We start from the raw sequence: 222,711 nt of genomic DNA, 5'->3' as shown, positions 1-222,711 counted from the left end.
ATCAGGGTGAAATAATAAATGTATTAATAATAATAAAAATAGAGTAAAATAAATGTAATAGTAACAATAATAATAGAGTAAAATAATAAATATAATAATAATAATAATAATAAGTTTATTTATATCCCGCCTCCATCTCCCCCGAAGGGGACTCGGGGCGGCTTACAGCAAAATCAGATACAAAACAATGATAAAATGAAATATGAAACATCAAAGAACAATAATAAAAACCAATAATAATATATACACAGCAGCCGAAAAAACACAACGCGGTATTAAAACATCGAATTAAAAACAATGAGATTGCAATAGCGGATAAGCAAGGTGCACATTATGAATTACAAATTTTAAATAGATAAAGTGCAATAGATTCATTTAAGATAAATGTACCATATATACTCGAGTATAAATCGACCAGGACCCTCACTCAAGTATAAGCCGAGGGGGGGCTTTTTCAGTCCTAAAAAAGGGCTGAAAAACTAGGCTTATACTCGGGTATATACAGTATGTAGCCCTGGCACTGAAAGCCTCATGGGCCACATGTAATGATGTGGTGAGCCAGATTCATCCCATGAGCCTTGTATTTGATACTTGCAAGGGGAGTCCAAAAGTGCAGGTGTCTGTATTGACCTAAAATCATTTCTAGCATTTTTCATTTATACCAGGAAGAGGTCTTTTGCAAGATCTCTGCCCTCCGATATTCTGAATCACAACAGGGGTTTGTATTTAACGGCCTTCAAGTCAACTTCAACTTATGGTGACCCTATGAATGAGAGACCTCCAAGTCACCCTTTTACCAACAGCCCTGCTCAGGCCCTATTGATTCTGGGCCATGGCTTCCTTGACTGAAAATTATCCATCTGGAACTTTCCTCTGTAGGCTTGTATTAGTTTGTTACACAAGACATTGCACAAATCCTTGCATGAGTTATTAGAGATGGATCTACACTCACCACTTATCCTAAGGCTGATCTAGAGTAGTGAATGCTAGATAAACCACAGGATGATTTAAACCACCATCCCAACCATCCCCAGTTCCCAGCCGCTATGGAGGCAGGAAGGAGTCCTGATCATCCAGCAGCGCTAAACATGGCTGGGTCGTGCCAGATGGTCACCCTTATTACACTCTCCCATTCTCCTTGTCGCAGTGAGCAATGGGCATGACATGGCTCAAGTCAATCAATTTTCATATAGAGCTGTGGTTCTCAACCTGGGGTCCCCAGATGTTTTGGCCTTCAACTCCCAGAAATCCTAAAAGCTGGTAAACTGGCTGGAATTTTTGGGAGTTGTAGGCAAAAAACATCTGGGGACCCCAGGTTGAGAACCACTGATATAGAGGAATAGAGGAGGTAGGGCATACGGGGCTTGGAACTGCACATGAAGCCTATCAAAAGTAGAAAAACCTAAGTCTCCTACCATATGTATTGTAGTTGTTATGGCTGTTTGTGCCACTAGGGAGAATTGAGCAGTTGCTGGGAGAGAGCATCATGATTTTATGGGGGAATGCTGTATATTGGATGGCATGTCTTCTCTCGGGATGGAGGTCAGATGACACCCCCCTCAATGGTACTTAAGATTCAGCTGCCAGTCCAACCAGACTGCTTGGAATAGCATGGAATGCCATCTTACTCTTCACCAATCTTCAATCAATCAATGACCCTGGTGGTCATTGATTGATTGTAATTATGATTCTAGAAGTGAGAGCTACAATCTCAGTAAGCTATATCTAGCTCATCAAAAATGTCACTCGTATGCAATCCATTATTTTCTTTTGATGTTTGGACAATATGGTCCCAAGGGAAATAGTGTAATTGCGAATGGAGTAATAACTACTGTCAGGCATGTCTTTTTAGTAATATATCTTTTGTTTTCTGAGGAAATCAGTGTGAGCCATGAGAAATTCACATGCACTGTTTTCTGTATCTTGCATTTCAACAGTTGATTAGGGAATGGTAAAGTTATTGATCGCTAGATCTCCTTTGCAGTTCTTCAACAACGAAACCATTGACATTTATCTTTCTAGCCCCCCAAAATTATGTGTGGGTTATGAATGTTACTTGACAAGACAAATATTTATGTTTAAGAGCACTGACAGCCTTATTAACTGTGAATAGCATTATTCAAACAGCAATCAATGGTTGTCTGTAATCCAGGGTCCCAACAGTTAGCTGGGATTTTTAATGTCAGTTTCTAGAGAAAATATGGGCCAAAGTACACAATTGTACTCTTTTCAATTTTTGGTAGAGAAACTATATTGTTTCAGTCACTATGGTTAGCCCAAAACGTTTTGTTGTCTGAGATGGAAAAAAAAACAAAAACAGTATGATGAATCCCTGAGGGGAGAGGGGGCAGGATATAAATAAAGTTGCTTTATCATCATCATCATCATCATCATTATAATTTTCTGTTCCTTGTACAGAAGCTAAATAGATTACGTACATCAAAACCGATGTTGAATGGCACCTTCTGCCATAATTGAGGGCAAAGGGGCAAAATGAATATACATACATTACATTTGCTAACATAAATTCATTGAGTTACTTGCCTCTTATCGTGCTTGCTTCATCAGATGTCGTTCCCAACAAAGGGTACTAAGTCAGCCAGCTTGCCTGTTCACCCAGGCCAGGCCAGCAACAAACAAGTATCACCACTATATAGCTCCTTGACGTCTGCTGCCTCAAGCATCTGCCTCATTTTTATCACTTTTAAACTTATTTATTATGCAATGCTTTTGACACAAAATAAATAAATCTGCCTCATTCTGCCCAAAGTTAGGGTTGGTCTTCTAACAGCCATGTCTTTACTATAAGGCAAATAATGCTCTGGAAAAAATTAGCTTTCCCCCACATCCATATTGCAGACTTGGAAATTATGTGCCATCACATCTGGTTTCAGATTGGGCTAATTGGTGGCCAGTTTTGGGGAGCTATGGGGGGGAAAGGAAGTAAAATCACAACAGTTTTCAAATGTTGTACAGTTTGTTTATTGGGGGACAAATAATAGTAATGCCTTTTCATAGGAAAGACTATGGCAGAAGAATTTGGATCTATCTCTTATACTTCTATGGTGCAGCTGCACCACAAATCGGTAGTTCATGCTTCATGGATAAGGAGATGGATTTACATAAGGTAAGGTAAGGTTTTCCCCTGACGTTAAGTCCAGTCGTGACCGACTCTGGGGGGGTTGGTGTTCATCTCCATTTCTAAGCCGAAGAAACGGCATTGTCCGTAGACGCCTCCAAGGTCATGTGGCCGGCATGACTGCATGGAGCACCATTACCTTCCCACCGGAGTGGTACCTATTAATCTACTCACATTTCCATGTTTTCGAACTGCTAGGTTGGTAGGAGCTGGGACTAACAGCGGGAGCTCATTCCGCTCCCGGGATTTGAACCTGGGACCTTTCGGTCTGCAAGTTCAGCAGCTCAGCGCTTTAACACACTGCGCTACCACCAATGGATGATAGATGGTAGAGTGCTGCTTGTAACTTTGTGACAAAGTCCTCAATTAGCAGTATCCCTTTTCTTTCTAAAGAAAGTTCAAAATAACAGCACAATGACGTTTCTGTGACATACATATGACAACCTGTGACGTACACATGACAACCTCTTCCTTTTGTCCATAACAGGGAGAATTAAGACAACTCAAATGTTATCACATTTTTCCAGAGTTTGAATTATATGAAGCAGAGAGGCTACCTGTTCCACAATTACAATTTATAATGTTCTGCTTCAGAAGTTTTATATCTACCAAGAAGCCTATAGGCTAGGATTTAATCCTGCTTAAACTGGAATAAGTGAGGAGTGGCTTACAGTGCTATCAAGAAATATTTAAAGGCTCAGGTTGATGATAGGGTGGAATTTGTTGAAATTCTGGCATAAATTTCTTAAGTGATTTTTCCATGAGTTGAAATAATGTTCCTTGGTGCATTAGGTAGGGAACATTGATCAAAGTCAGTCATTAGGATGTTTGCATACTGTGGTACTAAGTGAGTACCCACAGGCATTAATTTAAACGCATTCTCAAAAGTGTAGAAGTTGTAACTATAATGTGATGGAGTTTGGTCCTGAGATGTCTTGTAGCTCCACTGAGAGTAGGATTTTTTTTTTGTATGAGATGCTGGAGCATACAGATTTCACATCCATGGTGGCTAGGGTAATGGTTCTTTGTCACTCTACACATATGAATGTATGGGTCCTCACCAATACATATGTAACAGAAAACTCCTCAGAAAGGATTTTAATTTGTGGGAACTAAACTTCAGTAAACAGAATATATTGCTTCATCACCTCAATATAGGGCTCCTTTACAGACCTATATAATATTACCCAACTTATTGAAAGTTTAGGACCAGAGTCACAAATAGGATCACAATAAATCCCATTACACCTAAACCATATAATTGCAAATATAGCTGTGGCTTTGCTGTTGACTCCATCACTGCATCTGAGAAAGAAAATGGAAAACCCATACTAAAAAGTTAGTTTTTGTGCTTTATCACACCACTCCTTGATGCTGTGTTATTCTGTTTGAAATCCATTACAGACTCTTGTACTTGACGCCTAACTTCATAATTGGTAATTTAAAATAAAAATGGTCACAGTAATAGGACTATGATGACAAAACAGAATTATAGTAGGATATTCTATTTATTTTATTTATTTATTTACAGTATTTATATTCCACCCTTCTCACCCCGAAGGGGACTCAGGGCGGATTACAATGCACATATACATGGCAAACATTCAATACAATTATCAGACATACCACATATACAGACAGACAAATAGAGGCTATTTAACCTTTTTCCAGCTTCTGGCTTCATGAGGGTATGTTTGATTCCGGCCACAGGGGGAGCTGCCACTTCATCATCCACTGTGATGCCGAGTCCTTTTTTGATGGTAGTACTTCCTCATGTTCTTTGCATGCTGCCGGCAGTTTTATGGTGTCATAAATTAAGTTAAATTAGCCATCCCGCATTAAGCAATACCTAGAATTCTCTACTTACAGACAGATCTGTTTTCGAGCTGCTTAGGTCGGCAGCAAGCTAGGCTATTAACAGTAGGGAGCTTTAACCTCAACCCAGGCTTCGAACCAATGACCTCACAGTCAGTGGTGATTTATTGATGTTGGCTATTCACCTGCTGTGCCACAGCCCGGCCCAATAATGTTATGACAATATAACAGCAAACAACAATTTAAAAAGGCAGAAATCAGAAGTGGGTTTTAAACATATTAGGAAAGTCATCATCATCAGAAGTAGTCTGGGGATTCTCTGCCAGAAATGTCATTTGTAATTGTTGAGGCTCATTCATAGAAGAAATGCTATGAGACATAAAGGTGGTTATTACTGGATTAGTTCTAGTTTGGGGAGAGGGAGCATATTTTCAATGTTCCTGCAATGCAGCAAGGTCTGGAAAACAACTTGCAGGACTGTTGCTATGATAGCAACAGCATAGTGTAATAAAGCCCCTCAGGATGCTGCTAGAGTCTTTCTTTCTCCTCCACTCTCCTACTGCCAGTTATCATAGTACTCCAAGAGAGGATAAGTACAGTTCATCTCTTGAACAATGAAATAAGTTCTCTTATTTTTTTAAAAAAATGTATAGAATGAATGAAGTAGAGAGTCACATCCCGTTGATTAGAAATGGAATGGATTTTTAAGGACCTCATCACATTAATCTCTGGATTCACCATGGATAGTGTCAAATCTGGCAAGGTCCAGTGGAAGGTGGGGGAAACCTATCGCCCTTTGCCCCGCATCTCCCGCCTTGCCCCTCACCCCATCCCATGTGCAGAAGCGTTGCCATGTGGCTTCCCCTCATTGTTTCTTATGCAACACAGGCCATGTTACCGCCGTGGCCCCTTATCACACTTCAACTACATTTGAGGGACTGAGCCTCACCTGAAGTTGACCTACATCATGCAATGGGAGCCAGCAGTCTCTGTGCCTTAAATGGCGTGGAAGTGTCCTACGACAGGCAATTTAGCATTTCTGATCAGGCACTAAGTGTCAAGAATGGATTTTGTCATAATTTGTCAAATCTAATGTGCACTTTTAGTGGACTGTATAAACACGAGACTGGATTTATGTTCATAAAGTCATGTTAGAACTGTGATTACTTCTCAACAGATGTAGGCTACATCATCACCACAAACAAGAATAATCATGTACATTTACCTTAAACTTAGCCATGCCTTCCTGTTTTCATTTCTTGTATACAAACAAGGTCTGAATTTCAAAGGAGTACAGTATTTCCTTACATATGGAAATGCTGATTTTCTGACTTCTCAAGCTGTCCCAGGAAATATTAGAGACAATCATGTTCATCATTTTCAGAGGCAAATTGCTTCAGTATTCACTGCATCTAACCGTCGGCTTCCTGAGCTTCCTTTTGCCTATCTTTCATAAATTCATCCTTTTTCCCACAGAGTGGAAATGACTGAAATATAGCAGCCTATCGAACCACCAGGTACATTTAGCAATGCCAGCTTGACTAACAAGTAAACATAGATGGCACGCTTTGGTGCTTTAGGGTTATTTGTTAAAGGTTTCCTTGAAGAAACCTTGCCTTTGGAATGAACTGCTTGTATCAGCATGAAAGCCAAGGTTTTCAACAGCAAAATATCAATAAGACAAATAACGGAAGAGGATGAGTCCCCCTTTAAAAATGAACCTGAGATGTGCTGTAGTTCATTAATTTATAGCACAGCGGTGTTAGGAGGGCTGCCATATCTCTGGTGCTTTGGGCTTTTACATTATAAATACTGACATTTAAACAACTCAGCAGCATTCTTTAATCATCACACTCAGCTGCAACCTAATTTTTCCCCTAGTCAGATAGAAAACTCATATGCATCCTTTTAGAAAATGCCTAATCATTTTGTCTTGCCATGAAGCCGTACAGTAATGCTATTGGCCAGGTAATATTTTTAACTTAAAAAAAAAATAGTAGAAAAGCTTTCCTCTTTGTGCAGTAACATTCCATTTTCATCTAGGCTAAACAATATGTGTGTAAGAGAGAGGGGGGAGAAGGGGGGAAGTGGCTTCTTATGAATGAATTAATTCTAATTAATGCCTTTCCCCAGTAGTGAAAGTAACTACACTATATTATAACGGTTGGGCAAGTGCAGCAGGGCCAGGGGACTGCATTTAGACATTAGGAACTATTTGGGGGCACACCTTTTAAAATTTTAAGTTACTATAAAATCAGGCATGGACAAACTTCAGCTCTCCAGGTGTTTTGGACTTTAACTCCCACAACTCCTGACAGCCGGTAGTTTGCCCATGCCTGTAATATACGAATACAGTGTTCCCTCACTCCTCGCTGGGGTTAGGTTCCAGGACCACCCGCAATAAGTGAAAATCTGCGAAGTAGGGACGTTATATTTATTTTAATATTTATAAATTATTTTAGTAGTTAAACACTATTTTAAGTCATTATCAACCAATTGTATTTTAGGCCTAGCACAGTGGTTCTCAACCTTCCTAATGCCACGACCCCTGAATACAGTTCCACATGTTGTGGTCACCCCCAACCATTAAATTATTTTTGTTACTACTTCATAACTCTAATTTTGCTACCGTTATGAATCGTAATGTAAATATCTGATATGCAGGATGTATTTTCATTCACTGGACCAAATTTGGCACAAATACCTGATACACCCAAATTTGAACACTGGTGGGGTTGGGGGGGGGGGGGAGATTGATTTTGTCATTTGATTTTGTCATTTGGGAATTGTAATTGCTGGGATTTATAGTTCGCCTACAATCAAAGAGCATTCTGAACTCCACCAATGATGGAATTGAACCAAACTTGGCACACAGAACTCCCATCACCAACAGAAACTACTGGAAGGGTTTGGTGGGCATTGACCTTGGATTTGGAAGTTGTAGTTCACCTACATCCAGAGAGCACTGTGGACTCAAACAATGATGGATCTGGACTAAACTTGGGACAAAAACTCATTATGCTCAAAAGTGAACACTGGTGGAGTTTGGAGAAAATAGACATTGTCATTTGGGAGTTGTAGTTGCTGGGATGTATAGTTCACCTACAATCAAAGAGTCCCTTGGATCCCACCAACAATAGAATTGGGCCAAACAGCATCCAATCCTTCAGCATCCTCTGCCAAAGGGGTTTCAAAAACCAACAGAAATATATTTTCTGATGGTCTTTGGCAACCCCTGAGACACCCCCATGCAACCCCCCCTAGGGGTCCCGACCCCAGGCCGTTCACACTTTGGTTACAGATTGCACTTTGTTCAGTCCTGTATTACATAGTAATTATAACAAAGTTTAACTCCTTCAAGAGAGTAACTTTAATTTTTAATCTACACTTTTGTTACAGCAGTGGCCTCACTAAATGGCAGTAGAAGAAAATCAGATGGTGCCAAAAAGGGCTCATGCTGTGATGTGTGCTATGTCTCCTCAGCATGTACATGGCAAATACCCATTCTATACTGCTCCTTCTTAAACCTTTCAGCATTCTGAGTATGGGCAATATTAACTTTATGATGTCAACAGTCTATAATGCAATCACGTCTCCAAAACCCCATATTTTACAAACACTTCTTCCACCACTACTATGGCACAACACATAGCAGTGTAGATGTCCTTTCAAATTACATAATTATAGCCCCATCATTCTGTGTTAAGTGCCATGATACAATCCTGTTCAATCTTGTGATTATACATTTCGAGAAGGTATTCAGAATTCACAGCCAAAGAGCCCCATATGTATGTCTATCTGCCTTCAAATTACCTGTCACAATTTATGGCAACCCCATTAATTTCATGGCATACTCATAGACGGGTTTGCCATTTATTTCTTCTTAAATGTAGTCTATAGTACCTGGTACTCATTGGTGGTCTCCCAACCAAGTATTAACCAAGGCTGACCTTGCTTAGCTACCAAAATCAGGCAGGATCTTGTACTCTTAAGGTATTTAGGCCCCTCACCAAAATACAAACCTCAGGATTCCATTAAACTGTTTTCTAAAATATTCTGTACAAAGGTAAACAAAGGCAACAAATCATAGCAATGTCTATGGATATGAAACAACTAATATGTATAACTGCTATTAAATCTAAAAACCTTAAAATCTATAAGTAAGGCATTTTTTCCCTATTTCAAATCCAAACACTGAACATCCTTAGACTGACCTCCCATTTCTTTTCATTTTGGATTGATCCATTGAGATATTTTCTGAGTATCTGCCGTGATACCTTGACTTAAGAGTTTGATTCGTTCCGTGACTGAGCTCTTATCTCAAAGCCAATTTTCCCATTGAAGTGCACTGAAATGCTATTAATCCATTCCAGCCCCCCAAAACCTCTCCCCTATTGTTATTACATATTTTTCAATAAGAAAATGTCCTTTATAAATAACAAATAATGTATAAATGGTAGAAGCACAACATTGTGGCAAGGAAGCACAAAGTGAAGAGGCAGAAGCATCATTTTCTTCATACTGGGCTCATTCCAGTCTCTCTCTCTCTCTTCATGAAGCCAAACATATCAGGAAAAAAAACACACACAAAAAATCAATTAACTCAAAGTTTCGCAAAGTGAACAAGGGCAAAGCAGACAGCAATCTTTCAAAGTAGACAAGAGCTTGAGGCACAAAGGCTGCTCCCTTGAAGTCCTAAAACCCTGTACTCCTGTGCCAGCACTCCCTCTCGCATTCCCTCTTGCTCTAGCGTTCCCTCTGGCGCTAGCTCTTAACTAAAAACACTGCTTTTATGTCAAAGCGAAACCCAGGCTGAGCGACACCTCTTAATTTGAAACACTCTTCAGTTGGGACGCTCTTAAGTAGATGCTCCACTGCAATAGCAGGATTTACTTTATCCAACTAAGGGCACCAACAAGAGAGGTAACAGTATTAAGAGATTGCATTATTTGTTGCTTTCGCTGACACAATTTTCTAAAATATTCAAATTATATTTCCTTTGTCCCATGTTATTTTTTTTAGCAGTTCCTGGTGCCATCCCCAACGTTTTATTCCTGCCTTCAAGTCAGTTTCTTTTTAAATCTGAGATATATTGAAACAATATACAGTAGAGTCTCACTTATCCAACATAAACGGGCCGGCAGAAAGTTGGATAAGCGAATATGTTGGATAATGAGGGGAGATTAAGAAAAAGCCTATTAAACATCAAAATAGGTTATGATTTTACAAATTAAGCACCAAAACATCACGTTTTACAATAAATTTGACAGAAAAAGTAGTTCAATACGCAGTAATGCTATGTAGTAATTACTGTATTTACGAATTTAGCACCAAAATATCACGATTTATGGAAAACATTGACTACAAAAAGGCATTGGATAATCCAGAACGTTGGATAAGCGAGTGTTGGATAAGTGAGACTCTACTGTATCCATTCTTTTTTAATGTTTTAAGAGTTAGTGTGTTCTATCTAGTGCATCAATGAAATAGTAATTTTGTACTATAACTCTATACCTTCAAGAGCCCTATTATAAATCCAATAAGTTGCCATAAATAGCCTCTTTGGATTTATACTAATAATATAATAATATTTACCCTGTTTCCCCTAAAATAAGACATCCCCAGAAATTAAGACCTAGTAGAAGTTTTGCTGAATTGCTAAATATAAAGCCTCCCCCGAAAGTAAGACCTAGCAAAGGTTTTGTTTGGAAGCATGCCCAACAAACAGAACACCAGAGCAGGCAGGATCGGTAAATGTACGTACCATAGATTGTTGTACATGGAAATAATGGTAGTAACAAGAAATTCTTGATAGGATTCAGAGTTTGTCTGGTTATGCTGGTTTGTGATGACAACTACTGTACAGTATATAATAAATGTTCATTTTTTTTTTTTGTTTAACAACAAATGTGAATTCTTTTTCATGGAAAAATAAGACATCCCCTGAAAAAAAGACCTAGCGCATCTTTAAGAGCAAAAATTAATATAAGACACTGTCTTATTTTCGGGGAAACACGGTACTTATCATAATATAATAATATAAGCTGTCCAAAAGAAATAGAATGAGTGGCTGAAAAGGCAGCAACAATTGGCAAAACCCAGCAAAAAATGCAAGAGGTTATGTTGCAAGAGCTTGTTTCTTTAGATCGCTGTTAAAGACCATAAATCTTTGCGTTGCAATTGAAGATCTGTAATATGCAAAATATAGAAAGTTTAAAAGGAGTTAGAGAATCTAGAAATAGAAAAACAATGTTATGAAATTCATTGTAACCCTCCTGCTAAATCATTATGAACGCAACACATCCACTGATTTTCTTTCAAACGGCCTCAAATATACAACAACAACATTTGTTTCATGCAACCATGGGCGAAGCTCTTGACAGCACAGGCTCTGACTTCTCCAGCCAGGAATTTTACTCTGCAGAGCTGACTCAGAGAATATTTATGCACACTTAAGATTCAACAAGCCCTAAATTCCTACTTGAGCTACTAATAGCACAGACATATGTTCCCTTAAACATCTCTCTTCTTTTCCAAGGCATTGTTTTCAAGCGCTCCCCCCCCCCCCCCCCCCCGGCCCATGTACTCTGTTTTGACTAGATTTTTAAAAACTCTGCAAACCAACAATCCTTCAAAATAAAATGAGAGGAAGGGGGGAAGGAAGGGGTATTTTCTTTTCATTAGAAAATGCAATTTTTTGTGAAAAGAAAATGAGAAGACAATGGCAGAGCCAATTCTACCAAGAAGAGAACAGCTTTATATATGCATCTCGGTCTAAAACCAGTGCCTTTGAACACAGCATTGCTTGGGGAAATATTTAACTCTTGTTCATGATTGTTCACTTAGTTTTAACTGCTCTGGAGGGTGAATGCATATCTCTTTACTCAAACATTCCTCATGCCGCACATCAGGCTCAATTGCCTGTGGGAGATTATACTTCTCCAGGCAGATGGGCTGCCAAACACAGTACTCAATATACATGGAAAAATAATTAGGGTGCCACTTTTTTTCGTGTCAGGTGCGACTTGAGAAACTGCAAGTCGCTTCTGTTGTGCCTGGAAGGACATTGCCCGGGGACAACCTGATATTTTGATGTTTTTACCATCCTGGTTGGAGGCTTCTTTCATGTCTCCACATGGAGCTGGAGGTGATAGAGGGAGCTCATCCGTGCTTTCCCCAGGTTGGATTCGAACCAGCAACCTTCAGGTCAGCAACCCAAACTTCAAGTCATCAGTCCTGCCGGCACAAGGGTTTAACCCACTGCGCCACCAGGGTCTCCAAGGTGCCACTGATGCCTCCAATGTGAATTTTGTGCATAACACCTAGCAGACATTTTAGTATCATCCCCCAATGTACCCCTCAATTGGTCCAACAGTTTTTCAAGCAATGTGGTAACAACCAAATAAGCAGGCAAATAGTTTTAAAACTTCATTATATTTTTATATATGCTACTTGCGTGGCAAGATCTTATATGCAACTGCCAGCTTCCATATTTGACATGCGGAGAAGGAATTCCCTTCTCAAGTAGAAAAATAGTTTAGGACAATACACAAAATATAGCTCTGTTATTTAAAATCTGAAGAGATTCTGAATGAATAGAAATGATTTATGCAAGTGACCAAAATACAGAGTAGGTTGTCGTTGATGCTAAGAAAAATTTGATTTCTGATTCCCTTATATTAGGATTGCTCGGTGTCTCTTATTTTAAGCTATGTCCTTTATTTGAGGACCAGAAACCATGTCCCTGATACAATTAGTCTCTAATTTACAGTATTTGAGAATTGGAAACTTTTCATTTTATATAGATTGAATACGATGCCCAAAAGTTTTGTCTTGTCGGCATGTGTGTGTGCTTGTGTGTGCACCTTTCATAAAGATAGTAATCTATGCACATTGTAATTTATCAATGTGAACAATACATTAATTTTACAAAGAAATACAGAGTTAAAGAAATCTTCCACTTTCACTGGAATTAGAGGGCAGGACCCCTATGAACATCAGAAAACGGCAAAGAACAGTTGCTATTGTTTGTTTCTTACTTGGGAGAACATATCTCCAGGAATGTGCAGGTCCACTAGCACAACTCTATAAGGTGTATGTAAAGCAGAGTGGAGGGTAAGCCCTGGCATCACTATAACTGGAAAGGAGAAAATTAAATAAATGCATAAAGGTGCTGGAGAGTCTTTGTGATGCAAGTTATAGCAGTAGGTAAAGGTAAAGGTTTTCCCCTGACATTAAGTCCTGTCGTGTCCGACTCTGGAGTTGGTGCTCCTCTCCATTTCTAAGCTGAAGAGCCGGCGTTGTCGGTAGACACCTCCAATGTCATGTGGCTGGCATGACTACATGAAGCGCTGTTACCGTACCGCCAGAGTGGTACCTGCTGATCTACTCACATTTGAATGTTTTGAACTATTAGGTTGGCAAAAGCTGGGGCTAACAGCGGGCACTCACCCCACTCCCTGGATTCAAACCACTGACCTTTCGGTCAGCAAGTTCAGCAGCTCAGTGGTTCAACCCACTGTGCTGCTGGGGCACCAAGTAATAGCAACAAAACAATTAATCTTTGTAGACTGATGCTTTTCTACTAGCTGAGCTAGAGATCTGCACATTACTCTTTCCTCTTGCTGAGTCCATTGAAACTGGAGAATCTGCATCCTTGAGTCCTGCTTTGAGATAATCCTTAAAAACTTGAGAGTCTGTGTGGAGATCTAGCAGTCCTGTCCCATACCACAGTATTGCCATTGGGCAGATGGGCTGGGGATGATGGGATTGTAATTCAACACATCTGGAAGATGGTCAAGGAAGATTGACCAATAGATTTGATCAACAGCAAAGCACTTGCATAATTACTAGAAAACGATTCAACTGCACTCTCTTCACCAGATATAGCAGGAGCCCCTGGTGGTGCAATGGCTTAAAACCTTGTACCAGCAGACTGCTGACTTGAAGGTTGGTTGCTGACCTGAAGGTTGCCAGATTGAATCCAATCCAGGGAGAGCGCAGATGAGCTCCCTCTGTCAGCTCCAGCTCCATGTGGGAAGTCTTCTACTAGGATGGTAAAACATCAAACATCCCAGCTTCCCCTGGGCAATGCCCTTGCAGACGGAGAATTCTTTCACACCAGAAGCAACCTGCAGTTTCTCAAGTCACTCCTTACACGAGAAAAAAAACCCAGATATAGCAGTATCACAATCTACCCTTGTAATTTCCATATAGTGTCTTTTCTACTTTTTGACATGGCATATGTTGAGAACCAATGAATGATGAGACTGTGACATTATTATTTTTTGGCTTTTGAAAAATCAGATTAGTAAAACCCAACTTTCTTCACAGTCTTGGAAGTATAACTCCAAATGTAGGTTGCAGTAGTTTGACACATTATGAATGTGTGCCTTTCTTTCTTTTCTTTTTTTTAAAGTGAAGACCAGAAATACTTTACAAGCTGATTATGTACAAGAGCTTATTCAAACACCTAGGGTTTTTTTTTTGTTATTCACAAAAAATGCCATTGCCATGGAAACTGACATACTTTAGTACTGTAATACCTTTTGGGGGGGGGGGGGGGAAACCCCACAGCACCACATTTTTTCCATTCTTATTATTTTATGTTAAATCTGATGCCCTATCAGACTTTTCTGAAACATACTATTTGGCTTATAAATATACTAATGATATGGGGAAGCTAATACTCTGTTTTCCCCAAAACAAGACCTACCCCAAAAATAAGACCTATCATGATTTTTCAGCATTTCTGAGGATGCTCGAGATATAAGCCCTATTTCAAAAATAAGCCCTAAATATAGTTCATTTAAAAAATTCAATTTGGGAATATAAGACTGACCCTGAAAAGAAACTCTAAAGCATATTTTAGAGCAAAAATTAATATGAGACCGTGTCTTATTTTAGGAGCAGAAACCAAAATCAATTTAATCTTTTGGTAAAAGAAAAGAAACAGATAATTTTATAGAAGAGTGGTAGCCATTTTTTATATTTTTGAGAAATAATGGAAATAAAATATTTTTGTGGGTTTTGAAAACTAGCTCTTCCCCATAGTTAAAGAACTGAAAGATGTATAAAGTCACTTGTAGGAGTGGACAAATACATTCTGATTTTGTTTTGAATTTTGGGTTCCCCCATTCTGTTTTTGGGAAGATTCCAGGAGATTGGGCAGGAAGAGACATTCAGATTCGTAATTCGGAACCCTGGGTTCTGTTTTCATTTTGGGAATGATCTTCCCAAAAACAGAAGGGGGGGACACATGAAAACAGAATGAAAACAGAACAGATTCTGTGCCATTTTGCACACCCCTAAGTTTATAAAAAACAAAGCAATTTACATATTTTTTTAAAAAATTGCTTTGTTAGTAGAAAAATAGGAAGTCTAATTTAGTCCTTTTCCCCCTTTTATTTATTTTTTGTTTTCTTTTTGCTTTGTCTTTCTTCTCTTCTCTTTTTTTTGGTTTTGCCTGTTGTCAATGTTTTTGTAGTTTGTTGTTGGGATATATACATCTCTTTTTTATTCTTTGGTTGATTATGTTTTTGATGGATATAATCCTTAGTAAACATGAAATCAAAGAAAAAAAAGTAACTGAAAATTAAAACACAATGCAAAAAACATGATTGCATCTATTCTCTTTGTTTCATTTGCATTAGGCAAATAACTGACAGCCTTGGCTCCTTCAACACTGGTGATAGAAGAGCACACTACATCTAAAGGCAGCAGGTTTCAACATGTTCAATATGATAAAAAATAAATATAGCACAAAGATATTTTTGTGATAGATTTATAGGTGGGTGCCAGTAATTTGCTGCCATTTGGAAAAATAACTATCTTACTTCTCAAATGAAATTGAGATGATTTATATGTCAATTCAGCTGGGCAATACTTTTCATTTTATTTTCCCAAACAAAGAAACAAAAACCCCTCTGTGAATATTGTAATACAGTATTATTACCACAGTCAATTGAAATGTGTTGATTAATTAAATTATAAAAATTATTTTGAATTTGTCACCCCCTGTTAACAGGTACTTAAAAATATTACCTATCAGCAAGTACAAAGATGGGCGATGTATCCGGTTTTCTGGCTGTAGCAAGTTAGAAAGTGCACATATGGTATAATTGCTCAGACAGCTTATCCAGGATAAAGGGAAGGAACTACAGCACAGTTTGATGACTCATTAACAAATCTTTTAGTGAAGGCAAAAGCTGCCCTGTGCCAGAACTTAACAGGAGGCACGTATCTTTGTTTGGTGCCTGGTCTGCCATGCTAGTTGAGGAGAGAGGGGGATACATTTCCACTGAAGCAACTGTGAGCATATGTAGCACAAATATTATGACAGTGAATATAAACAGCTTTGGTGCATGCAGAACTAGTAAATCAAGGGCACAAGCCCCCATGTGCTCCCATATTACAATCTTTAGTGAAGACGGCTTGGCATCTGTTTTGCATTTGTGATTTCATGGTTGCCTCTTCTGAGTGAACGTTTTGGGTTTGTTTTTGTAAAAAAAATTCACCAATTATTGTTACGGATATTCTGGTCATAAGTATAAATTTACAAAGTCTTAATCTATACAATCTGCTAGCCCTAGTTAGGGTAAATTGTCACTGAATCAGTTGCGGACTAAGAAGACAACACTTATTTCCTTGATTCAAAAGTCCACTCTAGTTTGGTCTAACCAAACAATTGACACCTCTTGCAGACCTCTTTAATAAGGATCACATCTATATGAATAATACTTTGTAAGAGTGATTTTGGATTAGAGTTCGGCTAGCAGTTTGTAAGTGGAAAAGGGCCACTCTAAAATAGCAGTTTCTATTTCATAAAAATGGTTTAATGAAGTCCTGAGAGCTTCCAAAATGTACGGTATATTGAGGACAATTGGTCCTAGAATCATAGAGTTGGAAGAAACCGCAAGGGTCATTCTGCCCTATAGAGATAAGACCAATGCTAAATCTCTAATATCTAGAACCATGACACACTCATAATGACCATAGCACTATGATTGCATTCTTATGGCTTTATCCTATGGAATTCTGGGATCTGCAGTTTAGAGAATGTCATTTAGAATGCTCATCCCAAGAGGTCCAGTACCTCACCAAAACACAAATCCCAGGCTTCCACTGGATTGAGCCCTGTCAATTAACATCAAATAATAGTTGGCGTGGATGGTCACCAGAGGTGACCTAGGGCACAACCTCCTATTCCTGGGACACTCCAGGGGTCACATCAACTGCTAAAACAGCCCCCTTCCCAAAAGGGATATAACCAGATGACCTCTTTTGATATGGAGGAAACCATTTAAAACAAAAACAAATGGGCACTCTGAAACCTATTTAACAAGCAATTTACATCTCTTGAAGGTTCCCAAAGGATTGTCTGGAAGTGCTCTCTAGAGATAGCAATGTGGGCCTCATAAGGTCCACATTTTAAAATAAACTAGCCTAGTTTATACCTCCTAGTTTAATATGTGAAACTAAGTATAGTTATCTCTCCATTGTTCACTATTCTGAACATTACACTGGTTCTTGGCTCATAAAATGAACAGACTAGTGGATGCTACAAACCAAAATATTTTTATTAAGGGAAATTGCAAAGGACTTGTGTTCATCAGCAGAATTTGTGCATGATAATACATGTATTTTCATGCATTTGCTTTTTTTTTTAAGCACATTGATGCATACATGAGAGAACTGATGGAATAAACAGTAGGCCCTCCATATCCATGCATTCTCTTGAAAATATTTGCTCACCTAAAGATTCCAGAAAGCAACCTTGATTTTGTCATTTTATATCATTGCCACCATTTTGCTACACCGTTTTTTGTAATGGGACCTGAGCATTCATGGATTTTTAGTAGCACACAAAGTCCATAATACACAAATCTGATTCATATCAGAAATAGAAGAACTTGACCATTCCTACTTGAGGACCTTTTGTCAGACAAAAAGTGGCAATCGTGAACAGTTTTAAATAATAAACAAGGTTTAATGCACAGAGTAGTTAGACAGCTTTATTATCAGAAATGTTTTTAAAAATCTATTCCTATGAAAAACCTTTTTCTGAACCATAGGCTTCAAAGGGCTTCATCTTAGAACGTAGTAGATAAAATATATGCTTGCAGATCAATTGAATGTTCACATCTTTGGGCACACCCCCATCTTCCATGTGACAATGGAGAGCCAAGACAGTTGTTGGTGAGTGTGATGCCATGAGTGTTAGATGAGCAGAGCTGGCTTTCCCTTCAAGCACTGCCAGGATGCAAGTTCGAAAACCGCCTCTGATGTGAACCAGTGGCATTCCTCTCCTTAGCCTTGCCACTGGCTACTTTAGGGAATTTTCAGTTCCACTTTTATGGAGTTTAGTTTTTTCCAGTCTGTTCAAATTTTCTAATGCAATAAACATTTTTAACATTAAAGTCCATAATGTTATCTTTCAGAATCTTGGTTTGGGAATGTTAAGCACCCCCTGAGGAATACGAAGCAAATTCCTCCACTGACTACAATAACCAGGAATGTACTCACTACATTTTTCATGGGTGGGTGGCTTTAATCCACTCTCCAGCCCAACTGCACAGCAGTAAACTCCTACTCCAAGTTGTACATCATCTAGATACCTGCTACAGTGAAAGGGGAGCAACCAGAAATTCGATTCCTGACATATAAACATTCCACTTTCTGTTTTTTAAAGCATGTTTTGCTTTGCTTTTGATGTGTTGTTTGTATATGTATTCTCTGTGTGTATATATATCACACTGTGGCTGTATGGAAACTGAATGATAATTGAAAGCTATTTGTAATTAATAGGTTTAGTCTACTCCTTCCCTATACTCTCCTTGTGGCTCTTCATAAAAGAATTTTCATTATGCTGGGAACAGTCTCAAGATTTGCTTATTCAGCAGACTCTTGCATGAACCATTCTAGCTTTACTGAGTGCGCATATCTTTGCAACAAAGTTTAGTATGTTCATTTTAAATATGTGCACATGATTACTCACTTGTCTCTTCCACAATAAGAACACAGTTAGTGTTCAATAAACTGCAGAGGGCTTAAGGAACCAAATAATTCATCTATACTATGGAATTAAAGCAGTTTGACATCACTTTAGGTGCCATGCCTCAATGTTATTAACACATGGGTGTTGTAGCCTTACAAGGTCTTTAAATAAACAAAAGGGCTTAAGAAAACCCCTAAATTGTAAATCCACTGGCTATTTGAGCTAGCATGCAGCAGAGCTTGGGAAAGTTTCTTGAAGGGTAACAGTGATGTTTGCAGGCTCTATTCTATACTAGTGGAGAAGAGTATACATCCTGAAGCCCACCGTGATACCTTCTGGAAGCAATAAAGAAGAAAACTATTCCTGAACAAATCAAGGTCAGATCATGAGTGGTCTTAGACAAACTGGATATAAAGCCCCTTGGTTTTCAGAAAGACATAGCATTGAGCCTCCCATATTAGCTTGGAGTTGCCATCCTGGGAGAACCTAAAAGAAGGACCAACCCACTTCTATCTTTTCCACCGTGGTATGCTTCTAGCCTTTTTGAATGCCTAGGCAAGGAAAGATTTTGTGTGTGTGTGTGTGTCAGGAGCGACTTGAGAAACTGCAAGTCGCTTCCAGTGTGAAAGAATTGGCTGTCTGCAAGGATATCGCCCAAGGGATGCCCGAATGTCTTTTACCATTCTTGTGGGAGGCTTCTCTCATGTCCCCACATGGAGCTGGAGCTGATAGAGGGAGCTCATCCATGCTCTCCTGGTATTGGATTTGAACCAGCAATCTTCAGGTCAGCAACCCAACCTTCAAGTTATCAATCCTGCAGGCAGAAGGGTTTAACCCACTATGTCACCAGGCGCTCCAGGAAAGATGGTGGTGGTCTGGGATGGCTGACCCTCTGAGGGCCCTTCTACACATGCCTAAAAACATGGAAGAAACTGGCATAAAAGGAGGTGGTGGTTAAATGACGTTTGAGGAAAATGCAGGCAGAATCAGGTTAACAGCTGAAAAGCATGTGTGTAAAAGGTGTACTTAAAACCCGGTTCCGCCCCACAATGAGCACCTTCATATGAGTGTATATTCCTGCAGTCATGGAAAACACTTGACTTCCTTCCAATCCCCCTGTGTGAACTGCTCCAGTGCACGTGCACATTTTGAGCCCAAAACAGCTGATCAGGCTGTCAAAAAATAGAGCCATGAACACACAGGTGGCTCAATCTAAGCACAGTTGGAAAGCAGTGAGAACTCTCTGCAACCATTCCTTTTTCTTATATTCATAATATTAAACAGAGCTTAAATTTATAACTGGGTGAAGTGAGCAAATAAGAAATCTGCTTGTGTTTACTTTAGGATACTCTGCATGAGTGCATATGAGGTCCAACACATGTTGGATAAATTTAAAAAACCAAATTTTCCACTGGGTGTTCCCTATCCCCTTTCCATCTTTTGCACTTGTAAAATTCACTTCAAAGGAAGGTGTAAGGATGGTGAGGGACCATTTCCCAGGACTGACAGGTCTGTGTGTGGACTTGCTGTCAGGTCCCAGGATTTTTTGCTCCACTTTTTAAACCCACATTTTGATGCTGCCAGGAAGCACCCTGAGGCTGACCCTCTGAGGTGGCATGATGCTTTTCCTTCTCTTCCAAATGACCCTTGACTTATATAAAAATCCATAATTTTGGCACCCCAACCTGCTCTCAACTTATACTGAGTCTATACAATGCCTTACATTGTTTAATCCATGAAACCACCCACTATTAATTATCCATTATACAATTAATTTATAAACTAATTGTAGTATAAAAATTGAAATTAATTAGTGCAAAAAGTGATTTATTCCATAAGTTATATTGCATATTGTCCAGTAAACCGTCCACTACAAATGGACAAGCAATACATTAATAAATTAATCACTTTTAGCTCTGATTAATTTCAATTTGTATACTATAATCACATTATGTCTATGCCCCACACTACTGGAGAAATTATACTCCAGTAGTTGGCATTGCACTACCTGACATCTGCCGGGAAGTAGCAGTCAGTAATGAAAGGACCAAAGCATTGACATCTCCAGCCCATCCCCTGTTCAGGTATCAGCCAGCATGCCAATGCCTTAAATCAAGAAATAGTTTTCTAAGATCTACAGAGATACTCGCAGGAACACCTCAGCAAGCGAGAGTCCAAAAGTGGCAGGCTAAAATCTGGAACTTCAATCAGTGGCTGACAGTGGTGAGAGACTCCCTCCTGGGCACACAGAAGACTGGGCAACATGGAAGGCGCTGAACAGACTGTGCTCTGGCACCACGAGATGCAGAGCCAACCTTAAGAAATGGGGCCACAAAGTGGAGTCCATGACATGCGAGTGTGGAGAAGAGCAAACCACAGACAACCTATTACAATGCAGTCTGAATCCTGCCACATGTACTATGGAGGACTTTTTTTACAGTAACACCAGAGACACTCCTAGTGGCCAGCTACTGGGCAAAGGACATTTAGTATAATGCCAAGTAGTAGTAGTAGTGTTTTTGTTACTTTGTGTTTTCCTATACATTACAACTTGTGCCCTCAGTTCACTTCTGACATGATAAATAAATAAATACTATAATTAATTTAATTTAATGCAATTTTAATATACATGTGATTATTTTTAGTGGAAAAACTGGGAAAATAAAATGGAAAAAAAGAGGAGAATAATAAGGGGAAAAAAGGCTCCAGAATACACCCATACATCAACAAGAAAACAGAAGGAAGATGCGGAAAACACTGCTGAAGAAATGAATGAGGACAAAATAAGAAGAGGAATTAGAACTTGAGACATTACCCCCCCCCCCCCTTCCTGGAAGAAAAGTGGAAGTCCAATATTTTCTTTTTAATCCCTTAACCCCTCCTCCCCCCTACTCCTCCCCCCCATCTCTCCCTCCACCCCCTAGCCCCCTTCCCTTTTCATACCCCTTCTACACCTGCCCCTTTTCTCAATACCCCAAACTCTCTTCACTACCCCTTACCCAACTCTGGCTTTCTTTGTTTTTATATATTTGTAATAAAGAATTTTCAATAAAAAATATATTTTTAAAAAATAATGCAATTTTAATATACATGTGATTATTTTTAGTGGAGCTTTATTTTTGTGGTTTCCATCTTTCTTTTGAGATCCTATCTGACTTCAGAATATTGGGTTTTCATAACATATTTATTTATTTATTTATTTATTTATTTATTTCCAGCATTTATACCCCGCCCTTCTCACCCGGGGGGACTCAGGGCGGCTTACAACAGTTGGCAACATTTAATGCCAAGAACATAATAATAAAACAAAAACAGTACATATAATCAATTAAAACTATAAAAATACATCATTAAAATACATTATAACAATTAAAACATATGTAAATTAGATCCATTTGTCTAAAAGCCTCATGCTTCAGCCTTCAATCGGACCATGTCGACGTTATTGTATTACTCATTAAAAGCTTGTGCACACAGCCATGTTTTCACAGCCTTTCTGAAACCCAGAAGAGTTGGGGCTTGTCGGATATTTGTGGGGAGGGTGTTCCACAGCCGGGGAGCCACCACTGAGAAGGCCCTGTCCCTCGTTCCCACCAGCTGCGCCTGCGAGGCAGGTGGGACCGAGAGCAGGACCTCTCCAGATGATCTTAGGGATCTAGCTGGCTCATATGAGGAGATACGTTCGGATAAGTAAATTGGACCAGAACCGTTTAGGGCTTTATAGGTCAAGACCAGCACTTTGAATTGGGCTCGGTAGCATATCGGCAGCCAGTGGAGCTGGCTTAGCAGGGGGGTGGTACGCTCCCTGTATGCCGCCCCAGTTATTAATCTGGCTGCCGCCCGTTGTACTAGTTGAATTTCAGCATGCCCATACTCAATTAACCCATAAAAAGAAAGCACATTTTTGTTGCATTACGGAATGATTATTCTTCCAACATTTCCCCATTTTGCTTATCCACAGATACATACAGTGTCAGCAAAGTCATTGTCTACATACATTACACACTGAGGGGGAACCAGGAATATTATGTCATCCAAGCTTCTCAGGATCAAAGTAATGTGTAGTCATGTCAGTATAAAAAGGCTGTTTGAGACTTGTGTGTTAGCAACAAGCTGAGTCTTGTTAGTGTGGTTTACCGTAATTCTTTGTGTCCTGTGTTTTTAAAAAATAATTCATTACAATTTTCCTAAATGTTGATTTCTTACCTTGCTCATAATATTAAGCCTTCTTTTCTACCATTATCCTTTTTTAACTATCACTATCATGTGTGATAGGTTATAGGGATTTGAAGTGAGCTTTTTTGTTATATCATTTCCCATTTCTCATCTTGGCATGCCCAACCAGTAGCCCATAATGACAGAAATCATCTTGGATGTAGGAAAGTCACACACAGAATGAGGCAGCTGTCTTGGGCAGCTGGGTGGTATAAACAGCAGTGACATCTATATTCTTTTGTAAGATGTCAGAATTATGCCTCTATTGCCTTTGTAGTTGTTGGCTTTTATCCTTGGAAAAGGATTTGAAAAGAAATTATAAATTATTATTATTATTATTATTATTATTATTATTATTATTATTATTGGAACTTATGCCTCAAGTACCACCTCCCAGCAGCAAAGAACTGGTGGGATCACAAACCTGCAAAAATATTGGAAAATGAGCACACAAAGATACCCTGGGACTTCCAAATCCAGACTGACAAAGTTCTGGAACACAACACACCAGACATCACAGTTGTGGAAAAGAAAAAGGTTTGGATCATTGATATCGCCATCCCAGGTGACAGTCGCATTGACAAAAAACAACAGGAAAAACTCAGCCGCTATCAGGACCTCAAGATTGAACTTCAAAGACTCTGGCAGAAACCAGTACAGGTGGTCCCGGTGGTGATGGGCACATTGGGTGCCGTGCCAAAAGATCTCAGCCGGCATTTGGAAACAATAGACATTGACAAAATTACAATCTGCCTACTGCAAAAGGCCACCCTGCTGGGAACTGCGCGCATCATCCGAAAATACATCACACTCCTAGACACTTGGGAAGTGTTCGACTTGTGATTTTGTGATATGAAATCCAGCATATCTATCTTGTTTGCTGTGTCATAATAAAATAATAATAATAATAATAATAATAATAATAATAATAATAATAATAATAATAATAATAATAATAATAATAATTTATTCATATTCTACCTTATCTCCCTGGAGGAACTCAGGGCGGATTCCAAACATCCAAAGCAAACATTCAATGCCTGAACACAACAATAATACACCCATAATAACAGAAATTGACAACCCAACATATGAAAACAAATTATGACTTAACAAATAAAATAAAATTAAAAACGCAACCTGTTATATCAGACAAAAATCAAAACATCAAGCAGAAGCCTTTCTAGTTCTTTGGGGCAAATAAATTGATCATTGCTCAAGATATCTGTTGAGCTGGTGGGGCGAACAGGGCACGGATAAAATTCATTTTATACTGTCTCTTCTGAAGTTCTTATTGTCGCAATTCAGCAAGTAATTAACTGCAAATAATTATTCATATATGATAACATATCCAGGATGGACATTTCTTTATGCAACAAAATATTGATAGCTAAATCCAGTCCCGAATATCCAGAAAAGAAGTACCAAACACTGTTGTCTTTATAAAGGATATGATGTTGAAACCAATATACATGTCACGGGAATGCTAAAAGAGATCATATAAATTGTCCTTGGGAGAAGGACATTAGATGGATGTCTCTGTGAGGTAGGAGGTAAAGAAGAGAGAGCTGTCTCTTTGACCTCAGTGGAAGTCAGGGCCACGTCTTCTGGAGGTCAACAGGACATCTGTTCAGAGCTACAATATTAGCATGCAAACCACTTAACCAGAAAGGCAAGTCAACCAATGAAATACACTGCCAGGAGGTTGTATGTGTGGCGGTCAGGAGCAGAGGGCATGCCTGCTGTTTCCTCATTTAAAGATGTTGCATTAAGATAATGTCAATTTCTCCTTTTTCAGAGAAATCCAGTGTCAGCCATGTTGACCCTGAAATATATTCCAAAGCCCATATTGTGGTAATACCTTTTTTAGGTCAACTGAAGACATAGCAATGTTAGTCATCAATATTTGCAAAAGGAACTTGTAGCACCCCAGAGACTGAGGCTGGATTTACAGTGCCACATATTGAAGTTTCAGAATGTAGATTAACTGCATTGAACTGGATTACACGACAGTGTAGGCCAATGATGGGCAACCTTTTGCGCTTGGTGTGTCAAAATTCACCAAAGAATCTAGCATGACTTGGGTGATGTGTCACTTCGAGAGAGAGAAACATAATTTCGCAATATGTATAGTTTAAATAACAAAAATGTATAATTGTAATATATAACTGTATTTAATAAATCAAAAACTATTTACTACCCTTATTTCCATGTACAAAGATCTATGGTACCCCTTGCAGTTTCCACACTGATTTCTCTCTATTCTAGTTTCAATGTAGTCATGAATAATGAATAATATAATAGTAATAATATGATAATATACTACAATAATAATAGAATAATAATAGAATGATATATATATATATATATATATATATATATATATATATATATGTATGTATGTAATGTGCATAATTCCCATGGAGTAAACAACAAAACCACTGGACCAAATCACACCAAATTTGGCCACAAAAGACATAGTCATCCAATCAATCTGCAGGCGGGAGCGTATCAGCAAAAATGGCTGGGCGTGTCAGTGCTGACACGCGTGTCATAGGTTGGCCATCACTGGTGTGGGCTCATAGTCTACCCTGTCATATAATCTAGCTCAATGCAGTTAATCTGTATTCTGAAGCTACAATATAGGGCATTGTAGATCCAGCGTGAGATAACCAGTTTTCAGGGTGCACATACAAGTAGAGTCTCACTTATCCAACCTTCACTCATCCAACGTTCTGCATTATCCAACTCAATCTGCCTTTTAGTAGTCAATATTTTTGTAGTCAATGTTTTCAATACATTGTGATGTTTTGGTGCTAAATTCATAAATACAGTAATTACTGCATAAAGTTACTGTGTATTCAACTGCTTTTTCTGTCAATTTGTTGTAAAATACGATGTTTTGATTCTTAATTTGTAAAATCATAATGTAATTTGATGTTTAATAGACTTTTCCTTAATCCCTCCTTATTATCCAACATTTTTGCTTTCCAACATTCTGCCAGTCCGTTTACATGGTAGTAATTAATGCAGTTCGACACCACTTGAACTGCCATGGCCCAATGCTATGGATTCCTGGGAGTTGTAGTTTTGCACGGTCTTTAGCCTTCTCTGCCAAAGAGTGCTGATGCATCACCAAATTAAAATATTTCATACTGTTGAGCTATGGTAGTTAAAGTGCTGTCAGACTGCGTTAATTCTACACTGTAGATGCACCCCACATCTGAGGAAGTAGATTTAGGCCCTTTCCACACTACCCTTATATCCCAGGATCCCAGATTATCTCTTTATTCCAGGTTATCTGGCAGTGAGGACTCATATAATCCAGTTTAAAGCAAATAATCTGGGATCATATCCTGGGATATAGGGCAATGTGGAAGGGGCCTTAGTCTATGAAAGCTTATGCTACCAATTTTATTCTCTTTGTGTTAAGTCAACCAAAACTGCACAAAGTCTTTGTGCAAGCTTCACAATACAAAGATAGCAGCTTTCAAGCCACTGACGGATCGAAAGGAGTTGTTTGTCATCTCATCTTTTTCTCTGGGCAAGTTTGATATTACAGTAGAGTCTCACTTATCCAACGTTCTGGATTATCCAATGCATTTTTGTAGTCAATGTTTTCAATACATTGTGATATTTTGGTGCTAAATTCGTAAATATAGTAATTACTACATAGCATTACTGCGTATTGAACTACTTTTTCTGTCAAATTTGTTGTATAACATGATGTTTTGGTGCTTAATTTGTAAAATCATAACCTAATTTGATGTTTAATAGGCTTTTCCTTAATGCCTCCTTATTATCCAACATATTCGCTTTTCCAACATTCTGCCAGCCCATTTATGTTGGATAAGTGAGACTCTACTGTAAATATGTCTGCAGCATTGGAAAATGAGCAAAGTTTCATTAGTTTGCTTCCCCCCCCCACACACACACATACACGATATTGTGGCTTGTACTGATTTTGCTTGTTATATTATCCCCATATTCTCATCTAACATCATCTTTCTGCACCTCTTCCTGTTTTCCTTCAATTACTGTCTTTTTCTTTTACTTTTACTAATTGATTTTCCATGTCTTTATATATCCTTCCTTTATATCTAAACCGGGGGGGGGGGGGGTGTTTGTTTTTACAGGAAAGGTGTGATGCAATTACTGCTACTATACAGTAGCAAAAGTAAATATGTAAAGAAAATTCAATGATGCTGGAGAGCCCTGTGTAATGTGACACTGGCTCCAGTTACTAGGCTACAGAAAGTTTTTTGCATACTAAATAATGTTGAAAGAATTCTTTGGATCATAGGGTTGTTGTGTGTTTTCTGGGCTGTATGGCCATGTTCCAGAAGTATTCTCTCCTGAGGTTTCGCCCACATCTATGGCAGGCATCCTCAGAGGTTGTGAGGTTGCCTTCGACAACATATTTGGATCATGTTTTCCCCCCCATTCTGTGTTTTACATTGTTCTTCTAGTCCGTTAGTTTTTGAATACCTTCCTGATAAGAGGCAAAATACGATGAGAAAAATGTTCTTAGGTCAATTACTTCTGTGTGACAGACTTTCCTTTATCTTATTTGGTCACATTGGCAAATAAAATTAAGCTGCAAAATTATAAACCCACTTCTTATGAGTTTCTTTGAAACCAAGCAGTGAAGCCACCTCAAGTTTTAATCTAAATGTAAAAGGAGCTATTGGAGGCCCCTTCCACACAGCTGTATAAAATCCACATCGAACTGGATTATATGTTAGAATGGACTCAGATAACCCATTTCAAAGCAGATATTGTGGATTATCTGCCTTGATATTCTGGGTTATATGGCTGTATGGAAGGGCCCCAAGATGCTGAATTTGTTTGCGGGAATTTATGTTTGGATTAAAATCACAATAACCTCTGATATTGAGGCAATTCACTGAATTAGAAAATCTGCTTAGTCATTTTGAACATTCTTAACAGTCAAGAGTTTCCCCTGACATTAAATCCAGTCGTGTCCGACAGTTGGTGCTCATCTCCATTTCCAAGCCGAAGAACCAGCGTTGTCCGTAGACACCTTCAAGGTCATGTGACCGGCATGACAGCATGGAGTGTCGTTACCTTCCCGCCGTGTCGTTACCTTCCCGACGGAGTGGTGCCTATTGATTTACTCACATTTGCGTGTTTTCGAACTGCTAGGTTGGCAGAAGCTGGAGCAAACAGTGGGAGCTCACCCCGCTCCTTGGATTTGAACCACTGACCTTTCAATCAGTAAGTTCAACAGCTAAACAGTTTAACCCACTGTGCTACTAGGGGCTCCATAACAATATTGTTATTATCTACCATACACTGCCATAACAATATAGTCATTATCTAATTTTTGTTTAAGCCATTATGAGTATGATGTCTTTGTCACTTGGCATTTGTAACCATCTAGAAAAGCCATGACATTAAGTTATGCCATCAATTAATTGGTTAATTATTTTCTATCAGTGCCAAAGGTAGGAGTCCCTGGTGGTGCAATGGGTTAAACCCTTGTGTCGGCTGGACTGCCTACTGAAAAGTTGGCGGTTTGAATCCAGGGATCGGGGTGAGCTCCCATCTGTCAGCTCCAGCTTCCCATGCAGAGGCATGAGAGAAGCCTCCTACACGAGGGTAAAACATCAAACATCTGGGCATCCCCTGGGCAGCGTCCTTGCAGATGGCCAATTCTCTCACACCAGAAGCGACTTGCAGTTTCTCAAGTCGCTCTGATAAGAAAAAAAGTGCCAAAGGTATTCCTGATAGATCACATGGTGCATTTTTGAAAAGTTTAATTTATTGGTTTTTTTTTTTAAACAATTCTAAATGAAGTTATGGCTAGTGTATATCAGCTCAGCAGAGAAATATTTTCTTCTAATATGATTCTTAGAACAGCCTGTGCTTTGAATCAAGGCTATTTACGCCATTTGCACTTCACTGAATGCTTTCTCAAAAATAAAATTATAGAGGAGACTCTTTATTCTCCCGTACTTTTGAGCAACTGGAGAATATGAACTTAAAAGAGCCCACAGATATATAATTCTGAAGTACTCTTTTATGGACACTTGAGGTAAAGCTTCATAATTTTAATGCATATGCCAATCTTTGTTTTGTTTTTATATCAAAAATAGCCACAGTAGAAGAGGTTAAATTTCAAGCTTAAAGTCCAGTGGCAATCTATTGATAACACATTTCAAGGAACTCTCAATCTCATTTTCTGTTGCAGAAGCAACGATGAAAATAGAAATCAAATGGAAATGCCAGGAGAAGGCCTGGGTCAAACTTTCCATTTTCATTGAGGGATTTGTTCTGACAACTCTTGCCTTCCCTTTATCTTTGGAGCAAGACAGATAGCAAATGTGCTATGTATCTTATTATATTTTGCTTTTTAAAAGAGAAAATATACTCATGCTTTCTCATGCTTTGATCCAAGCAAAGTAACCGGTTACAGACAATAGAAATGCAAATAATGAGGAATAGTTCTCTGTCACTCAAAAACTGTAAGAACCCCTTTATATATTTCATGAATGTGTACAAGGATTTATTATGGGATTCACCTGAAAGGATGATAAATCTGAACTTTTTGTTTGAACTTTAACCTTATAATAAAATTTTAACAAGGAATGTTTGGTGGGGATAACCTCTGATTTACAAGGTCAAATACTGCTGAAGCCCATAAACACAAGCACAGCACCAAGGATGATGATAAATTTGTGTTCTCCTGAAAAAGCTAATCTGATCCTTATACTCGCATACGGTGATCCACCCATAGATCCAAACTGTGCATCCTCCTCTTGTGCTTGAGCCTAATTATTGATGTTGTTTGCCTCCAAGTTGTTTCTAACTTTTGGTTACCATTAAGCAAGCCAATTGCAGGACCTTCTTGTGAAGCTTTGTTCAGATAGTGTTTGATTTTGCCTTCCTCTGAGACTTAGAGGATATGTCTCCCAAATTCACCCAGTTGGTTTCCATGATGGAATGGAGAGTTGAACCTTGGTTTCCAAAGTTGTTGTTGTTGTTGTTGTTATTATTATTATAACTTTAATTTTGTACCTCGCCTCCATCTCCCCGAAGGGACTTGTGGCAACTTACATATGGCACAAAATGCCTAAAACAATGCAAAAAATAAACACACAGTCATATATATATATATATATATATATATATATATATATATATATAAAGTCAGTGTTTGTATGTATGTATGTTTGTATGCGAGTATGTGGCAGCTTTCTGATTGGCCGCCACTTACACGGACAACTACGACCGCAACGAATGATGCATCTGGACCAAACTCGACACACTTAATCCCCATGATGCACTTTACACCCTGGTGCCGTTTGCGGGACGATGGACCATGAGTGGTGGGATTTGTAGTACTTTCAATTACTACGGCTCCCACAGGCCACTGCGACGCCCACCAGTGACAGAACTGGACTTAACTTGGCACACAGAACCCCCATTAACCCCTTTTCATCCTGGGGCAGATTGGGGGAGGATGGACCTAGTAGCTTCACTCTTCTTGCTTTGGGAGTTGTAGTGCACCCTTATATAGACAGCACTGAACCCAGCCGACTTCAGATCTGGACCAAATTTGTCACACCACCTCATCATGCCCAACTGTGCATACAGGCAGGATTTCGGGGTGATTGACCTTTGCCTCTGGGAGTTGTAGTTCATCCTTATACAGACAGCTCTGAACCCAGCCGACTTCAGATGTGGACCAAACTTGGCACACAAGTTTCTCAAATGACCCGGGCACCACCGGGTCCCCAAGCTAGTACAAAATAAAACCAGAAGTATTAAAACAACAATTTGAACTCAGAACAGCACCCAATAACTTATAGTGTCAACTGTTGTAAAAACATGGCCAAATGTAAACAAGAACAGAAAGGGATAGTGCAAGTTGTAGCTAAAGAACAAGGGCATGGGATGAACGTACTGTGCTGTATCATAAATGTGGACTATTGGGCTACACATTCTCAAAAGGTTGTCTAAACATCCTAGTCTTCAATTCCCTACAGAAGGAGGACAGGGTGGGGCCTGCCTAATCTCTCTGGGGAGGGCATTCCAAAGCTGGGGGGCCACCACCAAAAAGGCCCTCTACCTCATCCCCACTAACCATGCTAGTGATGGTGGTAGGAACGCAAGGAGGACCTCCCTGGCAGATCTTAACACTCACACAGGTGGGGGGGGGGGGGGTGCAGTCACAAAAATAGGCAGGGCTCAAACTGTTTAGGGCTTTATAGGTGATTACCTGAACTTTAAATTGGGACTGGAAACTTATCGGCAGCCAGTGGAGCTGTTTTAATAGGGGCATCATCCACTCCCTATATTTAGCATTGAATCATAGTTCATTGCTCAGACCACTACACTGCACTGCTCCTATTTCCTAAGGATGTAATCCTCCATGATTAAAAATATGTCCTACAAAACACAGTAGGGTAAACTTCCTAGTAAATATCAGGGTTGTAGTTACAGGAAAGAGGCAAAATGAGGACAACCCCCCCCCCCCCCTCAAAGATAATAATTCTGACCCACTCCACGAGGTCTTCTTAATTTAGTTTCAAACTTTTTATATTACAGAGAGTGGTATACTGATAACAATTCACACCTTGATATCATTCACGTTTGCTTTTTTCACATGCCCTTGGAAGTTTTGTCTACCTATTTTTTTTGTTAACATATGATTTCTAAATGGGGGAAGGAGGGGGAGAGAGGAGGAATGTATTCAAAGAGAGCCAGTATTTATGGTTTTAGTTTTGATCTAGGAGTTTGAGGACACCATGGTTTGAATCCTCACTTGGCCATGCAAATCCTTGGGGTGACCTTCAGTAAGGTAAATGTTCTCAGGCTTAGAGAAAGACAATGAAAATGAAAAAGACAATGACAAACCTCAGATGGATAAACTTTGCCAAGAAAAAACAAGAAAAACATGGTTTGCAATTACAGTATAAAGACACCATTTTGATATCTCATACTGATATCTAAGAGCCCATCCAGACAGCTCCTTTAACACAGGAGTTCCCGCAATTAAAAGGGGGGCATCCAGATGACGTCCCAGATAAACACGAATTCATTTGCCACAAACCAGGAAAACCCTGGTTTGTCACAAATTTAATTGTTAGTGGGTTTATTCTGTGCCTTTTTGGATCATACATACAGTGGGCCTTTGGTAGCCACTGAGGTTTGATTCAAGGACTGCTTATAGACATTAAAATCTGTGGGTGTTCAAGTCCCACTATATATAATGGTGTAGTAAGGTTGTGTCCTTTATCTGAAATGGCAAAGTCAAAGTTTGTTTTTTGGATTTTAAAAACATTTTCAAGCTATGGTTAGTTGAATCCATGGATGCAGATTCAGGTGTAGTGTGTTTCCCCACTTAACAGCAGTGCTACAGCAATGAAATATGTGTCTTTTAAGTGCAGAACCGTTTTGGAATGAAAAAACAAGACAATTTGCTTACATGGATTTCCAGATGTTTTCAGTGAAGCTTTTGCTGATCAGCTGTGCATGAAATCAGCTACAACAAATCACTGACCCCTTCTAAGCTAGTAAGTGTAGACAAGCCCTTGCATGATTGTACCTTCCTAATGATCTGTATCTAGTTTATGCTATGTATTTTATAGTTTCACATCAGTAGATTTGCCTGCAGAAGTCATAAACATTTTTTCTTTTGCACAAAGCCAATCTTGGCAATGTTTTCCACTGCTAAATGATATACTGTACTATTGTTGCACAATATAATCATTGTTTCTTTGCTTACCGAATCATAACATGCTTGAAATGATCATTGAAGTGGGGGGACTAAAGTGGAAAGACAGGTAATCACCATCACCCCTCAGGAAATGGCTCAAGGAGTTTGTGTTTTTAAAAGGAAAGTTTTCAAAGTACTTTTTCAGCAATCAAAGCTATGCTAAGTTTGGCAGCTTGTTCTGTGACAGTTCATCCTGTCCTAGAAGAGAGATCTCAGGTTGTTTATGGACCCTTCCACAGAGCCATATAACCCAGAATATCAAGGTAGTTAATCCACAATATCTGCTTTGAACTGGGTTATCTGAGTCCACACTGCCATATAATTCAGTTCAGTGTGGATTTTATACAGCTTTGTGGAAGGGGCCTTGGAGTTGAAAAGCCAATGGGTTGATTTTGATCTACTGATGTCCTTCCACACAACTGTATAAAATCCACATTGATCTGGGTTATATTGCAGTGTGGACTCAGATAATTATAGATCTTGGGCCCCTTCCACACAGCTGAATAAAATCCCACATTTTCTGCTTTGAACTGGAATATATGGCAGTGTGAACACAGGTAACCCAGTTCAAAGCAGATATTGTGGATTATCTGCTTTGATAGTCTGGGTTATATGGCTGTGTGGAAGAGCCTTGAGCTTGTTCTCATTTATATTACAGTAGAGTCTCACTTATCCAAGCCTCGCTTATCCAAGCCTCTGGATAATCCAAGCCATTTTTGTAGTCAATGTTTTCAATATATCGTGATATTTTGGTGCTAAATTTGTAAATACAGTAATTACAACATAACATTACTGCGTATTGAACTACTTTTTCTGTCAAATTTGTTGTATAACATGATGGTTTGGTGCTTAATTTGTAAAATCATAACCTAATTTGATGTTTAATAGGCTTTTTCTTAATCCCTCCTTATTATCCAAGATATTCGCTTATCCAAGCTTCTGCCGGCCCGTTTAGCTTGGATAAGTGAGACTCTACTGTACTTCAAAGTTTTTATCAGATCACTTTGTATCAACTCGGGCTTATGTAGCCTTTTGGATTAGAGCAAACAGTATCATCCATCTAACCTGAAAATAGTAATGGCAAGTATACATGTTGAGAAATGCATAGGTGCATAGATGTTAAAAGACCAATAGAAAGTTCAGTTACAGAAATTATTTTGGAGCTCACATCTTTGGGGCATCCCTGATGGATTTCTACTATACAGGCAGTCCCCAAGTTACAAACAAGATAGCTCTGTAGATTTGTTCTTAAGTTCTATTTGTATGTAAGTCAGACAGGTACATTTTAAGGTGTAATTCCAGTCATATAAATATGCTTTGGATAGAATAGGGAAGGGTGTTTTTTTTTTGTTTGTTTTTTTGTGCCCTTGTTCAGAAGATTTCACCTCACTTCCTATCCCAGTGATATCTGGACTTTGAAAAATGTGGCTTGTTGTGGAAACAAGGATTGGTGATAGAGCTTCAGTGGAGACACCTTTTCCCTATGGTAACTCTTTCAGGGGTTAATTCCCCTTTCAAGTGGTAGATTTCTCGCACCTCCTGCTGTTTCACCTCCTTTTTTCACTATGAGTCGTTTGTAAATTTGATGTTTGTAACTTGGAGACTGCCTGGAATCTTCTGAATTATTAGGCTGCTGAAAGACAGATAAGCAGATTTCAGGTTAGTAGGATCTGCATTAAAGTTGTTTTGATAGTTTACTGATACCCTCCAGTAGAGGCTAGTGCAAAAATTTGCTTTAAGCAACAGAATTGACCAGATCTCTAAGCCCTTTGATATCAAAACTAATTGCTGTTCATCTCAGGCCTTCTTTTCAGCTGCACATATGTGTGTCTGTGTGTTCTGAGGAAGTGACTTGTGCATGTAACTGGGAAACAGCAATCCTTACTGACTTAATTCAGATCATCCAGTGATACACTCATAGACCAATCGCCCTTCCACATAGTCATATAACCCAGAATATCAAGGTAAAAAATCCCACAATATCTCCCTTGAACTGGGTTATCTGAGGCCCTTCTACACAGCTGTATAAAATCCAGATTATCTGCTTTGAACTGGATTATCTGGCAGTGTGGACTCAGAAAATCCAGTTCAAAGCAGACAATATGGATTTTCTGCCTTGATATACTCGAGTATAAGCCAACTTGAATATAAGCCGAGGGGCACCTAAGTTTACCACAAAAAAACTGGAAAAACTTATTGACACAAGTATAAAATGAGGGTGGGAAATTTAGCAGCTCCTGGTAAATTTCAAAAATAAAAATAGATACCAACAAAATTACGTTAATTGAGGCATCAGTAGGTTAAATGTTTTAGAATATTTACATAAAACTGGAATTTAAGATAAGACTGTTCAACTCTGATTACCTGTATACTCAAGTATAAGCTGACCAGGACCCTCATTCGAGTGTAAGCCGGGGAGGGGGGTTGAAAAATTTGGATTATACTCGAGTATATATGGTATATGGTAATATAGAAGGGCCCTGAGTCCACACTGCCATATATTCCAGTTCAAAGCAGATAATGTGGTCTTTTATTTGGCTGTGTAAAAAGGGCCCAAGATCTACAATTTGGCTGTCCCTAGCCTAAACTTTCTTGAAGTTAATAAGAAAGCAAGCAACCTAACTATACAAGTATATAGGATTGTAGTTTTTCCCCATCTCTTTATGATTGAAGCCAAAGCTTTAAAAAAATGTGTGTCGGGATACACTATCTAATGTAAAATCAATGATACATGGAAGAAGAAAGACATTTCGTTCTTCTAATATAGAGCAAACAAAAATAGAGATGATTTAGCACTTTAAGAACAATCATCCAGCCCTGAACTTCCTGCCCTGAACTTTAGATAGCTATCTTATTGTTAATGAAGAAATGGCACATCAAACAATCAAAGAACCAGTGCAAGCAATGAATAAATGGACAGGGCTTTCCTTTTGAGACTGAAATTACTCTCCATATTGCTATGGATGTGGTTCATACGTGACCCTTCAGCAACAGGGCAACATGCAACACAAGAAATATGTTCTTGGCAAAAATAAAAATAATGTTAAAAGTAACATAAAATTCATTTTGAGGTTATATAACTAAAAATCTGATCCACATATTCAGGATATGCCATTACTCCCCTATTACCCGGTCCCTTGCATGAAAAATAGCCCATTCTACTTATTAATTAAAACAAACAAAATTAAGTTAAGGAGTTTCATTTTTTTTTTGTTTATTCACTTTCTTATAAAGATTGATTATGCCATTTCTGGTTAAAATGAATGCTGATTATATTCTCTGGAGAAAGCAAGCAGCATGTAAATATTTTACAAACAACAGCAAGAGTATTATCAGCAAAAGTAACTGACTTTTTCAAGAATAATGAAAAAAAATGAGGTGAATGCCATTTTGATATTTGTTAAAAAGTTTCTCTGAGAACATTCAGACATGTTTTGTCTAGCACTTAGAATATAAACCCCAACTCCCACACAAAAGGGTATGGAAAATATTGGTGTCCTCTCTGCACAGGATGAATCAACTTGGTAAAAGTAGTTTATTCAGTTCTGTCTCTTATCCCACAATCTCATGATCATTTGCTTTAAATATAATTTGAGGGGTGAACTACAAAATACTAGCATCTGACCTTCTTCTTTACAACAGTCTCAGACTGATTTTATTTTTGGTCAAAGACATGTAGCAATGTTGCATTGTCATAGGCTTGTAAACTGGATTGTTTTAAAAGCTACTCAAAATTGTGAGTGTATATTTTGAAAAGAAAAAAGCTTAAATCAGCCAGCTTGAGCCCTCTTGGTTAGTTCAAAATAGTCTGGACCTACTGACTCAATAGTTGAATCACAACATTGGTAAGTCCCATTAATTCAATGGGCCTATTTTACTAGTAATAGAATTCAATCCAAGATCTGCCAAGGGTCAGCTTGAAGTGAGGAGAATAGCTGTGAAGCAGAATTGTCAGAGACAGAACGCCAGCAAGTAAAACAAAACTCAGTTTATTGAGGTTACAGAACCAAAAACGCCCAAAAAAGACAAAGAACAGGGCAAACACTTGACTTCAGTGTGACAAATAACAAAAAACAGCTCAGTTTGAGCTTAAACAGTTCAAAGGAATAAACCGGGTTAAACAGAAGTATAATCCGGATTAAATAAAAGTGCTTACTTCAGCCTGGCAAACAAAGCAAACAAAGGAGAATCAGCAGGAGACAAAACGTAAACAACAGACTGATGGCAGATTCCTCTCTGCTACTCAGACACAGCAGGGGAATAAACCAGGCTTGCTTATTCCTTCCTGCAGCGAGTGAAAGAGTGGTCGTAGTCAGAATCCAGTTTAGGGTTCAGCGTCCAACGATATCCAGGTCCAGGCACAGCAGTCAGGGTAACGGCAGTCAGCAGGGTCCCAATCCGGTCCAGAGGTCTACAGCCAAGCGAAGTCATCAAGAAATCCAAAGGTCTCACCGATAGTCAGCAGAAAGGATAATCCGGAATCGAAGTCAGTCAGTCCAGCGTCAATTCAGTGCGAGAAGGTATTGCCCGTCAAAAAGACGACGGAGGTCAAGCTATCGAGATTAAACACAAGTTGCACAGAGAAAAACCCCACACAGTTCCTCCCTCCGTCTATGCCCAGTGTCCTTGGTAAACTTACGTATCCAGGCAACGAATCACACCCGTCTTCAGGAAGTTCCCAAACAAAAGCCCAAGCGTCCGTCCAGATTACCTTGCCCAACGCAATTAGACATTGATCCCAAACCCCATTTTATCCCAGTTCAAGCTCATCATCGCTGTCAGCTGCCATCCCAATTCCAGACGCCCCAACATCATCATCCTCATCAGAGCTTAAGCACCTTTGACTACGCCCCACAGCATCCCCAGCTGTGGATCCCGCTCCATCCCTCCAGCCAGTCCATGGGTCTGATCCTGCAACCCGCCAATCACCTCCCATGCTTTCATTGCCTGTTTCCCCAACACCCAAATCCTCTCTCACACGAGTCCATTCCATGTCATCCTCCTCCGAGCTAGCCATCTCTTCCTCCAGACCCTGAGAAAAGCCCTCAAAGGAATCCTCATCTGTCGGTTTTGTAAACAAATCCCGAAGCCGCTTCCTTTCACGCTCCTCGAAGGAGTCTGACTCTCGAGGAGTCTTATGACCCCTTCTCCTATTACCGGAGCCCGAAGGCTCAACCATAACAAGAATGCAACACTTGAAGGAAAGAAATGTCTTCAAGGTGATATATATATATATATATATATATATATATATATATATATATATATAATATCATAACTGGAAAACCTCTGTTTGACTTCAGTGGCTCATGTTTTCTTGCCACTTTCTAGGAATTTCATACCAGTAAATGGACAGAAACAGCATAAAGTCGTGGCTACTATCCACTGGCATTTTGAGCTTGGTCTAAAGATGTGTAAATTCTCAAAATATAGCTCCTTGGCTTTCACCTAGGGTGCATCCAGATGGCTCTTTAAAAGTGAGAGCTTCTGCATTTTAAAGTGAGGCATCCAGATGACGTCCCACAGAAAAGCAATTGCATCTCCACAAAGCAGGAAAACTCTGCTTTGTGGTGAGATTATTTGTTAGTGCGTTTGTTCCGTGCCTTCAAAAAAGGCACGGGGCAAACTCACTATTGCCGATGTGTGGACTGGCCAATCAGAAGTTCTGGGACTTCTGAAGGGTCATCCGTACAACAGTCTTGCTTTTTCTGGGCTGAATCAGACCCGGGAAATGCAAGAGGACTCTAACCCCTTCCTCAAATCCCTTTAAAAAGTGTTAAAAAAGAAAATTACTTATGGGGTTAATATTTCCCTTCTGCCATCCCTCTTCTGATACACCAGGAGAAGTGGGGCCAGAGCGATTTTCCTCCTCCCCTCTTCTCCTGGCGTGTCATTCCTAAGCACCAGGGGGGCAGCTGTCATCGTAAATAGCTAGAAAATAGTCTGAGACAACAAAGATATTGTTTAGATATTTTAAAAATGAAAACCAACAAGACCTACAGCAGCAATACTAGAGACTCCAGATACATTTGCTACATCTGAAGGAGTTCTCAATCCTCTCTCTCTCTCTCTCCCTCCCCCCTCTCTCTCCCTCCTTTCTTTTTCTCCAGTCTTATAAACTATACCCCGACATACCATATACATTGTATAAATACACATACAATAATCCATTTATGCATTTTGAGAAAGATAACTCACACCTACATATTTTAGATGTATTTTGTTTTAGTCTATCCCATTAACTACTTGGATCTCATAGTGGAAGAAAGGAAGATGCAAACACAGATCCAGACAAATTATACATTCATACAGTCCTAAAATTTCAAGTCCATTTCCACAGCCCTTTTTCCCTAACTCTTAATTCTGTAGTGATTACATGCAGTTTTTTAAATATAGAAAAACAAACACATTTTTCAAACAGATAGATTGTTGGATATAGGCCTCCATGTATGAATATTTGATGGCAGAAGACCACTGTCTTTTTTTCTTCCTTCAGAAAGTGCAGCTAAAATAAGTCTATTTTTTAAAAAAGACAGTGGAGCAAATTTCTCACACGCCCCTAATTCACATACATGTACACTAATCCGGGTGATCTGTTTTACTTTCCTCCTAACTGCCACCAGAAGAACATGGAAAATCATGTCAAACAGAACATGCAGAGGAAAAGCTCTTCAGTAAGGTCTTACATTACTCACTCCCCACCCTTGTAGATGCTGTTGAGCTATATGGATCAGTTGTCAGACTTGATGTAATGGGGTTATAACTAAGCAACTTTCCAGATGTTTTCTGGCTATATCTCCCAGAATTTCTCACCATTGGCTGACATAATATCTTCCTCCCTACAATACAAATAATCAACTTATGCACATCTTGCTGTTTAACCTCAAATATGTTTCTTGGGAACAGTTATAAGTAAAATAGAATGCAACCTGCAAATGAATTATGACTTAGAAGAACAATTTGTGTATATCCGTGTGCACGCATGTATACAAATTAGGCAATGCTCATATTTACATTTATGCTTTGGCTCTCCTGCTGTTTTTGTTTACCTATTTGTTGGAATACAAGTCATTCAAAATATGCATTCTTCAAGTATTTCTTATGAGGAGTTGCACATCTCTGCAAAACGCAATGCCCTACCTACTTATATCACTGCATAAAATGTGTTTTCCAATTATAAGTGTATATAACCTTTCCTTAACAAATAGTCTAATTCTGTACACATAAGCAAGTTTTTAATGGAATTCTACAACAATTGAAAATCACTACATAATTTTTCAAGTCCACCAGCTCAGGTCCTTGATTAAACTTTTAATAAAAACATGAAAGCCAAGCTATATATTAAGCCAGAAATTGCCCTTCTTTCGTTTATCTTAAGTAGGGCATCCTGATCATTTTTTTTGAATTGGAAGCCATTTAAGCAAATACTCTGCCAGTGTTTATTATTTCTATATTTAATAGTACAGCTATACTGAGCGCGTAATTAAAAGCTGGTTCCTCTTGACTGGCTAGACAATAGTCCACTTTGTATGGAAAATAGAAAGCCTTGCAGAATCAAAAAGAGTACTCGGTACTGTCCATTCGAATGATTGAAGTGTTAGGAATCTAGAGAAGTGGGGATGACTTACACATAACTGATAACTCCAGGGACCGCACTGGTGCTAGGCAAGGTTGTATTAAGGTAGCTGAGAACGGAGTAGCTCTTTTCTGCACATATATGGACTGTTCTAGGAATGCTTGCCCTCTAACATTTCACAGGTAAAAAAAGGGACATGTGAGGCAAAGCTGCTACTGCTGGGCCATATAGCCTCATCAGACATGGTGATTTTAGCGTTCTAGGATGCTTTCACCCCATCTGGGGGACAGAGGCCGATGCCGGACATTGCATGGCATTGTGTGACTTCTGGCGTAGGCCCCACTCAAAATCAGGGTGAAAGCGTCGCCGGAAACTTCTACTCTAACATGGGAGGCCTCCTTGCAATGGCAACACTTTCCCCATGTGATGGGGAAAGTGTCATAGAGAGGGAGCTGTGCATAAAGTGACAGATTCACTCTACTGCTCCCTCTTTACTTGTGGAAGCTTGGCAAAGTGGGATCCTTCACTGGGGCTTTCTGATGGGATTCATCATGATTTTCCAGGCAACAATGAGACTTTACACACATCCTCCCAAACCTGCAGCAATGGAGGATCTGAGTTTACACAGTTTGGTCAAGCTAAGACTACACTGGCCCCACTGGGCCATTAGCTCATCGCCATTGTCATTCCATGATGACCACAGAGTTACATGTGATCTTTTAGCCACTGAGAGGACCTTTTGCTGACATCAGCAAAGATGTGACCAAGAAGAAGAAGGAAAATGATCTCCCCACCTTTTTTCATGGTCCGTCAGGTGTCTCTGTTGTCAACATAAAGCGCCCACATGTTGCTCTAAGGGCATTTGGAAGTGGCGATGATGGTGGTAATATGGATACAATTTATCCCATTTTTCCTGTGCTGATGACAACGGGAATCGGGATGGTGGTGGTACCCACGTGGACAGCAGACCTGCCTGAACTGGGCCTGATCCTGCTGTTTACACTGCCCTGAAGCTGTGGGTAGCTCTGGCATTTCAGGCAAATCCAGGAGCATCCCCTGATATTTCTTAATGTGGGGCTAAGCCAGCTTAACCTATTTACCTGTCCAAACGTATCTCCTCCTATGAACCATCAAGAACAATAAGATCGTCTGGAGAGGCCCTGCTCTCGGTCCCACCTGCCTCACAGGTGCGGCTGGTGGGAACGAGAGACAGGGCCTTCTCAGTGGTGGCTCCTCGGCTGTGGAACGCCCTCCCCAGTAACATCTGGCAGGCCCCAACTGTCCTGGGCTTCAGGAAGAACGTTATGACATGGCTTTGTGCGCAAGCATTTAATGAATAAGTACTATATTGACATGGTCTGAACTTAGGTTTATGTGCAACGGTTCCTTGGAATAGTGGTATTAAGTAATTATATGTTTTAAGCTTGACTAATGTATTTTATGGATTATTGTTAATGGTTTTTAATGTGTTGTTGTTTTACTGATCTGTTTGGCATTGAATTTTGCCAGTTGTTGTAAGCCGCCCTGAGTCCCCTCGGGTGAGAAGGGTGGGGTAGAAATGTTGTAAATAAATAAATAAATATCCCATGATACTTATAGGAAGTGGAGAAACATATGAGGGACAGCCAGGACTAAACGCAGAATGAGTCTGAGTTTTAATACCTGTGTCGATTAGCTGTTACTGTAATAATATGTCATAAAAATTGTACTAATTTTAGACACATTAGGCAGAAAGAATTGCCAATCTGTTTCAGCAGATAGCTTGAAAAACACTGATGTTGCTAATATTCATACTCCTTTGTTCACTTCCAGCCTATTGGTTAAGGATACAGAGATCCAGAGGGGTTAGCAAAGCCCCTTCCTTGCTTGCATAACCAGTTCGGTATTATTTAGCTTTCAATCAGGAATCCCAAGCAATTTAATGAAGGAGTGCAACCTGGGAAGCAAGACAGAGGGAGAGAGTAACTCAAGAGCTGGTGTTGCTTAAATATAGGGACTGTTCTGATTTGGTCCATCAAGTTGTTTTTGACTCAAGAATCAGTTCAGGCTACCTGCTTCAACACTGTGTTAAATACCATGGGGGCAAGGAGAAAGCTGAATGCCTTATTTGCACATTAAAAGCCAGTCATTAATCCTGTATTTTAACTCTACAATTGTCAACAGCTATTCTTTCCCAGGGAGCCTGACAGTTGCATGGCTAAACTGGAGTTAAGTCTCATTATAAGATTCTATGAATAGGCAGCGGGACAATTTGTACGCCAAAATCCCAAAGGCTGTTCAGTGTGATATTCAATCAATTTGCACCTAAAATAAGGTGAGGGATGGGAAATGTGGGACAGATCTTAGGAAACCAGGAAATGTTATCTCATAAGTGACTTTGGTGATAGTGGTAGCAGAGTTGCAATTATGGGTTGAGGAGAATGTATTTCAAAATGTAAATAAATGTCCCATTATACCCCTTTCTCCCTCCCCCCTCTCTCTCTTCGTCTTTATATATATATATTTTTTAAAAAAGCTGACTGAATACATGCGGACCTAAGAAAGCACTGAAACATTTTTGAAACCCCACAGATTCACATTTTCAAGAGGATGTGAAGCAAAGTGAGAAATGTTTTTTTTTGCCTTTTGCCTTTATTTGCCTTTGACAAAAATCACCAAACAAAATGAATTCAGTCCAAACATGTTTTTGTTCATGGTATCCCCTAGCCCCCACAAAGTGGCACTTAGAAGAATGGGATACAGATAGTATATCTTGTTGCATTTGGCTAAGTTCATTAAGCTTTAAAGCTGGAATGTAGTAATGCTGCATGGGAATATTCAAGAATACATGAAACCAAATAAAGAAGATACCATATTCAAGGTCAAATTAGCTCTGATATCAATAAAGGCATCATAGAATCATAGATTTATAGTTGGAAGGAGCTGCAATTGCCATCTAATGGAATTCATTACCAGGAAGGAATACACAGTACTAGGCTTGATCGATCCACGAAAAATTTGATTCTAAACTCGTTTCAAAACTAGAGGGGGGCAGCTTTTCGTTTCTGATGGTATTTCCGAATTTGGCCCCCCAAAAATTTCGAAATTAACGAAAATTCGTTATTTTCTAAATTAATTCGTTAATGGCGGACGCGCATGCGCAATTCCCAAAAACAGCACAGAGGGAGAGGACTTTACAGGACTCTCCCACCCTCATTTTTTTAGTGATCTTCTTCAAACTTGGTACAGTGGTAGAACACATTTAACACTGATAGCTCACCAAAATTTGGAACGTTTCCCTTATCCTCTGATTTTTGGCGAATTTTCATAGCTTTTATAATAAACCATTTTTTAATAATTGCAGAAATCTGTTCCTGCTTTGAAAGTCTTATTTCCTGTTAAATTGGGTTGTCTTTACTGTGAAAGTCATTGTTCTACTTCAGAAACTTTGTTTTCGTGGCTGAAACTTTGTTAAATTGGTGTGTGTGTGATATATACAGTAGAGTCTCACTTATCCAACATAAACGGGCCGGCAGAATGTTGGATAAGTGAATATGTTGGATAATAAGGAGAGATTAAGAAAAAGCCTATTAAACATCAAAATGGGTTATGATTTTACAAATTAAGCACCAAAACATCATGTTATACAACAAATTTGACAGAAAAAGTAGTTCAATAAGCAGTAATGTTATGTTGTAATTACTGTATTTACTAATTTAGCACCAAACTATCATGATATATTGAAAACATTGACTACAAAAATGTGTTGGATAATCCAGAACGTTGGATAAGCGAGTGTTGGATAAGTGAGACTCTACTGTACTGTGTATATAGTCCCTGCATAATGTGTGTGTGTGTGTGTGTGTGTATAGGTAAAGGTAAAGGTATCCCTTGACGTTAAGTTCAGTCATGTCTGACTCTGGGGGTTGGTGCTCATCTCCATTTCTAAGCCCAAGAGCCAGTGTTGTCCATAGACACCTCCAAGGTCATGTGGCCGGCATGACTACATGGAGTGCCATTACCTTCCCGCCAGAGCGGTACCTATTGATCTACTCACATTGGCATGTTTTCAAGCTGCTAGGTTGGCAGAAGCTGGAGCTAACAGCGGGCACTCACTCTGCTCCCGGGATTTGAACCTGGGACCTTTCGGTCTGCAAGTTCAGCAGCTCAGTGCTTTAACACACTTCGCCATCGGGGCTCATGTATATATAATATACATACACATACACACAATGTGGAGAATATGTGGAAAGGTAGATAGATAGATACGTTGGGAGCCACAGCGAAGGCACCTTCCTGGGAGCAAGGTCTAATAATAATAATAATAATAATAATAATAATAATAATAATAATAATAAAAAATCCCTTACAATATTCAAGATGGGTACCATTATTGGCAGAGAAAGCCAAGCTGTAGGAGTTGAAATCCAATCATTTATCCTCCCTATAGAATCAATTTTATATGCATTTTTAGCTACAGAAAAGCTAAAATCAGGACAGTAAAAGAACAACACCCAGAAAATGGGAATTCCAGACAGGAAACAATCAGGGCCAGCTAATACCTCCCAACAAAGGATTCCCCCAGGTAGGAAGCAGCCAGGCTTTGAAGCTGCAAGGCTATTCAATGCTAATCAAGGTGACCAATTGCAACAGTCACACTTGCCTCCCACAGACAAGAGTTCTTTCTCCCACCCTGGACCTTCCACAGATATATAAACCCCACTTGCCTAGCTTCGCACAGACGTCAAAACCTCACCGCCGGGCCCCTCTCTGTCTCTCTCGGTCTCGGCTCCATCCGCCGCCTTCCCGCCTCAGAGAGACACCAGGCCTGAGCTGAGGCGAGGCGGCGGCGGCGGCGGCCATTTCCCCCCTCCGTCTTCCTCCTCCTCCTCGGCCTCCTTCCCCCTCGCCCCCTCCCATTGGCTGAGCCCGTGACGCCCCTTTTGCTGAGGGGCAAAAGGAAAGGGCCTGAATGGTTTGGGTGATTTGCAAAAGCTTTTTTTTCCTAACGAAGAAAACGACGACATAACGAAAAACGGCCTCTTGCGATTCGAAACCGCGATATCAGACGTGTGGACAACCAATGCTTCAAAATTGCTTCAAAACAAACGAAAATAACGAATTAATAACGGTTAACGGGGAAAACGAATTATTTGAGCAAGCCTACACAGTACTAGCCTGGTACCCATGGTTTCATCACTTGCATCTAACAAAATATGCCCTCCGAATTTTCTATTTCCTCCATGCAATTTCATTGTATCCTTCTGCTGGAAGTTACCATAGAGTCATGTTGAAGGACTTAGGAAATTATTAGAGATTATAGCTCTCTAGGAATGTTCTAGGATCTTCAGAATGACTTTATTGAAATTTCTAGCAGAAGTCATTCATGTCAAAATGGTATGCTATTATCCACGTTTTCCTGTTTCCATTGTAAGTTCAGCCACATATTCCTCATGAATACAAAGGTTCTACAGTACAATTATGGCATTTTTGAAAGATGCCCATGTAAACTCTGCGTAAAGGCTTCCAAAAGAGAGCCTACCACCCTCTGAGTCAATTTATTCCACTTTTGAACAGTTCTTAATGTAAAAACATGTTTCTTACTGTTGAAATCAGTGGTTCGTTCAGTTCCTGGGATCCCTAAACTGTCTAGGAAACCTTCCACACACAGCCATATAATCCAGAATATCAAGGCAGAAAATCCCACAGTATCTGTTTTGAACTGGGTTATCTGAGTCCATACTGCCATATATTCCAATTCAAAGCAGAAAATGTGGGATTTTATTCTGCTGTGTGGAAGGGGCTTAGGATTACTAAGAGCTGAAGTCCAAAGCATTTGAGGACCAAAGTTTGGGAACCATTACTTTAGGTGGAATCTCCTTTTAGTTCTGTGGGAGCCAATAGGATTTACATCTAAATGGATTACATCCATGTAGAGATATGTATCATGTTTAATCATATTCCAAATGATTATTTGTATATGGACATCACATGGCGACAGGTAAACCAGAGAAGTACATATAGAATATATACACTTCGCTTTGCAACCAAGTACTTAGAGAACACAGAACGGATCATGGCCTAAGAACCTAGCTAAAAATGCATTGGGTCTAATAAATTATGTTTTTCTTCACTAGATGTGTTCTCCTATATCTTTTAGAAACGTGTTCAAATTGGGCCTTTACAATTTTGGGATTTAAAAGCTTTATTTAAGTCTCAGGATTTTCACACGTGCTCATGTTTGATGCTTTTGTTGTGCTGTATACTGCTTTAGTTGCTGTTATAGAAAGGATATATGAATGTCAATAAATGAAAATAGTGTACAGGACCAAGTTATACCATATGATTACATCTCTGAGTGAGATTTTTAAAATTTATTCCAGGGTAAGACTGTCCAAAGATGATTTTCTGTAGCCACAATGATGATTGAAAACAGCAGTTGGAAAAGGGGATGTGAAATCCCTCCTCCCCTTCCTAGTCTCCTGAGTAATGCAAGATTAGTGCTTGTATTAGGTGAAGAAGTCTCCACACAAATAATTCACGTTGCTTATGACTGTGCAGTGGGCGTGCCCTCTTTCCCGAACAACTGCTGTGTGCACAATATTGTTCTGTGAGAGGCTTGGATTAAACTCGTGTGATCCTAGTTAAAACAACATTGTCATTTTTGAACTCTTTCCATATGATATTTCTTTCCTGTTCTGTTCACATTCATGATGGTATGTGGACAGCTGAATAGAAAGATAGTAAACTCTGGCTGGGCTGAAATGAGTGACAAAACTTCATTTATAGCAGCGAAGCAAAGCTTTAGTCATTGTATGTGCAATTACCCACACCCCCTGTGCGCATTCACGGACAAAACTGGCTGGGTTTGGCTGAACAGTGGGAGCAGGATAATCGTCCCCATAATCTTATTAGAGGAAAATAGCTTCACAAATAGTGTTCTACTTTTGTTGCCAGCATTGACGGTAGGGAATGGCCTGTGCATTCTTTGCTATCATAATTACTCATTTTAATTGTAAAAGTGCTTTGGTGCTTTAAAAACACAACAATCCTACATGTCACTAAAATGAAGAAATGAATATATAAATAAATAAACCCCAATGCCTAAATGTTCGAAAATACAAGCAGTGTGTAGCTGCTAGCTGACACACATCAGCTTTTGTTTTCTCTGCCCCTCAAAGGAGGAGTCAGGCTTTATTCTCTTCATGGAGAACGAAGTCATAATCACGGTTAAAAGGAAATTACGGAGATGCTATTTCATTAAGGAAAGCTTGTTGTGATGTCTGTGAAACCGAAACATATCTTTGCTAACTCTGTTCTCCCAATTTTGCAGATCTACATAAAAATATAATAACCAATAAAAAGCTTGTTTTTTTTAAAAAAAAGCCTTGCAACTCATCCCCTCGTTGCTGAAAGGAGTTTTTGGTTTCATGGAGCAAATAAAGCATGAAGCTAAATAATTAAAGCCTCACATTATGGGACAATGTAATTTATAATTATCTGGTAAGAATGTGTGAGTTACCGAGAATATTTATTTTGATTTTTTTTAAAAAAATTGGTTTAAAAAAAACCCCAAAACTGTCAACAAAGCATTCTGAGAACAGAAAAAAATCATGCATTGTAGTGTTTTGCTTCTATACTTTTGGGGGAGAAAAAAACAAGCATACAGAGCACATCTGCTTGCTTGAAACGTAATACTGTTATTGTAAGGTTTCGTAAAACTCACTTCCTGCCCTTATACTTACACAACAGGATATTTGAATTACAAAGGAATGAGGCACAAGATACAGCTTAGTACTGTTGATAACAAATATGCGGTGTCTGATTAAATGCTCTGTTTTATGAGGAAAGTCACTTTCAGAAATAATTAGTAGCCACAAGGTCACGCCTTAATTAAACAAGCCCCTGTGATTAAAATCAGATTTACTGTTTATTAACTGTTTTATTATGTTCCTGGAAAAAAACAAAGAACTTTTTATAGAGGCAGCGACTAGTCTTCCTTATAACCATTTTTGTTGTTAATTTAGTCTTCGGGTTTTAACATCTCAGTGGTAACAAATTGCATCAGGTTGAAGATGTGGCTTGGAGACATTTCTTTTATTAGGCTGGAATACAGTCACGTTGGGCAGATCTTTTTTTTTTTTTTAAAGAAGAAGCAAAGTGAAGTAAAATAGAATGCAATAAACAAAGCAATTGTCTCTTTCAATCAACATTCGAGGAATCTCTTAATCTGAACTGTGCTTTCTTTCCGATTTCAAAAGCTCTCGTTCTAAAAATAAACAGACCATTTTACCACTACAAGCTGTTACATGCATGTGTCAACCTGTCGCTCTCCAGATGTGTTGGACTACACCTACCATCATCCTCAGATAGCATGGAAAGACTGTCATGGCTGATGTTTGCTTTGGCTTGCTTCATACAAAGCCTTTGGAAAAGAAACATATGTTGCTGAGGGTGGAAAGAAGAAAAGCAAGTCCTTTCTTTGCTCATTGTAGTATCAGAACAGATATAAGGTGGGGATAATCAACATGATTGGGTGTATCTTTGGCACATTTTACACGTGAAAAGTGGGTCAAGCAACATAGGAGTGTGGTCAAGGTGTCAAAAGTTATCAATGAGTAAGAACAGGCAATGTAGGAGATGTTGCAACAGTTGTCTTTTGCCTCTGTCTACTGCAAAGGGTAATGTTATGACCCTTCCTGTCTTCTCATCCGACTAACATAATTGTGTGGAAACTGCTTCTCTCTTTCAGCCTGGTTTGTATCAACTGAAGTAAGCCAAGACAAAGGAGCAAAATAGGAGGAGAAGACAAAAGCCAAGACATTATAAAAGTTGCTGGAAAAATGGACTATGGAGGATTAATCAGAACAGTTGAATTATACGAAGGAAAGATATCTCCTTCAAAGAATAATATTCTTACAGTAAAGATGCAATCAATTTTACTCAATGGTAAGCCCCTCAAGTAATCAGACAGTCAATCAATCAAATGATTTAAATGGTTTTATTACTTTTCTGATTCTGTTATGCTGGCCTGTAAAATATTTGCAGCATCAACTAAAAAAGTACTAAAAATACTATTTATTCTATTTGTAATTCTCTTTGTTTTTTAAATTATGCATATAATCTGGGTCAGGGAATTTTGTTTTGAATGGCAATATGGGAAAAATAATTGACAGTAAAATAAATATACAGTAGACTCTCACTTATCCAACACTCGCTTATCCAACGTTCTGGATTATCCAATGCATTTTTGTAGTCCATGTTTTCAATAAATCGTGATATTTTGGTGCTAAATTCGTAAATACAGTAATTACTACATAGCATTACTGCGTATTGAACTACTTTTTCTGTCAAATTTGTTGTTAAACATGATGTTTTGGTGCTTAATTTGTAAAATCGCAACCTAATTTGATGTGTAATAGGCTTTTCCTTAATTCCCTCCTTATTATCCAACATATTCGCGTATCCAACGTTCTGCCAGCCCATTTATGTTGGGTAAGTGAGACTCTACTGTATATTCATTCAAACATCAAATTATTTATTTTGGTCATAGACCAGCACAGGAAATAAAGGTCACAGTTTCATACAAGCTTGATACGTTTAGTATATTTATAGTATAAAAATAGGCACTGCATCACAATATTTGATGTTTGATGTTTATATATTCATTCTAAGAACTCCATCATATGGGATAAGTAAAGCATTTGAGATAGTTGTTTTCCCCTTAAGCTTTGTTAAGTCCCATTTTGAAATTAAATGGATGATTTTCCTACCCCCATTACATGGTTTCCTGCTTTCTGCTTTCTTTTCTAATTATCTGTTTGCCTTCTCATCACACAGAAGACATATTTCTCCTCCCATTGTCTTCTCCCTTGTTTTCTTTGGATATTACAGTTTCCCTTTATAAGTACAGATAGCTCTTAATTCCAAAGGTAAGTCTATTAATTTTACATTTAAAAAGAGATATAAATTACCATTCCTTCCTGCTCAGTCCCAAAACAGTAATAGTGTAAGAAAGGAATCCATACAGCCCATCTCATGATGACATCTTTACAAGCAAACAAGGGGGAATTCCCATCACATGTTCAATTGGGCATTTTTACACGTTTCTATGTGGGGAATTGAAGAATAAGTCACTTGCCAACTGGCTAGAGAATTGTCAGAAAAGCCACACCTTAGAAATGGCAAGATACTTTGTGTGAAGAGCACCATCAGTTGCCATTTCTTAAGTGGGTAAAACCATTGATTTTACTGCATGTGATAAAGTCCTTAGTAGCATCAGTCTAAAATCAGTAATACAGTACAACACCCATATCTGCAGAACCAATACTTATACAGTAGAGTCTCACTTATCCAACATAAACGGACCGGCAGAACATTGGATAAGTGAAAATGTTGGATAATAAGGAGGGATTAAGGAAAAGCCTATTAAACATCAAATTATGTTATGATTTTACAAATTAAGCACCAAAACATCATGCTTTACAACAAATGGATAGGAAAAGCAGTTCAGTACATGATAATGTTATGTAATAATTACTGTATTTATGAATTTAGAACCAAAATTTCACAATTTATTGGAAAATTGACTACAAAACATTGACTACTAAAAGGCAAAGTGCGTTGGATAATACAGAACCTTGGATAAGTGGAGCTTGGATAAGCGAGACTCTACTTTGTTTCATTTATCCATATCAAGCAAAATATACCCTTGGAATTTTCAATTATATTTTCGGGCCAGAAGTCCTTCATGTCAATGGGATTCTCTCTTATGTATGGTTTTGTGTGTCCACGCAAAATCTGGGAATGTATCCCCATGGATATTGAAGTCATACTGCACTCATTTGACTTTTGCTATTACATGAATGTTTGGAATTCATTCTGAGGAAAAAGAGGATATGCAATACACATTGTATCCTCAGGGAAAACCAAACCTGCATTTTATATTTACATACATAGTTTTTGATAATAACTAGTTGGTTGGTTGTGGTTTTTGCCAATAAAAATGTATGACAGCATTATATTAAAATTGTAACTTCATTGAAGCTTTTTAACTTTTGAGTTTCTCTTATAGTAAGGGGTATAGACCAGTGGTTCTCAACCTGGGGTCCCCAGATGTTTTTGGCCTACAACTCCCAAAAATCCCAGCCAATTTACCAGCTGTTAGGATTTCTGGGAGTTGAAGACCAAAAATATCTGGTGACCCCAGGTTGAGAACCACTGGTGTAGATCAAGGGTGTCAGCTGCAGTTTTACAAGGTCTTTAGTCTTCTCTGCCAAAGAGTGCTGATGTCTCACCAAACTATAACTCCCATGTTTCTATAGCTTTGAGCCATGGCAATTCAGGTGGTGTCAAAACTACACTAATTCTACAGTGTAATTGCACCCCTAACTCTCTTTGGAGGTTATCTTTGGAAATAACTGTAACACAGAATGTGTATTTTATTCCTGGATGGCTTTATTGCTATGAAGCAAAGTTATATCCTGTTACAGCATGAACTGTTTTGTCCCCACTACTAGTTCCTGGTTCTTTGTTTAGGGAAGCTGATGGCTAAGATGCTCTCACAGGCTTAAACAAAGTACAGTATTCTTAATGATAATTTTTCCATTTGAGAAAAGGCAATAAAAACCCTTTATCTTAAAGGGTAAAGACTTTGTGCTTTTGTTTTTTAAAGGATCATCATGCCATTACATGGCTTATAAAGATATCTATTATGCATTCTTACATTATTAAGGGTTTTTTTAATGCATGGTCTAGTTTTTAAAATCACAATTATAATGCTATGATTCTTCTTTAATTGAAAATGTTTTGACTGTAAATTAGGAAGGAATAAACTTGAGCTCACTGGAATAAACATGGACTATAAATGTAACTAAAATAAATAAAATCTGTGGTATCTGACCAGATGTAAAAACTAGTTGTACTAGGCTGGATCCAGACTAGGTTGGAATTACTTAAATTGCCATATATATTGGACACTAAAATTTTGAAAAATAAATGCAAGTTACTCATGAATCAGAGTCTTGTGAAATCAGCATGCTCTGTACAAAAACGTGGTTGGCTAACATGTTACTTGAATTCATAGCAAGCACTTATTGAACTCTCAAATATCTGCCATTGCCCATCACATGACATACAGATGTCTGATTTGAATTAGCAATATTTTGTCACTAACTGACTAGTATAAAGTGAAGTACCTTTCCCCTTACTTGGTCACTATGGTGTTATATTGCAGTTTGTGTTTTAATTTGTTTTTATATCTGAATGTTATGATGATACTGTTTTTAGTTATTTATATTGGTTTTAACTTGTCACATTTTGTTTCTATTTTGGGCTTGGCCCCAAGTTAGCTGCCCCGAGTTCCTTCGGGGAGATGGTGGCGGGACAGAAAAATAAAGTATTATTTATTTATTTATTTATTTATTTTAAGTGCACCTTAAATATGTGTTTCAAGCCTGCAACCTATCTTTAGTCACTAGATGGCATACTCCCTTAACCATTACATAGGTGTGCAGCTAATAGTTTTAAACAATGTATAAGTTGTCATAGGTAACAGAAGCCAGCAAAATGAGGGCAATGGAGGTGTCTTTAAAGGCTTTTAAAAATCTAAATATGAAATAGAGAAAAGATTCTCTGGGGAAAAAATCATTATTGAGAGGTTTTTGGGTAGCAACTTGAGAATACAGTCATATATATAGCCACTGTTATGGAGAAAGATGCAGAAGATTTCTGGTTTTATGGATTTATTTTATTTTATCCTGTACTATTCTCCTGGGGTCAGATCTGAGAGAGATCCCTGAGATTTCTCAGTGAAACTAGAAATCATAGATTCACTTCATCTAGGTGATGGGACACCTAGTGTCCAATTATGATAGCAGTGCAACTTGCCTTGGAGATCTTCATATAATCTAAGGGTTATTATAATTCTAGTAGTCAAACATACATAGAAAAGGAGGTTATTTATTATAACAAAAGCCCTTCATTTTGAGTTTCCATTTTTTCGCCTGTGCAATTAAACTTTTTCTGAGTTCAGTGAGGCCAAACTCATGTAAACAACAAAACCAAAGGGAGGTGGCAAATACAGTGCCCACATTGAAACCCTGTGGTTGAGAAGTGTGAAATATGGCACAGCACTCTCTGCACATTGAACCCCATACATATATGGAGTCATGGCACCATGGCTGCTGGACAAGTCTACTGCTGTGTGGTTGCAGCACTACTACATAGCATGATGTAAGTGGCATTTATGTGGTTCACGAGGGTTGTGTGGCTAGTTCCTATGGCAACACTGTACCTTTGAATAGAAACATAAATGCTGACTTGGAAATTACTGTAACCATACAGTTCAGGAGCCTATGAAATCTTGGCCCAAAAACAAATAGAGAAATAGAAGCATAAAAGGTTGGGGTGGTAAAGTATATATTAGACCTGAGCTTCAGTTTCTAAAGATTTGAAGCTATCCCATTTGTTGGAGCTCACTGAACTAATCCACAATCCCAAAAAGTGTGATGCCATTATTAGACAATCAAAAAGCACAAAATACATCATACAAGCTTTCAAAGATGTTAAAATTATGCAGGAGAAGAAATGTGATTATGTTTAAAGTTACAGGCCTACATTTTGTCTCTGATGTTATTCCTCTTGTCAGTTAAGATGGTCTAGAAGGAAGGATGGTCTAGAACAGGGGTCCCCAAACTGAGGCCCAGGGGCCGGATGCGGCCCTCCAAGGTCATTGACCTGGCCCCTGTCCTAAACTGTAGACTTAGGGTTGAACTAAGTCTATCTGGTCTTTGGAGGTCTTTTTGCTTACCTATAGCCTTAGGAGATCATCTATATGGTCTTTGAAGGTCTCTTTGCTTACCTATGGTCTTATGAGATCGTCTAGATCAGGAGTCCCCAAACTAAGGCCCATGGGCCAGATGCGGCCCTCCAAGGTCATTGACCTGGCCTCTATCCTAAACTTTAGACATAGGGTTGCCCTAAGTCTGAAATGACTTGAAGGCACACAACAACAACAATCCTAATTTTGGACTATTTCATCCTAGTCCGGCCCCCAAACAGTCTGAGGGACTGTGAACCGGCCCTCCACTTGAAAAGTTTGAGGACCCCTGGTCCTCAAGAACCAAGGGACAAACCATGGAGGCCCATGGTTTGCCCCGTGGAAACAAAAAGCAATAAAATAAAGATAATAAAATTTCAACTTCATTTGGATGTCTTAAACCTACATCTGTTGATAGACTTTATAAGCTAGGTGGCATCCCCCCCCCCCCCCCCGATGTGCGATGGGAAGTTGCTGCCAATTGCGAGAGAAATAAGGTTGAACACTGTGAAAGCCACCCACTGTATGGCTATCAGCCTCCACCCAGTAGACTTAAATCAAGGAAAAGTTTCATGAGAATCCCCACTCCTCTAAATGTTCCTCCAACAACAGCAAGAATATCCCTGTGGTCAGTAAAACCAGGCAATCCCAACTGGATAGCCCCCAACAAGGGTTTTCCTCCAGGGGCAAACCAAGAATGGGCAGCTTGGAAGTTGCTGAACAGAGTGGAGTGGGCAGATCAAAAGACAACCTGCCAAAATGGCACTACCTAGAACAGTGGTTCTCAACCTGGGGTCCCCAGATGCTTTTGGCCTATAACTCCCAGAAATCCCAACCAGTTTACCAGTGGTTAGGTTTTCTGGAGTTGAAGGCCAAAAACATCTGGGGACCCCAGGTTGAGAACAACTGACCTAGAAAAATCCTCCACCCTATGTGACTGTGGAGCAGAACAAACAACTCTGCATCTGTATGCTTGCCCACAATGCCCTGCCTCATGCACAGAGGAAGAACTGTATAAAGCTAAAGACAATGTAGTCGCTGTTGCCTGTTTTTGTCTAAACTATTTAGCAGCTTGTGGTCCCTTTATTTTATCAGTTTTGAGTTTATGTGTTTATGCAATGCTTTTGACACGAAATAAAATAAAACTTCATTAACAACAGAACAGTAACTGCCTCTGAGATCCAGGCTGCCCCTGTCCCATTCTCCACCAATATGATTTTTGACATTTTTGCCTGACTAGGAAGCTAGTGGAGCTTCAAAAACTTGCACAATGTATTCCTTGCATTTTGGTTGGCCAACAGGAGAATCACTATTTTGTGGGTTTAGTGTTTCAGTATATTTTGCCACATGGCCAACATGGCTATCCCAGAATAGGAACTGTTACAGTTGTATCTGTGAAGATTTGTAAAGAGACACCATGATGGAATGTGTCAGCACCTGATTAGTTGAGCCAGTCAGGGGCCAGAATTTTGATTGGCTGCTGTCTCTAGCTTGGTGCTGAGTCAAACAGTTTTAACTGACACTTTCACCTCTCACGAGAAATGGTCAGGAAGGAAATGGCTGCCATACCCACTGAAGCCTGATTATTTATAAGGCAAATGAGGCATATTTAAAGACTGTTTAAAGGGACTATTTATTTCCTCTGTTCTCTGTGTGAATTCAGAGAGACTGCTTTATATATTGTTGCCCTATTTGATCTTTTGAACTGAAGTAAAGATACTGTTACTTATTACACAAGCCTGATTTACACTTTATTATACTGCAGGGTTTATCTTGATTCAGAAACTGTGGTAAAGCTTCTATTTATTTATTTCTACAACCCCCAACAGTATCCACCATTATCAACTTTTAGGACACAAAATAAAAGAAGGATTAAGCCCAGTGTTTTTATAAAGATGTGAGATTAATGCGACTGGTGTTCAGAGAAAGGAACTGGCAAAACCACCTCTGAGTCTTCCTTGCCTAAGAAAACCCTATGAAATTCATGGGGTCGCCATAAGTTGACAGACAACTCAAAAGTGAAAACATACACATTTCATTGAGGTAACTTATGAGCTTAATAGCCAACTATTATAGAGTTACTCACAGTATAATAAACCTTTTCTGCATAGAATTTAAAGGCACATTATATAGAGAGCAAAGGGAATCAAATTGGAGATTTCTTTTTAATTTTTTAAGAAAGAGGTGAAGCGCCTATTCAGCTGCTGTGCATGGCATTTGATTAAAATATCTTCATATTCTCACCACAAGTTTCTTAATGTCTTGCAGTCTCTAAGTAAGGCCTTTGTTGAAATGAGTACTTCACTTGTTGCAGAATGCTTGGGGTTTATTAGTTTTGGAGTTTAACAGGGAGAAAAATAGCATACTGTTCCCACATTTTGCAGGAGGGCACAACCAGTAACAGTCCACTTTAGCTTTTAAAATTAAATGAGTGCTAAGAAGGATGGGGGTTGGAATCATATGATTTGCATTTAAAATAATGTTGTATTTTGATCCTGGTAGTCACTTGAACAATTGTGTTAATTATGTATTTCAGTGGATTTTACTGCTAGGCTGAAACATAAAGCTATTGTGTAATTTTTGTGTATAAGAACTTTAGCTCTTTTGGTATATGAAACACAGATAGAAAAAAACAGACAGCTCATGAAGTATTAATGCAAAAGGAACAAGAGGATGATTTTAAAATACTTTCCATTACTGATACACTATTGGTCTATATATATGCACATATTCATGGGCTGAGATTGCTGGGAGTGACAACTCATTTATAATACAAATGTATTCAGTGTACTTCCTCTAAAATGTAATCCAAGTCATTTCAGGAAGATAAATAACACATGGCAGCCAAATCCACCTCCTTGGCCTATGGGAATGATGTGCCAACAGTGTTTGCCCAATGGGGTGGCAGCCGTTGTGCTATATCCTTATCCAAATACTTCTGAATAGGTTTGAGGAGATGACTAAAACACAAATGAAGCTGTGGTAACCTCTGGCCATGCTTGCAAGCTGCCTACTCAGCAGGCAACAGTACTACATGGTATTTAAAAAAAAAACTTAAAATAAGGGAAGCCAACCAACACATTAGATCAGTTTCAAAACACGCCAAGGGATAACGTAACACTGTTATTCTGAACTGAATTTTGAATGCATTTCTTTTAATAGGAACAAGGAACTTCTGTGCTGGTTCCACTGCAGTGAACAGTAGCGGAGTAAGATGACCCTGGATATGCAAAAGCGAACATGAAGAGAAGCCCTTCTCTAACCACCACAGGAGGCATCTTAAGAAAGTCATTGTAGGGCTGGCTGAGATAGAGATGAGCACTGGTTAAGCCAGGTTTGTGAGGATGTGGATCAGTTTTGGGTTTTAGTCTAAACGTTAAGGGATCTATTGATGGAGCTGAGTCCTATCATCAAACTATATCCAGTGTGTTGAATAGCTCTTTTAAAAATCCAGACCAAAAACCAGAATGGACATACAGTAGAGTCTCACTTATCCAAGCTAAACGGGCTGGCAGAAGCTTGGATAAGTGAATATCTTGGATAATAAGGAGGGATTAAGGAAAAGGCTATTAAACATCAAATTAGGTTATTATTTTACAAATTAAGCACCAAAACATCATGTTATACAACAAATTTGACAGAAAAAGTAGTTCAATATGCAGTAATGCTATGTTGTAATTACTGTATTTACAAATTTAGCACCAAAATATCTTGATATATTGAAAACATTGACTACAAAAATGGCTTGGATTATCCAGAGGCTTGGATAAGTGAGACTCTACTGTATCATCCGACTGGATATGAAAGCTACCATATACTGGTGTATGTAAGTGCTACAAGAAATCAGTGTTTTTATGGGACTTTTTATTCTTGAAGATATGTGACAAAAGATATATGAAACACAGCTGATTTTCTCACACCTCATGGTTCCAATCTGTTTCCTAAAGGTCAGGAGCATGTTCTGCTGCAACATGTTAGTCTATTGCAACAGAACAACAAAGCACAATGCAATTTTTTTTCCACCATGTAGTTAGAACGCTTTGGTTCCATTGTAATTGCCATGGCTGTATTCAATAGAATTCCATAATTTATAGTTTAATGGGGCACTAAATCTTTCCAGGAAAAAAAACCCCGTAAGAGTCCTAAATAGCAGATTCCAACATTCCAGAGAATTTTGTCACTGCAGTTAGAATGGGGTAATAGTGGTATAATTCTGAGGTTTAAAAGGATTGCTAGCTACAGAACTCATTTTCTCAGATGTTGTCTATGCTACAACCCTCTATCTTCCATGTAGATTGGAGATCATGGGAATTGCAACCCAACAGCACTTGTGGCTCTGAAGTTGGGGAAAGGTTAAAGGACATTTTAAAGTCAGACATCATATCCACAAGCCTTTTATCTAAATTCAACCTCCACTATCCTGACTTAAACGAACAAACTGCAGCCTTCCAGCTGCTACTGTATGTATCACAGCTCCCATCTATATACTGTATATAAAAATGTAATGTGGCACTTCATTATGGAGTAAATAGCAAAACCACTGAACCCAATAACACCAAATTTGGCCACAAAAGACATAGTCATCCAAGGTATGTCTTTTAAACAAAACAAAAAAAAATCTAGAAAAATAGTCCAAATTACAGAGGATGAGGAAGAGCCTTTCTCCCACTAACTGCCAGTTAGAAAGGTAAGCTCAGCTGCCTTTAGGCCCCGCCTCCTTCGTGTCCTAGTGACTCCCTCAGCCAAAATGGTGCCCAGGGAAGAGGCAGAGTGCACTTAGGCCTCATCCACACTGCCTATAAAATACAAATTATCCGATCTGAACTGGATTATATGGCAGTGCAGACTCAAGGCCCTTCGACACAGCTATATTACCCAGAATTCCAAGGCAAATAATGCACAGTACCTGCTTTGAACTGGATTATCTTGAGTCCACACTGCCGTATAATCCAGTTCGGTGTGGATTTTATACAGCTGTGTAGAAAGGGCCTCATATAATCCAGTTCTAAACAGATAATATAAGATTATAAATATAATATATAATAATTACTGTGGTACAATAATACAGAACAATATAATCTCTAAAATCAGGACAGTAAATAAAGAACAACACTCTGAAAGCAGGGAAATTCCAGACAGGAAACAATCAGGGCCAGCTAACACCTCCCAACAAAGGATTCTCCCAGACAGCAAGTAGCCAGGTTTTGAAGCTGCAAGGCCATTAAATGTAATCAAGGTGGCTAATTGCAGCATTCATACCTGCCACACCGAGACTATTAATTGCTATTCAACCTGGCCAACCAAGGATTCCACAAGGTAGAAAGCATCCAGGATTGCAAGCAGCAAGGCTATTCAGTGCTATTCAACCTGGCCAACCAAAATTTCCCCTAGGTGAAAAACCCCCAGGCTTTGAAGCCACGAGGCTACTCCGTCCCATTCAACCTGGCCTAGCACGGATGCCCTATGTAGAAAGCAGCCAAGCTTTTAAGCTGCAAGGCTATTCAGTGCAATTCAAGCTGGCCCCTACAAAGACTTCAAAACGGATCTTTGATTGAGGATGCTACTCTAGCTACTCCAGAAAACGGCCAGACTTTGAGGCTGCAAGGCTATTGCTATTCTACCTGGCCAACAAATGATTCCCATAAGCCACAGCAACACATGGCCGGGCAAAGCTAGTCAGCTATATAGTCATGATGTCTAATGATGAGGAAAACGAGTTGTCATTCAACATCTAGAGGGCCACATAAAATGACATGGTGGCCAAATTCGGTCTGCGGGCCTTAGGTTTGATGCACGTGTTTGTGGTATTTAAGCCTTAGGGGGGAAAAAAACCCATTGAATTTAAGTGTGCCTTGAATGTGCCCACACCCATTCAGCAGGTATAGAACAACAGCCCCCATATCTCTATAAATCCTAAAATATTGTTTTGATGCAGAAGCAAGTTGCAAAACAGGATGGCTACGAAAGTCTAGTATTCAGCTCTCTTTGTAGACGAGTAAAATCCATGTTGCTGACAGCTGAATATCATTTTGTCAACAGATTTTTGCTAGTTTTACTGTTCAACAGACTGGGATTTATTTTATTGTGGGGAGCATGGGCGATATCAAAGCATTGTCCTTGTGCCCAGTATTATTTACATATAATAGTGGTGATGCTTGTATTTTAGATCTCTAAACTGTAGATGTACCTTAGACGTCTGGAAGGAAAGGGTACAATATATGATTAGACTGTTTCAAACAGGAGTTAGACCAGTATTCTTCTTTTCATTACTCTACAATCTTGCATAGAAATTTACCTTAAATATATAGAAAGGAAAACAAAGTGATTGTTTCTTAAGGGATGGTAGTTAAAACAAAGCTTCATAGAGAGTCTAGAAAGACTGCCACATATAAGCTATTTATAAAACTGAGACCACAATTGTGTACATTTTTACATAGAGTGAGTTCCATTACATTTCCTTGAATGTATGGTACTTCCGTGTAATCATCTGAGGAGCTGGTTTGCAGCAGCATTGGATGCATCTGTTTCACTCTATCTATATTAAAATGGTTACTCAGTTAAAAATAATAACTCCATCTCGCAGGAGTAAATTCAATAATGCTGAAACCATACAGTGGGGTGGATGTGGCTATTTAAACACTGATCTCCAAAAGCCTATCTCCATAAATAGGATGTTGTTGTTTATTTGTTCAGTTGCTTCCGACTCTTCATGACCCCATGGACCAGCCCAGACCAGAGCTCCCTGTCGGCTGTAACCACCCCCAGCTCCTTCAAGGTCAAGTCAGTCACTTCAAAAATAGGATAAAAGGAGCATATGCTATTCTATATGAATAGAGGTGAATTTAGAAACATTTCATACATTTTAAAAAGAAATATTGTCTAGTGGTTTGAATGTTCATCTAAGACTCTGCTAGACGAAGGATCAGATTCCTGCTCAGCCATGGACACCCAGCTCAGTGACCATGGGCATGTCACATTCCCTGAGCCTTAGGTTTTCACTCACTGCATACATAGACACCCCCGTCTCCCCAGTGACATATTTCTGTCTCTCACTTTGGACAAGGAAAAATGGATTCAAACTACTAGAAATGAAATTCCACCAAAACATTGGATGAAGTTTCTGACAGTAAAAGCTGCTCGGCAGTGGAATATGTTGCCTTGGAGTGAGGTAGCATCTCCTTCTGCGGAGGCTTTTATTCAGAAGCTGGGCTGCTATCTGTTCCGAGTGTTTTGGTTATGGATCTTGCATGGCAGGGGGTTGGACTAGATGGCCCTTGGGATCTCTTCCTAGTCTATAATTCTATTATTCAGTGGGTGAAAACAGATGAATGGGGGAACTGAAGGCTTTGGTAGAATTAACTATGCAATGTAAAACCCATGCTATTACACTGACAGGTTTACACCAGTGGTTCCCAGCCTTTTTTTTAAATCAGGGACCACTTTGATTTTTTTTATTGTTAGCAAGGACCACAAGGTTCAAGAATAATAAACTGTTTTAATCTAAAAATAAACTTTGATCAAAACTTTTAACCTATTAGTTAAACTGAATAGTAACATGAACTATGAGTACTATTATAATATAAAAAAGAACATTTTAATAGAAAATTTAATTCTGTTTGTATCAATGTAATTTTTGGGATTGCATCTTCTTTACAAGTTGGGTAACCCTGGGGCTCATATTACTGCTCAAAGCCACATGCATATTATCACTTACTTTAAATCAATTCCTGGACTTGTTTTTAATTACCAACAAAGCAGAAGACCCTTGTTCGCATAGTAAGTTGTGGAGAAAAGCATAAGATGGCACAATGTGATTCCTCAAATTTTAGTTTAAAAATTGTTTTTTACACCAAAATTCATTTCAATCATTATTAGATAAGTCAAAATTTAATATGAATATTAAATTCAGATTAAAACTACTGGAGCCATTAAATCACTAAACTGCAAAGCAGAATCACTGACATAGTCAAGAAAGACAAAAAATGTGGGCAACTGACTGACGCTGGGTGGTGTGAGTATGTGATGCATGACATTGATCGCTTGCCCTCCCTGTGGCCTCCCATGTTCACCGGATGTCCTACTCGCCGGCACCACCCACGTAGCAACAGATTCATTAAAATGAATGGAGCCCCTGGTGGCGCAGTAGATTAAACCCTTATGCCGGTAGGACTGATGACTTGAAGGTTGGGTTGCTGACCTGAAGGTTGCTGGTTTGAATCCAACCCGGGGAGAGTGCGGATGAGCTCCCTCTATCAGCTCCCACCTTATGTGGGGACATGAGAGAAGCATCCCACAAGGATGGTAAAAATATCAAAACATCTGGGCGTCCCCTGAGCAACATCTTTGCAGACGGCCGATTCTCTCACACCAGAAACAACTTGCAGTTTCTCAAGTCGCTCCTGACATGGAAAAAAAAATGAATAAAGGTTTACAATGTTAAATGTTTTGTGGACCATGTTTGAGTTCTTGCAATTGGGAGCCACTAGTTTACACTGTGTCACAAATGTATAGGCTCTTAGTTTTCAACTGAACAGCCATGTAAAGGAAAACAAATACTTTTAAACAGAGCACTGTAAAGCAGGACACACGGCTATCCTAAATGGAAACTTGACTAAACACATGCTGTTAATACATTTCATGGAATAAATATGGTCATCTATGTAACTCCAGATAGTTTCCTTGTCTTTGAAAATGCTAGATGTGGTCATTTCTTTCTACTTACGGTGTTTCTCAACCTTCCAATACCCAAATATCCAATGATCATTCTTAAAGCTAAATTCTGTAGACATTGGATGGATTTTCATCAAAAGCGCCAGTCTCCTGTCTACTCTCAAATGCTGTAGAAATAATTTATTTGACTGTAGCAAAGGTAAATAAATGTCTTTTCCTCTTCTTGTATTTCATTAGACAGAATTACTAGGCACAGTAACCTATAAAAAAGAAAAACATGTATTGAGCTATTAATATCACTGACATTCTCATAGAGAGTCCTGTGATTTAACAAAAATAGAAAGATTTCATTGACACAGAGAATAGGGAATGCAGTGCTTTTAAAGAAGATTGATCAAAGGGAATTCTAGTATATTGTTTGCTTATTTAGAAATTTAACAATTATTCATATATTAATTTCAGTTTCTGGACTAAGAAAGACTGTACTGTATATAACTGTAAAAAGAAAACAAATGGGCAAAGAATACAATGAAATTATATGGACCTATTCAAACTGTGCATAATTCAGAGAGATTTTTAAAAAGCAGTGAAATCTTGCTTATTTCAGAGGAATTGATCTGTCTCAAATATACTGACAGTTCTGATTGGTAAAGATATTAATGAAAAATGTCCTTTTCTTGATTTTCATCTCATCACAAATTCTTTCTATCTCTCAAGTTTAGGGCTCAGGACTTAACATTTTTGTATAAAAGTATTATTTCATATATATCAGGCATGGGCAAACTTTGGCCCTCCAGGTGTTTTGGACTTCAACTCCCACAATTCCTGCTGTTAGGAATTGTGGGAGTTGAAGTCCAAAACACTTGGAGGGCCAAAGTTTGCCCATGCCTGATATATATACTTAAATACTCCAAAGCAGTGGTTCTCAAACTGTGCTCCTCCAGGTGTTTTGGACTTCAGCTCCCAGAAATCCCAGCCAGCTTACCATCAGTCAGGAATTGTGGGAGCTGAAGTCCAGAACATCTGGAGGAGCAGAGTTTTAGAATCACTGCTCTAAAGACACCAAACCTCATCTGATTAAGCAGGATCATCTCTGGTTAGCACTAGGATAGGACACTGTCAAAGAATTCCAAGTTCTGAAGGCAACATTTCAGTGGCAAAACCATCTCTGAATCTATTACTTGCTTAATAAAACCCAGTGAAAGTTATCAATGACTTGAGGCCACACACGAACACACATACATCACATTGTATTAAGATTACAACTGTTGTGTGGATTTACATTCCCCCCCCCCCCCCCTCGTTGTTGTAAGATCATGGTGGTTAATTTTAACTGTTTTGAAGACAGGGGCCCCAAAAAGCATTTTGAAAAGGCCAAATAGGCTGTAATCCTTTATGTCAGGGGTGCAAAATCGCTTGGGGCCCTGGGGCCAATCTTCACAATCCCCTATAATCTGCCTCCCCTAACAACATATTAATATATTTGTTTTCCTAAAGGTCCTTCCCAAAGTGGATACCAAAAGCCATTTAAGAAATCAGCAATTTTTGGTAAAGGACTTCAAGAAGAACTGGAGATGATAGATAGATAGATAGATAGATAGATAGATAGATAGATAGATAGATAGATATATTTTTTTATCTTTCTTGCATTTCTGAGAGGGTTGTGCTGTTTTGGGGTACAAATTGTCTAAAATTTATGCCATTTTTAAATGACGGTTGGTGGCTTTGGGAGAATAGCAAAAGTAGGCACAAATGCAGGATCTAAGGAGCATATGCATTCTATAGGTCGCATATTCCCCACTCCAATGGAAGCCAGTAGTTTACTTCTAAACACACACACACACACACACACACACACACACACACACACACATGATTATGCTGACAATGGCCAAAATCCTGTTGGTGTGCTGTGCTATAGGTGATGGCAACAGGAGAGAAAAGGGTTACGGATGCAGCAGCCATGGAAGGAAAACAACGGAGAAATTTCCTGCTGAGATCTGCCAGATTTATCTTTGTTCTTTCATCATGACTTTGCAACCCTGGAAGAAGTGCATCTGCCAGCATTGCATATCAACAGGATTCCAAGCAATAAACCCGAGAGCCTGGATTCAGTGTCACCATCAGAATAAGCCATGGCCGAGTATTTCCAGTTTCCGTGCTTGGTTGTAAAGGCTGGACAGTGAGTAAAGCGGATAGGAAGAGAATCAACTAATCTGAATGACGGTGCTGGAGGAGACTTCTACAGCTACCAAGACAAATACTCCCAAGAGAAAATAAAACCCGAACTTTACCTAGTTGTCAAAATGCTGAGGTTCTTGGATATGAGCATATCATGAGAGATGTGAGTCTATGAAAAAATGGCAATGCTTAAGAAAATGGAAAACAGTAGAAAAAGAGAAAAAATGTTTAACAGCTTAAGAAATAGTCAAGAAAGAAATGGTTCAGAAACTAATAGAAGACCAGAAGTCTTGGAGGTGTTTCATTCATAGGTTCACGAGAAAGTGAAACAAACATGATGAGTAAGAATTGTTATATCCAAAGGGTGCTCACCAATGCTTCCTCTTCATCTTGGAAAGAAGTTACAAGTGGAGTGCCACAGGGTTTGGTCCTGGGCCCGGTTCTGTTCAACATCTTTATTAATGATTTACTACTTCATCACACTAGAGAAAAAATTCCATATAAAATCCGGTTTCTGCCTCCTGCAGAATTCTGGGGTTTGTAGTTTAGTGAGGCTGTTAAAGGCTCCTCCCTAAACTACAAACCCCAGAATTCTGCAGGAGGAAGAAAACTGATTTTTTAGATGAAAGGCTAGAAGGCATGATCATCAAATTTGCAGACGACACCAAATTGGGAGGGATAGCTAATACTCCAGAAGACAGGAACAGAATTTAAAACGATCTTAACAGATTAGAGAGATGGGCCAAAACTAGCAAAATGAAATTCATCAGGGACAAATGCAAGATACTCCACTTAGGCAGAAAAAAATGAAATGCAAAGATACAAGATGGGGGACCCCTGGCTCGACAGAAGTACGTGTGAAAAAGATCTTGGAGTCCTCGTGAAGAAGTTAAACATCTTATGCAGCAGCTAAAAAAGCCAATGGGATTTTGACCTGCATAAATAGGAGTTTAGTGTCTAGATCCAGGAAAGTCATGCTAGCTCTCTATTTTGCCTTAGTCAGACCACACTTGGAATACTATGTCTAATTCTGGGCACCAAAATTTAAGGAAGATGTTTTCAAGCTGGTATGTGTCCAGAGGAGGGTGACGAAAATGGTCACATGTCTGGAGAACAAGCCCTATGAGGAGTGACTTAAAGAGCTGGGCATGTTTAGCCTGCAGAAAAGAAGGCTGAGGGGAGACATGATGGTCATGTATAAATATGTGAGGGGAAGTCATGGGGAGGAGGGAGAAAGCTTGTTTTCTGCTGCCCTGTGTTGGGAAATCATCCTGGACTACTCAAGTCCAAATGTAGTTAGATAGATGATAGAGTTAGATTGAGGGAATCCTTTCCCTGTTTCCAAAGCATGCCTAGACAGGCTTTACTGTGTTTCACTCTATCCTGTTTACGTCACGTCCCTTACTTTGAAGTTGGTAGAAATGTGAATCTTTAGGGACACTAACTTCCAATTGGTCAGAGTGTCTTTTATGGCCCCAATAAACTGGACCATGAGGTTGGAACCATTTTGGTTCTCTCTCTTCTCCCTTTGTTCTTCAAACTAACAAGCAGCATCCTGCCATCTCTCCTGGCAAGATGTAACTATGTAGATGTTTGTTATTTTTCCTTACTTATTTTTCCTTAGAATCCAGTCTATAGTAATCTAGACAGCTCCCAAGGCTTTCTATCTACAATGGAGTTCTTTTTACCTGAATAAATACTTTTTGAACTTTTATTGAGACTCTGCAGTCCATTGCAATCCTAAAAAGGCTTCTCTTGCTCGCCAGTGTAAGTAACTGTTGCATTTGAAAGCTTTGCTTTTGCTACTCTGCTGATTTTGGTGGAATCTCCCCCAGAGAGGGTTAAATTGAGTCTAACCGCTCAGAGATTACCACAACAAAGGGTTTACGGGCCCAGACACTGCAAGCTGAGCAAAAGGGAAATAGCCTGTTTTTTAAAAGGATTGAATTGAAATAAGGAGCAGAGGAAAGTTCTCAAAAGATTTGAGACTTAATTTCAAGATTTTTAATTTTTTGATTTTTCTGGATTATTCCAAATATTTTGATTTTTTTGGAGATTTTTAATTTTTTTGGAAATTGAAAGGATGGAGCAAAACAAAGAAACCTCTTGGAGCCTACCCAAGCTGCAGGATAATGGAGAGAACTACCTGAACTGGAAAAGAAGACTGGAAACCATGCTCAAACCAGCACAACTAAAAGTGCTGCAAGAAGGCGGGCCACCAGAAGGAGCCGGGGAGGAGGCTATCCAGACGTGGCGGGAAGATGATCGTTTGGTGAGATGCATAATAATAAATTCCCTATCAGAGAGAGTTTTTCAATTTGTAAGAGATGCTTCTAATGCAAAAGAGATGATGGACTATTTGCAGACTAATTACAGTAAAGGGTCGGAGGCAGATATTATATTGGCATATAAAAGACTCTTTAATTCAAAAATGCATTCAGAAGATGATTTGAATGATTACCTGCAACAGATAAGATCTCTAGTTGATCAATTGAGATCTAGCGGAGAACCAATTACTGAGAGAATGTGCATAGGATTAGTTGCGTGTGGGATCCATCCATCTTACAAAAGTATTATTACAATTTTACGTAATACACACAGACTTGAAAGTGAAGAGCTTACTCTTAAATCTATCACGGCTGAGTTGAAATCGGAATATCTCGAAAGAAATGGATCTGATTCCAAAAATAATATGCAATCTGAATCTCAGTCAAAAAGCATGGCTCTGAAAGCTGGGCACAAATTTAAACTCAAGAATAAAGTGATTTGTAATCTCTGCCAAAAGGCAGGACATTTGCAAAGGGACTGCTGGTTTGCTAAAAACAATCAAACTAGTTCTACAGCTTCTCACAGCAGGAGTCAAGGATCAAAGCCTAGGGTTTTCAATACCCAGGTCAGAAGACAAAGCCAGTCCTTTGCCAGTGAAAATGCAAATGAGAGATTAGGTCAGCACACCTCTGCAAAGCATGCAAATTTGGTGTTACCAAGTGACACAGCTGAGTCAGAAGGAATTAATGATTTCTTTGGAAGTCTTGCATTACATGTGACCAATAAGCTTGTTAATGAAAAGGATATCTTATTAGATTCTGGAGCGACGGACCATTATTTTTGTCATTTGGATTATTTTATTGAAATCGAGAAAGAAAAATCTACTGTGAAAGGAATTGGATGTCAAAAAGTTAATTGTACAGGGCTAGGCAAAGTGAATCTTGCATGTGCAGACTCTGGGATCAATCTAACTCTCAGCAATGTTTACTACAGTAAAGACATTGGAACTAATTTGATTTCTGTGGCAAAGCTGATGCGTCATGGATGTAAAATTGTTTTTGAGAATGGACTATGTAAAGTGCTGAAAGATGGAAAACTTGTTTTAAAGGCTGAGGAATATCATGGGATATTCAAAGTTATGTTTGAGCCAAAGTTTTCAGGATTAGCCTTACCAGAATGTGAGAAACGAAATTGTGCTCGTTTATGGCATGAAAGATTTGGTCATGCAAATGAGAAATATGTCTGGAATGCAAAAGAAGTATGTAGAGATATGGAAGTAAATTCATGTTGTAAGGAGATATGTGAAACTTGTATAAAGGCCAAGGCATGTGCTCCAAATGTTCCAAAAGACAAAGAGTTTGAAGCGCAACGCCCTCTGCAGGTCATATCCAGTGATGTATGTGGCCCCATGTCTACATCATTGGGGGGGTCTTTGTACTTTGTGGTTTTCAAAGATTCGTTTTCTGGATATACCAAAGTGTATTTCATGAAGCACAAAAACGAATTATTTAACAAATTAAAGGAATATTTGGCCATGGTTGAGAATCAATTTCAAAGGATGCCAGAAATTCTGAGGACAGACAACGGAGGAGAATTTTGCAATAAAGCAGTGGATGATCTATTGAGGAAATATGGGATTAGACGCCAATATTCTCTTCCCTATTTTCCACATCAGAATGGCATTGCAGAAAGAAAGAATAGAAGTTTGATTATAATGGCAAAATCCATGATTTATCATGCAGGAATTCAGCGTAAATTCTGGGCTGAGGCCATTAATACTGCTTGTTATTTGCAAAATAGAATGCCCAATGCAAAAAGTCATGTAACCCCATATGAATTGTGGTTTGGTCATTCTCCAAGTGTAAAGCATTTGCGTGTGTTTGGATCCAAAGCCTATGTGTACATCCCAAGAGAAAAGCGAAATGGGAAGTTTGATTGCAGCTCTAAAGAATGCCTACTGGTTGGTTATTCTGATGAACATAAATCTTACCGACTTTATGATCCAGAAAAGAATATAATTTTTGTAGGAAAGACGGTTTACATAGATGAAAGAGTTGGAAGAAATTTACAGCCTCCTGTTGATGAGCCTTTGTTAAGAAATGACTCTGATGACTTAACATGCGGTCTGCAGAGTGGAAATGAGCCAATTGCGCCATCTGCTGGAAAAGTCCTGCCATCGCTGGTCAGAAGGGCTGATCAAAGAAATGAGCCAACGCCACCCAGTGGAGAGACCCTGACATCTGAGGTCGAAGGACCCGATGAAAGGATTGACCCACATAGTGGCATGGCAGAGGAACATCAATGGCACCCTCAAGGACCAGATGAAAGTGCAGAGACACCCGATGGACAAAATGAGCAATTACCACGCAGATCTCAAAGGACAAATTGTGGGGTCCCTCCCCAGAGATTTGCTTATCTTACCAATGAAGCTGAACTACAGGAACCATCATCCTGGAATCAGATGCTGAAGTTTCCAGAGGATGAAAAAGAAAAATGGCTTACTGCTGCATCAGATGAAATAGAGTCATTACATAAAAACAAGACATGGACACTTGTACCACCACCAGAAAATAGGAATGTAGTTGGCTGTAAATGGATTTTCAAACTGAAACGTGATGAAAATGGACAGATACAGCGATACAAAGCCAGACTTGTAGCTAAGGGCTACTCACAACAATATGGAGAGGATTATGATGAAGTTTTTGCACCTGTTGTAAAACACACCACCTTGAGGACATTGCTTGCAATTGCAGCCTCTAGAAAAATGAATGTTGAACACCTTGACGTTGCTACAGCTTTTCTTCATGGCGAATTAGAAGAAGAGATATTTATGCAACAACCACCTGGATTTGAAGACAAGGCACACAAAGGATATGTATGCAAATTGCAACGATCTCTCTATGGTTTAAAACAAGCAGCAAAATGCTGGAATCAGAAATTAAATCAAATGTTAATTGAGAAGGGGTTTGCACAAGGGAAAGCTGATCCTTGCCTTTATTCTAGATTCAAAAACAACAGATGGACATATGTTCTAGCCTATGTAGATGACATAGTGTGTTGCTTTCAACAGAAATCTGACTTTGATGATCTTGTACAACATTTGAGCCGTACCGTTGAAATCAAACAACTTGGCAATTTGAGTCATTATTTGGGAATACAGGTTGAAAGAGAAGAAGATGGGAGCTTTCTCCTGAATCAGAGACAAAAGATTATTGACTTGCTAAAACATCTTGGACTCTTAGAAGCAAATACAGTGACTACACCCATGGAAGTGAACTATTGGAAAAACACTTCAGAAAGTGAACCATTGAGTGACAACACCTTGTATCGAGAGGCAATTGGGAAAATGTTGTACATCTCTCGAATCACAAGACCAGATATTTCAGCAGCGGTTGGGATACTATGCAGGAAGACTAGTAAACCAACCAAATATGACTTAATTGCAATCAAAAGAGCTGCTAGATACCTAAAAGGCACACTGAACTTCAAATTGAGACTACAAGCCACCAGCAACCCTACACTGACAGGGTATGTGGATGCTGACTGGGCCAATGATATTACAGATCGCAAGTCTACCAGCGGCTATCTATTCTTCTACGGAGATGCACTGATAGACTGGACAACACAGAAACAAAAAGTAGTAGCTTCATCTTCAACAGAAGCAGAATATGTTTCCGCATCAGAAGCGTGCAAACAATTGAAATGGCTACATATGATGTTATTTGATTTTGGAATCGAAGAACCAACACCAATACAAGTTTTTGAGGACAATCAAGGTTGTCTGAAGTATACTCAAACAGAGAAGATCAGTGCATTGCTCAAGCACATTGACACAAGATACCACATCGTGAAGAATGCACACGAAGAAGGATTTATGAGGTTGGAGTTTTGCAGATCTGAAGACATGATTGCCGACATTCTGACAAAACCCCTGCCTAGACATGCTCATGATAAGTTGAAGAAGATGTTGAACCTGATGGACATGAGCAGCCCAGGCTGAAGAAGGGGATTGTTGGGAAATCATCCTGGACTACTCAAGTCCAAATGTAGTTAGATAGATGATAGAGTTAGATTGAGGGAATCCTTTCCCTGTTTCCAAAGCATGCCTAGACAGGCTTTACTGTGTTTCACTCTATCCTGTTTACGTCACGTCCCTTACTTTGAAGTTGGTAGAAATGTGAATCTTTAGGGACACTAACTTCCAATTGGTCAGAGTGTCTTTTATGGCCCCAATAAACTGGACCATGAGGTTGGAACCATTTTGGTTCTCTCTCTTCTCCCTTTGTTCTTCAAACTAACAAGCAGCATCCTGCCATCTCTCCTGGCAAGATGTAACTATGTAGATGTTTGTTATTTTTCCTTACTTATTTTTCCTTAGAATCCAGTCTATAGTAATCTAGACAGCTCCCAAGGCTTTCTATCTACAATGGAGTTCTTTTTACCTGAATAAATACTTTTTGAACTTTTATTGAGACTCTGCAGTCCATTGCAATCCTAAAAAGGCTTCTCTTGCTCGCCAGTGTAAGTAACTGTTGCATTTGAAAGCTTTGCTTTTGCTACTCTGCTGATTTTGGTGGAATCTCCCCCAGAGAGGGTTAAATTGAGTCTAACCGCTCAGAGATTACCACAACACCCTGGAGACTAGGACATGGAACAATGGCTTCAAACTACAGGAAAGGAGATTCCACCTGAACATTAGGAAGAACTTCCTAACTGTGAAAGCTGTTCAGCAGTGGAACTCTCTGCCCCAGAGTGTGGTGAAGACTCCTTCTTTGGAGGCTTTTAAGCAGAGGCTGGATGGTGATTTGTCGGGGGTGCTTTGAATGCAATTTTCCTGCTTCTTGGCAGAGGGTTGGACTAGATAGCACATGAGGTCTCTTCCAACTCTATGATTATTTAAATGATTTCCTTTACGTTCCAGACATTTGCCTCATATTTATATGGGTGTGAGCCATGTCGAAATATCATAATGCTTTGTGCTGTTATTTGACAAATGTACCAAAACTGCACATAAATTGGAGACTGAACCACCCAAAATATTTATTTGCAAGCTGTAGATGATAGAGGATGGTCATGAAATTCGCACAGTTTGGAGAAGATTGGTTGTCTCGTTCCCATTTCACTTCATTAACTCAACTATTTTCTCCATATGGAAATTATTAGTGTTGTACTACAGCCTTAAATACTGCTCCAAAAGATCAGTGTACAATGGATGTTTCTAAAGCCCATGTAAATAAATATCACATGATTGTATATGCTACAAACCACAGTGTTACTACCATTCTATTCTTGATGTTCTTAAAGAAAGAGCATCCATGATGAAAAACAAAACAAAGGACAAGAATTTGAGGTGTGCTTTAAAAAAAAAGACAATAAAAAGCAAAACATGTATTTCAAAACATAAACAACTTGAAAGAACTGCTGTCAACAGATAATGGTCATCTGCACTGAAATTGGTTGTGGGTAAACTGAATTATGAGAGTCTTTGATTGGGAAGTGAATTAAGAAATACATTGCACTCAGGCATTCATGCTGAAAGTAGCAACAATTGTCAATGACCTTTAACACGTTGGCTGCTCAAATGAGTGCAGATCATTAATCCTGCGCAACATACATCTGTGTGCATATCCTACGTGTACGTTCCTTACAATCTTTCTTTCTTGTTTATCCCCAAATGCTCTCTGCTTCTAGGTGTTTATGAGTTGAGCAGTTGCAGACAACTCCACCCCTCCACTCTTGTCTGCCCCAATGTCTCGGCTTGTGTGTTAGTGTGTGCGGAGGGGGAGTAGATCCTGTTGCAAATGCAAAGGGGTTGGAGAATGGTAACACAAACATTATGGGCATGAAATACCACAGCACTAGGTAACCATTTATACTGCCGCCGAGCTGTCCTTGATGATCTGGCAGGCAAAGAACCACGTTGGAGAGATCTGGACAGCGTGTTCCTTTTCACTGCTTAGTAATCATGGCTGAGCAGGTTGGGGGGAAGGAGGGGGGAAACTAGAAGAGGAAAGATCTGCAAAAGAAAGACAGCATCAGCAACCTCTCCAAAGTTTTGTCTTTGCAATTCTGCATCATCACATACGATGGGGCTATGACTGAACCAAAGCCTAAACTTTGCCCCACTGCTTCTAATGCACCAAGATTTAAGATTCATCTAATATATTTCCTTTCAGCTTCAGACTGAACACATCTCAGTTGCATATTTTTTAAAAAATGTGGAGCATGACAACAAGCTTTAGAAAATGCAGTGTGAGATATGAATGACGGCAACTTAAGAGATCTTTAAAAATGATACAGAACAGATGGACCTCCTCAGATAATTTTGAAATGGTTTTGGAGCATTAAAGTTATTAGTTGTAGGGGAAAAAAAATGGGAAAAGAGTATCTTGAAAATCAATACCAATACAGTAGAGTCTTACTTATCCAAGCTAAATGGGCCAGCAGAAGCTTGGATAAGCGAATATCTTGGATAATAAGGAGGGATTAAGGAAAAGCCTATTAAACATCAAATTAGGTTATGATTTTACAAATTAAGCACCAAAACATCATGTTATACAACAAATCTGACAGAAAAAGCTGTTCAGTACACAGTAATGTTATGTTATCATTACTGTATTTACGAATTTAGCACCAAAATATCACAATATATTGAAAACATTGACTAAAAAAATGGCTTGGATAATCCAGAAACTTGGATAAGCGAGACTTGGATAAGTGAGACTCTACTGTATTATGAATTCTTCACACTGCTAAAATGTTTAGGACGTCCTACACAAAATGGGAAGATTGCCATAAGATACAACTGCATCTGTATATATGCTGCCCAAAATAAGACAAATATTCCCAAAATTATATACTCGAGTATAAGCCGACCCGAATATAAGCTGAGGCACCTAATTTTATCACAAAAAAACTGACTCCAGTATAAGCCGAGGGTGGTAAATTTCAGAAATAAAAACAGATACCAATAAAATTACATTAATTGAGGCATCAGTAGGTTAAATGTTTTTGAATATTTACATAAAGCTCAAATTTAAGATAAGACTGTCCAACTCTGATCAATTCATTATTCTCATATTTTTCAATGTAAATGTGCTTATGTATCCTTTTAATAATAATAGAGTAAAATAATACATGTAATAATAATAATAATAATTATAGGAAAATAATACAAGTAATAATAGAGTAAAATAATAAATGCAATAATAATAATGATAATAATAATAAGATGAGAGTGAAATAATAAATGTATTATTATTAATAATAAAAATAGAGTAAAATAAATGTAATAGTAGCAACAATAATAGAGAAAAATAATAAATGTACCATATATTCTCGAGTATAAGCTGACCCATATATAAGCCAACCAGGATGCTCACCTGAGTATAAACCGAGGGGGGCTTTTTCAGTCTTAAAAAAAGTGCTGAAAAACTAGGATTATACTCGAGTATATAAAGTATATCATGGTTTGGAAATAAAATTTATGAGAAGGATGAGTGTGCAAAATTAAGACATTAAACAATGTATATATTTAACTGTGATGTGTGTGTGACTGCGCACAATTGCAAAAAAAAAAATGACTATATAAACATGCTGGGAATTATAGCTATACAGTACATAAGGTAAAGGTTTCCCCCTGACATTAATTCTAGTCATATCTGACTCTAGGGGTTGGTGCTCATCTCCATTTCTAAGCCGAAGAGCCGGCATTGTTCATAGACACCTCCAAGTCATGACTGCATGGAGCACTGTTACCTTCCCACTGGAGCAGTATCTATTGATCTACTCACATTTGCATGTTTTCGAACGGCTAGGTTGGCAGAGGCTGGGGCTAACAGCAGGAGCTCACCCTGCTCCCTGGATTTGAACCACTGACCTTTCAGTCAGCAAGTTCAACATCTCAGCAGTTTTATCCGCTGTGCTACTGAGGGCTGCTTATAGTTTTTTTGTGTCAGGAGTGACTTGAGAAATTGCAAGTCGCTTCTGGTGTGAGAGAATTGGCCGTCTGCAAGGATGTTGCCCAGGGGATGCCCTGATGTTTTGACCATCCTTGTGGGAGGCTTCTCTCATGAAGCTATAGCTGATAGAGGGTTGGATTTATAAATACAAATAATATTTTTTATTTTAAAATAGGTAAAATGTTACTTTTGTCACTGTGCGTACATGTGAATATATAGGATAGTTTCCCTATGAGAAGAAAGATGGGATAAAATAAATAATTATAATAGTAATAATTTGATTTAAAAATAGAACAGAGGCTAAACATATACTTTTATCAGTGAGTGTACATGTAAAATATAGGATATGGGAAGCAAGATAAGATAAAAATAAGATAAAAATAAAGTATTTTATTTATTTTTATTGATTCATGTTTTACTGTAAAGTTGGTTTTATTGTTTATTGTTTATGTATGGTTGATCTGTATTGTTTTGGGTCCCACTTAGGAAGAAAAGAGGAATATAAATCATTTATTATTATTTCTATGATTATGAATATTTACCTATGGGAAGAAAGATGAGATAAAATAAAGTAAATAATTATAATAATAATTTTATAATTATAATTAAATAATTATAATAATAATTTTATTTAAAAACAAAACAGAGGCTAAACACATACTTTTCTCAGTGGGTATACATGCAAACATATAGGATAGTTTCTCTATGGGAAGATGGCATAAAATAAAATTAATAATAATGATAATAATAATATCATTTAAAAATAGGATAAGTGCTGACTTTTGTCACTGTGTGTACATGCAAACATATAGGATAGTTTCCCTATGAGAAGAAAGAGGGGATTAAAATAAAGTAAATAATTATAATATTAATAATTTTAATTAAAAATAAGTTAAATTCCACTTTTCTCAGTGTGTGTACAAGTGAACATATAGGATAGTTTCCCTATGGGAAGATGGCATAAAATAATAATAATAATAATAATAATAATAATAATAATAATAATAATAATAATTCTTACAAAAAACAAATCTCGGCTATCAAATATCTAATAATTCTCACAAAATTTCACATTTGATGTACATGGATGACCTGAAGCTATATGGGAAAACGGAAACTGAAATCCAGTCTCTGACCAACACTGTCCGAATTTTTAGCACTGATATCAACATGGAGTTTGGTTTGGACAAATGTTCGACAGTGGCATTGAAGAAGGGAAAAATCATTGAAAGTGAGGGCATAAATATGCCCAATGGCCAAACAATAAAGTCTCACCAGCCAGAGGCCTATAAATATCTGGGCATACTACAGCTGGACAACATCAAGCATGAACATGTGAAAACTGTGGTCAGCAAAGAATACACACAAAGGGTCAGAAAAATTCTCAAAAGCAAGCTCAATGGAGGCAACACCATCAAGGCCATAAACACCTGGGCCATACCTGTCATAAGATATACTGCTGGCATTATAAATTGGACACAGGTGGAACTGGACAATTTGGACAGAAAAACAAGAAAACTCATGACCATTCATCATTCACTGCACCCTCGCAGTGATGTTGACCGGCTATATCTGCCTAGAAGATCAGGGGGCAGAGGACTCTTACAAGTAAAGCAAGCAGTCAAAGAAGAAGAACATGCCCTGGCAGAATATGTCAAGCAAAGTGAAGAACCTGCTTTGATTGAAGTCAAAAATCAGAAACTCCTCAAAACACAGCAGACAAAAAACCAGTACAAGAAAACCGCACTACAAACTAGAGCTGACAGCTGGCACAACAAAACACTGCATGGAAAGTTCCTTGACAAAATTGAAGGAAAAGCTGATAAGGAGAAGACCTGGCTCTGGCTCACGAATGGGACCCTGAAGAAGGAGACAGAAGGCCTGATCCTTGCAGCCCAGGAGCAAGCCATCAGAACAAATGCAATTAAGGCCAAGATTGAAAAATCAGCTGATGACCCAAAATGCAGACTGTGCAAGGAAACCGACGAAACCATTGATCATATCCTCAGCTGCTGTAAGAAAATCGCACAGACAGACTACAAACAGAGGCACAACTATGTGGCCCAAATGATCCACTGGAACTTATGCCTCAAGTACCACCTGCCAGCAGCAAAGAACTGGTGGGATCACAAACCTGCAAAAGTATTGGAAAATGAGCACGCAAAGATACCCTGGGACTTCCGAATCCAGACTGACAAAGTTCTGGAACACAACACACCAGACATCACAGTTGTGGAAAAGAACAAGGTTTGGATCATTGATGTTGCCATCCCAGGTGACAGTCGCATTGATGAAAAACAACAGGAAAAACTCAGCCGCTATCAGGACCTCAAGATTGAACTTCAAAGACTCTGGCAGAAACCAGTACAGGTGGTCCCGGTGGTGATGGGCACACTGGGTGCTGTGCCAAAAGATCTCAGCCGGCATTTGGAAACAATAGACATTGACAAAATCACCATCTGCCAACTGCAAAAGGCCACCCTACTGGGATCTGCACACATCATCAGAAAATACATCACACAGTCCTAGACACTTGGGAAGTGTTCGACTTGTGGTTTTGCGAAACGAAATCCAGCATATCTATCTTGTTTGCTGTGCCATACAACGTTGTTGTGTTGATAATAATAATAATAATAATTTTAATTAAAAATAGGTTAAATGCTGAATTTTCTCAGTGTGTGTACAAGTGAACATATAGGATAGTTTCCTTATGGGAAGGTGGCATAAAATAAAATAAATAATAATGATAATTTCATATAAAAATAGGTTAAGCACTGACTTTTGTCACTGTGTGTACATGAGAACATATTGGATAGTTTCCCTATGGGAAGACAGATGGGATAAAAATAAACAATAATTATTTTTAAAATAGGTTAAACACATATGTTTCTCTGTGTGTCTACATGTGAACATATAGGAGAGTTTCCCTATGGGAAGAAAGATGGGATAAAAATAAAGTAAATAATAATTGTAATAATAATAATTAAAATAGGATAGATTCATTTAGAAATAGGTGCACATATGTGAACATGTAGGATAGTTTTCCTATGGGAAGAACGATGGCGTAAAAATAAATAATAATTGTAATAATAATAATAATAATATTCAAAATAGGTTAGAGTCATTTAAAAATAGGTGCGCACATGTGAACATATAGGATAGTTTCCCTATGGGAAAAACGATGGTGTAAAAATAAAGTAAATAATAATTGTAATAATAATAATTAAAATAGGTTAGATTCGTTTAGAAATAGGTGCACACATGTGAACATATAGGATAGTCTCCCTATGGGAAAAATGATGGCGTAAAAATAAAGTAAATAATAATTGTAATAATAATAATAACATTCAAAATAGGTTAGATTCATTTAAAAATAGGTGCGCACATTCGAACATACAGTATAGGATAGTTTTCCTATGGGAAGAAAGATGGGATAAAAATAAACAATAATTGTAATAATAATAATTAAAATAGGTTAGATTCATTTAGAAATAGGTGCACACATGTGAACATATAGGATAGTTTCCCTATGGGAAGAAAGATGGGATAAAAATAAACAATAATTGTAATAATAATAATTAAAATAGGTTAGATTCATTTAGAAATAGGTGCACACATGTGAACATATAGGATAGTTTCCCTATGGGAAGAAAGATGGGATAAAAATAAAGTAAATAATAATTGTAATAATAATAATATTCAAAATAGGTTAGATTCATTTAAAAATAGGTGTGCACATGTGAACATATAGGATAGTTTCCCTATGGGAAGAAAGATTGGATAAAAATAAAGTAAATAATAATTGTAATAATAATATTTAAAATAGGTTAGACTCATTTAAAAAAAGGTGCGCACATGTGAACATATAGGATAGTTTCCCTATGGGAAAAATGATGGCGTAAAAATAAAGTAAATAATAATTGTAATAATAATAATTAAAATAGGTTAGATTCATATAGAAATAGGTGGGCACATGTGAACATATAGGATAGTTTCCCTTTGGGAAAAACGATGGCGTAAAAATAAATAATAATTGTAATAATAATATTCAAAATAGGTTAGATTCATTTAGAAGTAGGTGTGCACATGTGAATATATAGGATAGTTTCCCTATGGGAAAAACGATGGCGTAAAAATAAACAATAATAATATTTTTAAGAATAGGTTAAATGTCGACTTTTCTCAGTGTGTGTACATGTGAACATAAAGCATAGTTTCCCTATGGGAAGAAATAAACAATAATAATATTTTTAAGACTAGGTTAGACTTTTCCCAGTGTGTGTACATGTAAACATATAGGATAGTTTCCCGATGGGAAGAAAGATGGGATAAAAAAATTAAAGCAAATAATAATAATTATAGTAATTTTATTTCCAAACAGACCGTATATACTTTTGTCACGGTGTGCACATGTGAACCTATAGGACGGTCCCCACTTCCTGCTGTTTTCTTGAATCCCTGGGAAGAAGAGCAGCTCTGCCCTGCTAATGAATCCGCCCCATTAGGGAACAATTGCGGAGACGTGACTCATTTGGGGGCCATCGAGGCTCTCCCCGCACTAGACAAGAACTTTGTGCTGATGAGACAATAGTAGACAGTGTGTGCATTTCATATAGGAGAGACCATTCCGCCGGCGGGGGGGAGGGGAGAGACCTCCCCCTATACATTGAAGAAGGGGCGGGCAAAAGGGGGAGAAGGAGATCGCTTAGGTCGAGCTCCCATCTAGGGCTTGAAAGGGGCCGGAAAAGTTGGGGCCCGGGGGAGTGTAGGTTTGGGCTGAGGTGGTGAGGACTCCCCAAGCGCCCCCCCTTCCCTGCTCGGCGGAGTGGAGCCGGCGCCGTGCATCATGTGCCGCTCTTTCCTGATTGCAGGCAGCGCGTGGTTTCACCTTCAGGTTCTGCTGTGGACGCGTCCTTCTCCCTCTTCTCCCTAAGCCATCACCTTAACCGCCAGAAGGTAGGGGACATTTGGAAGAGACCATTTCTCCCCGGGGGGGGGGGGGTGAGAGAGGGCTATAGGAGGGGGAGAAATATGCCCAATGCGCCTGTGGGGAAAAACTTCGCGCTCCCAATTAATAGTTCATCTCGCTCTGTAATTGGAGGGAGCTTTCCAAGGAGGGGGAGGGTTGAAACACTCCCTGTGGAAATAGATCCTTGTGTGTGTTTTCAGAGTGGGGAGGACTGCGCTATATGTGGATTTAGAGAGTCTCATCCCATCCTTTGGGCTTTGTACCTTTGGGGTTGTTGTGGGGATGGCCATGTTCCAGAAGTATTCTCTCCTGACGTTTCGCCCACATCTATGGCAGGCATCCTCAGAGGTTGTGAGGTATATACAGTAAAGTCTCACTTATCCAACATAAACGGGCCGGCAGAATGTTGGATAAGCGAATATATTGGATAATAAGGAGGCATTAAGGAAAAGCCTATTAAACATCAAATTAGGTTATGATTTTACAAATTAAGCACTAAAACATCATGTTATACAACAAATTTGACAGAAAAAGTAGTTCAGTACGCAGTAATGCTATGTAGTAATTACTGTATTTGGAGATACAGTCATAATTAATCAGCCCCAGAGGATTTTTAATAATCTATCCCGTTTTTATTACGATTTTACCATTTATGTGTTTTAAATGCATTTTTTTATCCTGTATTTTTGTTTTAATTGATATATTGTATTACTGTTTTATCTTTTTATAGTGTGATTTGTATTATGTTGCTTATGTTTTGTTCTATGTTGTTTGGGCCTCTGCCCCATGTAAGCTGCCCCGAGTCCCCACGGGGAGATGGTGGCGGGGTATAAATAAAGTTTTTTTTTATTATTATTATTATTATTATTATTATTATTTACGTATTTAGCACCAAAATATCACGATATATTGAAAACATTGACTACAAAAATGCATTGGATAATCCAGAACGTTGGATAAGCAAGTGTTGGATAAGTGAGACTCAACTGTAGATCCTTGTGTGTGTTTTAAGAGTGGAGAGGACTGCACTCTATATGGATTTAGAGAGTCTCTTCCCATCCTTTGGCTTTGTACCTTTGAGGTTGTTGTGGGTATGGCCATGTTCCAGAAGTATTCTCTCCTGACGTTTTGCCCACATCTATGGCAGGCATCCTCAGAGGTTGTGAAGTATATACAGTAGAGTCTCACTTATCCAAGCCTCGCTTATCCAAGGTTCTGGATTATCCAAGCCATTTTTGTAGTCAATGTTTTCAATATATCGTGATATTTTGGTGCTAAATTTGTAAATACAGTAATTACAACATAACATTCCTGCGTGCTGAACTATTTTTTCTGTCAAATTTGTTGTATAACATGATGTTATGGTGCTTAATTTGTAAAATCATAACCTAATTTGACTTTTAATAGGCTTCTCCTTAATCCCTCCTTACTATCCAAGATATTCGCTTATCCAAGCTTCTGCCAGCCTGTTTAGCTTGGTTAAATGAGACTCTACTGTACCTCTTTCCCTAAAAATAAGACAGTGTCTTATATTATTTTTTGCTCTCAAAGATATAATAATAATAATAGGTAAAAGTAAAGACATTACGTCCAGTTGTGTCCAACTCTGGGGGTTGGTGCTCATCTCCATTTCTAAGCCAAAGAGCCGGCGTTGTCTGTAGACACCTCCACGGTCAGGTGGCCAGTATGACTGCATGGGGCGCCATTACCTTCCCACTGGAGCGGTACCTATTGTTCTACTCACATTTGCATGTTTTCGAACTGCTAGGTTGGCAGAAGCTGGGGCTAACAGCGGGTGCTCACTCCGCTTCCCAGATTTGAACCTGTGACCTTTTGGTCTGCACGTTCAGCAACCCAGCGTTTTAACACGCTGCACCATCCGGGGTTCCCTAATAATAATAATAATAATAATAATAACTTTATTTTTATACCCCACCTCCATCTCCCCAAGGGGACTCAGGGCGGCTTACATGGGGCCATGCCCAGGTGATTATAGTCATGAGAAAATAAAAACACATCTAATAAAATACAATTATAGAGTAGAATCTTGTTTATGCAACACAAACGGGCCAGCAGAATGTTGGATAAGCGAAAATGTTGGATAATAAGGAGGGATTAAGGAAAAGCTTATTAAATGTCAAATTAAATTATGATTTTACAAATTAAGCATCAGTACATCAACAGAAAATGCAGTTCAATACACAGTAACATTATGTAGTAATTACTGTATTTACGAATTTAGCACAAAAAAACATCACAATTTATTGAAAACATTGACTACAAAAACTGGCTACTAAAAGGCAAACTGCGTTGGATAATACAGAACGCTGGATAAGCAAAGGTTGGATAAGCGAGACTCCACTGTACATGTAAACATAGTGAAATAACAATAATGTCAAAACATGCAATTTAAAAAACCTGAGCAAAATTCATAAAAACAAACTGGGTCAAAGTGCATTGGAATGTATATTGTAAACTGGAAAATGAGGTACGTGACCAAAGTGCTACAGTTAATAGGAAAAACTTGGGATGAAGTAAACGTTTGGAGTTGTTTCCAGCTGAAGGAATAGAATAAGGTACGTTGAAAATGGTAGTAGCCACTGGAACAGGATCTGTCTTTGGGACGAATATTAATTCTCCAAAGGCCTGCTGGAAGAGCCAAGTTTTTAGGCTCTTCCTAAAGAGCTTGCCTAATTTTCCTGGGGAGCAGGTTCCAGAGCTGGGGGGCCACCACAGATTATTTCCATGTACAACAGTCTATGGTACATACATTTAATGATCCTGCATGCTCTGGTGTTCTGTTTGGCAGGCATGGTCCTAACCAAAAACTTTGCTAGGTCTTACTTTCGGGGGAGGCCTTATATTTAGCAATTCAGCAAAACCGCTACTAGGTCTTATTTTCAAGGGATATCTTATTTTTGGGAAAACAGGGTATATACCTCACAACCTCTGAGGATGCCTGCCATAGATGTGGGTGAAACATCAGGAGAGAATATATCTGGAACATGGCCATACAGCCCAGAAGATACACAACAACCCTGTGATTCCAGCCATGAAAGCCTTCGACAACACTTTGTACCTTTGGTCAAAAGGAAAGGTGGAAATTTAATATAACAATCATGTGTTAAGGATCTGTTGGATTGGAATGGAAACCAGAGGGGCCCAACTGGGAATGGATGATGCCTGATGGATATGGGAGACACTTCCATTATTAATATTTTCCCGATCAGATGCATAGGCGATGGAGAATCGGATCTAACAGTTGTTGGGTTTTCGTGATGGGTCTGTAGATAGTTTGTAGGTTGTGTTTCTTTCTCAGCTTCCATATGCTGTCAGTGGTTCCCTTGATGTATGGTAAGAACACTTTTCCTATGGGTGGATCTTTGTCTTTCATTTCCTGGCTTGTTTTTGGACTTGCAGCTCTTCTGATGTCTGTGGTGGAGTCTCCATTGGCCTGTAGAACCCAGTTTATGTGGTTCAGTTCTCCTTGGAGGAGGTGGGGTTCGCAGATTCGTGCAATGGATTATGAAATGTCTTTAGACCTTGTCTTTGGATGATGTGTCTTCTATTGGAATGTATTTTAATTATGTTTTTATGTCTTTTAATTTTAATAATTCTATTTCATGTTTGTGTTTTATGCCCAAGGCACTGAACACGTGCTGTTTGTAAGCCGCCCTGAGTCCCCCTCGGGGTAGAGAAAGGCAGGATATAAATATGGTAGTAAAGGTAAAGGTTTCCCCTGACATTATGTCTAGTTGTCTGACTCTGGGAGTTGGTGCTCATCTCCATTTCTAAGCCAAATAGCCGGCGTTGTCCAAACACATCCAAGATCATGTGGTTGGCATGACTGCATGGAACACCGTTACCTTCCCACCGGAGTGGTACCCATTGATCTTCTCACATTTGCATGTTTTCGAACTGCTAGGTTGGCAGAAGTTGGGGCTAACAGTGGGAGCTCACCCCGTTCCCTGGATTTGAACCTGCAACCTTTTGGTCTGCACGTTCAGCAGCTCAGCAGTTTAACCCACTGTGCCACCAGGGGGCCCATAAATATGGTAAATAAATAATAATAAATAAATTCCTTTTGCACAGTCTGCCAGGGCTTTAATCGTGCTTCTTTTTTGACTTAGGTGATGTAGACATCTATCCATGTGTAGGTTTTCTGTAAACTTTGGACCCAATTGTTGACTGGGTTTTCAGATGACTAGGACATCTAGGAGCCCTCGGTGGCACAGTGGATTAAGCCACAGTGCTGAATTAACTGACCAAAAGATTGGCAGTTTGAATCCGAGGAGCAGGGTGAGCTCCTGCTGTTAGCCCCAGTTTCTGCCAACCTAGCAGTTCAAAAACATGCAGATGTGAGTAGATCGATAGGTACCGCTTTGGTGGTAAGGTAATGGCACTCCATGCAGTCATGCTGGCCACATGGCCTTGGAAGTGTCTACAGATAACTCCGGCTCTTTGGCTTAGAAATGGAGATGAACACCAACCTCCAGAGTCAGACTCAACTAGACTTAATGTCAGGGGAAAACCTTTACCTTTATTAGGATGCTTAAGTGGCTGAGGGGGGAAAGGAAGGGGCCTGAGGCTGTTAGGAATGGTGGGAGTTGGAGTCCAAAACATCTGGAGGGCCAAAATTTGCCCATGCCTGTCTTATACTAATTTTGGGTGGAGATAGAAAGGGAGAGAGAGAGAGAGGAAAAAAATTGTCATCTCAGCTCCAACTGAATCAAAAAGGCATAATGAGGGACTTGAGATCTGGAAATGGTTATATGTTGTTAAAAGAAGCCCAGGAGAAAAAAGGGAGTCTTTGGAGGGCCAAGGGGAGCACCAGGGGAGAGGCCTAGTGAGGAGAAATAAGAAATAATGGAGACATTTTGTCTTATGGAAGCCTCCTTCCCCTCCTCCGGTCCCTCCTATCTCCACCCCAAATTAGCACAGGAGTCGCAACCGTCCTTTGAATGCATGCAGCGGTTTCAACAAGTTGGGAGAAACTTTGGAAGCAGTAACAACTGCAAGACCTTCCCATGTTTTCACCACCCACCGCCAAATGCTGGAGAAAAAAAACCTTTTTCTCTCTGCTCCTCATTTTATTTATTTTTATTTATTTATTTGCTACATTTATATGCCGCCCTTCTCACCCCGAAGGGGACTCAGAGCGGCTTACAAATTAAATTTACATACAATATTATATTAGTATAGTACAATACTGGTAACAAATTACTATATTGTACTGTATCAACATATAGTAATATTATATGTAATATAATATTATTAGTAATATTTTGGGTCCAATGTTAACTCTGTTAAGCGTTGATCCTTCCCAACGGAAGGTGTTTGGATTTTATGCTGGATAGAAGCGCACATTGTCTTCCACTGACTCTTAATTCCTGCACTTTATTCAATCCAAAGGCAACCCCCTCTTGACTCTCTGGGCCCTTCCACACAGCCATATAACCCAGAATATCAAGGCTGGAAATCCCACAATATCTGGTTTGAACTGGGGCCCCATCCACACAGTTGAATAAATTCCTACCGCATCTGCTTTCAACTGGGATATATGGCATTGCAGATTCAGATAACCCAGTTCAAAGCAGATATTGTGGGATTTTTTTGCCTTGATATTCTGCTTTATATGTCTGTGTGGAAGGGCCCTTGGTTATCTGAGCCTAGGCTGCCATACATTCCAGTTCAAAACAGATATTGTGGGATTTCCTGCCTTGATGTTCTGGGTTATATCGAACTGTGTGGAAGAGCCCTCTCTTGCATCCAGAATGGATGCCTTGTGATATCACTCTTCACTGCCATGGCGCAATACTGTGAAATCCCGGAAGTTGTAGTTTTACAAGGTCTTGAGCCGGCTCTTCCCAAGGGTGCTGGTGCCTTGCAAAACTGCTACTCCCAGGATCCCATAACACTCTGGTAGAGAAGGGTGAAAAAAGCCCTATAAAACTAAAAGTCTCAGGATCCCATAGCACTCTTTGGTGGTGAAGGGTAAAAAAACCCCTATAAAACAAACTCCCAGGATTCCATAGCTCTATTTGGCAGAGAAGGGTGAAAAAATCCCCTGTAAAACTACAACTCTCGGGATCCCATAGCACTCTTTGGCGGAAAAGGGTGAAAAAACCCTATAAAACTAGAACTCCCAGGATTCCATGGCACTCTTTGGCAGAGAAGGGGTAAAAACCATATAAAACTACAACTCCCAGGATTCCATAGCACTCTTTGTGAAGGGTTAAAAAAACTTCAACTCCCAGGATTCCATACCACTCTTTGGCAGAAAAGGGTGAAAAAACCCTATAAAACTACAACTCGCAGGATTCCATAGCACTGTTTGTGAAGGGTTAAAAAACTGCAACTCCCAGGATTCCATAGCACTCTTTGGCAGAGAAGGGTGAAAAAACCCTATAAAACTACAACTCCCAGAATTCCATAGCACTCTTTGGCAGAGAAGGGTGAAAAAACCCTATAAAACTACAACTCCCAGAATTCCATAGCACTCTTTGGCAGAGAAGGGTGAAAAAACCCTATAAAACTACAACTCCCAGGATTCCATAGCAGTCTTTGTGAAGGATTAAAAAAACTGCAACTCCCAGAATTCCATAGCACACTTTGGCAGAGAAGAGTGAAAAAATCCTATAAACCTACAACTCCCAGGATTCCATAGCACTCTGTGGAGAAGGGTAAAAAAACCTGCAACTCCCAGAATTCCATAGCACACTTTGCAGAGAAGGGTGAAAAAAACCCCTACAAAACTGCAACTCCCAGGATTCCAGCCTTAAGCCATGGCAGTATAAGGGTTGTCAAACTGCAGTAGCCCTATAGTACAAATGCATTCATATTTATTACAGGATCCTCAGCCTTCTCTGCCCAAGACTGCCAATGCCTCCTCAAACTACAACTCCCAGGATTCAATAGCATTGAACCATGGCAGTTTGAGTGGTATCAAACTATCTTAGTCCAACAGTGTAGAGGCACCTTTGTTATTTTTGCATGACATTATGTGCGCCGTGGTGTCACCTGTGGCACTGGGGATGCAAATAAAAGCCGAGGGGAAGCCAGGCGGAACAACCAGCATTTTGTGAAGTGGGAGGGACGACGGTGGAGAGATTTAATATCTTTGAAAGCTTTTGGGAGGAGTCTCTCTGGCCATCTCCCCTACCCATAAAACAAAAGCATCACACACACCCACAGCCCCACCAAGTATTGAACCGTGACGTCAATCCATTTTTGTATGTCTGTGTGCGGCGTGGTCATGAATGTCTCCAACGCGCCCTCTGCGAAGTGCTCACAGGAAAACAGATTACAAGATTAACATCTGTTAACATGATCGTTTATCTCCAGCCAAAAATAGGTCAGTCCTTTCTTAAGGAAGCGCGATGGCGAGGCACATGATTAAATAATGAAATCAAACTAATGAGTTCGTCAATTGGAGAGGTCGGGGAAGGGACCAAAGGGGGTCTGTTTGAACTGGCCGGCATTTCTATCCCAAAATTTGGATTCAGATCTATACTGTGAAATGAGTGCAGTTCGACAGTGCTTGAACTGCCATGGCTCAATGCAGTGGAATCCTGAGAGTTGTAGTTTAGTGAGGCTCAGCACTTTTTGGCAGAAAAGGCTCAAGACCTTGTAAAAATACATCTCTCATGATTCTATAGCATTGAGCCAAGTGGTGTCAAACTGCATTCATTCTACGGTGTAAATATGCTTCCTCGCTGGGCAAAGAAGAATGCCAAACCCGGCTGCTGTGTTTTGCTTAGCCAAGACAGGCAGCCTGGTTCTCCAATTACCAGCTCTCTGGCTGGGTTTGCAATGCAACTCCACATTATTCAGCCCCGGAAGAAGTGCTTGGTCTTGTATTTTTCTCCCTGCATGCATATGCCTTTTGTTGGGAATATCAGTCGATATCTGGAGAGGTAAATGAACCCCTCCCTCCTCCCTTCCCTTCTCTCCCTGTCCATCTGCCCAAAATTAAAACCTCTTCGAATCAGAACAGATCAGATGGAGTTGGTTTCCTGGATCAAGTTTGAAAATGATCTATGGGTGTTTTTTTTAACAATGGGGCAGACTTGCTTATCTGAAGAAAGCTCATTGGAGAGTGTCCAAAATTACACCGATTTGCCTTCCAAGAATGCGATTATTTATATCCATTTAAGAGTCATGGCTAAAAAGAGATTTTTTTTAAAAAAAGGTTGGAGAATTGCATTGAGTCCAGGACACAATAGGGGGTTTGAATTCTCCATGGTATTCAAAGGAGACTGCTGTGTAGCCAAAAAAAAGAAAAAAAAGGTGGGTGCAGGGGGAGGAAAGGCTTTATTTTCTAGGGATTAAAAGCAGTACCTTGTTGATTCTTTCTGAATTGGTTGTGTTTTAAAATGCGCACGAACACATACTCCCGCTCCTTTTAGCAAAGGTGAAAACTTAAATGTCCAGGCTCAAGAGGAAAAAAAAGCTTGTTGGGCCACCATAACGCTGTAAACGAAAGGTTGTTTCTGCACCACACAATAAGCATCTGCACACAATGAATAGAAGCAGCAGGCCTTGCCTGTTGTGGATCTGGCCTTATTTTGCACTTAGAAAACTCTTCCTTTTGTGATTCCACCCCATTATTTCGGAATCTAGGTTTATGACTGAAATATACTGCTTGCTAATCAGTCGATTGTTCAGGACAATTTGAGATTTCTGTAATAAAATGTCCATTTCTTCCCAAAGTTCATCTTGGTATGTTTGAGTGGATGGGTGCGATAGGTTGTGAAAGGACTAAATGCAGCCTTTTGTGTGGAAGCCAACTCCTCAGCCTGCTACTATTCTTGTGTCGTCAGAACTATTTCTTGTTAGCGAGAAACCTGAGCATGCTCAAGGAGAGTCCTTTATGCTTTGGCTTTGTGCCACATACTTTATTTCATAGCTGCTTGTCTAAATGAGTTAACTACCAAAGAGTTTTTCATTAACTCTCTGGGCAGCCGTATATGAATGATAAAAGAGCCTATCTGAAAGAGGGCAGGGCACCCCATAGGAACATAGGTCTGTTCCATTTTAGATTCTGTGCGTGTTTATCCATTTTCTTTGACCAGTTTTCTCCGTCCCATTTGGGACAAGCGTGTATATATATATGGTGTGGGGAGTGCTTATTAATTTTTCAGCAGCTTGTTGCTGTAGGCAGGAGGTAACTGAATATAGGTCTCACCTCTTGAACTTTGATGTCATAAGTCTTCTCGGTTTTATTCTGAGTTGTGTTGAGTGTAAGATACTATCCTAAATCTTTTTGTCACAACTAGAGTACACCCACTCAAACAGTGGAATTTCCACAAATGTTGCTTTAGTAAGTTCTCATTGATTTGATGGGTCCGTTTGTATTGGGAGTTATGGCTGGGTTTAGTCCAATGGCATTACTATAGTGAAATCATTGTGAGGATTATGGAACAAGTGTCATGGCAACCTTGAGGGTGACTACATTGTTCCCAACGGTGCTCTTAGGATGTGTTCATACTTGACACCAACACAGTCCCGTCTTTTGCGTATTTATTTGGAAGTAAGTAAAGACTGTTATCCTGTGCTGTGGGATAAATTTTGCTTGAAATCAGGGTGTGTCCTTTTGAGTCCACAGGATCCGCCTGTAAAAGCACATTGCCATTGCCATGTCCCACCATTGTGATAAAAAATGATTAACCCATCCCAGCTAGACTATACCCACCATTTTGGAATATCTCCTTTATTTTTTCTGACTTCCATGCACATCAGTCTTGCTTGAAAGGCTCAAAGGTAGCTTTACACTCCAGCAATGTGTATATTTACCCAGTATTAGGTATCACTGGAACTATAATTTCAAAATATTTATACGTGTGGAAACTCAGAATGCACTCCCAATAGACAACTACTCTGAAGTAAACCCATTCGTTTTCAGGAGTTTCATAATCAGGTTGCTGGATTGGACTAATATATCAAGTACGGGTTGAACATCTCTTATCTGGAATTTCAAAATCCCCAGTACTCCAAAGTTCAAACTTGTCCAGATGGATAGATGATGTAGTGACACCTTTGCTTCCTGGTGTACACATGCACAATAGTATTAAAAACATTGTGTAAAATTATCTTGAGGTTATGTGTATAAAATGTAGCCAGTATATACATAAATGTTATGTTTAGACTTGGGTTCCATCTCCAATATATCTCATTGTATGCATTTATGCAAATATGTGTATTCCATAGTCTGAGAAAAATACCAAACACTTCTGGCTCTTAGGATTGCAAATCAGGAACACTGAACCTGTACGAAGCCCCGTTTCATTCTGAAAAGATATCAAGTGTTGGTTATTTGGGGTGTTGTGTGGTTTCTGGGCTGTATGGCCATGTTCTAGCAGCATTTTCTCTTGATGTTTTACAGTAGTCTCACTTATCCAACATAAATGGGCTGGCAGAACGTTGGATAAGCAAATATGTTGGATAATAAGGAGAGATTAAGGAGAAGCCTATTAAACATCAAATTAGGTTATGATTTTAACAAATTAAGCACCAAAAATCATGTTATACAACAAATTTGACAGAAAAAGTAGTTCAACACGCAGTAATGCTATATAGTAATTACTGTATTTACGAATTTAGCACCAAAATATCACGATGTGTTGAAAACATTGACTACAAAAATGCGTTGCATAATCCAGAACGTTGGATAAGCGAGTGTTGGATAAGTGAGACTCTACTGTACCTGCATCCTCTGGCGGATCCTTTGAATATGTCAGACACAGATGCAGGCCAAGCCTTCAACAATATGTTCGTTATTTGTCCCCCTTTTATCTTTGGCTTCATCTACACTGACTATTGAAATCAGGTTCAACCTAGTACAGTACTGAACTACTTTTTCTATCAAATTTGTTGTATAACATGATGTTTCAGTGCTTAATTTGTAAAATCATAACCTAATTTGATATCTAATAGGCTTCACCTTAATATCTCCTTATTATCCAACATATTTGCTTATCCAACGTTCTGCTGGCCCGTTTATGTTGGATAAGTGAGACTCTACTGTACTACAAAATGTTACCGTATATTGAACTGCTTTTTTCTGTCGATTTGTTTTGGTGCTTAATTTGTAAAATCATAACGTAATTTGACGTTTAATTGGCTTTTAAAAATAGGATGTTGATTGGTCTCATCCCCATGTAAGTTGCTCCGAGTCCCCTCGGGGAGATTTTGGCAGGATACAAAAATAAAGTTATTATTATTTTTCCTTAATCCCTCCTTATTATCCAACATTTTTGCTTATCCAACATCCTGCCGGCCCGTTTATGTTGGACAAGCGAGACTCTAGTGTATAAAAGTTGGCCAAACATTGCAATTGGGGGGCATCCTGGTGTTTGGAGGTGCCTTTGTCCCCCGCTTTCAGAAATGGCATTGTGTTACCCATTGTGGCCGTGTCAGGTTTCATTATATGCCAGGAGGACAATGCACTGATCCCAGAAGAAGGCAGGAAAAAAACACACTCAGAGAGAGAGAAAGGAGGAGGAGAATCTAGGAAACTGTTGTTGATGGAAGAGTGGGTTGGATGCTTGGCTTTCTCAGGGCGAAGGCTACTCTAGGTTTGGAGGGGGCCAAACGGTGCCAGGGCGAGAAAGGGGCCAAAGCCCTGTCCTCCCTCTTGGACAGCCAGCCACCCCTTTCTCTCCTCCCTCCGCCTCGCAACAGCTTGTTGCTGTGTGTGGAGGAGGGAGGAGGCAGCCCAGAGGCAAAGGAAGGGAGGAGTTTCGCCCCGGCAGGCGGCTGTTTTCTCTCTCTCTTGCTTTCTCTCGCCCCCCTTTTTTCCTCCTGGAGCCAGAAACGTCACCGCCGCCGTGTAACTGTAACACAAGAAGTGAAAGAGGGCCGAGGGAAAGAGGCAAAGCTCAACTTCTAACCCTGAACAAAGGCAGGATCCCGGATTTGTCCAGGCGACTCTCCCAAATCAAGTGGGGGGAAAAGCCTGCCGACTGAGAAAAGGCTGGAACAGGAGGAGAAACCAACCTCTGGGCTTTTTTGGGGGGATCTCAGAAGGTAATCGCTTTTTCCTATTTCCAACTTCAGGTTGTTATTGTGGAAAGAGAGTGTTGCAAGGCGTGGCGAGGCTCAGCCAGGGATTGCATAAGTGTTCTCAGGGAATAGATCTCCAAAGGCATTGGGGACAAGGGATATATGGAGGTGAAGGGAGAGATGCGCCCTGATACGCACTCATAAACAGGTTGGGGAAATATTGGGAGAGATTGCTCTCTCTTCCTATAAAAGCCTTCTCTCCGGAAGGAGAAGCTGGTGGCTCAAGTCTGGGAAGAGATGAAACTTTAGGAGGCACCCAGCTGCATTTCTTGGGTGTGGGATGAATGCAAGACTCCAGTTCTGCATAACAAAGGGAGGAGGATGGAACCTGGATCCTACTTTATTTAGTTTAGGCTTTCTTGCGGGTGGGGGGGGGGGACTTTTCTATAAATGGATGCTATTTTGGATCTGAGATGGGATAATAATAATTAAAGTCTGCCTGAAGCTTATTCTCTGGGAGAAGAATGTTTCCCTGCAATGGCTCTCCCCAATTCAGTGGAGCTTGAAAACTTAGGAAAAGTTTACAAGGCGGCCTATGATGTTTTGTCTCCAGTCACAATTTTTTCCTCTATGACCAGTGATTCTCCTTCCTAATGCCCTGACCCCTTAATTGTGTTGACCCCCCAACCATAAAATTATTTGTGTTGCGATTTCATAACTGTAGTTTTGCTACTGTTATGAATCGTAATGTAGATATCTGATATGCTGGATGTATTTTCATTCACTGGACCAAATTTGGCACTAATACCCGATACACCCAAATTTGAATACTGGTGGGGTTGGGGGCAGATTTATTTTGTTATTTGGGAGTTGTAGTTTGCTGGGATTTATAGTTAGCCTATAATTAAAGAGCACTCTGAACCAGCCCACAATGGATCAGCACCAAACTTCCCACACTACCTACATGGCCAACTTTAAATATTGGTGGGGTTGGGGGGGCTGTTTTTGAATTCTGGGAGTTGTAGTTCACCAATACTCAGAGCGCTCTCTATGCTAAACTAGAGATGGAACTAGTAAACTTGCCACACACACCCAACATACCAAACTTTTGATACTGGTGGGGTTTCGAGTGGACTGACCTTACTGGTTGGGAGTTATAGTTCACCCACATTGACTGAGCAATGTTTGGATCTGGGCCAAACTTAGTACAAATACCCAATATGACTAACTTTGAATACTGGTGGGGTTTGGGGAAGGGGACTGACCCCACATGTCAGTAATGGTAGGTCTCCTTGCATCCAGAGAACCCTGTGACCCCCACTGTTGATGGATCTGAATCAAACTTGGCACACAGACCCAACATGGGCCCTTATGCATTTTCTAATGGGAGCATTAATAAAGAAACAAGGGTTCCTTAGACCATCAGAAATATGTGTTTTCTAATGGTCTTTGGAGACCCCTCTGACACCCCCCTCATGACCCCCTCTCTAAGGGTCCTGACCACTAAGGTGAGTAACACTGCTCCGTGTAGTCAAGAGGTCTGCATCGAAGATGGAACAGGTCCCACAAAGTGTTTTCACAACTGGTTACCCTGTCTTTTTTAAAAAGGCCTTGCAACTCATTTCAGAGAATAAGTGACTGTTTGTTGCTAAGATATTTATCTTTCCTTGTATTACCTTTCTGTGTGTGCCTGTGTTTAGTAGAAGAGCCTGTTTTGTAAGACTTGCTTTCTTTTCTGTCAGTCCTGCAGTTCATTGTCTCCTGTCCAAATCTGAAAGACGTCATGTTGATACTTGCATATGTATAATTGGACGCCACCGATCGTATTGGTAGGAGAGAGGAGAGGAATTTGTGTCCCTGTTTTCTCATAAAATTGGAGCCGGGGTTGCATAAGAGCCCTTGGGTGATTAGCATGGCAGGTCAGTTATTCAAGGAGGCGTCTTTAGTTTCACAAAAGTAACTGCCATAGCCATCTTGAGTAAGCTCTGACTAATAAAATCAGCCCCAGTTCTGTTGGTTTTACTTTGAGTCATTTGTATTAGGCATCACTTTATTTAGGACTTCAACAGTACAAAAGGTTTGTTTGGTAATTTTACTATTCTTTTGTTAGGTCTCATGGTTAATATCTTGCACATATACAGACTGAAGGGAATGTTTAAAATAAATCTTAGATTCAAATTTGATAGTGGAAAATGAATATGTCCTTAAACACCCACTCTGGTACGCTGAAAGTTACAGCCCTCCTGGGCAAAAACATAGATTTATCTAATCCAACATCCTGATTCCCATGGTGACTAACCCAATACTCCAATAGGTATGTGTGTAAAAGCAGCAGCTTTTCTACTGTTGACTTTCAGTTACTGATATTAATTGTTCACTAGGATACTGAGATTGAACATGGTGGTTCTATTAAGTATTGCAGGAAATGGCTATTGAAGGATTCACTCTCCATGGATTTGGTGTACCTTTGGTCTTGGAGACCTTTTGCTTCCATGTGTTTTGGACTGCACCTTCTCTGACCTCTTACCTTTGACTGTGTTGCTTGGGGTTTTCTGGGAGCTGAAATCCAAAACATCATGAAGACATCTGGACTAAACTTTCTTTTCAAGCAGCAATTCCCAAACTTTGGTGCTTCAGCTGGATGTTGGTTCTCAGAAATCCCTGATCATTGACCAGACTGGCTGAGGTTTCTGGAAGCTGAAGTCCAAAATACTTGGAAATCAGAGTTTGGAAACCTCAATCTGAAAGCATCTTGTGGCTGCAAATTCCACATTTCATTCTGTAGAATGAATTGAAAATCAATGTATATTTTATATCTCAAGAAAGTATGAATTGTTTCCTAAACATTTCCTAAAATTGAACACAGACTTAGGAAAACACTGTGTGTCTTATACCTTATTCTTTTCTCTTTAAAGTAAAAAAAGGAAATAGATGGCATCATTATGTTAGTCACACCCTAATATTATGAAATGTTTGGGACATGTACCTTTTGCAGTGGTATGCAGTTTCAATTAAATACACACAGAATTGTTGAAATTATTTGAAACAAAGATACATGCAATTTTCATGTTTCAGGTGTAGGAGAAAATCCAGATATTAGCTTCTATGAAGGCGTAGTGTGTCAGGCAGGCAGGCAGCCAGATAAGGTAGCTGCCTCATATGTCTTCATTGGCTCTGTGCCTACAGCTTAGCACAGTAATAACACGGTTGTAGCTGTACTTACTTAGGCATAAGCCCCACTTAAAACAGTGGGACTTATTTCTGATGAATATGCAGAGGGCTGAGCTGAAGTGCATGATTACAGCAAATGCAGAGCCACCCTGGTGCAGTGGTTGGAGCACAGGACTGAGATTTGGGAAATCAGGTTTTAGCCCCACTGACTCATGAAATTCACTGAGTGACCTTGAGGCAGTTGCTTGTTAGGACAAAATGGTAGGGTTGTTGTGAGGACAAAATGGGAAGGAGGAGAATCTTGAGCTCCCTGAAAGAAATGCAGAATATAAATGCAGGTAGTAATCTAAGTATGTTAGGATGTAAATATTTAAAAAGTTCAATTTACTGTCTATTAAGGATGACGAAGAGTACTGTGGGCCCTTGGTATCTGCTAGGATTTGGTTCTAGATGTTCAAGTTTCCTTGTATACAGTGTTGTAGTAAAATGGTGTCCGTTATAGAACATGGCAAAATCAAGGTGTGCTTTTTGGATTAAAAAAATATATTTTCAAGCCATAGTTGAATCCATGGGTTCAGAATTTGTTGATATGGATGACTGACTGTATAAGGAAACAAGCTACATTTCCTGGCACAGTATTTGACTAGTGAACTTTCTGAGTTGCCTCATTATAGAACTACACACAACAGGAATGACTCTGCAAGTGTTGAGAACCTGAACATTTTAGCTGCAGTGTACCAAAGGGCACACCCTTTTAACTTAATTCAAATATTTTCCTTGTCATTTCCCATATAGGTCAGTTCAGGAGTGAGTGTTTTCATTTCAATAGCTATTGAATATAATAGTGCCCTCGAATTCCCTCTGTTTTTTTTCCTGGTCTTAATTTTTTTTGTTAACAGATAAATTGTATACATTATTGACTGTTTCACCAATGTATAGGAAAATCCTAGGGATCCAATAAGTTGACTCTGGTTAGGACAAATCTTAGAGAAAGCTTGATTTGCTGCTGATTCTGGAGAACTCTGGGAGAGCGTGGAGGATATCAGTTTGCCTTGGGCAAAAAAGTAACTGGATAAACCAATTTAAAAACTTGTTGTTTCCACCTACCACAGTAGCCGTATTCAGTTTGTTGAGGAATCAGTATGTCAGTAAATTATAAGATATGTTTTATTCATCCAGAGATATCTTTTCCCCTCAGAGTAACTTTTAAAAAAGAAATCAGTTGCAAAATAGAAATGTAAAAAGCCCAGTTATTGCTACAGGATCTTTTTTAAAAGGCAGAAGACAATAGTGCCATCATTCCAGATCGTTGCTTGTTTTGCTGACTTGAACTGTTTAATTTTTAGTCTTAATGTGTTAGGATTGACTTTACTGTGAAATGTGGCAGGCAGTTACTATTTGTTTTATATGTGTGTGTGCTTCTTTTCCTTGTGAGATAACAGCAGGTAGGAATGGTGCAAATTTCATATAAAGGAAGTTTCAATTACAATAGTGTTGCAGGAACTCTTCTTTCACTCCTTCTGTGCTTTGTCATGATTGAACTGAATGCAAAGTCCTTGTCCTTGGCCACACTCTTCTAATAATGCTTTAGTCATGTTGGCTGCTTATTCCCTCAAATGGATAGTATATGGTTGTACCCAGGGTGTGCACACTCTTTGTCCCAATGGTTGTGCAGTCTCTGATTACACTTCCAGATGTCAAAAGGAGAGTTCATATAGTACAAACTTGTAGTGCTCTGTGTACAGAGTCATCCATTTTGTACATAGACTCTCCTCTCTGACCTCAGACATTGGAGGGTAGGGCTTCAACAGTGTGTGGTCCTCTTAATACATGTGATATTTGGTTGACTTCTATAGAGGGAACAACTCTTTTGTCCACACCCTAGGATTAACACTGCCAGTTCAGATAGTTGCGCACATTCTTATTTTATATTGTATTTTTCTGTTTAGTTTTCCCCTGTGATACTCCATTGTTTTGAAGCTATAACCCAGTGTGGCTATTCTTACTCTTTTCTTGAAAGTTGTTGTTCTTTCTGCCTGAAAATAAGAGTCAGTCAAGACCTTCTGCAAAATCTGATGTTCTCATTGCGACCATTTACTAAAACACAGTACAGTGTTCCCTCACTTATCACGGGGATTAGGTTCCAGGACTAATAAGTGAAAATCCGCGAAGTAGGGACACTATATTTATTTTAATATTTATACATTATTTTAGTAGTTATACACTATTTTAAGTCTTTATCAACCAATTGTGTGGTGATAAATCGCCTCCTTCTCCTCCTTTTGCTGCTTGGGCCCCTTTTCTCTCCCTTTGGCTTCTCCTTCCTCCCTTCCTTAGGCTAATTTTTTATTACAGTAGAGTCTCACTTATCCAAGCTAAACGGGCTGGCAGAAGCTTGGATAAACGAATATCTTGGATAATAAGGAGGGATTAAGGAAAAGCCTATTAAACATCCAATTAGGTTATGATTTTACAAATTAAGCACCAAAACATCATGTTATACAACAAATCTGACAGAAGAAGTACCGTGTTTCCCCGAAAATAAGAGTGTCTTATATTAATTTTTGCTCCCAAAGATGCACTAGGTCTTATTTTCAGGGGATGTCTTATTTTTCCATGAAGAAGAATTCACATTTATTGTTGAACAAAAAATGAACATTTATAATATACTGTACAGTAGTTGTCATCACAAACCAGCGTAACCAGACAAACTGTGAATCCTATCAAGAAATTCTTGTTACTATCAATATTTCCATGTACAACACTATGGTACATTTGGAAGCATGCCCTGGTGTCCTGTCTGGTGGGCATGCTTCCAAACAAAAACTTTGCTAGGTCTTACTTTCAGGGGAGGCCTTATATTTAGCAATTCAGCAAAACCTCTACTAGGTCTTATTTTCTGGGGATGTCTTATTTTAGGGGAAACAGGGTAGTTCAATGCGCAGTAATGTTATGTTGTAATTACTGTATTTACAAATTTAGCACCAAAATATCACGATATATTGAAAACATTGACTACAATGGCTTGGATTATCCAGAGGCTTGGATAAGCGAGGCTTGGATAAGTGAGACTCTACTGTATTTACAATAGTCTTTTAGAGTTTATTGAAAAGCCGCAAAACAGCAAATCCGCAAAAAGTGAACCGCGTAGTGAGGGAACACTGTAATTAGAACTCATATAAGTGTCCTGCTGTTATGTGAAGAAATCTGTGGAAAATGAAAAACAAATACATGTGTGCGAGAGAGGAAAACATTCTTTTATAAGTAAATGGAAAAACAAGGACAACCCAAAAGGGAGAAAAAAACCCAAACAAATTGGAAATACCATAGGAAAGATTTTCAGAATCAGGAATGAAATTATTTTCAAAATGACATATTTAAAATAATATTAGCCAGTTCAAATATATAAGACAAGGAATGGGAATCATGTGCCTCTCCAGATGTTGCAGGAGTACAAATCCCTGAATATCCAACAAGTCCCTGTAGTTGCTGGCTAGTGAAGTCCCCAAAAATCTTAAAGGCTGCATGAGTCTTTCTCCTACCTTAAGAGAAAAAGTGTAAAAGCAGTGTTGTAATTGGTAATAGTTTTGTGGTGACATTTTGAATGGATTTCTAAGCATATTACAGCCTAAGACCTTGGTGCTGGGCAAGTAGTCTCAGATATGGCAGAACAGATAGCATCTTAAGTCATCTGGGCTAGGATCGCACTGTGAGAAGTTGGCAAGTGCCCTATCTTTATGGTATAGCGGCATGAATTTTGTAGAACACAACTCCTAGCTGCTTTTTTTGTTTCTTGTAAGACAACTATGTAATCAAAGAAGAAATTAGCATATGAAAATGCTTCAGAAACTTGTTTCCATTCATGCAAAGCTTGCCTTTTCTGAAGTTCATGAACATTATGGGTGGTCCAGACACAGAGTATATTAAGATAATTCTCCAGATCAGTTAAAGGGTGTTGGTGGATTTAGATGGTGCCCTAGATGGGACTGTGGTAGTTAAAGTGGTTTCAAAGTCTTACACTTGTGTAGTGTGCAGAAACCTCTGTAACTTTACTGTCCTCTGAGCAACTCCTTGTACAAATCAAGGTATGGTGCCTGATTTCGTACAACAGAGCAAGGATAAGAGTCATGCTGCCCTAGAATCATAGAATCAGAGTTGGAAGAGATCTTGTGGGCCATCCAGTCCAACGCCCTGCTAAGAAGCAGGAACATCACATTCAAAGCACTCCTGACAGATGGCCATCCAGCCTCTGTTTAAAAGCCTCCAAAGAAGGAGCCTCCACTACATTCCAGGGCAGAGAGTTCCACTCTCTGAACAGCTCTCACATTGAGGAAGTTCTTCCTAATATTCAGGTCGAATCTCCTTTCCTGCAGTTTGAAGCTATTGTTCCGCGTCCTAGTCTCCAGGACAGCAGAAAACAACCTTGCTTCCTCCTTCCTATGACTTCTCTTCACATATTTATACATGGCTATTGTGTCTCCTTTTAACCTTCTCATCTGCAGGCTAAACATGTCCAGTTCTTTAAGCTGCTCTTCATAGGGCTTATTCTCCAGACCCTTGATAATTTTAGTCACCGTCTTCTGAACACATTCCAGTTTGTCAACATCTCCCTTCAATTGCGGTGCTCAGAATTGGACACAGTATTCTAGGTGTGGTCTGACTAAGGCAGAATAGAGTGGTAGCATGACTTTACTGGATCTAGAGACTATACTCCTATTTATGCAGGCCAAAATCCCATTGGCTTTTTAAGCCACTGCATGATATTGTTAGCTCATGTTTAACTTGTTATCCATGAGGACTCAAAGATCCTTTGCACACGCACTGCTATCGAGCTGTAGATATTGTTGAATGTTCTAGTGCTGAATAGCCTTGGAAGAAGCCCTGCTTTGTCCTACCTATGGACCATGCTTCAGCCCACAAAAACAGCTCTTGCTGCAGTTTCTCATGTCTGCTTTGAGAGCAATACAGTAGAGTCTAACTTATCCAACATAAACAGGCCGGCAGAATGTTGGATAAGCGAATATGTTGGATAATAAGGAGGCATTAAGGAAAAGCCTATTAAACATCAAATTAGGTTATGATTTTACAAATGAAGCACCAAAACATCATGTTAGACAACAAATTTGGCAGAAAAAGTAGTTCAATACACAGTAATGCTATGTAGTAATTACTGTACTTATGAATTTAGCACGAAAATATCACGATATATTGAAAACATTGACTACAAAAATTCGTTGGATAATCCAGAATGTTGGATAACCGAGTGTTGGATAAGGGAGACTCTACTGTATCTAATTAGAGTTTTCTGTTCATTTCAACCTCTGAGTAGCTTCCTCTCTACATTTTCAAAAATATGAGAAGAAGAACTGAAACCATTTTTAAAAATAAAGCATAAAAAGTCTAAGAAAGGTAAAATAGAAGAAAGAAACAGTTGGAAGGAGGACAAAAAAGGAACTCAGGCACAACATAGCTTTGGCGCACTAGAGCAAGCATGGAAGAGGAGAAGGGTGAAACTAGCCAGGAGGGAGGTGTTCCAAAAATGGTGGAAATGCTACTCACACTACTTAGAAATCATTTGTGTGACATTTTGGAGGAAAAAAAAAGACTCTTGCAGCATGTTGGAGGCCATGGCTCTGGGAGCTCGATCTGGTTCACTGGCTGTACTTTGTTCACCTTTTATGTAGGAGTTGTATAATGGGCTTCTTGACCATACCGCACAGAACATGTGATTGATAGCTACAACTCCTCCATGCAAATGTATGTGGTTGTAGGTTCCCTTAACAGAAACAAATACTTGCTCAATCTTGTTACTGCATTTCTGCCCATTTGTGTATCCTTCAGACTGACATAGCTCATGTACCATTTGTGAGGATTTGTAAAAGAGTCACCATGATGTGATGAGTTGACTGGAAAGGGCATGTGGCAACAGCTGATTGGCTTAGTCAGTCAGGAGCCAGAATTCCGATTGGCTGCTGTCTCTAGCTTGGTGCTGAGACAAACGGTTTTAACTGCCACTTTCATCTTGGAGAGTGAGGAGAGCAGCTGACAGGAAATGGTCAGGAAGGAAATCGCTGCGATATTCTCCGAAGCAAATTATAAGGCAAATGAGGAATATTTAAAGACTATTTAAAGGGACTGTTTATTCCCTATGTTCTCTGTGTGAATTCAGAAAGACTACAATATATATTGTTGCCCTGTTTGATCTTTTGAACTGAAGTAAATATACTTGTTACACAAGCCTGACACTTTATTATACTGCAGGGTTTATCTTTATTCAGAAAGTGTGGTAAAGCTTCTATTTATTTATTTCTACAACCTCCAACACCATTGTCTAGGGATGGAGATTTTTGGGAAGATTCTCAGAGGTACTACTAAACAAAATAGGTTTTCAAAGAGCCAACATTTGTACATTCAGAATTTCTGTTATATTGTGAAATTACCTGTTGCACTTGATAGAACCAGAGTTTCTTCTCATTGTTTCTCACTTGCTCAATATGTAGCATTACCAGTTATAGCAGAACTGGGCACTTGATGAAATTTCAACCTGATTGGAAAAGAACACGCATGATATTAAATTGCATTCAGCTTAACTATAGCTTAAGAAGCTGAAACAGAATCCAGCAAGACAAATCTTGTGTGAACCTATGCAAATGTGCTGGAAAGTACATGCTTCTGCAAAATGTGATGTATTTCTTCTTGGGAACAGTAATTAATATTGGCAGTGTGGTTTTCATGACATTTGCAAAAGAGCTTGAATTTATTTTATTGCAGAGTTGCAATTTTTTTTGTATTGTTGGACATGCATATTTTAATTTACATGGCTCCACAGAAAGCAATAACTTACTTCATCCACTCTTAAGAAACATATTATGGTGTATTATTTCCAACAAGATTCACTTCTCATATTCTGAAACATGGTATGCTCTTAAAACTATACCACAGATAACAAAACATAGTTAATATAAGTATTTAGAGATAGCCCAGAACAGTAATTAGATACCTTTCTGTCTTTTCCTCTCCCAAAAGTGCAGTTTCATATTCCCCGCTGATTTCTAGAGTTGTGGTCCTTGGGTACAATTCTGAGGAAGCAGGGCTGTACCTATACAGATAAACTCTCAAGTGCCATTCAAATAAACTAGAAATAGTGCAGTGACCTTTTTCTCTGGAGAGCATCTGCCAAGTTTTATCTTTTGAGAGAAGACACATCTCAGGAAAGACTCTGGAATTGGCTTTGGAGCCATAAAGATGAGCATATAATTCTTTTGTTACTTGGGGTATGCACCAGTGTAATTGGATAAGATGTGAGAAGTGGACCAGAAGACCTGCTCTCTGACATGTAACCTTAGTGACAATTTGTTGTTTTTGTGCAAGGGGAAAACTGTTCTTGGCTTAGGTAATTACCAGATACCTTAATCTTTTCTGCACGGTGATAGCTGAAGAGTTGAAACTTTAGTTTCCCATTACAGAACAAAAGTGTTGAATCTCATTTGGAAAATTAATGGCTGGTTAGGAAAACCCAGCCGAAAGGCCCATTCATTTGGGCTGACATCTTCAGTATAAATATTTGTACCTTGCAGCAGCATTCCTTTTTCAAAGCAGACATCTTCCTTTTTGTAAATGTTTATACATCTTCAGTGCTAGGTTAAAATGGTTGTGACTTACTTATGGCAAAATTCTGACCTCTGCTCATCATTACTCCATTGATGTGATGGTTTTGCATTAGTGTAAATGTAATATGTTTTCATTGTGCACATCTGTTGGAGTAAAAACCATTGAACAAAAGGGAGGGATCAGGCTAAACAAATAGCAAATGTTTTTTTCCTGACCTCTAATTATCTGTAATTATTTTTTAAAGCTAAAAATGACTTCATTGGCAATTGTGACTGTTCTTGTAAATTTACAGGATTACTTCCTTACTTAGGCGATCCCTTGTAGCTCGAGGATGATGGTCCTTCAAGTGTAGTGTCTTGGCTGTGGATGTGTATGTGGCTGTGGAGTCCTATTCTTGGCCTGCATGTTCTTCCGCAGTGAGGACATCAGTCTCCAGGTGGAAGGTGGTCCTGGTCAGGGTTGGCTTGATGTGTCTGCCTCTTGGCATGTTTCTCCCTTAAGCACTCCATTTATACCTCTTCAAATTCCACATCACTGCTGGTCACAGCTAACCTCCATGGAGCCTCCGGTGACGAAGTGGGTTAAAGCCTTGTGACTTGAAGGTTGGGTTGCTGACCTGAAGGCTGCCAGGTTCGAATCCAACCCGGGGAGAGTGCGGATGAGCTCCCTCTATCAGCTCCAGCTCCATGCGGGGACATGAGAGAACCCTCCCACAAGGATGGTAAAAACATCAAAACATCCGGGCGTCCCCTGGGCAACGTTCTTGCAGACAGCCAATTCTCTCACACCAGAAGCGACTTGCAGTTTCTCAAGTCGCTCCTGACATGGAAAAAAAAAAGCTAACCTCCACGATTTACAGGATAAATATAGTATGGCGTGACTCACTCTTGTGTGTGACATTAATACTGCTCTACCTTTCACTGGTGTGGTTTTAAGGTGTTTACTTCATTGGATTTTTGACAATCCATCCAGTGTGTTCTCTCATATTGCAGTGATCCCAGCTTCCTGTGTATAGCTCAGTTGCCTTTTGGGAGATGTTGGTGTGTCTTAATAATAATTTTTCTATGCCTATAGCATCTTAATTTGAACTTCTATAAGATGTATTAAATCCCACTCTTGGCAAAAAGATGGGATATAAATACAATTAATAATAGCAACAATATTTCCATTGTTTGTGTTTCTATGCTTTTAGTTGGAGACCAGTACAGCTGTATCAGCCCTAATAACTTATTTTCTGTTGCTGGTTCATCCTTGCATTCTTGAAGTTTTGATTACTGCAACAGTTGTTTATGCCAATAACCTCAAGATACATTCATGTGTTCTGAGATGTGCTTATTACAAGGACAGGAAAAAAAATCTTTTTTTGTAACTGCCAAATAACTTATTACTCAATATGTTTGTGCCAGTAATGTTTTGCTTGTGTGATTTGTGGGTTTACTGTTTCTTAGCTGTGAGGTAATGGCTCAAGTATTATCTCTTGCAAGCTAGCTGGAATTTCTACCTTCAGAAGAGTGAGGCAGTCGAGGGCTGCTTCCCATTGCAGTTTTTATTGTGCAATCACCCGGCCTCTTTCACAGAATTTTCTGATGTGTCCAGATGTTATCATTATCCATTTGTAACCCTTCAGTGTTTTTCCACCACTTCTTCCATTTCCTGCCCTGTCTTTAACCACAGAAAATCTATTAAGAGGGAAGAAGAGGGGATAGCTGTACAGTATAATTTGGGCTGCCTCTTCCTATGCTAAATATTTGCAACTAGGAACTACAGTGATGGAAAGGAGAGGTGCTTTAATGTCTGTCTGTGCCTCCAAGTCACCTGCCAATTTGTGGTGACCTCATGAATTTCATAAAGTTTTCTTAGGCAAGGAGCACTCAGAGGTGGCTTTCCAGTTCCTTCCTTTGAAATTCAAATAGCCTACTATACCTGGCATGCCTTGGCAGTCTCTGATCTAAGTACCCACCAGGGCTGACCCCATTTAGCTTCCAAGATCAGACTGGATCTGGAGCCGTCAAGATATTTAAGCCCCAGAATTGCTTAATACAAGCTTCTTAAACATACTGACTGCAATCATGGGATATAAGTGTACGGGATTCATTTTTCTCTCCTTTGGGCTGTGGAATAAGCCACATATACCATGGTAAAATCTCCAGGCATGTGAAAAGCAATCTTTTCATAGAAATCCCCTTCGGATGTCTTCAAGATGCATATGATTACATCTCCCATCCACCCAGCATCTCATTAAGGACAGCTAGGGTTGGGAAGTCTGTCTCAGCAGGTCAGAATGCCCTATAGAATTTAGACATTAGTTAAACATTAACCTGTTGGAGAAACTGGGAAAAGATGGCCAATCCACTTTTATCTTTATTTCAAGGTCTTGTTTCTTCCATTTGGAAACATTTTTATTTTCCCTGCCCATTTCACCAAATACTGTTTTCCATTTTAATTGCTCATATGATACAGTCACAAGTTAGCAGTCCTTAATAAACTCTGTGTTCAATATTTTTGCAAAGTTAGCTAGATGAATATATGTTTTGCTGTGAACTCTTTTTTTTAAAGAAAGCACTTTGCCAACTTTCCAATAAAATTACAACTTCCTTGATAAAATGTAAATTTGTATCAGTAAGGCAATGAATACTTGGCATTTGCTTCATTCCACCACCCTCACAAATAGGTTGAAATTTCAAAGGAGGTATGTTAATTCTAGAATAATTATTTAGGATGCAAACTGAGGCATGGCAACTAGCATCAACCACTGTGTGTGACTTCTCTACCAATGTGATGGCAAAGTTGATTTAATCTGTGAAGAACTGGGGGGTTTGGGGGGTATTATGTATTGTGTGCAACTTTTAAATTTATAATCCTTTACTCATGCATAGGATTGTGCTGTAACTATTCTGCTATTTCTGAATGTGGAAGGATGGGTGCTTTGTTTTGTAATTTCTACATATATAATGTGATTGGGGATTGCATTTAATTTTGTTGTACAACGACAATAATTAATTCTGTTCTATTCTCCCCATATTGGTGTTGTCAGAGGAAATCTTTTAACAATATTATAAAGTGCTGTTTGCTAACTGTCCTGCCTTTTAATCTTGTTTTCATCACAAACAGTTAACAACAGAGTTTACCTAAGTGGAACATGTACCTGATATATTTGGTATATTTTATAAAAAAGACAAAGCCATGATGTTGTAAGGAGATACTTACAACTACTAAAATGACTGGGTGATTCTATTAAAAATCTATATAATATAATTTAGAATGGATAGTATATTTACCAATCAATTACCATGGGTCCTTCACATTTGCCTGGGGTTAAGGGTACAGGACCTCTGCAGAAGTGGAAGAACATGAATAAAATATTTTCCCTACCTGAAAGAATGCATGTCTAGAAATCTCTACATCCTCAGAACAATGCTATGGTGTGCCTTTTCCCTCCTCCTGTGCTGCACTCCTGGTACAGATTCCTCTTTCCTTGCTCCCAACATCAGTGTGAAATTGTGTGAGAAAGAAGCAGAGGGAATTGAGTTGTGGGCAGGTTAGGATGTTCTTGCAAGGAAGTGCATGTTTTGGACATGTTGGGAAAAGTAAGATATGTACTTACGTACTTTTATTGGGCTAGATCAGAGCTTTCCAAATTATGTTGGCTGCAGTGTTACAAGCTTAACGAATCTACGTGAAAGAAGCAATAAATCATAATGAAAGATTTTCATGAGAGATGTTGTATTCCCATACATTTCATTATTACAATTTAGGTATGTGTCCATATCTTTTATAACTGATTGTTTTACCTTTGGTTTGCTAGTAAAACTGAGTTACTGTGTCGTGAAATGATGCATGTCTAAAAAGTGTGTCTCCAACATGAAATATTTGGAAACCTCTGGGCTAGATTCAGACTTACCTATGCTTAGCGTACACCTATGGGGATTACGTAATTAAGCCCTATTGGTTTTAATGGGAGCACTCTCTGCATGGCCAAGTCTGGATCACGACAATGTGTTTAAAGCACCTTGTAAGGAAAGTTACCTAAAGACATCAGATCCCATTTGATCTTGGAAACTAAGCAGGGTCAGTACTGGTTAATAGTTCTTAGATATAAGACCACCAATGAACACCAGGTGCTGTAGCCTATATTTCAGAAGAAGGAATTTGTGAAATCACCTCTGAGTATTCCTTCCTTAAAGAGACCTCTTAGGAAATTGATGGAGTGACTTGAAGACATGCACACACATACACAAGAAAGGTTAAAACATGTACATTTTAATGTCCCAGCTTTTTGAAGTGAACTTTACAACAATGTCCCATCAATCCTCAATTGTTTGTTCTTTTTATTTTCTTTTACTCCAGTGTTTTCTCCACTCAGCTTTTCTTCTGCTCTATTTCTTACTGTCCTTATAGCTCTTCTTTTAGCACTATAGCCATAGTGCTTCTTAAGACCACAGAGTTTTCTTTGCAATTGGTTTCCTTTTCCTATCCCTAAACTAGGGATGGCCAACCTGGTCTCATCGAGACTGCAGTTCCCACATCTTTGTCCACTTACCTTGTTGATAGAGTCTCATGGAAACTGTAGTCAGAAACCTCTGGAAAGCACAAATTTGCCTACCCCTGCCATAAACTACAAGTGAGGTTTCAGCCCTACCCAAACGAACAAACTTTTTAAAAATAAAAACCGGGCAGTGTGCATTCTGTTAATGTTTATTCTCTTATGTGGTTGGAAAGTTTGTGAATGTTATCGGTGCTTTATCAGTCTGTTTTGGAGGACTCTGCAAAAGTGCAAAATAATACTAATGATGGAGCCAAATTCATTGTTCACTGTCCCTTTCTCCAGCAAACAGTTTTTGAGAGCTTTTACATCTTTGCATAGCTTCTCTGCTATCTGGTTTATTTAAAAATAGAGTACATAGGTCCTATACCTTGACTGGTGTTAGCTTGCCTGACTAAGGGTCAAGGAGATGTATATTAAGTTGTTCAGTTATTGTGATTTCCAACTGTTTAAGATTTCGGGGTGTATTTCTACACAAGAGATGTTTACACTTTCTAGCACAAAGTGACATTTTGAAGCCACTCCTTTGTTTACAGTAGTTCTTTTCACATTTTGTACTCTGCCCTCCTTCTAGAATTGTACAGTGCTTTCCTCATAGTTTTGCAATGGTAAAAGTAAATTCATTCATGTTCTGTAAATAAATCTGAAGTTGATTCAAACAATAGTTTGCTTCAGAGTTTCCAAATACAGTAGAGTCTCACTTATCCAACGTTCTGGATTATCCAACCCATTTTTGTAGTCAATGTTTTCAATACATCGTGATATTTTGGTGCTAAATTCGTAAATACAGTAATTACTACATAGCATTACTGCGTATTGAACTACTTTTCTGTCAAATTTGTTGTATAACATGATGTTTTGGTGCTTAATTTGTAAAATCATAAACTAATTTGATGTTTAATAGACTTTTCCTTAATCCCTCCTTATTATCCAACATATTCGCTTATCCAACGTTCTGCCGGCTTGTTTATGTTGGATAAGGGAGACTACTGTAGTAATTTCTCGAAGTCTAATAAAGTGTGCGATGATTGAAAGTTGCATCGCTATCATGATTCTGCATGAATGAGTAAGCCCCATTTTATACTTTTACCAAAATGTGTGTGTGAAGTAACATATTTCCAAGCTTTAAATACTGGAATATATGTGGCAACTTTGGTCTCATGAATCACTGGGAGAACATGGCACATATGAGAGCACTAAATGATCACTCATTTATTGGCTGAAATTGGGCCTGTTTGCAAAGCAGGAGAACAGCAGCTCCAAATATATTCCTTGAAGAAACTATTAAGAAAGAAAACCCAGTAAAATGCAAATTAGAGGCATTAAAAAGCATATTGATCATATAATGAAGAGAGAAATAACATAAAGGAAAAAAGGGGGAGCAGGAAAGCAGTGCCATCCATAGTTACATGCATTGGAATTTAAAATCAGCCAGTTATAATACGTAAAATGACTGACTGGCCAATAAAAGCAAATGAGACCAAAAGGGGCCAAGAATAAGCTCTCAGGGGAGGTTTTTTTTCCTCCAAAATATGACTTTGGCAACTGAAAAGGCCCCATCATTATATTTCTGCAAACATCATTTAGATCATTGTTTATATATTATGAAGAGGGCCATGTTGTAATAGTATTTTACACCTTTTCTGGAACAGAAGATCATTGGCTTACTCATCAAGAGCTTTTCCTCTTCTGGTAATTGGCTTTAAAATGCAGTAGGATTCAAAAAGAAGCGCACCAGATAACAACCTTGACTACATCATAGTATGAAGTTACTTGTACCAGAATAATGTCGTGAAATGCTTGTGGACTGTACTTCAGATTTTTATTGTGAAGTGGTGTTGAAATAACAGTACCTGAAATGGCAGAACCATGATGGGAGTGACTTGCGCATGGTTTTGCAAAAAACTGACCACATCATGATATATACTGGAGTGCTGCTTTATATAGGCTACACTCACTTAAAAGGATAAGTCAGGATTCTAGGCTTATCCTGGCCTACTCTATGAGCGAGCAAGATGCTAGTGCAGCTCATTCTTTTCATTCCTCATCCCTGTGCAATTGGATAAGCAGCCAGAAATGACCAGTTTTGCATTTTGTCTAAACCCAGGCTCCTTGGTGAAAAACCCAGACAAGCCGGAATTGCAAGACAAGAACAAGCACAGGAAACATTGATGATTGCTTATCCAGTCACTGAGCAAAAGCACTATTTATTTCTTCATAAATGTTAAGAAAGAAGTGCCCCAGATGTTACAGAGAAGAGGGGACTGTGCTGATTCATTTTCAGGTTCCAGTTTAATATGTAGAGCTGAAGAATAATACCCAGCAGTGTAACAGAGGGAGGGGAAAGAGATGAGGACATTGCCCCTTCCAAAGAAGAAGCCCCCCTTGAAATTTTCCTTCAGTGTTTTTACATTGAAAAATCTTTTCAGGAGAATTCCCATGTTTTCTATATTTACAGTCCCTTGGGATCTTGTTCTATCTCATTTCTTTGGATACCTAAGCTTTCATTCTAAATGTTCAACAGATGTTTTAAATGCATCTTAATGTTATAAATTTTACTTATAAAAATTTGTATTGGGGGCAAAATTCTTATTTAGATAGGCAATGTCTTCATTTAGCCCCCCTCCCTCCAACCATACTATGGGGTGATGCTGCTTTGTAGTACTAGTACTCATATCACATGAAGAACATGAAGTTACACTGAAGCCTATAGTTGCACAAGTAACTGCACAAGTAGGTAAAGGTAAAAGTTTTCCCCTGACATTAAGTCCAGTCATGTCCAACTCTGGGGGTTGATGCTCATCTCCATTTCTAAGCTGAAGAGCCGGCGTTATCCGTAGACACTTCCAAGGTCACGTGGCCAGCATGACTGCATGAAGCGCCGTTACCTTCCCGCAGAAGCTATACCTATTGATCTATTCACATTTGCATGTTTTCAAACTGCTAGGTTGGCAGAAGCTGGGGCTAATAGCAGGAGCTTACTCTGCTCCCTGGATTTGAACCTGGGACCTTTCGGTCAGCAAGTTCAGCAGCTCAGTGGTTTAATCAGCTGCGCCATTGGGGGCTTTACCTGCACAAGTATTTTCCTTCTAATGTGTGCCCTAGTTGAATTCTGGCCAGTGTAATAATGGTTCTTGAATGTGATCAAATGCATATTCTGGTTATTCAGCTTCCAGCAGTGGGCAGGCAAAGACCTTTTGAAAACTCAAAACATGGTGGTGAAAGTCACCCCACCATCTTTTAATTTTCAGAGTGTAGTTATTTATTTACTGTTCTAATTTTAGAGTTTTTTTAATACTGGTAGCCTGATTTTGTTCATTTTCATGATTTCCTCCTTTCTGTTCAAATTATCCACATGTTTGTGGGTTTCAATGGCTTCTCTATGGAAATTGTCCACATGCTTATGCATTTCAGTGGTTTCTCTATGTAGTCTGACATAGTGGTTGTTAGACTGGTCCAGCATTTCTGTGTTCTCATCTAATATGCAGTGTCCAGGTTGGTTCATCAAGTGCTTTGCTATGGCTGACTTTTTAGCAACCACTATGTCAAACTATACAGAGAAGCCATTGAAATCAACAAGCACGTGCGCAATTTCAACAGAAAGGAGGAAACCATGAAAATGAACAAAATCTGGCTACCAGTATTAAAAAACTCTGAAATTAGGAAAGTAAATATAGAACTACACTCTGAAAACAGGAGAATTCCAGACATGAAACAATCAGGGCTAGCTAACACCTCCCAACAAAGGATTCTCCCAGGCAGGAAGCAGCCAGGCATCGAAGCTACAAGGCTTTTCAATGCTAATCAATGTGATTAATTGCAACATTCACACTTGTCTCCAATAGGGAAGAGTTCTTTCTCCCACAAATATATAAACCTCCCTTGCTTAGTTTCTAATATATCTCACAACTACTGAGGATGCCTGCCGTAGATGTGGGTGAAATGTCAGGAGAGAATGCTTCCGGAACATGGCCATACAACTCATAGCAACCCAGTGATTCTGACCATGAAATTCTTAGACAATCCATCTGATTTCCTCTTCTGCCATAGAAATGAAATCATAGAAATCAGCCTTATCTTCAACAATGGACTACATGTGGGCTTAGACTACAAAAGATGTGTAGGCATGTTGTAACAAAACTTCTCTTGTGCTTATACCTGAAAATACACTAGAATTCTTCTTAAAAGTACTGATGTCGTGATTTTATCATGAATTGTGACTTTATAAGTAATTTTTGTTATAGTGAGCTGGAGATGATAATTAGATTTGCATATGCAATTTAGATGCTATCATTGTTTAGAGTTGTGTATTATTCTGCAAGCCCCAGCGAGTACCATTTTTAAGTGTCTCTTTGAATTCTGCTGCATGTTTCTTACCTTCTTGCGCCTGCCCCTTGAAAAACTGTACATACAGTAGCTCTACCCAAGGTTGATTAACATCAGTCCCTTGCTGACATCTTAATTAATGACTATGCTAATATATTTATGAGAAAAGGAGGCATGTGTATTTGCAGATACCTTGAAAAACCTACATAGAGGGAGGCTGGATTCAGACTGAGTCTTCTTTCTAGATGAATTTTAATGCTGTGAGTTAATGTCATGATGTGTAATGCATAATTTATATTGTCATTAACAGGGATGTTAGGGAAATGTTTTCATGCCAGGTTAAGAAAATAGTGCTGTTAATGTTAGCAACTGTAGTCAGAAAATATTTAAATTGGTGCTCCTCTAGATCTCCCGGCCAGTGGCATAATAGAATAATTCATCTAATCGTGTATATTTAGAGAAATTCATACTATAAAAAAGCTCACAAGGTTCCAGTGACTGGTCCAGAATACAGCTTTGATTGGAAATTACTGGTGCCAGAATTTGTAAGACTCAGAAAATGTTTTTGTAGATCTGAAAATAAATAAATAACAATATTTAGCAACAGCCAACAAAACTCCTTGGTAGATATTATCTCCATAAAGAAAATATAACATGACTGTCTTGGAATGAATAGATTCATGGTAGGGATAAAAAAACATCTGATTAAGAATGTTATTCAACATCAGGTTGATTAGCATCAGCCTTAAATATGTAGAAATGATCAGGAATAGCAAATATAAATATATACTTATGCATTATTTGAATTATGATAAGAGATAAAAATTATAGAATCAGCACAATTCTATAATATTCTTCCAGCTCAAGTATAGTCAAAATATGAACTCAGGGTTAGAAACTGCAAAGGCTCAATGTCTTATCAACACCAGCTGTACCAGTGTTTTATCCAAAGTGGGGTGCTGGTGTTTTACCTTAAAGTATTAGGGCCACATGGACCTCACTTAATTTACAAGATATGCATACTACCCAGAAATGTGTCTAATTTGTTTTTCTGCACCTTTGTATAGCAACTGTTATTCACAGCATTCCTTGAATAGTTCTCATGTTGCTTTTTTCAGGGGGACCTCTTCAAAAATCCCCATTCTGCTTAGTGACTTTTTATTTCTACATTGAAGGAAGGATGGCCTAAGATGACCTTGGGGAACTTAACTGTAAGGCTTTCATGCTAAGGGCTGATTGAGAAGGAGTTGTTTGGCAGGAATGTAAGCCTCAAGAGCTAAAGGAGAAATTCGGGAAATGGCCATAGTTCAGTGTGACAGCACATGCTTTGCTTGCAGAATGCCCCAAGTTCAATCCATGGCATCTCTACTAAAGGTTATACAAGGAAAGACTCCAGGGAGCTGTGTCAATCATTGCAGACAATCATTGCAGACATTGAACTAGTTGGACCAATGATCTGACGATAATAGAACAATGTGTTGTCGAACATTGTAATAGAACATATTCCCACACCTAAGTTACATAACACTCTAAACCAGTGTTTCCCAATCCGTGTTCCACAGAACCCTAGGATTCAGCAAAAGCATTTTAGGGGTTCTGCAAAAAAAAAACAAACACTTTTTACAAAGTCCATGCCAGAGTATGACGATTTTCCTGAAATTCAAGGTACGTCTGCTTTAAAAATAAAATTTCAGTCTTGATTTCCAAACCTACATTATACAAAACACCCAGGCAATAGGAATATATGAAAGAAGGAAGAACTTTGTGAATTCACAATGCTTCGGGACAGAGTTAGGGTTCTGCGCGAAAATCTGGGACAGAGTTAGGGGTGTCTTCTGAAGACTTCCATGACCAAAAAAATTTGGGAACCGCTGCCCTAAATGTTTCAAGCTTGAGAAACATAAGTCAATGGCTAGGTTGGGATTTATACAACCTTTCCATTGTTGGTGAGCTGTAGCATCTAGCTAGCCTAGCCAGTGGTGAGGATTTTGAGGGCTACATTTAGAGGTCTGTACAATTCCCATCCTAGGATTACCAGCTCCTCTGGTGGCTCAGTGTGTTAAAGCGCTGAGCTGCTGAACTTGCAGACCGAAAGGTCCCAGGTTCAAACGCGGGGAGCGGAGTGAACGCCCGCTGTTAGCTCCAGCTTCTGCCAACCTAGCAATCAGGATGGCATGCAGTCCCCCTGTAAAAATTAAATTTCCCTGTAAAAATTAAATAAATTTTACGTGGCTGCCATTAAGTTCCTCCTCACACCCTCCTGGCATGAGGAAATGACACCCCAGGAGGGAGGGGGGCGAGGAGGAAAATTGCCTCTCACCCCCCCCCCCCCCGGTCTCCTGGCATGTCATTTCCCCATGCCAGGAGGGCGAGGAGGAACTTAATGGCGACCAGGTAAGTTTTATTTAATTTTTATGGGTACATTAGAGGTTTGGGAATAGTGAGTGGGTGCCCTCTTAGTTTTTTAGGCTCCTGGAGCCTGAAAAACTGAGAATTCTGTGTGGATTGGGCCCGGGGATTGCTTAATCCACACAGGGTTCACACCTGGTAAGACCCGGATTTTACCTTTAGATCCTGCTCTTACCAGGTGTTTAATTAAATTGAAAAAAAAGCAGAGAAACCCTACTTTATTCCAAAATAATTTGATTTTACCGGAGGCCGCCATTTTCAAGATTTCTTACAAAATGAAGACAAGTTTGGAAGGAATAAACAATCCTCTTCTGCCCACCATTACCTTCCTTTTCATTTACACTGTGGAATGAGTTCCCACATTGTACACCAAATAACTATTGTCAGATGACCTAGGAAGCATGTCAAAGTTTCCTTTAAATATTTATAAGACGTTAACAAAATGAGTAACTTACAACTGCCTGTTTTTTTAAAAAAGGATTTTTTCTGCTGCTGCAATTGTACACATAGAAGGAAGTTAGTTCCTTTGATGACAATGAAACTTCCTTCTGAAAGTTTATACATAGTATTACACTCTGTTACCTAAATCCAGTTTCATGTCACTAGACACCTACTAGTGCAGTGGGACTTCCTTCTCCTTAGTAACCATTTTGGGGGGGGGGGGGGGCTCTAAAAAACTGCTGTGTAAAGGTTTCCTAGCCCTGTAGATCACATTTTGACAGTGTACTAGAAGCAGCAAGTAAAGAGAAAACGCTTTCTGATTTTGCTGGCAAAAACAGTTCGATCAGCAGAACGTGTCTATTTGATCGTGCTCATAAATGCATATTTTATAATAGAATGCTGATATAAAAGCCATGGACTATGGCAAACCTTGTTAGACGATTCTCCTAGGATGCGCTTATTAGTAGAATTAATGCAGTTTGATAACCTTTTAACAGCCATGGCACAATGCTGTGGTATCATTGGAGTTCTAGTTTGTTGAGGCACCAGAACAAATTGGCACAGAAGGAAAAATACTGTATAACTATAACTCCCATGATTTCATAGCATTAAGCCAAGGCAAGACAATCTAACAAATTGTTTCAAATGGCATAATTTCTACAGTACGGATGTACCCCTAGATCAGTGGTTCTCTACCTGTGGGTCTCAGTATTCCTTCTCTACTCTGGAACCTGGAAAGAAGTCATTGTTTTTACATTACATGTATCTATTTAATTCTAGATTTTTCTTGTTTTTTGTTGTAAATTTTCCAAGAACGAACAGACATAAAGTATATTTAACTACTGGTTAGCTATCTCTCTGGCTCAGATAGTGGATATTTTATTTACACTTTGAGAAAGACTGTGTAATAACATTTTTTTCCTGGAACTGATACAAATAGAGGAATAACTTTAAAAAATATTCTGCCTCCACTAGTAACATCAGATTTCTCTTGATCATGGAATGTCACGGAAAGGTAAAGGGCTGACTTATCTTTCTCTCTGTTGCATTAGCTTTCTGTCTATAGGAAGATTTGGATGTGACCCAAGATGTGACCTCTAGACCAGTGGTTCTCAACCTCTGGGTCCCCAGATGTTTTGGCTTTCAACTCCCAGAAATCCTAACAGCTGGTCAACTGGCTGGGATTTCTGCGAGTTGTAGACCAAAACCATGGGGAACCACAGGTTGAGAACCACTGCTCTAGAACATTGCCTCTTAAACTGTGAGTCCTGACTGTTGGGGTCCCACAATTTTTCTGAACATCATCTATTGACTGTTTTAGACAATTACATGAATCTGTTGTCTAGTGTTTACAGTGGACTCTGCAGAAGATGCTTCAGCTGTACTTCATAAAAAAGGAAAAACAGCCTGTTTAGCAAGTCTTGCAAATGTTGATTTGTTATCAGTAAATGCTTGAGTTTTATACCCATTTTATATACCTATATTCCTGGGGTCACATAAACATTTCTCAGATCAAAAGACATCCTGAGTGGAAAAGTTTTAAAAGCCCAGTTCTTGACTATATAGACATGGGGATATATAGTATATGGTTTTTGATTGGCATTTGCTCTAAAACCAGTGGTTCTATAGTTTCAGTAACTGGGAAGTTCTTTTTTAAAACACAGATTTATCTTCTCTCTAGCCTTTGGGAGATAATCTCACACTTTATTTTGAACCAATGCAGAACATTTTACATATTGGCACCTGAAACATCTTGATATTTTGCTGTCAATACTGGTAATTTGGGAACAGTTGACATATTTGTATAGTAAGTAATAAGCTCTATTCCCACATAGCTCTATTCCCATTTCAAAAGCTACACATTGGATAGAATTACTATATATAAGTATGCTGTTCAAAGTGGCATGTTCCAGAGAAAACACATACTCTCTAGGCATGTAATCATAGTGTTTCCAGTGGTTGAAGATTACGTGTATTGATTCTAGATCATATATGTAGCAACAATCAAACTGGGGTATCATTGCAACATGGATCGCCTAAGATCACTTAACTCTGTAGAAATGATAGAAGAGCATTTTTTCAGAGTCTGGCAATAGCTTGGGGTCAACTACAGTGGCATTGTAATGCAGAAAATCCCCATGTGGAAGACAATTTGTTTTCTCCTGTAGCAACATGTTTTAAAGCAAATGAAACTATTATACAGATTTTAAAATTGGGAAGAACTTCCTGAAATTCTGCATATATTTCTACTTACAATGAAATCACATTTAATTCACAAAGTTTATAGTTTCCAAACTGACATATTGTAGAAAACAGTATATTGCTATAGTCATAAAAGTTAACTGCTTAAAAATTGCATTGATGTATCTTACTGATTTTTTAAAATTGTGTCAGAAATGGCTTGCAAGTCGCTTCTGGTATGAGAGAATTGGCCGTCTACAGAGACATTGCCCAGGGGATGCCCGGATGTGTTACTGGGAGGCTCATGTTCCTGCAAGCTAGAGCTGACAGATGGAAGCTCACCCCGTCTTGCAGATTCAAACTGGCAACCTTGTCAGCAACCTAACCTTTCGGTCAGGAGTTCACCAGGGTTTAACCCATTGCGCCACCACGGCTCCTTTATCTTACTGATAAAAACTAGTCTTAAATGTGCTTCAAGCCAAAAGCAAAGCATTCACGGATTTAAATCATTCTGGATGCACATTTCATGATGAAATTCATACCAGTTTGATATCAAGTGAGAAATGTGTGGGCCTGGCAAACGTATTCTATAAAGCAGTGGTTCCCAACCTTTGGACCTCCAGGTGTTTTGGACTTCAGCTCTCACAGTTCCTAACAGCTGGTAAGCTGGCTGGGATTTCTGGGAGTTGAAGTCCAAAACATCTGGAGGCCCAAAGGTTGGGAACCACTGCTATAAAGATTCATGAGTACTCCAAACCCATTGAAGTCAAAGAGCTTAGGCATGTCAAGTCTGCGTGGTCATCCACTATTAAAATATGTGTAGAAGCACACACATTGGAAGATACAAACGCAAATAAACTGTAGGCAGAAGAAACAGTGTCTTTGTTTCTTCTTACAAACTCTCACCGCTCTATCTGAATTGCGTTTATTAAAAAAAAAAATTCTTGGCAAATGTTACAGAAAGTAAAAATGCATGAAAAAAGTCCAAACAAGATTTAGTTCTGACTTTATTCTGGAATTTAATGGCAGGAGAATGAGGTTCATTGGGGGTAAAGTGAGTACTTGTCATAATGCATCGATACAGTTGTCCCTTAATGTCAATTGATTTTGAATCCAGCGATCCATAGCTGGAAAATATTACGCCACTCAAGTTTCCCCCCAAAAAGAAAACTTTGATTTACTGTTTTATATAAGGGACACCACTATATATAATAGGATTTGAGAATACATGAATTCTGGTATTCACGAGGGGGAGGGGAGTAGTCCTGGAACCAAACCTCTTGATTTTGTGCCATTTATACTTTTAAGACCACATAGTTTCCATCTTTTCTCTTGTCCATTTTAAACATCTGCACGAAACCACTGAGGTTGTCTAGAGTTCAGTATGCTCAAAATACCTACTGCTGCTTCTCCTCTACTTCTTAGTCAGGTGAAGCAGTGTGAGAGATAGAAGGTCTTTCATATTTGGTATGTTTGGTACTTTTCTCTGTGGACTATCTTCTCTAGGAAACTATCCTGGTGTCAAACCTGTTCTTTTGGTCCTGGGTGAAGATTTTAGAAATTTGGCCAGACATTTTGCAGGTTTTAGATATTATTCTTGTTTTCTGATATATTCTGTTAGTTTTATCACTGAAGCTTTTTGTTTTGTTTTTCTTTTTTACTATGATGATTGTATTGTACCTCTATTATTTACTAGATGCACCCTAGGAGTTTTATATTAAACAGCAGCCTAGACATTATAAATGAATAAATGCAGAATCTATTAAAAGTCTGATTTATCCTTGCATGCCCACTAAAGTGTAAGAAGAATCAAAGCAGAAGAGTTAATTTTAAAGTAGTTACAGTTCTAAGCCACCCAAATTAGTTATAATCATAATTATATTTTTGAGCAGCTATATAAGCTCATTGTTCAAGAGCAATTAAAAGCAGCCATTAATTAATTAATAAAATATATTTCAATGTGAGTCATCTGCCATATTTTCTTTGTCTGCATTAGGGATGTGGCCATCCATATGTTGTTGGACTTACAGATCCAACAGCTCCAGTGGTGAGGAGTGCTGGGATTTGCAGTCCAATGCCATCTGGAGGGATACATGATTTGTATGCCATTCTGCTCCTTTCCAAAGACATATTGTTTGTGCCATATAAGAACTCCCCCAAATTTGGCAAAATCTCTGTTGTTCCCTGGCTATATTTTCTTCCTGACCTAAGAGTGATTTTGTGCTCAGATCCACTTCCGCTGGGTCGTATTTTACAACTTGATAATTTGGTTATATGAAACATTTGCACCCAACATTACCTGAATAATTCAAACTTCTTCTGAATTATGAAGTTGAAATCTGGGGAAACGGAAACACAGGCTGATTTCTCTAAACATTCTTCTATAGCACTGCTGTAGGTTTTGTTAAGTGCTTGGATCTTGACACCAGAATTATTGTGGTGGTATTATTAATTAATAATCTGTTGCTCTTCCATAATAGAAATGATAGATATAAATGAATGAATGAATGAATGAATAGCAGCTTGAGAATCACGGGACCTTGATCACTGTATGGTATGCTAATGTTTGCCATTGTTTGGCTTCCAATGGCTTCTGCAGCTACAGTTAATGGACCAGGCTGTGGCGCAGGCTGGAAAGCAAGCCAGCTGCAACAAATCAACAAATCACTCTGACCAAGAGGTCATGAGTTTGAGGCCAGCCCGGTGCCTGCGTCTTGTCTCTGTCTCTGTTCTGTGTCATGGCATTGAATGTTTGCCTTTATGTGTGCAATGTGATCCGCCCTGAGTCCCCTTCGGGGTGAGAAGGGCGGAATATAAATGCTGTAAATAAATAAAATAAATAATGTGGAGCAGATGATAATCAAGACAAGGCTTTGAAACAGAAGTGAGGAATCAGTCACTTTGCAGATGTTGTTGGACCACAACTGTTGGCATCATATACCATTTGCCATATCATATGGGATGATGAAAAACTGGAATCCAGTGACACCTGACAACTGTCGTCTAGTGACACTGGTTCTTCATTCTTCGTATTAACTTAGAGCTATTGTAAACATCAAACTTTAAGTGTAAAATAATGTACACTAAGGCTCTGCTGGTTTTGGCCCAAAAATGTTTTCACATGTTGCAAAGCTTTCTTGGTAATGCCATCACAAGTATGGAGCTCTTACTTTATGTTAGTTGCTGATCTTAACTCTTTATCTTTCAAGCGTTATAGAAAAACATCGATTTCTCCAAACTTGAAGGGAATAAAACGTGTGACGGCGCGAGTGGCGCCATCTATATGTTGGAACTATAAGTTGCAAGATTTGAATTGTTGTATCATGCCCTTACCCTGTAAATGTAGTTGGATTGGTTATTTATATCTGTCAATCAATGTTGTTTGTACCTGTTATATTGCTCACTCAGCAAAACTGTTTGGCTCCACCTCTTCCTGGAGTAGGACTGTGTTTCCTCCTTTTCATTCCACCAGCAAGCTCTCTATCGGATGGACGTGAGAGAGAGACTTGGCACTAAAAGCCCTTCAAAAGTTACCTCTCAGCACCAATTCTGAGGTTCTTACCCTTGGGACTCACACTTCATGTTCAGGGCCAACCTGAACAACGTTGAGGAGTCTCAAGCGCCTTCACATCAGTCCTTTGGCAACAGAGGGAAACTCTTGTCTTCAGATATAGGTCATTGGACTGAGGCTGAGTTTGCTCCGGCATTCACAGCCAGAGAAAGAGGGATCTAGAAGGCTCCACGGATTTAAACAATCAAAGACTGTAACGTATATTTTCTTTTACCCCCTTTGTGAACAATAAACCCAGTTTTTGAGTTATCTACAGTGTTTTGGTCCTTGGGAGTTCCAGTTTCCCTAAAGGAGGGCAAGAAGCAATCCCCTGGGGAAAGATGTCACGTCCATGCCTCTTTCACTAAGAGTACAGCCCCAGGCGCGACGGCACAAAATGTTTGATCAGTCTTTAACTAGTACCTGTGTGGCTTTTATTGTATATATCAGGAGACATTGTAATGTTTTGTTTTACGTTGTTGTAATATGTGATTTAAAATATTTGTATTTTGATAGTACAGTTTTTCTGTGAATTGTTAGCCACTTTATGTTCTTATAAAGAAGATGGAATTTAAATTAAATAAATACAAATGGGTAATACATAACATGTAAAACACGTGAGCTAGTGTAGACTATATTTTGGTGTAATATACTTCAGAGCAATTTATCCCCATTTATTCTGCATTCTCAAAGTATACTTGATGAATATATTTTATTATCCCAATTCAGAACCAAATTAGTTGAAGCAAAGGAGTCTCGCATCTAATTTAAATGCTAGTGGAGTTGGGCTTGGAATAATTGTAACTAATTATGTTTACCTATCAAAGCCAGTCTTGGGACTACTTAGAAGCTTATTAAATCTTGATGATTCCAAAGTTCAGTCTAAAAGGCGACTTTTAGTTTCAACTGTATTTAAGATGATTAGAGATTAACAGCCCAACCCACATCATGTTGTGCCATCCTATTGCGACAATGACATTCTCCCTGTCTCTACATGCAGATATGTATACATTCATTAGATTGGAATGATTATATATAGAGCAGACTGAGAAATCATTATTACTTGAGGTTACAGAAAATTATCTCTGCATTGTTTCAGATGGTTTTTTTTTGCCAAACTGTGAAAATGTAGAAATGTTTTCAGAGTTAGATTCTAGTCTAGACCACTGTAATGACTTATCATTGCAGACTCCAAAAAGTCTATTTTTGCTTTTGAAGGACTGATTTTTAAAAATGTACTGCACCTTCCACAAAGATTAATGGAACAAATCATTTTTCTAGGCTGGTCTGGCAATTCTAAACCCTTGGCCTTTCACCTTTTCCCCTCGAGATCCTTCCTTAGATTGGGTGTTTGGGCTTTAAGGTGATCCCTATGTTGACAAATGGATATGTCTTTCAGTGGCATGACCAAAACTAAACAGGAACAGCAAACAAACAAACAAACAAAAAACAAAAAAACACCCCAAAAGCCAAAAACCATAAGGTTTTTTTTAAATGCACATTTGGACCAGACATTACCTGAACTATTTAATCATTCATGGCTCCACATAACCCTATTCCGTTCTTTTCCCTTGGCTAACAGTCCAACCACAATTACAGCTTTTTCGTATCTTTATGCCATCTTTCTCCACCTGCCTGCTGTCAGAGTCAAGCCTCAGTTTTGTTTGCTTTCTTTCCCATAGTCCTCCTTTCCCAAACATTCGTTGATCGGCCATTGATTGGCACCAACCAGGCTTGCCCAGCTCCTCCTTTCACAATGAACCATCTCTCCTGAGGACTTTTATGGCAGGTAGTCCATCCCCTTTTATGGCCAGAAAAGGAGGGACCCAAAGAAGGAGAGAATCACAATATTAGCCATGGAAGACAACATTTAATCCTAGTGTTTCACTTTGCTCACTTTGGCTTAGACTGTTGGTAGATTTTTCAGGTTTTCTGAAAATCAATATAGGATACAGGTCTGTTTAAAACTACACAAATCCCATAAGTTCTCATGGCTTCCACAATAAGAACCCCAAACTCCATTCATATCTCACAATGTCTGTTCAGCTTTCACAAGATGAGGGGTTTATTCTGCTGTCAAGCAGGACAGAAAGCTGGAGGAGCAATGACACATAAGTCATAATCCCAGCACATAGAACCTGGCATTTGGCAAGTAAGGTGCAGTTGCTTCCTGCACATTAAGTTTTTAGGTAGGGAGCAGCCTGACATGTACTCATTTAATTCCCACTCTTAAATACAGGATTTGGGGCATACAAGACAAGACTTTAGGATCCCCAATATGGGACATCTGGGAACTCTGCTGAGGTGTTGATGGTTACACTAGGGGTGGGGGAGAGATAGAAAGTTGCACCTGTGGTATGGGTAGAATTTAGCGTTAGATATGTTGCCGTCAGTACTGCCACATTTCCCCAGATTGGCACAGGCAAGACATATCAGATTGCATTGTTTATATCTTCCATCCATTGCTATCACTGTCAGTATCTGGCTATAGTTTGAGCATTGGACTCCAACTCTGAAAACCAGAGCTTGAATCTCCTCTTGGCCAAAAAACCTAGTGAGTGGGCTTGGGCAAGTCTATAATCTTGCAGTCTCATAAGAAGGCAAAGACACAAATCTTACCTAGAAGACACCTTGGGATCAACATATGTCAGAAACATAACACACAACAACAGAAACAACAAGAATCGTGTATTATTATTAATTCCTTTCTATCCCACTTTTCTTCCATGGGTGGGACTCAAAGTGGTGATGTATGCGTACTGTTGTTTTTTGTGGGCCTTCAAGTCTTTTCTCTCTCTGTGTGTGTCTTAAACTGCAGATCTTCTGGAGCCCTTTCATGCCACACAACTACAACATTACGACACTCACTTTAACTGCGATTGCAACAACTTGAGGGTTGTAGTGCGGCACTAGAGTTCTCTGAGAATTCTAAATAAATAACCAGTCCTTAAGCAGTTCATACCATGCTGGCATGGCAGCTATGGCGGAATCATAGTTCTATAGTTAACTTTAAAAAGTATAAAAAGTTCTCTGGTGTTTAGAGCTTAGCAAAATCATCCTCTTGATCAGAACAAGGGTGCTAGGTTTGGATATGTTAGATCTGCCTCATCGTTTTGGCAATCACTAGTGCCCCCCTCCAGCTATGCAATAGGATTTTTAATATATACATTCCATTAATGATGCTTGAAATAATAGTTGTAAGGAAAATGCAACAAGTTCTTGGGAAAATGTTATTCTTTTATGTATCCAGAAGCAATTTTGGACAGAGATTGAGGTTAACAGCTAGGATATATACATATAGTGTAAAACTGCTGAAAATAAAACCTAAGCAAAATAAAATGTGCATCTTGATGTAGGCAACTTGGCCAATAGTTACCTGTGCACATATCCTTGTGGATGCTCATATAGTTTTAAATTGAATTGTAATGTTATTGTAATTGTTTTTATGCATTTTATATTGTAAGCCGCCCTGAGTCCCCTTATTGGGTGAGAATGGCGGGCTAGAAATACGGTAATAAATAAATAAATAAATAAAATAGTAGAAAATGTCATTGGGTATTTTTACTATGTTTTTAAAAAGGATAAATAACGTTCTGTAATAATCTTTTTCTCTTCCCTAAATCAAACATATTTCTTAAAGTTCATGGATATATAGAAGCAGTTAGGATCTCTTTGGAGGACACATTCCTGAGGAGAGTATTTAGAGAGATTGCAAAGCCAGGCACAGCTGTATCTTAGTTAAGGCAGTTCTTTCTTCCTCCCACCTCCTCTTTTGTTGTATATTTAATTGCTGTGAATGCAGAGGCCCTGTGGAATTGGAATTTCTTGTTCTCAAAAGGGTGAAACAAAATACTAATCCCTTGAACATAAGAGGCAAAATTGCTATGTTCATTTCAGATATTCATACGGCTTATCAGACTATGAGTTTTGGTCTTTATTTTTAGTGCAGAGAATGTTAGTACCAGGAGTGATTGCTTAAAACATTTGCGTATGTGTGTCATACTTAATTATGCTTGTGCAACAATGGTGCCTTCCCTTCATGATTGCTTTCTTCTTCTTTTAGAATAATTAGCATCAACATATTCTTTTGGGGGTTTGTTGCTAGAAGAAACATGTTTTCCATGTCACTTTTCTGCCTCTGGTTTGTCTCCATGTTATAAAACCTTCGAGGAAAGACATTTTTAGTTTTGACACCACCTAACAAATGGTGTTCTGTTTTTGTTGGGAGACTTTTGGCAGTGAACACACCATTTTCCAATCTAATTCATAGGTGCTAACTGCTTGAATCATGAACGTATTGGGCAACATGGGGAGCACAACCCACTTGCAATGGGCTCTTTCCACTATGTCTTGTTTTACTGTGCAATTCATATTAGCAGCATAGAGGACGAAACTACTTCACCCAAACTTTTTGTCCCAGGAAGGCAGCTTTTGAATCAATGTGTTTACTGTGATCTCATAGGCAACTAGTTACAAGCATTGACAGGGCCAGCATGGGTCCAAGTGATGATACTTTTCTAACCATAAATCATATGCTGAAAATGAGGAAAAAAGAACTTGTGTGCATGATTGAAGAGCAGTTTCTATAAAAAGTGGGACTGTCTCCATTTTTCTCAGCCACCTTGTAAGGAAGGTGGGATATAAATTATGTTAGTGGTGTTGATGGTGATTTTGACAATGATGATGCAGGCTGCAGTGCTCCTACTTTGTTCCAGGATACTCCATTCCATTCCTGTTCCTCTAGTTTTCATTTCTTTTTGCCCCCTGGTGACTCTGTTCATTGAGTACATCCACTTTATAGTTGACTGCTGGAGATACATTGCTTTTAAGATTTCTAAAGGTGTATTCTTGTACTTCCAAAAAGCCTCGGGCTTGTTGATATCTCTCTCCTACATATGGGATGTAGTTTTGGCTGTGTAAGATTCAACACTTGTTAATGTACACAGAGCAATCCTGAATTTGACCTGAATTGGACAGCATCAATGAGGTGGAAGGTGGTAGTGGTGGAGGAGGATTTCACCGAACGTTTTTGTTAGGAAGAATCCTATGTGGTTTTTTTTTACCATTTTCTTTTTATTGACCTTTATGTAGGTGTACATGTGTATGGAAAATATCTGCACCAGCTCCAGAATTGGAGCAGAAGTTGGCTCAGATTGGTTTAGTCAGAGAGAATGGCTTTAACTTTATCAGATCCAAATCTAGCTTGGTTTGCCCCAGAACGGCCTCCTTTCCAGTTTTCTACTTTTCCAGGCATTGGGGGGGGGGGGGGGTCTCTCTGTCATCATAATAGTGGTTCCCTTTGCCAGCAGAGGTCAGTGAAGAGCTACTGACACAGCTATCGTAATGCCCTCCAGTTATTAACCACAGTGGTGGATGGAACTGCAGTCCTGGTCACAAGAGTCCTGGTCACAAGAGCTATGAGATTATTATGGAGTATGTATTTTCAACAAGGCATTAAAATGTACCTCTCCATTTGTACTCTTTCAAGATGAGTTAATTGCTTTTGGAGGAGCTTTGTGTATTAAAATGCTTTTCAAACAAAAGGCCCTGCAATGGAATTCCGGTAAAAGTTAAACACAACAGTGTCTTTCTGACCTTGAGTTGTGTTTTGTTTTCCTTGGCATAAGTAGAAACAGAAAATTAGTGCTTTCTTGATAGTGATATACGGGCAAAGTACCGAGAGTCTTGTATTTGGTTGTGGAGCATATTTGCTGTTAATTCCATTTTACAACTATGTTTTGCAAAGGAGAATAAAACTTTGTAGTTGCTTTAAAAATAGAATTAATGAAAAAGGCACCTCTAATATTATATGTGTGTGTGTGTGTGTGAGAGAGAGCGCACGCTTCATCAAGTTGGGCAATCTCTCTGGAAAGATTTCATTGTGCTATGCATACAGTTCATTGTTCAGGTGTTGTTTTTCTTCATTCTTATTTTGCAAAGCACTTGGGGCTATCTATCGTGCCCCCCCCCCCCCCGGCATTTTGCCAGCTGAGCACAATAGCAGCCATAATAATTTGAACATTTCCAAATGCAGTGCATTTCCCCCACTTTGTATAAAGGACTCGGGAAAGAGGGATGCAAACCTGTAAAACAATGAGAAAATATCTAAGAAGGCAGCCTTTGGGAGGGGAAATGGAGCTATTCCTCCTCACTGCAAATATCTGCATAAAATCTGGTAAGTGCTGATGTTGTGCTTTTGTGTTTGTGTGCACATTATAATAAAAAGGCTTTTAAAATGCAGGATGTGATTCATTGAGAACAAATCATGGTAGGTAATTTAGCAGAGAAGTTAAAATGAAAATGGTATTACATGATCAACCTAGGTGTTCAGTGTAAATCCTAGGAATTCTTTGGAATTCTAAATAAGGCTTAGGAAATGTGAAAGGATTCAGAAAAGTATTACATGCTCTCCCTAGACTGTGGGTGGAATCCAGATTTAGTCATGCTTGGAGTACAGACAATACAATCAAGTAGTCTATCTAACTTGTCGGATAGATTTCAGTGGGTCTGCTCAAAGTCTCTATATTGTCCCCTGAAATTTTCTGCATATGATTACAAGTGGAATTGTTTGTTTTTAACTGGCATGAAATCAACTTTTACTTAATGGGGATCCCTTGAATGAGAGATCTCTAAAGCACCCTATCCTCAACAGTCCTGCTCAGGTCTTCAAGACCCAAGGTCATGATCAGTCTTATGGTGGCCATATGCCACATTTGGCTGATATGATGTCAATTACCAAGGGAAAAATCTGACTTCCATAGCAGGAGTTGAATTTTTCCCCAAGTTAGGGCATCCAGACAACTGCAGCCGGTTCTTTTTACTTCTCATCTGTCTTAAACTGCTTGAAGAGTTTTACCTGCTATCCATTGAGGTTTCTCTTTCTCTCCTCCCTATACATTCCACCCCATTTCTTCTTAGGGCCCTTCCACACTGCCCTTTATCTCAGGATCTGATCCCAGATTATTTTCTTTAAACTGCAATATATGACTTCCCCTGTCAGATAACCTGGGATAAACAGATAATCTGGGATCATCAGATCCTGGGATATTGGGACAGTGTGGAAGGGCCCTTAGATTTTCAGTTCCTAATTAAAACACTGTGGCACAAAATGTCTTGTTCCTGTCCAATTCAGCTTTCTTAACCATCTGTAGAACATGGTTCCATTTCACTAAAGATGGAACAAGAAACATTGAATTCAAATCTTACGTTTACAATTTATCTGTAATTTTAAGCAAACCAAATGCTTCTCTGTATCTTGTAATATCTGTATAAACCAGAAGCAATCTAATCAAGTGTATTAAGTTTTAAAATACGGCTAATTTTAGTATATTTTGACATGGTAAATGCTAATATTTGTTACAAATAGGATATCACCAGTATTATTTAGAATATATAATGTTGGAACTTTGTCACTAACTGTATAATCCTATGCAAGTCAACCTAGCATTCACTGCCATTGTAATCAATGAGATTTATTGCAGTCTATCTGTGTCTTGCTGCGTGTAATGTTGGATTTTACCATACCTATTGTTCCGCATGTTGTTGACTCAGCATTAGCTGTTCTACGGAATGTGGGAGAACAGACAATTAATCCCTTGCCTGGTGTTTTTGGGTGTGCCATAGTTTTCCTAGGAATTCCTTCGCTTATTGCAATGAAACTTTGCCTATAGCAAATGCATAGTACAAAAATATGAACATAATACAGAAACTGATCTCTTTTTATCTGAAGTCAGTACGTGCACAAAATAAGAGAGTTGGTATTAGGAATGCGCGAAGGACTTTTGTTTTGCAGAAAGGCATTGTACCTTGCATAGTTAGCAAGTGACTGAATATAGAAAGACGCACTTGCAGTGTGAGTTGCCATAGCGCAAGGTAGTGCACATGACAGCTTAGCAACAGTTCAATATGAACATTGTTCATTGCCTTAATGAGCTGCTCAGACCTAGGTATGGCTGTTAAAGACTCCGAGATTTGAGAGACTTGTAAGATTGATCATGGGACTCCTGTCTAGTAGTTGTGCATTTGGTAAACATGACAATAAAAGGGTGCATTTAAGATATCACTATGTCAACTTTGAAGGCATGTAGAGTGTTATATAATTTGCTTTGTACATACTTGTAACATCTTTTTAGTGTAACAGAAGCATGAGTAGCAATGACTGTTTCCTCAAATTTATAGAGCACATGTTGTCCTTTAAACCCTAAGGAATAGTCACGAAACTAATCACAGTTATGTGTTGCTAAGGATAGACGTCTATTGTACTGCATTCCTTGGAAGATTTGTGTAGATGTTCAGTTTTGGAGGATAATTATTCATCCAGAGACGAAAAGGTAATTTCACATAATCTGTTGTTAGAATGAATGAAGCTGTGCTGTGTTTTAATGTTATTGGCCATCATTTTGCTTAATATTATCATGCTATTAGTGTAGCTTATTCTTGTTCAAAGATAACAGCAGGGCTGCCCTATTGCAGTAATTCATTGCTGCCCTTGTATAATTATATGACATCTTTTGAAGGATGAATCCTTCTTGATATGTTGGTTTGAACAAAGGGCTAAGCCTGCTCAAATGTAATGTTTTCAGTAGTGGGCTTGTGTGACATTGAATAAGATATGTTAACACTTGTGTGTGAACTGTCAGTGTAATCTTGTGGTTACATTATTGGAAAGCCATCTTGGAGCTCCAGGATCACATCACCACTGAGCCATAATACTCATGGTATGATCTTGGGCCAATTGCTGGTTTCTAACCTAACAGGATTGTTGTAAGAATAACCCAGAAAGGACAACAGTGGATAAAGTTAGCTATGTTATTCATTACAAAGTTATAAAATGACATATTGGTAATAACCTTCCTAGGAGTAATATGATCTTTAAAATCTGAAAACGATTTATTTATTTTTGTTTCTTTTGGCTATTAAGTTGCCTGCACACTCAGGTTTGTGGAGGCTTTGGTTGTGTTGTGGTACAAGCAGTGAGGATGATACCGACATTTAATAATAATAATAATAATAATAATAATAATAATAATAATAATAATAATAATAATAATAATATTTTTGTATGCCGCCTCCATCTCCCCAGCAGGGAACTCGGGGCGGCTCACACAGGGAACAAGCTCAATATCTATATATATAAAAGGATAAAGTTGCGGGCGCAGTGACTATAACAACAAAACTAAACATCCCAGAAATACGAAATTTGGCAACACAATGCAAAAGGCTTGCCTCCAGGTTACAACAACACAACCACACCACAAAACCACAATCCAGACCCACAACACTCACAACAACGCATCATGCGATAACAACACAACTAAACGCCCCAGAAATACAAAACTTGGCAACACAATGCAAAAGCCTTGCCTCCCAGTTGTAACAACACAACCACACCACAAAACCACACAGGACCCACAAAACTCACAACAACGCATCGTGACTATAACAACACAACTAAACGCCCCAGAAATACGAAACTTGGCAACACAACGCAAAAGCCTTCCCTCCAGGTTGTAACAACACAACCACACCACAAAACCACAATCCGGACCCATAAAACTCACAACAATGCATCGTGACTATAACAACACAACTAAACGTCCCAGAAATACGAAACTTGGCACACAACTAAACGACCCAGAAATACAAAACTTCGCAACACAACACAAAAGCCTTGCCTCTCAGTTGTAACAACACAACCACACCACAAAACCACAATCCAGACCCACAAAACTCACAACAACGCATTGTGACTATAACAAATACAACATTTGACAACACAACTCATCCACCTCCCCAATCCCTACATTCACACTTGGCCTCCAAAAAAACAATTACAATAATAACAATGACAACAACAACAACAATAAGAATCAACACCATCACAGGCAAGAAACAGCCAGGCACTGAGGCTGAGAGGCCAGTCAGTGCTAAACTGGGCCTCCAAAAAACAATACAGTAGCATCTAACTTATCCAACCTTCATAATCACTACAACAACAATAATAATAAACACCTACACAGGCAAAACAAAACAAAAAGACTATTGTACCACAATAAAAATATAAACCGCACTCAGCAGAATCAGACATTACAATTAACAACAAACCAAAGACAACAGGGATCTCAAGCAATTATCAATCAACACAAAAATTGAAGAAGGTAACAGACTTCAAATACTACTACTAATGTGAGTATAAAGAAGGGTGGAGGTCACAGCATCAATACAACCTAATGTAGTCTGACCAACACCACCAGACTAAGCCACAGCAACGCGTGGCCGGGCACAGCTAGTAATCATATAAAAACATAAAATAACAATTTAGACATCAGACAACATAATTTAAAAACAATTTAAACAAGTCATAGTTGAAATCGACATAGTTAAAATGTTAAACAATAATCCAGGCATTAAAGATCCAATATAGGATAACATCTGGGCGATAATCAAAACGGATTTAGGGAGTGTCTATTACAAATAGGACATACATCAAATAAATACAACAGGTAGGGAAGATAAATCTGAACGGGAATCAAACTAAAAAGTAAGCAGGGCAAGTTTCAGTGTAGATATGGACCAGGTTATAACGGACTTAAGTATAGCAGGAGTTGTTTAACTTTCATGTACCCATCCTGATGGTAGGGATATTGATTACATATTTCCCAGTATGGAAATTAGTTGAGTTTTAGTATTGAACACAGGTGTGGTTGGTGGAAGCACGAAAGAGAGCCTTTTTAGTGGGGCAACCCTAGAATTTTGAACTCTTTCCCTCTTTGCGTGCCTTCAAGTTGCCTGTCCACGCATGGCGGTCCCATTAATTTCAGAGGGTTTCCTTAGGCAAGGAATACTCACAGATAGTTTTGCCACTTGCTTCGTCTGGAGCAGGGGTCCCCAAACTTTTTAAACAGGGGGCCGGTTCATGATCCTTCGGACCATTGGAGGGCCGGACTATAGTTGGCCACCAAGCAATTATTATTATTATTATTATTATTAATAATAATAATAATAATAATTAATAATAATAACAACAACAATAATAATAATAATAATAATAAAAGAGAGGGTTGGAAGAGACCCTTTGGGCCATTGAGTCCAACCCCCTTCTGCCTTTGTGCACCAAAAGCACAAGCAAAGCACCCCTGACAGATGGCCACCCAGTCCCAATGTTAATAATAATAATAATAATAATAATAATAATAATAATAATAATAACAATAATGTGATTTTGTGATACGAAATCCAGCATATCTATATTGTTTGCTGTGTCATACAATATAATAATAATAATAATAATAATAATAATAATAATAATAATAAGGGTTGCAAGAGAAGAAGAGACCCCTTGGTTCATTTAGTCCAACCCCCTTCTGCCCTTGTGCCGTGGGGGCCGGATAAATAGCTTCGATGGGCCGCATCCGGCCCCCGGGCCTTAGTTTGGGGACCCCTGGTCTGGAGTATCCCTCAACCATTCTCCATCCAAGTGCTAACCAGGGCTGATTCCTACTAAACATCTAAGATAAGATGGGATCCAGTGCCTTTAGTGCAGTCATGGGCAAACTTCAGTCCTGCAGGTGCTTTGGACTTCAATTCCCACAATTCTTAACAGCTGACAGGAATTGTGGGAGTTGAAGTCCAAAACACCTGCTGGATCGAAGTTTGCCCATGCCTACTTTTGTGTATTTAGGAGGCTAAAATTGCCTCTCTCTTTGCTTCCTCTCATCTTCCAGCTAAGACTTTTTATTATTCAGACAGAGTTTTAGAACTAATGACTTTTAAGTAAGAGAATATAAGAATGTGATGTATTTTTTTTAAAAAAAAAATGTATTTTCATTGTCTTTTAAAAGTGTATGTTTTAAATTACTTTATTATGGTTAATAGTCTAATTCAGTCTTAATATTGTGTATGTTGTAATTGTATTGTAATTGCTTTGATTTGTAAACCGCCTTGAGTCCCATTCATGGGGAAAAGGTGGGATATAAATAATGTTAATAACAGCAACAAATAATAATAGTTAATCAGATACCTCCTATATGTAAGTCCTTCACATCTGATTGTGTGGTCCACGGCTATGCAGGGAGAGCACTAAGAATTAGGGGAATGTTGCTTTTAGTTGTAAAGCCAGAATTGTTTGGTATTTGTACACAAGCCCTTCTGAAAGGCGAACTTCAAGATGAAAAATGACTAAAGCATGTGTATGTCCAATTTTATGAGGTTTAAACAAGGAATGTTCCAGGAGTCGGAAGGGCCCAGTAAATAAACTGTTCAGCTCTACTTTAGTTGGCAAAAGTGCTGGAGGTGAAACACTGAAATTACACATTAAAAGTATTAATTTGTACAGTGGAGGAAGAAGAGGAGGAGGGAAAAGTAGAAGGAGAAAAAGGATATCAAGAAGCCTAGAAAACAATTTAGTCTCTCAATTCTGAGAGGTCTGTGTTGGGTGTGTCTGGTTTGCTCAGAATATACTATTTTCTGTTACCATGGTATATATGCTATGTTGGAATTTTGCAGCATATTTCTATTTTCATAAATCAGACTGAAGAGTCACCTTTTCCAATAGGAGATGAGGGCTACTTCTGTCCATGTTGTTTGGGGGAATTCTGAGGATTTTAGTACAGCAAAAAGGACCTTCTGAAGCTTTGCTCAAAATGCAGCAAGGAGCACTTCTTGCAACCTAGATGTGATCCATTTTCCACCTTTTTGAATATTAACTTTGATGACGACAAGTCAGCTTAAATATAAGAATATAATTATAAGTGATAGCTGAAAAATCAGTCAAGATTTCCGTGGAACTTTTCTGCAGCTTGTATTTTAACAATTTAAGTAATATAGTATTAATCCTATTTTTCAGACATCAGTTTTTTGATGCTATGCAGAATGGGCATTATCAAGCATCACTACAGCCTAAAGCAGTAGTTCTCAGCTTGGAGTCCCCAAATGTTTTGGCCCACAACTCCTAGAAATCCCAGCCAGTTTACCAGCTGTTAGGATTACTGGGAGTTGAAGGCCAAAAACATCTGGGGACCCCAGGTTGAAAACCACTAGCCTAAAGCAATAGCTAAAATACAATTATTCCCCAAGTCATGAACAAGATATGTTCTGTAAATTTGTTCTTAAGTTGATTTTGTATGCAAGGCAGAACAGGTACATCTTCAGATAGATGTAGATCAAGATCAGTGATTCCCAACCTTTTTTTGAACAGGAACTACTTTGACCGGGGACCACTTGACCAGGGACCACTCTCCAATATTAATACCAAAAGGGTTACAAATCAGTTTTTGGTCAACTTTAGATCTGGTTTGGTTATTTGGGGTGGTGATTCAGAAAATTGCATTAGATGGACCACATCAGCTCTAGTTCCTGTTATAGAACATAGGCCATCCAGTAGTCACCATCTGCTCACCCACAGAAACCATATTTAATAATCTAGAGCCAATGTGGTCTATCCAATGCAGTTTTCTGACTCAGCACCCAAAATAACCCCAGCAACAGGCCTAAAAATGAAGACACCATTTTTTTTGGTTGGGCTTAAGATTTTATATTTACTTCCGCCACCAGGGCTCACCCCCTGGTGGCAATTTTCCCTGCATTTCTCACGGACCTTGTTTTAGGTCTTGCGGCCCACAGGTTGGGAACCACTGCTATAGATAGATAGATAGATAGATAGATAGATAGATAGATAGATAGAGGCTTTGGATACCATAGGGAAGGGTTAAAGATCCCTGTGGTGTTAGTTTTGCTGACTGTGCACTTGTTCAGAAGATTTCATCTCCCTTTCTGTTCTTATGATGATTCGATTTTGAAGAAAATTGGCTTGCGGAAACGAGGATTGGTGATTAAACTTCAGTGGAAACACCTTTTCTCCAGGATAACTCTTTCAGGAGTGAATTTCCCTTCTGAGAGGTAGATTTCTTTCACTTTCTGTTGTTTCACTCCCATTCTTAACTATGAGTCATTTGTAAGTTGGATGTTTGTAAGCCTGTAGTTCACTAAAGAGAAAAATTAAAGTACAGTCTTCTCCAAATTATTTGGTACTTTCCAGATGTTTCAAATTACTGTTCCCATTAGCCACTATGGAAAAGAAATAGGGGAGTTATGGAATCTGAAATTTCTGGAGGACTACCAGGTAGATGAGTGAATACTTGGAAGTTATCAAAGTTGAAGGTAGTGAGATGGAGAGCCAGGAAAATCTGAAAATTTGGTTGACTGTCCCCTTTAGCAATGCAGTGGATTTAGAAATAGCTGCAATGTTTTAAAGCATATTGTATCTAAAAGAAGCAGAACATGTTGTACCATTATGTGACTGAAAATTAGATCACACCAAAATAATGCTTGCATTTCAACAGCTAGGGAAACGCCTTGCCTTATGCAAGTTCCTTTGTATTTTTTCTGCTTCTTTTTCATAAGAACAAAAAAGAGCAAAAGGTACATGAATTTCCAGCTAAGGAGAAAGTTTGTGGGTACAGCTGGAGTCTTGGGAAACAGAAGATCCCATTGGTTGGAATTAATAATACTGGTATTAAATAGCATAGTGTAATGGTATAAGACTATTGGATCTCTTTTCTGGTCCAAGCCAATGTAAGTGTAGTTTCCTTGTCAATGTAAGTCAATGTAAGTCAATGTAAGTGCTTATTTGGCTGAAGAAGGACGTATAAGGTAAGATATATGTGATACAAATAAGACGGATATGTGATCAGTATCTACATAAACACACCTGGATATTTTTATGACACTGCCTTGGGAACCTTCACCACAGAACTGCAAACCACTTCTTTAGTTTCCCTGGGTTCAAAAGCTGGGTATTCATTAAAAAAATCTTCAGAATTTTTTTTTGGGGAGAGTGGATGTTATTTTTAACAAGGAGCTACTAGGGCTTCTTTTTTTTTTTAAACCCTGTGTGCCATAACTTTAAACTATCTTTAGTACCATAGAAAGAGGACATTAAGATTTATATTTTTGGTTAGATTACATGAAGGAAGCAGGAAGATACTAAATCCATATCTTGCTCAACATGCATGCTCTCCTGTATATGTCATGGCTTACATCATACTTTGTCCCACTAATGGTAAAGTGTTGACTGATTTAGCTTGGCTCTTCTCCTGTTCTTACAAATAGTGCCTTCTAGGAGCCATTGAGCAAACTGTGAATTGGAGAAGGATAGGTAAAGATAAAGGTTTTTCCCTCACATTAAAACTATTCATGTCCAACTCTGGGGGTTGGTGTTCATCTCCATTTCTAAGCCGAAGAGCCAGCATTGTCCATAGACACCTCCAAGATCATGTGGATGGTATGACTGCATGGAGCGCTGTTACCTTCCTGCCAAACGGTACCCATTGATTTACTCACATTTGCATCTTTTCGAACGGCTAGGCTGGCAGAAGCTGGAGCTAACATTGGGAGCTCATCCGCTCCCCTAATATGAACTGCAAACCTTACGGTGAGCAAGTTCAGCAGCTTAGCTGTTTAACCCACTGTGCCACTGGGGGCTCTGGAGAAGAATAACAGGAACACAAATTCTTTGGGTTCCTGAAGACCCTTTTACAACTTTTGTAAGGGCTCTTTTTGCAACAGATCCTCGGACATGACTTTTAGACCACCAGATATCAGTATGACTACTATTTTCATACTTGCTCATTGGGCAAGCTGGCTAAAGAAAACCAGAATTAAAGTTCAACGCCATCTGTAGCGATAGCTTTCCTCAAGACCCTATATGAGGGGAAAGGCGGGATAAAAACCAATCAATCAATTAATTAAATAAAATAAAATGTCTACAACCCAGAGGAGGGTATGGCTTCATGCCTGAGACCAAATCAGAAGTATTTTTATTACTGGGTGAGGTTACATGGCAACATTTTATTGCAACTCCTGCTTGTAATAAGCCTGTTCCTTCTAATCAATCTCCCGTTCTTTCTTTGCAAGCTGCAAGGCCTATGTTTTACCTTAACAGGAGCTCAGGATTAGAGATGGAAAAACGTGGAAAAATTGGGGAAACCCCTGGAAAAATGTTCCCCACCTCCCCCGATTTTTCTGGGTTTTTTTTTCCAGGCCTTCCCATCTCTACTCAGGATACAAGGATCTCCCACTTTTCGATGGTCTGCTCTTTCAACCCTTTTAAAGTATAACCTGTACAATCAGCGTGATGGTCTGCTCTTTTGAACTACCATATTCCATCATATTTCCATGACCTTCCATTCACGTGCTACTTTGCCTTGCCACTGAATGTGTTGTCTAGCTTTTGCACACACTCACAAGTGATATATAGTGTGTATTCACATTTTGATGAAATAATGCATTTGCAAGTTGGAAAAAAAACTGAGTTCTGTTTTTCATGATTTCTATTTTTGTGATTTCTGACAAATAAGGAAGGGATACCTGCAGTTTGTTGCCTAGCAGTATATCACAAGTTATACACGTGTTTATTTTACACAGGACTGGGGATTATGTAGCCCCCCAAATGCTCATGAACCATAATTTATATTGATTCTTGCTGACACAGACAGTGGTAGGGATTAAGGGAATTGCATTATATTGAGGCCAGCACGGCAAATATTTTTCCACTCAGTGTAAATGGTTGTGCATTTTTGGAATGGTTTTTATCTTCACTGTCAGGTGCTCCCGGTGGCACAGTGGGTTAAAACTTTGGGCCGGCAAGACTGATGACCTGAAGATTGGGTTGCTGACCTAAGGTTTCCTGTTCAAATCCAATCCGGGGAGAGCTCGGATGAACTCCCTCTATCAGCTCCAGTTCCATGCGGGAACATGAGAGAAGTCTCCCACAAGGATGGTAAAAACATCAAAAAAAAAATCTGGGCGTCCCCTGGGCAACATCCTTGCAGACAGCCAGTTCTCTCACACTAGAAGCGACTTGCAATTTCTCAAATCTCTCTTGATACGGAAAAAAACAAATCTTCACTGTCCTATGGTTATCGCACTCTGAACCTTTTGAATCACTACATACAAACTAACAACCATGTGTTCAAGCTGTCCTTCCAGATTACAAATCCTGACATGGCCAAAGCTGCCATTACTAAGCCTGCTGTTTTGCCAGTCCCTAGAGCTGCTGTAATTGAAGAACTTGAAAAACACATGCTGGGAATGGAAATCATTTTCAAATAAAACAGGATGAAGCAGATGCTTTTAATTGTGCATTTTGTTCTGATGATTTTATTACTTGCTCTCCAGCCTATAGAATAGCCCAGGACTCAGACCTCTCCGTGCAGTTCTGGATCCAAATTAATAGTACAATTTATTCAACATACTGTTAAAAGACTACAAATAAAATGCATATAAAATATGGCTTCAAAACGCAGCACAATTTTTATCATTGTGATTTTACAGTTCAAACACAAATACATGGCAATACTTTATGGTATATCTGCAAAAATATAGCATGTATATTGAGTCAAACTTGAAAGAAATTAATTGAATGTAACTACCGTAGTTGTATTCTAATTAGTTTAGTTAAATTAATTTACCAGCTCATTTGTTTATTTAAACACTCACTGTCAGAATGTAAAGTTAGATTTAGCTTAGATAGTTAGATTTAGGTTTTATACTATTCAATGTTCTTTTAATGCAGTAAATCAAATACTTTGTCTCATTACTGACTTGAGTAAATTTTAATTTTAAACCTAACATTACAAGCTTTGTTTTGAATGGTTTCTTAGTGTAACTGTATATTATGTTCATAATAAACCAAGAATAATCTGAGTATATAATAGGGAAATATGTTTTTAATATAATCTATACAAGAAAATGATAATGCTAATAGTTTTCATGTGCGTCGAAATAGTAGCAAGTATTTTCATGTTAATAGCAGTATTGTGAAATATCACATTATGACAACGCCATGGTATAATAATCTCAGTTCATTTATTGAGTAACAGTTTTAAGATGAAAGATCCAATCATACACTTAAGTTGGCACTGAACCATTTATGAAGTTACTTCTAAACATACGTGAGATTGTTATGATTTGTTTCAGTTTCTGCAATCAGACTAGAAAAAATATTAGTTTAATTGCCTGCTTACATACGACATCACACTTATTTTGACGTACTTACAAATTATGTAAAATGTAAAGTGTCAAGAATAATAAAGTCTACTTTCATGTAACAAATTTTGAGATCCCTTGAATAACTACCATGAAAATTTTAACTCCATAATGAAATTTGTTTTCATATTTGTACTAGACTGGGCACCCAGCGATGCCCGGGTTATTTGCTTGTTTGGTTTTTTTTATGTTAGATAATAGCAGTTTGGTCATATGTCTTAGAAAAGAACTCAGTCTTTGCTTTTTCTTTATGAAAGCTCCCATTAGAAAATGCATAAGAATGTGGGTGAACGACAATGCCCAAAAATTTTGGGTCAATCCTCCCAAAACTCCCCCAGTATTCACAGTTGGCCATGTTGGGTCTGTGTGCCAAATTTGGTCCAGATCCGTCATCTGCTTGGTTCAGTATTCTCTGGATAAAGGTGAACTACAACTCCCAGATTCCCAGGGCAATCACCTTGAAGCCATGCCAGTATACAAAGTTGGCCATGTTGGGTTTGTGCGGCAAGTGAGTTCAGTGCTTTCTAGATAAGTAGAAATGTATAAGAAAGTTTTAACTCTATAATGGTAGATTTATTGTCATTGTTGTGCTTATATACTGCCTTCTGTTCAAACATTCTGTCTTTTATTTTAAATAAAAATAAAAATGATAATATGCTCATAGACACACTCATAGACAGGGTAAGGCACTGCTTCTTAAACTGTGGGTCCTTAACTCAGTGTTGGGGTCACAAAAATTTGGCAATGGCAAAAGGTTTCTGAATGCCACCCATTTACACAAATTTGTTAGAAACTTTGTGCAGTGTTTACAGTGGATTTTGCAGAAAGTGCTTGAACTGTCCTCCATAAAAAGGAAAATCATCCTATTTATCAAACCTTGCAAATAATGGTTTATTATCAGTACATGGTTTTTATACCTATTTTCTATACCTATATACCTGGGGCCACGTAAAACTTTCTTAGGCACAAAGCAGTCATGAGTGGAAAAAATTTAAGAAGCCCTGGTGTAAAGTACCAGAAAGAAAGGCAAAGCATTGCAGAATACAAAAGCTTTTACCTGACATCACAATGGGGCAGAGAGAAAAACAATCAGAGGTATTGGATAGGATGTCCTACTGAAAGATCCTGCTGCTGTTGTACTTAAATGTAACAAGTAGGGGGAGGCGTTTTATAAAATAAGAGATTTTAAAAGTATACCCACACTATATAGTTTTAGCACATGGAGAGTGTTTTTAGCCATCATAGTTCTATCCAATGGAAACCTGGGATTTGTAGTTTGATGATTCACTGAGAAAACCTTGCTTGTTCTGATATGTGGATAAGATTTGTGGCCAAATGCATTAGGAGCTTAAAATGGGGAGAACTACTGAAATGGTGGTGACGATTTACCATTACATACTGCATCACACAGAGGAGCTGCTCTTAGTCAAATCCCTGTCTGTAGAAGCTGTACATCTGTCTTACAGCAAAGTCTGTGTGAGAGTTAAATTCAAACAACGTTATTTTGGATAAGTCATTGCAATATAGTTTTATGCTTTACCTAGCTTTGTTTCTAGTGGCTGTTCCTAAAAATGGATGCTGGACCTAGTCTCTACAAGAACTCGAAACTTGTTAGACATCCATGTAATGTTATTTAATTGTTTGTAGAACAAATAGAGTTTGATACCACTTCAACCGCCATGGCTGAGTGCTATGAAATTTCGGGATTTGTTGTTTGGCAAAGCACCAGTCCTCTTTGGCAGGAAAGGCTAAAGACCTTGTAAAACTGCATCCCTCAAGATTTAAGAGCTAGGACAGTTAAAATGGTGTCAAACTGCATTAATTCTGCAGTGTAGATACTCCCAGAAAGACTCTGAAAAGTAGCTGTGACTATATTTAGGCAAAGGTAGAATTTCATTCAATAACCCTGCCTTATCTATTTATTTATTATTTATATAATAAATCTGGCAAGATTCAATGCCAGTAAATAACAATACAATAGAATAAACCATAAAGCAAGTAAAAACAGTCATTAAACAAATAAAACAATATACAAAACTTAAAAAGTGCTTAAATCCAGTCATCCAACAACCTTGTGCATAATCCTTCATCCAGACCATGTCAAGCCATAAAAACTTATCAAGATTTCTCACAGTATGAAGCAATATACAGCACATTTGTGGTTTTGACTTTTGTAAATTTGATTGTTCACATATTTGATCATATGTTTTCTCTAGGAATCTCTAGGTGCATTGGATATTCCACCAAAAGTTGTGCTGGAGGACCTAGAGAGAATACGTCTCTGATGTTTCTAAGTCCTCCAGAAGGATTCTGTGGTCAACTTCAGGTGGAAGCTGACCTTAGAGTTGCACTGGAGGACGTAGATGTTCCTGGATAGGTGCTCTCTTAGGTAAAAAAAAGGAGTGTTTTCTTTATTGATGGTTTTTGCACTTCCGTGGGGATCCTGTATCTCTAACCACAGCAAATAAGGAGAACTGATTGTAGTTGCATTAATGCGGTTACAGTTTCCTTTCAGCAAGATGGAGAACGAGGGAGTGGACAGGACAGGTTCTGGCTCCTTTTACCCATGTATGGGAAAGAGCAAACACCTGAATGGGGCTTATAATGCCTTCTGAAGTGGTCTCTCATTCAGGCTCTCAGTAGTCCCAGCACTAGTGGATTAAATGGTTTATATTACATAGGCTGGTTTATGCCATCATTACAGAACAGCCACATTTGGGGACTTGGCCATCTTATGTTTCATGACCTTTGAATAAATAACCTTGTTTGTATTGCTGCGTACTGTTTCTTCAGAAACTGTCTCCTAAAATAAAGGACATCTATTCACAGCTGGCAAGCATAGCATTGGGATCTCTCTGTATATATTGAAGGTGGGATGGAATAGGAGACTCAAAAATACTTAATTGGTGTCTGTGGCTGCCTCCCCATATAAAGCAAAGTTTATAGAAACAAGGAAAGACAGTTTGAGAATGTTATTGGTAAGGAACGGACAGAGCTTTTCTTTTTTGTCGTTGTGCAATGTGATGCATTACACTGAAGTTCCATATAAATAGTTCAGCACTTTCCACCAAAATAAGCCGGGCCACAGTGACAGCTGAAAGGTTTGATTTCAGGTTCGATTTCTCCTCTCCAGGGATTTACTATGCTTGGCAGCTTTTGAAATTCAAAATACTCAGCTTAGGTTTCACATTTTATTAGCTATACAGACCTATTGCCTTCTGAATTGTCTCCCCTTTATTATTATTTTTTAAAAAGAGTACTCCATCTGTTATTAAAGGAAGTTCATTGTAGTTGAGATTAGTTTTAGTTTCCTTTTGATTTTATACAATTTTATACATACTAGAGTGTGATATATACAAAAGGTGCCACACACTCTGTCTCATCTATCAGCTAAAAGGACTAATTAGGGGTTGCACCCTTCTATTTTCTGGGAAAGACAATATGGCAAAGGGGAGATCAGCTTGTCTTGACACATTAACCAGAGAACGAACAGCTGCAGAGAGCTTGCTTTGTCTTTCCGTGCTTGAAAAGATAGGTGTAAGAAAGCCACAACTGACATTTTTAAAGAATATGTGTAAGAAACTCACAACTGAAAGCTAGTGTCTAATTTTGCCTTCTCTCTCAGTTCTCATTTCCTTTCATGTCATGACTTTCAGATTGCAAACCTGGGTGGACTTGCATTACTGATAATGTTGGTAAAGTCACTTTGGTAATGATTTTCAGCAAGAGAACAGAGTTAAATAAATAGGTGATATATATGCAAGGAAGTAATCTGGATCCATGAATTTCAGTTATTTCAGTTATTTGGCCATGGGTCCAACAGACTTCTTTCAAATAGACAAATGAGTGTACTACCAAGATACAAGATTAACTGGAATAACCTTTGTCAGGTGGGATGGATCTAGCTATAATAAAACAACTTGATACGTAGAGGCAATCTTGTATTATTTTAATAAGAATTGGTAGGGTACTTTTGACAATGTTGGTTCTTCTGTTCAAGATTTGAGCCAATTGCATTCAGACCTAAAATCTCGGTGGAAAAACATGAGTGGCATGGAAGCACCATCACAATATCCTGAAGCACTCCAAGCTGTCTTCATGCGCTGAGATAGCTATGTAACTTCCTATATATCCAGTTAGATGGCTATAGAAGCTATAGAACTGCAGTGATCATGCTAGAGGTTGCATTCCCATTTGCCTAAGCCTTGCTCAGTTGAACTTCTTTATGGTGTCCTCTTCAGTCTTTTGTACTCGATACAAGAAGGCCTAACCTCTAAGATGCTTGAGGACTTTGGGGATAGGACTAACATTTGTATGCAAGTACTCACATTTCAGCCTTCCACATGTTCATATGAATGCCTGATTAGAGCTTCTGTTTGACATTCAGAACATAGATCTACTTGACTGGCAAGAATGGCAACTTCCTTCCTTCCCTGAAATATCAAAATGGCATCCAAAGTGGCCCATTAAAAATGGAAACAACAGTTAACCCCTCCCTCTGACAGTAGCCTTGTGTTTCATTTTATAATGTATTTATTTTGTAAGTGACTGTTTTCTTTTGTTTTACTGCTTCCAGGGAGGTTGAGAAAGCTAGAATAAAATAGCATATCAATGAATGCACAAGACAGCAGAATTCAACTGATTCAGGCAGATTCAACTAAAATAGATAGCCATTCCCTAATTTGAAAGTGAGGATTCGCTATGTGCTGCATTATTTTATGTCCAACCATAGGTGTATCTAACTCAGTATTGTCTATATACTGACTGAGAAAGCCTGACAAAGATGGGCAAGGACTACCTCAAGTGACATTAGGCTACCTAAAACTACGTTGAACCCAAATTGTTCTTGTCCTAGGAATGCTGGAAATTATTTAAGTCTGTCATTGTTTGACTTGTTAGAAATAGTATGGTGAGGTTGAAAGAGATTTGGATCTGGCCTCACCTGACTTCTTATTCATCCCAACCATTTTCTTCCTCTTTGGCAGCTGTTCTGCCCACAAACCATAGTTAGCAGAGTAGTTTTGTTGGCCTGATTGCTGTGTTGACAGATTTTTGAAATCAGCCAGAAAGATTGGATTGTGGCAGCAAAAGAGGATTTTTGTTGAACTACAGGCATTTCTATCAGCAGGAGAATGCTTTGAATGTGATTTTCCTGCTTCGTGGGTTGGACTGGATGGCCCACGAGGTCTCTTCCATCTCTTTGATTCTATCTTGGCTCTTGACAGAAGGCATGTCTTTGGCTTAGATTTGTCCTCTGAAAGCACCGTTTTGTGGGTTTTAAACAGGAGTTTCTCACACATGGTAATTTACTTGCTAGATTGTCTTCAAAGGAAATTAGAATGGTTTTGATGCTTACAAAACTACCTTTTAAAATAACAGGGTTATAATTCAAAGCTCTCAAAATGTATGTCCTTACCATTATAATTACAGTTTTTAAGAATAAGTCTTTAGTATTTTTTAAAAGAAGCTAAAATAGTTTGTACTAATTACTTTAAAAATTATGAATGCTGCAAACTGAGGTGCCAAAGCACATCTAAATATGTTCAGCATAAGTTAATATTTTTTTTAAAATAAACATACACAAGTAAGGATAGATTAAAGATAATTTTAGAAACCAAAAAATGAATAAGAGACTGGTATGACAACATTCACAAACCTCTTCCATCAACAAATCATCAGTTTTTTTTAAAAAAAATGCTTCAAATTATTATATTAATAAATAATAATAAACTTTATTTTCTACACCAACCTATCTCCCTGAAGGGACTCAGGGTGGTTTCCAACATGTAAGGCAAACATTAAATTGCTGGAAAGAAAGCCGTACAGACAATACATCGAAATAGACACATTCAACAATATAACACAACCTAATGAACTTAAAAAAAAAATCACCCAAAAACATCAAAAACCTGTTAAAACACTAAAAGTAAAAATAAAATATTAAAAAAACCCATTTCATTGTAGCTCCGTCAGTAAAATACTGCTTTTGAAATGTAACACCTTTTAATTTTGAGAACCAGTTGTTTAAAGAGCAAGGATTTTTTCTTTTCTCTTTTTACAAGAAGAATCATAAGAGAAAATTTTGTGATTTTTTAAAAAAAGTTTTTTTTGGGGGGGGGGGGGTGTTAACAATCTAGATTGTGGTAGACCAATATCCTATATCATCTGTGGACATCTTCCTTCTTGAAATCTGAGTAACTGTGAATACATTCATCCTTGAAGTGTTTAGCAACAAGGTGACAGCATACTTCAGTGGCATGTTTTCTTAATGTGACTTCATGGACGAAGACCTTAGAAAAGTTCCACTTGATGGCACCACATGGTTACATTTGTAGAAAGAAAGAATTGCATCTGCTCCTAATTTACTCGGTGTGGAATTATAATTTTAATATCCAGCAAAGAAATGTCTATCCAGGTCAGCACCTTCACATGCTTTGACAAACTTGATTTTCGATGTTTAGTTAGAAAATGCTATTCTGTTTGGGATTAATTTTATTTTGTGTGGCAGTTGACCTCTGTATTTGCAAGAGAATTCAAAAAACTTTCAGTGACGACTGTCTCTAATACAAGGATGAGGAACATTGAAGTCTAAAATTGTCCCATGTCCACTTTTGGTCTATGATGATGGGCAAGGTTTAGCCCTTTAGATACTTTGTCCTACTTTCAATCAGCCCCTCATTGGGGTCAATAATAAGTGATTTGTAGGGCTTAAAGTTTAGTTCCATGATTTACTATTATTATATTATATTATATTAATTATTGAAATCTAAAGATCTCAGAGCAAAATACAATCAAATCATTGTGATCAATTCAAAACAATATAAATGGTAAGAAATGTTTTTGAAACCAGTAAACATCCAACAATTCAGAATCATGCACATGTGTGAATCTGTATAAAACCAGCTAGGTCGCAAAGATTTTTGTAAAGAGGCATGTTTTTCATTTGTGCTGGAATGACAGCAATATACCTGCCAATCAGGCTCTAAGGCAGTGGTTCTAAACCTGTGGATCCCCAGATGTTTTGGCCTACAACTCCCAGAAATACAAGCCAGTTTACCAGTTGTTAGGATTTCTGGGAGTTGAAAGCCAAAACATTTGGGGACCCACAGGTTGTGAACCACTGCATTAAGGGGAGGGTAATATTCCATAATTGGGGTGCCACAGCAGAGAAGGACTTCTGTCACATCTTCAGACAGCATATTACCTTGACTGATGGGCCACAAAAGAGGATCCCTCTAACTACCGTGTTTCCCCGAAAATAAGACAGTGTCTTATATTAATTTTTCCTCCAAAAGATGCGCTAGGTCTTATTTTCAGGGGATGTCTTATTTTTCCATGAAGAAGAATTCACATTTATTGTTGAACAAAAAAAATGAACATTGATTATATACTGTACAGTAGTTATCATCACAAACCAGCATAACCAGACAAACTGTGAATCCTATCAAGAATTTCTTGTTACTACCATTATTTCCATGTACAACAATCTATGGTACGTATGTTTACCGATCCTTCATGCTGCAATGTTTTGTTTTGTGGGCATGCTTCCAAACAAAAACTTTGCTAGGTCTTACTTTCAGTGGAGGTCTTATATTTAGCAATTCCGCAAAACCTCTACTAGGTCTTATTTTCTGGGGATGTCTTATTTTAGGGGAAACAGGGTATAAGGTCATATAAAGTACCGATTTTCATCTTACAGAGAGTTAGACTAATGCAGGCATGGGCAAACTTTGGCCCTCCAGGTGTTTTGGACTTCCAACTCCCACAATTCCTAACAGGAAGGCCAAAGATTGCCCATGCCTGGACTAATGCCACTGTGTATTAATAATATGCATTGGATTGGTAAGATTTTACTCTCGTATCCATCTCAGTCTTTCATATTGATTACCAAGTACACTGATACACAATAAACATATGGCAAAAATAGATTAGCACTTTACATCCACACAAAAGACAATTTGATTACTAAGTACATTGATAAACAATACCATATTGCAGAAATAGGTTAGCAATTTATATCCACACAAATGACTATTTGAAACATATATGATGGGAGTCAGAGGTATAATTTGTTATTGGTTGTGCACTGTATAAATATCCCATTCAATGAGATTATATTATATGATGCTGATCGCTAATAAGAATTGGATATGTCATTCGAAATGTTTTCTTTGTGTAGTTAAAACAGAGCTTCAAAGAGAATCCTCCTCCTGTTTTACCTACTTTGAAAGGTGCTGTGTCTCTTCTGCACTTATATGAACAAGACACTAATTGGGGGCGTAGCATTTCATTTGCCTGCGGGGATTGTGATCAGTTAGGGTTCTCATGCACCCAGGACATTTTGCAAAACACACACAGACCCAGAATGTTCTTGAGATAAAAAAGAGCATGGAAATGGAACACTGTAAATAGTTTTTTCAACGCTTTATGTATGACCAGTCATCTCAATCTTGTGATTTTGTGTGTTCTGTATCATTGATTATTATTATCTTCTGCTCATGGAATAATTCCTAATACGGGCTGTCCTTTTATTCTTCATATTAGAGTGGAAATGTAGTTTGGACATAATGGATTATTGATTGGTCTGAGAACAGCAGAGGCCCCAAGGCTCTGTCATCAATGGTACTCACTCTTCCATTAGAGAATGCATCGCTTCATGCAGCTCTTTGGGATCCAAAGCTGCAGAATATAAGCTGATAATTGTTGATCTTGTAACAGAACGGTTTTTAGGGGCTGGGAGCTCTTCATTGTTGTCATGGGTTCCCCCTCCCCTTCCCTCCCTCCCAGTTGTCCAGAGAATGCCCCCTTTGTTTCGGTAGTAAGATAAGCTCAACCAGGATGTTAATGATGTATTTTAATTCGTTCCTTATAGTGCTACAGTGTAACCCATAAAATACATTTCTTTGTTTCCGGGAGGACAAGCATGTCCACTATGCTGAAACACAAAATATGTACTGAGTGGGAGACGGCCCGTTTCTTTCGACAAGACTTGTCAAAGTGCGCAAGAAGAATAAGCTCTTCACAGAATTGCTTTCAAAAGTGTCCTCTGTCTTGTGTCATTTCACTTGCTCTTTTTGAGGACCTTCCCCTTGCTGTAAGTTTCCCTTCACCAGGGTGTTGTGTTGTGTTCAGTGCAGGTGTTCTTGCTGTGTGACATCTTTTTGTCTGTAGTGTTGTTTGTTATAATCAGATCAGAGAACAAGAGAAAACAAATCAAGTAATCCTGGAGCAATGTTGCAGTGTTAAAAATTATTCTTCTGTTTCATTTCTATCCTGCTTGTCGTCCAATGAATTTATTGTTCTTCTCACTTCTTCTGCATGGAAATCTCTTGTGAGAGGTTTGGCTGAATATGAATGAGTGACTGATCCAAGTGTGCATCTTTAGAATTAATGCAGTTCAACACACTTGCCATAGCTCATTGCTATAGAATCATGAAATGTATAGTTTTTTGAGGCACCAGCACTATTTGCCAGGAAAAGCTAAAGACCTAGTAAAACTATACTTGCCAGGATTCCATGATCTTGGACTACAGCAGTTAAACTGGTGTCAAACTACCTTAATTATACAGTGTAGGTGCATCTCATGTCTTAGTGAATTTGATGGCTCAGTGGAGTTTTTGAACCTATGTCTCCGAAGTTTAACATTCAAACCTCTGGCCCAACCCCAGAATGTTAAAAAGTGCAAATCTCTATTTACAGCAAAATAAAGCAAACATCTGCTGTAACCTTTCAAACACAGAAGCAAGCTGTTTTTAATGAGTGTTTTACTTCTCTTTGGTCCTTCCCATGTTTTGTTTTCAAAGCGTTTGTCTCTTCCTCTTTTCACTTTTCCTCTCCCTGATTTCAGTAACACCTCCTTTAATTTTGGACAGAAACAACAAATCCTGTTTCGTTGATCATGAACCTAGGTTTTTTTCCTGCCCTGGATTTACCAAAAAAAAAAAAAAAAAACCCAAAAAAACCCAATGGAATTTAGTTTCAGTGGCCATTAGAGGAGGAAAAAAATCAAGGCAAAGTCATGCTGACTTTTTCCTAGTGCCTGTGTTTACTTTGAAGGACGCAGACTGCTAGGATTTCCTGTGAATTCAAGGATATGTTTGCTATTTAAAGACAAGCAGCCCTTCCCCTTCGTCTTCCTGCTCCTGTGCATTAGCTGCTCCAGAATTACAGAGTGGTGTTGTTGTCTTTGGAAGTAAACGCACTTTAAAGGTGAATGTAGTTATCCATAAAAGGAGCAAAGAAAAGCATTTCTGGTGGATATTTGCCAGAGCAGGGAATCAAGCTCCTATCATTCCACATGTAGGAGTTTTATTTTTGCATCCAATTTTCATTCCCTGAAAGTGTGCTGAGTTTGTTTTTTTAAAACTTTAGAAAAGGAACACTGCAGAAAATGTTCTGGAAATGGAACAGCAAGGCCAAGGATCAGATTCTCAAGCAGCCCGTGGATTCTCTGGGTGGCCTTGAAGGCGTCACATTTCAGTATTACCAAACGTGCATGCATAGGATCAGCTTCAATTTTTTCAGACTTTCGTCCAAGACACAGAATATAAGACAGCGATCTTGTCAAGAACATTTAGTTATTCCCGTTGTGGGATAAGGACATTGCTATTGCAAACCTTGGAAGTCTCCTACTGAAATGGAAAGTTTATTTTTAAACTCACTGCTTTAGTAAATCCACCCTGCTCACAGCCTTCATTATGATTTCAAGGTGATTTGCTTCAGAAGGTGGTGGTGAATGAAAGCCCAAAGTCTTAAAACATTCATAGCTAAGTATAGTGAGATCATAGAAATGTTTCTTTTTGGCTTCCACCACATCAATTCTGCAAGGGTTAGTTTCCCAAAACCTGAGAATATATAGTATGTGTAAAACTGATATATTCAGTGTTGGTGTTCACTATCTGTGTTTTGTCACCATTCCCAGCAAGCAAAAGCTGTGTTAGGTGAACTGGTAGGAATTGTAGTCCAACACATCTGGAAGCTGTTTAATAGCACAGGGGAATACTGGGTATAGTCAGTGTGCCTGCTGCTAAATCATTTTTGTATAAAGTTATTCCATATTCTTTGACAAATGTCAGCTAATTCATCAACTGGAAAAATGCTCTGTAGCTCAATGTGGTAAATATTTTTGTAAATGTACACAATATAGCCTATAGTCAAAAGGATAAAGACTAGAGCAGGACAGTTTTCAAAATAAGATAATTGCTGTTTTGTGTTTGCATCAGGGCCTCAGAGAATGGAATGAACCCTATTGCTGCTGTATTGTGGAAAGGTTCAAGCGAGGAACTTGCACCAGAAAAGGATGAGATGGGGACAAATCATCCTGACTGCAATCTGAGGAGTTGAAGTCCAGAAAAAAGTCACTAAGCATTATTAGTTGCTCAATCCAGTTGAGCCTTCTTGGACTCCATGTACTTGTCCCCATGTGAGCCGCCCCGAGTCCCTTCGGGGAGATGGAGGCGGGATACAAAAATAAAGTTATTTTTATTATGTGCCTTTCTTAAAGGGCCATCTCCCTGAATTGCATATCAGTGCTCCTTCTTTCAGTGGTCTCTTTCTTGGTTCACAGATATTCAGGCAGACATTTAAATTCTTAGTAAGATTCCACCCCCTCTTCTCCTCTCTGTCCTAACTGAATGCAAAGTTATTTTGCATTTTGAACTCAGTTTACAGCAACTAGATAAGCTGAGTACAAAGGGGGAATGTTAGAGGAAGGGTGGGAAACTGAGAAGTTTTAAAAGCTGCTGAAAAAGTGGGACAATAGAGGATTAATCGAGACTGCCTGCCAGTTCAGGATACTTAGAGGGTATGTCATAACCAAAAAGGTTCAGAACTGGGCCTAGCACAAAGGCTTACATTATACAATGTCATTTAAAGCAAATTAATTAAATGCACTATGGTGATAATATCTGCCACATAAGTAATGGTTATCACTATAGGATGAAGTCAAGTCTCATTGTCGACTTCTCTTCAGTGGCATAAAACTGAAGTATGAAGCACATACCGGTACTTAATCATAATACTGTTTTAATTCTAGCCAGAGAGCAGAGCTTGGAAATGTTATCCCTTTGGATTGTGACTTTCAGAACTCTCGGGCATCCAATGACCATGTTAGAATCTCAGGCATCCATTGACCAGATTACTAACTGGATTACTAGCTACTGGGTACATACCACGCCCCTGTTATAGCAGCTCCACTGGCTTTTGACAAGTTTCTGGGCTTAATTCAAGGTGCAGGTTATTACCTATAAAGCCCTCTTATGCTTCAGGTCCAACCTAATTTCGAGACTGCATCTCTTTCTATGAATCAGCGCGGGCTCTGAAATCAGCAGGGGAGGCCCTTCCCTTGGTCCCACCACCGTCTCAAGTACGGTTGGTGGGGGGACGAGAGATAGGGCCTTCTCTGTGGTAGCACCCTGGCTCTGGAATACCCTCCCAAAAGAGATTAGATTAGCCCTCACCTTTCAATCCTTCTGATCCAACCTGAAAACATGGATGTTCAAACAGGCTTTTGACCTCGACTAGACTGAATGGGCCCGTATGAAGTTGACACTTGGCACTTTAGTTGTGAATTGATGGCAGCTAGTTTTATCTACAGATGTTTTTTAAAAAATGTATTACTTGATTTTATGTTATATGTGGTGACAGGGGTTGTTATAATTTTATCCAACTTTATTTTATAGTCATGTACCGTTTTTATCCTTTTATGTTATATTGCACCCTGGAGTGCCTTTGTAAGCCGCCTTTGTAAGCCTTTGTAAGCCGCCTTCGATGAGATGGTGGTGGGATATAAATAAAGTTTATTATTATTTATTATTATCTGGGGATGCAGAGAGCTGTTGTTCAAAACAATATTTGCAAACAATCTGTGTTTTTCCTGGATGTTTGCTTAGTTCTGAAATAACTTGGAAGTACTGCAGTGTTGATACATTCTTTCTTTCTGCTTGGTGGCAATGCAAACCTAGGGAACTATTGCTTCAGAGCACTAGAGATTCTTGCTTACCACCATAGCCCTTTTTATTTTCTTAGTGAGAGTGGTTGGATGGGGCAGGAAAAGAGTTTTTTCTTAAAACTGAAATGGGAATTCTCCCTCTGAAGCATTAAGCATGCAGATGGTATACCTGGAGGCCCAAAGGATTCCTCAGAGAGAGTCAACTAAGCAAAAAGCTGCTTTCATCTTCTAAAACAGAACAGAGACAAACTCCAAACAGTCTTCTATAACTTTGCTGAACATGATTGTACTTGTCAAATAGTGGAAATCATGTTTCTGCTATACATAAAGTGTCTCAATCCTTTGCAGTGGGATTTAAATAGCCTAAGTGTGTGCCAATTTGTGTCTTGCGTGAGCCCTGCAAAAGCCAAGCGTTCGCTGCAGAAAATGTAAAACGCTGCTTCTGTTGAATTCAATTACAACAACAATCCCCCACTGATTTTAATGTGGCAGGATTTCACCTAATTTAGTTTAGCTCGTTCATTGTGAACACAACACCTAATCCTGCTTGCATTAGCACGGATGTCGATGTCTGCATTAGCAGTTATCTAAGCAAAGTATTAGTTCTATTGCCAGTTTAATTGGCCTATTTAAAAATCTTATTTATCTACCTTACCTTGTATTTCTCTTATGTACAAATATGATGTTTCATTTACTAGTGACAGCTAGGCCTTAGATGCCATTTTCAACTAGGACGGAATGATGTACTTGTGCTACAAAAACGCTTTATCTTTAGGCAAACAAAAGTTGGATTGTTTTTGATGAAATTATAGATGTTTATAAAACCACAGACTTAAAATGTTACAGCTTCTTTGAGAAAAGGCTTATTCACTTGAAATGACATTCACTTGAAGTGCTCACTTGAAATGAGACCCTTTTTAGTTTGGAAAGGAAAAAAATTAAGTGGGATTTTTTGGAGACATATTATTGTTTTTAGTAAAAACAAATGACATGCACACACATGCTGTTTCCCATGAACATTGCTGTTCCAGAAGTATGTATAAAGTTTCCTGAGCTTAACAATTTTATGAATATGTAGTCTTCAATTTCAGAGACATAACAAAGTATAATTAACAGTTTGGTTCAGATAAAAATATAATTTTGAGACTTACTGATAAAAAATAAAGTTTTTCTTAAGTGAAAGGAATGTTTTGTAATGCTGTGTTGTATTCTTTGTTTTGTTTCCAGGTTCCATTTTCTACTCACTCAAAAGCAGCAGTGAATGCTTCCAGTGGAGGTAAAACCCAGAAAAAAGAATGAAGACGTAAAGTCTCAATCACCAGAAATTGCTAATTTCCTCATCCCAATAGACTTATTTTGAACTTTTTGACTGATGTGGCTATAGTACAAATGGACTGTACTACAAGTGCTAACATGGAACTGCGAAGACCCTCCAGTCCTCACAAAATGCATAATAACGACATAGATGCAGATGAGGGTGTCTTGCACAGTTGTTGCATCTGTGGCAAAAGTTTTCCTTTCCAAAGCTCCCTCTCACAGCACATGAGGAAGCACACAGGGGAGAAGCCTTACAAGTGCCCTTATTGTGACCACCGAGCTTCCCAGAAGGGCAACTTGAAGATCCACATTCGGAGTCACAGAACTGGCACCATCAGCCAGGAGAATGAAGTGGAGATGGGCGGGGAGGCACAGCTTAGTGAGACCACAGTTTCTGAAGGCCTTGATGGTTGTACCAGCCCAACCAAAAGCACTTCTGCCTGCAACAAGATATTGAATGGAGCTACACCCATAGAAGATGGCAAGATCTTGCTCAGAAGTAGCAAGAAAGAAACAGGGGCAGAGGCACAGGTTGGGGAGGAGGGTAAGTTATGTATTTTCCAGTGCACCTTTTGCAAAAACAAATTTGAAGGGAAAAAAGAATTGGAGCAGCACATTCATGAGGTTCACAAGCCTTTCAAATGTAGGCTGTGCAACTACATGACCCTAAGACAGGAGACGCTGTTAAACCACATAGAGCGGGACCACATTACCACTCAAATTCCCAATGGGAAAGTGCACGCTGAGAATGGCAAGAGTGAGTCAAGTGCGGGAGAGTTTCCTTGTGAGGTCTGTGGACAGGCCTTCAGTCAAACATGGTTTCTCAAGGCTCACATGAAGAAACACCGGGGATCATTTGACCATGGGTGCCATATTTGCGGCAGGAAATTTAAAGAGCCTTGGTTCCTCAAAAACCACATGAAATCCCATGGCCCCAAATCTGGGAGTAAAAACAAGCCAAAAAATGAACTAGAGCCTATGGCTACAATTAATGATGTCATTCAAGAAGAGATGATTGTGGCTGGTTTGTCCCTGTATGAAGTGTGTACCAAGTGTGGAAATCTGTTTACAAACATGGAAAGCCTAAAAGCACATAATTCTGTACATTGTAGATCTCAAGGAGCCCATGGTGATCCTAGAGCTGAGAAGCTAGTGGATGGAGACCTTGATCCATGTATAGCAAAGCAGTTTTTCCTCCAGTATTTGAACTTGAGGCCATCTGTAGGAGTAGATGGCATTCCAAGGCCCCAGTCAGGGAAGAGGGTAGCTGAACTTGATCCTGTTAATAGTTACCAGGCTTGGCACCTGGCTACCAAAGGAAAAGTTGCAGAGCCTTCTGAGTACATGAAATATTTTGGATGGGATGAAATCCTGGCTGACGCAGATGTCACTTATGACCGAGACAGAAGAGAATATATACTAGTCAGCCAAGAGAAGCGCAAGCAAGAGCAGGACTCATCCAGCTCTTCGAGTAATCCGAAAAAGAAGAGCTGTGCCAGTGGACGTTCAGAGAAAAGCAATAGTATGCAGTCAGGGGACAGCTATATCCTTGGCCAAGATGATTTAGAATACAGACCTTCTTCACGGCAGAGCAGAAGGGCATCACAGAACAAGTCCACTGAGTGCTTTGAATGTGGGAAGATTTTCCGCACCTATCACCAAATGGTGCTTCATTCCCGTGTGCACAGGAAAGACCGCAGAAGCTGCACTGAAGGTGGGACAGCAGCTCAGCAGGATCGATATGGCTCAAACAGCGAGGATGGTGATTCAGGATCTGTCAGTGGGCCAAGCACACCAAGTTCTGCTTCAGCACCCGAAGATTCAGTCGCTTCTGGAGTAGGGGAGGAGGGGCCTGAATACAGTTCAGAGGAACATGAGCCATCACCATGTAAGTGTCTACAAACAGTTCTCTCCCTTTCCTATTTCATTATTTTCCCTTCTTTTCTTTTTTGGTTAACAAAACCTTTTCCTAATAAGGCTTATTGATGGCCCTTGTCAAAAGTTTTAAAGCTAATGGAAAATTCTCAACATGTTAAAAATTCTACCATATCTGTGACTTTCTCAAAAGGTTTTGGCCCACTTACAGGATGAAGACTAAATTAGTTGCACCTTAGACATGTTGAAATCAGTTTGAAAAAGTATCCATGTTTGGTTCAAATTTCGTTCATTTCAGTTCCAGTTAAGGCCCGAGAACCTGTTAATTGTAGATTTGGTTGTTGGCTAGATTCAGATCTCATCTTTCTTCCCTTAAGATCAAGATTATATATATAGTTTTCTCATTCTTACTTTATTCTTACAAGGGGCTAAGAGAATGTGCCAAGGTCAACCTGTGAGTTTTATGGCTGTATGGGGACTTGAACCAAGGTAACTTAAATCTCAGTCCCGAACTCTTATCTCCAGATCAATATTTCCCAAACTCTGGTCTTCAAGATGTTTTAGGCTTCAGTTACCAGAACCTGTGATCATTCACCAAGGTAGCTGAGGCTTTTGGGAGTTGAAGTCCAAAACACCTGGAGGACTAGAGCTTGGGTTTTACTGCTCTAGAGCAAGGGTGGGCAGCTACATAGTAAGTGGGGACAATTTTCACTTCTCCTTCCCAGCAGCACTGATGCATTTGTGGCATAGTAGAAACAACTCTATCTTTCTTCTAGTTCACATATTTGGCCCATTGCAAACATTTTCAGTGTTTTTTTTTCAGCAAGGGATTTTGAATGTTCATAGAATAATTGGACCATTTATTAAGGAGGGGGGAAGAAAACTGCCATGTTTCCAAGGGATTAGAGTATGCTGTCAGCAATTTTGGAATCCAAATAATTTGAAAATCGTCAGATTGGAAGATTTGGGGGAGCACTGTGGGTTTTTTTGTGGGGGGGCAGAGAAGTTCTGTTCAAGGTTTCTATGAAGTCTGGACCACATTTATTACATCTCTGCTGTATGATGAGCGGAGGGTCTCAGCCATGTTGGATGACACAGAGATACCTAGAGAGAACATTTTCACCAAATCTGCACATAATCAAATCTGCAAAAATCAAACCTGTAAATATGTCTAGTGCTGGGATCCAACTGTGTTCCTGCAATTGTCATCTGCTTGTAGCCTTTTGCACCACAGCTACAAGAAGTATTGGTTTCATCACCAGATTTCATAATGATTTCTACAGTACACTACAACATTATCATTATTGTGTGCCCTCAAATAATTTCTGACTCATAAACATCCTAAAGTGGATTGCAGTTATTGGGCTTTCTTTGCAAAATTTGTTCAGAGAAGATTCGCTACAGGCTTTGAAGTAAGAGAGTGTGACTTATCCAAGATCATCAAGCGGGTTTCTGCAGTTGAATTGAGATTTGAACCCTGGTCTCCCAGGGTCTTAAGTCTAGTAATGAAACCACACTACACTGTCTGAACGTCGTCATGCAAAATACCATATTTCACCCTATAAATGTTTCACATTGAATCCCGTGTTTTGAATGAAAAAGGGATGTGACTATTACACAGTGAAAAGAATTCCATCTACAGCAGCCGAGTGAAGCTCCATAACTGAAAGGGGGGCGGGTACATGGGCAAGTGAAGCCTCCCTCCCCCAACTGCCCCTTTTACTACAGGGCTTGACTCTATTGGTAGCCAAGTCAAGCCCCGTAGTGCCAAAAGGGCAGTTATACCCTTCATTAATTCACCTGGGTGAGTTAACTAAGGGTGTGATTATTATATGAGGAATTCTAAAATTCCAATTTTTCCATCATGAAAATTGAAGTGCAACTATTATGCGATGAAATACTGTAATATTTAGTGTTGCATGAGCCCAGGAGAAAACCCTCATAAGTGCTTCTTTTCTTCCTTTTTTCACAGTAGGAAAGCAAACTCCGCAGATAACCAAAACCATTGTTTAATTAACTAGCACAAACAAACTAGTAGCCAGGTATAAACAATAGTTGAGAAATTCTAGTTGGTCTTTTGTTAAACCTGCATGAAATACAAGCAACAGCAAGTTCCTTCATGGACTGAGTAGACATGATGGCAACAGAACTGAGTGTCAGAACATGAGCTGCTGGGCAATTCAAGCATGGGAATAATTTTACAGAATTAAGAGCAAGTGAAGAAAGATTCTGTATTCTGGTTTCACCAGAGGCTCCTCAAAACCGTCTCCTTCATGCCCGGCCCTCCCCGCCAGTGAGCCTACACTGGTGAAGAAAATGAATAGAATAACAAATAGAAGGAATTCATTATCCCTTTCCTACATTTTGCACTATAAGCTACACTCTTTTTATATGGATCCAGTAATGTCTGCATTATATCATATTGCTCACACGGTTACAAATGTAACTAGCCTGTCCAGGCATTCTGAATAAAATAAACGAGAAATGAGAAGGGGGCACCCTGGTCCTACGCCCCTCTGCCTTTATATATGTGTTTGAGAGGAATGGAAAACTCAGCATTGAGAGCCCTCACAAACAGAGGGTGTCTTTCCTTTCAGAAAGGCATTCCATATTTATTGATAGTGGTGGTGAACATGTGGGTAAGTATGTTCCCAAGCCTCACATATTAATTTTATTCAGGTTTAAGGATGCCTGAAGTGGGCTAAATTATTATTAGTTTTATTGAATTATTATTCTGAGCTAAGTTTTGTTGATTTCAATGGGTTTCAGATATCAGTTTATTGAGAAGCAGCATAGTCCACCTTATCAGACAATATAGTTGACCCTCTACATGTGTGCCTTTAACTTTTGCAGATTTGACTTGATCAGTATAGTCTTTAGAGCAGAGCTTTCCATACTGTATGGCATAACATATTAGTGTGTTGGCTGCCATGTGTAGGTGTGTCACATAAAAATGACAAAAATCTTAGAAATGTAATTTATTATCTTACAAATCATATTTTTTAAAATACAGTGTGTTGTAAATGGAAGGTTTTCATGAGGTATATTGTGCCTCATATATTTTGTATTATAATTTATTGATGTGCCTGTATCACTTATAAGAGGTTGGTTTAACCTTCTGACATGCTAGTAAAATTGAATTACTGTGTCATGAAATGTCTAAAAAGTGTTTCACTAACATAACATATTTGGAAAGCAGTCCTTTATAGGAATCTCTGGGTCTTTCAGGTGACACTGTAGTCAACATTTACCTAAAGTTGACGTGGAGATTCCTAGAAACATTACCTCTCAACATTCTCCAACAGAACTCTGTGGTCAACTTTTGATGGAAGTTGACTGTAGAGTTGCATGGGAGGACCTAGAGCAGTGGTTCTCAACCTGGGGTCCCTAAATGTTTTTGGCCTACATTTCCCAGAAATCCCAGCCAGTTTACCATCAGGGAGTTGAAAGCCAAAAACATCTGGGGACCACAGGTTAAGAACCATTGACCTAGAGATTCCAGGTGAATGTTCTCTCAGGCAAAAAAAAAAGTAATTATTTTTTAACTACATTATCCCACTTGCGCCCATAGCTCCAATGAAAGTGGAGTGCTGACTCTATATATTTCTTCATGCTGGTTACCTCTTGTACCCGAATATTGCTGTCATTTGTCTCCTACTCTTCCTTATCGAGCGATGGGGAGTGGGTGGGCAAACACCTGAAATGGGTAAGAGTTATCAGTGAGATAACTGTACAGTCTTCTCATCTTTTTTTCTTTCTTTTGATCTTGTGCTTTCAAAAGTTATGTTCACAGAACCCCAAGGCTGTAATTAATCTCTGAGGATAACTGTAGTCCTTAGAGTCTGGCTCTGGCTAAATGAAACAAATTATTCTTCAAATAGAAGCAATGTAAATATTTGAAAAAACACTATGGCAGACTACTTTTGTATCATTTTTCATCACTGATTTCTTTTTGTTTATAAGGCTCTTTCAAATGCTGAGAAAAGGGAATTTCTTACCAACAACATGTTTATATTTTTGTTGTTGGCAGAACAATGCCTTTCTGCTTATGCTTTTCCCCATTGAGAGTAAGCTGATTTGAATTTGAGGGTGTCACCTTGCTTTTGGGGGCATCGCTGAAGTAAGAACACAGATCTGAAGGAAATGTCAATACTATGCACTCTTTATAGAATGGGAAACACATCACATGTTACATAGTGGGAAACCAAAATTGGTCCCCAGTTTTCAAATAAGAGCTGAAACCTAACTTGATAAAATATCTATATCAGAAGTCCTTTGCATGCTTGCAGTAAACATTCATTATCTGTACTTTAATTATAAATGAAGAAGACCCAGAGTTTCATATTGCATCATCATGATTTTTCCTCTATCTTTATCACTAGGATTTGCTTTTATTTGAAAATGGCAAATTATTGTGGCAATCTGGAAAATGCTATTTTAGTTTCTGACCAACATCATGCCTAGATCCCAGAGTAAGCTGGAACAGTTCAAATGCAAATACAGTAAACAGATAATCCATTAAAATATTTGATATTAAGACTGATTAACATGGAAAAATATATTAAAAAATTAAAATCCAAAACAGACATTGTGTTCATATTTTGAAAAAGAATAGCATAGACACAAACTGTGATCATAATGTATTTTCCAAGTCTTAAAGAGACCACTTTTTCATAAACTTAGTTGGAGGGTTTTTTTTAAGTTAGAAGATTCCAAAACTAAATGGGTAAAATAAAACCAACAGAGGAACAGAAAATTGCAGCATAAAAACCCAGAAGTAAATTAATCATATAACTAGGTTGACATTTACAGTTTGATCCTTGACTGAGTAATTGTGGGTTTGGTTTTACCCGCAACTATTGAACTCAATAATTAAACTTAACAGCCCTAAATCCAATATTGTGTTAGAAATGCAGTGGTACTGCAACAGAACCTTGTGTCTTAGTTCTCAGTAGTGTCCAAATATTGGCTCAGAAATTTCCTCTAGAATAGATTGTTTCATTTTAAATTTGTTCTTGCAAAATATAAGAACATGTGTCAAAAATATTATCGCACCAATTTTCTCCTATCAGCTCTAGTTTTTGAGATACAGAACATATGCCATATACAAGTCTTCATCTGCTCACCCATAAAACATCATGACAACCATATCTAAGAAACTAAAGCTGATGTCTATCCAATGCAATTTTCTAAATCAACACCCTTTAAACAAAAAGGTTGGGATGTGTAATGCATGACTGAGAAGAGTAGCGATGAAAACTTCTTTTGACTGTGGTGTTTCCCATTAAATTTCTCTGTGTTTTTGGACTTATTTGTTTGAAAGTCATATGAAAAGTATTTGTTTGTTGGCTGGTATAAATGATGGATCTTTTAGATGATGATGATGATGATGATGATGATGATGATAACAACAACAACTACTACTACTTTATTTATTTCCCACCCTATCGCCCCTTGGGGACTCGGCTGTTGCACATTTATATCCTCTACAGTTCCATAATTCTTTAGAAATGTTTTTCTTGCTTTTGAAAGTTTTAACGGCTTCATACAAGTCTTCTTTTTCTTTTGTTTAAGTTCATAACGAAATTAGAATTCTTGTGTTATCATCATTGAGTGTGAACAGGCAATGTAATTCAGCATAAAAACTAGCCAAGAAACATTGGTTTGGGTTGTGTCAGAATTTGGGCTTCAGATGGGTTGTTCCCACCAAACTAGAATTCATAAATTAGTAATCAACCCTGGTTTGTTCCTGGCAAAAAAAATAGAAAGGATTTGTATTTGAACACTCCGTTAAGCTTTCCATTTCCATTTGTTTTAACCCACTCATATGACCTAAGTGAGAGCAAAGAAGCCAGTGCATCAGCATTCTACAGTTTTATTCTATGTAGATTCCACTAGAGTTTTTGCCGATACGCTCTTGCATATGTCAGCCATCAAACTTCCACAAGTTTGAGAGGATTGTGGGAAATGTTCTAACATGTGGAAGATAGAACCTGGGATAGGAATTAGGTGACTCCCAATTTTTGTGATCCTGTGTTCCCACATATGTAATGTGTTATGCCTTCATTGAGGATTTCTATTCTGAAAGCTTCAAGAGTTATGCCTTCTTCATAAACAGCAAGCCCCTGTGCCTTTTTTTTTTTTGCTGCAAAACTATCTGGCCCTCAAAAGTAATATGGTTAAATGGAGATTTCCAAACACTTCAATTTTTTATGCCTTCTCTTATTTAACTGCATTTGCCAGTGCTGATGTATCCCACAGTAAGTCCTGGAAAAAGTAAATTGTCTCTGAATCTATTTCATTTCTGATATAACCCCATAATATTATTACAATCTTACAGTCAGAGTACAGAAATCGGAGAATTCTGTCTTGGTAAAGAAACAAAAAAGATGGTATTGTGATGTTCATTGCACTCCATTTGAGGCTGCCTCAGCTGGTGCAAACAGCTGTTGGGCAGTATTTTTTTTTACTGACCTTGATCTTTCCCCCCTCTTCTCCCTCTAGAATATTTAGTTGCTATTGAAAATGCCATATTGGGGTGTCATTAATCACTTAATAATATACAAAACGTCCAGGAAGAGACAGACCTTAATTTTTATCTCAACTGACCAACTCATGTTAATGGGAGGAAAATAAGTTCTGGTTACAGAAGAGAAGAAGCAGAAAAATATAAATAAAAGGAGCTTGTCAAACCATATAGTTATGTCTCTTTCCATTCTCAAGGGTAGACGACGTTGGTGGGTCTAGGAGCCAATTTTTCCCCCAGGGCTTTTCTTGGGTTTCACAGATTAACAAAGGTGCCAAAAATGGCAAAGAAATATTATAGAATGTCTCTTGACTGGATTAAAGGAAGCTGAGAGGGAGCTTAGTAGATCACAAGTTACACATGACTTGGCAGCATAATATTGCAGCTCTGTGTGTGTGTGTGTTTGTTCCTTCAAATCAGCTAAAAAGGCTAATTCTAGGCTGAATTAGAAGTGTAGTATCTTCATCATGAGAAGTAAAACCACCACTGTTATGTTTTTCATGAAACCCTATCTTGGAATACTTTGCCTACTGGTCACCACAGTTTAAGAATGAAGGCAACAAACTGGAACATATCCAAATAATGATGACAAAGATAGGGAGGGGTCTGAAAAACAAGTCCCGTGAGAAAAGATTGGCAAGAGTGTGTACATTTAGCCTGGAGAAGAGACAGGAAGTAATATGATAGCAATATTCAAATAAATGAAGGACTTTGTGAGTGAAAGTTACAGTTGACATAAAAAGATTTATGCGATGCATTGGATATTATGTGTTTGCCGTATAACAAATGTATTAAATTGTTTTAAAATAAAATATATATTTTTAAATGAAGGACTTTCACATATGCTATTGCTCCAAACCAGATTTCAAGAAGGGATAATTCTGGTTAAATGTTTGTGTTAGTTCATGTGATAAGTTGTTGGGCAGTGGATGCAAGTGGTTTCTACTTTCTCCAAGATTCTTTTGAGTTTAAGGACTTCAGACTTAATTAAAGAACTACACAGCTTAATGCAAAGCACTAGTGCAATGAGGTTCTGCTTTCATTGCAATAAACTTGGAGGCACTTACAATATCCCTAATGTACCTTGGGAAAAGCCTTTTGTGAGGTATCATGAATTTCTCACCATTCTTCTGAAAGTAAAACTAGTGCAATGTAAAGTCAGGGGAGGAAACACATGTTGCTGTTGCTGCTACCGGATGGCTGCAAACTCTTATGAGAGCTCATGGCCATTGCGGGCCCTGTGCTGACATCGGCAGACATGCCTGCATGACCAGGGAGAAGGAAGAGGAATCACCTTTCTTCCCACTGGTTGTGCAGGTGCTTCTGCTGATCCAATGGTGACAGCTGGAACATCACCTTACCTTCTCTATTGCTGTCACCATTGCCCCACTATAAGTGACCAGTGCAGAGAAAGCCCCCTGAAAGTGGAGTTCTTCTCCAAGTTAGTATTATGGCAAAGTGTAATCAGCAGAACGATAGGTGATGCATATTTAATCTTGGCTATTTATGCCCACCTCTTCCTTTTCCTCCACATCTACTGCAAACATCTGGTACTTGTCAATCCACGATCAGAAAAAAAATTGTATGTAGAGTCTCTGTGCAAGGTTTACAGAATCTTATACTGTCAGCTGAAACTTTAGCTGTCTTTGGTCAAAGTTACAAAATGTACCTTTAAACAAATATGTCTGAAGATATCTTTCAGTATGTAGGAATTCTCTGTCTGCCAGACTCATTTTGTAAGTTGTATTCTGTGTACAAAAATCCAGCACTAACGCTTGCTTCTGAGACTTCCTAAAATAGAAGAGGAAATGGAGTGATATTGTAGATATGCTGTTAATGTGTTTAACATTTGGGCTAGTCTTGTAAGGGGGTTTGTTCCATATGTGTTTTTTTTTAAATTTTGAACTAGAAGTCATTTATTAAAATTGCTGCTGAATAGATTTGCTTTATTATTTAGTCCACATGGATTTCACAGAACTAGAAATATTTTTATGAGCATATCCTCCTCCTCTTCCTCCTCCCCCCTACCCAACCTTTTCTCTAAGACGAGGAAGAAAACAAGGCTAAATAATATGGAGAAAATAATGAGGAAATCAAGTCTGAAATAAGCTTTATAACATATTAATACATTTAATAAACATTTCATTTCTCCAACCAGTGTTTATAATAGCAATGCTTTACCCAATAAGACAGAATTAAGAGTATCAATCTGGTGTTTGTTCCATTGTGTGTTAGAGTAGGTAACATGTCTGAACAATTATACATGAGGACAAATCAGATTTATGGTTATAATTGTAATTTAGAGACCAAAATTATATTTGAAAACACAGGTTGAGAATATCCCTTATCTGTGATTACAAAATCTGGACTACTCCTTAATCCATAATGGTTCACATGGCTAGCTGGGATCATGGCATTTATGCTTTCTGGTGTTTCAGTATCCACAAATGTTGTTTCATGCACAACATTATAAAACTACATGTATAAGATGTATATGAAACATACGTGAATTTCATGTTTAGATTTGGGTCCCATTTTCAAGCTATCTCTTTATGTATGTACATGCAAATACAGGTCCTGTGCAAAGCTATCTGCCCCCCTTTTTGGCAGAGAACATTGAATTTCTCTAGGAGTCTCTGCATTGTTACATCTATCAAGATGCTTAGGTGCAGTATAGGAAAGCTTTACCAATTGTAGCATTTACTGGAGAAAGAAACCCTCAGAGAGATAAGTTCCACTCATTTTAATCCCTCATGTTTTAAGGTTCCTCTGTTGTAAGATAAGAGTGTTTAGTTTCTTTTATCTATATGCATACTTATCAATAGTGAACCATTCACAAGATACCACCATTTTCACAAAGATCCCCTCACAAAGGGGGGAAAACACAATGAGAATCTGTTTTCTTACAATGTGGGAATTATTTTCCATTCTCTCATAAGATAAAACTCTGACTTTACTGTACAGGTGTTTTTAGATCATAAAATGAAGTGATGCAAGAATGTGCCAGGTTTAACAAAGAGCACTGAAGTCATGGATGATTTTATTCTTACTCTTAGATTCTCATATTTAACTTAGTGTTTTCTGTTTGGACAGACAGAATCTTTTGTTTCTTAGCAACCATCCGCTCTTTCTGTTTATTCCACCATGCAAAGTCGTAATCCTTAGTTTGTAACATCATAACTGATTAGTGTTAAATTGATTAGGGGAAGGTTGCCAAGGGAAAACACCAATCATTTGTCTTTCTATTGAGGTATACATGAAGTTCACTTTTTTTGATGTAATGCAGGTGTTGTGCAAATGGAACCAAAATTATGAAATTTTGTTTTATGGACTAAAATAAAAAGAGTAGCACAGCAGAGTATTTTGTTTTTTGGAATTATTTTGTTTTCATTACCAACTATATCAAAATGATGCTATTGAAATACTAAATGGGAACATACATATTTTACTTGTTGCTTGCTTTGCCCTTTAAAATACAACTTTTTCCTCTTCTGAATCATTGTCCAAGATTCAAAAGGCAAGGTAATTTCCCAATTGTTGTTGTTTAAGGATTAACCTGACCTGTCATACTTGTGGAATTCTGTTGGAGCTAAGATATAAAACTAAAAGTTCTTGAGTCTGCTATATTTTTCTGCTGCTTTAGGTTCAAACCTCTTACCTGACTGAGGAAGATAGTAACTGTCACATCCTTGCAGCTTAATCCAGAATGAGAGGCTGCATTTATCTTCTGCCTTCTGTTTACTGCCTGGTATTAGGTGCCTACCACCTGCTGTTTCTCACTGTGGTCATTCGGACACACATGTATTTAATTTTTATTTGAGAGGCCTTAGTTAAGTAGGCCATCCCTCCTCACCCCACTACTCCTATATTCATCACTGATATATGGTATATGTATGTATAGCCAGCCCACTACATGTAAAAGTTTTTACTTTTGTGGGTCTGATTATTCACAGATCTTATTAAAATGTTTTCTCCAGGAATCTCTAGATCTTCCAGTGCAATTCTGTCAACATCTTCCATGCTGGGGGACTTATGAATTCTTTCAGGGTAAAACATAGGCATTTCTTTTCTTTTTTAAAAACTTTCATAGGGGTCTTATAATCAAACCCCAGTGAATGTGGAAGGCTGACTATATAAAAAACCTGTAACAGCCTTCTGGAGAGAAGGGGTGAATGAGTAGCATTTACTCACTGGCTTGCATCGACACATGCGGAATAAACACAAATGTCTGTTGTTGTCTTCCATTGGGCAGTGAATACGAGACAATGGTGGGAACAGAGTTGTGTAGATAGCATGTTCCTCTGTGCCTTATCATTGCATGTTGTATGTTGTACACTGCTGTGATAGTGTATTTGCAGTTGTGCATCATATGGGGCTGTGTGTCGTATATTGAGTCTTGCACAATGGGCAGTGGAACCAAGTCACCAACCCATGTATTCAATGTTTCTATTCTGCATAGTGTTCTCATAGGATATGTCAGAACATGGATATTTATGCTACAATGGGAGGATTGGGAGATGGATTGTAGACAACATTTGCAAGATATCAGACATTGGGGATCATTTGGTGGAAATTTTTTATGGTCATTTGGGGCTCTTAATGTTGTGACTGCGCCTTCGGGGATTATGGTTGATGGGGATGGAATTCGAAGAGGAAGAAAAAACCCTCGTGATGAGGGTTCACTGGAGGAGTTGCGCAGGAAGCGACTTAGAGAGCTATATGGGGGATCTTCTGAGGAAGATTCAGATGGGGAGATGGATGCTGAGGAACAGGTGGTGGCTGGGGAAGCGGGCACTGAATGGGCACAGCCACCGGAGATGTCTGGGGATTTGGGGTCTATGGATACTTCTGAACCTGAGGTTTCTGCAGGAGCTGATCCCAATTGGGATGCTTGGAGAAGGGGGGATGGTTCTTTAAGTGTTCATGGGGCTAAGTGTGGGCAGGATGATTGGGACTCCGACGAATTGCTAGGTACTCCAGATCCACAAGCTCTAGCTGTGTGGAGCTCAGACTCTGAGTAGATTTGGGACACCTGGTGTTTGGGTGTGAGTGTTTGGTCACTCAGGAGGAAGGGGAATAAAATGGGAATGTTTGGCCACTGCACTTTGCGTGTGGCAAGGTGTTGCTGAGGCGCCATTGGGATCTCTGTGTTTCCATGAAGACTGGACTTGGACTATGATTTGAATCTGCTGTTATCACCTAGCTTGGCTCTCGCTGTGTCTTATCGTGGACCTGTTTTGGATGACTGCACCCTCTTCAGACCTTGGATCGGAATTTGACCTTGCTACTGCCTTCGCCCTGTGATTGATGACTACTATCGGCTTTTGACTCCTGGCTTGCTCTTTGGACACCGCTGTTATCTCCTGACCTGACCTTGGAATCCCGGACGACGTCTTTTCACCATCCTTTTGGAGCCTTCGGCTTTATCCACATTGTGGAAGCAGTCTACTGCATTCTTAGTTTGTTTGTTTGTTTCCTGACCAATTTGGTGTTTCCTTTTGGGAACTGTTCCTTTGAAAACTACAGAGCCGGCTGGCAGGGCTTGGACTCAGAAAGTGCAGTTTGCACTAAGTTTGTTTAGCTTTGTTTTTACCTGCTTGTGTTGCTGAATTATATTTTTGTTTGAACTGCTCTTGAAGCACTGATAGTGAAGTGTTTCAAGGTTTTTTCTGTGTTAACATCACTTTTTGGCTTATCTGCTGAATAAACTCTATTTTTGTTCGCTAATTGGCGTCTGACTCTTGACACTTAACTATTAAGTATATTTTTGTAGAAGTAAATAAAAGTTGACAAAATGTAGCATATTAATAATGTGCTTTTAAAATGCTATTCCTACAGCTATGCCCAAAGCTCCTATGTAATTTAAGTCCCCCTTCCAATTCCATGTAATCCTATTAGGTTCCCTTAACCCTCTATGTTTCCTGGTCCCCACTTAGCATGTTCACCACCATCCTTTGCTAATTCAAAGCTATTTCTCAGTCCTTCACCTACATATTTCCAGGCTACAGGGATTGTGGATGTGCTTGTTGTTAATTGCCATCCAGTTGACTTATGGTACCCCAATGAATAAGAGGCTTCCACGTCAGCCCTGTTTTTAACAGCTCTGCTCAGGACTTGCAACACAGGGCCCTCATTGAGACTTGCACTGTGCAAGTGTAAAAAAGGTAACTTTTTATATTTTTCTCTGTGCTTCTTTGATGAATAGTTCTTCAGTGTTTGAACTTGATAACCTGAAAGCAACCTGCCCCTTCAAGGAGCTATGCAGGTTGTGGGTTTTTTTTGTCCGTGTGTATGGGTGAGTGATTTGTTAAAAATCCCTATCACTTCTTCAACATCTTGGGCTCAAATGCCTGCTTGATATCTATTGGAGTACAGTATAGCATACAGCTTGTGTAGGTTTGTTACACCCACCCCTCATTAAGATGGTGCGAGTGTTCAAAGCCACCTTGTTGTTGGTTTTCTGAACACTAGCCACTCCAAAATATATTATTCACACAGAAATAGTATTTAATCACATACCGTATTTTTCGCTTTATAGGACGCACTTTTTTCCCCCAAAAAATAGAGGGGAAAAGTCAGTGCGTCTTATAAACGCAATGTGCCCATTCTCCCTTCCTGGATGCGTCGGCAGACGCATTCCTGGATGCGGCAGACGCATCCAGGCAGAGAGAATGGGGCGCGCGCACGCACACATCGCCCCACATCGCTTCCTGAGGAGAGGGAAGCCTCTCTGTGTCTGTCCTTTTCCTTCAGCCTCAACTTAACCCTTGAAGAAGAAGGAGGAGAGGGAAACAACCCCAGCCTGAGCCTCCCTCTCCCTTCGCCTCAACTTTCCCTCTTCCTTGCTTCCTTTCTTTTCGGCTGCCAGACAATCTCCTCCGCGCTGCCCTCTCTCCTTCCCTTCTTTCTCTTTCTCCGGCTCCTCCCAAAGCGAGGAAGAACTCCCCCGAACTTAAGGACCTTCATTCATTTCGCCCGGACACAGAAAAAGGGAAGCCAAGGCATGGGGCGCGCGCACGCACACATCGCAGAGAGAATGGGGCGCGCAGAGAGAATGGCGCGCACGCACGCCACACATCGCCCCATTCTCCCTTCCTGGATGCGTCTGCCGACACATCCAGGAAGGGAGAATGTGCCCATTCTCCCTGCCTGGACGCAGATCTGGGGCGATGTGTGCCGTGCGCGCGCGCACACGGCACACATTGCCCCATTTTGCCCTTAGTTCCTGGATGCGTCTTATCATCCGGTGCGTCCAATAAAGCGAAAAATACGGTATATGCACATCACCCCTCAGTATCTACAAACTATCTCTAAGCATTACTCCATAAATGGTGTGATTATGGTATTTTTATGACAAAGTGAATCTTTCCTTTGGAAAGTTTGAACTACAAGTGTGCTTTATTGCATATTATTACTGATCTCATAGACAGATTTTTTTTCCAAGGGAAGAATGTGAATTTCTACTCTTCTGAAAAGAAAAAATGTAATGTTTGATCTGGCTTCTGTTCCTGTCAGAAAGTTATATTGAAACCTCCAACCATTATACAGCCAACTTGTTTGATACTGGATAAGAGACCCACCAGGAAGTGCTAGGGGTTTATCCAGGAAGGGCTGAAATGCTAGAGTGCCACAGCTACCTCCATATACCATCAGACTCTCCCGATTAATTCTCACTTTTTTAGGTTTTAAAATGTCAAACATTCTCTCTTCTCCTCCCATTTTTATCTCTATCCTCAGCTTACCTCAATGGCTGCAAACTGAAGTCAAAGTGCAAAGGTATTTTGCATATAAGTAACACATCATGGGAGAGTAGAGGAGCAGCCAAAATTTTGCTCATCCTGTTTGACTTAAAGCCACAGACTCTCCTAGTTTGTTTGTTCTTCCTCATTAATAATGTTTGCCATCTTGACCACACTCTGATATTGTTTGACCACATGAGTCCCATTGTTCTTTTATGAAATGATGGTGTACAGGTAGTCAGAATTTTCAGTACTAGGCTAGATGAACACAGTATAAAATAGCTTCCTTTAGTTCCTTTCTCATTTAGTTTCTTTGTGGTGATATGGAAGAACACTATCTTTGTTGCTATAAAAAGAATAGGATGTGTTGTGTTTCTGATATCTAATGAAGCTCTATGTTGTCTTGTTGCACTTTGAAGTATTTGTTCCTCAAAAGTTGCCACCTTGCCAAAATATTCAGTGCCATTTAGTTGATGCAGAAAATATTAGATATGTTTTTGAATCCCAAAACTCAGCACAACTCTTTGGTTTTGACTTCCCTGCAAGACTGTTTTAATGTCATGACCCACCTGCCTCTGACTGTGTAACTTCCCCACAGTTTCAATGTAGTTTTAGTCACTGTTCAAAATACTGTCCTTTTTAATTTACTGACTGGGAAAGTTAAGGGGATTGTAGTGAGTAAAGATTATTACTAGCAGTTGAAAAAAATTAACTGGAAGTAGCTAATGTTGCTTGTCAGTCTGTACATTATATTACTGCTTGCTGCTCTGAAAAATAAAAAATAACTGGTTGAACAAGTCAGTCAAGTATCATTCACATTTTTAATAAATATCACCCAAAGTAGATTTTTTTCAGTTTAGAATTGTTGAATTCTCTGCTACATTGCAAGTATTTTGACTTCCTGTTCTGTATACTATCAGCCCATTACTGGTGAACCTTCAATGTATAGCTACAAGTTTCTAGTTGCAGAACTAATAAGCAGAATGTCCCCATATCTGGAGGACTGATACCTGCAGTTTCATTTGCCTACATCGGACAAAATATGTTCTCTTCAGGCATTTTCTAGATCCTCCAGTACAATTCTATGGTATGGAAGGTGACCATATAGTTGTGCTGGAGGACCTAGAAAATGCTTAGAGAGTTATCTCCTCTAGGCATTTCTTATGTTCTCCAGTGCACCTCCATGGTATGCTTTTGCCGGAGGTCTTTAGTTCAATAGGGCTAAGTATCATTTGTGTTTTTCCGTATCTACAGTAAGTCCAGAAATGAAAACTCCATGAATACAGGGTGTATGTGTATGTTGCAAAAAAAATAATCAGGATTTCACCACACTTTCACAACTCATGAGTATAAACACACTTGCAAGACATTTTGAGAATTAAACATCAGGCTTCCATCTTTTTGTCTCTTTATGAAAAATAGTCTGAACTGCTTGCGTTTTCTAGCTTCTCTTGGGAGTTTGGAACAAAGGCTTTGTTGTTGTTTGTAAAAGTTCAGATTTCCTGCCCCCTTTCCTTTTTACAAGTCAAAGGTTCCAGAGAAAAATTAATCAAAGTTTGATTTAAGAAATGACCAATTGATATTTCCAGCTTTCATTTTCAGAAGACAAAATGCTGTTTTGGGAGGCAGCTGAGCTTTCAAAGCTGTTACCTTGTATAGGTGTGCTTGAATGTAGTATTTATGATTTACTTAGAAGCTAATATGTTGATTTGATCTGTTTGCTAAAGTGGACTCTATTCAATTTGTTAAAATATGGAGGAAATATTATAAACTATTTTTTCTCCCTTCTGCTTTTTCTCTTTTTAAACTTTTGCTAGATACAGGAAATTCAGCTAGATTTGTTCTATGGTGGAGACATTCTAGTTTTCCATTCAGAAATTATGCCTAATATAACAGTGAGTAAGAAAAAAAGGTGTGCTGGCCACATCTTGTTCTCTTCTCTACCCTATCTGTCCTGTTCCTAAACCTGTTGGGTATATTCAAGTTCACTAGAATCCCGATATAATTTTTCATGTCAATAACAACTTTTCCTTTTTGAGTAAAGTTGGAGACTGCAGATTCAACTCAACATACTCAAGGATATTGGAGAATAAGGCATGGCAGAGATGGTTCTATACAAAGTCCATGTTCAAGTACACCTGAACAGGATTTCAAAATTTGGATTTATTTTGAGTAAGGCTCCATTATTGCAAGAAAAGAAGAAACTCATGTTCCCCCTGCTCCGCAAAATATATATGACACATTTTTCACTTCTTTGGTATAATCCAAAGAATTAATTATATATGAAAATTGGAGAAGGGCAAAGTGTGCCATTTCAGATGTTGTTAGATTATAACTTCCATCTGCTTTAGCTAGCATGGCCAATGATGAAGAATGTTGGAGTTACAGTTCAACAACAGTTGAAGAGCTATAATTTGTCCACATATCGGCTCCAGTTTGAAATATGCACATCTTTCATTTAGAATTCCACTTCAAGGCTGCTATATTTTACTTGTTTATCTGGGAGTAAGCTCTATTGAATCTGGGTGACTTGCTACTTTTGAAAAGGCATATTTAGGACTGTAAGGCAAAACTATTTTTTGCAAGAGTTATAGTGCTACATAGCCTTGAGTATGTACTTTTGTGTAAATCTTACATTTGTCAGTAGTAAATGTAAGAAAACCCTTACAGTAATACAGTGTTCCCTCACTTATTGCTGGGGTTAGGTTTCAGGACCACTCACAATAAGTGAAAATCTGCAAAGTAGGGACACTATCTTAATATTTAATATTTATATATTATTTTAATAGTTATACACTATTTTAAGTCTTTATCAACCAATTGTGTGTTGATAAATCACCTCCTTCTCCTCCCGTTGCCATTTGGGCTCCTTTTCTCTCCCTTTGGCTTCTCCTTCCTCCCTTCCTTAGGCTGTAAATAGTAATTTTTATGATTTATAATAGACTTTTAGAGTTTATTAAAAAAGCGCAAAACAGCGAATCCGCAAAAAGTGAACCACGAAGTAGTGAGTGAACACTGTATATGTATATATATTAGGCATGTGTGATCAATAAAAAATGTTTCAAAGGTCATTACAAAATTAGGGGGCACTGGCATTTTGTTTCTAAAGTATAGTTAGTGAAAAATTAATTACTATAATGAGAGTAATATTTTGTTACTTTTTGTTATAGTAATTGCACATTATTACTATAATTGGGGAAACATTGGGTGCTCCTTTCTTCCTCATTTTAAAAGCTCTTGTGGTGGAACTTACTACAATGGTAGAACACGTTTACCATTGTTAACCCATCAAGTTTCAGAATATTTTACTTATCAATGGACTTTTGGGGATTTTTTCAAAGTTTTTATAAACAACATTTCTAAAAAAATCATCTTGAATTTTCTATACAATGCTACAAGATAACAAGGAATCATTCCCCCCAACTTTCAGAAATATTCATACATCTACTGATTTTAGAGATTTTAAAGAAGGTTTTGACATAAACATTAAAAAAGCCACAACAGCTGTCTCATTGAATGTATCTCATAATAACCAATAGAACTCCCATTTAGGAATTTCTTCCCAGCCTACTGACTGCAGAGGGATAAATCTCTTCCCTCTCCTGATTGAGGCTTTCTGATGTTGAGCAGAATTCTGGGAAATGTAGTTTAGGGCAGGGCCTTTTGCATTCTCTGCCATAGGGCTCCACACCTTCCCAAACTACTTTCCCCAGAATTCTGTGCCTTCTTTCCCAGTGAACTCTGCTTTCTTCTCCCTGCTGCTTCCCTCTTCTCATGGTAAGGGGCCATTAATTTAAAGAGGAAAGGCAGCCTTTTTGGCTTTGCTTTACTTCCTTGCACTAAAGATGAAAGTGAAAAGATCCACCACAGGTCTGCCTAAATAAAAAGGACTGTCGGAAAGAGAGGTTCCTAGGGCAAAGACTTCCACAACTTAGGACCAGTCACTGGCTTTCTCCTGAGTCCTCACCAAAGGCAGAGTGGCAGGGTGGAGAGAAAGCACACAGTATGCATGTGTGTGTGTGTGTGTGTGTGTGTGTGTGTGTACACAGAGAGAGCAGCATTTGACTATTTGGCTAAGGAGAGAGCGGAATTAGCTCAAAAAGCCCTTGCTAGTCAAATCCTATAGCCATTTTGTTGTCGAATGCTTTAATGGCTGGAATCACAGGGTTGATGTGAGTTCCATAAAGCTTTACACTCACAGCAACTTATAGCCATTGTTCATACTGAAATAACTTGGCTCCATTAACTACCACCACAAGTGCATCGAGAATACTGATTAAATTGTGGTATTACTGAATTCCCCTATGTAAGATTTTATTTCTCTCAGAATACCTACAATTGGAAAACAATGTATTGTCAGCAGGAAAAGTATGACTACTTTTAAATAGTAGTTTATTTTATAAAATAATGTCAGTTACCTAGCATATTATATTTATAATTATTTTATGTCCCAGCACAGAATGCTTGCCGTATATATGTTGTGCTCCACGCTGTGTGCCTTTCATGGTGAGAAGGGCAGAATATAAATGTCTTAAATCAACTAAATAAATAAATAAATTTTGTAATATAATATAGTAGTCCCTTTGACTGCATTTTCTGAAGTTTTTAGGTGAGAATGAAGGTGTGATTTTGCTAATGTGGGTCAAACCAAAGTAATGGATGAAGTATGCTCCCTTCTCCTCCCATTTTGCTTGAAAACCCCATTTTTGTATGAGAATGTGGACAATTAAAAGCAGAGGGAAGTTAAATCGGAAAATGTCATCATAAAATCAATTGCTAGAATATATGTACATCTTAAGTTCTGAATGGTTTTCTTGGTTATTATAAAGCAGTAGTAGAACTATGGGCATATGACAAGTCCTTTCAGATTGCCATTGATTGCCCATACCTCACAACCTCTGAGGATGCCTGCCATAGATGTGGGTGAAACGTCAGGAGAGAATGCTTCTGGAACATGGCCACACAGCCCGAAAGACATACAACAACCCTGTGATTCTGGCCATGAACGCCTTCGACAACACATTGCCATTGATTGTTTAAAGGCTGACATACTTTCAATTATATTTCTGTGGGACTTCAGACCACACACATCATGCTAACAGAAAAGTTGTGGTTGGGATTAAAAATTGTGAGGAGGTGCCATCTTGCGTTTCCTTGAGTACATTGCAGTTCCAGCTGAATAAACTTGAGGCAGCTGCCCTCTGAATGCATGCCAGTGTCTTATTGTATTACATTCATAACAAAGATTGCTTATGGTCTGCATTTTGTGGGCTTGCACACAGTGACAGTCTTCAGACTGAGCAGTTTTTTCCTCTTTTTTTATCAAACATTGTCATGAAAGCAATAAGTTAAATTGTTTCTTAATATTTCAAGTGAACACAGCATTTTTCAGTACATGCACCCAATTTACAAAATGCTCCAAAACTCTTTAAAGAAAAAGAAAAAGATCACTTTGTGTAGTATGTTATAAATGCTTCCTTTGTGTTCCACAGCAATGTGCTGAAACATTATGCCACAAAGGATCTTGTATACATACAAATTCTTATTTATGTCAGAGTTTTAGTGTCAGGGAGTTGAGATTTGCACACTATTAGTTTGCCACAGGAATCTCATCTGCTGTATAACTTAGGTATTTGATTACTTAATTGTAGCTATTTACAATCCATAGCAACAGCAATAAAAATTCGGTTCACATTTCGAAAAGCCTTTGCAGAAGCCGGGAAGTAATTGGTGTATGGTAGAACTCCCTTTATGAACTTTCACAAAAGTTTTATTTTCAGAAGGGAAGTTGTTAGCAGTGTTATTTGACTGCAAGATTTGGAAGCAGACTACAAGGTTCTTGTATTTGTATAATTGGTTTCCTGTTATTCACACCGCATGAATGTTAATGTTAACTGAACACATAAATGAGAATTTTAGACCACAAGGAAAATTAGAATATCAGTACCAGAGTGGCATGCTATTTTGATGACGGGGGAAAAAAAGAAGAAAACGAAAATTGTCATAATAGTCCTCTGTCACCATGCAAGTATAATTTTCTGTAGATGAGTTTTCATAAAACCCTCCTTTGTTGAAATGGGAGCATAGGCATACCTATCTGTCCCATGTCCTACATCTCAACCATACCCGATGTCAAATGTGAGAAGGGGCACTACATACAGGAAAGCACTATATGTACATACCAATGAAACTCCATGTTAGGAGAAATCTGATTGTCTGTTATATATGAAGACTCTTAGGTTAATATATATGCAGGACCCCTTCTCATATTTGTGGAACAAGCAGCCAACAAGGACCTTGCCTGCATGTACATTCATATATTTATTTATTTATTTGCGGGGATAAGTTCTAGTCTCTGCAGCCTCTTCATGTGTGTTTTGATTGTCTAAAACATACCTGCACAACCTATGGCCCTTCAAGTGTTTTGGACTTCATCTCCCAGAATTTCTATCCATTGGACAAGCTGTCTGGGACTTCTGGGAGTTGGAGTCCCAAACACCTGGAGGGCCAAAGATTGTGCAGGTATGGTTTAAAAGTTGCCCAAAAACTCCCTGAGTGCCAAAGGCTAGGGATACTAAAGAATGGAAAATGAAATATATTTTTGTAGTAATCTCCATTGTTGTAATTTCCATCCCTTCTTGGAAAGTTTAGTGCAATACATCTGAGAATCTTTGGGCTGTGAAAAATCTTGCCAAATTGTTCACTCTTTCAACAAAATATTCCTTGCTTTAGAAAGCCCTTCATGGAGTCACTATAAATTGGCAGGTGACTTGATGAAAAATACACTATACCAAAGTCTAACAATTCATACTAAGGAATATATAAGGTGACCAGGTAAAAGGTAAAAAGATGTAGTGTGAGTTTGGAAGTGACAACACATGCATTTCCCAGTGCAGTGTGTGAACGGCATGCCCACTTCCCACAGCTTCTCTGATACCTACCAAAATGTAAACCAAGCTACAGCTCTTTTTGTCAGTGTCTACAGTTCAAAATTCAATTATTTTTCAGATGGTCTGCAGATTTTGAAAAACAAGGTCTAATAGCATATAACTGCATTTTCAAACTGGATTTACTACAGTCCTAGTTGTTTAGAAGGGTCTACAGTAGTGGGAACACATAACATCATTTATGTAACGCTCTATAAATCAATTACCTAGATGTGATTTGCTTACTCTCCAGACATGGTGGATGTTACATCTCTAAGTTGACTGATATAAAAAATAATGCTGTCTACCCAATGGGGTGGTATATGAGTTACATTTAAATGTCATATATAGACTCAGTCAGATAAATAGGGACATTTGTAGTTTGGTAAGCATTAGTACGTTTTGGCAATGCAGGCTGAAGTCCTTATATAACTACAACTCCCATGATTTCCATGAGTCCAGGGGGTTAGACACTAGTCTCTTCCAACTCTATTATTCCATATCATTAAGCTATGGCAATTAAAGTGGTATCAAACTATATTAATTCAATAGTGTAGATGCACCCTTAAAGACATATAAAACCACTAAAGGTAGGTTTCCTCTTGACATTAAGTCTAGTTGAGTCTGACTCTGGTTGGTGGAGCTCATCTCCATTTCTAAGTCATAGAGTTGGCATTGTCCATAGGCATTTCCTAGGTCATGTGGCTGGCATGATTCCAGGAAGTGCCATTACCTTCCTGCCAGAGCAGTACCTATTGATCTACTCACATTTGCATGTTTTCATACTGCTAGGATGGCCGGAACTGGGGCTAACGATGGGAGTTCACCCCGCTCTACTGGTTTGAACCGCCGACCTTTCAGTCAGTAAATTCCACAGCTCAGCGGTTTAACCCACTGTGCCACAGCAGCCTCTAAAACCATTAAAAGACACAAGATAAACATTCACACAAAAGTACATCATTAAAATAATTTAGAATTACACACTTCATTGTTCTTCTTAGAGAAAATATCAGCTGCTTCTTTGCACCAGTTCTGTTGTTTTCACTTCTTAGAGATTTCACTAGTCATGACATTCTTTACATAATGGATTAAATCCCCCCATCTTATTGAAACAATTGAGTATTGGCTAATTCATTGTAATTGTGGCCTGTATGTGGTATGATGAATATTATTATATACAGTCACAATAAAAAACACATACCTACAATGCAGATGTAAAATTTGCACAATTACCGTATATACTCGAGTATAAGCCGACCCGAATATAAGCCAAGACACCTAATTTTACCACAAAAAACAGGGAAAACATTGACTCCAGTATAAGCCGAGAGTGGTAAATTTCAGAAATAAAAATAGATACCAATAAAATTAAACCAATTGAGACATCAGAAGGTGAAATGTTTTTGAATATTTACATAAAACTGTAATTTAAGATAAGGCTTTCCAACTTTGATTAAATCATCATTCTCATCTTCAATGTAAATGTGCTTATGTATCCGTTTAATAATAATAGAGTAAAATAATAAATGTAATAAGACTTAACAAATACAGTCAAATAATAAATGCAATAATAGAGTAAAATAATAAATGCAATAATAATAATATCAGAGTGAAATAATAAATGCATTAATAGTAATAAAATAGAGTAAAATAATAAATGTAATAATACCACTAATAATAAATTTACCATATATGCTCGAGTATAAGCCAACACGAATATAAGCTAACCAGGACCCTCACCTGAGTATAAGCCGAGAGGGGGGAAGGCTTTTTTAGTCCTAAAACAGGGCTGAAAAACTAGGCTTATACTCGAGTATATACAGTAAGCTGCTTAATTTTCATTTAGAGTGCAAAGCATTGCTAAAACAAATGCTTCATAATGATGTCAGAAAACTTCTCTTTGCTTCAAGAGTTTGGAGTGGGTTTGGGGCCAGTTTGTTCCTTCGAGCCTCTCCTGGCATTGCACAAATTTACCTCCCCAACACATCCGGTAGTCCATTTCTTGCTTTGATAAAAGGCTTTTGTTATTGATGCTGATGTTATATACCTTGTATATAACATCAGCATGCATACTCATGTATACGTTTAGAGATTTTAGTTAAGAATTCACCTCCCATAAACTGAACTGACTTATCTACAAGTCAGTGTGACTACTGTACCTTAACTCTTACCCAAAAAATAAAAGGGGGGCGGGGGAATCATGCCTTTCTCTATGTAGAGTGAGAAAAAACTAGAGCTTATTAGTCCAACCTTAAAATGCCTTTTTGTTCTCTCTGCCCTTGTGCTGCTTCTGCATCTGGCCTGCTAAGGTGGCATTGCTGCTTTCCCATTTCTGCAGAATGACCCTCTACTTTACTTACCCATGGGTCATTTCAAGATCCAATTTTTTTTTTGCCTCAAACCTGCCTTTGACTTATACATGAGGACAGCCTATACATGAGCATATGCAGTAATATAGTGAGACACTGTGAATTAGTGGTCTTGTAGTCGACTCACTTTTTGCTTGACCAGAAAAAAAGATGTTTTGTGCAAGATGGGCAGAAACAACTTGTAAAGGCCAATGGCAGACCCACAACCATCCTTTGCTCGTCTCTACTTCCGTCAACCTCTTCAGCTCTCTCTCGCAGTCAACCAGTAATTTATTTTAAAGTTTCCACATCCTTTCTTTGCTGAACTTGCAAAGAGTACAGGTTGGTATGATAGTCAGACATCCCCACCTGAGAATAAATATGCCACTATATCAAACGTTGATGTTCGTAGGGACATAGAATAAGATAGCAACTTCATTTCATTTGGTTGACATTAAAGAAACAATTCAAGTGCATGGAACGGTTACTTTATAAAGCAGCACATTTTTCCTTGGTCATTAATTTTAAAGAGAAAGCTGTAGCATGCTGTGTCATCATCGTGTTAATATCAGTGTTATTTTTAACCTACCTTCCAAATAACATTTAGGAAATAAGCTAACCTTGCATTTACTGTGACTATTTTTAAACTATTTGCTTAGTTTGAGAACTGTCGCTATTTTTAAAAGAGGAGGATGGACTGTTTTTAATTGGTTTTTGAGGGTTTTTCCCCCTCTTCCATGGTTATATGCTGTTTTTATTGATTGCATATTGTTTCTGGTATCCAGCAGGTTGGGAGGCAATAAATCAATGACTTATTTTTTTTAAAAAATAGAATGCTACCCATCATGAAAAAGAAAGTAAAAAGTTTGTTGTGTTTACATTAAAACATTTAAAAGCAACATCCCTGTCCTCTCATTCCCTTATCAAAAATGAAGTGACAGAAGCTTCTGATTTCTGATACTTGTTCTAACTATAAGACATATACTTTTCATTTAGTGCAGAAGGTCATAATTCCTTGATAGAGAGGTATATGCTTTAGATTAGGAAAAATGCTGGGTTCAATATTTGACATCACCAGTTACATCCAACAGCCCTGAACCATTGCTAGTCATCGTCAGTACTAACATAGACTTCTGTGGCCCAATTGTTTCACTCATGCTCTGTGCTATAAAATCTACAAGGCTTGAACAAGTTGGGGTGTGAAAGTAAAGCATGTACCTCTTAGTGTCAGTAAATGGAATAGATTTGGGGAAAGTATCATGGTTTCTTTTAATTTAAAGAAGGGAGAACTTCCACATTCAGCCAGGCTGTGGCAGTATCTTTCAGCATTTCCTTCGTGATTTCCATATTGCCAGTTTTTCCATACTTGTTCCTCAGTAAAATCCTTGTTGGGAGGGGGGATCTATGTGCACAATGTGCACAATGTTAAACAGCATCTGCTCAAATGATAGTGTGTTGTACAGGGTGGACCAAAAGTCACAAAGGGGGTTCAATATTCAATAACCTCTTTATTTTTTTGTTTTTAATTTACAATACCATGGCATCTTTTACATTATATATAGGAAATAAATTTACACTACGTGCGAAAAATCACATCTAATAAAAGGTGTCCAGTACCATAATATCATGTACAGGATACATCAGACCCCAATGTGACTTTTGGCCCATCCTGCACAAGTCTCTCTGAGCTGCCAATACACTGGCAAATCAATCCTGCATGTAAAGAAATATAATGTGAGAGCAATTATTTTAAAAAGAAAGTTGGATATTTTTACAAGTACTTTGAGAACAGTAATTGAATTGCATTCCTTGTTTTATTGACTGACAGCACACTCCTATGCATATCCAACAAAGATCCTATTGAGTTAGTGGGGTTTCTTCCCAAATACATGTAACTTACATAAAACCTGGATGCCACTGTTACTAAAACTCTTCCAGATAGATACTTTGTGAAATGAATACCTTCCTTACTTGCTCTTAAAATAAACCTGTTCTAAATTTTAGTATTGATTGCTGTGTCTTTCCTTCCACTTCATTTTAAACTTTATTCATTCTTTTTGGGGTTGAGCCAAAAAACACACACACTTTTAAAGAAATCCGGCACTTTTTGGTTTGGGGAGAAAATTTATCTTCTTTTTCTGAGACAAAGCTGCTTGTTCACATCTTCGAGACATTCTTTCTATGTGATTTCCGAAGTATTAAGAGCACTATAATGAGGCTGAATTAGAGACCGCCCTGCTTTCTTGTTCATGGAGGATTCTTTCATAGATTTGTTGTCCCATTGCCTCTTAAAAGAGTCAGTTGAAGTTGCCAGTAAACTAGTAATTTTAGCATGGCAGTTACAGGACTGTTTTTAGTAGACCTAGAAAGCTGTTGAGTGTTGTTTCTTAATGCCACACATAGTTATTGTTAATTTTTAAACTAGGTTTGCAAAAGAGAGAATGGAGGATACTGGAAACAAAAGGGAAGGGAAAGGAAACGTGTAGTGTTTATTCAATTCAAATAGAATTTATTAGCACATCAAATCAAATGGACAGCTCCTATTTGCAGATTTTTAAAAAACCGAGATCACTATAGAGATTGAATATGCCTTACGTGGAATTAAATGTGTATTTTATTTTAGATCCCCCCCTCCCCGATTTTGGAATACGTGCATTTGCATATATACATGAAGAGATATCCTAGAGAGGGGACCCAAATTTAAATGAATAAATGGTTTTTCATTTATGTTTCGGAGCCCCCGGTGGCGCAGTGTGTTAAACCCTTGTGCCGGCAGGACTGCTGACTGAAAGGTCGGCGGTTTGAATCCGGGGAGTGGGGTGTCTGTCAGCTCCAGCTCCCCATGTGGGGACATGAGAGAAGCCTCCCACAGGATGGTAAAGCATCAAACATCTGGGTGTCCCCTGGGCAACGTTCTTGCAGACGGCTAATTCTCTCACACCAGAAGTGACTTGCAGTTTCTCAAGTAGCTCCTGACACGAAAAATATATATGTTTGGTATTGAAGTTAAGGAATGCTCAACCTATATGCCAACAGTTTGAAAGCTCTTGAGATTGGTGCATACTGTTATGTATAATATGCTAGGAAGTTTTATCACTTCGTGGCTAAAGTTTAAGAAGCTGTAACTGATAGGCCCTGAAAAGACCCTGTTTCGAATATGAAGCATTTAATTCTCTGCTTCTGTTATGCACATTTGTGTATTTTTCCCTTTTTTTCTTTTGTCTCTGCCTTTCAAGACTCAGTTTCCTTTCTGAAGATCGCAAACACTCCTCTTGATCAATTTGTTTTTGAAGGGAAAAGGAAGAAAAGTTGCCCAATGCATTTGATAATCACCATTGTGGTTTTCATCCTTTTGCCCCATTGGGCATCTCTCTTACATTCCAGTGAAGTTTCCAGTGAAGCATACCATAGAATCATGCTAGAGGGCCTAGAAAATGCCTAGAGAGAACATATATTTGGATGTGGATAAGTAATAACAAAAGGTTATGTAATACAGACTAGAAATGTTTATTCAGTAGCTAGGAAATCATCTGAAAGAAGATAAGCATTGAAACATCCCCAGGGTTCTTTGTAGTGTTGCAGTAAAATATTGGTTCACGCATTTTAACTGAGTACCCAAGTCTTTCACTTATCTCATTTGATTAAGCTAGGCTTCCAACAAAGTATCAGACTTGAATCCTGTGCCCATTTACGTAGGTATAAATTTTATTGAACTAAGTGCTATTAGGAGTACTTTCTCCTTCATAGACATACCAAGAACTGGGTTGTAAAGGCTACTTTGTATGTGAAAAAGGTACAAAAGAAATGATTAGGCCCTTGTTATTCAGAAATTGGTAGATTTTTTTAGCCTGAGAGCACCTCTGAAATGTACAATTTTCATGCAAAAATTATCTGAAAAACAACAGGGGAGGTGGGCAGGAAACTGGATTCAGCTGCCAGATGACCTGCTGTGCCTTCTGAAACTTCACAGGTTTATGATTTAGGGTAATCTCCTATGCTGTTTATAATTTTGGTCCAAAAGGAACATAGAGAAATCGTGTTCTGTTTGGATGCCCTCGAAAGGAAAAGGCTGCTTTTGCTCAAATATTCATGAACTCATGCCTGCAAATATAAAGCTTCCAAATGGATTAAGACAACAAATTTCGTCTAAATCTAAGAAATTTTAATAAATCTTTGGTAGTTCTATTGCTTTAAAATATTTTAAATTGCAAAATCTAAGACATCAACTACCCAAACTTCTCTGTTTGCAGTTTGATGAGGAATCCCTGTGTAAGGAATTATTGGTTTGCACCAGTTCTGATGAAGATAATGTTCTTGTCATTTTTGTATTTGCAGTGAAAATTAGTGGGAGGCATACACTTACACAGACCTCCAGTTTTCCAAATTTCAACTTCCTTTTAAAATTGAAGTTGAGCAGAGTGGCCCAAATTGGTCCTTGCAAAAGTGGGTCAGTTTTAAAATTGCATGACATCTACACTGGAATCCCTGCACATCTCTATTCATTAGATGTGGATGTCATATCACAACATAGGTGCTTAACATTCAAACAAAGTGCTGAAATGAGAGCTTTGGGACATAAAGGTGGCTAGTAAAGCTCCTGCCACATCCCTCTGGATTTATGTCCCTCGCAAGACATAATTTCCTCTCTGCCTATAGCTGGAACTTTCCCTATATTCTCACATAATCGAAAGCCCCACATTCTCTTATTCCCTCCTGGCAGCTGTGCAGTGCCGTTACCAGGTCTTTCCTGAAGTAGGTCTCTTGATTGGTCAATAAAGAGAACTCTTTGTATTATCACCGGGGGCACACTTAAAACAGTTCATTAAAAAATTATACTCAGCATCACCTCCAGCAACTTCTTGACATCAAGGACGAGTTGTGGGACTTGGGGAATGGGAGGCTGTGGCTTCTGAAGGATCAAGGCATTTCTAACAGTAGAACTTTCCAAAGTAAGTTGCCTGAGCAAAAGCTTGATCGTTATAACTATAAAAGTATAACACTATTATTTCCACTTACAAGATTTCTCATCATATTGTCCAGTAACCAGGATGAGAATCAGAGAACTAAAGTGCCAGTGCTACATTCAGATGCCATCAGTAAAAGATGCCTGCTGTTTCAGCCTGTCCTTCTCATTGCATGGCATGTGCTGGAATTGGCATTTCACATTAATTAATTAAGAGAACTACCAGCCTAATCATCTATATCAATGTTCTTAACCTGAGGTCCCCAGATGTTTTTGGCCTTCAACTCCCAGAAATCCTAACAGCTGGTAAACTGGTTGGGATTTCTGGGAGTTGTAGGCCAAAAACATCTGGAGACCCCAGGTTGAGAACCACTGATCTATATCTTTGTTAGGACTATTCTAGCCAGAAAAGACAGTTAAAACTAGTTTTTAGTTCATATTCAATTTGTTTGTCATTTGTGTGTGTTCATAATGGGACTACCTGCAGCAGAAGATAGTGTGGTATGTCATGGCCTCTATCTAGGAATATCCATCCATCCATCCATCCATCCATCCATCCATCCATCCATCCATCCATCCATCTATCTATCTATCTATCTATCTATCTATCTATCTATCTATCTATCTATGGCCTCCATTCATCAAGAGTGATGGCAACATGTCTCACATCAGTGCCAACTCCAGGTTTTGAAGGGCCTTTGACAGTTTGTTCTCAATGGGCTGCATTTCCTCAGTTAATTTACTACTTTCCTAATAACAGTTGATACTTCTATTTTCTTCTGTTGTTCTTGTGTGTCTTTCAGGGGTTTTTGATAATGGTTTTAAAGCAAACCCATTACAAGGTTGTCCTGGCAAGTTTTGTTAAGAGGGCAATTGCTACTGTCATATTCTGAGGGATTGTGACTTGCCCAAGATCACACAGTGGCTGAGCAAGGATTCAGATCTTTGTCTCCCAGACTTGTAGTCCAATGCTCAAAATCATCACCCCATTCTGGCTCCTTTTTTCAGTCAGAGAGTTCAATATACAGAAAGCCAACAAAAAAGCAAACAGTGGTATCAGATGCTTCAGCTTCTTGTCATCAGCTCCTTCTTTAGAGGTTTTAAAGTAGAGGCGGGATGGCCATCTGTCAGGCGTGCTTTGAATGCAATTTCCTGTTTCTTGGCAGGGGGTTGGACTGGATGGCCCATGAGGTCTCATCCAACTCTATGATTCTATGATCACTGTTGTCTAGACCTGTGAGAGAGTGGGCAGCAAGTAGGTTGCAACAGAAAAGAAAAAGATTAGGAGGTTGCTTCTCAGTCATCCTACTGCTCTGGTGTGGTCTGTTACCCAACTACACCAAGTCTTGACAGCTTCATAGTTGTTTGTCATACTTTAGTCTTCCCAATATTTTGGACTTCAGCTCCAAGCTGCCCTGGGCTTCTGAAAATTAATGTCCAAAACAGCTGGAGGATCAACATTTTAAATTATATGAAGAGGGTTATGTGAACATGTGGCATGCCTTTGTCTCGGAAAGAGAGCAACCTACAGCTGGTGTGGTCTAATAATAAAATGTTAGACCAGGATTGAGGAAGCCAGTTCAGATGCCTGCTCACCTGTAAAACTCACTGCAAAATCTGTCTCTTCTTCACAATATTTAAGCCTGAGATAATATATTGGAGAAAGAAGGAAGGGGTCTTTTAAACTAAGAACAGAGTGAAATAAATCATTGATGTGTGTGTGTGTGTGTGTGTGTGTGTGTGTTTACCTTCTTTGAATTGCTCTTCATTTTATTTTACTAGCCAACTGTATCTTATAAACTATTACGTTATTAGAATACTTTGAAAGTACAGCTGTGGCTATTTTTTTTAAAAGAACAAATTTTGAAGAGTTCATGTTAAAGTAAGCAATATATATAGAAAATACAAAGTAACAAAGAACATTGCCTAGAAAACTACCAGAACTCAAATAGCTTGATTTTGCGTGTATTTAGAATGCTCTTCGCCTTAAAGGGTTTTATGTACTATTAAAACGCTGTTTGAGTCACTGTTAGTGTCTCTTAAACATGTGTATACATGGTAGAGTTACGAGGAAGCAAAATAAAATGTGCCATTTCAGATTTCCATTGGAGGATTATGCCACTGAATTTGCCTTATATCAAGCACCCTGTAAGTAGAAAACCAGCACAGGGAGTTTTCATATATGAAAAAATATGCAGAAATGACAAGCTTAGTCTGACAAAGGTATGGGCAAGCTAAGGCCCGGGTGCCAAATATGCCCCCCTGGATGGTTACCTCAGCCCCTCCTCATTTTCCTTGCCCTCTTTGCACAATACGCAGCGGCCCGCCATATCCTTGTACCAAAAAGATGAGAGAGGAAGGCACGCAGCACCTGAGAGCTCTCTGGAGCACTCTCAGCCACCAAGTGTCTCACTCTCCTCCTGGCAGAAGGATGGTGTTAGTGGCCCAATCCTTATGCCAGGAGCAGGGCTCGAGGAAGGCATGTGTCAGCTGAAAGCCATTTGGAGCACTCTCAGTTAGTGCCTGTCTGGCCCTCCTCCTGGCATAATGCCAAGAGGGCAGCCCGAGGATCGGGAAGGAAGTTCGGAGCAGTTACCATGTGTCTTGCCTTTCTTCCAGCAGAAGGATGGGGTGAACAGCCTTGTCCTTATGCTGGGACAACAACCTGAGGATGACCCTGGCTCTGCCCTGCCCTGTCCTTTCCTGGCTCTCCCCCTCCTGGGCGCACCTCATCCCGGACACACCTCATAATTCCCTCCTCGCTTGGCCCTCCTGGTTGGGCCTGCAATATGGCCCCAAGGCAAAAAAGTTTGCCCATGCCTGGTCTGATTTAATACTTAGGCCGGTTCTAAAAAGGACTTTATTTTACACCGAATCGGGTTTCAAAAACCCAATTGGGCCTGCATTACAGTCCACACATCCCCCAGAGATCTTGTGTTTTTCTGGGTGGGGGGTGGGGTTGTCCAGACACAAAAGAAACCTCCCCAGAAAAGCGTCAAAAATAAAAAAATAACTTATTTGGACAGCATTTCCCTGCTGCCGGCCTGCTCCTGCACGTAGAAATGATCCGCCAGGAGAAGGGGGGGCCAGGAGCGATCCCCCCTGTTCTCCTGGCACATATTTCTACGTGCTAGAAGAAGGCTAGCAACAGGAAAATGTTGGCAGGGTAAGTTTTTTTCTTTTTACGGCTTCTAAAAGGGGTTTTGAGAGGGGGCGGGGCTGTCTTGTTTTTTCTGGGTTTTTTTGGACTCTATGAGACTAAAAAATCTCTAGACAGCTGTGTGGATTGGGACCGGAAGTTGTGCAACGCGATCCCCAAGCCCAATCCACACAGCGCCCACAACTGGAAAGACCCGGGTCTTTACAGCTGTCAAATTACTTCAGCACAAAGCAGAGTTTTTCTGCTTTGTGCTGAAGGAATTCGATTTTACCTGAGGCATTGTTTGGACACCCCAGATAAAAATGTGGGAGGGTCACATTTACCACCCTGTGTGCCCTTAGCCCTTCCTGCCCTGTTGTTGTTCTTGTTATTGTTATGGGCATTTAAGTCATTTCTGACTTACCATGACTGTAAGGCAAATTTATCATGGTATTTTCTTATCCAAACTTTTTCAGAGCCTTTCTCTGAGGATAAAAAAGTGTGAACTGCCAAAGGTCCCCCGTTGGGTTTCAGTAGCAAAGCAGGGACTGGGACTCTGGACTGGTCAAACCACTACAGCTTTCTCGGTCCATCTCTCTTTCCTTATTTTGTGTAAGCCATTCTGGAAGCCGTTTTGATTCAAAGGTAGACTATAAACACTTAATAAAAGAACAAATATTACATTCCAACACTAACTCTCCTGATCATTAAGTTGAAAAAATATCTGAACTATGTGCTGAATTACATGTATTATTAATGCAATGACAAGTCATTAATTTCTTAGCCCTGAAAGACTCAAGAATAAAAAGCTAGATCACTGCTGCCACAAATTTTTGGATTAAAAATTTGGCAAACCCCTTTTCTACCAAGCATAACATTATCATCACTATTTATTTATTTATTAATAATCATTTAATCAAAGCATTCTGTCCCTTCTTAATCTGGAGTCTGCCTGTTGTTGTTGTTGTTTGTTTATCAATTTAAAGAAACAAACAGCATTCTAAATTTTGTGATCAACCCAACATTTGTGCTGTGACAAATGTGTTTTGAAAATAACAAATACAGTATCAACTTTCGCAGTTCTGCACAGCCCGTTTGATCCCTAGTGTAGATGTAACTAGTCATGTGGGGCCATGTGCTTTCAGGAAGTCTTAACTTCTTGTAAAACTGAGAAAACGCTTTAAATACAAAGGGCCGTGTCCCATTGAGAATTTGAAAAGAAAACGATCTTAACGGAGTGAGTATTCAACCTCGTTAGACAGCAAATCTATGGGTTATTTTTAAGCTAATTACTCAGAATTAAACAAAGGCTCAAGGCTTTTTGCCTGAACAGGAGCTGAGGCCAAATTAAATTGAAGCTGAGACATTGTTTTTGTTGAAAATGCAGCCTAGAACAGATCGCATTTGGCAGGGTTGGAACACTGCCTGTGGTACCAAAGTTATACTAAGTAACAGTGATGTGCTTGACTTTCCAAAATGCTTGCTTTCAAAATTGCTGCTGAAAGGAAATGCAGATACAGAAAATGCTAGTTACAAATCTGATTCCTTCACTCTTGGAAATTCTGAACATAATTATTTAGGAACTCTCCTGGCCATTATTTGCAGATTGATTGACTTATGAAACCATAATTTATTAAAAGATGGACACTGCATGAACATTAAAAAGTTAATGTTTTATTCCAGGTATGCTTTGTGAGAAGAATGAAGAGTTTATATGTATAAAAACAGATGTTTTTATAAGCTCATCTGAAGGCAGTGGTTCTCAACCTTGGGTCCCCAGATGTTTTTGGCCTTCAACTCCCAGAAATCCTAACAGCTGGTAAACTGGCTGGAATTTCTGGGATTTGTAGGCCAAAACACCTGGGGATCCACAGGTTGAGAACCACTGTTAAGGCCTCTAAATCACGTCCCCTCCCCAGTGCTTTTACTGCCACATTTATATCTATAGTTTTGTTTGTCCAGTAATGGTTCTGTCATTTTGAGTGATAATGGAATAAATTGGTGGGACTGAACAATTAGTGTATTCTACTTTAATATGCTTGGCCATGAAACTGTTAATCTGTAGATATACTCATGAATTTGGTTAATTTTCAATTCAACTATTGAAATAAAACTAGGCATGTTAGTTTGTATCAGAAAAATGATAAGAAGCAGAGTTCAGATTTAAAGAGGGTTATCAAATTCTTTATGTTATTCTAGCACAAAATGAGTAATGCATGGGCTGTTTACATGCAATGGACTCCCCGTTAACCAGAACTCAAGCCATTGGAACACTCAAGCAATTGGTAAAAAGTGAAAAAATAATATTTCATTTACAAAACTATTTTTATAATACAATTAAGTTAAAATTAGCTTTGTCTTAATTTGTTGTTAATTACTGTATTTCAGTATTAAAATGAAGCCAATCCAAAGCTTTTATGTTATGGAATAGTATGGTATTAGCCCCATTTTTTAATAGTGACCCTCAAGCAGCCAGAAACTATATTTTCTTTATTTATTAGAGTAGATGACCAGCATTAAAAATGTACAAGCATCAGAACAGAATAGAAACAGATACATTTAGGTATTAAGAAACACTGTCAAAAGCAAAGTTAAAACCCAGTATTGAATATGGTAGTTAAAACGGTATTAAACATTTATATGCTAAGATGACAAAGGTCAATACTGAAGTAAATATCAAAACCTTCTAAGACTGTGACAACATCTTGCACCGGCAAGCTATTGCTGCTGCACAAAAGCTAGCAACTTTGGCAGTAATTTTGGGGTCTTGGTCTGCCAAAAGATAATCAACATAAAACTTTACAGGTCTCCCTGGCAAACTTTCTAAAATTGGATTTATAAAATGTTTACGAACGTTTCAGTTAAAAGAGCAGTACTGTACAACAAAATGTGCGCCACAGTTTCCACTTCCTCAGCCTCACAGGGACATAGGCATATTTATTCAGCATCTATGAATTATGAATTAGACTCCTGTTTTAATATTGTATGTTTTTGTATGTTTCTTGCTGATTTTAACAATTGTTTTATTGCTCCTTACTCAAGGAACAACTCCTTGAGTAAAGGATGACAGGAGGAGAGACTTCTGTGTACAAGTGTATTATAACATCAGGAGTGGAGAGCAACCTGTGGCTCTCTGGATGTTGCTCAGTGGCACTCCTTCCACACACAAATGCACATTGGTTGTGGCATTTAAGACTGATGGTAGTATCATCCAAAATTATCTAGAAAATCACATATTCCCTACCCCAGCCTGCCAGATTGTTCATCCAGAGATCCTTTTCCCTCTTGATGTGGAAACCTGGCATCTTGTTATTATAGTAATCTTGTTCTCATGTATTCCTTACAGGTAAAAAGCCATATCTATGCACCTTTTCTGAAGAAACTGTGCCTGAGGAAACTCTACAGTTCAAACATGGAAGAAGAGAAAAAAATGCTAGTGAATCTAAACTGGAGATGCCAACAGTATCCTCTACACCAGAAAGCAAGATCAAAGAGTCAATTCCAAAATATGTGGACAACAAATATCCTCTGGGTTCAAAGAGGCCGATATTTCAACAAAGCTGTGATTCCCCTTGCTCCAGTAAGATGGTTAAATTTCCTTCTAGCCAGATATGTTCTGATGTGAGATTGAATTTGCAAACCTCTCTGGAGATTCAGAATAAGCACTCTAAAGAAAATTCTCCTGATAAGAATGAGCACTCTACTCTCAATAAAGATAGTGATGTACCAGAGGAGGCTCCATTAGATCTCAGTGAGAAGTCAACTAGAGCTGATTCATGCAATACGAATGTTACCTCAACTCTGCAGGCTGCTTTGATCATCCACCCGTGTCCTTACTGCAGTTACAAGACCTATTACCCAGAAGTTCTCTGGATGCACAAAAGAATTTGGCACAAGGTCAGTTGTAACTCCATTGCCCCTCCCTGGGTTCTTCAAAATGGATTCAAAAGTATAAAAAACAACTGCATTTTTATGACAAGAAGTGGGCGCACTGGACCCCCACCTGTTCTTGGTGGTAAAGATTGCCAGCCTTTACCTATAGCCAGATTTGCACGTACTCAGGTGCCGAGTGGAATATTAGGATCCAAGAGCAATTCCCCGGGTCTTGGTGTAACTGCTAAGCATGGGGGTATGTCTAAAGATGTACAGTCTACTGGTAGCTATGGCCCACGGTCTTCAGGAACTGAAGGTTACAGGCATTCCAAGCTCAACCACACTCATGAACAGTATAGCACTGTAGTTCAACAGCCTCAGTTAAAAGCAAAATATGAAGTGAATCCCAAGTTGATGCAAGCAGGAAGCATTACTAGATGTTCCACACCTTCTCAGACAGTTGTATCTAAAGCCAGTTCACAGCCCTCCAACAGCAAGCAAGCAGAAAAATATGCAGTTCCCCAAATGAGTGCTGGGTATGCCTCTTTAAGCAAGCATTGTACCGCAGAATCAGGGAAAACCAGAATTTTCTCTTCACTTCAGTTCCACCCTCCGTGTAAACCTGAGCCATATGTTCTCCAAGAAGAACTGACAGTGCCTCAGGAAGAACCTAATACCAAGAGAGAAAATGATGTGAGGGTATTGACAAATTGTATGGTGGGATCGAGAACAAGTCCTCTGACACAACCTCAACCTCAACCTCAGACTAATGCAGCAGGTCCACCTCCAACTGTACATTCCACCAAACAGGAGCCACCATCTGAGGAACATCATTTAGATATTTTAAACATCTTTAAGACCTCCATTCCAAAGGAACTTGCTACCCTCTATCAAACATGGGGTGCCAATAGCCCTGTAGTGGACCATGCTGGTAAGGATTCCAAGGACTGACTTGATGATGTATTTTTTAAATTAATAAGTGTTGTTAATATTATAGGTTACTTGAAACTATGGTTTTAATGTTTGTATTTGACTAACTTACTTGCTTTATTTAACTATCCCACATTGGTGCATTTAGACATGTGTAGACTGACATTCCGTTACTGGCATACACATGCATAGGTTTCTCTTAGTGCTGTATATGTTCTTCTTAGGTCACTATAGAGGTTGGTATTCCTCCACTCACCCAGTGTCACACTTACTATACAGCCTCTGAATCATCCATGCCCATTCTGTGCCTCAATGAAGAGCAGGCAGTGCTCTGAGGCATGAAGTAGTCCTGTGAGCAGGGTAATTGGGTGGGCTGGAGGACTTCAGAGACTACCATAAATCCAAGGAGTGGAGAGGTATATGGCTCAGGCTAGTGCAGATCTGTAAAGAGAACTACCACACTATGTTTCAACATTCAGACTTGGTTTTGCATTGTTAAAGATGCATCCACAGTCAAGTGTTCACATATTTTAAACAATATGATACCTGGAAAACCTTGCAAAAGTTTTGTCTGCATTCAGAGGTGGCCACTGTTGTCCTTAAAACAAATTCCAAAGTTTAACTTAAACATTAAAATCTCTGAAAGTTTTTACAACTTTATTCATCAAAGCTGTCTTTAAAAATGGGGAGGAAATTGGGATAGATACAGAGGGGTAGTGCGGGAGCCATGTTGGCTTCACTGGTTATAGAGATAGATTTTTGCCTTTAATCCAAATGGAGAAAATTGTGATAACCTAAGGGCAGGAGAGATGTTTCTGTTGAAAGGAGTTTTGCTGTAAGAGTACAAATACTGGGTGTAGATTGAAGGCAACCGTAAGGGTCATGGATAGTCATTTAGGTGAGGAAATCAGTTGTGCAAGGATCTTTATCAGGACAGCTTTGAAAAGTATTAGCTTTTCAGACTAAGTACAACCGTTTACTCACTGAGTCAGGACAATATAGATTGCTTTGTGCAGCATTGTGAATGATCTAAGTTTGAATCTTGGAGATTAAGAAATTGGGAGGGGCATTATTTGACCCATGCCCTTTTCCCTCCTAAATCCATTGCTGCTAATTGCTCCTAATTTGTTCCATAATTATGCTTTGCTGTGACTACACTGCAAGTATAGGGGGTGTAGTTGGTGACAATTTATATATAGCAGCATCTTTCTTCGCTATCCAGGCCTCTATTACCTTCATGTTCAAAGTGGCAAGCTATCAGCACCAATAAGGTAGGAACAGGGCTAGAGAAGTGTTATACTAGCATGAAATTCTTGAATTAGCTTAGTTGGCTATTGTGTCCCATGAAAATATTAAATAAATCAGTTGTTAGATATTAAGGTTAATTCATACACACACCAAAGAATTGGGTAAAAGGCAGTGCATAGTCAACCCTCCAAATTCGTTGCCTTACATTTGTTGTCTTGCATTCATGCTACATATCCTCCAACATTTCAAAGAAGAAAACTGGAACACATATGGTCAAGCAACATCAGATTGTGATCAAGGGAACAAAAGTTATTAATGAGAAAGCACACACATGCTCAGAGAGGTTGCAGTAGTTTGCTTTTGGCTGAGCACACAGGGAAGATCAAGATTCAGTCCCCCATTTCTTTCCTGTGCTTTCTGTTGAATTAAATGAGTGCAAACTACTTTGCGCACTGAATTCAGTTCCCAGTGTTTGTAGTAAACCAAAGACAAGATGGAAAGTGGAAATAGGAGAGAGAAACTGGGACATTTAAAGCAGCCGTAAAATGGAACAGCAGACGATTAATTGGAATTATTTCTACTAGTTCAGGACAGTTGGATGGAATGGTACTAAAGCCTACTTCTTTTCATATATTAACTTGGTATCTTTTAAAAATTCTTTAGTCTTTTTGTTACATATTTGCTTAGCCAACTTTAAATATAGTTGTCATCCGTGCTGGTTAAAATAAAAGGTATTTTACTGACTGTTAAAAGGATAAATACTACAAGTCCCCTTCGGAAATATTCCTTGCTTACACAGTCTCACCGACTTCCATTTATGAATGGAAAAGAAAGGTATCTGGAGAACAGAAAAACATTAATGTGTGTCCTCTAAGAAACAGAAGCAAAGAAGGCAGTACATATGGAAAGACTGCTGGGAAAGTTGGGCTTCATCAGCTAATACCCCTGATATTATGACATTGATGTAATTCTAAAAGTTAAGGCAGTGCTGCTGCTGAAACTGAGTATTGATTTCCTGAAGCAAGGATGCGACTAGAAACTTAGTTGGAATATGTCAGCGATTACACACACTTCTTCCCTTCCTTTTGCTTTACACGTCAGAATGCAAGAGTCAGAGGATACATGTAGATCATCCATCTAGAATAAAAATCCTGGACATTTGTTCAGTAACAAAGAACTGAAAGTTTAGTGCAAAGCAAAGTGGGGGAACCATGAAGACACAATAGGTTCTCCACCCTTTATGTAACTATACCGTCAACACTTATGGCAGTCAAATGGTTGGAGCAGAAATATTAGAGCAAGCCAGTTGAATAGGAGCTTATTTTCTCTCTCATTCTCTTGCTACAAAAATAGATTTTGTTAAAATATTTTCCATTTGCATCACATCCTCAAATTCTCATACATGTATTGCATTATCAGCATTCACTGATTTTGTCAAACCAGAAAATAAATACTAGGAATTCAGAATATTACCTTTCTGTTATCTTGTCTTTAATTTCCTCGTCTGATTTCATTATTGAATAATATGTTGGTGTAAATAGTTAGTTTTTTGTTTGCATAGCAATTGTGATCATTTTATCATCCGAATGATTCCATTCTGCAGTGATTATCATTCTTTTATCACCCACAGATTGAAATTAGTAAGGGTTTAGAATTATTTCAATTTTAATTGCCAAGGTTGGAGCATCTTTAAATCACCTTGTTTCGCTTCACACCCAGTTTTCTCTCACACATACATGACTATTATTCATTTTCTAGTTTTGAATATTCAGTATATTTTGCCTTTGCAGTAGATCTTTATTGCTCCCGGTAGACTGAATAGAGAATTCCCTTATGAATGCTTTAGTATGTAGTGAAACTAGGGAAGATTTGAAGGTTTGGCTTTTACGTTTTAAATTGGCCCCCTGTTCTCAGGAGACAAGTGCACAGTTTTGTTTCCTTCTAGTAACACAGTGATATTCCAATCCCTTGGAGAAATAGTTACAAGTACTGCCAGAATATCAGTGCGAGCTATTAGCATTTGTATTATGTCAGGCATTCACTAGCTTGATGCTTGCTTAAGAATATCTTTTAAAAACAACAAAAAACCACCTCAAATCTGTAGAGGTTATTTTTTCTGATTTAGTATTAATGTTATTTACTACTATCATGGTATTAAATGTGACACTGGCAGCACAGTAATTACCCCTTTTGGGTTCACAGGAATTTCTCTGTTATGAGAGATTGAAATTTATGTAAATAAAAGTGACTAATATTTATATACATCTACACCCTCTTAATATAATACAGTATACCCTGAGAGAGAATTTTACAAAAATGATATTGGAAAAAACCTTCGGTATAAAGACTCCGGAATGCTAAATATGAATGCTGTTAAATTGTTGGCAATGTGTACTCTCAGGATATACAGTCTAATCATACAATCTATTTTGATATTATTTTTTTCATATTTTTCCCAATGTCAAACATACATTAAGAGAGAAACCTGATAGAAAGTGTTATATTTTGTGTAAGCAGTGTTGACAACAAATATGTTACCATGTATACCTGTGTACAAGTCAACCTCATGTATAAATTGAGGGCAGGTTTTGAGACCAAAATTATGGATTTTGATATGACCCATGGATAAGTTGAGGGTCATTCTGCAGAGAGAGGAAAGAACCGATACCACCTCAGTGGGACAGCCACTACCACTATTTTCTCACCCTGGCTTTCAAAAAGGCCAGAAGTGGTACTATGGAGGAGAATAGCGTGGGTCAGTGTTTTCTTTAGCGTATTTCTAGATTGATGAAGCTCTTGCTTTTCATCACTATACTCAAAGAAGGGGATGGTTCCTTTTGAAAAAAATAAGAGTGAAGGTGTAGTACTCTTATTGACTTGTGGGTTGAACCAAGTTTTTTTTTGGGGGGGGGGGGTTGATTTTTGACCAAAGATATTTTTTTATATATACCTGAGAGAACACATCTCTAGGAATTTCTAGGTCTTACAACATGACCCCATGGTCAATTTCTGACCATAGAATCACACAGGGGCACAGATAAAAGTGTCATCTCCAGATATTTCTAGTTCTGCAGCATGATCAAAGCAAGTTGGCCATAAAGCCACACTGGAGGATCTAAAGATATCAAGAGAGAAAATTTTAATCAAAGCAATACATTATCGAATCCAAAACCGCAAATATGGAGGGATGATTGTATTGTCAACCAAAGAACTACGAGTAAGTTCTCCAATGTCCTCTGTCCACTGAACATCTCCTAGTCTGCACTGGTATAGCTAACTTATCAGCTACCATATCGATCCTACCAAGAAATGCTGAAAAAACTTCCACAGAACTCAATTCTATTTTATGCCAAACTAAAAATTAGTCACTCAAAGAGAAAGTATTTATGAATGTTTTCAATGCTTTTAAAGTTCCTTGCCATCCCTTAAAAATTAGCTTTCCCAGATACGTGAGCCAAAACACATTTTCAACGAGATTCACAAGGTACCATTTGTATAGATAGCAAATGGGCTCATAGATTTTTGAATTTTGAGCAGTTCTCAATTTTTACATTCTTTAAAAAATATTACTTTACATCACAAATATCTTTTGTGGATGTTTTCTTCACAGACGGGGTTTCAGTTTTGGTATTTACACCATAAAGGAGTCTGTTTGCAGGCATTGCCTTTGAAGTAGTGAATAGCTGCTGTCATCTGAATGGAGACATTATTAAAATGTTCATTGTGTACAATTGTTGCAGGAAAAACAATCACATTGTAACAGTTTCACATTACTTCAGAAGAAAAGGATGTGAAAAGCACATTGCAGGGCTAGTAGATGTAAAATGACCATCACGTTCTCCAGCGAGATATTGTAGGTTATATGAGGATGGGCAAAGTTGTTTTCCACAATTGTCCTTTCTCTGTACCCAAAAATGGGTGGATTGTATCTTTTTGAACCTTCTAGGAACAGTGATTGGTGTTTTAAATAAGTTACAGCTTCCCTATCATACTGTTTAACATCCAAGGTTCATTTTTCAAAACTAAAGAAGAACTTCCAGTCAATTCCAGTTTTATTATTCATTTTAGACAGTCTGTGTGACTCTGAAGAGCCCAGGTTCTGAATATTGGCCCCTGGATCTCCACCTCTTCAGAATGAATAATATATCACTCATCCCAAAGAGTAATGATAGCACTGGAGAACATGACAGCTTAGATGAAGGCTGACAGCTGTCATTATTCCATTGTCTGGAGAGAAAAAAAGACTTGGCCATTCTCAAACTCAAATTGCAGACCTGTCTACTTTGCTTCCTACCATTCAGATAGCATTCCACATAACCCAGCCCTGGGTTATGCCTTTTGTTCCTGCTAGAAAAGGCAAATCCTGAAGGTACATTTCATTATTTATACAGGCTAAAGAATTTGAAATTTCTTGGAGCAGCCACCACCTCTTCCTCTCCCTCTTCTCCTTTTCATTGTTGTGGTTGTTATTAGTGGTGTGCCTACACTGTATATTTCTAGCCCGTTGATAACACTTTAATGCCATGGCTCAGTTTAGTGGAGTTCTAGGAATTGTGATTTCTTGAGAAAATTTTAATTCTCTATTAGAGTTCTAGTCTGTTCCCCAAAGCTGCAACAGCAGATTTCTCTAGTAGAAGTACTTTAGTGATTAAACTAAGGATTGTAAGATCTCTAGTACAGTGGTTCTCAAACTGTGGGTCCCCAGATGTTTTGGCCTTCAATTCCCAGAGGGTAAACTGGCTGGGATTTCTGGGAGTTGTTGGCCAAAGCACCTGGGGACCCACAGGTTGAGAACCACTGCCCTAGTATGAACCCATGACAATTGTAGTGTTATGAAAGTACTAAACATATCTAAATGTAGATACATTCCAAGAGCCATCATGATGTAGTTGTTTGAACAATGGACTATGACTGGGAACCAGGGTTTGATTCCCCATTTGGCCACGGAAACCCACTGGGTAAGTCACTCTCAGTCCCAGAAATCCCTCTGATAGGATTGTTTTAGGGTTTCCATAAATCAGAAATTATTGAAGACACACAAGATCAGTATTAACAAGATATACCTGAAGAATTGAGAGTTATTGCTATTGCTAATGGCAGAAAAAAACAAACCAAAAAGAACTACAAACCTTGGGATGCCTCATGTCTATCATTGTAAGCTATCACCTACGGAGGCATTTTTTAAAAAAATGTCCCCACTTGAAAAAGTAAAAGGATCCTATAAAAAGGAGCCACTATCATGCCAACATTACTTTCAGTATGCCAGTGTATCAGTGTCCAAATAGATAGCTGAGGTTCAGCATTGAAACCATCTAGGACTGAGTAAGGATAGTGAGTCTAAATTAGAAAACAAACAAAAAACAAAACCAGAATTAATGCAATGTACATCTTATTCCTTTGGCATTTTTTTTCAATTTTAAACCATGACTGCAAACAAACAACATTAATTGACCAGGTCAGGCTCAGATATGTTATATCATGTTAAACCATCATCTTGGATGCTTAACTGGTAAAAAAGCAGTCAGGAAATATTCAACACACACGACTGGGGGATACACACACTGAGGCTGTGTTCCTCACACATAATTGTGCATTCCATGTTGACTGTGACATGTATGCATGTATGTGTTTCCTTTGCTGTTTCACCAAGGTGAAAAGGTGATGTATTTTCACTTACAACATGCAATGCTGGATAGTTCCCAATTTACCAGTATTGGTTTCCTGAGAACAAATTAAATGGGATTCACATTCTGTTATTTTAATCTTTATTTTCTCCCAGCTTCATATCTTGAAACTTCATTGAAAACCTCAGTATATATATATTTTTCAATGCAAGACATGCTAATAGCAAATAAAAAAGCCCTTTCCCACTCATTTAGAGGCTCCTGTCTTACCAAAATAGCAAAAAAAGATGTTCAAAGAATTTGAGAAATAAATAACCCAATAAAAGTCAAATGTGTCCTTTTTGATCAGCAGTAAAAAGACAACGACCAGCCCTTTAAGTCAGATACTGTAAACTGACCTTTGGAAAAAAAGAAGAGGTTTGAGTCGTTTTCCACAAATGCTAATGGCCTAGAAAACATGTTTGTCGAAGGCTGGCAGAAGACTGCTGCGTTGTTACTATCTCCAAATGTCCGTAATGACACTTTGATTCACAGATGTCTCCCGTCTGTGCCTCAGAGGTCTGGGGTCAAAGCTGCACCGGCAGGCAGGTAAGGCAGGGCTAAAGGTTTGATCCGTTTGTGATGGCTCCACTCACGCTGCATTTGTCTCCAAGGTATTGCAGCCTGGGGGGGACAGTCGGGCTCTGGTTCTACTCACTTCCTATTATCCATGTGACTTGTCTCCGCCACGCTGGAGTCACTTTGATTTGCCTGATGTACTGCTTGACAAAGCTGGGTGATGGCTGAAAAGTGGATCCAGCTGCTATGAAAAGCACACACCTGACATGCCAGTCCTGGTGCGGGCACATCATGGGGAGCATTTTTTAATTCAATGTAATTTATGCATTCTTGCAGTCCTGTGTGTGCCTGGCCTGTCAGCTGGAGCCTAGATGAAGGCTGACAGTTGTCATCCAGGGCCTGAAGGTAGCCTCACATAATGACACATTAGACATACTAATGATGTTTTCCTCTGGCATAATGTTTTCTTCTCAACTTTCCTTACTCCTCGCTTCTCCCTCCTCCCCTTTTCTCTCTCCACCACAGGGATGCTTAGGACACAAACACGCCAAGGAGACTATCTCTGCATAGAGTGTGGCAAGGGCTTTACTCAACCTAGCCACCTCAGGACCCACCTGAGGTCTCACACAGGTACATTTTCTCATCCGTCCTTACAGAGGGAGTGGGGTGGGGGAGGTCTCCCCCGACTAACAACAATTGACTTTATTCTTAATCCTCTTTACTAACCTAAATGGTTTTTAAAAGCATCTTTCTTCCCCATTTTGCATCATTTCCAATATGATTAGCATTGCTCTTGTTCCATTCCAAGTACTCGATTCCCTCCACCTCCCTTGCATCGCATTGCATTGCATTTCCATTGAAATAAGCTTATTTATAAGGTGGGGGTGGGCTGTTGTTGTTTTTTTTAAAAACAAAAACAAAACACAACCATTTTAATTAGAAAGCCGAATACTCTGGAATGAATATGTTAATGTGTTCTATTGCCACCAGCACAAATTGAAATCAAAGAACCTTTTCGAGCCAAACATAAAGGCTTGTTTCCCTTTCTCCTTTTTTTTTGGATGGAAAGAGGCCTGGGATTTTGTCTTCCCCTTTTTGTGGGTCTTAAAATCAAAACCACTAAGCTTGGGCACTCAATCCTTTGAAAGCAGAAATGTGACGCTACTCTGGAGAACATAGCAAGCTAAAACTACTAGTGTGTCAAGATACCTTAATAGCATTACATGAGACAATGAGACTAGCAAGGTTTTCTCTGCCCCCTCCTTTTTTTGGAGAAGTGTGAATGATGCATACATAAGCCAACCTGATGCAAAATGACAGAGGCCAAATGGTAAGTAATTCAAGAAGAGGGTCCCTTTACACATACACTGATAATTAATGTTGTCAGTGATTGCTTTCTTCAGGACTGAAGTCTGAATTAAAAAGGGCAGTGGCCTTAGGCTGCCATTAGCACACTCTCTTACAGTAAGTGTTACGGTAAATTGGTATTTTCCGGCTACGGGCGAGGAGCTGGTGTCTTTGCTTCCTCCCCCCACCCCTCCCCCCAAATGTGGTTAATCTGTAATGGACTCAAATAATGTACACACACTAACGACGCTTGAATGTTCATCTGTTAACAAGCCCCCTTGTTCCCACAGTGGTATTTGAGTCTAATGGACTCCGAGGTACTGAAGTTCACACCACCTCCGCAGATGCCCCAAAACAAGTATGTCTTACAATTAATTGGGTATTTGGTTTTTAATGTGGTAGCTGGGGGAGAAAAAAAAGTTGCACAATGATACTCATCAGTAAAGCACCGACTCTTTGGATAGCTGGAGTATAAACAGTCGTAATGCCGTGTTTGTTTTAGATTCTTAAATTTATGGAAAGGCCCAAATGAGGCAATTTATTACCAAATGTGTGTGTGAGAAGAAAACCCCACTAACAACATATTCAGAATGAGGTTGGGAGAGTAATTTTTATAAAGTGCACTTAAAGGCATATAAAAATTTCATGCCCTTTTCAGTAGTTTGTCAGTACGTATCTATCCACGTCTCTGATTTCTGAAATGAAGCAACAGTACAACCAAGGCACAGTCGGTGTTTTTCTGAAGAGTATTCCTATCGCAGTATTATGTAGCTCCTCTCTTTGAAAGACACTTATCTTTCAGTCTCTGTGGACTCTGTGTGGTGGTGTGTGTTTTCTTCTCCTGACAAGAATATTTCCACTCTTGACCAGCACCTGTCCTCTAAATTTTCTTTTCTTCACTTAATGCTATGAGCTGTCCTAGACATTATATTTCTTATTTTTCCTCTGTATCTTTGACTTCATGTTATTTCCGAAGAGTTACAGTCTGTTTGGTTTTCACCAACCCATCCACCCATAGTAATGACCTCCAAATCTCCCAAAGCCTGGAAACGTTCTTTGGATGACAACTCCCAGAATCCCCAGTGGTTATGCTAGAAGACTATCTGGGAATTGCAATTACAATGGAATGTTCCCAAGTTCCACATCTTCCTTTTCAGACAGGGAAATTACATCCCACTCACCTCCATCTCAAACTCAGGTAAAACAGAGTACATTAATAATATTCCAGCCCATCAGAGAAATGTGTCATATTCACTATTTCAGTGTATCTACCATTAATTTCATTTCAACAGTAATGTTTGCTCAATTATGCCAGGGATACTCAGCAGAGGTTGAAACAAAAGAAATAATCTGTATGATTTTGATGGTCACTTACTTAAAAATAATAGCCGATGCATATGTTACACCAGTATTGCCGTCCCTTTGAAAATGGATTCCCGATGAGAGGCAGCTACTCATAACACAGGTGTTCCTCATGGTATTACAGCTAAGGATTTCTTCGGTGCTAAATTGAGAATATTCCCAGTAGGTGGTGCTGGGAGACTGTTGCATGTCCCCTTAGGAATTGTCTTTTGAGTTTGTCCAGGTCTGTTTGACAGGGGCATAAAGAATATTCATAGAGTATTCAAATCTCAGCTTAAAAGAACATTTCCCCTCATGTTGGGTAACACTGATAATAAGAATCCTGAATAGATGAAAATTGGGATTTATTCACTGTGAAACATGCGGTGTTTTTTGTTTTGTTTTGATCAGAAAAAAAGCATTTTGTGTACAGTAATGTTACTTTATGCATAGAAAGCAGGTTTCCTGCACAGTAAGCATGATTGTATGCTCAGAAGACTACATTGTGGTACAAAAAAATCCCAATTTCTGTGCAAAACTTCTCTTGTGGGTTTTTGATAGAATAAATGAGCCAGGTTACTGTTTCATCTGTTTGTTTAGTATTTTCGTACCGTTCTGTCTACTCCCCCCCCCCGCCCCCCCAGAACAGAAACATCAGTGAAACAAAAAAGGGAGAAACGGTAGCCATTTGTTCGGCTGATTTTTGGCATGCCGGCTGTAGGCCCTGCCAGCCAAACACCAGACACCGGGCCCACTTGGATTTGGCCCTGGCTGGGAGGGCCTACAGCCTATCGCTGATCACCAGATCCGCTCAGATGTAGGCCCTGGCTGGCAGGGCCTACATCCGGGCACTGGGCACACAGCATGCTCGGCTGTAGGCTGGCTGGCAGGGCCTACAGGCCCTGGCAGGCCCTGGTGCTTTGCCATCTAAGTTCCAAAAATCTTCGGGTTTATTGGGCCATGGGCAGAAATGCTCATTTGTATAGGCACCCGTTTTCAGAAGTGGCGGACAGAAATGGAAACGGGGCCATACAAATGGGACAAATAGAAATGAATAGCTATTCCATACAAATGCATGAGACTACTAAACAGATAAACTTGCCCATAGTGCCTATTTTAGGATGAAAGAACACATAATTGTGTGCAGGATTACAACTTATTTATATTTCAAGAGGGAACACAAATCATGACTTAGCATTGCACCTATGCTCAATATAGTCCTCTTGAAAGCTATAGCAACTTCTAAACAGCTAAATAAGGACAAGATGTACCAGTCTTTAATGTCCTTTGTTGCAAAGGTTCTAAGTGGATGGCCATCAACAGAAATTATTTCTATGCCTCATATTTGTGACAGCTGTATTTTCTCTTTATTCTCTGCCTTGTCGGTGTTGTTATTAATTAAACTGCAAAGATTGACTGTGTCTACTGTCATATTTATCACTGCAATAAAACAACAGGACATTCTGTCCTCCATTTCACTCTAGTTTACTTTTTGTAGGTGGAGAGATGCTTCCAAACATTCTAGAAACACCACTGGCTTTTTTTTCTGTTTAAGGGCATAATTGTTCTCTTCACTAAAGAAAAAATCCCTAAAGACACTAAAATAATCTCAGTTCTGCTGGAGTGTCACACTTGAATTTGCAATCACTCCCCCATGTGAAGTTCTTACTATCATTTTAGATAGTAAAATTGTTTAATTAAAATGGGTTTGAAAATGATTATTTTGGTCATTTCTGCAGTTCCTTCTTCATTCTGAAAAAGGAGATTTTTCAATAAAGATTAAGTGTGTTTTACAATGGTAATTTTCTTTTAACATTCTTGATACTACCCTATTTAAGGACATGTAAGACAGTTATATAAATCCCAAATAATCAAAGCTGCTTACCTTATTGATCTATTCAAGGAACCTTCAAAGATAAGATTTTCAGAAGGGAAGAATATTCAATCAGTGAATCTAGAAATAAGTGTCAACTTTGCCAATCCATTTAAATCATTGTTATTTGAGTTAATCTTCATCGAATTAAATGGAACCGTATTGACATTTTAAACCACTGATAAACCAGTCCCAAGAAATTACACAAACCATATTTTACAACCATATTCTTACCCCTAACTTGGGTTTGATTGAATATGTTAATTCCTCTGCATATAGTTTAAAGATGGATATAGTTGGATTGAATTCACCGTGTTTGTGAGTTGTGCATAGTGAAATAAGACAGAAAAGACAGAAAGTATCTTCAAAAATATCACTTAAATTTGGTTTTGAATTTCTCAGATTTGTAAATTGAGTGAAGTAATCATAATGGATAGAAAGACATTGGATGTTCAAAAAGATTGTCTTTCCCACTGTATTCTACTTTCACTGTATTCAAATTTGTGCATACTTCCTGTGTTCAAAGCTGTTTTTAATGTCATGTGTGAAAATGTCCAGAGATCTGTGCTATGGGTGGAACAGATTGGTTCTGAGAGCACACCTCCCCATATGGGAGATAACAAATATTGCATTAGAGGCTGTCTTCTTTGATTTGCAATAAGATCATATTGAAGCAGATTTGTCAAGTATAGTCCTGAAGCACTAAGCAGGAGCTCATTTTTTAGTGTAGTGGAAATAATTATTAAAAATAGATAGTTGGGAACCATTGGCTCAAATCCAGTTGCTAGTACTAGCCAGAGTATACCCACAAAATCAATGGGGTTTATATAAACATTAGCATACCATTCAGCAATTGATTCCACAAGTCTGCTATGTTTATGAATAGCTATTGAACTGAGGATATTAATCCCAAATCATAAATGTAGCAATTGTAATGTGCCAAACTGGTTCATGGCTATGAATTCTACTCTGTTCTCTGTACATTCTGTGGCACAGGATTAGGGCAGATAAAGGAAGTTTGCGTCCGGATAAGTACCTGGCCATTCATTAAGATTGACTAGAGAGGCTTTTCTCTCCATTAGTATTTTAGGAAATATGGAAAGATTATTCTCTATGACATCTCAAGGGCTATCAACTTTTCTACCTGGGGATGGTTGTCTTGCTCATTCTATGATGGCCTTCTACCTTTCAAGACTTCCATTTAAAAAACACACACACACACACACATTTTTTGGCTTGCTGAGCTTAAGTCATTTATTCCTTGGAAAAGATGTTTCTAAACTTGGTATCTCTAAGCTTTTATTTGCTTTTTTTTAAAAAAAAAAATGAAATGTTTCAAGTTACTTTGAACATTTTTAAAAATGCAAGCAGAGCAGATATAGGTTTAATAAATAAACGATTAATGCCTAAATTCAGTTAGCCCTTTCCAATGTAGACACTTGGATCTCTACACAGGTGTGAAGATATCTAAGAAAAATTCATACTCCTCTCATATGAATGGAATCCCCATATCAAAAATACCAACTTATGCCTTGATTTGATGGTGTAAAACTGCTTCTGCAACAGGTACTACACTTGAGCTTAGCCAAAAGACTGAGAAGCGGCAGTTATAAAAATGAGGCAGATTGTGGATGATTTTAGCAGATAATATTTTAACTTACTCATTTCATTATACCCACAGCTTTTATAAGCATCATATATGAATGCCATCTGTTGGGGGTGCTTTGAATGAGATTTTCCTGCTTCTTGGCAAGGAGTTGGATTGGATGGCCCGTGAAGCCTCTTCCAACTCTATGATTCTATGACAGTGGTTCCCAAACTTATTTGGCTTACCGCCCCCTTTCCAGAAAAAATATGACTCAGCGCCCTCTGGGAAGGGAGGTGTGGCTTAGAGGGGGCGTGGCTCCTGCTCAAGAGGGCGGGGCTGAGCCTCTCCCCTAGTCCAAGATGCAGGGCTGGGAGGGGGAGGTGGACGGGGCCACAAATGGGCGGCCAGGACTGGAATGGGCAGAGTTACAAGCTCTGAGGCAGGGCTGAGCTTCTATCCCTGTCCTGCAGCACCTGCCAGGACACAGGGGGCAGGGCTAGAGGAGGGGGCATGGTCTCTTCCCAAGTGCCTGACAGGGCTGAACGTCTATACCCCTCCCATGTGTTCTAATAAGCGCCTCAGGGAAGGTATACAGAGGCTCAGCCCTGTCTCGCGCTCTTGGGAAAAGGCCCCGCCCCTAGCCCTGCCCTTTAGTCCGAAAAGTCGTCTCAGGAGAAGTATAGAGGCTCAGCCCTGTCTTGGGCTCTTGGAAGGAGGCCCCACCCCCTTCTCTAGCTCCGCCCTCTGTGTCCCAACAAGTGCCTCAGGAGAGGTATAGATTCTCAGCCCTGTCTCGGGCTCTTGGGAAGAAGCCACGTCCACTCCTCTAGCTCCTCCCCCTGTGTCCTAACAGGCGCCTCAGGGGCTCAGCCCTGTCTCCGGCACCTGGGAAGAGACCCCTCCCCTCCCCTGGCCCCGTCCCGTGTCCTAATAGGTGCCTCAGGAGAGAGGTAGAGGTTTAACCCTATCTCGCACTCTTGGAAGAGGCCCCGCTATGAGCAGAATACATAAATCATTTTTTCTAAATCTTCTTTCTTTTATGCTTTCACCTCCCCCAAATGCACCTGTGGCCATCACCGCCCCCCTGAATCGCTGCAGCACCCACTAGGGGGCGGTAGCGCCCACTTTGGGAATCACTGTTCTATGAAACTGTGTAGGTCGATTCCATAACATGGACTTTCTGCTTTTAATGTTTCGAGTCGCTGGTCTTAATGTTAACACTTAAAAAAAAACCTTCTGTTTTTAATATTTCAAAGTTTTACACTCCTGTTCTTTGACCGTAATAATAAAATGCATTCATTCATTCTGCTGCAACAGGCCATAGCACAAGTGGTTTGACAATCTTGCCCTTTGTATAAGGACTTATCCAAAATGACTATGTCCAAGCAGAACAGTGGCAAATGGCAATAGATGACTCCACCACCTGGTACCTCCGAATAAAACCATTGCTGTCAGAGCAAGATATGAACTTTTAGTACACACCTTGCATCAGAAGCCATCTTCAAATAGAGCTACATATTTCCTCAGTGCCTGGCTATGAGGGGTCCTTTGAGCCAAGGCACTATGGTAGGAGGGTGGCAACTGGGAAATGGACTGTGCCAAGATACTCCCTTCCCAGAGGTCTTTGGTGTCAAGGTCCCCTCAAAGCCCAGCATCTGTATGGGCCAGCCTCTTGGAGTAGATGCACACTAGTCGTTCACAGATCTACGTTGCTAAGTCCTTTTTATTAGGACTGAACAGGATTTTAAGTCTTGACTTTGGACTAGGTATTCATCTGTTTTAATGGAATTGGTCAGCTGGTGAAAGTTTGAAAAACCTATATAGATTTGGGCAAGATATGATTGCAACATACCATGAAATCCAAAAGAAAGTGTTATGGATGTGTGTACACATACACCCTTTATTATATACACTATATATTGAAAGAGAACTCACACAGTTCTCAAGAATCCTTTTGAAAATCCTTTTCAGAAATGAAAAGTTTGAAATATAATTTTTAAAAGCGTTCACTGCAAAAAAATTAGATGACTTAACTATTATTGAATAGAGAGGGTTTTCTTAAAGGCTGACACTAGAGATGAATACATTTTATAATACATCCAAACGTCCGTGTGTTTGTGAACAAACAGAAAATATGTGATCAAAGAGGAAGTGCAGCAAATACTACTACAACATGATCTTATATTTTGACATTTTTTCCTCCCCATGTTAAGTGCCAATGATAACATAGCAAAGATTCAAATTCCAATTGAAAATGTAATGAAACTACCAACTTCAATATCTTCAACTAAAAGCCATGTTTATGACATTGCACTGACACATGGTGCAATATCATGTATACCTTCTTTGAGTTTTAAAATCCTGTTATTAATTGTTTACTTCTGAGTATTTCAAATGTTGTTTTTAAACAGTTGTAGGAAATTCAAGGATTCAATTAATCAAAATAATGAATAAATAAATGGCAATCTAATTGGTTGCCTTTATAGGTATAAACATTATTGTACAAAAACATTAAGAAATATTAGGTATATGTTGAACAGGGGTGCTAGAGTTCCGTCTTTCAGTTTACAACAAAACATGTTCCGGAAACTTTTAACTTTTAGCTGAATCTGAGCACATCAAACATGTTTCATTACAGTAGGAGTGGCACCTGTAAATCTTGCTCAAATGTCTGCTAGAAATTTGTTTGAAGTAAGAAAAGGCGTCCTATTCTTCACATAGCCATATTTTTAAAAAATCCCGGGCTTCCTGATCCTCATATCACATTGAGAAACTGTTCAGTGTTACTTATGTTCCATAGTTTAATAATAATAATAATAATAATAATAATAATAATAATAATAATAATAATAATAATAATTACAATAGTAGTAGTAGTAGTAGTAGTAGTAATATTTTTATTTATATCCCGCCCCATTTCTCCAAGGGGACTTGGAGTGGCTTACAAGACAACACAGTGCACTAGTTGTTTATAACAAGCTATCAGGTTCGATTTTTCACCATGAGCAAAGGTCAATCATTAGGCTTCCTTTATATGCTAGCAACCAGAGCGAAGTGTATTAATAAAGTAGTGTTGACTCAAGCCATCTTTTGCTTTTGGTTTTGTTTGCTTCTTTGTCCCTTTCTCCCAAAGATTCAGTGGTACAGTTGTGTCATAATTCTTGGGTTGTGCAGTGTAACATCTTAACACAATCTTAGATAAGCCTTTCAGACTGACATATGTATATGGCATATGTAAACCATGAAAATGAACATAATATGGCTACCAGTATTTAAAAAAACTAAAATCAGGACAGTAATAAAGACCAACACTAAAAAAAACAGAGGAATTCCAGACAAGAAACAATCATGGCTAGCTAACACCTCCCAACAAAGAATCCCCCAGGCAAGAAGCAGCCAGACTTTGAAGCTGAAAGGCTATTCAATGCTAATCAAGGTGGACAATTTGCAACATTCACACTTGCCTCAGGCAGACAAGAGTTCTTTTTCCCACCCTAGACTTTCCACAGATATATAAACCTCACTTGCCCAGTTTCCAGTAGACCTCACAACCTTTGAGGATGCCTGTCATATTTATTTATGTATTTATTTCATACATTTGTATTCTGTCCTTCTCACCCCTGAGGGGGGATTCAGGGCAGCTTCACAACAGGCAGTCATTAGATGCTAAAAACAAACAGTTATAAAAACAATACAATTAAAAACAAATAATTAAAACATCAGTTATAAAAACATCATTTAAAACTGCACAAGCCTAAATAATAATCCGGGATCCCTTCATTATCAGTCACATAAATCGTTCTTATTATTATGGCTGTGTTTGGTGCTCAAATGAGTTTTTTACGGAAAGATAAAAAGGAGGGGGCCGACCTGATTTCATTAGGGAGGGAGTTCCACAGACAAAGAGCCACCACTGAGAAGGCCCTGTCTCTCGTCCCCACCAATCGCACTTGCAAGGGTGGTGGGATCGAGAGCAGGGCCTCCTCCACCAATCTTAACCTCCAAGGTGGATCATAGATGGAGATATGTTCGGACAAGGAAGCTGGGCCAGAACCATAGATGTGGCTGAAACATCAGGAGAGAATGTTTCTGGAACATGGCCATACAGCCTGGAAGACTCACAGCAACTCTATGTATTCTTGCTCTGCCTACATCTGAAACATCTCTAATAGCAGTGTGACACCATCATAACATGTTTCCCCGAAAATAAGACAGTGTCTTATATTAATTTTTGCTCTCAAAGATGCTCTAGGTTTTATTTTCAGGGGATGTGTTATTTTTCCATGAAGAAGAATTCACATTTATTGTTGAACAAAACAATGAACATTTATTATATACTGTACAGTAGTTGTCATCACAAACCAGCATAACCAGATAAACTGTGAATCCTATCAAGAATTTCTTGTTACTACCAGTATTTCCATGTACAACACTCTATGGTACGTACATTTACCGATCCTGCATGCTCTGGTGTTCTCTTTGGCGGGCATGCTTCCAAACAAAAACTTTGTTAGGTCTTACTTTCAGGGGAGGCCTTATATTTAGCAATTCAGCAAAACCTCTACTAGGTCTTATTTTCAGGGGATGCCTCATTTTAGGGGAAACGGGGTATTCATGATAGTTCTTCTCAAAAAACAGCCCTCAAATGATGATCCAAGTCATTTCAACCCACTTTTGTTTATAACCCACAGACATAGTTGAAACTTCAGAAGGAAGTCAAAGGCAAGCTTTCTAAGATCTGTGATGAGCCAGATTTGGATGGAATGAATCACAGTAGTACCTTTCCATATTCTGATTGCTGGAATGCGTTAATCAAACAAATATCCCATTTGGCTTGATGAAAACGAGGTGTTTTTATTCTTACGCGCAGTATGTGCAGGCAGTTTTTATTAGCCTGCAATCAAATAATTGATTTGAAGTCGTTTGGTCTGAAGCCAGTTAAAATAGCCTCGGTTACCTGGCATCTTTATATCTTAGTGGAGTTTTAGTATCTCCTTAGCCACAACTTATAATGGCTGCAGTTCATCTCTTCTTCCACATAACAGAGAAACTCTTCCTCGGACTTTCTTTTCAAACTTTTCTGTGCCCATCCTCCTTTAATACTTTCTCTGATGATAATGGAGACATTTGCAAAAGGCAACTACATATTCTAATTTAGCACAGGGGCCCCTGTTCCTATCACAGAAACAACGCTGTGGGAATGTTTTGCTCTTAGCTATGGCCTTCTCCTCCAGTGTTGCACCTAGAGAGAATTCTACTAACTTGGTCGGCTTAGAGAAAAACTCTCACCCCCCTCCCATGTACTGTCTCAGCCCCTGGCCTTCTCTTTAGTCTTATGTTGTGGGATAGTCATAACCCCTTTCATGTTTCCTGCTATGTGTGATTCTCCTTTGTGGGTGTATTACAACTGGACCTGGAGGGCATCCCTTCCCAAGAAATCACGGATTGTGGTTGCCGTCCCACATAAATACCCTAATTACATCCCCAGGCCAAGGTTCCTTATTCCATCTCCTCTCTTTGTTCTTCTAACAATTCTTACCCAGAGATACTGGAATGAGATGTTCACTTCCCCTCCCACTACATTCCCACATTCCCCAGTGGAACTAAAGTGTGTCTGAATGTGTGCATGTGTTAATGGGGTGATTTAAAAAAAATTAATGATGAACATCTCCTCTTGGAATTGTGTGTCTGTCTGTTAGGCATGAGGTAGCCATGCAAAAATATAAGACATCTTTCTTCGTTTACTGCAAGGAATCTGGCATCCAACTAAAGAAGTTTTATCACATCTCTCACTCAGTTACCGTTTCCTACATTTCAAATATACTGCAGTCTGTATAGCAGCTTTCCCCCCTGTTCCCCCTTTAATTTTGTTGCAAATCTTCTCCACTCACTGCAGACTTTGACTGGTAAATGTCATGAATCTTGGGCCAGCCTTAATTAGGATTTTTCTCAATCTATTAACAAAGGAAAGATAGTTAATACATTATGTCAAGCAACACTGGCTTTTCTTTAGTTCTTTCCAGGACTGCCAAAGGCAGGGATTGAAATTTACTGGGAATATTTTCACATGGATGTTGCATCTGATGTTGTGTTAATTGAAAATGGTCTGTTTCCCTTCATAGAGGCTTTGGCTTAAGGTTAATGTATGAATGTAAGATGCATCTTGCCATGTAGCTTTAGCCATCAGGATTGCAAGCCACATTGTTCAGACAGGGCTGCTCAGAATGCCATTGCCTGGGAGCTGTAGGCTCCTGTTTATTTGTGGCTTTTTTTTGAGGTTCACTGGGGGTGTGGAATAGCCCTGCTGTTTTCCCACTGTGGTAAAAAACCTTTTCAGTGTGACATGCTTTTATGGGAAGTATGCTTTATCTCTCTTTACAGCTTTCAAGTCAATGTGGGCTTGACCATCAAACGTTCTCAGTCATAAAAAACACCTGTTTGGTGGTGGTGGTAGTTGTAGCAGTGATTGTGGTAATATGATGATGATAATGATTTTGTGTCTGATATTATCACATCAACCCATATAACTTTATTACAATAAAAGATTAATGCTGTATATTGACATGTGAACTAATGATCGGGTTCAGGTCCTGCCTATGTCTGTGATCACATCTCCCCCAACAAACCAGCATGGGCTTTAAGATCAGCCAGGAAGGCCCTTCTCTTGCTCCCACCGCCGTCACAAGCACAGCTGGTGGGGACGAGGGAGAGGGCCTTCTCAGTGGTAGCCCCCGAGCTCTGGAACACCCTTCCCAGAGAGATCAGGCAAGCCCCTACATTGTCGTCTTTCTGCAAGGATCTGAAAACCTGGTGGTTCCTGCAGGTGTTTGAGCAAGATTAGTCCCTAGACCCCCCCACCCCACCCCTGGTTGTCAACTAGGACCCTGCTCTGCACTTTATCCACTCCCTGGCCCTATGACACTCTGATGCACAAGTTTTTACCTCTCCCTTATAATTGACCATGTCTACCTTGAAGTTCTGTTTACTGGTATTTGAATCCTTGATGGGGTATATTGATCAGGATTTTTAATTTTGTGTCTGTTTTTAATAGAATTGTTTTGGTTCTGTTTTATGACATTGTTTATTATGTTTAACTTTGTTGTATGGTGTCTTTTGACAATTGAATGTTTTTATGTTTATGTTGGAAACCGCCCTGAGTTCTCTCTCAAGGAGATGGAGCGGTATATAAATAAGGTTGTTGTTGTTGTTGTTGTTGTTGTTGTTGTTGTTGTTATTGTATGACACAGCAAACAAGATAGATATCCTGGATTTCGTATCACAAAATCACAAGTCGAACACTTCCCAAGTGTGTTGTCGAAGGCTTTCATGGCCGGGATCACAGGGTTGTTGTATGTCTTTCAGGCTGTGTGACCATGTTCCAGAAGTATTCTCTCCTAGGATACTAGGAGAGAATACTTCTGGAACTTGGCCACACAGCCCGAAAGACATACAACAACCCTACTTCCCAAGTGTCTAGGACTTTGTAATGTATTTTCAGATGATGCGCGCAGATCCCAGTAGGGTGGCCTTTTGCAGTTGGCAGATCGTAATTTTATCAATGTCTATTGTTTCCAAATGCCGGCTGAGATCTTTTGGCACTATTATTATTATTATTATTATTATTGGATGGCCATGACTTCTACATGACAAAGGATGGTCTTTTATGTATCTTTGAAGGTATCCACTGCATTTGAAAAGTAAAGACTATAGTCTTATTGCTGCACTAAAGCAGTTTCTTATTGTGTCAGAAGCGAACATATTACAAGTCGCTTCTGGTGTGAGAGAATTGGCCATCTACAAAGACGTTGCTCAGGGGATGCCCGGATGTGTTACCATCCTGCTGGGAGGCTTCTGTTATGTCCCCACATGAGAAACTAGGGCTGACAGATGGGAGCTCACCCCATCTTGTGGACTCAAACCACCAACCTTTAGGTTAGCAGTTCAACCGGCACAGGGGCACCACCGTAGCTCCTCATTGGACTTCTTCCCAAGTTGCGTCATGGTTTTGAGTGAAAGCAAACAACATCTGGTTCTGAGCAGCTATTGATGCAGTGCTGTTTTATTTAATAACTTAAACACCTGCAGCCATTTTCTTCCTGCTGTCCTTACCTATGCCAGTATTGTTGGACTGGCATAGTGCATGAAGTGGTTTCTAACAAATGGATCTTAAAAACTTGGAGATGACTGGTCTTAATGTTGTTCCTTAGCATTTAGTTCTTGGACACTATAATGAGTGAGCAATCACAGAACTCAACTGTTCACAGGGTTCCCCACTATGTTGAGCTGTATTTCTGTTTAAGCCATAATATTAGTATATCTAAATTTACAAAATGTAAATTAGCCTTTTTATGCAAATCTGTGCCTTTGAGAGGGTGATGCAGAAATGGTCACCCCCTCCATTAGGGTACTGGAGATCTTTTTCTTTGTAAGGAGAAGGTCTGGTAGGTACAGGAAACAATCAACTAATCAAATTAAAGAAGAGACATTCAACCACACAAGACACTGGATGGCTTTTTGAGACACAATAGTATTACATAGTTGCTCCATATGATAAAGCCTGCTTAGTGGTTTCAAGTGCATGCAAATGAAACCTGTGTGACTTTTAAAAAAAGGGGTTCTTTGTATGGCTTTGCAGTTAAAAATATCAGGAATCATGCACAGATCAGATTCTGCATAATTGTACTTCAAGCAACCTCCCACACAATGTCTCATATATAAGAACAGGGTTGTTCTCTTAACAGAATAACATGTCATTAAAACAGATAATTGAACAGAATGTGTGTGTTCTAGATTGTTAAAACAGTATTTGTTTCTTCCTGCCTCTACATTCCTTTTTTATTTTATTTTTGAAGAATGAAGTTAGGCACAGTTTACTGACTACATGCAGAATGAGAGGTCTTTTTATCTGACCTCCAGAACTCCCAAAAATCCTCAACCACCATCACCGAGGAAAAAAATTTAGCACAAAGTAGAGAACTACAACTCCAGTAGTTTCTGGGAAGCATGGTTGTCTGTTTAATTGCTATTTTGTCCTGCCCATGCACCCCAAAATAGCCCCCAGTAGCATTTTTACTAAAATGCTGGTTGCAGTCCACAGATTTGACTGAAAATAGGGCAGGTACTCCCTGTTTTGGAACAACAAGAACAAAAATATGGCATTAGCTCTTGTTTAAAAAGTTGGTTGATATCATTGTATAGAGCTCTAACCAAAACTGGGATCCTTGTTTTAGTCTACGAAGTCCCATGAGTTGTGATGAAATGTTAAGTAAAAAGGGAAATCTGAATGCATGAATGAAGAAGCAAACCTGTAATCTATATATATAAAAGGGTAATGAAATTTCGGCCTAGGACAAAACAACAAAACTACACATCCCAGAAACACTAAACTTGGCAGCACAACCCCTCATCCATGCCTCTAGGTTCATACAACAAAAAGAAAAAAAGTCCTAATTAGAGGGAGAGGAATAATTGTTTTTTATCCAGTTGCTGCCAGTTAGAAGGCTAAGCTCTGCAATATCTGCACAATAATAATACACATCGAATCATAGCATCAGACAGTTAGGAGACACCCCTAAAGGCCATCCAGTCCAACCCAGTTCTGCCATGCAGGACATAATCCAAGCACTCCCAACAGATGGCCACCCAGCCTCTCAATACTAATACTACTACTACTAATAATAATAACAACATCATCATATCCTAAGGTTTGGAGTGACCCCCAAGAATCATCCAGATCAACTTCCTTCTACAATGCAGGAGGACACAATCCAAGCACTCCTGACAGATGGCCATCCAGCCTCTACATAATAATGATGATGAAGATGATGATGATGATGATGATAATAATAATAATAATAATAATAATAATAATAATAATAATAAATAATATAGAAACATAGAATCCAAGAGTTTAGAGAGACCCCTAAGGGCCATCCAGCCCAGCCCTTTCTACTATGCAGCAGGACACAATCCAAGCATTCACAACACATGGACAACGTATAAATACTATACAATACTACACAGGGACATAGACCCCCTCTACCCTCACCACTTTCACAGTACACAAACAACCAAATGCATACTAAACATAAAGACAACCATACAACAGACATTCAATACCACCACTACCTCAACAATTTCTCACCAACACCATCAGACAATGCCACAGCAACGCGTGGCCGGGCACAGCTAGTGCTATATAAATGTGTAGACTTCGGCAAGGAGAGATTGCATGCCTTTATACCAGGCTGACTGCTTTCCCCCCTATATTTCCGACTGCAAGCGTATGATGAAATAATGTGTAAGACATTTGGGTCCCCTAAATATGGGTAAACATACCACTTCCATGAACCTTAATTCAGCCCTGGCACCAGTATCCTATCACTCAGTTATAAATCCCCTCTGTTACCATAAAAATCTTGCATTCCCACTTCCCCTCTAGTCTTTTCTACTTCTTCTAGCTATTCTTAACCTTTTCTTAAATGCTCCTTCAGTCACTATTATTTGCTATTCTAGTATGTCATAGAGTTTATAGGAACCTGACATGCTGTGCTCTCCTTGGAGATGATTAAAAATAACTCTTTGTGATGTATTAGGTCAGTGGTAATGTGCATAATGCTAATAAAAAAGGTAGCAAGGGCCAGTAAAAATGTATGATGGCTCTACTGCTGTAGCCCAGAAATGGAAGCAGGAGTACAGGCTGTTACTAGGAAATAAGTAGAATATAACGCTTTCTCTTCCCACTTCATGCTGTCATTTCTTTTCCCCATATAGGTGAAAGACCATTCCAATGCAGATATTGTCCATACAGTGCCTCTCAGAAAGGGAACCTAAAAACACACGTCCAGTGTGTACACCGGGTGCCCTTTGACAACAGCCAGTACCCCGACCGACGGTTCCAACAGCCGCTGAGTAATTATTCAAATGCCCCCATGAACGAACAGCTGGAAAACTTCCTTTCAATCCATCCATTCCCCGGAGCAACTGTGTTATAGTGATGCCTGCACTCTGTGTTTTGCTAGAAGAGTGATGCCTCTACGCTGTTAATCATTTAAAAATAAATGAAGACGCTACGTAAGATATATACAAATTGACGTACTAATCAGTCCCCGCGGTTTCTTATTTCTTTTATAATAAACAGTGGAGTTGGCAAGCGTTGTGGCGGCACAAAGCATCTATATTAATCAAGATAACTTTTTTAGACACTGGAAAAAAATTAAACTTTATATAATTTGGAGGGCAGCACTGCAACAAAAATCCTCCCTTGTGGTTGTTTGATATGTTTTATTTTTATTTAGGAGGAGGGAAACAAACAGTGGATTTGGGAATGTGGGAAGGCGTGATTAATGAAACTGCCAATGGCTGTCATGCCGAGAAAAAAAACCTACAACTCCCTTTTTTATTTAAAAAAGAAAGGAAGAATGCAAAATGGAAGAGTCGTTCAGTGCTGTGAAAGCCAAGCTTGATGAAGGACAGAAGGGACTAAAGAGAGAAGCCATCATTCTGCAGTGAGGTTGTTTCATGATAGTTTGGGGACCACTCGCATTTCCAGTGGGCTTACCCTTGACTGCACACCATTAATAGTATGTGAATATGGAAATCAAAACACTTCTTTAAGAATGCTTCTTGTCTCATTTTAGAAAGAAAGGAAGCAGCTAGTCAAACACTAAGAAGAAGACAAAAAAATTAAAATAAATGAAGCTCTCACAGCCCAGGCTTCTATGGGGCTTTTCTGGGTTTTTGTTTTACTCTCAGGGCCTGTCTGTTTGTTTATTCTGCCTTTTCTTTCTTTAACAGTGCTATTTTCTGTGTCCTGATCACAACGGAAATGTTCATGCTTTAAAAAAAGAAATTTAAAAGGAGGAAACATCACACCGCCTTGCAAAAATATGAGATTCAGCTGTTTAAAGCTGCTGATTTATATGCTTTGAATAGATTTTGTTTAATTAAAAATAGTTCAGGCAGACCTGGGTTCTTCTATGGGACAGTGTGTACCTATAATTATCCTTTTGGGATCTGGTGACATATTTGGGAAAAGGAGAGTACCTTTCTTGGTGGCAGGTCAGTGTTCATCTAATGTATCATGTTTTGTACTTGGTAATCACGGGGTGATCAGGAGAGAAAAGAAGCTTTATATACCTCTTCAGTAACTATTTTTAAATGCAAGTTTTCAATGTAGGGTGAGGATGGCAGGTTGTTCACCATAGTCTCTGCAGTTTATTAAAAAACATATTCTACAGATATAAATACAGTAGAGTCTCACTAATCCAAGCTAAACGGGCCGGCAGAAGCTTGGATAAGCGAATATCTTGGATTATAAGGACTGATCAAGGAAAAGCCTATTAAACATCAAATTGGGTTATGATTTTACAAATTAAGCACCAAAACTTCATGTTATACAACAAATTTGACAGAAAAAGTAGTTCAATACGCAGTAATGTTATGTTGTAATTACTGTATTTACGAATTTAGCACCAGAATATCACGATATATTGGAAACATTGACTACAAAAATGGCTTGGATTATCCAGAGGCTTGGATAAGCGAGGCTTGGATTAGTGAGACTCTACTGTATTTCCTTTTCTTTTATTGCCATGACACTTTGTGTGGTGGTAATAATTCAGAGTTTCAGATTTTGCACATATAATTTTATGCATCATCATAAAAGAAATTGCTGCCTTGAAAAAATATTCTGTGAATTTTTTTTTTGCAAAAAAAAGAGCTTTACTAGTTTTTTTTTAAAAAAAACTAACATTTTTATAAAGGCAGGAAAAGGATTTAAAAAAAAACTAGCATGCTAATTATATTTTTCCAAAAAAAAGCAATAATTTTACATGTACAGAACAGGTGATAATCTTTTAATACTGATTGAGAGCAGCCATTGACTGTCTACTGTAATGGGTTAGTGCTCTTTTTTGTAGTACACGAGCTTATTCCACAAAGATTTTTAATATGTCCTTCTCCCATTCTAATTTTTGTTTCTGCCTCTGTTTGAGTTGGGGTTCTACTTGTTGCAAATTATTTGCTTTGCAGTTGTTGACAATAATGCCATTGTAACATTCGTATGTAATGCACTGGTTTGGGATTTTGGTTTTGTTCCTCATAACTCGTGCACCAGCTGTATGCCAGCTGTAATCCTGGTGTAGATAAGAATGTCTGTGCAAATGCCTATCTAAGTGATTGTAATCAGCTCTCTTTTGAAGTTATCGTGCGGAAATTCACAGAGACACTTTCCTCCTCCTTTCTGTCCTCCATATGTCGTTCCATCCTCATCCTTACCCCTATCATCTCTTCATCTAAAGAACAATAGTTAATTTTGGGATTCACACTCAAGTGCTACTTTTATTCCTTTATCAAGCACTTATTTTTTTCTTGTTTGAATTAAAACAGATGAGGAGCCAGAAATTCAAAAAGCTAGCCTCTGTGCTGGATTTGTGTGCTGCCAGTTGTTACAAAAAACCCCCCTGCTCTGCCCCAAAAGTTATACCAGTTGTCATCTGCAACTATAATTATGTTTTGTGGGTTGGGTTTGTGTTTTAAATTGTGTTTTCAGAGTGTGTTGGGTTTTCTATTTTATTTTATCTTTTTTGCAAGCTGATAGGGAAGGATCGTAGTTAATATTTAGAAGTGAAACGCTCGTGCTGGAGACTGTTTACTTGAGGACTGTCAGACACCGAGAGAAGAAAGTGCTGTCACTGCCATTACAAGGGTACTAATCAGCAAAGTTTACAATCATAATTTAGCTACATGAAGAACAACAGCAGGGGAAATCAGTTTAAATAATTATATGCTGTGTATAGCACAGAAATGAGATTTTCACTTAATTAAACAAGAAACGGGGAGGGAGGGGGGATCCTTCATTAAAGACCAGCCATTTCCACGTGTGAATCCCAGGGTTTGTAATTTCCTCCTTTATCATCCATATTGTATCGATTTGTTAATTCAGTTAGACCCTAGTGCTTAGTATGATTTGTGTTTCTTATTTATTTAGTTCTTTGCGTTTCAAATAGCCTTTTTTTAAAAAGGGAAAAAAAGGAAACTTGATAATTTTGTAGCATGACACATTTTGTAAGCCATCTTCTGACTGTTACCAAGACTTTCTACTACCTCTATCGATCTGTTTCTTTTCCTTAACAGGTTTTCTACAGTGTTGCCGTCTAATGTACCTTAGACAATAAAAGGTTTGATTATGAGCACTGCAGATGGTGTATCAGCCATCCCTTTCTCAATTCCTCTTTTCATTTTGCTTGCACTTTTTACCTTCCTGTAAGAAAGTAAGCATCTATGCCACAGCACACAACAATATTGAAAGTGACTCCTTAAAAGATTTTGAAATATTGTTATTTTTCAAAATGAATCAATTGAGGTTGACATTTATATTCCAAAGATTATTTCTACTGCAAATTAACAACTAAAATCTTGTGTGAAAAAGAAGACACATTTGAAGGTTTAGAATTAAATTTTGAAATAATTTAAGGTACCTTTCACAAGAGAGGGAGATTTGTGAGCAAAAAAAATGAGTCTCCATAATTTTAGAACAACTGAATGGAAGTTAGAAATCATAGGGTTGAAATCTGGTTCCATCACGACATGGCAATAGCCTTCTTTGCAATCCAATCCAATTCATAATTGAGGCACAATATGCCACATGCAGAAAGAAGGAACAAAGAAATTAAAATCATATAAAGCAAATGAGATCATGGAAGCCATCTATCCAAGCCAGTAGCCCTGGAATTTATGGAATACAAGTAGATAGGGAATATAAGCAGCCACTTTGTATCTCAGTTGAGAAAAACGTAGAATAATAATAATAATCCCCTTGCAACTTGTACAATCTGCAAAAACAAAAAGGTGTAATTTTAAATGGGACATGGAAGATCAACATCCAGAAGATATGTCTGTAATAGTTTCAAATTGACTTGGAATTTACTGATTTACAGTATTTATAACCCGCCCTTCTCACCCCAAAGGGGACTCAGAGCAGCTCACAGAACATATATACAACAAACATTCAATGCTGATTATGCAGTTAACAAGGATAGACAAAGACAAACAACACAAACATAAGTAAAGGAAGTTTTTCCCATCTTATTTCCGGCATCTTGAAGGCTGTGCTTGACTCCGGCCACGGGTGCTGTTGCTCCATCTTCAGTGCTGAGGAGCTTCCTCCAATCAATGTCCTTCAGGGCGCCTTTATTATCTCCTCGCTAAAAGCGGTACCTATTTGTCTACTCGCATTTCTGCTTTTGACCTGCTCGATGGGCAGGTGAGCTGGAGCTAATGGCGGGTGCTCAACCACAACTCAGGCTCGAACTGCTAACCTTTATCCCCTTTATCACTTAACTTATGTATACATTTATTCTTTAACTACAAAAGAACCCTAAAATATATGCAAGGTAGCATGTTATTGTAGCTAAAGGTGGTTGGTTCTGCAGTAGGATTTGTTTTCCCAGAAGAGATGCTCTTCACAATCCAAAACACAACAGTACTCAATAATTTTACTGAGTTGTTAGTACAGAATAACAGCAAATGAAAATTTCAGAAAACCATCCTTTCGATGTCCTTACAAATGATGAGTTGATTCAAATAAGAACAGGCTATTGTAATTTTTATATTTTGTGCAATAGAATTTTCTAGGTAATTGCTACTCCAATATAAATTGTGATACATAACCCAAACAGTACGGTGACAATGCATCATTATCACAATAGGAAAGACATAAATGAAAATAGAAAAGCCCAGGTTTATTATATTTCATACCTTTCTAAAGAGGAGGAAATGTCAGTAGCATTTCTTTGTAACAAATTCTGCTTTTACATTGCAAACATGTGCACATTGAATTTAATAATGAATTATGCACTATAAGATAAAAACAGTAAAGACAGTGAGGAAGCGATGTTAATTTTAGCCTAAACCATTTGCTTTAAAAATTATCAGCAGATGTATAACTGGTAGGCAATTGGATTAATGAGTGCACCTACATTGTAGAATTAATGCTGTTTGGCATCACTTTAACTGCCCTGAATTCTGGGATTTGTAGTTTGTTGACACACCAGCACTCTTTGGCATAAAAGGCTAAAGATCTTATAAAACATCAGTTCCCATTATTTCATAGCAATGAACCATGGCAGTTAAAATGGTGTCAAACTGCATTAATTCTGCAGTGTGGATGGATACAATATTGTCACCACGTCTTCTACTAAAAGCATACCATCTCTCATTTCTGCTTCTTTGTGACATGGATTGTACACTTCATTCAATATTGCGAATTGGGTGATAGTGAGTCAAGAGATAAGATGCCATAAGCCTTCTTGAAAACACATTTAATATTTAAATAGCTTTATGGATTCCTGACCATTGCTTTGAATATCTTTCCACAAAAAGAGTATACTATTATGGATGAAAGCAAAGGCTGGTTTTACATCTATCCCTTTCAGATTGCTGTTCTATGGAGCAGGTCATCAGACTTGCAGAGTGGTGTTGCTCTTCAAGAAATTAGCAGCATTATGAAGGGAATATAGCAGGTTCTGAATTGTTCCTGTAAGATAAGCTCATGCTATGTCATCTGTTATCTTCATCATCATGAGTGTAGTGCCATAAAAGTCCTCAAGGGAGAAGAGTTATTCCGAGAAGTGGAAAAAGATTTATTAGCCTTATGACTACCCTGTCCGCATGCTTTAGAAGACGGGGAAAGCATAGCCTTCCAGCCTGTGGTTTATAATCTAAAAGGGGTGTGGACAGGATCTGAATTGTCTTCTTAAAGCCAGGTATTAAATCACCTGCCAGGAAAGTCTAAATTCTGAATAAATATTGGGATTTGCAGTGGATTCATTATGGAAAACATCAATAGACTATATCAAGTGGACACTGTGATGGGGACTATCCTCAAATGTTTGCAAAAACGGAGGTGGAGCTTTTTTGAAGGTGGACATTTCATAATAGTCCACTCTCTAAAAATACAGTAGAGTCTCACTTATCCAACACTCGTTTATCCAACGTTCTGGATTATCCAACACATTTTTGTAGTCAATGTTTTCAATACATTGTGATATTTTGGTGCTAATTTCATACATACAGTAATTACTACACAGCATTACTGCATATTGAACTACTTTTCCTGTCAAATTTGTTGTATAACATGATGTTTTGGTGCTTAATTTGTAAAATCATAACCTAATTTGATGTTTAATAGGCTTTTCCTTAATTCCTCCTTATTATCCTACATATTTGCTTATCCAACATTCTGCCGGCCCGTTTATGTTGGATAAGTGAGACTCTACTGTAAGTATTTTGAAGTGTAAAAGTGAGTTGCGCCTCTAAATAATGAAAACAAATGCCTCATCGATAAGAAATCACATTCTACTGTTGTACTTGTTTTTCTAGGCTATTCTTCTTTTCGTGATGGTTAACCCTTACTGCTTCTAATAGCCTTGCCAGATGATGCTTACATTCTTTTGAAATCAAGCTGTAAATTGAAACAATATGCACAGGTAACATTATAATTGAGAATATGGTTAATCTGCCTGGATTCTTGATGCTTCCACCATGTGCAATAGTTCTTTTGTTTTGTGTGAAACAAGATACTTGTCATTTTAGTACATTCTACATGGATTTCATGTTTTGGCTGCCAATGGTACAGTGGTGCCTTGTGAAATTATGATTGCATTACAATTGATGGGCGAGAAAACCGCCTTACATCTGGCACTGAAATTGTGGTTCCTCTGTTGTGGCCATTGATCTCAGGTTTGCAACCTGAAACGGAAAAATAATGAAGCAAATCCCTCTAGCCTGTCTCATCATCATATAGCAGCCACCTTCAGCTTTACTCAGTGAACCACCACAGTAGCCACTGAAACACAGCATTGTAGATACCTCCTTCCAAAGATGCAACCATATTTATTTGCCAAGAAGGACTGAAACAGGATGAACTGGTAC

At 38.8% G+C, this 222,711-nt stretch overlaps 1 protein-coding gene and 1 long non-coding RNA gene across 4 annotated transcripts; one reads left to right on the top strand and one right to left on the bottom strand.

Moving 5' to 3' along the window:
- The first annotated feature begins 80,035 nt into the window (after window positions 1-80,035).
- znf516 (zinc finger protein 516) lies at window positions 80,036-218,977 on the top strand. 3 transcript variants are annotated; one of them, XM_008108751.3, is made up of 6 exons: window positions 91,417-92,360; window positions 152,790-154,767; window positions 189,742-191,199; window positions 199,154-199,258; window positions 200,266-200,333; window positions 215,551-215,744. In XM_008108751.3, exons 2-6 carry the CDS (start codon window positions 152,952-152,954, stop codon window positions 215,608-215,610), a joined length of 3,507 nt encoding a protein of 1,168 aa, XP_008106958.2. In that variant the 5' UTR covers window positions 91,417-92,360; window positions 152,790-152,951; the 3' UTR covers window positions 215,611-215,744. The 3 variants fall into 3 exon arrangements, with proteins under 3 accessions (XP_008106957.2, XP_008106956.2, XP_008106958.2); XM_008108750.3 differs by lacking the exons at window positions 91,417-92,360; window positions 200,266-200,333 and adding an exon at window positions 80,036-80,320 and having other exon boundaries at window positions 215,551-218,977; XM_008108749.3 differs by lacking the exon at window positions 200,266-200,333 and having other exon boundaries at window positions 91,416-92,360; window positions 215,551-218,977.
- LOC134298948 (uncharacterized) lies at window positions 137,263-137,517 on the bottom strand. The gene is made up of 2 exons (XR_010006079.1): window positions 137,427-137,517; window positions 137,263-137,367 (listed from the first exon to the last, which is right to left on the bottom strand). It is a non-coding gene; the product is annotated as an uncharacterized LOC134298948 (long non-coding RNA).
- Window positions 218,978-222,711: the final 3,734 nt, after the last annotated feature.

Source organism: Anolis carolinensis, chromosome 4 (genome assembly GCF_035594765.1).
Source record: "Anolis carolinensis isolate JA03-04 chromosome 4, rAnoCar3.1.pri, whole genome shotgun sequence".
NCBI lineage: Eukaryota > Metazoa > Chordata > Lepidosauria > Squamata > Dactyloidae > Anolis > Anolis carolinensis.
The sequence above is the reverse complement of the archived record's forward strand: the minus strand, read 5'-3'. Positions and strand labels throughout refer to the sequence as shown.

Coding starts and splice junctions, on each gene's coding strand:
- znf516 (XM_008108750.3), top strand. CDS start 152,952: ATGGACTGTACTACAAGTGCTAACATGGAACTGCGAAGACCCTCCAGT. Junction 191,200..199,153: donor CCCTGTAGTGGACCATGCTG/GTAAGGATTCCA, acceptor TCTCCACCACAG/GGATGCTTAGGACACAAACA. Junction 199,259..215,550: donor CCACCTGAGGTCTCACACAG/GTACATTTTCTC, acceptor TTCCCCATATAG/GTGAAAGACCATTCCAATGC.